The sequence below is a fragment of the Thamnophis elegans genome, chromosome Z (genome assembly GCF_009769535.1).
Source record: "Thamnophis elegans isolate rThaEle1 chromosome Z, rThaEle1.pri, whole genome shotgun sequence".
In the NCBI taxonomy this organism is placed as follows: Eukaryota; Metazoa; Chordata; class Lepidosauria; order Squamata; family Colubridae; genus Thamnophis; species Thamnophis elegans.
The window spans coordinates 127,533,252-127,793,934 of record NC_045558.1 but is presented as its reverse complement, the minus strand read 5'-3'; the positions used below and the strand labels follow the sequence as shown (position 1 = coordinate 127,793,934).

Sequence of the window (260,683 nt, the reverse complement as noted above, 5' to 3'; positions counted from 1 at the left end):
AAATATGGAAGACAGACTTCCATATAGATCATTCCTTGAAAAGTGAGAGAAATGCATATGTATTTGAATCCATTTTAAATATTTTTTTTTATAAAAATTTCCACCAAGCATAAAAGGTCCATCAACTGACATTAACTGGGAGACAAACTGTGCACCAAGTGAAAGAGCAAACAGATCCCTGACAAACTTAGCAGACAACTTTGTCTCCCAAAAAGCGACACGGCCGGTGCAGGCGTTACCAGAAGTTACTCACTTCCAGATCCACTGACCAACCGGTTCGCGCGAACCGGAGCGGACTGGTAGAAACCTACCACTGATCTTGACAGACTAGAATATTGGGCACTATCAAACAAAATGAAATTCAATGGTGAAAAAAGCAAGGTTCTACACTTAAGCAAGAAAAGTATAGTATAGGTGGTACCTGGTTCAATAATAGTAACTGTAAGTGGGATCTTGAACTCCTAGTGGACAATCTCTTTATGAACAGAACTTTTTTTATTTTTTCTTTGAAAAAAAAAACACAAATATGTCATTTGTCAATCATTAAAACATTGAAGTACAATTTTTTTTTTGTTGTGTGTACCCCTCCCTCCCTCCACCCCCCCCTCCTCCTTCCCCCCCCCCCCCGACTTCCCAGAACCCGTACCCGGTATGGATTTTTAACTAACACAGTCTAAAATCTATTGAGAAAAAAGAAATAAAGAAATTAATGACATTCTAGATTGACCTTAGCTTCTTCTTACTGAACTAACTTTTAACAGTTTAAATCATTTCTGATCTTAAGCATAGGCTAACTGGAATTTCTTAGTCCCGTATTTATTTTGTATATAGTCAATCCATTTTTTCCAGTCTCGTTTATATCTCTCATTTGAATGATCTTTGAGATATGCCGATATTTTAGCCATTTCCGCTAAGTTTGTTACTTTCAATGTCCATTCTTGGATTGTAGGCAAGTCTTCCTTCTTCCAATATTGCGCCACCAACAGTCTTGCTGCAGTTATCAGGTGCAAAGTCAAATTGGTCTCTACCACTGTAAAGTCAGTACATATACCTAGTAAAAATAACTGAGGACTAAACTTTATCCTTCTTTTAAAAACATTTTGCATGACCCACCATATTTTTATCCAAAATGCCTTAACCTTTTGGCAAGTCCACCATATATGATAATATGTAGCATCGAGAGAACCACACCTCCAACATTTAGGCTGTACATTCGGATACATAGAAGCCAACTTTTTAGGATCTAAATGCCATCTATAGAACATCTTGTAAAAATTTTCTCTCAGATTTTGAGCTTGTGTAAATTTCACATTTCTTACCCAGATTCTTTCCCATGTATCCAACATTATTGGTTCCTCAATATTTTGAGCCCATTTTATCATACAATCTTTAACTAATTCTGTTTCTGAATCCATCTGTATTAATACATTATATATCCTCTTTATATGCATTAAGCTTTGATCTCTTATTTGTTTAAACAGATTATCCTCAACTTGAATAAAACCAATTTTTTGATCTATTTTCCACCTAGCCTGTAATTGCCCATACTGGAACCATGTTTGAACTACCTTGTCCTCTTTTAATACCTCTAAAGATTTTAATTGTAATACCCCCCTTTCCGAGGTAAGAAGCTGTCTGTAAGTAATTCTGTCCTGTTTTTGTGCTGTATTCATATTTTCAATTGCGTGTCTAGGAATTGCCCACATGGGTATCTTGTCATTTAATTTATATTGGTATTTCTTCCAGACCCGCAATAAAGCATTTCTTAAAATATGACTTTTAAAGTTCTTATCCAATTTTTTGTTGAATAACAGGTAAGCATGCCAACCAAATAGCAGATCGTGTCCCTCTATGTTCAATATTCTATCATTGGTTAAGTGAATCCAATCACTAATTACAGATAATGCCACTGCATCATAATATAGTTTTAAATTAGGTAGTTTCAATCCTCCTCTCTCACGTGCATCTTGCATTATTTTCATCTTTACCCTCGGCTTCTTTCCTGCCCACACAAATTTGTTAATACCCTTCTGCCATTCTAAAAGGTTCGCATCTTTTTTTAGTATAGGTAACATTTGGAAGAGAAATAAAAATTTTGGTAAGATGTTCATTTTCACTGCCGCTATCCTACCCAGCAAAGATAGGTGCAATTTCTCCCATTTTTTCATCTCTGTCTGTATGCTATGCCAAAGTGGTTCATAATTATGCTTATATAATTTCCCATTTGAAGTTAAAATGTTAACTCCAAGATATTTGACTTTTTTAACTACCTCACATCCTAGCATCACTCCTAATTCTTCCTTTTGTTTAATATTCATATTTATAGCTAATATTTTGGTTTTTCCTAAGTTTATTTTAAAGCCCGACACTTGACCATATTGATTAATCATATTCATTAAAACCATACTGGATTCCTGCGGTTGTTCCAATATTATAACCAAATCATCTGCAAAAGCGCGGACTCTATATTCTTGCTGCCTAATCTTGATCCCTTTTAAACCATCCAAGCCCCGTATTTTATTCAACAATACTTCCAAAGTTATAATAAACAATAATGGGGACAAAGGACAGCCCTGTCTTGTACCTTTTCCAATTTGAAAAGAGTCTGTTAGACTTCCATTGACTATGATTTGTGCTGTTTGCTGTTGGTATATTGCTTTAATTGACTGTAAAAAATTATCTCCTATCTGCATTTTTTGGAGTATCATCAACAGAAATTGCCGGTTAACTCGATCAAAGGCCTTCTCAGCATCCAAAAATATAAACGCAGCAGGGATCTGGTTGTTCTTTCCCAAATATTCTAATGCATTAATAATTAATCTAACATTACTTTTCATCTGTCTCCCTTGTATAAAACCTGTTTGGTCCGTATGTATCAATTGTTGAATGACCAACATTAACCTGTTTGCTAATATTTTAGTAAAAATTTTATAATCTACATTCAGTAATGAAATAGGTCTATAATTTTTGGGTTGAGTAGTATCTTGATCTTCTTTGGGTATCAAAGATATAAATGCTGTCTTCCAAGATGGAGGGACTTTACCTTCCGTTTGAATCATATTAAATAATTCTCTAAGAGGTTCTACCATTTCTAACTGTAAGTTTTTATAGTAAACCGCTGTCAAGCCATCTGTACCTGGTGCTTTCCCTGACTTTAATTGCTTAATTACCTGCAGGATTTCCCCCGAGGTTATTGGTTGATTCAATTTTTGCCTGTGTTCTTCTCTAACTGAAGGTATTTTCTCTTTGTCTAAATATTTGTCTATGTCTAAACCATTAATTTTATCCCCTTTATACAGTTCTGTAAAAAATTCCCAGAAAGCCTTTTGAATCTCTTCCTGTTGAAACACCTCCTTCCCTCTATAAATCAGTTTAGATATATTTCGAGTTTTCCTTTTTTTCCTAATCTGATAAGCTAACCATCTGCCAGGTTTGTTTGCATTACAAAAAGTATTGTGTTTTGCATATAATAGATTAGTAGCCACCTGGTCAGAGATCAACATGTCAAATTGAGATTTTAATATGTTAATAGCTTCCTTAACCTTTGTATCGTCTGGGTTCATTGTTAACTCCAGCTCTTTTCTCTTAATTTCCTCTTCCAGTTCTGTTCGTTTTAACCCTTGCTTATTTCTATGTGTTTTATTTATATTCATCAAAACTCCTCTCATATACGCTTTGCTTGCGTCCCATACAAATTCCATAGATGTACCCTTATTCATATTCAAAACAAAATATTCAGATAATAATTTTTTACAATCATTAATATACTTTTCATATCTAAATAAGTTTTCATTCAATCTCCAAGACCTTCTTGCCTGCACTACCCTTCCCAACTCCATCCAAACTGGGTTATGGTCCGAAAGGATCCTAGCTGCAATCTTTGTTTTCTTGACCCTAGAAAGCAAATCATTAGTGGTTAGAATAAAATCAATCCTTGAGAGGGATTGATGCCTGTCCGAGAAGAAAGTGAAGTCACATTCCTCTGCATTTCTTTCTCGCCAAATATCTCTCAATTCAAAATCATCCATAATGTCAAAGAAAGATTTGGGTAACTTTGCTCGCATCTTGGTATTTAGGCGGGAAATCTTCTTATCTTTCTTAGTGTCTATCACTCCATTCCAGTCACCCAATAGTATACAGGAACTATAGTCCCATTGTACTAATTTAGCATGAAGATTTCTATAGAATCTATCTTGCTGTTGATTGGGAGCATAAATTCCCAAAAGTAATGTCTTTTTCCCTTCTAAGATTAAGTCTAAAGCAATATATCTTCCGAAGGGATCTGCTTCTATTAATTCAGCTTTCATGTCTTTTCTTAAGTATACAACTATACCATTCTTCTTTTCCATAGCAGAAGCTACAAAATGTTGACCAAGTTTTGAGTTGATCAAATATTTTTGATCAGTTGATTTGATATGAGTTTCTTGCAAACAAATTACATCGTTCTTAAACTGTTTGAGATAATGAAATATTTTCTTCCTCTTCTGTGGAGAGTTCAGTCCGTTGACATTCCATGTTAAGATCTTAGTTGTCATCTTTGGTTGGTTGAAGCATTTTTAGAGCTTCCTGCATGGCCTGTTTAACCTTAGGTCTAGCTCCTCCCATTGCTTCCAGATTTGTTGTTGTAGATCCTTGATCGATGGCCGATGATTGTTGATGCTGTTGCTTTTTAGCTTGTTTCTCCATACGTCTAGTAGTCATGCGGCTAGGTCTTGGTTCCATAGCACCTTGCACTTCTAGAGAAGAGAAATGCTCCATCTTGTCTGGTGGTTGTGTAGTTTGCTGTCTATCCTGTCCTTCTTGTGGTCTTTCTCTAGGTCCAGATGGTGCAGGGTGTCCGGCCTTCAATATATTATAATAAAAATCTCGGGCTTTCCATACAGAGTTGAGGCGGTATCTTTGCTTATCAAATGTAAATATGATGCCAAATGGTGCATCCCATCTATACTGTATCTGACGATTTCTGAGTTCTTCGACCAAAAAAGTGTAGTCCCTCCTGGCTCTTAACATTTGAGGTGGTATCTCTTTCAAAACAGCCAGGTCTTGACCGCCAATTTGAAGCTTAGTATTATAAGATGCTTGCAGTACCATATTTCTAAACTCTCTTGTAGTAAAATATATAACGATGTCTCGAGGAAGCTGCTTCTGCTTTGCCAGCCAGGAGTTAACGCGGTAAGCTTTGTCAATTCGCCAGTCTTGATTGGTCCCTGGTCTTCCCATCAGGCGGTCAAAAGCTTCCGATAGGATCTGTTTCAGGTTCTCCTGTTTCTCCTCACGCAGCCCCCTTACTCTTAATGCGAACTCCATTTGTCGGTACTGTATCATAATAATTTCTTTTTCAGCTTTTTCCACTTTTTGTTCCACCACCTCTGTTTTCAATGTCAAGTTAGCATTGGCATCATTAAGAGCCTCTAGAGTATCTTCCACTCCAGAAATATGTTCTGTTAATAAAGTTACAAGACTCAGCATGTCGTCTCTAATTTTATCAATCTTAGCATCAAATTTCTCATACAGCTCCTGTTTAAGTCCATTTATTTCACTTTTAATTTCTTCTTTCATTTCTTTCATTTCCTCTTTTCTCTCCTGCTTTACCACCTCTCTATTATCTCTAAACTTATCTTCCATTTTAATTGTCTGTGCATTGAGAGCCTCGCTTAGATTACTCAGGAAAAATTCTTTCGTTAACACATCCCCAGCAGGGGGTGTAGGAAGCGGAGGCTGCAGCTTTGTGCCAGGCACTGAGGATGTGCCCCTGGAAGTAGAGGGTGACGACTTCAAGTTAATATTTGGTTTTGAAGCCATTTCAAAATTTATCTGCCTGTAGTTAATAAAACTCTATTGCCTGAATTGGCAGCTTTAAGTAAAGAGGCTTTTATTTTGAAGTTTAAGGCTTGGCAAAACTTTCAGTGAGTAAACATTGTAACAAGACCATTCAGCAGATTCATCACCATTTAACTTCCAAATAAGCAAGGTTAATGAAGGAGTAAAATTCTTCTATTGTGAAACCAAAACAAATGATAAGCAATCTCTTTTGTTTTGAATTTTTGTGAGAGTTAGCAAAAAGTGTTCGTTATTACCAGAGAGGCCAGCCTGCTCGGCGGGCAGACAATCTCTTTAAAAAGCCAGCACACTTATTGGCTGAAATAACAGAATCAAGATCATGTGAAGTGATAATACCACTTTATAACGCCTTGGTAAGACCACACATGGAATGTTGCCTCCAGTTTTGGTCACCCATGACCTGGTTGTCTCCATAGACTTCATTTGGGGTATGAACTCCCAATATCAAAGTCTTAATACTTGTGGATTGATTTTCATCCCAACATATCTGCAATATACTTAAGGTTTAATAGAATTGATATGTTATGCATTCAATTGTCTGGGCAGCTGCATTTGGTGGCATGAGATGTCAAGCCCTTTCTGCTCTATGGTCCACATTGTGGTGCCTCTTAAGCAAGCCAGCCTTGCATTATTAAATTTGGGTTTTTATATTGGAGTTTGCCATCAATATTAGTATTTTCTCTATCTTTAAAAAAGAAAGTTGCCAATTAGGCGGTGTGTGTGTGTGTGTGTGTGTGTGTGATCTTTCTGGACTCAACAGACTGACTTCTGAACAACAGACATAAATCATGATGAAAAGGACCCAAATTCAGCTAGTGCCCAACAGCAGCTTCATCTTGTAGAAATGGTCTTGGCCACTTATAAGTAAATCACCTAGAAACGTTACAGCTATGTTTGCTATATAACAATGCATTTAAAGACTACGATACAGGTTATTCAGAATGCATCAAGGTTGGTCTTAATGGATGCTGTGTCAAACTCAAGGCTGGCCTGTGGGCTGGCCTGGAAATATAAAAGGGCGAGCCCATGTGGTCCTTGCCAGCCAAAACGGGCAGCTGGGGGGCTGCATCCATCCCTAATGGTAAGGTGACCAGACGTCCCGCTTTTGGTGGGACACCCCCGCTTTTTAATGCATTTTCCCGCGTCCCGCCTGCGTTTTTAAAAAGCACGCATTTTTTGGCGCTCGCAGCTCCCGCCCATCAGCTGCTAGCTTGCTGGGCTGGCCCATCGTTCTGTTCTCTATCCTACCTACCTACAAATTTAAGCCAGCCCAGCCTGCCGCTCACTGATTGGATTGGCCTGGACTCCAGCCAATCAGTGAGCTGGCTGGGATGGGAATTTTTCAGCACGCCACATGCTGAAAATTTTCCATCCCAACCAGCTCACTGATTGGCTGGACTCCGCTTAGCTGAGCACGCCTGCGCGAGTCTCCATTTCCTTTCGTCTTTTGGGGTTGCAGCTGCGCTTACTCACTGGTGAGTAATCTAATCTATTCTATCTAATAATCAGATAATTTTCCGCTTGCCGCGGCAGGAGGAGAGGGTGGGGGCAGCTGCAGCCGCCCGCAGAGAAGTTCCTCTCGCTTCCGGGGCTCCCGCCGCCCGGCAGAAGCCCCTGAAGCGCGTGGAAGTTCTCTGCGGGCGGCTGCCGCTGCACCCACCTCTCCTCCTGCCTCTTCGTGAATGGGATCGCTACCTCCGAGAGCGTGGGTGCAGCGGCAGCCGCCCGCAGAGAACGTCCTCTCACTTCCGGGGCTCCCGCCGCCCGGCAGAAGCCCCTGAAGCGCGGGCGACTGCCCCCTCCCTCTCCTCCTGCCGCGGAGTCTGTTCGTGCAGAGAATTTTCCGCCCGCCCCAGCTGAGTGAATGAATTAAATTTGGGATCGCCGCGGCAGGAGAGGGAGGGGGCAGCCGCCCGCAGAGAAGTTCCTCTCGCTTCCGGGGCTCCCGCCGCCCGGCAGAAGCCCCTGAACCGCGTGGAGGTTCTCTGCGGGTGGCTACCACTGCCCACCCACCCTCTCCTCCTGCCGCGGAGTCCGTTCGTGATCATGCACCTCTGCTCTGCAGCGAAAATGCCACCGCCACCCCCTCCGGCTCTTCCCACCCAGACACCTGCCGCCCAGGAGCTGCCCGAAAACCTTCCTGCCCACCACCGGCTGCACCGCAGCTGACTCGCCCTGAGTGGGCTGGAAGGCTTTCGGCATCCAAAGAAGAGGCGCGAGCGGATGGCAGTGGGGTCGCCACCCGGGAGCCGCCAGAAGCCTTTCCCCCCCTTTCCTTCCCTCGGCTGCGAAAAGGATGAGTGGGGGGCGGAGCCTCGGAGGGTCTGGACCGAGACGGGCCGCGCTGAGGTGGGGAGACGGATAAGGCAGAGCTCCAAGCGAGTCGTGAGTTTCCTTCTTTGGAAAATCTCTGAAAACAGAGTGCTAGCTGGGGGAGCTGCCGCAGCAGCAGGAGCCCTTCAAGGGCTGCGAGAGGAGGGAAAGATGCCCCGACTTGGGAGCCGTGTAGTTTGAAAGAGAAGCAGCAGCTGCGCATTTCCAAAAAGCTCTCTCGGAGCCGGCGTGTGGACTGAGGAGCGTCGGGCGCGTGTAGGATTTGCTGGAGAGGAGGACTTGGTGCTGGGTAGGCTCGGAAGGGCTGTAGAGAGCTTTGCGGGGCAGGGGGAGGGAGCGACGGGAGGATGCACCAAAGGTACCGGGGAGGGGCGGCCTTTGTGGCGTAGGTTAGCTCAGGATCGGTCCCCAGCCCCACCGCTTTTAGGGGCTGGAGGAGCAGGCAGTGATGGGGATGAAGTTGAAGAGTGCTGGCAGAGAGCCTGAGGAAGGGGTTACTTGGGGGGGGGCTTAAAAGGAGACTGCCGGGTGGGAAGAGGGCGAGCGCTTTGGAAAATCTCTGAAAATGGAGCGCTAGCTGGGGGAGCCGCTGCAGCAGCAGGAGCCCTTCAAGGGAGCCCCTGAGCTGCGAGGAGAGGGAGAGATGCCCCGACTTGGGAGCCGTGTAGTTTGAAAGAGAAGCAGCAGCTGCGCGTTTCCAAAAAGCTCTCCCGGAGCCGGCAAGGGACGTGTGCACTGAGGAGCGTCGAGTGCGTGTAGGATTTGCTGGAGAGGAGGACGTGGTGCCGGGTAGGCTTGGAAGGGCTGTAGAGAGCTTTGCGGGGCGGGGGGAGGGAGCGGCAGGGAAATACAGTCTTCGGGGTGGGGAGAAGCAGTTAGTCTCTCGATGGGTCACCCAGAAACTGGGTTTGGGGCTGTGAAGTTCCGCTGTTGGGACGCGATGCATCTGTAGCGGAGGAGCGGGATCCTGAGGGAGGCTGTTGCAGAAGGGTGAAATCTGAGATTTCTTCGCTTCTGCGGCAGGATAACGTTTGTTCTTTAGAGGAAGGGGGGGAGAGACCACTACAGTTGCATTTCTTTTCTTGCTGGGGATTTAGAAGTCTTATGTTCACTTTTATTCCCGGGAAAAAAAACAAACCCGAGCCTCCGCTGTTGTCCAACCCTCGCGTTTCCTGGCAAGAAATCCATCCCCCATTATGACGAGGTACGCCGGCTTTCAATTGGTTAAGGCATCCTCGGCATCCCCCAGGTGATCTCCGGGCCCCCGGCTTCCCCATCTCCTCTCCTATGGGGAGACATGCATCATAATGTTGTAAGCTGCCCGGAGTTACCTGTGTGTGAGGTGGGCTGCCCTATGCATTTGTGTTTGTGTGCTGGAGAGAGAGTGAAAAAGAGAGGGAGAATTATATTAATTAGAAGCGGCGGTGGCGGACGTCGGCAGCGACTGTAACGACTGCTCGGGCGAGGTGCGGAGGAAGAACGGAAGATCCCTCCTGCCCGCGACGACGGCTCCAGCCATGGATGAGCAGGCTGGCCCCAACAACAACAACGCACTGCTCTTGCCGCCACCTCCGGATGGGAAGCAACCACGCCTGTGCAGCCCCTGTGCTGCAGTGGGAAGCGAGTCTGCAAGGCGTGGTTGCTTCCCACCTGGAGGTGGCGGCAAGAGCAGCGCGTTGTTGTTGTTGTTGTTGAAGAAGACGCCGGGGCCAGCCTGCTTGTCCATGGCTGGAGCCATCATCGCGGGCGGGAGGGACCTTCCGTTCTTCCTCCGCACCTCGCTCACGCAGTCGTTACAGTCACTGCTGACGTCCGCCACCGCTGCTTCCCTCATCCATCTCGATTGCTGGAAGCAGTAACAAACGGCGCGTCTGCTCCGCTGTCAGCGCCTTGACAGCCACCTCAGCCGGCGGCTACCAGGTCTCGCTGGAGTCAATTGCAAAACCGCGTTCAACGCTTTGAGGACCTGAGGCATCTTGGGAAATGCAGTTCCCTATCGGAAAGAATGGAGTAGCTGCGAATTTGTAACAACAACAGAAGATAATAACTTGGTGCTTCGCAGGTTACGAAAATCTCAAGTTTGATTTGCACACTGTTTTTTAAAAGTTAGATAAAGAAATTATGCTGTGAAAGTGACTAGAAAGCCTCCCCTCCCCTTCCTGTGTGCGAGAAAGGGAAGGAGAGGAAGGAAGGAGGGAGGGGGGAAGGAAAAGAAGAAGGGAGGGGGGAGAAGATGGAAGGAGAAAAGATGGATGGAAGGAGAAAGAATGGGAGGAGAAGGAGGAAGATGGAAGAGAAAAAGAAGAAGGGAGGGAGAAAAGAGGGAAGGAGGTAGGAAGAAAAGGGGAAGAGAGGGAAAGAGCAGAAAGACAAAGAGGATGAAGTTGATAGGCAAGAGGAAAGAGGAAGGAAGGAAAAAAGAAAAAGGGAGGGAGAGAGGAAAGAAGAAAAGATGGAACTAGAAAGAAAAAAAGGGAGGGAGGGAGGAAAGGGGAAGACAGGGAAAGAGCAGAAAGACAGAGAAGGTGAAGGTAGATAGGCAGAAGGAAGGAAGAAGGAAGAAATAGGAAAGGAGGGAAGGAGGAAGGAACAGAAGCGAAGAGGAAGAGAGAAATGGAAAGAGCAGAAAGACAGAGAAGGTAGATAGGCAAAAGAAATGAAGCTGAAAGAATGGACGGAGGAAGGAAGAGAAAAAAGGAGGAAGGGAGTGAGTGAGGAAAGAAGAGAGGATGGAAGGAGAAAGGAAGGAAGAGAGGGAAAGAGCAGAAGACAGATAAGGTGACGGTAGATAAGCAAGAGGAATGAAGGAAGAAGTGAGGAGTCTCGAGGAGGGGGAAAACATTTAGTGACCAAAGTTACAATGGCATTGAAAAAAGTGACTGATGACCATTTTTCACACTTAGCGACCATTGCGACCATTTTTCACACTTAGCGACCATTGCAGCATCCTCATGGTCACGTGATCAAAATTTTGTTTGGCAACAGATTCGTATTTATGCTGGTTTCAGTGTCCTGGGGTGACCTTTTGACAAAAAAAATTTTTTTTAATCAAGCCCCCCCCCCCCCCCCCGGTCAAAGGCGTCCCTCTTTTCCAATCTGAAAATCTGGTCACCTTACTAATGGGAACAATTTTTCCTCCTGCAGCACTCAGCCAGGCAAAAAAGGGCTACATGGAGGCTTCACATGGCCTCTGTGTGGCCTATTTCCAGCCAGGAGAGTGCTGCAGGAGGCCATGGAGATCCAAAATGAGCTGCACAGGGGGTTTGAGGGGGGGCCTTCACATTGCCCATTTTTTGGCTGGCAGAGTGCTGCTGGAAACCAGGGAGGCTAAAAATCGGCTTTTCTGCAGGGCCTGTTGCAGGAGGCCATGGAGGTTGAAACAAGGCAGTGGGCCATCTAGGCTGAAAAGAGGGTGTGGGGGAGGGGCTGTGTGCAGGCCAGCTGCACCCGGTTTGGCCAGCAGAATATTGCAGGGGACATCCGTCCTGTCACCCCCCGCTCCTTGCTCCCCCGGCCTGCAGAGAAGAATTACAATGCTGATGCTGCCCCCAAAGAAATCCAGTTTGACACCCCTGCGGTAGAACCATGTATCCATAGCTGGCTTGTCAATTTGCATATTGATTTGTTTTTGAGAACTTGAAACAAATCATGCTGTTTACATGATTGAAAAGATTAATACTAGAGAGAGCTTTCCCCCTCCGTATCATTTAGCTGTTCAATTTTGATTCCTTTTTGTAGGGAAGGTGGGCAGTTAGAAAAGCTTCAAGATAGCAATAGCAATAGCAGTAGACTTATATACCGCTTCATAGGCCTTTCAGGCCTCTCTAAGCGGTTTACAGAGAGTCAGCATATTGCCCCCAACAATCTGGGTCCTCATTTTACCCACCTCGGAAGGATGGAAGGCTGAGTCAACCCTGAGCCAGTGAGATTTGAACCGCTGACCTGCTGATCTAGCAGTAGCCTGCAGTGCTGCATTTAACCACTGCGCCACCTTGGCCTTCATGAGATTATGAAATAGAAAAGAAACCAAAAACAAACAGGCGGATGCTTATTTTATTTGGAAGAAGTCTGAAAGAGGAAATATAAAAATGAACTACTGACTTTTGTGCAACCAATAACAATGGGATGGGATACTGGTGGCGAACCTATGACATGTGGCTTGCAGAGGCCTCTCTGCCGGCACATGAAACATCGCCCCAGCTCAGCTCCAATGGACATGCGTGCGTGCCTCCCACCAGCCAACTGATTTTCGGGTCTCTGTCATGCATGTGGGGAGATGAGTGTGGATGCATGAGGGGGGCAGGAGTCACATGTGCATGTGTGAAGGTCATGTGGGAAGGTGCGGTGTGGGCCCCACATGCCCCAGGGAGGCCTGCTAGGCCCAAAACATGGTGCAGGGAGGTTGTACACACATGTGTTTGGGGAGGCATGTTCAGGGGGAGGGTCACATGCGCATTGCATTATGGTTGTGGGTCGCACATGCTTTTGGCATGCAAGGACGAAAAGGTTAGCCATCACTGGGCTACTGTATTTGTGTCGTGATTTAGCGAAAATGTTTTTGAAACAAATTTATTGCCTGCTTAAAATGTTTAACAAACATTTTTGCTAATTTCTTTGCGGACGGCAACTCTGAGCAAGTGATGAAGTGCACCTGCTTGGAAACCAAAATTCTAAAAGGAATATAATTGCAGGTCTGACAATTTGAGTCCTACAGCAGTTTCACATCTTTTTAGGGATAATCTAACCTAAATCAGTCTCAAGATTTGGGGTGTAAACTTTGATGGGACTTTTGCTCATAAATAGACTTGTATTTAGGGGGAGCAGCATTTCTGTTTTTAACAATTCTCCAGTTTTTTTTTCTTCACACATTATTGTCAGAAGGGGGCAAAATGTTTTCGGAATGGGTTTTTGGAGTAAAATGAACCCCAAACTTTGGCTTCGTTCTAACTCTTCTGTGAATTAATATCATAAACTTATTAAATAAAATTTAAAAAAATAAGCTGTTTTTTTGTTTTAGCATTTGGGATATAACTCCCTTTTTGTCCTTTTACAAAATGTTTATGAATTTTTCATTAGTTAGTGTTCTTCGCTTGCTCTCAATTATTGCAAGCATTTTCATCCTGTGACAGTGGTGGGATTCAAATAATTTAACAACTGGTTCTCTGCCCTAATGACCAGCTGTGTAGGTGGTGGTCGGTGGTCAGGTGACTGGGTGGGTGTGGCCAACACAATGTCACTTACTCTTCCCCTTAGCTGTTACAATGTAATCAGGGTTAATCGGAGAGGCAGTTTCTGTAATCAGGGCAATAAAGATTAGGCTAGAAACAACATCAGAATGTTTCCTTCCTGCCTTCCTTACAGGATTAGCCCTGTAAAGTGGAAAAAAACCAAAAGGAGATTTCTTCCAACAACCGGTTCTCCAAACTGCTTAGAAAGTTAACAACTGGTTCTCCCAAATAGGTGAGAACAGGCTGAATCCCTCCACTGTCCTGTGACCAGGGGTGGTATTTACTTGCCTTCCCTACTGGTTCATAAATGTGAGCATGTATGCTTGTTTGGCTCATACACGCTATATCTGCGCATGCGCTTTGCCTAAAAAAAAGCAGGCCTAAATGGGATGCCATAGAGCCAGTATTCATTTCCACTACCGGTTTGGACAAAGCAGTCAGAACCGGTAGAATGCTTGTGACCCCACACTACAGAATGCTGAAGGTGATCTCTACTAAGATAGCAAAAAAAATGTTTTATCGCTGAAGACTTCCCATGACTTTGATTCAGAAATTGTTGCTTCATCTACTGCAATTATCCCTCCCTATATTATTATTATTTCAACATTAACTTTAGGTCCCGAGGGAGTAGCTGAGCTATTATTTCAAGTGGAATTATACTGTACTTCATGAAAAAGAATATTGAGGTGAACCAATTAGCTTACAAACAAATGCCGTTGTTAAAGGTGATGACATTTGCAGTATTGGTTATTGTGCTTTTACCTCAAATGATATGCAGGATTCGCCGGAGTAAATGCAGCAGCAGTGACCCTCTGCCTTTTCTTCACAAAAAATATCAGTCCGGAAACCTCATTGTTGTGAATATGCTCTCTCAGCTCTATGTCTTCCATACAATGATGGACTTCAGCATGCGTCCCTCTAAGGAGTTCTTTGAGGATACTGTGTAAGAATTTATATATGGAAGTTAATTTAAACTAGAATGTCTTTTCATACCCATATTAGCTTCAGTTCCAATGATTGGCAGCATCTTTGTTGGATAGCACTGTCTTCAATCTCCCATTCTTCCTCCTTTTCCATCATTGTCTTCTTCTTCTTGTTCTTTTTATAAGTAGCATTAATAATCTTTGATCGTTACATGATAATTAGAAGAATTAGGCTTTCCCCAAATGTTTGTTTCCATTTGTCATGCATGCTCTGATGGAGGCTCTTTATAGAAAACTTTCTGAAATCCATAATCATTATATGATGATTATATTCTGCAAAGGGGAAGAGATATTCCATTTTTTCCAAATTTTCCAACAATATTATAAAAAGAAAATGTTAGTACACAAATAAAATTTGCATTACAAAAAAAAATATATTGTACCAAATATTGTGGGAAATGGAGGAGAAAAAACTAAGCCAAGCTGTATGTTGGGAAGTCATCCCTGAGATTGAAGGAATCTCAATTTTTCAAGGAGAGTTTGATATGTTCATATACTTCTGAAGCTGGAAGGACTGACCTTCCCCACTGAGTGGAACTCCATTCTTAGTAGAAGAATGTGATGTCATGGAGTGGGTAACTTAAACGTTTTTCCTGGAAAATGGATGGGTTATGATCTAGTAGTTCTTGTTCAGGCATCCATTGGATTTTGTTTGTTGAAGGTTTGTCAACTTTTATTAACACCCTGATCTTTAAAAATTTTTGGGGGAATCTTCATTTTAAAATAATTTACACAGAGAAGAAAAAGTTTCATGTCCTCCTCTAAATTTATTATTAAACAGCCAAGTTTCCAGATAGCAAATTACTGAAAACTGAAGTATTTACCTTTTATTTTAATTGAGGATTTCTTTTTCAAATGTTGTTATGACAATTATTCACTTCACCTTGTTTCTAGCATTAAAACAATGTCTAGTTGTTACAGTATGTGACATCAGTGTTATAAAAAAATTACTTAGTAAAACCTTAAAGATTTTTTAAAATTATTAATTACACGGTTTAATGTAATTTGATTAAATTATAAGCACTCTCTGACATCACAGAAAAAGCTATACTCTTTTTTTGGACAAAGTTCTGTACTTTCCATTTCCAAGTTATGTATAGGAAATATCGGGATTAAACTATAATTTTTATCCTCAGGGCATAATAAAAGTTTGGTTTGGGGGAATGCTTATTTGAAATAATTTTTATTTGGTGTACCAATTATCTTAGACTCCCAAATTACTATCAACATTAGAATGCGTTTTGGAGGTTTTAAAGAAAATGGAGTGACTCTTCTCTTCCAGAATGCATCCGTACCCTTTCACAATAAGTGACTTCAGTTTCTGAAAGTTGAATACTAAAAGATTATTGGGATTAAAATCATTTTCATCACCCATTTGATAAATGCTATCAAAACTGCCCTTCTGAAACTGGCTATTAAAATCAAAATGATTGCAATGCTATTTTATCATGCTCACCTGTAAAGAAGTACCATGTTTTTCGGAGTATAAGATGCACTTTTCTCCCTCAAAAAAGAGGGTGAAAATCTGGGTGCATTTTATATACTGAAAACAGCATTTTTGGACTCCCGAAACCCTGCCCCCTTTGCAAAAATGGCCCTGCATAGCCTTTAACCAATTTCATTGTATTTATTTTGTACAATGACAATAAAGACTATACTATACTATAACCTTTAGGAGGCTTCCAGAGTGCTGCTGGGGGCTGGGGAGGGCAAAAATGAGTGAAAAATGTTTTTTGCTCATTTTTGCCCCCCTGCAGCCAGCAGCACTCTATAAGTCTCCTAAAGGCTATGCATGGCCTTTTTTTTTTTTTGACAAAAATGGGCTGTTTTTGGTATGCAAAAACGTTTTAAAAAAATTTGCCTCTTCAAAATCTTGGTACGTCTTATACTCCAGTGCATCTTATACTCCGAAAAATATAGTATTTGTGTGCTTTCTGTTCAATTGATTGCATGGTGACAAAGCATCAATTTCCCTTTCCAGAGTCATGACTCCAATCTATCAGCACATCTTGGCCTTAGAATTTGCCATCACAGAGATCAACAGAAATCCCCATATTTTGCCCAATCTCACCCTTGGTTTCCAGATCTATAATACCTATTTCATGCCCAGTTGGACATATCGAGCTTCTCTGGAACTTTTCTCTACCAAGGGCCAGTTCATTCCTAACTACACTTGTGATATGCAGCACAGACCAATAGCAGTCATTGGGGGACCTACCACTGAAGTTTGTCTACAAATGGCTACCATTCTGTCCATCTACAAGATGCCACAGGTATTAGCTTTGATAGAGCCCGTGCCATGTAGCTAATCATCAATGCACTATCCCTTTCTTTTTATGGGAACATTTATGGCATAAGAAGGAAGGGATTCTGCTTGAAATAGATATTATTCTTACAATTGATGACTTCTGATGACTACAAGGGAATTCTGTGGCTTACTTCTGTCCCCAGTTTTGCAGCCATCACTCTTCTGACCTTTTATATTTGAAAGACCTAAATAATCAATTGGTGTGCTATCACCTTGCCAAGGAGTAATTTTCCATTAAAACAATGTTTAAGAGAAACGTTGACTAAAACTATAGAGAATTCTCAGAAGTATTAAAATAGAAAATGTATTTTAAGGCCAATCATGATTTCTAGTTCCTCTTAATAGTACTGAAGTGGGGGAAAGGAAATGTGGGATGATTGGGGAAAACTAAGTTATAGAAAATAATGACAATAGGGGAAATTAATTAAATTTAATTTAATTAAATGAAGAAATTAAATTATTCTTATCGGAAATTTTGCATTAATAGCATCTAATGTACTATAGTAAAAATACTTCAAATGTCTGTTAAAATATAAAAGTGGAAAGCCAAGTTGTAAAAAGCTGTAGGCATTGTTTGACTAGTATAACACTCATACAATTTGTTATGCCTGTCTTTTTATGTTCATTGAGCTCTTTATTGTTTCTTACAGTATCTAAGTTTTAAATGTGTTCCCTGAACTTAGACATTTTAAGACCTTTCTTATCCTGTGGTTTTTATTTCAGATCCATCATTTTATTTCAAAGTAAGTCCATGATGGTTATTTTGATTCATACATTTAGTCTTTCTCTCTCTTTTTTTTCTTTTTCCCTCCCTCCCTCCCTCTCCCTCTCTCTGAAGACTAAATATAAAAGACTCTGTCATCATTAGCATTAGACTTAGACTTCAATAAAGCATTTGATAAAGTTGATCACATATTACTTCTTGGTAAGACAGAACAATGTGCGATACCACTACTATGAATTTGCAGTTGATTGATGAACTGTCCTCAATGGAACTACATCTACATGGAGGGAAGCACAAAGTGGGGTATCCCAAGCTTCTGTCCTGAGCTCATTGCTCTCCAACATCTTCATAAGTGATCAAGATGAAGGGTTTAAAGAGGTGAATTTTTTGTGCAACAGTGTGTCTTTGATCAAATTTGTTAATGCCACTCCCTCAGTCTTGGGAGTGATAACAATTTCCAAATGTCACATTCTGAACATATTTGTGAAGTACAGGTTCACAAGTATGAAATATGTGTTGAACTTCAATATGCTGTAGCTTAAATGGGTAAATAATATCATTCCACTCTACCTTTTAAAAAAAAAAGAAAACGAAAGACGTATCCTGTTGACTCTCTGCCTATATTTTTCTTTTTTTGTTTTTTAAGCTAGTCTATGGTTCCACCACCAAAAGTAGTACAAAAACAATGTCTACATTGCATCAACAAATGTTCCCAATTATGGACCATCAATATAAAGGAATTTTTCAGTTATTGTTATATTTCAGATGGACATGGATTGGGATCTTGTCTGTGAATAATGATAACGGGGACAAGTTTGTACAAAATGTGGTTCCCATGTTGGCCCAGAGCGGGATCTGCTCAGACTTTATTGAAACTTTCCCAATAATTGATTCAAGTAGCATTGTTGAGTTGGTGGAAATAGGACTTGAAATGTACCTGGTGGTTATGAAAAGCACAGTTAATGTAGTATTAGTTCATGGTGAAATTTATGGAATTATAGTTCTGAGACTTCTTTCCACCAATTTGAAAATTGAAGATGCACCATTATGGAGACAAGGTAAAATCTGGATTATGACAGCTGAGATGGATTTCATGTCACTTCCCTTTCTGAGGAATAGTGATTTAGTCTTCCTCCATGGTGCTCTGTCTTTTGCAATTCACTCAAAGAAGGTGTTAGGATTCCACCAATTTGTTCAGACAAGGAATCCTACCTTGGAAAAAGAGGATACTTTTATCAAGCTTTTCTGGGAAAGTGCCTTTGAATGTTCCTTCTCCATCTCTGTTATGAATGAAGATGAAAATGAGGTTCCCTGCACTGGGAAGGAGAAACTGGGAGCTCTTCCTACATCTGTGTTTGAAATGGACATGACTGGCCATAGCTATAGTATCTACAATGCCATCCATGTGGTGGCACATGCTTTCCATGACTTCCATTCATCCATGATGGAATATAGAACCAGAGGACACGATGCCAAACATGTAATTCAAAAGCTGTGGAAGGTAAATTCTTAAGCCAAGACAATTACTGGCTGCTCACCATATTTGCAACCCAGATCCAAAATATAAATTAGCAGATGATCTGACAGTCCATTCTTCCAAAGGGAATGTGTTTAAGTAATAGCAATAGCACTTAGGCTTATATACAACTTCACATTGCTTTACAGCCCTCTTTAAGCAGTTTACAGAGTCAGCTTATTGCCCCCAACAATCTGGGTCCGCATTTTACCCACCTTGGAAGGATGGAAGCAATTGTGGGTTCTGGATTCCCTTCCAACCAGTATGGTTGGAACGGCCCTGGCATCACCCACGTGGATGCACGCAGCGCACGGGCACACATGCATGGACCACACATGCATTGTACTTACCTGCGACACTTCTGCAAGCCTCCACAATACTCTAGCTGCTTGGTGGAGCATCGTGCAGGTACTGTGCATACATGGAAGTGCCAAAAGCTTAAAGTACAGGTAAGGAGTGGGGGTGGGCTGGTGGGCCCTCCAGAGCACTGTACCGGAACCGTACCCGGTGCTCTGGACAGGATCCCGTACTTGGGCGTACCGCCTGCAACCCACCACTGGATGAAAGGCTGAGTTAACTTTGAGCCTGGTGAGATTCAAACTGCCAAATTGCAGGCAGCCAGCAGGCAGCTGAAGTAGCCTGCAGTACTGCATTCTAGCCACTGTACCATAAGGCCTCTTAAGCATACACTTTGGTTAAATGTCATCTCTTTAGCTTTAGTCCAATTAATGTCTTTAAAAATTAGGACATCTAAGTATTCATTAGAACAAAGTTGTACAATTTGTTATACCTGTCTTTTTATATTGAGTGAGGTCTTTATGGTGCCTTTCTATGTGTTCCCTGACACATTTTAAGACCTTTCTTACCCTGTAGTATTTATTTCTGATGCACTTTGTTTCAAAGGGTGACTATTTTGATTTCTGTAATTCATATCTTTAGTTTCTCTCTTCTCTCCCCCCCCCAACACTTCTCTCTATCTCTGTGTAGACTAAATATAAAAAACTGGCATTATTAAACTTAGACTTTAATAAGGCATTTGATAAAGTCGAACACATCTTACTTCTTGGTAAGACAGAACAATGTGAGATACCACTACAATTTGCAGTTGATTGATGAACTGTCTTCAATGGAACTACATCTACATGGAAGGAAGGGTTCCACCACAAATCCGCAAAGCCCTTATCCACGGAGACATAAGTGCGAAGACTAATTTGTGCCGTTCTAAGCGCTAAGGAAAAACACGACCCTACCGCAATGACATAATCGCGGAGGGCAAATTCGCGCATTCCCAAGCACTCAGTACCCTAAACCTAACCCTAAACCTAACGCTAAACCTAACGCTAAACCTAAACCTAACCCTAAACCTAACCCTAAACCTAACCCTAAACCTAACCCCTAAACCTAATCCTAACCCTTACCTTAATTGAAGTCAGCTTTCTGCCGTGGCGCCGTTTTAAAGCGCCCTTCTGTTGTCGTGCGGTGGTGATGACGCACGGTGATGATTTTAGCGCTGCGATTTTATCACCGCGATTTTGACGAGTGCGGTTTTGTCGTGCCACGGGAAGGAAGCACACAGTGGGGCATCCCAAGGTTCTGTTCTGAGCCCAGTGCTCTCCGACATCTTCATAAGTGACCAAGAGGAAGGGTTTAAAGGGGTGCTCATCAAATTTTCAGATGACACTAATTTGGGTGGGAATTTAAACTCTTTGAAAGATAAACTCAAAATTCAAAATGATCTTGACAGATTTGAGCATTGGGATCAGTAAGATACAGTTCAGTGGTGAAAAAAAAAAGTCCAAATCTACAAAAATGATTTTTATTTATTTTCTGTTTTATTATTCCTGGTATTTACATCTTTTGTACTGTTTATTTTTCTATTATAATAATGGTTTCCAAGATGGACTATTTACTACTGCAGTTATTGCATTGACTACCATCCTCTCATAAACTTTGATTTTTTTTATTTTTGAAAGGTGAAATAAATACTATCATCTTGGGATTATCTTCTCTTCATTTCTATTCTATTCTATTTGCTATCATTTAGTTCTCTAGTTATCTAATTTATTTATCATCTATGTATCTGTCATGTGTCTAACTTTTTCTTGGGTTGTTTTCTACTGTAGCTCAATCAATTTATGAGAGAGGTCTCATTCAATAATAGTGCTGGACAAAAAATTTCTTTCAACCAAAATGGAGAATTGGAGACTGGATTTGATATTATGAATTGGATCACATTCCCAAATCTATCTTTTCTCAAAGTTAAGGTTGGAGGGATAGACTCCATGGATTCCCAAGAAACATTGTTCACCATTGATGAGGAAGATATTATATGGCCGAGGAGGTTTAACCAAGTGAGCCAAGTTTTGACTTATAGTGAAATATCTTTCGTCCATTCTTGGAGTTCTCTTAAATCCAAAATCTCACACAGCAATTAGATTCAAGCAACCTTTCCAAGTCTATTCACCTGGTGGTACCTTGGGTATCTTCTAAGTCTAAGATGACATGTCAATGGAGGGATGGGTATATTTTAATGTAACCTGGCATATTAGCTTAAAGAAGTATATTTTCTCATTTAGCAAGAACTACTAGACAATTTATAATGCCACTTTATAATGCCTTGGAAAGGGCCACACTTGGAATACTGCATTCAGTTTTGGTCACCACGATGTAGAAAAGATGTGGAGACTCTGGAAAGAGTGCAGAGAAGAGAAACAAAGATGATTAGGGGACTGGAGACTAAAACATATGAAGAACAGTTGCAGGAACTGAGTATGTCTAGTTTAATGAAAAGAAGGACTAGGGGAGATATGATAGCAGAGTTCCAATATCTCACGGTTTGCCACAAAGAAGAGGGAGTCTTCAAGGCACCTGGGTGTAGAACAAACTAATCAAGGAGAGAAGCAACTTAGAACTGAGAGTTAGAACTCAGTGAACAGCTTGCCTCCAGAAGTTGTGAATGCCCCAACACTGAAAGTCTTTAAGAAGATGTTGGAGAGCCATTTGTCTGAAATGGTATAAGGTTTCCTGCCTAGGCAGGGGGTTGGACTAGAAGACCTCCAAGATCCCTTCCAACTCTGCTATTATATTAATTCATACGTGACAGTAGAAAAGCCACACCAGATAATACTAAGTACTAATTTGTCAAATCGTTTTCTTCTTTCTCTCATGAAAAGGTCCAACCACAATCTCTGTGTAATAGCAAGTGCCAATCAGGTTATGCTAGAAGCAAGATAGAAGGGAAGCCATTTTGCTGCTATGATTGTCTGAAATGTCCACATGGGAAGATTTCCAACCAAGAAGGTAAGTTCTTGCTTTTGTTTCATTGCTTTTGTTTTGTTTTATATCTAAATAAAAATTCAGCTCATGTTGAATTACTATGTCTGAACTCTGTGTGCTCCGAACCCTACCATATTTTTCAGAGTATAAGATGCTTTGGAGTATAAGGCACACCTTAGTTTTTGGGGAGGAAAATAATAAGAAGAAAAATCTGCCTCTGCCTACCAGCATCCATGGTATTCAGCTGACACATGGTTAAAAAGGTCAGGCAATGAATAGGAATAGCAGCTAAATCAGCCAATTAGGGCTATTTGGACTTTGAAATTTGCTGTGTGAGCAACAAGGGGACAAGAAAGTGACTGGCTTACCTGAAAACTGAAAGTGAAACTGCTTGTGTTTTGCTTGCATTTACTGCTACCTTGGAAAACCTACTTTTGGCAATGTATTGTAAATTATTATTATTATTTTAACTCCTGCTGAACCAGTTACTGCTGCAAACTCTGATCAGCCAGGTCAGCTTCAGCCTGATTCAACACAGCTGATTGGTGAGTGGATCGGACTGCTGGAATACTCTCCAATCAGCTGTTCCAGGATGCAGGGATTGCCAGACCATTGCTGCCTCTATGCCTTGTGTTTTTGGCCTTTGGTAGGTGGAGCTACATTCGGTGTATAAGATGCAGGGAAGTGAAAAGGTGTGTCTTATACTTCGAAAAAGATATTCTTGCAGAGCAGCTAAGCAAGTGTATATAAATAAATACTTGGCTTCTCGTAATAGAGAAGAGAGAGGCAGGGTAATAGTATTCAGTATCAAACTTGTCCCCTTTCATATAGGTGGGGAGGATGATAGAGTTAAGGCCCTCTTTCTCCTAAAACTGCCATAGCAGAGGGCTTTGTTATTTGTCAATTAAGAAATTAGATTTGAACTTCTATATATGACAAATATAAGGAAGTGCACCGAGCAATGCATGAAACAAATTGCAAAGCTGTCCATCTCTGGAATCAACAGAGATTAAAATATTGTTAGCCAAACTGTATCTGAAGATCACAAATGAAGTTTGCCTGCTCACATTTAATGGCACACAAAAAGTTGACCCAGTGAGATATGCATTCAATTCATTGACTGAATTCCAATATGATGCCAAATAATGTATTTGGGGACAAAGGGTTTCCCAAATATAACAATTGGAAGTATACCAGTGTTTTTGATATTCACATGTTAAACAACAGCTCTCTTTTCTTAATGTTGTCATGTTCAGTTTTGATTCTTTCAATAAATCTGTAAGTTGCTATTTTATTTTCTAGACATGAATGAATGCTTTCAATGTCCAGAAGACCAGTATCCTAATAAGAAGCAGGATTTCTGTCTCCCGAAAGTTATAACATTTTTAAAGTATGAAGAATCTTTGGGAACTATATTGGCCAGTTCTGCTCTTTTCTTTGCTTTGGTCACAGCTGCAATCCTCTGGATTTTTATTAAGCATCAGGACACTCCCATTGTCAAAGCTAACAACCGGAATCTCACCTACACTCTCCTTGTTGGTCTTATGTTGTCTTTTCTTTGTTCTTTGTTATTCCTAGGAAGACCTGGTAAGGTGACATGTCTCCTTCGTCAAACAGCCTTTGGGATGATCTTTTCCATGGCTATTTCTTGTGTATTGGCCAAAACCATCATCGTGGTTCTGGCTTTCACGGCCACTAAGCCTGGGTCCATGATGAGCAGATGGGTTGGGAAAAGACTTGTCATTTTCATAATTTTGGGGTGTTGTTGTATTCAAGGTATTATTTCCATTACATGGGTGACAACCTCTCCTCCATTCCCAGATGCTGATATGAATTCAGTGGTAGAAGAAATCATTCTAGAGTGCAACGAAGGATCTGCCTTCATGTTCTACTGTATCTTGGGCTATATGGGTCTCCTTGCTATTATCAGCTTTACCATGGCTTTCCTAGCCAGAAATTTGCCTGATGTTTTCAATGAAGCCAAGTTTATCACCTTTAGCATGTTGGTCTTTTGTAGTGTGTGGTTATCCTTTGTTCCAACATACCTGAGCACCAAGGGGAAATATATGGTTGCTGTGGAGATCTTCTCCATTATATCTTCCAGTGTTGGGTTACTGGTTTGTATCTTTTTTCCGAAATGTTTCATCATTGTGCTGAGGCCTGCTCTAAACAACAAAAAACAGCTAAGAAGACAAAACCACAGAAAACCATAAAATGTATGGCTGTTTAATATTTCAGATATCTATGGGAAAACAGAATCATCTAATATTATGATTCACTTACACTTATCTAGACATAAGTTCATTTGCATCCTTTTTGTTTAGGTGTCAGTTTATGAATAAAATATTAGTTGTGAAAAGTTTTCCTATTCTGGTTTCTGCATTTTCCTCCCCAAATGCTGTGTCATGTTGCTAAAAATGTTTCAGGCAACACTTGATGAAATAATTGAAGTTTAACTAAATTAGATGAGAAATCTGGGCCTCATTTCAAATTAGAAGCCGAAAAGTGCTCTGGATCATCTTCAAAGCACCATATTATCAGCAGATAAACTCTTAGTGGCTTCTCAAATATCTTAGAACTGGCAATCCCAGAATGCTCTCCTGAAGCAGCAAAGATCTCCTTTTTTTTCAATAATATCCAAACAATGTATCCATATATGTTTGTTTGTGTATGTTGTGTTGTGTATACACACACACACAAACACACACACACACACATATAGTTATCTAAACCAGGAAGTGCATTTATTTTATTTATTATTTATTTTATTTATTGAATTTATAATGCCACCTATTTGCACATGGCAACTTAGAATATAAAACTTCATTTAAAACAATAAAACTAATAAAAAGAATCAAATAAATTAATAAAATAAAATCACCCCCACCCCGGCAACAATAGATGACATGAGCCATTTAATGGGCTCCATCCCACCCTGGGTTCCTCAGGCCCACTGGCAGAACCAAATTATCAGCCCCTCCAAGAAAAGAGTTAGCGTAGGGGGCATTCTAATCTCTGGGAGAATGATATTCCAGAGAGCGAGCCTCCATAGAGAAGGTCCTTCTTCTGGGTCCCACCAGGTATATCTCCACAGGAGATGGGACCAGTGGTGAAATTCAAATTTGTTTACTACTGGTTCTATGGGCATGGCTCAGAGGGCATGGCAGAGGAAGGATACTGCAAAATGTCCATTCCCACCCCACTCTGGGGCCAGCCAGAGGTGGCATTTGCCAGTTCTCCGAACTACTCAAAATTTACACTACCAGTTCTCTAGAACCTATCATAACCTGCTGGATTTCACCCCTGGATGGGACCATCAACAAATGTGAAGATTTGAAAATCTTAAAAGGTTTAAAATAAGTAAGTCAGCCACACTATAATATCAGATGTCAACTCAAAAATCTTATGTTATAAGCTGCCAGAATCATTGGATACAAGATGGGCAGGAAGGCAGGAAGCAGGAAGGAAGGTAGGACAGACGGAAGGAAGGAAGGAAGGAAGGAAGGAAGGAAGGAAAGAAGGAAAAAGAAAAAAGGAAGGAAAGAAAGAAAAAAGAAAAGAAAAAAGAAAGAAAAATAAAGAGAGGTTTACAGTCCTGCCAATTTTGTATTTATTAGTTTATTAAACATGTACAAGATAGCAGGTATAAATATAAACATGTATGTGAATGAAAGAAATGAATAGAAGCCACAGAGTTCGACTCCTAATCAGCCAAGCCAGGGTGAAAGGTATCTATTTAGAGTTACAACCCCCAGTATGCCCAAAGGAGCACTAAGGAGTCGAACTCTGTGGCTTGGTGGTTAACAGATCTGCCTAAGATGCAATAAAGCACAGGTTCGATTCCCAGTAAGGGTATGGCTAGCTGATGAGAGCTAAATAGCTTGAAATAGATCTATACTAGTCTCCCTTTATTTATTTATCAGCACAAATACAACAAAATGTAACAAAAAGGCAACAGTAAAAATATTGGGTTTCTGTCTGGATGGTCTCTTGTGACGAGCCGAAGGACAGAGAATGGAAGTAGTGATCTTCCTCCCATATTTGGGCATACCGGGGGTTATAACTCACTCACTCTCTCTCTCTCTCTCTCTCTCTCTCTCTCTCTCTCTCTCTCTCTCTCTCTCTCTATCTATCTATATCTATCTATCTAACACACACACACACACACACACACACACACACACACACACACACACACACACACACACACACACACATATATATATATATATATATATATATATATATATATATATATATATATATATATATATATATTCACAACCCCTGGTAAGCCCCAATTATGTGAGGAAGCTAGCTGCTTCCATCATCTGTCAATCGGCTCATCACAAGAGTCCATCATGGCAGAAACCTAATATTTTTACTGTTGCCTTTGTTATATTTGTGTTTTTTTTATTTGTCCTGATAAATAAATAAAGGGAGACTAGTATAGATCTATTTCAAGCTATTTAGCTCTCATCAGCTAGCCATACCCTTACTGGGATTCAAACCTGTGCTCTATTGCATCTTAGGCGAACGTCTTAGCCATTAAGCCACAGGTCTCCTCCTTATCAGCTGAAGCCAGGGAAGAAAGTATATATATACTTTCTTATATATACTTATATATATATAGTGTCACAACCCCTGGTAAGCCCCAATTATGTGAGGAAGCTAGCTGCTTCCATCATCTGTCAATTGGCTCGTCACAAGAGTCCATCATGACAGAAACCTAATATTTTTACTGTTGCCTTTGTTATATTTGTGCTTTTTTATTTGTGCTGATAAATAAATAAAGGGAGACTAGTATAGATCTATTTCAAGCTATTTAGCTCTCATCAGCTAGCCATACCCTTACTGGGATTCAAACCTGTGCTGTATTGCATCTTAGGCAAATGTCTTAGCCATTAAGCCACAGGTCTCCTCCTTATCAGCTGAAGCCAGGGAAGAAGGTATATATATATAGTGTCACAACCCCTGGTATGCCCCAATTATGGGAGGAAGCTAACTGCTTCCATCATCTGTCAATCGGCTCGTCACAAGAGTCCATCACGACAGAAACCCAATATTTTTACTGCTGCCTTTGTTACATTTGTTGTACTTGTGCTGATGTTGTACTTGTCCTTTATTTATTTATCAGCACAAGTACAACATATATATATATATATATATATATATATATATATATATATATATATATATATATATATATATATATATATATATATATATATATATATATATATATATATATATATGTAACAAAAAGGCAACAGTAAAAAAATATTGGGTTTCTGTCTGGATGGTCTCTTGTGACGAGCCTAATTTTACCAGGACTATCTGAGTGTTGTTTATGTGTGTAAAAATAAGCAAAATGGTGTGTTTGGGGGGGGGGCTCACTATTTGGAACTCTGCCTGTTTTGTAGCGTGGCAAACATGGGCCAAACCTGGAGACTGGGGAAGGCTTGGACAAGGGCCCTGTATTAGAGGCATAGGGGGTCAAGGCCATCTGGTAGTTATTTGCTGCCTCTAGAATCTGACATCAGTGAGACAGAAGAACAGCGGGAGCCTGTTCCCAGTGAGCATATGTCAGAGCTGTCAGAAGGTGAAAACAATTAAGAAAACAGGATTGACTCAGGAGTAAGGCTTGGAGATGATTGGCACCTCCCATAAGACATAAAAGAGGAGCGAACGGGACATGAGCTTTTACAGAAAGCAATTAGTTCATCTGGTCAGGTCAACCTTTAAAAGTGATGTTTGACTCTGATCTAAGTTTGGACTTGTTCTGTATTTGGCAATTAAGTCTCTGGCAACATTCCTGTGGAGATAAGGTGAATGTTTATCAACATTCTCCTGAAAGATTGTGGCAACTTGAGCAGACATCTGTCAGAATCTTCACAGACTGTTTGTAAAGCATTGCAGACCTTTGAATGACTAACCCTACCTACTTAGTCTTTCTTTTCTTTATAGCTTGGATATGGTTCTTCTCCTGTGATTAATGACACATCCCAGCAAGCCTTCTTCCAATGGATGTTCCCTAATATTAATCAACAGTATGCAGGAATGATCCAGCTGCTTTTGCTTTTCACGTGGATTTGGATTGGTGTCATTTTTATACATGATGATAATGGCCTCAGGTTTGTGCAAAACTTCCCAAATTTTCCCAGCGTGGCATCTGTTTTGATTTTATTGAACCATTGCCAACCTTATATTTTAAAACTGGCATCCATGAAATCATAGAATCCTGGGTCAAAATATACAAATTTATAATTAATAGCCCAGCCATAGTTGTGTTCTTACATGGTGAAATTCACACCATGATCTTTCTGAGGATGTTTCCCAGAATTTCAGAAATCGAAGACATACCAATGAAGAGAAGCAAAATCTGGATGATGATTGCACAGGTGGAGTTCACTTCCGTTCCCTTTCAACGATCTTGGCATCTAGATATCGTTCATGGTACCCTAGCCTTTGCAATTTACTCCCAGGAGCTGGTGGATTTCCAAAATTTTCTTCAGATGAGAAACCCTAATGTGGAAACCAGAGATGGTTTTATTTTTTTTAAAGTAATGTTTATTAGTTATACAATTTTTTTAAAGAGTAAAACATACAAATACAAATACAATTTTAAACATAACCCCCCCCCCTCCCCGCCCTGCGGTGACAGTCATTCACAGCCCAACTTTTTTTCCTTCCTCATTGTTTAGTCTCTAAGCCGCATCTTCTCATTACAAAATTCAGGGATCTATTACAATACCCATGTTCACTTTTAGTTCCCATTGTTAACAACTGCTATTTGACTTTCCCTGTTTTAAGTTCCTGCTGTTCTCCTTGTCGCCCACATATACCATAGGTTCCAGCTAAGATAATGTTCCGTTTCTCCTTTGTCCCTCAGCCAACCCGTCATTCTGTCCATTTCTGCACATTCATAGATCTTTTTATTTATGGCATCTTCCAACGGTATGGTAGTAGATTTCCAAAATTGTGCATAAGTTATTCTTGTGGCCACAATTATATGTAGGCTCAAACACCATATTGATTTACTCATGTTTTTTGGTTTTATGCTTAATAAAAAATTCTCAGGTTTCCATTCCGTGCTTGCCCCAGTAATCTCTTTAAGCCATTTTTGAATCCTTCTCCAGTATTTCGTGGCCTCAGTACAAGACCACCAAATATGATAGAATGTGCCATCCCTTCTTCCACATTTCCAACACAGTGGAGATAACCCAGGAAACATTTTGGCTAACCTCATTGGGGGGAAGTGCCATCTATAAACCATCTTGTATATGTTTTCTTTAAATGCTGTAGATATTGTAAATTTAATAGTCTTACTCCATAGATCCCACCATTTGCCCATTTCAATCTCATAACCAAAGTTTCTCTCCCATGCTATTAGAAGGCTTTTATCCATCTCTTCTTTAACATCTTGACAGGTCAAAAATTGATAAATCTTCGATAACATTTTCTTATCTCCGCCAAACAAAATCTTATCTAGCCCCTGAGGGTTTGGGTAGATCCCAAACCGTACCCTATCGCTTTTAAACCTGTTTCTAACTTGTAAATATTCCCACCATTCCAGATTCCTGCCCTGCTGCTCTAATTCCATCTTAGTTTTCATGTTGCCATCTTCTGTCATAATGTCTTTATATGTTATGTTTCTTGTCCAATTAAATACACTGGGATGCGTTAAGGCCTCTAACGGTGTCAACCAGTACGGAACCCTAAGATAGTATTTTTTCCTCATCTTTTCCCAGACCCCCATCAAAATCTTTTGAATATAATGTCCCATGAAGTACCTATGGGGAGTATCTCTTTCTTGCCAGAGGGAGGCATGCCATCCCTGGGGGAGGTCATGTCCCTCTATAGCCAATAGGCGCCTTCTACTCAATGTCATCCAATCCTTCACCCATGTCATAATTGCTACATTATAATATGCTTCCCAGTTGGGTACTCCAAAGCCTCCCAGTTCTTTACATTTTTGCAACATTTGGGCTTTAATTCGTGCTTTCTTGCCTTGCCATATGAATCAAGCCACTATTGTCACCAAAGATTTAAATAAATTTTTGTCCAATTTAGTTGGTGCTGTTTGAAACAGTAACAAAAATTTCGGTAATACATGTGTCTTAACTGTCGCAATCCTGCCCATCGAAGACAGTTGTTTACCACTCCAATTAGTCATATCCTTAGATACCTGTTGTAGCAATTTCATGTAGTTATCTACCTTGATAGAGGAACATCTCTCCATGAGCCAAATTCCCAAGTATTGTATTTTATGGGCCATGTTAATCCCTAACTGGCTTTCTACTTCCCTTTTCTGATTCAAAGTCATATGCTTAATTAATAGTTTTGTCTTCTCTTTATTTATACATAGCCCCGCTATCCTACCATACTCCTTTATTTTATGTAAAAGTTGTATCCCAGAAGCCATAGAATCCTCCAGAATAAAAACAAGGTCGTCGGCAAAAGCCTGGACCTTAAATTCCTGAGCTTTAGCTCGTAACCCTTTGATTTGTGTTTCACTCCTCACTATTCTAACAAGGGGTTCTAATGTGAGGATAAACAGTAGGGGGGATAACGGACATCCTTGTCTTGTGCCTTTACCAATCTCAATATCACCCGCCTCTTCTCCATTTACCAATAATGTCGCAGTTTGTTGTACATAAATTGCCCGAACTGCATTTAAGAAGTTTTCTCCAAACTTCATATTTTCTAATTGTGACAGATGGTTTTATTAAGGACTTTTGGAAACAGGCATTTGATTGTTCCTTCCTAACTTCCTCGAAAGAGGGCAATGCTTGGAATCGCTGCAGTTTGGAGGAGAAACTAGAGGCTTCTCCTAGGTCTGTCTTTGACATGAGCATAACTCCCCATAGCTATAGTGTCTACAATGCAGTTTATGCTATAGCCCATGCATTGCAGTGCATGACTTTGTTAAAGTTCAGACACAGAATTATGTCAGAGGAAGGACAAAATAAGCTTTTGAATCAACAGCTGTGGCAGATAATGTTCTGATTTCACAAACAAAAGGGAGGATTTCATATTTACATAAGCCAATTCTCTATTGATGTTGACATTTATATGTTTTAGAACTGGCATTGCCATTTTCTTCCATCATTTCACAGTTGTTATTGCTTATAGTACATTACCATGGTGAGTTTAGGACAGGGAAGGGATGAAATCCAGGTTCTGACAGGTTCTGGAGAAGCGGTAGTGGAAATTTTAAGTACTGTGGAGAACCGGCAAATGCCACCTCTGGCCAGCTCCAGAGTGGGGTGGGAATAGAGGTTTTGCAGTATCCTTCCCCTGCCACACCCACCAAGCCATGCCCACAGAACTGGTATTTAAAAAATTGAATTTCACCACTGGGACAGGGATGTCAAACTCAATTTCATTGAGGGCCGCATCAGGGTTGTGGTTGACATTGGGGGGAGGGAGTCAGGTGGGCATGGCCATGGTGGACATAGATAGCTCAACATCACTCATGGGGGGGACACCTGTGGTCACCTGTGCTTTGTTTCCTCTTGCAGAGGGTTGCAGGAGGCTGTCACAGCCAAAAACAGAGCTTGAGTGGGCGGCGCATGATCCTGAACCCTGTTTTCGCTGATAGAGGCACTGTGGGCCAGTACTTTTCTGTTTCCAGGGTGGCCCCACAGGCCAGATCTAAGCTCTCCATTGGCCAGATGTACCCACGGGCGTTGAGTTTGACACTCTTGGTTTAGCATATCTGCATTTGTTGGAAATCTAAATTCATGATCTATTCAATACAAGGGAAGCACAGGGGTCAAGAGGAGAGTTAAAGATTGGTTTTGTTGGTTCTTTAACTATTGGACTTCCTGGTAATTCCTTCGTTTTGTTCTTCTTAGGCATACTTAGGAAAGGGAGCACGTGCTGTTTGTTCCCGGTAGAAAGTGGTTAACTAGGGGTTCAAGTTTGATTTGAATTATTTGTCTATAGCTTTATTGCTTTTCTTATCTCTACACCCAATATAGCTCCACCACTATCTACGAAAAGTCTAATTTAACAACAATATTGAGGAAATAATTTCATTCGATCAAACTGGAAACCTGGAAGCAGGATTTGATATTATCAACTGGATTGCATCCCCCAATCTAAGTCTACATCGAGTCAAAGTGGGAAAATTTGATCCCAGAAGTTCTGAAGAAAAAGCATTCAGGGTTTATGTTGATGCCATTACGTGGCCACAGAGATTTAGCCAGGTATATTCCATATAGAGTTGGGATATATCTCATTAGTTCAGGATGCAGTTAATGAAAACTAATATAATAACGCTAATGATTTAAAAGAAAGTACTAGTAAAAGGGTGGTTCAGTGGCTAAGACCCTGAGCTTTTTGATCAGAAAGGTTGGCCGTCTGGTGGTTCAAATCCCTAGCGCTGCGTAATGGAGTGAACTCCCATTACTTGTCCCAGTTTCTGCCAACCTAGCAATTTTAAAGCACTTAAAAACTGCAAGTAGAAAAATAGGAACCATCTTTGTGCGAGGGGAACTTTTACCTTAACTTTAGTTAGTAATGGTTTTATTTTGCTTAAGTTAAATATAACCAGATTATGATGGGCACCATCACAGTACTATACTATCACAATTGTCTAAATTAGAACCAATGGTATGTGGCTATCCCAGAATCAAGCCAACATTTCAGGATTATGCCGTGTAAGCTTTTCTTTGTGCCCAGGCACAGCCTCGTTCTTTGTGCAATGAACCTGCCATAAAGGTTACAGCAAGACCAAGAAGGAAGGGAAGCCATTTTGCTGTTACAATTGCCTTCCCTGCCCAAGAGGAAAAGTTTCAAATCAAATGGGTAAGGATCTCATGGGATTTGAATTTGGAACCAGGTGGGCGTGTCCAGACATTATCATATAGAAATCAGGTTGAAATTGGTCTTTTTCTTTGTGTGGGTGCCAGGATCCAGTGTGAGTGTTTTTCCCACAGTTTCTGAAGAAATGTAAACTGACTGTAAACTGACTGAGTGAACAACAAGCAAATGTATGTTAGGTCCTGCATAGTACTTTATAAAGACACAATTGTTTGAGAATCATGCAATTTTCTGTGGAGTTCAGATTATGCATTGAAGTGTTCTTTCTCTCTTGATTAAGAAAGTCTAAATAAAGAGATTTGACTTTACCTTTTCAGACTCAGAATCTTGTTACCAGTGTCCAGAGGATCACTATCCCAGCAAAGCCCACGATCAGTGCATCCCAAGAGATATCAGCTTCCTATCTTTCCATGAGCCTTTGGGGATCACTTTGACTATTTTTGCCCTTTTATTTTCCTCTATCACAGCCCTGATCCTCGCAGTTTTCATTCAGCACAAAGACACTCCCATAGTGAAAGCCAACAACCGAGGTCTCAGCTACACCCTCCTGGTTTCCCTTCTGCTTTCCTTTCTCTGCCCTTTGCTTTTCATTGGTTGGCTTCAGAGGGCAACCTGTCTCCTTCGCCAAACTGCTTTTGGGATCATCTTCTCTGTGGCGGTTTCTTGTGTGGTGGCCAAAACCCTCACTGTGGTCCGAGTTTTCATGGCCACCAGGCCGGGTTCTCAGATGAGGTCATGGGTGGGGAAAAGGCTGGCACTTTTTATAGTGCTTTCCTGTTCTTTCATTCAAACTACTCTTTGCACTGTGTGGTTGGCAAGCTCTGCTCCTTTCCCAGATCTTGACATGGACTCTCTGCCTACAGAAATAGTCCTGGAGTGCAATGAAGGCTCCACTGCCATGTTCTACGGTGTCCTGGGCTTCATTGGCCTCTTAGCCATGATCAGCTTTACAGTGGCTTTCCTTGGCAGGAATCTTCCAGACAGTTTCAATGAAGCCAAATTTATCACTCTCAGCATGCTTCTCTTTTGCAGTGTCTGGATCTCTTTTGTCCCAGCCTACCAGAGCACCAAAGGGAAATACACGGTGGCTGTGGAGATCTTCTCCATCTTAGCCTCAAGTGCTGGATTATTGGTTCTCGTTTTCTCCCCCAAACCTTACATCATCTTGATAAGACCTGAGCTGAATAACAGGCAGCAACTCCTGCAAAAAAAAACCCATCATAAACTGAGGAATCAGTCTTACTGTACACAATGGGATTTAGATCAGTGACTGTGGTCAGCAAAAACATGTGCCTTAAGTGCTTTTGAAAATTAAACGTTGTGTATTAGTCTAATAATAAAAAGTGCAATTTCCCATGTCTTTCCATTCTACCATGCCTATAGTCTAATAATTAAATCAGTATAGCTATAAAGTCTATCACAACATATGGGCAAACTTCCTGATTTTGATAGCTTTAAACATTGAACCACCCTGCTCAATGTATAAGATTCACCTCCCACCCCCACGCACCCCGTTTTGGCCCTGGAAAACCATCTGCACCAACCTGGAAGCAAAAAATGGGCATGGCAGAAAGTGTGCATGTGTGGGGGGAGTGGGAGTGCAGGGAGGTCACATGTGCAGGAGTTGCATGCAGATGAATGGGGGTGGGGCACATGCATTGGATTATAGGTGTGGGCACATAATGACAAAAAGGTTAGCCATCACTGGGTTAGCCCTTTCCTCGGTCCACTCTTCCTGGTTTGTTTGAAATCTTCAATTTCCTCTAAAACAATGGAAAGTAGCAAAGACCAAAGGGAACTCAGTTGAAGGCCTATGTATTTTTAGGTCCATCATGTAGTCAGCAAAAAATTTAAAATGGTTGGGTAGTCTATTGCATAGGTATAAGTTCTCAATTTTTTCAATCCTGCCCCACATTGAATTATATTTTCTCAAAAATTTAAAGGCCTGAAGGCCAACTCTTAGGGATGTATATGGGAGATTTTGATCCCATGCTGCCTTATTGGTATTCTGACCGAATCCAATCCACTGATATCTGTGGGTCTCTCTGTGTGCATGCATGTGCATGTATGTGTAATTTAATTTATATGCTGCATGCTTCAAGTGGCCCTAGGTAGCTTATAAGCAAGAAGAAAAACACACAGAGAACAAAAATGGCACATATTTAAAAAAAACCTAGTGGAAATAAATGATGATCCCAAAATCTCATTCTTTTATTGAAGGAACTGGCTAGACAAATGCTACGGGAAACAAGCAATCCCTGTTTCTCAGGTCCCATACCATGTACATCTCTATATGTAGAAATCAGGACCTTTAATCACATCATGAAGAAAACTGATAATTAGTGCAACTCATGAAGCAGATGTCTCATGGGAACATATGGGGAGGGCATGTTCATCATTGCTTATACCACTGCATTTGGAGACGTTAAGGAGAGCATCTTCAAGAGCCGCTCCGTATAGAGTGCATAGCAGTAGTCAAATCTTGAAACATCAAGGGCATGAGTGACTGCATGAAGGATCTTCAATCTTTCAAAAATTTCCAGGAAGGAGCATAACTGGTACATTATGAAGTAGATATCCTCAAAAGAATTCCCGTGTTTTTCGGAGCATAAGATGCACCTTTTTACCTCAAAAAAGAGGCTGAAAATCCAGGTGCATCTTATACACTGAATACAGCATTTTTTGCCTCCCAAAACCCTGCCCCCTACACCAAAACAGCCCTGCATAGCCTTTAGGAGGCTTTCAGAGTGCTCATGGGGGCTGGGGAGGGCAGAAATGATTGGAAAATGGGCCGTTTTTAGCTCAATTCTGCCCCCCTCAGGCCCCAGGAGCACTGTATAAGCCTCCTAAAGGTTATGCATGCCTCTTTTTTTTTTTTGACAAAAACAGGCCTGTTTTTGCAAACAATGGGCAGATTTTTGTTTGTTTGGGGGGGCAGCCCTCAGGAGCATTCTACAGCCTACTAAAGGCTATTCATGCCCTTTTGGGGGGGGGAAATGGGCCAATTTTGGTGAAAAATGGGCCGTTTTTGAGAGGTCTGCAAAGTGCAAAAACATTTTTTAAAAATATGCCTCTTCAAAATCTTGGTGCGTCTTATATTCTGGTGCTTCTTATACTCCAAAAAATACGGTACCCTAAAATACCCTTAGGTATGTTAAATGAAAAAGGAAAAAAAAACTATTGAAATATGCAGTCAAGATGTTTCCTTCTACAGTATTGCAAATAATTCATAATTACACAAAGGTGATTATCAAATAGAAGTAGAAACTTCTACTTCCCCTCTCAAAGAACAGCTAAACTCCATAGCCGAAGAAAGGCAAAATCCAAGCACACTACTAAAAGATGTTTTGCTATTCAAAAGTGAGACAATGTGATTAAAAAAATATATTAGAATGTGCAGAAATGGATGAGCTAACACTTACAATTAAGGAAAAGAAAGAAATACACACACATTTCTTCAGGTGAAGCCGGTAGGATCCTACCCTTGCACCACCCAATGTTATCTAAATGACTGTTTCCATATCCAAATGACTAAACTTTGCAACCCTCAGTTAATTGATATTCCTGGTTATAGGGTTGGGTGAATTCATGTAAAAAAATATCGATGGGTTATCATACTTCAGCAAAGATTTTAAAATATAGAAAAATTCTGAAGATTAGTGGCTCAAATCTGCATTGGAACCCCACAAACTCACCTGAAATAAATATATGAATAGCAAACATGATACCTCAAAACAAGCGCCAAAGGGTTTGAGCTTCCTTGCAACCAGGGGTGGGATACTACCGGTTTGGCCCAGTTCGGGCATACCGATGGCTCTGAAGATCTGCTGAGAGCGAACCGTTCGCGCCAACCTTCAGATGGGCCTGCCTGCCTGCCCTGGGTTATACTTTCCTTTATTTCCTTGTTTTTGAGACTGGGAAAGCAGAGTGGATTGCGGTGCCTCAGCTGCTTTACTGTCAACTGCACATGTGTGCACAGTGCGCGTTAGGTGCGCATGCTCAGCGAACTGGTTGTTAAACCAGTAGGATGCCATCCTTGCTTGCAACATTCTTTTTTTTTCATCTTGCCTGCTTTGACGGTTCCACCACAAATGCGTGAACAACAAAAGCGCGCCTGACTAAACCGCGGTGACAAAACCGCGAGTTCTAAAGCATGCCAACGAATGAGCGCTGAAGCGCGCCGTAACCCTAACCCTAACCCTAACCCTAACCCTAACCCTAACCCTAACCCTAACCCTAACCCTAACCCTAACCCTAACCCTAACCCTAACCCTAACCCTAACCCTAAACCTAACCCTAAACCTAAACCTAAACCTAAACCTAACCCTAACCCTAAACCTAACCCTAACCCTAACCCTAACCCTTACCTTAACTTAAATCACGCTTCTGTCGATGCGCTGTTGTCGGCGCGCTGTTGTCGGTGCATTGATGACATTGCGGTTTTAGCCCCGCAGTTTTGTCGGCGCGCTTTTGTCGTTTGCGCATTTGTCGGGTCACGGCTTTGACTCCACCTGGAAATACTCCTGCTAAATACTCTTAACCCTTATTTTAGAACATTGATTCTTTTGAAACTTTTTTTAAAAAACAGCAAAGTTTTGTTGAAATAATAGGTTGGCAATATCTATGGAGATTCTCAGTCATCTAGGTCATGGTTGTCCCCAAGGTGCCTTTTCAAGAGGCAGCTGAAATTTCCGGGTTTTTCTTAAGACATTTCGCTTCTCATCCAAGAAGGTTCTTCAGGTCTTGGGCTGAGCTGAAGAAGCTTCTTGGATAAGAAGGTAAACATCTTCAAAGAAAACTAGAAAGTCCAGTTGCCTCTTGAAAAGAGCAAATTTGGGATAGGTTAGAAAATGATTTTCTTCTGCTACACGAAAAAAAAACTTCAAACGATAAGCAGATATTTAAATTCTCCATAATTATCCAATTTATGCTGATTACTTGAAAAACTCCTCCAGGTGGCAAGGGATTTTCTGGTAGTGTCTAGCAAAACAAAATCAAGATTGGTGATTCTTCTTAATCGATGCTGGAACATTTGGCACAAGGATTTTAAAGCAATCGGGAGCTCTGAACCTATGAATGAAGTGGAAGACTTCCCAACACTTGAATGACTGGGGAAAAAAACACAGATGACTTAATGTTAAGAAGAAGATGTAAATTCAAGATTATGAACTTTATTCCCTGGATTTTCATACTGCTTCCTTGGACATCATGTGATACTCCAGTTGCTAAATGCATGAACAGTGACACACCGAAAATCAACCATAAATATTATCAGTCAGGAGATGTCATCATAGCTGGCATTAGTTCACAAAGCTTCATGTTTTCCAATCCTCTCAAATTTGAAAGGCATCCTTCTTCTGAAGTCCTTGATGATCTCATGTAAGCAATTGGTGCCTTAATCAAACAGTTCAGGTGATAAGTGTTTTCTTAGATCTGTATCCATGGTTTTTCGATTAAATTAAAACTGAGGGACATACTATCCTTTAAGCTTCCATGACCTATAATATTCATTCAGTGGAAGAAACTCTAGGCAAAAGTGAACACATAACTCATCACTTTACATTATGTTCCCAAGAAGGATGATAAGTTAAATTTTCTATGGTGAACATTACTGAGGCTCGTTCCACCTCCCCAATTCTTTGTGACATATTACTATTATTCTCATTATACTTCTTCTATACCTTGCAATACATTTTAAGATAATTGTTCCTTTTTATTTTCCTGAACATCTAAGTAAGATTGATACTAACTTATTTGGAATATTCTTTATTTGTATATTCTTGATTGGTCAAGTGTGATTGGACACCCAAGGAATTTGTCTCCAGCACATAAACTCTTAGTATATATACAAACAACCAAGTGGCAAATTATAAATCATGATGAAAACCATAATATATAAGATTTCCATTATAAAATCATTCCATCTTTCATTAAGAACTGTGAATTGAAAGACAACTGAAAGCTATTAAAAATATAAATCAATAAAATAATCTTGAAGAATATCAGGATGGTATTTGAATGTACGGTGTGGCAGAAGATGAATTTGCCACCAAGTGGCATTCTTGACAGATGGCTGGAATAATGGGAAAATCAACTTTCAAAATGAGGATGTCGAACTAATGGAAGTCTTATCTATAGAAGTAGGGCGTGCAGTCCATGGCTAATCCCAATTTCCTGCTAAGATAGGTGATTGGTGGAATTCTTTCCATTCATACCCAAGGTCACTTCTTATTTTCTCTCACGCATGCTCTCTTAAAAATGAAAAGTAACATTGACGTGCATTTTTGGAATCAACATCTAGACAGAGATAGTTAGATGGAGATTTAAAAGCAACTCACTGAAATGTATGCATTTTTATGCTACATTGTGAAATAGGTCTATGCTAGGTTTCGATATGGTGCTTTAGAACGTCAAAGGGACACGCTGGCTAAGTGGCTAAGACACTGAGATTGTTGATCAGAATGTCGGCAGTTCAGTGGTTTGAATCTTGAGCACCATGTAACAGAGTGAGCTCTTGTTACTTGTCCTGGCTTCTGCCAACCTAGCAGTTCGGAAGCACATAAAAAAATACGAGTAGAAAAAGAGGGACAACTTTAGTGAGATGGTAACAGTGCTCCATGTGCCTTCGGCATTTAATCATGCCAGCCACATGGCCACAGAGATGTTTTCGGACAGCACTGGCTCTTCAGCTTGGAAACGGAGATGAGTAACACCCCTAGAACTGGAAACAACAAGCATGTATGTGCAGGGAATCTTAGAAAGTCCAGGGGTGGTCTTCCAAAACAATGTGAGTTTGGGTGGATCCCATCTTTTTCAATTGAAAATAGTTGATAACCTGTGCCTGAGTTTCATCATGATGTTCCCTGGATATCTTATGATTCTGTAATATTACAAAATACAATACCTTTATATTAAGGGAATATGAATTTAGCAAGCCTTAAACTTCTTAAGTAGAGGCGTTAAATCTCATTACAGATTTTTGACTCAGACCTACCAGCACATCTTGGCTCTTGTCTTTGCGGTGAAAGAAATCAACAAAGATCCTCAGGTGTTGTACAACATCTCCCTAGGTTTCAACATTTATGATGTCTTCTTCACTGGAAGCTTAACTTACCTGGCTTCACTGGAGTTCCTCTCTACTTGGGGCAAGTTCATCCCAAACTATAAATGTGATGTCCAAAGTACTACAGTGGCTGTGATTGGAGGACCTGACTCCAAAGCATGTCTTTTCATGGCCACCACTCTGAGCATCTACAAGATACCACAGGTAAGGTAGACACCCTGAGCTTTTTTATTAATTTGGGACAAAGAAATCGGCATCATTCTAAAGGAAATGTTTATGCCATGCATTAAACATGAATCCTGACCCAGAAATTTTTAAAAGTTTGAATTAGCATTTCACAGCATCTCTCCTGGAGTTCTGAGGAAAGGGGCATAGTTAGTTCCAAACTGAATCAGTCATCAGGACCGGAGGTTTAGTCTTCTGAGCTTTCGGATTTGTGCTGTGGCCCATCCGCAGGGATGTAGATATATTCTGCCACAAAGACATTCCCTGAAGATGGCTCCAGAATGAGTCTAGAATATCAGAAGACTAAATCTCTAGTCCTGGTGATCAATCCAGATTGGATCTCGCAAAAAGGTTAGCCATCACTGCCCTATACCATTTCAGATAGGTGGTTGCCTATCTGAACAAATGACAAGACCAAACTTCCATTTACTCTTGGAAAATAGAGAAAAGTTTAGCTCCATCCTTAACAGGACTTATTTCCCATAACTTTTCATCTTCTTCCATTCTTTCCCAAAATATGAGATGGATATTCAAACTTCAGACAATAAAAGTTTGCCTACACAACCCCCACCTACTTAGTCTTTCCTTTTTTTAAAATAGCTTGGATATGGATCTTCTCCTGTGATTAATGACCCATCCCAACAAGCCTTCTTCCAATGGATGCTCCCTAACAGAATCCAACAATATACAGGGATACTTCAACTTCTTTTGCTTTTCAGATGGACCTGGATTGGTGTCATTTTTGTACAGGATGACAATGGCCTCAGGTTTATGCAGAAGGAACTTCCCAGGTTTTCTCAAAGTGGTATCTGCTTTGACTTTATAGAACCATTCCCAACTGTGTATTTCAAAACTGGCATTCATGAAATGATGGAATCATGGGTCAAACTGTATGTCTTGATAAGTGATAGCATTGCCAGTGTTGTGATTTTACATAGTGAAATTCACACTACAATCTTTCTGAGAATGTTTCCCAGAATTTTGGAAGTTGAAGACAAACAAATGAAGACGGGTAAAGTCTGGGTGATGATGGCACAGATAGAATTCACTTCTGTTCCCTTTCAACAATCTTGGGATCTAGATATCCTTCATGGTTCCTTAGCCTTTGCAATCCAGTCAGACGAGGTGGTAGGTTTCCAAAATTTTCTTCAGAGGAGAAACCCTAATGTGGAAACCAGAGATGGCTTTATTAAGGACTTTTGGAGACAGGCATTTGATTGTTCCTTCCCAACAACCTTAGAGGACAATGTTTGGACTCACTGCAGTGGGGAGGAGAAACTGGAAACTCTTCCTAGGTCTGTTTTTGACATGAGCATAACTCCCCATAGCTATAGCATCTACAATGCAGTTTATGCTGTGGCTCATGCTTTGAAATCCATGAGTTCATCAATGCTCAAGCACAGAACTATATCAGAGGAAGGACTAAAGAATGTTCTGAATTCAATGCTTTGGCAGGTAATGTTTTAAAATCACAAATACAAAGAAAATTGGCATGTTAGTTTCCCAGTCTCAGGAATGTTTGTCTACATACACTGAATTCTTCAGTTTATAAAATTAATATAATTATCTATTACATGATGATGATGATGTTATCCATTCAGTTGTGTCAAACTCTTGACAAATTCTATGGGTCAGACTTTTCAACATCTTCCAATCTTGAACTACTTTCTCAGTTTTTATATTGTCTTGTTGATGTCAGCTTTGATGGTGTCTGGCTATCATGTTCTTTGGTGGTGGGTTTCCTTTTACCTCTAACTCCCCCAAATAGAATTGCTTTCTCCAATGAATTCCCCTCACATGAGATTGCCAAAACCGCTAATATATAATGATGTCATATTGCATAGGATGCTCCTGTTTAAATAATTGCAAAAAAGATAATAGGAACAGAGATAATTTTTATGAGAATTCTAACCCTTATAGTTATAGTAGAGGGTTAGGACTACTGATATATAATATAAGAATCTTGGTTTGCCTTTTTGCTCAGTTCTTTTAATTCAAGTTAGTTATGGTGTCTTGATGCTTTATATTCTCCCCATCTCCTCCTCCTCCTCCTCCTCCTCCTCCTCCTCCTCCTCCTCCTCCTCCTCCTCCTCCTCCTCCTCCTCCTCCTCCTCCTCTTCTTCTTCTTCTTCTTCTTCTCCTCCTCCTCCTCCTCCTTCTCCTCCTCCTCATCCTCCCCCTTCTCCTTCTCCTACCCTCTTCCTCCATCTCCTCCTTCTCCTCCTCACTTGGTTTGACTTCAAGTTTAAATTATTGACATATTATTAGCAGTAATAATAAACATCTGCTTAGCTATATTTTTAATTAGGAAAATTGATAGTATGTAGACATTATAATTCAATCCTATGAAATAGTCTCACTTTCTGTTATATTGTTTGCATTATATTTGCATAGCTTTATTACTTTTTCCCCCACTTTCTTTTTAGTTCCACTCTTATCTCAGAAAAGTCTCATTTAACAATAGTGTTGGGCAGATGATTTCTTTTGATCAAAATGGGAACCTGGAAGCAGGATTTGATATTATTAATTGGATCACATTCCCAAATCTAACATTACATCGAGTCAAAGTGGGAACATTTGATCACAGAGCTCCCAAAGACCAGACTTTCAGTCTTTATCTTGATGCCATCAGATGGCCAAGGAGATTTAACCGGGTATGTTCTTTCTATAGTCTGCAGCCTATGTCATTATTTTCTCTGCTCTGTTCAGAATATAAATAGTAAAGTAACCATATTGCATTAAGTCAGTTAGTTGATGCTTATTCCAAATAACTATAGAATCAAAATTGATTTGAAAGATTCTAAATAGTTTAATGACTGAGGATCCTGAGGGTGAGATCATCTTTTCAGGGGGTGTCCATTTTTGATTATATATTTATCTCTAGTAGCCATGAAAGGGACGCTGTGGCTCAGTGGCTAAGATGCTGAGCTTGTCGATCAGAAAGGTCAGCAGTTCGGTGGTTCATATCCCTGGCACTGGGTAGTGGAGTGAGCTTCCATTACTTGTCCCAGCTTCTGAAAACATAGCAGTTTGAAAGCACATAAAAATGCAAGTAGAAAAATAGGGACCACTTTGGTGGGATGGTAACAGTGTTCCATGCGCCTTCAGCGTTAAGTCATGCCGGCCACATGACCATGGAGACATCTTCAGACAGCATTGGCTCTTCAGCTCTGAAATGGAGAGGAGCACCACCCCCTACAGTTGAGAACAACTAAAACATATGTGTGAGGGGAAACTTTACCTTTACTTAGTAGCCACTCATGCCAGATCACTAAATCTCCAGAACCATAAAGCCTATAAACTTGAAATGTGGCATGTATGTTCCTCTTGGCTTCTAGGTGCTCGCTTAGAAAGGATTGTTTGTAATGACCATCAGATCATTAGTATTTGTTATATTATTATTAACATACTCTGATGCTAAGGATTTTTACTCCCCCCTCCCCACCTGAAAATATTTATGTTCAAACTGGCGCTTGGGTGTGGCCAGCATGTGACTCATGCAGTCTGTTGGTTTAGAGTTTGGAGAGGACCTGAGGCAGAGGAGATAAGATAGGAAAGGCTTCTGTGGGGCAAGCCTGAGGGATAGAAGGGGATAGGATGGGGGGGCTTCTGTAGGGCAAGCCTGAGGGAGAGAAGGGAGAGAGGAGTGGCTGATCATAACTACTCATTAATTTTCAAGCTGTAAGTGTCAATTTATCAAGCCGGATTACATATTTTCATAGTGGAGCATGGGTATTCAGCTAGTAAAGCTATATGGCTATACCAGCTTCAGTCCAAGATTAATATATTGTACATTACCCATTTGTTCAGTAGGTTTTTCGAAGAATTAAAGCAATTGTGACTTCCCATTGCACACAGGTACAGCCTCGTTCTTTGTGCAACAAACCCTGCCGTAAAGGTCACAGCAAGACTAAAAAGGAAGGGAAGCCATTTTGTTGTTATGATTGTTTTCCATGCCCAGAAGGAAAAGTGTCAAACTGGACAGGTAAGGCACAATGCCTAGCGAATTTTAATCCATTGGTGATGGGAGTGGTATTACAATTCTTTGGATAAAAAGGAGGCTGAATAAAATAGGCCTGTGCATGTGACACAAGCTCTGACCGTTGTTTTTTTTTAATTTATGTGTTGGTGATGTCATTCCACACCTACAGTGATAGTGTTTGCACTGCATCATTCTTTTCATCATTTGCTTGTTTTGATTGATTCCTCTGGGGCCAAGTGTTAGGCTTAATTTTTTATCCAGACTAGAGATCTAAACACTGGGATTCATATTTTCCATTAATATGGGAAATAGCTGGAATCTCCCTCCTCCCCACCAGGGGATGTTATAAAATGCACAAATGGTGAAGTGCTCAAAAGGAAGACAATGCAGGGATTTTTCAAGTTACGGATCTTTGATTTTGTATTTCCATAGATTCCATAGGAACCATACACATTTGTAATGCTCTACATGTAGAGATTTCACACAACAGGGTGAGAGTTAAAGAAAAGTGCAGGGTTTGGAAGAGAACAAAACATTCCCCTTTTCATTCAAATTGGTAGAACAGTTTTTAGTCCACGTTCTTTTAAAACTGGCTTAGTCCACCTTCTTTTAAAACATCCTTAATGTGCGGAGACTCATAGTACTTGAGGAAGAGTTCTAAAAAGAATAATATGTGTTTGTTTTTGTGACTGAGCTCACATAGGTTTCTCCACAATTTATCACGAATTTACACTTTGACTTTGGTCCGGTCATTCTCTCAATTCAACGTTTCCCACCAGCTTGTTTTTGTAGAGAAAGCAAAACAACAGAGGACTAGGTGTGTTGCCTAGAACATCTTAAGGAAAAGTGGAACATAAGCCTAATGAATGAAAAGTAAATAAACAAAGAAATGGGTATTGGCCTCTGAATTATGTCTCAAGAAAGCACTTGGGAATAATGATGATGATGTTATCCATTTAGTCATGTCCACTTCCAGTGCTTCTATGGGCCAGATTTCTCCTTGTCTTCTAATCCTGGCCTACTTCTTTGTGTTGTTCTGTGCCAAAGAGACTTTACTTTTCTTTTCAGACATGGATTCCTGTTACCAGTGTCCAGAGGATCACTATCCCAGCAAATCCCAGGACCAGTGCATTCCAAAAGAGATCAGCTTCCTATCTTTCCAAGAACCTTTGGGGATCACCTTGGCCATTGTTGTGCTTTTATTTTCCTCCATCACAGCTCTGATCCTTGCAGTCTTTGTCCAACACAAGAATACACCTATCGTCAAGGCCAACAACCAGGGCCTCAGCTACACCCTTTTAGTCTCCCTTCTGCTTTCCTTTCTCTGCCCTTTGCTTTTCATTGGTCATCCTCAGAAGGTAACCTGTCTCTTTCGCCAAACTGCTTTTGGCATCATCTTCTCTGTGGCGGTTTCTTGTGTGGTGGCCAAAACCCTCATTGTGGTCCTAGCTTTCATGGCTACTAGGCCAGATTCTAAGATGAGGTCATGGGTAGGGAACAAGTTGGCCCTCTTTATGGTGCCTTCCTGCTCTATTGTTCAAACTACTCTTTGCACTGTGTGGTTGGTGAACTCCGCCCCCTTCCCAGATCTTGACATGCACTCTCTACCTACAGAAATAGTCCTGGAATGCAATGAAGGCTCCACTGCCATGTTTTATTGTGTCCTGGGCTTCATTGGCCTCTTGGCCATGATCAGCTTTACAGTGGCTTTCCTTGGCAGGAACCTCCCAGACAGTTTCAATGAAGCCAAATTTATCACCCTCAGCATGCTTCTCTTTTGCAGTGTCTGGATCTCTTTTGTTCCAGCCTACCAGAGCACCAAAGGGAAATACATGGTGGCTGTGGAGATCTTCTCTATCTTAGCCTCAAGTGCTGGATTACTGACCCTCATTTTCTTCCCCAAAGTTTACATCATCTTGATAAGACCTGAGCTGAATAACAGGCAACAACTCATGCAAAAAACTCTCATGAAATGATTTATAGAAATCAGTCTGTTATGCAATGGGATTTAGATGAGTGACAAAACCACTCTAAAGTTGCATTGATAGTTACCTTAAAAGCTTTTCAAAACATAATGGCTGGAATTAAGTGTAGTAGTAGTAGTAGTAGTAGTAGTAGTAGTAGTAGTAGTAGTAGTGATAGTAAGAACAACAACAAGAACAACAACAACAACAATCACCACCACCACCACCACCACACACACACACATACACACATGTGTGTGTGTGTGTATGTATGTATATATGTACGTATGTATGTATGTACACATGTACTGCTGTAAAATGGCTTTTTCTGTGCAGCGCAGTGGAGTTGCCATGGTAACAGCTTCACAGTACTCCACAAGGGGACTCCCTCTGGTAAGGAGGAAAATTCAATGTTAGAAATTATGTTTGGTCTGGATATTTTCACCCTATAAATAAATACCCGGGCAACGCTGGGTTATCAACTAATGCTCTATAAAACGCCAGTGTATTTTTTAAAATTGGATTCACATGTTTTCCCTTCCTTCACACATACATCAAAACAGAATGTCAATGATTGCAACAGTGTGCATGAATGGGAAAGGATCTCATACTTTACTCCTTTATCAAAGGAGACAACTCTTCCTCTTAATCTGTCTCTTTTCCTCCACATCTTCAATAGAACTGTTTCACTGCAGACATTATTTGTGGCAAGCTATTAAATGGAAATTAAATTCTCTGTGTTCAGATGGACTATAATAAATCTATTAGATCACAATTAATTATGTTGTTTAATTGTTAGTATGCTATATCCCTTATGCATTAAGTCAACAGCTATGACAATATTTGTATAAATACTATGTATAATCATTATTATAATGCTCCATTTAAGAATTTTCTGTACATCACATCTGTGAATGGAAATTCATTGCATTGCCTTGTATTCATTAAGAAGAATGATCTTGAATTCACCCTGTTTTCCTGTGAAATGTTGGGAATAACAGTGTATTTTTAAAAATACTCACAAATTCTTATAAGTTTTTATTTATTGTTCATGTCCACACCTCAATTGCATTTATTTTGACATTCCTTTATTTCTTAAAGCCCAATTGTAATGAGCTTTTTTTTTAAAGACAATTTTATATTTTCTACCCTGTTTCCCTGAAAATAAGACCTCCCCGGATAATAAGCCCAATTGGGCTTTTAAGCGTATGTGTTAAAATAATCCCTCTCCCAAAAATAAACCCTCCCCGAAAATATTGAAACACAGCAGCAGTCATGAGGTGACCATGCTCGCCGCTTCGTGCACCTTAAAAATAATAAGACCTCCTGAAAATAAGGGCAAGTGCTTATTTTGGGGGTCACAAGGAAACAGAGTATTCTGGATTATGTATATTGTTTCCTCATCCTTTTAGAGATAAAGAATGAAAATATTTTATGCTACTTTCCCTCTTATTTTACAGTGGTAGCAGTAACACAGCAGCAGCAGCAGTAGTAATAGAAAAAAGTAGTAATAGTAGTAATACATTTGGCTGGTATTCCATGAGTACATGTGAAAGTTCCTTCAATACACAAAAATAGTACAAAAACAGTTTAGGTGCCACTTTGACTTTTTCAATCACCTAGGGCCCTGGAGAGAGGGAGGGAAAGAAGGAAGGAATGAGAAAGGGAGTGGGAGCGAATAACTCTTCAAATAACTCTAGTCTCATAACAACATATTCACAAGGAAAAAGCAAAAATCTATTGAAATATGTAATTTGTCAACTTTCAAAATAGCTCTAGCTGAAGTCATAGTTTTCTTTGTCTGTCTCATAGTTTCCACGCTTGTGGAGGTGGGAAGGGGACCTGTGGAATGTAGAATGTTTTCCTTCAGACTGCCAGACATAACAATGATAAGATCCTGAGAACTAAGGGCAGCCTGACATATCCTAGCAATGGCAGGAGGGAGTGCTAAGAAGCTCATCACTTGCTTGGTTAACTAACATGACTTGTAACACAAGGGGGGTGGCCAGTATCTGCCAATTAATTATGACAAAGCATGGAAATTTCAAAACTTCAAAAATTTAGCAAGGGGTTCTCTGCCTGGTTGCTGGATGGGCATGACAACTAGGGTGTGGTCTAGTTGTCCTCCTGAACCATGGTGGGGGATGCAGAGTTTTTGCCCACCCTGGGCTCCAGAGGCTTTCTTCAAGCTCCGGGAGGGTGAAAACAGCCTTCCCAGGCTCCAGAGGCTCTCTGAAACCTGGAAATGGGCCCGAACTTCCAGTAGACCCATTTTTGCTCTCCCTAAGCCTCCGCATGTGCCTTGCACTTACCTGCATCCAAAATGGGCCACCTGGGGATTCTTTGGAGGGGAGTGGTGGGCAGGGCCAGCCAGGAGTGGGATTTGGGAGTTTTCCAAACTGCGCAGAATCTTAGTTAGAGGTTCTCTTGAATCCCTGCAAACCCCAAGCAGCCCACCTCTGGAATTATTCAGAATTGGCTTTTACATTTGACCATGCTCATATGATTCCCCAATAAACAGGATCTTTGAGAAAGCAACTGCCTCATAGTCTTGAATTACCATATTTTTCAGAGTATAAGACACACCGGACGCACCAAGATTTTGAAGAGGTAGGACTTCTGGGGGAGGGGCTTGCCACCGTCGGCAGCTTAACGAAGCTGCCCTCAGAGTTCTGGTTCGTATATCTATTTAAGATCTTAGATATCTCTTTTTTCAGGCAAGAAAAAAGTAGGGAGGGACACAGCTAGTTAGAATCCTCTTTGTAGTTCGCAGCTCTTTTTTTTTGGCTGCGAACGAAAGAGAAGGATCAACGTAAGCTGAGTCACTTACTCCGGCCAGATCTTCTCAGCTGTTTTTTTTTCAGCTCAAGGCGAGTTACACCCCCCCCCCAGGACAAGCCTTTGTAATTAACTCATTTAAGATCAATCCGAGCAGAGACCATACCCGTGAACCCTTTTTTCTCTCTATTTAAAATACCAGCTTCAATTTTATAAAAGACTCCTTTGTTTAATTTTTTTTAAAAAAATGGCGATTTTATAGCTTCCGCATTTGCTATAACGATATATCTTTAACTTCCTGGCACAGAATTAAGAAAATAACTTTTTACAAACCAATTAGCCCCGTTCCCTCGAAGATTTCTTTTTATCAATTGCCAAAAGTTTACTGAAACTACCTTATCTCAAATCAACGTGAGCAGAGACTCTGTTTGCTTTCTTTTTATAATGGCACTGAAATCAAAGCAGCCCAGATGTTCTCTTACATCTCAGGCATTTGTTACAAAGCCGCAGCTCTTACCTTCCACACCCCCTACTGGAGATTTGTTAACTAAAGAATTTCTTTTTGAGACTCTCAAAGAATTTAGAGAGGAGATGAAGCAACTTGTTACAGATTTATGTGATAAGCTTGATACCAAGATTGCTCAAACAAGGGAGGATATGACAAGAGTTATAACTGTATTGACAGATTATGTTGCTGTAATGGAAGATAAGTTGGAGCTCCTGGAGGAAGCCAACTCCAACCTGACATCTAAAATTGAAGTGCTACAACAGGAAGTTGAAAATGCAGAAAAACAACTCGTTATGACAAATTATAAAAAGATGGAGCTTGCTTTAAGAGTTAGGGGATTACGTGAAAATGAACGGGAGAACTTGAAACAGACTTTTTCAGAGGCTTTCAGTCGTTTGGTGGGAAGTCCGGGACTTAACTTTGATTGGCAGATCCAAAAAATTTATCGCCAGAATTCGTGGGCGGCAAAACAGAGACAGCTTTCGAGAGACATAATTATATATTTCGCTACAAGAGAATCCAGAAATGCGATACTACAAGAGTTTTATAATACCAGGCTGCGAATTGATGGACAGGATTTGATTGTTTTCAAGGAAATACTACCCCAAATGTTAAGAGCTAGGAGAGACTATGCTTTTCTAACTAAAGAACTCAGAAACCGTCAGATACAGTATAGATGGGATGTGCCATTTGGTATTATAGTTACATTCGATGACCAAAAATATCGTCTTAACTCTGTTTGGGAAGCCCGAGATTTTTATTATGAGACCTTAAAGGCGGGACACCTTGAATCACCTGGACTTGGAGAAAGACAAAGAGAAGGAGAAGAGAAACAACAAAATACACAATTACAAGACAGGAAGTATCACTTTCCCCTTCCGGAAAAGCAGAAGACCAGAGAACAAGGATCTAGCCGTGCTCCCAGATGAATTGAAAATAAAGTGGATCGTAGCAACATCTATGAATATCAGCCATTGATTAAGGAGATATCCATGAAACCTTTATAAACATCTTGCTATATTAAATAGCCTTAAAATGATATAACTTCTTTGCAAGGAAATTATACTAAATTAACTGATTTAAAATATTGGCTTAAGTCTCAACTTGAACAATACTCTGTGACTTTTGTTTTGCATAAAATGCTATAGTTGTATACAGATGAAGAGACATTAATGCTGAAAGAACTGATGCTGATCTCCTTGGAAAATATATTGTATGGGATTTAAAAAAAAAAAAGGATGGATAATTCTGAACTTTTATATAAATTACTAATGAATTATTTTCCAGGGTGAGGAGGGCGGAGAGCTTGGTGTTTCTGGATCGTGGTTCAGGTTGGAGGGAGTTGGGAGGTGTGGTGTAGACGGGAGGGTAGTGGAGGTTGAATTAGAGCTTATTTTGAGATAGAAAGTAAATTGATTTTTGTATAAACTGTTATTTGATTATAATGCCTGGAAGGATACACCCAGGGAGTCTGTAGGAAAGCGGAGCATATATGAGAGGAGTACGGATGAAAATAAAATATATGTATGTGTATGTATATGTGTGTGTATATACATATATATGTGTATATGTATGTATATGGACACGGATAAAGGCAGGACGAGAAGAGTTGGAAAAGGAAACCGAGAGAAGAATTTGAGATGTGTTTACAAAAGGGACAAATTAAAGGTTTGGAATCAGACAGATATTTAGATAAAGAAATAAGGCCCCTAGCTAGAGAAGAATTCTATCTGGTTAATTTATTTGGTTTCAATACAGCTTGAAATCCTGCAAGCAATTGACTAACTGAGATTAGGAATGACGTACATTGTTCAAGTCTTAACAATGATGGGAAGCTGAGCTCAACGTAAAGAGTTTATTGATTTTTCCTCTTTTTTTATTTTATTATTTCCTTCTTTTTTCCCTTTTTTTTTTCATCTTTCAATTTTCAATGTACTTGGTTTTAATATACTCTAGACTGTGTTTGATAAAAAGCTAAGCCGGGTATGGGATCTGGGAAGTCTGAAGGGGGGTAGGGAGGGGGGATCATAGGGGGGAGGGGGGGTGGAGGGAGGGGGGAAACATAGTTTCAATTTTCAAAACAACAAGAATGCACTTGTATACTGTTGCTCTTTTCCTTTCTTTTTTTTTTCTTTTTTTTTTCTTTTCTTTCAATTTTAGTATAAAGTACAAATTGAATATACTAATGAATAGCAGAAATACACTGAAGTGAGGAGTAGAGGGAAAGAAGAGGGAGGAGTAGAGAGGGAGTGAGAGGGGAATGGTAGGAGGGTGAGATGGAGGGAGGGGGAGAAAGGAACGTTAGAGGGGGAGGGGAAGTAGAGGAGGGGATTGCGGAAGGGGAGAAATGAAAGTTGGAGGGGGAGAAAGAAAGGGTGTATGGAGGGTTGAAGTGTTATGTTGGTTTTGTATTTTGGAATATAAGAAGAGTTGTGTTTATTGTTTCTTTAATTGCACAGTATATAAGTGATTGTATAAATTGAAAATGAAAATGAAATAAAACATATATTGACAAGATTTTGAAGAGGTAAATTTTAAAAGAAGTTTTTTTCACTCTGCAAACCTCCCAAACACACTCCATGCCTCGTTTTTGTTTTTGTTTTGTGAAAAACAGAACATACAGAGAATTTGAGAGGCCTGCAAAGTGCTCCTGGGGGCTGGGGAGGCAAAAACAAGCAAAAACCAGCCCATTTTTCACAAAAACAGATGGCATGCATAGACTTTAGGAAGCTTGTGGAGTGCTCCTGTGGGCTGGGGAGCCAAAACAAGCAAAACAGTGGCCTGTTTTTCACTCATTTTTGCCCTCTCCAGCCCCCAGAAGCACTTTGCAGGTCTCTCAAACCCTCTGCATGTCCATTTTTGTGAAGGGGGTGGGGTTTCAGAAGGCCAAAAATACTGTATTCAGTTTATAAGACGCACCCAGATTTTCACTCTCTTTTTTGGGGGAAAAGTGCATCTTATTCTCCAAAAAATATGGTAATTGGGAGAATTACTCAGAACCATGACACAATTGTTTTCTTCTACGATACTGCAAAGAACTAGTAATTTTGCAAGGTGATTATCTCACATGGAGTTACTGTTCTGATAATGGTATCTTCTACTTCATCTCCCAAAGGATAAGCAATACCTTGGCACAAGAGAGAAGTGCTTATCAAAATATTCTACTAAAATATGTCTTGCCATTCAAGAAAGGAATCCAACATAGATTGCTTGGTGATCTTCGCCTGAACATACCTAGTGGAAAGTGTGACAGGACACTAACTCATCCAGAAGTCCTTATAGGTTCTGATGTCCCCAAGAAGAAGTTTCTACCTAATGCCACCTTTTCTGTTTCTGATATTACTGCTACTGCCTCAGACTATGTCTAATGTCCCAGTTGCTACTTGCAATATCTATTACCCTTTGCCAATAAGTCACCGGTATTATCAGCCAGGGGACTTCAGCATTGCTGGTATTATTTCTCAAGTATATACATTTTCTGACCCTGTGACTTTCAATCAGCATCCATCTCACAACCTCCTAGATGAGATTGGGTAAGCCAAGGTTTTGATTAATTGTAGCATTTTCCATAATGGGTTTTCTTGCCACAAATTGTATTGTTATTTGAAGCAGTCAATTCCACCAAGAAAGAATAAATTGGAGGGAATCATGTACTGGCATGTGCTATTTTACACTAGCCTTAATTTAGCTGCTATTCCATGAATATGGGTGAATATTCTTGCTGTGGTGTTCAGCCTTCCAACCACTCTTTCTTTCTTTCTTTCTTTTCTTTCTCTCCCTCCTTCCTTCTTTCTCTTTCTTTCTCTTTCCTTCTTTCCTTCTTTCTTTTCCTTCTTTCCTTCCTTTCTTTTTCTTTCCATCCTTTTTCCTTCCTTTCCTTCCTTTCCTTCCTTTCCTTCCTTTCCTTCCTTTCCTTCCTTTCCTTCCTTTCCTTCCTTTCCTTCCTTTCCTTCTTTCTTTTTTCTTTCCCAAGTATGATTGGATACACAAGGAATTTGTCACTGGTGAATACGCTCTCAATCAACAAAGTAATATAATTATAAGATACCAATAGGAAAAGGTGGTAGGAAAGTTATAATATACTCCACGTAACATTTCACAAAACCAACAAGAAATGTCAGACATGAAAATATATACTCGGCAATTCCTTGCCAACTTGAGAGATTTCTTAATGGAAATCACATGATATTGTATTTATTTATTTTATTTATTAGACACATTTATATGCCGCCCAATCCCGAAGGACTCCTAATATTGATTATTTGTCCAACAAATATTAGCTGTATACATCAGATGGAAATCTACCATCAATCTTGGTTCACCTATCTTATGAAAATAGATGGTTTCTCCCCACTTAAGATGCATATGTGAATGCAAATAAATAAAAAACAATAGAAAGCTGAGCTTTGAATAGTCCAAATGGGAATGAGTCCACTCATAGCTTCCAGATAAATACCACTGTTAAAGTGATATTTTAAGGCATCTCTGATTGTGTAGCCTAAAGGTTTGGAAGAAAATTCAACAAGTTTCTGAAATCATTCAGCATATAAATCACACTGCAGATTTGTGACTCAGATTTACCAACATACCCTGGCCTTTGCATTTGCCATAATGGAGCTTAATGGAAATCCTCAGATATTACCCAATATCTCCCTGGGATTCCACATCTATAACAGCCATTTTGTTGCAAGTTGGACATATCTCGCCTCACTGGAGCTTCTCTCCACATGGAGCAACTTTATACCGAACTACAAGTGTGATAATAAAGATAGTATTGTTGCAGTCATTGGGGGACCTGATTCAGATGTGAGTTTCTTTATGGCAACTATTCTGAACAATTACAAGCTACCGCAGGTAAGATGTGCGCACAGCGCTTAGTGCCTGAAAAAACTAGAACTGTGTCTTTTCAGCCTTGATGTAATTTGTGTGTGTAATGTAACATGTATAAACATTACTGCAGTGGATAATGTGTAATAAAATGTATATAAACACTGGAATAGCATCTTAAAAAGTGATAGCCTATGAATCACATTAGTAGATTTCCATAACTTTGAAAGGAGAATTAAGCATGACCCAGACCTTGAAGAATAAGAAGCTGGAGTGAATGTCCACATCCTCTATTGGTAACAAAATTAAATTAATGCCAGCCCCTGCTTGCTTCCCTGTGAAGTCAGTATGTTTGTGTATGTATCATCTATCTATCTATCTATATGTGTGTATATGTAGATAGATAGATGATAGATGATAGATGATAGATGATAGATGATAGATGATAGATGATAGATGATAGATGATAGATGATAGATGATAGATGATAGATGATAGATGATAGATGATAGATGATAGATGATAGATGATAGATAGATAGATAGATAGATAGATAACAAAATTAAATTAATGCCAGCTGCTGCTTGTTTCCATGTGAAGTCAGGATGTGTGTGTGTGTGTGTGTGTGTGTGTGTGTGTGTGTGTGTGTGTAATATCTCCCTATATGTGCGTTTATGTATGTATATGTATCATCTATCATTTATTTATATGTGTTTGTATGTAGATAGATAGATAGATAGATAGATAGATAGATAGATAGATAGATAGACAGACAGACAGACAGACAGACAGACAGACAGACAGACAGACAGACAGACAGACAGAAACAGCCAGCCAGCCAGCCAGCCAGCCAGCCAACAGACAACAGACAGACAGATATAGTGGATGGATGGATGGATGGATGGATGGATGGATGGATGGATGGATGGATGGATGGAGACGGAGACGGAGACAGAGACAGAGATATTTCCTCACAATGCAGATATTTTAATATTCATTGAAATTCTCTTTTGGGTTGTGCAGTATAAATTTTGATAGCAGAAAGATACAAAATCTGCCTGCTGATAAACCTTTAAAACCTGAATGAGAATAGACAGAAATGTAGACATGGACATACAGACACGGACACACACCACATAATAAATACCTGTAGTTTTTTTTACATTGTGAATTGGGAGATTGGATGGAAGATACAATATATCACAGCAGAAGCATTTACCAGGATTGTCTGAGATATGTCTGCTTGTATGCATGTATATCAAAATAAGCAAAATGCCATGTCAATCTCCACTCTAACAGGACTTGGCCCTACCTACTTTTCTTCTTCTACCATTCTTTCCTAAAATATGAGATGGATATCCTCCAATAAAATTTTTACCCACTCTCATCCTGTCTACTTAGTCTTTCCTTTCCTTATAGCTTGGATATGGTTCTTCTCCTGTGATTAATGGCCCATCCCAACAAGCCTTCTTCCAATGGATGTTCCCTAATATTAACCAACAGTATGTTGGTATGCTCCAACTGCTTTTGCTTTTCACATGGACTTGGATTGGTGTCATTTTTATAGAGGATGACAATGGCCTCAGGTTTGTACAGAAAGAACTTCCAAAGTTTTCCCAAGAAGGTATCTGCTTTGATTTCATAGAACCATTGCCACCTCTATATTTTAAAACTGGCATTCATGAAATGGTAGAGTCATGGGTCAAACTGTACCTCTTGATACATGATAGCAAAGTCAGTGTTGTAGTCTTGCATGGGAAAATTCATACGATGATCGTTTTGAGAATGTTTCCCAGAATTCCAGAACTTGAAGACATTCCTAGGAACACAAATGGTAAACTCTGGATGATGACAGCCCAGATGGAGTTCACCTCTATTCCTTTTCAACGATTATGGGACATAGATATCCTTCATGGTTCCTTAGCCTTTGCAACTCAGTCCAAGGAGCTGGTAGGTTTCCACAGTTTCCTTTATATGAGAAACCCTTATGAGGAAATCGGAGATGGTTTTATTAAGGACTTTTGGAAACAGGTATTTGATTGTTCCTTTTCATCTTCCTTGGAAGCGGGCAATGTTTGGAATCACTGCACTGGGAAGGAGAAACTGGAAGCTCTTCCTAGGTCTATTTTTGAGATGAGCACGTCCTCCCATAGCTACAGTGTCTACAATGCAGCTTATGCTGTGGCCTATGCATTGCAATCTATGAGGTCATCAATATTGAAACACAGAATTATGTCAGAGGAAAGACATAAGGACCTTCTGAATCCATTCCTGTGGCAGGTAATGTCCTGATTACATAAACACAAGATTATGTTCTTCAGTCTCCAACACGTGGTTAGATATTAACTTTATCAGTTTACTGTCTATGTAAAAAGGTTCAAAATCTTAGCTTTTTCCCATTAAACCCCAATGATAACAATGACTATAGGAAATGAACTTACTTTAATGGGTAACCTAACTGTATGGATTATAGGTAAAGTTAAAGTTTCCCACACACATGCTCATCTCCATTTCAAAGCCGAAAAGTCACCGTTGTTCGAACACATCTCCGTGGTCATGTGGCCAGCATGATTCAATGCCGAAGGTGCATGAAACAATGTTACCTTCCCACCAAAGTGGTCCCTATTTTTCTACTTGCATTTTTTTGTATGGTTTCAAACTGCTAGGTTGGCAGAAGCTGGGACAAGTAACAGGAGCTCACTCCATTACACGATGCTAGAGATTTGAACCGCTGAACTGCTGACCTCCTGATCTACAAGCTCAGCATCTTAGCCACAGAGCCACTGCATCCCTGTATGGATTATAGCGAGTTCCAATTAAGAGATGGGAGAGTGATGGCTCTCTTATCATCTGAAAAATCCAATGCCATTATTTTGTTTTTCTCCACTTCTTTCATGTTTTTTTATTCAAGCTTGTTTCTATAATAGATGGCTATCTTGGTTACTAAGATTAGTTCATTTCTTTCGCTATTTCTTTTTTTCTGTTATGCAGCTAATTCTGTCTTCTCAAATACACTTACCTTATAAGACAGGGGTGCTTAGATTGGTCCACAGGACTGCCCTGGAAACAGCAAAGGATGGGCATGTGGTCTCTCTGGCAGTGAACGGAGCTCGGGAGGGTTGTGGGAGGCTCCTGAGCTCCATTTTCACTGGCAGAGGGTTGCAGGAAGCCGAACATGGAGCTTGGGAAGCTGTTTTTGTTGGCAGAGTACTTGGACCAACACAAACGCCCCCAACATAAGTGATGTCAAACTGCCCATACCCCCTGTCCATGCGCACCCTGGCCCCCAAAGGTCAAACACAACCCTGATGCAGCCCTCAATGAAATCAAGTTTGACACGCCTGTTAAAGATATTACAGGATGTGTATAATTTTTGTATAGCTTCATCACACATTTCCTTTTGCTCCACTGTCAATTTAGTTCCACCACTATCTACGAAAAGTCTCATTCAACAACAGTGTTGGGGAAATGATTTCCTTTGATCAGAATGGGAACCTAGAAGCAGGATTTGATGTTATCAACTGGATCACGTTCCCAAATCTAAGTCTACATCGAGTGAAAGTGGGCAAATTTGATCTCAGAGCCCCCAAAGACCAAGTGTTCAGTGTTTCTGTGGATGCCATTAGGTGGCCACAGACATTTAACCAGGTATTTTCCATATTCTCAATTAGATTTTCTCCACCTTTATTATTATAACTCAAGATGTCAAACTTGCATAATAATCCTTCTTCCATCTATTTTCCCCACTACAACACTGAGCAGTCAGCTTTCATGCCTATGGTAAGGATTAGAATTCGCATTCTCCTGATTTCTAGGCCAGCATTTTAACCAATGCACCAGTTTAACCAATGTAGCTGGGGTCCATATCATTTGTTCAGGATGCAGATCATGAAAATAGTTGTATGATCAGAAATTTATTTTCAAGCTTTTTGTAGTGATCCAGATCTTTTCTGGCTAAAATCCACAGCCAGCTCTATTTCAATAACTGCAAACATGCTAATTTTTCATATTATTACATAGGATTACTTTGCATAATGGTTTTGTCTATGTAATTCTATTACATAGAATTATTTTGCATAGTGCTTTTGTTCTTTTTTTAAAGGTTAAAATAACAAGAATTTGAGGGGGAAATGTAACTAATTTAATATTGCAGATGGCACCAATTGATGGGATGAAAACAACACACAATTCTACTGCAAAGTCATTGCCTCAAAGCGGGCAGAGGTGTCAAAGTTTGAATTAGATTATTGTGATTATGATTTAGTTACTTACAGGACTGTAATAATAGATTTTGGCTGAGACAGAAAATAAATCTATTGATTCAGAGGCACTTGTGTGCACATGCCTTTCTCAAACTAAATGTCTATGGAGATTCTTAGGCACAGTTTTCCCAACAGTGCTTTTTCAAGAGGCAACAGACTTTCCTGTTGTTCTTTGAAGATATTTTGAAAAGGGAAACATCTTGAAAGAGAAATAGGAAAGTCCAGTTTCCTCTTGAAAAAGCATCTTTGGAACTTTCTCGAACTACTGTACTATTCTGATTATCAAATTGGAACTACTGTTATGTGGCTACCTAAGTAATAACCCAACATTTAAGGATTCTGCCTTGTTGTCTTTTCTTTTTGCCTAGGCTCAGCCTCTCTCTTTGTGCAATGAACCCTGCCATAAAGGTCAGAGCAAGAGCAAGAAGGAAGGGAAGCCATTTTGTTGTTATGATTGCTTTCCATGCCCAAAAGGAAAAGTTTCAATCCAGATGGGTAAGGCTATAATGGATTGAGTTTGAATTTGGAAGCAGGTGGTGGTATTTGTAAAACATCACATAAAGATCAGGCTGAATAAAGTTGGTATTCTCCTGCTACGATGATGTAATGCTGGGAATGAGTCAGCAAGATTTTTTAGCTGATATCACTTTAAGACCCTGTAATAATAAGAGGCCCTGTTGGGGCATATCTCTCTTTCTCCATGTGTGCTTCTATGACGTAATTGCTTGTTTGAGGTCTGACTAAAATATGTGTATGTATATATTCTTTGTAGATAAAACCACTATTTAAAATACAAACAACTCTTTACTATATTTGCTCCTGGGTTGTCTTACATAATCAAACTATGCACACTCTGACAGAATGCCAGAGGCATCTTCAGGATCCAGTGCATTGCCCAGTAGGATAGTTTATAAAATAGAATTTCCATCATAAGAGTTACACTATGGCTTTCATACTTTCCTCCCTGTGGATCCCATTTGGGATAGGGACTTGATCCAATTGTTTATCCAGATCTGGAAGAGATGTCTGAAAACAGGGATCCATACTTCCAATATTATGGGAAATAGCATGATTTTTCAATTTTCTTTTTATATAATGGCTTAAAATACACCCACATATATCCACATTACAATGAATGTAAAGGAAGGATTTTGGCAGTATCAAAGTATGTATCAAATGCAGAACATACATTTCATATTTATGTTATTAAATGTAATTAAATGTAATTATGTTCTTAATTAGTTACATAACAGTAACAGTCTTACTTACCCCCCCCCCCTTTATTTTATGTAAGCCGCCCTGAGTCCCCTCAGGGAAAAGGGCGGCCTATAAGCATCAATAAATACCAAATACCAAATACTTCTATTCTCTTTAGTCTACTAATATAACTCTTTTTCCCTTTCTTCCTCTTTTAACCATTTTTTCTTGGGCTCTCAAATGTTCCACTTTTAATTCTTTTTCTTCTCCCACTTTCCCCTAACTTATTCTTTTTCTTTTTCCTGTTTTTGTGGTTATTGTATCTTTTCTTCAAAGTACTGTATTTTTGGAGTATAAGACAAAAAGGGGCTAAAAAACTGGGTGCATCTTATACACTGAATACAGCATTTTTTTTCCTCCTGAAACTCCACTCAGTTCACCAAGTTCATCATGCATAGCTTGAAGGAGGCTTTCAGAGAGCTCCTGGGGGCTGGGGAGGGCACAAATGAGTGAAAAATGGGCTGTTTTTTGCTCATTTTGCCCTACCCCCCCACCCCCAGGAACACTCTACCAGCTTCCTAAAGGCTATTCATTTTTTAAAAATAAATGGACCCATTTTTGCAAAAAATGGGCTATTTTGTGGAGGTTTGCAGAGTGCAAAAACTTTTTAAAATTTGCCTCTTCAAAACCTTTGTGTGTCTTATATTCCGGTGCATCTTATACTCCGAGAAATATGGTATTTGCTTTTATTATTCTAGTAACTTTCCTCAGGGTTTTTCCTGTTCTCCTTTTCTTTCTATTTTGTGGTTTCTTTTTTGGGGGGGAATCTCCTCCTTTATCTGCTTATTCTTAAATGAAGAGATGTTTGTTTGAGACATGTATAATACCTTGTGGAAATCTAATGACTTGAAATTGATGCAGTTTTATTTGGAGCTCATTTTATGTACTGAGCCATTCTTTGTAACTTGACTAGATATGCCAAATTCTTAATAACAAACTTTGTTTATTTTTTTTCTTTTCAGATATGGATTCTTGCTACCAATGTCCAGGAGATCACTATCCCAGCAAAGCCCAGGATCAGTGCATTCCAAAAGAGATCAGCTTCCTATCTTTCCATGAGCCTTTGGGGATCACTTTGACTATTTTTGCCCTTTTATTTTCCTCCATCACAGCCCTGATCCTCGCAGTTTTCATTCAGCACAAGGACACTCCCATAGTGAAAGCCAACAACCGAGGCCTCAGCTATACTCTCCTGGCCTCCCTTCTGCTTTCCTTTCTCTGCCCTTTGCTTTTCATTGGTCACCCTCAGAGGGCAACCTGTCTCCTCCGCCAAACTGCTTTTGGTATTATCTTCTCTGTGGCAGTTTCTTGTGTGGTGGCCAAAACCCTCACTGTGGTTTTAGCTTTCATGGCCACCAGGCCAGGCTCTCAGATGAAATCATGGGTGGGGAAAAGGCTGACCCTCTTTATGGTGCCTTCCTGCTCCCTTATTCAAGCCATTCTTTGCACTGTGTGGCTCATGAGCTCTGCTCCCTTCCCAGATCTTGACATGGGCTCTCTGCCTACAGAAATGGTCCTGGAATGCAATGAAGGGTCCACTGCCATGTTCTACGCTGTCCTGGGTTTCATTGGCCTCTTGGCCATGATCAGCTTTACAGTGGCTTTCCTTGGCAGGAACCTCCCAGACAGTTTCAATGAAGCCAAATTTATCACCCTCAGCATGCTTCTCTTTTGCAGTGTCTGGATCTCTTTTGTCCCAGCCTACCAGAGCACCAAAGGGAAATACACGGTGGCTGTGGAGATCTTCTCCATCTTAGCCTCAAGTGCTGGATTACTGACCCTCATTTTCTCCCCCAAAGTTTACATCATCTTGATAAGACCTGAGCTGAATAACAGGCAACAACTCATGCGAAAAAAACCCATGAAATGATTTATAGGAATCAGTCTCCTTGTTCACAACATAATTTAGATGAGTAACAAAACCACTCTGTGGTTGCAATGACAAGTGGCCTAAATGTTTTTAAGCAGAATATCTGAGTATAAGTGTAATAATAAAATCTGAAATGTTCTTTGTGGCTTCATTTACTCATGGCTATATGTAATCTAGAGAATCATTTACCACAAAGTATGAACAGACTTCCTGAGTGTAAAAGCTTTAAATTAGTGGACCATCCTGCCCCTTGAAGCCATTACATTCAATGAGTTCTGGAATAAGGCCAGAAGTTCTGTCTCTGTTTCTGGCACACTCTTGTCAGCCCTAGTGTCACTGGGCCTGCCACTCTTTTTGCGGCCGCCATTAAAAGAAGAGGCATGGTAGCTAGGGTTTGCGGATCAGCCTCCGTAAGGCTGTTCCACATGGATGGCAAGTGCATGTGGGGCACGTGGGGCATGCCGCCCTAGGAAATGGCGGGGACCTGTTTTGCATGCAGTTAAATATTTTCAGGGAAGGCTTATTTTAAGGGGAGCAGTTATTTTAGCACATGCGCTCAAAAGTCCAGTTGGGCTTATTATCTGGAGAGGTCTTATTTTCAGGGAAACAGGGTAGACCTCTGGATTTGTATATGTCTTTGCCTTGCATCCCTGGGGATTACAGGGAAAAGGCATATAGAAGCTCTCGGGATTGTTTAAATTGTTGAAATATGAAGGAGAGAGAGATGCAATCAATACCTCATGGAGGCAAATTGAGGAAATGAATAAGTTGGTATACATTGATGGTGAGTTACTAAGAGCAGGAAATAATTTGAATGCTAGGAACATTTCTAAGAATCATACTGTAAGAAAGAAACCAAGATGTTATAGTGCTTAAGAAGTTGGATTCGGATGAAAATGTGCACAACATAAAGGAACATTTTATCATGCTTGGTGGATGTGTAACAAAAGCTAGAAAAAATAGGTGTTCTTCTCTAAGAAGACCTTGAGGCATACTTTTTGGTCCTGAACTTAATAATAATAACAGAATAATAAAGTTTTAAGGGACCTAGGAAATCCCTTTGTCCAACCCCCCTCTTGAGCAGGAGACCTTAGACCATTTCACACAAATGAATGTCCAGTCTCTTCTTGAAAGGGTCAAGGGATGGAGCACCCACAACTTCTGAAGGCAAGCTTTTACACTGGGTGATGTTCTCACTGTTAGGAAATGTCTTCTTATGTCCAGGTTCAATCTCTCTTTAATGATCTTCTATCCATTAGTTCTTATCGTGCCCTCATGTACTTTGGATAATAAGTCAGTACTCTTTTCTCTATGACAACCTCTCAAGTATAGAAAGACAGTTATCATGTCCCTCCTAAACCATGTTCTTTGGTATTGTTTCACTTCCTAAGTCTTTACTTCTGGAGGCCATTTCGGGAGCATCTCACATCTTATAGGGATTGCCATAGCCTATTGCCGCCTCCGCATGCCCCATTTTCAGCTTATGCACATCTTGTTTTTGGCCTCTGTGTGCCCCATTTTCCACCCGTTCTGGGCAGCGGGGATCAGAATGGACAGAAAATGGGGCACACGGAGGTGGCAATAGGCAATGGAAGTCCCTACAGCGTGAAACAGATGATGGTGACCATGGAGGTTGATCCAACCAACAATCAGCTGCTTGTGCTAATCAAGCTGTGCTGAAGCTGAAACTAAAACAGGCTGTTTGCTATTTGCTGCAAAGAGGCAAATTACAGGGAGGCAGAGGCCAAAGGTGGGGGCTGGCAAGTGAATGGGACTACGTTCAGTCTATAAGATGCACCCACATTTCACCCTCTTTTAAGGGGGAAATGCATCTTATACACCCAAAAATACGGTATATATTTATTTTGGTTTATTGTATTTAAAATCATGTAGTATATGGCCACCTTTCCTGTAAGTCAGAACTCTGGCTGGTTGACAGGAATAATAAATCCAGAAACAAGGAAATCTAGAAAACCACACCCCTGACTCACAAATCCATCACACCCTATGGTTATCTGTCCCAATCTCACTCAAAATTGTTAAATGTTACAACCCTCATTTTAAACAGTATTCCTAGTGTGAATATGGATGAATTAGGTTTTTAAAAATACCCTAGTGAATTATCATATTTTAGCAGAACTTGTTCTGACCTAGGTTTCCCCAAAAAGCAGGAGGCAGAGTCCTGGTCCTGACAAAACCCCTTTTATTAAATGAATGTGAATTCCTTTCATTCACATTTAGCAAGGCCTGGCAAACAGTCTTTCAAAGGAATATTTATGACTACAGACCTTATCTATCCTGGAAAGCTGCTATGTAAATATTTTCCAAATGAGGTGCTGTGCAAGGAAAGACTGGGCAGAGAGTCTCTGAGATTCTGCTTCCTGTAAAAGTCCACTCCCCTTTTGTTCCTCTTTTATTTCCTATGCGAGGGGCCAATCACCTTCCACCTGTGACTTTACTCCCAAGTCTACCCTGATTTCTGAGTTGTTCTTTTCTTCTGGCAGCTCTGCACATGCGCACACTGGGAACAGGCTCCAGCTGTTCCTCTGCCTCACTGCTGTGTAGCTTTGTAGGCACCTCATCACTGCCAGACAACCTCGGCCCTGTCTCTGCCTCCAATGCACAGCCCTGGTCCAAGCCTTCCCTAGCCTCCCGGACTGGCCCATGCTCCTCCCCAACCTCGTCACTGTCTGACTCTGCTGCCAGCTCTGCTGGTCACTGGTGGGTCACAACAGAACTGAAGAAAAAGATATAGAAAAATTCTGAGCTGAAGCTTGCAGATTCAAATCTGGATTGTTACCTAATAAACTCTACCAAAAATAAACATGTGGGTGACAAATATGACGTTTCAAAGCAACCCCCAAAGGAGATGGGGCTTTCATCATAGCACCATTTTTGCCATCTTGCTTATCTTTCACCTCACTTGGATGTACTCTTGCACTTGTTTTAGGAAGTCACATTATTTTGAAACTTTTTAGGGAAAGAGAAATCCTTTGCTGAAATAACAGATTAGAAAATATTTTCCTACTTCTACATGGGAAAGAATTTCTAATGATGAGTAGGTCTTTGAATTCCCCATAATTATCCAACTGGTGCTAATTACCTGGACAACTCCTTGAGGGGACAAGGGATTTTCTGGTAGTGACTAGCAAAACAGAGAATCCGGATTGAAGGACCTTCTTAATCTGGACTGAAACATTTAGAGCAAGACTTTTGAAGTAATTGGGTGTCCTGGATATCCTTATTAAGTTGACATTGCTATGCAAAAACAGCAGCATTTGGATGGCTGGAAGACAACAGGTGACTTGAAGTTAAGGAGAAGATGTGCATTCATGACGATGACATTTGTTCTTTTGATACTGCTGCTACTTCCTTGGACGATGTGTGACATTTCGGTTGCTAAATGCATAATCAGTGAGCCTCGGAATATCAATCATAAGTATTATCAGTCAGGGGATGTTATAATAGCTGACATTTGTTCGCAGAGCTACGTGTTTCCCAACACTCTCTATTTTGAAAGGCATCCTTCTTCTGAAGACCTTTATGAGCTCATGTAAGCAACCGGTACCTTGTACCAAATGTTTAAGGTTCTGAGGTTCTCCTTATTTTTGAATTTTCAATCAAGTAGGATAGGAACACACTGTCCTTTTAACTTAAATGAGCCAGAATTTTCATTCAGTTAACGCAGCAATTGAGGCAATATTCCCAAGCAAGTTATCAGATAAAGATTCAGTGGGTGGAGAAACTAAGACTGATTTAAATCTTTCATTGTGCCACATTATTCTCATTCACATTATTGTCCTTCTGTAATTTACCATTCATTTTAAGAGAATTTATTTATTGATAAAAATTTGTTGGCTGCCCATCTTACCATAGGGTAACTCTGGGTACTTCACATACATAATTTTATTTGAATTTTATAATTTAACTAGCTGGATACCTGTGCTCCGCTATGAAACTATGAGATTGGGCTTGATAAATCAACACTTACAGCTTGAAAATTAATGGGGCTTACAGAGTACTCCAGGGTGGGGGAGCCAAAAACAAACAAAAATCAGCCCATTTTTTGCAAAACTGGCTCGTTTTTTTTTTTTTTTTTTTTTACAAAAAATGGTATGCATAGCCTTATGGAGTCTTATAGAGTGTTGCTGGGGGCTGGGAAGGCAAAACACAGCCTGTTTTTTGCTTATTTCTGCCCTCTCCAGCCCCCAGGAGCTCTCTAAAAGCCTCCATAAATGTATGCACAGCCATTTTAGTGAAGAGGCGGGGCTTCGGGAGGCAAAAATGCTGTATTCGATGTATAAGATGCACCCAGATTTTCAGCCTCTTTTTTGAGGAAAAAAGGTGTGTCTTACACTCCGAAAAATACCGTAGTTACAATCGGCCTCTTCTCTCTCCTTCTTTCCTTCAGACTTGCCTCACAGAAGCCTCTCCTCTCCTCTCCCCCTTATCCCCCTCAGGCTGGCCCCATTGATCCCTTCCTATCCCCTTCTTTCCCCCAGGCTTGCCCCACAGAAGCCTCTCCTATTTTATCCCCTTCTCTCCCTCAGTCTAACTCCTTAGAATCAGAGCATGTTACTAATAATTATAAGAAATACTAATGATCTGATGGTCATTTTGAAAAATCCTTTCTTAGCGAGCACCTAGAATCCAAGAGGAACATATGTGACAAATTTGAAGTTTGTAGCTTTTACAGTTCTGGTGATTTTGTGATGATGCATGAGTGGTATTTCACTTACATATGAATGAATGTAAGAATTGTCCATTTCATGTTCCTAGCACAACAAAGGAAGACTGATGATTACTTATTTTCCCTTAGAAAAACAAACTAGTTTTCAGTAAGCATTGTGAAATGAAAGATAAGTGAAAGCTATCAGGTCAGAAAAAAATCCCTAACAACATCAAGTTGGTATTTGAATATTGTGCATAAATAAATTGAACACAACTATGTAGAATTCTTGGGTATTGGCTAAAAATACAGTAAGGGGAAGCCCACCTGCCAAAGCTAAGATGCTCAAGTAATCTAAATCCTATCTCTACAGTATTAGTAGACCATGCTACTAATTACTGCACTGTAGTTCCTGCTAAGATATACAGTTGGTAGAAACCTCTATACAAAGCCAAGGTCACATCCTTTCAGAGTTATTCCTTTACTAGAAATATAATTCTTTATTGGCCAAGTGTGATTGGACACACAAGGAATATGTCCTCGGTGCATAAGCTCTCAGTGTGCATCAAAGATAAATCATGATCATAGTCATCATAAATATATTCATCATGAATCATAAGATACAATACTTAGTGATAGTCATATGATACTAAATAAGCAATCAACAAAAATAATACTAGGAAACTAAGTAAAACAATATAAATCTTAAAGATACAAGCAACAAAGTTATATCCATGTAGAAAAGAAGATAGGTAATTGGAAGGATAAGACGAATAATAGTAATGCAGTCTTAGTAAATAGTTTGACAGTGTTGTGGGAATTAGTTATTTAGCAGAGTGATGGCATATGGGGAAAAAACTGTCCTAGTTGTTCTGGTGTGCAGTGTTCCATTTTGAGGGTAGGAGTTGAAACAATTTATGTTCAGGATGCGAGGGGTCTGTAGATATTTTCACAGCCCTCTTTTTGACTCGTGCAGTATACTCGTCTTCATTGGAAGGCAGCAATTGGTAGCAATTGTTTTTTCTGCAATTCTAATTATGCGTTGAAATAAAAATTAACATGGAGATGGATTTTTTTTCCAATAAGCATGCAGACATAGAAATTTAAGTGCGCCTAATTGAAATATAAGCATTTTTCTACTGACATTTTAAAGTATTATTTGGACTTGATGGCTTGGAAAGTCCACAGATGGTCTGCCACAACAAAGTTTTGGTGGATTTTCAAATGAAAATCGTGGAGAACCTGAGTCTAGGTTTCATCACTAAGTTGCCCATATATCTTATTACCCAGCAACCTTACAAAATACAATGCCTAATTATTTCAAAATGAATAGGAATTTAGCAAGCCTTAAACCTCTTGAGTAGAGGCAATTCATTGGTGCAGGCAAATCTCTGGCTCAAAGAGCACTGGCTCTTCAGCTTGGAAACGGAGATGAGCACTGCCCCTAGAACTGGAAACGACTAGCATGCACGTGCAGGGAACCTTAGAAAATCCAGGGGTGGCCTGCCAAACCAAAGTGAGTTTTGGTGGATTCCATCTTTTTCAATTGAAAATAGTTGATAACCTGCACCTGAGTTTCATCATGATGTTGCCTGGATATCTTATGATTCTGTAATATTACAAAATACAATACCTATATATTAAGGGAATAGGAATTTAGCAAGCCTTAAACTTCTTAAGCAGAGGCGTTAAATCTCATTACAGATATTTGACTCAGACCTACCAGCATGTCCTGGCTTTTCTATTTGCTGTGAAGGAGATCAACGAAGATACTCAGATGTTGCGCAACATCTCCTTGGGTTTCAGTATTTATAATGACTACTTCAGTGGAAGCTTAACTTATCTTGCTTCTCTGGAGCTCCTCTCCACATGGGACCACTTCATTCCAAACTATAAATGTGATGCCCGAAGTACTAATGTGGCTGTGATTGGAGGACCCGACTCCGAGGCATGTCTTTTAATGGCCACCATTCTGAGCATCTATAAGATACCGCAGGTAAAGTGGACATTTGAAGAATGAAATTGTAACAAACCAGGTTGCGATGCAATGTAGTAGGCTGGATTTCCAAAAGAAGATGAGATCACTCTAGAGGAATAAGAGGATGCTCAATCCAGATATTTTATATGAGACAAAGTGGATGAAGGCAATTCTTCCCTAATCATTCTTAACAGTGGTGAAATTCATTTTTTTTTTACTACCGCTTCTGTGGGCCTGGCTTGGTGGGTGTGGCATGGCTTGATAGGCATGACAGGGGAAGGATACTGCAAAATCTCCATTCCCTCTCCACTCTGGGGCCAGCCAGAGGTGGCATTTGCCTGTTCTCTGAACTACTCAAAATTTCCACTACTGGTTGTCTAGAACCTGTCAGACTCCTGAATCAGACTGAGTATATAGTAGATGCAAATATCATAGTGCTTTGCTTTGGTGCCTTTACTTAAGCTCCATTCTAACAGGATATTCTTATAGCTTTTCATTTTCTTCCACCCAGTGTGAAAATATTGAATGAATCCCAATCCTTCAAACAATAAAAATTTACCTGCATTCATACTATACACTCAGCCTTTCTTTTCTTTATAGCTTGGATATGGTTCTTCTCCTATGATTAATGATCAATCTGAACAATTCCACATCCAATGGATGTTCCCAAATGTAAACCAGCAATATGTGGGGATTCTCCAGTTGCTCATGCTTTTTTCATGGACCTGGATTGGAGTCATTTATATACAGGATGACAGTAGCCACGGATTCATGCAGAATGAACTTCCCAAGTTATCTGCAGGAGGTATCTGCTTTGACTTTATCAAGCCATTCCCAAATGTGTACTTCAAAACGGGCATTCAGAAAATGATAGAGGCCTGGTTTAAACTATACCTCTTGATCAGTGACAGCACAGCCAGTGTTGTGTTCCTACATGGCAAATTTCACACTACAATCTTCTTGAGAATGTTTCCCAGAATTTTGGAACTTGAAAATGTACAAATGAAGAGGGCCAAAGTTTGGATGCTGACCGCACAGATGGATTTCACTTCTCTTCCCTTTCAACAATCTTGGGATATAGATATCCTTCATGGTTCCTTGGCCTTTGCAACTCAGTCAAAAGAACTGGTGGGTTTCCAACATTTTCTTCAGATGAGAAACCCCAATGTGGAGACCAGAGATGGCTTTATTAAGGATTTTTGGGCACAGGCATTTGATTGTTCCTTTCCAACTTCCTTGGAAGAGGAGAAGGCTTGGAATCATTGCACTGGGGAAGAGAAGCTAGAAGCTCTTCCTAAATCTGTTTTTGACATGAGCATAACTGCCCCTAGCTACAGTGTCTACAATGCAGTTTATGCTGTAGCCCACGCATTGCGATACATGACTTCCTTAAAGTTCAAGCACAGAACTATGTCTGGAAAAGGACAAAAGAAACTCCTGAATCAACAGCTGTGGCAGGTAATGTCCCGATTACACAAACAGAAGGGAGGCTGTCTACATATCTACTGAAATTGGTGTTTTTGTACATTTTAGAAGAGGCATAACCATTTTCTTCCATCATTTCACAGCTCTTCCTGCTTACAGATTACTTTTGATGAATGTAAGGTGTTTGATTTTCCAGGTGGAAGCTAAAATTCAACAGCACTAACTCGTCAGCAGTTCATTATCTGATGACCATAATGGGAGAGTTAGGGTCTAAAAGAGATTAAGTTTTTATTGTGTTGTGTTCTGCCCAACCCGGCCAGCAGATGGCGCTGTGTGAAGTACCTCTGATTTGCCAAGACGCACTGGCCAGTGGAAAAATGCAGACATCCCATTGGTTCCCCGTCTGACAGCTACAAGTCTAAATAGCTGTCAGACGGGGTTTGCTTGTCTTTTGCCTGTCAGTAGTTCTGTTAATAAACTGTTGCTGTTTACTGTTTCTGCCACCTCTTCAGTTATTGCTGCCTCAAGCTATAAAACTGGCAACGAGGTCTGGAGAACCGGATCCCCAACAAGTGCCTCCTATGGCTGCTGCTTCTGTTTTTTCTCCTTTTCACCCTGAGGCTGAATCATGGGACGTGTTCCTTGAACGCTTTGAATGTTTTCTCTTAGCCCATGATCTTACCAGCCTTTCTATTGACTGGAAGCACGGCATTTTCTTAAATTACTGTGGAGCGGAGATGTTCGCTACTGCTAGGGCACTGTCGTCGCTTACTCCGGTCCATGCTGTGCCGTGGGAGCTGCTCCTGACTAAACTCAAAACCCACTATGAGCCCGCTCCCTCCTGATTCGCATGGCGTCAATTCTTCTGCCATTCTGCATCCAAACTGAGCGTCAATCCATCAATCATTACGTGGCTACTCTATGGGCTGCTGCTATTAACTGTGAATTCACTGATCTCGATAAAGCACTCCTCCAACAGTTCATCTATGGCCTCAGATATCAACCTTCACCGCTGTATACTCTCACAGTCTGAACTAACCCTCAAGATAGCCGTAGATGAAGCCCACGCATCTGAGATGGCTGACCAGTCCATGCCTGACCTTCGCCATTTTCCTCCACCTACGCCTCCTGCATTTCCTGTCTCAACTCTTCACCGCCAGCAGGTATCTGACAATTTCCAGTCACAGTTGGACCTGGCCATCGACCGCTTGCAGTCCCTGTCTCACAAGGATGGTTGTCCCTGCCTGAGCTACAGAAGCCGGCATCTATGTTCTTCCTGCCGCTTCCACTCCACTGTTTGCCAAAAATGCGGCAAGAAGGGTCACTTGGCGTCTGTCTGCCGTTCGGCCATCCCCAACCCCGGCCAACCTGCCTGCTGCCATCTACTGCCCGCCTGAACCTCCTATGGCTCGCCACCAAAACTGCCTCTTTTCCCCACCCTGAACTCCCCCGGGCCTTTCTGGTGCCTCCTCAGTTATTGCTGCCTCAAGATATAAAATATTGGGTCCCTTCTTGATTATTAGTCTGCTTGCCCTTTGTTTTAGGATAACTTCAGACCTCCTTGTCTGCATTTCTGAGTGACACACTTAGGAAGCACATGATCTCTGACTCTCCTCCTCACATAATTTTACCACCGCTCTGCCGTGCACCGAAAATGTGAATGCACACATGTGCATGCCTGCTTCACTCGTGTGCACCTTCTGTGCATGTGTACAGCCTTCCACCCATGTACTTTGCATGCATGCTCTTAGAAAGCATGGCTAAATAAGATGGCATAGCATCAGGATGGGTGGGCAGGGCCTCACTACTGGTTCGCCAAATCATCTGAATACCACCACTGTCTATCATGTACAGTATATTATTAAATGCATAAGAATCTTTCCTTGGGCCACATTCCTCTTCACAAGAATTTTTTCATGGACATCCTTCAACATTTCTGTAGTGACTAATAAAAACTATATTAAAAATGTTTCTAGAATGGTTATGTAATGACATTATTTAGTCAAGTTCAAAAGTATAGCATGCTCCCATGAAAACAAAATTTCAGGAAACACCATGGGACAGAGCACATTTTCAATGGAAAGACTAACTCTATGACTATTTTTATTACATCCAAATAAGAATTACAAACAGTAAAGGATATTTCAATAATTCAAATAAGAGATCAGGATCCTGGTGTGTCTTGCTTGATTCATTTTTCCATTGAAGATATTCCTATGACAAATAAATATCCTGATGCTTGAATTTGCTTGCGTTTTTCATACTTCCTGTTTTTTTCTTTAAAGAGATAATCCACACCCTGGAAACAATGATAAACTAGTTTTCACTCTTTATATTTTGTTTACAATATTAGCCGTATTACAAGTAAACAAATATTAGGCAACAAATTACTTATATTTAATCATGATTTTTAATAATTTGAGTAGGCATTGGTATTTCTATCTTGCAAAATATTTTCACCTTTTAATTGGTATTCTTTTTGTGTTTATTAATTGTTTATTTTTCTTTCCACTTTCAATTAGTTCCACAGCTTTCTAAGAAAAGTCTCATTTAACAACACTGTTGGGGAAATTATTTCTTTTGATCAAAATGGAAATCTGGAAGCAGGATTTGATATTAACAACTGGGTCACATTCCCAAATCTAAGTCTACATCGAGTCAAAGTGGGAAAATTTGACCTCAGGACAGCCAAAGGAAAAGTTTCCACTGTTAATGTCAAAGCCATTAGTTGGCCAAGAAAGTTTAACCAGGTATTTTCCATATACATTTGGAGTGCATCTCATTCATTCAGGCTACACTTAATGAAAATAGCAGTGTGGTCATATACTATATAACTATATGGAAGTTAGTTGAACTTATTTTAAAGTAATCTAGACCTTTTCTGGCCATAGAAAGGTGATTTTCTAACAATGTTGTAATTTTTGTACAATTGGTTAGAGAAGACCTTTGCATAATTTTTTTAAAGTAAATAGAGCATGATTTTTAGGGGAAAATCAGTGGTGGTATTCAGCCAGTTCTGACCAGTTCTGGAGAATTGTTAGCAAAAATTTTGAGTAGTTCAGAGAACCGGTAAATACCACCTCTGACTGGTTCCACCCCCATTTATTCTCTGCCTCCCGAGGAAATGGGATTTTGCAGTAACCTTCCCCTAGAGTAGGGAGGGAACAGAGATTTTACAGTATCCTTCCCCTACCATGCCCACCAAACCATGCCATGCCCACCAAGCCACACCCACAGAACTCATAGTAAAATATTTTGAATCCCACCACTGGGAGAAAATGTAACTTATTTAACACTGCAAATGGTAGAAATTGATGGCATATAATACCACGCAATTTCACTGCAAGATTATTGCCCCAAATCTGGCACAAGTACAAATGTTTGATTTTTAAAAAAAACTTGTTTGCTTGTAAAATTGTAATAATGCCCTTTGATTGGGATTAAAAAATAAATAAATACTCTGTGCACATTCCATTTTCAAACTTCTGTATGGTTTCGTTGTCTAACTAGAACCAATGTTGTATGGCTATCCCAGTATCAAGTCAATATTTAAGGCATTCTGTCCTGTCTGCTTCTCTTTGTGCCTAGGCTCAGCCTCTGTCATTGTGCAATGAACCCTGCCATAAAGGTCACAGCAGGAGCAAGAAGGAAGGGAAGCCATTTTGTTGTTACGATTGCCTTCCATGCCCAAGAGGAAAAGTTTCAGATCAAATAGGTAAAGAGATCATAGACTGAGTTGGAAACAGATGGTGGTATTCATAATTGATCACATAGAGATTAGTGGTTGGATTTTAAAAAAAATGTACTACTGGTTCTATGGGCGTGGCTTGGTATGCGTGGTGTGGTTTGGTGGGCATGGCTTGGTGGGCATGGCAGGGGAAGTTTATTGCAAAATCCCCATTTCCTCCCAATCAGCTGGTACTCAGAAGGCAGAGAATAGATGGGGGTGGGGCCAGTCAGAGAAGGTATTTACTGGTTTTCCAAACTACTCAAAATTTCCACTACCAGTTCTCCAGAACTGGTCAGAACCTGCTGAATACCACCTCTGATAGAGATCAAGTTGAATAGAAAGAGTTGTTTCCCTCTGTGTAGATCCCAGTGGCTTTAGTCATCCAGGCGCCCACCATTGGCTGCGCCTCTTTGCCCCCAGCCACCCACCTCAGATGATTCATACCCAGGTTTCCTCCTCTGCTGACCCTCTCACAGACATTCTCCATAGCCAATGCCTCCCCTGATCCTCTGACACTTGCCCTTCATCCCTGATCATTCGCCCTGTCCATTTGACCTGAGACAAAGACCCCCCAGCCAATTGGGTAGCAGACAGCAGCAATAGGCAGCATATGATTGGTGATGGGTGGGGCGATTACAGGGGCTGTGAGATGGACAGGGTACGATGCTAGATTTTTTTTTAAAAAAAGTGCCGGGGCTGCTCCATACTCAAAGATTCTTTTATTACATTTTCATTTTCCTTTATACAATCACTTAAATACTGTGCAGTTAAAAAAAAAAGAAGCAATAAACAACTCATAACACTTCTATCCTACATACACCCTTCCTTCTACCCCTCCAACTTTCATTTCTCCCTTCCAACAATCCCCTCTTCTACTTCCCCTCCCCCTCAGCCATTCCTTTCTCCCCTTCCCACCATCTCACCCTCCTTACATTCCCTTCTCACTCCCTCTTAATTCCCCCCTCTTCTTTCCCTCTACACCTTGCTTCGGTGTATTTCTAGTATTCATTGGTCTATTTGTTTTGTACTAAAACAAAAGGAAAATAAAAGGAAAAGAAAGAAGAAAAGAAAAAAAAAGAAAAAAAAGCAACAGTATCCAAGTGCATTCATTGTTCTGAAAATTGAGTCTATACTTCCACCCTCCCCCCCACCCACCCCCTGAACCCCCCTCCCTGACCCCCTTCCGACTTCCCAGGTCCCATTCCCGGCATCGTTCTTTATCAAGCAAAGTCTGGAGTATATTGAAACCAAATAGATTAGAAGTTACAAAATAATAAAAAATAATAAAAAATAAAGAACAAAAAAGAAAAGAATAATAAAAGGGGGGGGAACCCCCCCCCAAGAAAGAGAAGTCAATATACTCTCTAACATTAAACTCAGCTTCTCATTATTTTTAAAATCTTAAACAATGTCTTTACCTGCTTCCGCATATAAATTCTATACCTCCCATCCTGCCTTTACCCGTGTCCGCATATATATTTTATCCTCATCCATTGCTCCTCTCATATTTACTCCACCCTTGTGTAGACTCTCCAGATAATCTTTCTTAACCTTGTATTCAAATAACAATTTATACAAAAATCAGCTTACATTCTGGATCAAGATAATCTAATTGAACTTTCACTACCCTTCCATCTACCCCACGCACCCGACTCCATTCATCCCAAACCACAATCCAAGAAAACTATGATCTCCGCTCTCCTCGCCCCAAAGAATAGATCATGCGCAGTTTAAATTAAGATTCAAACAAGTCTTATATAAATCCCATACAATATATGTCCAAATTCAGCACCGCTTCTTTCAGTCTCAATATCTCTTCATCGGTATACAGCTTTGTCATTTTATACCAGACAGGAGTCCTGAAATTTTATTCAAATTAAAAATTTAAGAAGTATTTTAAAGGCATAGCTGGATCTTTATTCTTTACTCTTCTGCCCTTCCGGAAAGGGAAAGCAACACCCTCCGCCTTGTAGCTACGTGTCCCGCTGCTTATCTTCTCCTCCTTGTCTTTCTCCATGTCCGGGTGAATCAGGAAGTCCCACCTTCAGAGTTTTGTAGTAAAAATCTCGGGCTTCGCAAACAGAATTGAGACGATATTTTTGGTTCTCAAATGTGACTGTGATACCAGATGGCACTTCCCATTTATATTGTATCTGAGAATCTCTGAGTTTTTCAGTTAAGAAAGTGTAGTCTCTCCTTGCTCTTAATATTTGAGATGGTATTTCTTTAAAAACAATCAAGTCCTGTCCATCGATTCGCAGCCTGTTATTGTAGAACTTCTGTATTATCGCATTTCTGGATTCTCTTGTGGTGAAATATATAATTATGTCCCTCGGAAGCTGTCGTTGTTTTGCTACACACGAGTTCTGGCGATAAATTTTTTGAATCTGCCAATCAAAGTTAAATCCCGGACTTCCCACCGAACGTCTGAAAGCTTCAAAAAAGGTCTGTTTCAAATTCTCCTGTTCCTTTTCACGCAATCCTCTGACTCTTATTGCAAACACAGTCTTATTGTAATTTATCATAACGAGTTGTTTTTGAGCATTTTCAACTTCCTGTTGTAACGTTTGAATTTTAGATGTCAAATTAGAATTAGTTTTTTCCAAAAGTTCCAATTTGTCCTCCATTTCAGAAACATAATCTGTCATAACAGTCATAACTCTGATCGTATCTTCCCTTGTTTGAGCAATCTTGGCGTCCAGTTTATCATATAAGTCCGATAAAAGTTGTTTAATTTCCTGTCTGAACTCTTTAAGGGTTTCAAAAAGAAATTCTTGCGTTAAGAGATCTCCAGTAGAGGGCGTGGGAGGCAAGGGCAGCGATTTTGTAACAATTTCTTGAGATGTATTATTAAGGAAACGCTTAGACTGCTTCGATTTGGGAGCCATTATAAAAAAACGCACAAACAAACAAAGTCTCTGCTCCCCTCGGTTTTAAATGGGATACTATTTATAGACTTTTAACAGTTAATAAGGAGAAGTCTTCAGGAGAATAGAACTGATTGAGTGTGTCATATATCAAACACAGAAGCTATAAAATTGCCATCTTGTAACGCAGCTGGATAAGAAAGCCTTTTACAAAATTGAAGCTGGTATTTTGAATAGTAATAAGAAAAAAATTTACAACTTCAAGTTAATATTTGGTTTTGAAGCCATTTCAAAATTTATCTGCCTGCAGTTAATAAAACTCTATTGCCTGAGTATGCAGCTTTAAGTAAAGAGGCTGGGTTCATTTTGAAGTTAAGGCTTGGCAAAACTTTCAGTGAGTAAACATTGTAACAAGACCGTTCAGCAGATTCATCACCATTTAACTTCCAGATAAGCAAAGTTAATGAAGGAGTAACATTCTTGTAGAAATAAAGCTAATTAAAAAGCTTCTGCTGGCCTATTGTGAAACCAAAACATATGATAAGCAATCTCTTTTGTTTTGAATTCTTGTGAATTCTTGTGAGGATTAACAAAAAGTGTTCATTATTACCGGAGAAACCAGCCTGCTCGGCGCCATTTTAAAAGCCTCTAAGTAAATAATTTTTCGGAGGAGAAAAAGAAAAGAAGCTAAAATGTTGATAAACAATTATTGTGCACGGAAATGGATTCAGCTCGTGATAAGATTAAATCAAACAAAACTTTGAACTGAGTGGGGGAGACCTACTTTGTCCTGCACAAGGCAGTTTGAAGTTCCCAGCACGGACAGCCATTCTGCCTTGGGCTAGCCCCCCTTTCCCTGCAAGCACAAAAGCTGCAAAAATCGAAGAGCATTTGCCAGCAAAACAGTTTCTTCTTTCCTTCTTGCCTGAAGGATAAGAAAACCTGATAAGATGTCAGATGGAAGATCCTCTAAACAGGTACGTAGCCAGGAATTCGGAGGCAGCTGATTTTTTTGCTGCCACCACCAGCAGGCTCCTCCCAGGAAGTCCGGGGCTGCTCCATACTGACTGGTGATGCAGAGAGGGACAGTGTGGAGTTATAAAGAGATGGTGCCCAGAGGGGGGCAGACAGGCAAGCATGTGTTGGGAGAGGTGAATAGGAAGGGAGGCAGGGTCACTTCTAGGGAGCTTTGCAGAGACAGCTTGGTTCGCAACTCATCCAGCTCCAATGAAATGAAAGTGGGGAGGAGGAGCAACCCCAGTGTATGCTCTGGCATTGCAGGGTGGGACATGGCAATTGAACAGCAGTGTCATGCAGAGGAAACGGCAGGAGCCTTGCAGCACCCTTGTGCCATCTCCCTTCCCCCTGCAACATCAGCAGCCTCAAACAAATTGATGCTAGACTCTCCAAAATGCTTCATGAAAACAAACATGTGAGAATCAAGCGCTTGTCTTTGGAACTCACTTTGCGTATGGAGCACCTATTTTCATTTCAATTCTATACACCAACTTCTAAATAAATATCTGTGGGGTTTTTTTTTTCTTTTTCAGATGTGGATTCTTGTTACCAGTGTCCAGAGGATCACTATGCCAGCCAAGCCCAGGATCGCTGCATTCTAAAAGAGATCAGCTTCCTATCTTTCCAAGATCCTTTGGGATTCATTTTAGCCATTGTTGCTGTTTTATTTTCCTTCATCACGGCTCTGGTTCTCACAATCTTCATTCACCACAAGGACACTCCTATAGTCAAGGCCAACAACCGAGGCCTCAGCTACACCCTCCTGATCTCCCTTCTGCTTTCCTTTCTCTGCCCTTTGCTTTTCATTGGTCGGCCTCAGAGAGCAACTTGTCTCCTTCGCCAAACTGCTTTTGGCATCATTTTCTCTGTGGCGGTTTCTTGTATGGTGGCCAAAACCCTCACTGTGGTCCTCGCTTTCATGGCCACCAGGCCAGGTTCTAAAATGAGGTCATGGGTAGGAAACAGGCTAGCCATCTTTATGGTGTTTTCCTGCTCCTCCATTCAAACCACTCTTTGTACAGTATGGTTGCTGAGCTCTGCTCCTTTTCCAGATCTTGACATGCACTCTCTGCCTACAGAAATGGTCCTGGAATGCAATGAAGGCTCCACTGCCATGTTCTACGCTGTCCTGGGTTTCGTTGGCCTCTTGGCCGTGATCAGCTTTACAGTGGCTTTCCTTGGCAGGAATCTCCCAGACAGTTTCAACAAAGCCAAATTTATCACCCTCAGCATGCTTCTCTTTTGCAGCGTCTGGATCTCATTTGTCCCAGCCTATCAAAGCACCAAAGGGAAATACACGGTGGCTGTGGAGATCTTCTCCATCTTAGCCTCAAGTGCTGGATTACTGACCCTCATTTTCTCCCCCAAAGTTTACATCATCTTGATAAGACCTGAGCTGAATAACAGGCAACAACTTATGAGAAAAACTGTCATAAAGTGAGTTATAGGAATTAGTCTTGTTGAATATGAGCTAAAAATAGCACAAGTGAATCATTTTTAGAATAGAATTCTTTATTCGTCAAGTGTGATTGGACACACAAGGAATTTGCCTTTGGTGCATATGCTCTCAGTGTATATAAGGAGAATAAAATACATTCATCAAGAATAAAAAGATGCAACACTTAGTGATAGTCAAGGTAACTAAAAAGCTATCAAATCATACTAGGAAACAAATAAAACGATATAAATTGAAAGTTGTAAGCAACATGGTTATAGTCATAAGTGGGAAGATATAGCTACTAGCAAGGAAGAGAAGCATAATAGTAATACAATCTTAGTAAATTATTTGACAGTGTTTATTAGTTGTTAAGCAGAGCGATGGCATTAGTGGGGGGAACCGTCCTTGTGTCTAGTTGTTCTTGTGTTCAATGCCCTTTAGTGTTTTTTTGAGGGCAGAGGTTGGAACAATTTATGTCGAAGATGTGAGAGGTCTGTAGAGATTTTCACAGCCCTCTTTTGACTCGTGCAATATACAGGTCCTCAACGGAAGGCAGATTGGTAGCAATTGTTTTTCTACAGTTCTAATTATCCATTAAAGTCTATTTTCCTTGTTTGCTTGCAGAGCCAAACCAGACAGATATAGAGGTGTAGATGACAGACTCAATAATTCCTCTGTAGAATTGTATTATCAGCTCTTTGGGCAGTTTGAGCTTTCTGAGTTGGTGCAAAAACAACATTCTTTGTTGTGCTTTTTTAATGAGATTAGGTGTCTGTTCTGACACACACACACACACACACACACACACACACACACACACACGCACACACACACCGGCCTGTGAATAAACCAGAACACAGGCTTGACTGTTTGCCACTATTTAATTAATGTGATAACAAATCCTTTGGCTGAGGGCCCAGGCAAGTCACCTTCAAGATAATCGCTTGGCAGCAACCCAGAAAGTTCAAATGAAGTAACTCTGATAATCCAAATGACACGGCTAGAATACAGACAGATTTCTTCAATACTAGTTCAAATGGTTGTTTCCTGCAAATGTCCCCTCCCAATGCCTCACTTATAAACCCTCTTGGGAGGGGCCCATCTACAACCACCTGTGCATAATTATCTTCTATGAGACTGCCTACAGAGTTGCTGTTGCGTTTCTCAGCCCGCCTCAATCGAGCATCAGGGACAAACTGCCTTTGATCTTCCCCACTGCTCCATGCCTCAGGAGCTTCCTGGTGGCCAACCAGCCTCTCTGGTCCCAGCTTTGAATCTGAACCCTGCACAGGATCCTCCACATCTTCCATAGCAGACTATGGTTCCTCACTATCCGAGTCCATCAGCAGCTCAACCGGATCCTGCTGGGCCACAACAGGTATCCATTTTAAGTCTTGAGATATGATAGAACCTAGAAACTTAAAGGTCTCTGCTGTTGATCCTGTGTAGTCTAGTATTGAAAGAGGTGGTACTATAAGAAGTTTTCTTCTAAAATCCACCACTATTTCTGTGGGTTTGAGTATATTTTAGTTCAAGAAGGTTCTGGTTGCATTACAAGGATAGTTGTTCAACCTCCTACCTGTATGCTAGTTGTTCCCATCTCATTCATCATTGTCTTGAATGAGACCAGTCACTGTTATATCATGTTGTATCATGTATTTCTCTATGGGCTTTGTTTCTTCTTCCATTTTTGTGAGAAAGCGAAAACAAATTCTGGAAACCAGCAAAAGCATTACAAATCATGATTATATGACCAAGTGTCCATAAAGGTGAGCTGGTTGGCAATCATCCAGAATGCTATTGTATGTCATTGCAACTTCAAAAACATTTGTCTGTGTTATAGATCAGCTGTAGTGATTAGCCCACTGTGGGGTGTCAATGCTAAAGTCATTTTGGAGCATCTTTAGGGCTGCCATAGCAAGGCTGGTTGGAGCTGTGGAAATGGGAGGGGGGAGTGGAGATAGCTGGGTACTTGTAACCAAAATATCATTCTTTCTCCTGGGAACCAAGGATGTTCTCACCAGATGCTGGGAAGGCATGGACTGGAATCCAACTGGAGTTGGGTCTGTGACCTGGTTGGACAATGTGATGGACATGTGGACTGGGCGAAAGAACTTTTTTAATTTGGCTGGGGAAAACCTTAGTACGTTCGGAGTCAGGTTTTCACCAGATGTGCCAATATGACATGCCTAATAAATTTGGACTTTGGGAAACACTTTGGCCTTGGAGGTTTGATTGCATTGGGCCTGCTACAGGGAACCCTGACATGGGGTTACATGCAATGTTCAGGAACTTAAAAAACTTATTAAAGCAGAATGAGTTGTATAATTGAAATTATAATAATAAAATGAAATAAGAATTAATGTTGTTCCACCCTTCCTATCAAAATTTTTCTCCTATCCAGAACATTTTATTTTGCCCTCGGTCATGAATTGCATTGGCCCACCTAACTATGGTATGGAGGAGAAGGTGAGTCACTCTATCATAGTTTTCTACTAGCCAAAAGCAGAGTTGTTAAGAGATAATATATATGTATCCCTAAAACATATTCATTGAAATGACAACAGCTAGTTCTCAACTTACAACCAAGCATTTGGTGACCATTTTAATTTACAATGGCAATGAAGAAAGTGATTTACGACCATTTTTCACACTGAGCTTCTTGATCAGAAAGGTCGGCAGTTTAGCAGTTTGAATCCCTAGCACTGCATAACGGAGTGAGCTCCCATTACTTGTCCCAGTTTCTGCCAACCTAGCAGTTCAAAAGCATGTAAAAATACAAGTAGAAAAATAGGGACCACCTTTAGTGGGAAGGTAACAGTGCTCTGTGCACCCTTGGTGTTGAGTCATGCCGGCCACATGACCATAGAGATGTCTTCGGACAGCAGCTTTGAAACAGAGATGAGCACCGCCCCTTAGAGTCAGGAACGACTAGTATATACGTAGTATATATAGGGGAACCTTTACCTTAACTATTGCAGCATCCATCTGGTCATGTGATGAAAATCCAAACACCTGGCAACTGGCTCATATTTATGCACTGTCCCAGAGTCGTGTGACCCACTTTTGTGATCAGCAAAGTCTATGGGGCAGCCAGATTCACTTAATAACCATATTATTTACTTAACTGCAGTGATTCACTTAACAACTGCAGCAACAAAGATCATAAAATGGGATAGACTTGCTTAAGAACTGTCTAGCTTAGTTAGCAATGAAAATTTTGAGCTCAATTGTGGTCATAAGTCAAGAACTACATGTATATTTTATTACATCCAACAAATTTTAACTCTATAAAAAGTTTGAAGTTGTTCTCAAAGAAGGTTTTCAGAAGTTTGATTAATTCCCATGATTGCTTTGTTATATCTCCAATCAGTGAATATTTCTCAATGGATAGTTGAGTACTAAAACATTTCACATTTTAGATTTCTTCCTTCCATGAATGATGCTCTTATACTGTAGATCTTCCAAGCAAATTATTCTCATCAGATCAATTCTTAATAGATTTTTTTCCTGTATTTATTCTAAGTGATACAGGTAGGGTAAACCTTACCCATATTATACATCATAAGGATTAAGAGGAATGGAATGGAATGGAATGGAATGGAATGGAAGGGAAGAGAGAAGAGAAGAGAAGAGAAGAGAAGAGAAGAGAAGAGAAGAGAAGAGAAGAGAAGAGAAGAGAAGAGAAGAGAAGAGAAGTATAACAACAGAATAACAGAATTAGAGAGTGGGAAGGGACCTTAGACTCACAATGTTCCCTCTAATTTTTTTTCAGCAGAAAAGTCTAGTGTTTCAGTGGCATATTTTCATGCCTGAGCACCTGAATTTTTTTCACAGATGTCACCTAAGACAACAACAAAATCAGTATTATTTGAAACTCAAAGTTATGTTTATTCAAGGTACCTGCTTAATTACAAGTGTTATATAATATCAGTATCACTTAACAACGCTCCTGCTTAGCAACCAAAATGTTGGCTCAGAAAGTCTGGCATTTGAAGCACACAAGTCTTAAAGCTGTTGTTACAAGATCCTTGCACCCCTAATCCTTTAGGGAAAAAAATCCCAGGGGTCTTCAAACCTGACAGCTTTAAGACTTGTGGACTTCAACTCCCAGAATTCTTCCTCCACTCATGTTGCGGTGACGTCATCTGCAGATGGCGTCTGCTCCATCTTTGGTTTTTTTCACAGGGGGCAGGGCTGTGCTGCCGCTGAAGATGCCAATGAGCCCCCGCCAACCAATAACTGCTGCCGCCTCCTCCTCCTCCTCCAACAGCCCCACCACATTTGCTGCCCAGCGCTGCAGCTGAGGTGAAGCCACCAAAGCTCCCACTGGTGCCCCTGCCCATGGCAGCGGTCGCAGTATCTCCCCTCCACTCGGAGCACCTCAGCTGGGCTCCATGTTACCCCTGCCGCTGCCTCCACCTCCACCATGCTTTTGAGAAGCCATGAGGCCTTTTTTTCCTGCTCTTGCCCCCTCCGCCGCCTTCCTACTAGCTCCCACAACCTCATGGCTCCTCAAAAGCACGACAGAGAAGGAAGGGGGAGGGATAACGCGGGGGCCAGCTCAGGTGCTCCACGTGGAGGGAGAGGCACCACTGCCACGGGCGGGGGTGCTGGTGGGAGCTTTGGCGGCTTCACCTCAGCTGCAGCGTTGGGCGGCAAATCCGGAAGTGATGTTGGAGGAGGAGGAGGAGGCGGCAGCAGATATTCTGTGGTGGCCGGGGCTTTTCACTTCAGCCACAAGCAGCTAGGATTGGCCACCCACAAAGGCTTGCTTTGCTGAACATGGGGCAACTGATGCTAGTTTGAGTGGCCGCAACTGGCGCAAACTACCGTCAGTCACTCCCTGCTCATCAAAACAAGTCTGGGGAGGTCCTTTGCGAGTGGCCAGTTCTAGCCACCTGCAAAGGACTTGCCAGCGTTTGGTTTGCTGAACACGAGGTGACTGATGGTAATGAGCAGCGCAGCCGGCACCTAGGAGGTCCTCAGAAACTGGCTATGCCGTGTAAGCTCCTGTTGCCATCCCCACGCCCGTGCTAACCCTAGATTTTCTGAGGCCCTTCAGCTTCCAGAGCCTGTGACAGAAATCACTGCGTGTCCGTTAGAAACAGCTGTGTGGTGTTTTCTTGCCACGTGCATGGCTGCACAGCCGCTCAGTTTAGAGGGAACAGTGCCTTGGAGGTGTTCTAGTCCAACCCCCTGCTCAGGCTTGAAATCCTGTACCATTGTAGACAAATGGTTGTCCAATCTCTTCTTAAAAACTTCCAGTTTTGGATCATTCACAACCTCCAGAGACAAGTTGTTCCACTGATTAATTATTCTGTCAAGAAATTTCTCCTTAGTCCTAAATTGCTTCTTCCCTTGATTAGTTTCCACCCATTGCTTCTTGTCCTACCCTCAGGTACTATGTAGAATAGCTTGACTCCCTCTTCTTTGGGACACCCCTGAGATATTGGAACTTTTATCATCTCACCCCTAAGATGCAGGTCTGCCATTTAGCAGCTCCAATTATTTGAAATTCAATGTAAAAAACCAAGGAAGAGCTGAAGATTTAACACATTCAATATATATCCGGTGTTTTCTATTTCATTTTAAGCTTTTATATGTTAATAAACATAACATACAGTAAAGTCTGCTTTGAGCTGAAGTGTCTTGAGAATAAATGAGATAGACATTGAATTATACTTGGTATCGCCCTGAGGCACGTAGGAAGGAGGGTGGGAGGAATGTTACAGATGTACCAATCTAAAAGAGAGGAGGAAAGTCAATAGGCAATTTCCATCTCTCTTGGTGACCTGAGCAACTTTGGTTTTGATTCCATAGATAAATTTTAATGTATTACAACCAGTGGTGGGATTCAGAAATTTTTAATACTGGTTCTGCGGGCACGGTTTGGTCGGCATGGCATGGTTTGGTGGGTATGGCAGGGGAAGGATACTGCAAAATCCCCATTTTCTCCAAATCAGCTGGAACTTGGGAGAATAGAGAGAATAGATGGGTGAGTGGCCAGAGGTGGTATTTACCAGTTCTCTGAACTACTCAAAATTTCCGCTACAGTTTTCCAGAATTGGTCAGAACCTGCTGAATACCACCTCTGATTACAACCCTCAGATACTTTGATAGTATTTCCTGTGTCTCGTATATTTATTCCAGTGTGTGTGTGTGCATGTATGGAGGAATTCATCTAAATAAAATAAGTTAAATATTATATTTTAGCAGGGTTTCTAAAAATGGCAAAATCCCACATTAAAGCACAATAACCCAAATTTGGATACGAATCCAATAATGTGTAGAAAAATTAAAATTCATGCATATTATAAGTATATACTAGAATATGTTCATACATTTTGATCTATCTCCCAGCCTCCCCTGGGGAAGTCAAATGGGCAAGATGCCAAATATGGCATTTCAGAAGCAACTCTCACCCAGTATACAAAAAGAAATGGGCTTCCAATGCAACACTTTTGCCATCTTGCCAATTTTGGACATGACACCCTTCTGGTCTCTTCCTTATAGGAAGTTGCATTGTTTTGAAACTTTAAAAGAGAAAACTATAGAGGGAAAATGTTCTCTTCTGCTACATGAACATCAGATGATGAACAAGAGTTTAAATTCCCTATAATTATCCAATTGATGCTGATTACTTGGAACACTCCTCCAGATGACAAGAGATTTTTCTGGCAGAGGCCAACAAAAATAGGGAATCAAGACTGAAGAGTCTTTATAATTAGTGCTGGATGAATTGGTGCAAGAACCTTAATGTAATTGGGAGCACTGGATTTCCTTCCTTAATGAAGCTGGGATTCCTGGCCCTGGAAGTATAGCACAGCTTAACACCAACACTGGAATGATTGGAAATGAATGGTTGACTTTGGTGATAAGGAGAGGGTGTGAATGCAAGATGATGAATTCTATTATCTTGATTTTCATATTGTCTCCTTGGGCAGTGTCTGATGTCCCAGTTCCTAAATGCGTAATCGGTGTTCCTCCCAAAATCAACCATAAGTATTATCAGTCAGGGGATGTTATCATAGCTGGCATTACTTCGCAGAGCTACATGTTTTCCAACCCTCTCAATTTTGAAAGCCATCCTTCTTCTGAACTCCTTGATGACCTCATGTAAGCAACTAGTACCTTAAACCAAATGTTTCAGGGTGTGGGTCAGCCCCACTGGTGGGCTGCTGCCGCTTCAGACTGGTTCTGGTGAACTGGTAGTTGCAACCTACAAATGGGGGTGGCATAACTGTCCTATTTAGTCTTGTTTTTGATGCCGCACATGTGTGCAAGGTCCATGGATGAGCAAATGCCAATCCACATGGCAATCCACATGAGTGGAATGCCAAGCACATGTGTAGATGGTGCATACTCTCATATTTTCAGTGATGGGCAAATCAGTTGTTAATTCATGTACTGCCCACCTCTGATCAGCCCCTAGACTCAGGCTTTACTTTCCAATCAACATAAGCATTAAGGCATATAGCATGATTTAAGATTTAATGGGTGGGAACTCTGATCCAATGTTAAGGACTCCGGGCAAATATGAAGCACATTAACATTACTTTAGACAATATTGTTGTGCAAAGTGCTCAATAGATAGAGATAAATAGGATGCATTCCACCACCTCCCGACACACAACTCATGACATATTATGATTCTCATTATCATTTTTCTATCATTCTGTCATCAAAGAGAATTGTTTGTTTCACTTTCCTGGTATAGCAAAGGAAGATGGATGAAGCTTTAGTTATCTTAGAGAAATATCCCATTACTAATTATGAACTGTTAAAAGAAAGACAAATGAAAGCTGTCAAAAAATGTGAGTAAAACAATCCTTAACAGTACCAGGATGGGATCTGGATATTTGGCATGGAAAATGAACTTGCAATTAAGAAGCAAGTTTGGATGGCTAGGAAAAGCTCAGTGCCAAAACTACAATGTTCACATAATCTACCGGTAAATTTCCGTCTCTGCAATTAGGGCATGGAGTTCATGATAACACCATATTTTATTGTCAAATCCTGTTTTTAACTTTAGAATGCAAATGAGAGCAACAAAGATGATTAGGGGACTGGAGGCTAAAACATATGAAGAACGGTTGCAGGAATGAGATATGTCTAGTCTAATGAAAAGAAGAATTAAGGGGGGACTTGAGAGCAGTGTTCCAATATCTAAGGGGCTGCCTCAAATAAGAGAAAGTCAAACTATTCTCCAAAGCACATCAAAGCTGGACAAGAAACAATGGATGGTAACTGATCAAGCAGAAGAACCAACCTAGAAATAAGGAGAAATTTCCTGATAGTTAGAACAATTAATCAGCGGAACAACTTGCTTCCAGAAGTTGTAGATGCTCCATTACTGGAGGTTTTTAAGAAGAGATTAGCCAACCATTTGTCTGAAATAGTAATGGTTTTCCTGCTTGAGCAAGGGATTGGACTAGAAGACCTCCAAGGTACCTTCCAACTCTGTCATTTTGTTATTCTATTTCTCTCACTGAATTTGTTACACACGTTAACACTGAGATGGTTTAGATTCTTTTTTTTAATCAGCACCTTGACAGATAGTCTAGAATCTATATCTATCAGTTGTCAGATTAGTACATTGTTCTATGGCAAGCTAATCAAGGTTTTGCATTCATAGTTTGCTGAGCAAATTATAAATATCTTGTAACCCAGAACAGTTGCACACTAATTCTTGGTTAACTACTTTTTACTGAACTAGTTAGATTTATACAATGTTCATATAATGGGCTTATAATGGAACTATGTCCCAAAGGTGCTTTTTAAAAAAGCATCTGGATTTTCTTTGTTTTTTCTTTTTCACTTCTCATTCAAGAAGGTTGTGTAGAACTGATTTACAGGATTCTCTCAGCATCCTTTAAATAATGTTTTAAATATATCTCACTGAATTGCATGCATTTTAAATCAATTTTTTTTGGGGGGGAATTGGCATGGTGCTTTGAAGAATTATGAGCCACAACAAAGCCATTTTTGAAGGATCCCACTTTTTCATTTGAAAATGTTTGCAAATGTAAACTTGGGCTTCATTGTAGTTGCCCAGGTATCTTGTGATTCAGTAACATTACAAAATATAGTACCTATATATAAGGGAATGGGAATTTAACAAGTAAGCAGAGATAATACAATGGTGCAATTAAATCTCATTGCAGATTTCTAACTCAGACCTACCAGCACATCTTGGCTTTTGTCTTTGCTGTGAAAAAAATCAACGAAGATCCTCAGATGTTGAACAACATCTCCCTAGGTTTCAATATTTACAATGCATACTTCACTGGAAGTTTGACTTACCTGGCTTCGCTGGAGCTTCTGTCTACCTGGGGCAAGTTCATTCCAAACTATAAATGTGATTCCCAAAGTACTAATATGGCCACGATTGGAGGACCTGACTCCCAGGCATGCGTGTTCATGGCCACCATCCTCAGCATCTACAAAATACCACAGGTAAGATAGATGTTGGAGCATCAACTTGTTATCAAGCCTACTTGGTGTCTCTCTTGTTTTGTTCAGTAAAGGTTCCCTTCACACACATGTGCTAGTTGTTCCTGACTCTAGGGGGTCCATTTCAAAGCTGTCTCCATTTCAAAGCCAAAGAGCCAGCGCTGTCCGAAGACATCTCCATGGTCATATGGCCGGCATGACTCAATGCTGAAGATGCACGGAATGCTGTTATCATCCCACCAAATGTAGTCCCAATTTTTCTATTTGCATTTTTATATGCTTTTAAACTGCTAGGTTGGTAGAAACTAGGACAAGTAACAGGAGCTCACTCTGTCATGCAGTGCTAGGGATTCGACCTGCCAAATTGCCGACCTTTCTGATCAACAAGCTTAGCGTCTTAGCCACTGAGCCACGACATCTCATTTGTTCAGTAAGAATATTAATTACTTTGGGACAAAGAATGTAACACCATCGTAGAAGTTATGTTTTTTTTCTGTTCCTTAAATTTCTGTCATGACTCGGAAGGGGAATCTTTTAAAAGTCATTGTTGTTAGTTGCGAAGTCATGTCCAACCCATCACGACCCCATGGACAACGTTCCTCCTTCCTGTCATCTACCATCCTCTGGAGTCCATTTAAGCTCATGCTGACTGCTTCAGTGACTCCATCTAGCCACCTCATTCCCTGCTATCCCTTTCTTCTTTTGCCCTCAATCTTTCCCAGCATTAGGCTCTTCTCCAGTGAGTCCTTCCTTCTCATTAAATGGCCAAAGTTACACAATATTGCCAAAAGTATTCACTCACCTGCCTTTAGTCGCATATGAACTTATATTGACTCCCAATAGATGTTCAGGTGCAATTCAAGTTTCCTGGTTATTGCTTTTAAAGCTTTAGATACCATAGAACCAAGCAACTTGCAGGACTACCTGCTCCCCTCAACCTCTGCCTGCCCCATGCAGTCCCATATGGACATGCCGCATGTTCCAGATCTCTTCTGACTGATGTCTAATGGATGTTGTTGCAAATTCTCTACCCAATCTTCATATTAATACAGAACAGATAAATGAAAATCAGTCTGATAAAATCCAGACTAACTATAATTAGCACAAAGAATAAAGAAAAAAGTCATTAATTTGGAGAAGTCACATTATAACTGATATGCACCTGTAGAATAATAAAAATGAATGAAGCATGGAGTAGACTAAGGAAATATCTAGCCACATTATGGGCACTAATGCAGTGTCAATGACTCAACAATGAATCCAAAGGTGGAAAAATTCTAACAGCAATTCAGTCAAGAAGACATCATCACAGGTTAAATACTGTAAGTTCATATGCAAGTAAAGGCAGGTGAGCCCAATACTTGTGGTAATATAGTGTATTTGAGTGTCATCTTCAGGATCTGGCCTTCTAAAGAGCAGTCAGGGTTGATCTCCTCCAGAACTGAACAGTTTGATCATCTTGCAATCCTAGGACTCATCATGAAGTCAAGTCATATCAAGTCATTATGAATCAGCAGTTCAACACATCCATCCTGGAGTCCTGAAGAAGGGGTTATAGGGTGGAGCAGGAAGAATTTCCAAGGCTTCCACTTGTCAACAGAAGAAAAGGCTCTGGGAGTTTGCTGGAAACACATTTTAAAAGCAGCATTCACCAGAGGGAGCCAAAATCTGCACAATGACTGGCACGACTTTGCCTTCAAATTCCTGTATGCTTTGTGCCTATCCAAATGTCACTATTAAACTTTGGGTGATTTATAATGACATATTGTGTTAATTCTTAGACTGCTTTCTTCTCTTTTTCTTTCTTTCTTTCTTTGTTTGTTTCTTTTTCGGATATTAGATTGAACCTATCAATAGTCTATCCTCATTCTGTCAAGTCATATTACTAAAATAAACATAGGACCTCTAAATTAGAAAAGAAAATGTGCTAGTAATGATCGTTTTACCAGAATTTAACTCCAAAAGAAACATATCCCAATTCTTAAAGAACTTGGAAACAACTTTGTGATTTCTGGCAACACTATTTTCAAAATTGTGTTAATTGTCTTGACTGATATAGTCTATATATTTACAAAGTACTGATTGAACTTAACAGTTTAGTACTTTTGCCCATTACTTGCATAAAATATTGTTAAGATTCAGAGAATTGCTATCTGTAGTTATATTCAGTAAAATCCCTCTTTTCCCATTCTTTGGCAATTATTTTGGTGGAAATGTATCTCCATACAGAGATAAATAAATGAAGATAATTGGATTAAGATAATTGGAATATTGCATTGGCATTGACATTGAGTTTTTATTTATTAATCCTTGGGCCATATCAAAGTACAAAGTTCCAGAAACAAATTATTAGTAAAATTTGATAAAAACAATTTAAAATGAAATTTGATAAAAAACAATTTAAAATGGAATTGGAAATACAGTCAAAAATGAAATTTGAATAGAATACAATGATTTAAGATATAGATAAAATATGATAAAATTATATTTTGGTGTCACCCCTGCAATCTACCCCAATCAGTCCCACATATGCAGATCTCAACCGAACCATTTGGTTAAATACTCTGCTGGAATAAGTTTATTGGTTTGTTATTAAGCATTTAATTGTATCCAACTCTTGGTGACTTTATAGGCAAGTGCTCTTCATGCTGCCCTGTCAAGTGCAGTTTCTTTCAAATTGTTGTATGTTCAACTTTGCATCAGATTCAATGCTATCAAGCCAATATGGTCCCTTCTTCATTAGAACATGCAGAAGGAAACCAATGAAAAGATAAAACTTCCATAAAATCTTAGAAACTATAGAAAAGTAAAGTTCCACCCTAATAAATCTTCTCCCCACTTTTCATCTTCTTCCATCCTTTCCCAAAATATAAGATGGCTCTCCACCCTTCAGACCAGTGGTGAAATCTTAAAAAATTTCCTACCAGTTCTGGGAGTGTGGATTGGTGTGGTTATGTGACTGGGTGGGCATGGCTATGTAGTCATGTGACTGGGGTGGGTGGGTAAAAAGACAGAAGCTCACTTTAACAATGTCCTGCTGGAGCAGAGGGTTGGACTAGATGACCTTCAGGTCCATTCCAGCCCTGGATTGCTGTGGTATCAATTGCTCAAGGTATCCTCTGAAGTTGAGTCTAGTGCCAGGTTTGTGGTCCTTCCTCCCTTTCCTTTTTCCCTCCCTCCCTCCCTCCCTCTTCTTTCTTAGCATCATTGTTGACTTCTGATGACTACCTAGACAAGACCTTCTCTTTCTTTCTTTCTTTCTTTCTTTCTTTCTTTCTTTCTTTCTTTCTTTCTTTCTTTCTTTCTTTCTTTCTTTCTTTCTTTCTTGACTAAATGACTAAAAAAATGACTAAATTTTTGACCTAGTATGCATAAGGGGAGCCTCCTGGGAGCAAAAACAGACCTATCCCACACTCCCCCACCCCGTTTTTGGTCTAGCAGGACTCAGGAAAGCCTCCTGGGAGTAAAAACGGACCCCAAACGTTAAAAAAAAGTTTTAAAAAAGTTCCTACCATCAGCTGATGTCAGAACTTTTTTTTTTTTGCTTTGTTAAGCTTTTTTTTTTTTAACTACTGGCTCGGGTGAACCAGCCCAACCTGTAGCATTTCACCCTTGCTTCAGACTATAAAATTGTACATAAGGTCATTTAGTTAGTCTTTTTTTTCCCCCTTCACAGCTTGGATATGGTTCTTCTCCTGTGATTAGTGACCCATCCCAACAAGCCTTCTTCCAATGGATGTTCCCTAATATTAACCAACAGTACGCAGGGATGATCCAGCTGCTTTTGCTTTTCACGTGGACCTGGATTGGTGTCATTTTCATACAGGATCACAATGGCCTCCGGTTTGTACAGAAGGAACTTCCCAAGTTTTCCCAAAGCGGCATCTGCTTCGAATTTATAGAACCATTGCCAACCCTATATTTTAAAACGGGCATTGATGAAATGGTGGAATCATGGGTCAAAATGTACCAAAAGATCATTGGCAGCAGAGCCAGTGTTGTGCTTTTACATGGTGAAATTCACACTACGGTCTTTCTGAGGGCATTTCCCAGAATTGCAGAACTTGAAAACATACCAATGAAGACAAGTAAAGTCTGGGTGATGACAGCAGAGATGGAGTTCACTTCCGTTCCTTTTCAGCGATCTTGGGATCTAGATATCCTCCATGGTGCCCTAGCCTTTGCAACTCACTCCCAGGAGCTGGTGGGTTTCCAAAATTTTCTTCAGAGAAGAAACCCTAACATGGAGACCAGAGACGGTTTTATTAAGGACTTTTGGAAACAGGCATTTGATTGCTCCTTCCCAACTTCCTCGGAAGAGGGCAATGCTTGGAATCGCTGCACTGGGGAGGAGAAGCCAGAGGATCTTCCTAGATCTGTCTTTGACATGAACATAACTCCCCACAGCTACGCTGTCTATAATGCAGTCTATTCTGTGGCCCATGCATTGCAGCGCATGACTTCAGTAAAGTTGAAACACAGAATTATCTCCAGGAAAGAACAAAAGAAACTCCTGAATCAACATCTGTGGCAGGTAATGTCCTGCATACACAAACACAAAACATGTTGCTATATATGAATGACATGCTAATACATTGTAATCATGTATTACGTATACAACTACGTATGATTCCAACTGTTAGGAAATAGCAATAGCACATACCACTTCACATTGCTTTTACAGCCCTCTCTAAGTGGTTTACAAAGTCAGCCTATTTCCCTGCAACAATATGGGTCCTCATTTTACCCACCTCAGAAAGATGGAAAGCTGAATCAACCTTGATCCTAGTGAGACTTGATTTGCCAAACAGCCGGCGGTCAGCAGAAGTAGCCTGCATTCTAACCACTGGGCCACCATGGCTCATCTTACATATAGAAGCCGAACAGTTCAGCATCCCAATTTGTGGGTGAGCGCCAAAAGATTTTTATTAATTAATTGTCAATGGATCTAAATACAAAGGGGTGTGATGCAATTACAGGAAGGACCAGAGGAAGAAAACTTCTTTCTGTAATAGACATCCTAGAGAGGAACAGCAATATTCCAGGATCTTGATTTTTTTAATCTCTTGTCTGTCTTCTTCATCATCCCCTTTTTCTTCCCTTTGATATCATAGGTCAATGATGGCGAACCTTTTTCTTGTGGCATGCCACAATTGTGCATGTGTGTGTGTGTGCTATTGAATGCACAAGCATGCCCACACCAATTCAATCCTCCCCGCCCATGTACACATGCATGTGCAACACCCCCCTGCATGCATTCATGACCACTCCCCAGGCTCCGGAAGCTTTCCTGAAGCCTGGGAAGGCCAAAACAGCTTCCCCAATCCCCCCGGAAGCCAGAAATTGATAATTTCTAAACTTCCGGTTGGCTCATTGGGGTCGTTTTTCACCCTCCCCAGCCTCTGGAGGCTTTCCTGAAGCCTGGGGAGGGTGACAATGACCTCCCCCAGCCCTCTGGAAGGCCAAAAACCAGCTGGCTGGCACGCGCATACATGCTGGAGCTGATGACTGGTGTGCCAGCAAATATGGCTCTGTGTGCCACCTGGAGCATGCATACCATAGGTTTGCCATCATGGTCATAGGTTATATACCTACCAGCAGTGGTAAACTTGTTTTGACTCTCTATAGCTTTATATATTTAGCCGTATAATAAGTAAATCAATAATGAGCATCTAATTAACTATAGTGTTGGATTATGATTGTTGATATTTCTATTGTGAAAAATTTTCACCTTATATTATTTCAAATTCAAATTTAATGAATTTATATGCCGCCCAATCCCGAAGGACTCCGGGCGGCTTACAGGGATATAATTCTAAAAAGGATAAAAGTTAAAAATAGAGAAGAAAAGCAGATTAAAAGAAAAAACACATCATGCACTCAATCTAGGCAGGGCTGGACCTCATTCATGAGGTCACCAGCCCCAGGTCTGCCAGAATAGTCAGGTTTTAGTAGCCTTTCGGAAGGCCGAGAGAGTGGGAAGGGTCCGGATCTCCGGGGGTAGATCATTCCATAGAGTCGGAGCAGCTACAGAGAAGGCCCTCCCCCGAGGAGTCACCAGCTGACATTGACTGGTCGACGGCACCCAGAGAAGGGCCATCCTGTGACATCTCATCGGCCGTTGGGAGATATGTGGCAGAAGATGGTCTCACAGATATCTGGGTCCAAGGCCATGTAGGGTTTTAAAGGTGATGACCAGCACCTTGAAGCACATTCAGAGACCGATAGGGAGCCAGTGCAGCTCACGGAGGATAGGTGTAACATGTGTGTATCTCGGTACACCCAATATCACTCGCACAGCTGCATTCTGGACCAATGGTAATCTCCTAACACTTTTCAGGGGCAGCCCCATGTAATATTTGTTTTTCCCCCCCAATAACATTGTTTTTTGTTGCAAATTTTAAATTCTTTATACAGAGTGTTGTCCGGGTTACCCCCTGCCCTTTTACATTCTCTCATACATAATTTGTTTTGCATCACATTACCATTCCAATTTCAGCCCCATTATTTTCTTCCCATATTTTCATCTTAATTTAATTTTTTCTTAACACATAGACAATATCATTTTTCGCTCTTTCAGAAAAATATACCAAATTTATTGTTTCATTTTCTGTTTGTTATTCTAATTTCTATAGATAGCATATATCATCAAATTCAATTTTAATATAACAAACATTTTACTTACTTGCTTATCCACATTTATTTGTATTATTTTTCTATTGGTGGGAAACATGCAAAAGAGTTGTTCATTCTGCAGTGGATAAACAATAGTTAAAATGATGGATAATTATTATTTTTGCAATAGTTTATTGGTTATATTTTTTTATCTTTTGAATTTAGTTTCACTACCATCTACAAAAAGTGGCATTTAACAATAGCGTTGGGGAATTGATTTCCTTTGATCAAAATGGGAGACTGGAAACAGTATTTGATATTATCAACTGGATTGCATCCCCAAATCTAAGTCTATATCGAGTCAAAGTGGGAAAATTTGATCACAGAGCCCCCAAAGACCAAATGTTCAGTCTTTATGTTGATGCCATTAAATGGCCAGAGAGATTTAACCAGGTATTTTTCCATTTACATTTTAGAGATCATCTCATTATTTCTCCCTTTTCCAAGTTCAATCACTGGACAATGAAATAACTGTAAGAGTATGTTTGAAGTTTATTTCAAGAATTTTTAGTGACTCAAATCTTACCTGTCCAAAATCTACAATAGGGTGACTGAAGGACCTACCAAATTGTAATTCTTGGTACAAGTACTATAAATAATTACCATTGTATAATGATTTGGTTTGGTTTTAAATGTAAATATAGCAAGATTTTGAGGAAACATGTAACTACCATAGTATAACTCCAAAGTATAAGATGCACCTAGCTTTTGGGGAGGAAAACAAGAAAAAAAATCTACCTCTGCTTCTCTCTCTCTCTCTCTCTCTCTCTCTCCCTCCCTCCCTCCCACCCTCTCTCTCTCCCAGCAATTTGCCTCCTTGCACCAAACAGCAAACAGCCTGTTTCAGTTTAGCCTGATTAGCACAAGAAAAAAAAATCTACCTCTGCCTCCCAGCAATTTGCCTCCTTGCAGCAACAGCATGTTTCAGTTTCAATTTCAGTACAGCCTGATTAGTACAAGCAGCTGATTGTCAGTTGGATCAGCCTCCTGGCGATCAACTGTTTCAGGCTGCAGGGATTGCCATAGCCTATTGCCGTCTCTGTGTATAAGACACGCCCAAATTTTCATCCTCTTTAATGGGGGGACGGATGACCTGTGTCTTATACTCTGAAAAATATAGTAATTTGCAAGTGGTAATAATGGATGAGAAATAATGCCAAAATATTCCATTACATAGTACCTTATCTGGAAGGGGCAAATATGTTGATATTATATCTCTTTTTAATGTCCTTAAAGTTTCCAGTAATGGTTGATTGCGATTGAAAGAACAGAAAGAACAGAAAGAATTAATTTGACATATCAACATTAGAAGCAATTTTATCTGATTATACGAGCACAAAGTCAGTTGGATGACCCTGGGCCAGTTACATTCTCTCAGCTCTAGGTAAAGCTAAAGAACTCCCCTGTCCAGTCATGTCCAACACTATGGGGCAGTGCTCATCTCTGTTTCATAACCGAGAAAGCCAGCATTGTCTGAATAACAATAGTATGTAGACTTATATACCACTTTACAGTGCTTTACAGCCATCTCTAAGCAGTTTACAGACTCAACATATTGTCCCCAACAATCTGGGTCCTCATTTTACCAACCTTGAGCCAATAATCATCAAACTGCTGGCAATCAGCAGAATTAGCTTCCAATACTGCATTCTAACCAATGTGCCTCTTATGGTTTGAAATTTCCATGCTCATGTGGCCAGCATGACTATACACTGAGGCACATGGAACCCTGCTAACTTCCCACCGAAGATGCTCGGGTCTTGAACCCAGGCTGACAAGCTCAGTGTTTTTTAACCACTGAGCCATTGTACCTCTCATTCAGCAGAAAAGCAGAAAATGATAAGCTATGTTAGAAAGAAAGAAAGAAAGAAAGAAAGAAAGAAAGAAAGAAAGAAAGAAAGAAAGAAAGAAAGAAAGAAAGAAAGAAAGAAAGAAAGAAAGAGAAGGTCTTGTCTAGGTAGTCATCAGAAGTCAACAATGATGCTAAGGCAGATGCATACAAGCCAGTGACGTGCAGTCAGGTGAGGCATAGCCTCAACGCTCTCATCATGAAAACAAAAAAACGTAAAAGGAAAAAGGCAAGTGCTGAGGTGTTGCCTCACCGTGAATTACTGCCTAACTGTTTAAAAAAGCTTCTAAAAAGCGCCCTCTACTATGAGGCAGGAGAACTGCATGCCTCATCTAGTCTGACTTTTTAGGCATTTTATGATCGCTCAAGCAGAGTTAAGCGAGGCTTAAAAGCCTAAAATGTCCCGAGGTAGGTGAGGCACGCGGTCCTCCTGCCCCATAGTAGAGGGCGCTTGTTCTTCCTGTGACTCAACGGCACCACCGCTACCCTTCTTCCCTTTTTCTTCCCTTCTCACTTGCGATACAGTGACAATAAAGGAGGAGCGCAGAGATGTACCTTCATTGATTTCCCTTTTTACAGGATGAGTCAGCTTTCTGCTTCTTTTACTTTTTGGAGGTCTCACTTCTTTCTCCATTTCTGCCATTTATTTATTTATTTATTTATTTATTTTGTTTGGTGTGTGTGTGTGTGTGTGTGTGTATGTCATGCACACATGTGTGTATGTATCTACTTTGGTGGAGATGAAATGGCTGCTGGTATTATTTGGGAAAAAGTTTTCAGGAGAAGGTTGTGGAGAGGAAGGGAAGGAGGACGGGGGTGGCTTTTAGCGCTGATTTGTTTCCCTCTCTTTTCTCTCTCTCTCTCTCTCTCTCTCTCTCTCTCTCTCTCTCTCTCTCTCTCATTCTCTCCCTTCGGTTCTCTTTCATTTCTCTCTCCCTCTCCCGCTTTTCTCTCTAATTTGTTTTCCTCTCTTTTTTCTCTCTCCCATTCTCTCCTTACAGGTCTCTTTCATTGCTCTCTCTCTCTCTCTCTCTCCCTCTCTCTCTCTCTCTCTTGCTCTCTCTCTTTCTCCCCTTTTCTCTTTCACCTCTTTCTTGCCCGTGCAAGCACAATACCCCAGGATCATGGTGGCGGGGACAGCGACTCCTTCCGCTGCCGCCACTGAGAAGTGAATACCTGGCTGTGCTGCAGAGAAGAGCCACACTGTGCACGAGACTCGTTAGCGCTAGACTCAGGTCAGCATGAGCCGTGGTCCCCTTCATGTTGGCTCAGGAAGGAGGGCAATGGGACCGTGGCTCCCACTGACCTGAGTCTAGCACTAAGGAGTCTCCAAGGGGTCTAGCACTAAGGGGTCAAAGTTGGAGCAATAGATCCTACAGTGCCTCCAGATAAGTTCTTCAACATCTCTGTGGATTTTATCACATGGCCAGTAAGCTTTAATCAGGTTAGATATATGAATCTAGATTTGTCTGCCTACATCTACAGTATGTAGATAAAATATTATCTTTATTGAAGGAAGTCCCATAATATTGTTCCTGTGCTGGTGTGTGTGTGTCTCTCTCTCTCTGTGTGTGTGTGTGTGTGTGTGTGTGTGAGAGAGAGAGAGATCAAAATACTGCACCCTTTGCTTTGTCTCACTGTATAATCAAAAGCAGTAATGGACAATAGGAACCATAGTTTTGATGTTAAAGCTCCAGTCTTATCCATAGCACTAAGAACTAGTGAAGCTAAAGTGTTTTGAGTGCCCAGCTTCTTCTCTCATGATTGGAGTGCATAGGTGAGGGATACAGGGGTTTGTCACACTCTCAGAGTGTGCAAGACTGGTGTTTTTTTTTACCAGTTTTGCATTCTTTGTCTCAGCTTCTGTACCCAGTCAGCAGACCTTAAGTAGTCCTGGCTTTCAGGTTGGTCTGTAAACTAAAGTCCTTAAGTATTTATTTTATTTTATTTTATTTTATTTTATTTTGTTTTGTTTTGTTTTGTTTTGTTTTATTATTTTATTTTATTTTATTTTATTTTATTTATTTTATTTTATTTTATTTTATTATTATTTTATTTTATTTTATTTTATTTTATTTTATTATTTTATTTATTTATTTATTTTGTCACTCATGTACAAAATAACAGAAATAAGAGTAAACATGAATAAGAACAAAGGAAATGGGTAAAAATAAATCAGGATACTAGGACAGGGATGTTACCCACGCTGGTGCATTTATGCATGCTCATACTGACCTCTTAGGAATGGGGTAAGGTCCACAGCAGACAGTGTAAGGTTAAAGTTTTGGGGGGTTTAGGTTGTAACAACAGAGTCAGGTAGTGCATTCCAGGCACTGATCACTCTATTGCTAAAGTCGTATTTTCTGCAATCGAGTTTGGAGCAGTTTAGCTTGAGTTTGTATCTATTGCATGCTCGTGTATTATTGTCATTGAAGCTGAAGTAGTCATTGACCAGTAGGACATTGTACCGGATAATTTTGTGTACTATGCTCAAGTCCAACCATAGGTGGCATAGTTGTAGGTTGTCCAAGCCCAAAATTTCAAGCCTGGTGATGTAGGGTATTCTGCTGCAAGAGTGTAGTACTCTTCTCTTGAAATATCTCTGGACTCGCTCAATTGTACTAATGTCCAATAAAGAGTGTGGATTCCAGATAGATGGAGGGTGGTAGCCTTTCAGCTCCAGTGGTCCTTGGAGGAAACCAATTATCTAGATCCCTTCCAGTCAGGTTTCAGGCCTGGCTACAGCATGGAAACCGCTTTGGTCGCATTGATCAATGATCTCTGGAGAGCCAGGGATGGAGGTCATGCCTCCATCCTAGTGCTCCTTGACCTCTCTGCGGCTTTCGACACCATCGACCATGGTATCCTTCTGCGACGACTGCGGGAGGTGGGGGTGGGAGGCACTGTCTTACAGTGGTTCTCCTCTTACCTCTCGGACAGGTCGCAGTCGGTGTTGGTTGGAGGGCAGAGATTGACCCCTAGGCCCCTAACGTACGGGGTGCCGCAGGGTTCGGTCCTGTCCCCCCTCCCCTTTAATATCTACATGAAACCGCTGGGTGAGATCATTCGACGGCACGGGATAAAATACCACCAGTATGCGGACGATACACAGCTGTATGTGTCCGCCGCGTGCCAACTCAATGAAGCGATTGACGTGATGTGCCAGGGCCTCGAGGCTGTTAGGGACTGGATGGGGGTTAAGAAGCTTGTACTCAATCCAGATAAGACTGAGTGGCTGCTGTGCTTCCCTCGTACTAATTGGCCAAGTGTTCCGCCTCTCAGACTGGGGGGTCAAACAGTATGCCCCTCAGACAGGGTCCGCAACTTGGGAGTCCTCCTGGACCCACAGCTGACTTTTGAACATCATTTGTCAGCTGTGACCAGGGGGGCATTTGCCCAGGTTTGCCTGGTGCACCAGTTGCGTCCCTACCTGAACCGGGAGGCTCTCACAACAGTCACTCGTGCCCTTGTGACCTCCAGACTGGATTACTGCAATGTGCTCTACATGGGGTAGCCCTTGAAGAGTATTTGGCAACTTCAGCTTGTCCAGAATCAGCCACGCGAGCGATCGTGGGTGCGCCTCGGTTCACCCATGTAACACCTATCCTCCGCGAGCTGCACTGGCTGCCTGTTGATCTCCGGGTACGCTTCAAGGTGCTAGTCGTCACCTACAAAGCCCTTCATGGTATTGGACCTGGGTACTTGAGAGACCACCTACTGCCAATTACCTCCACTAGACCAATTAGATCCCACAGACTAGGCCTCCTCCGAATTCCATCAGCTGGCCAGTGTCGACTGGCAACTACCCGGAGGAGAGCCTTCTCTGTGGCTGTTCCGACCCTCTGGAACAAACTCCCCGTGGAGATTCATACCCACATCACCCTCCAGGCCTTCCGCATAGCCCTTAAAACCTGGCTGTTCCAACAGGCCTGGGGCTAAAGACTCGCTGCCCCACTTCGAATGGTATGATTGTTGTGCTTTTAACTATGTATGGTTTTTATGTTTTTTATGTTTTTGTTACTCTGTTTGTATTTCCCCTCCCTTTTTGAGTTGTGAGCCGCCCTGAGTCCCCTCAGGGAAAAGGGTGGCATACAAATAAATTAAACCTAACCTAACCTAAACCTAGATAAGCTGTATTCAAGAATTGGTCTAGCAAAGGTAGAGTACCTAGCTTCTTATCCCAGGGATGATTGGAGGAGACAGTAAGAGGTTTCCATTCTTGGGGGAGGGAGAGACAGGATTAGGGGATGGTGCTATATTGGGAGTGGGGGTGGGCAAGCCAAAGTATAATGGTGGTGACAAACATGGAAAAACATGCTGGGAGACATAGAATGGGTAGTTCTGGCAAAACATGGGATTGATGTCTTACATCAATTTCATGCTCTAGCTCCTTGGTCTCAGCCCCTTTACTAAGCTAGCAGACTTCAAGTGCTCCTGCATTTCAGCTGTTGGTTCTAAATATGGTTAGTAAGTAATAAACGCTCTTTTATTTTCATTTTAAATATATATCTTTATTGAATTTTTAAATAAAGAGATAAAAATAGCAACCATTAATTGAGATAGAAAGCGGGGAAATGTAAAAATAAATAAAGCCTCCCTCATTTGCAATGTAATCATGGATGAGAGGGCCAACCAGGTATGCATTACTGAGATTTGGCTGAGTCCAGAAAGGGTGGATGGATGGGCCTTTCAGAGATATGTCCACCTTGGTTTCATCACTGAGACTCCGGAGGAAGGATGATTGTCAATTGGCCTTGACAATCTTATGATACAATGGCTCAGTGGCTAAGATGCTAAGCTTTTCAATCAGAAAGGTTGGCAGTTTGGCGGTTCGAATCCCTAGCACTGCCTAATGGAGTGAGCTCCCATTAGAGTGATGGGTTCCAGATCCAATTCCAACCGGTACAGTTGGAACGGGCCCATAGGCATCACGTGCAACACATGCATGCAGCACAGACATGTGTCTTAGTGCCACTGTGAGCCCCTGTGATGCTCCAGCTGCTCAGTGGAGCATCACGCAGGCGCTGTATGCACCATACACTGAAGCGCAGAAGACTTAAAAGACTGGTAAGGAGCTCAAGAGGGCAGGTGGGCTCTCTGGAGCACAGTGCCGGAATGGTATTCGGTGCTCCGGGCTTGCTCCAGTATGCCCGTACCGGGGAGTACCGCCTGCAACCCACCACTGTCCCATTACTTGTCCCAGATTCTGCCAATCTAGCAGTTCAAAAGCATGCAAAAAATGCAAGTAGAAAAACAGGGACCACTATGGTGGGAAGGTAACAGCGTTTCATGCACCTTCAGCATTTAGTCATGCAGTTTCCCAGACTTATGATTCTAGGTTCTTCAATCTGTTTTCCCAGGCTCTGTGGTAATTTGGGAGGTCATGGCCATCATGATATTTCAGATCATGATATTTGTCACATACCAGTTCTGATGTTACTTTCAGAGCAGTGACTATATGATCTGAAATTGAGGGAACTTTTAGTTCCCTTGTGATGGTCAGATCATGTCCTGGTTTCCATGTGATTCTCTAATATCACTATTTACTGTGGGGATGCTGGGTCCATTAGATTGTTCCATTCTCATTGACTGATGGACCTGGATGGATTTCAGAAAGAATTGGGGATTGTTCCTATTGGTCTTCTACCCAGTCCATCCAAAGCTTTGCTTCCCACTTGGAATAAGGGGGGTTAATGAGGCATTAGAACGGATAGTACACATCAAACCCCTCCTTTCTTGGGGATGCTGTTGCTCCACATGGTTCACATATGAGTTCAGAGAGAAGAAATAAGAAAAGAGAGCTCTAGAGTGTCACTGGCACTCAGCAAATGTTAAACTCAAACAAATATGGGTCAGAACTGCTATTAAGGACTATCTTGTACTAATGAGGTTAGCATAGCATTGTACTTTTCTGCTCTTTATTGCATTTACAGAGAGCTACCTCACAGCACTGTTTCGGGTAAGCTCTTTTGGGCAAAGAGGGCTCAGGGAACCTCATGCATGTGGAGGAATTTGCCCAGCATCTGTTGGACAAAGTCATTCTCAGTGGGATGCCATTCTTGTAGGTCTAGAGGAGATGCTTGTTCTCCAATTATCAGGGAACAATTTGAACTGATGGACCTGAGTAAATTAACAGGGTCTTCAGTACTCTGAAAGGGGACACGGTGGCTCAGTGGCTAAGAGCTTGTCAATCAGAAGGTTGGCAGTTCAAATCCCTAGTGTCGTATAACGAAGTGAGCTCCTATTACCTCTTACCTATTACAGCTCTGCCAACCTAGCAGTTCGAAAGCACATAAAAATGCAAGTAGAAAAATAGGGACCACCTTGGTGGGAAGGTAACAGCATTCTCTGTGCCTTCAGCATTTAGTTATGCCGGCAACATAACCATAGAGATGTCTTCAGATAGCATTGGTTCTTTGACTTAGAAACAGAGATGAGCACTGCCCGCTAGATCCGGAGACCACTAGCACGCATGCGGGGGAATGCACATGCAGATCAACAAGCTCAGCATCTTAGCCACTGAGCCACCATGTCCCCATTCTGTTAATAGCCTTACAGTAAAGTAAAATTAGCTCATTTCCTGTCTGGTATATCTGGGAAGATTGATAGTTTATTACTTCCTCTTTAATTTGTTGATTACCCAGTAATAACAACTCTTCAAGCAGTTCCTTTCCCTTCTGTTTCTTAAAATATTCTTCTTCATTCATGGATAGGGATCACCTTTTTCTAGGTGCAATGATCCTTGTGAGGCAGGATACAGCAAGGCCAAGAGAGAAGGGGAATCATTTTGCTGCTATAATTGCCTTCCATGTCCAGAGGGGGAAATATCAAAGGAGAAAGGTAGGAAATTTCCAAAATAATGGGACTAAGACATGAGAGTGCAGTATGGTCTATAATCCACTATATCCAACTATTATGCTCTTTTTCAGACATGGATGACTGCTTTCGGTGTCCAGAAGACCATTATCCAAACCTTGACAAAAATATCTGTATTCCAAAGCAGATCACATTTTTATCCTATGAAGAAGCCTTGGGGACCAGTCTGACTATTCTTTCTCTTTGCTTTTTTTTAATTGCATCTTTGGTAATCACAATCTTCATGACACATAATGACACTCCCATCGTCAAAGCCAACAACCGAAATCTCACCTATATACTCCTGGTTTCCCTCCTCCTCTCTTTCCTTTGTGTCTTTCTATTTATTGGAAGACCCAATAAGGCTATGTGTCTCCTTCGACAACCGGCTTTTGGCCTCATCTTTTCTGTGGCAGTTTCTTGCGTATTGGCCAAAACGTTTGTAGTGGTTCTAGCATTCATGGCCACCAAACCTGGTTCCAGATTGAGGAAATGGGTGGGTGGTAGAATGGTTAGTTTCATTCTTCTATCTTGTTCGCTTGTTCAAATAGGTTTTTGTGCTGTGTGGCTGATAACATCCCCACCATACCCAGATTTTGATATGAAGTCATTGTCTGAAGAAGTGATCATAGAATGCAGTGAAGGATCGGTCACCATGTTCTGCTGTGTTTTGGACTTTATGGGTTTTCTTGCTCTCCTTAGCTTTTCTGCTGCTTTTCTAGCCAGGAATTTACCTGACAGCTTCAATGAAGCCAAATTCATCACCTTCAGCATGTTGGTCTTCTGCAGTGTTTGGCTGTGCTTTATCCCAACCTATCTAAGCACAAGGGGAAAATATACATTGGCTGTGGAGATCTTCTCCATGATCTCCTCCAGTGCTGGATTATTAGTGTGCATCTTTTTCCCCAAGTGTTTTATAATTGTGATGAGACCTGAACTTAACAATAAACATCAGCTCATGAAAAGAAAGTTTTAACAAATATTTTTGTTTGCTTGATATTTTTTATAGTTACATACCAAAAAACATTTTCCCCAAAGAGCAATGTGCAGTTAGATTGGTATTCCATATTGCTTGCCCTGAGATTTGGATCAGAACAAATTGTACAAATAAACCCACAATAGCACAAATGTATTTATTGACATATATCATACACACTTCCTTTTGTAAGTGTCCTACTAGGGAAGACTGTGATGAGTCTTCTCTAGTGGCACTCAGGAATTGTATGTCTAGATTAATGAAGGGCTAGGAGAGATATGATACCGGTGTTTTCAATATTTGAGGGGCTTCTACAATGATGAGGGGGTCAACCTCCAAAGCACCAAAAGGCAAGATAAGAAACAATGGATGGAAACTAACTAAGGAGAGAAGCAACCTAGAACTATGGAGAAATTTCCTAATGTAGAGAGCAATCAACCAATGGAATAGATTGCCTTTAGAAGGTATGGCTCCTCAATGACTAGAGGCTTTCAAAAATAAACTGGACAATCATTTACGTGAAATAGTATAGGGTCTTCTGCTCAATCAGGAGATTGGACTAGATTCCAAGGTCCCTTCCAATTCTATTATTCTACGTTCTTTGACTTCAGCATTGCAAGACTATCTGATTTGTTTTCTTATTCACTAATATTCAAAGCTCACTACAAATCCCTCAAAATGACAAATATTATTATAATGCCAAAGAAGACAACAAGATGAACTCAGATACAATGGTTCTAGCAGCCAACTATGCATAGTTATCAAACAGAGCAATCCTGGTTAAAGCCAGGTTTTTCTATTGTGGCTCAGTGCATTGCTCTGCAGCACTCCTGGAGGTGAAAGGTGGCTGTTCACATGGATGCTGTGACTGAGCACTTCTTTTTTCAGTGCATAGTGTGGATTGGATTCCCCCTGTCCTTGATTGTACCCTGTGAGGCAAGAGGCATCTATAGTCGACAAGCCTTGATTGTACCCTGTGAGGCAAGAGGCATCTATAGTCGACAGCTTTTAGCCTTTGGAAAAGCTGTCCACAACATCATCCTTCAACATCTCTAGAAGGAGAACATACAGAAGAACTTAATGAAATTACCGTATTTTTCAGAGCATAAGATGCACCAGAGTATAAGATGCACCAAGGTCTTGAAGAGGAAAAAAATAAAAAATATGAGTTTTTGCACTCTACAAAACTCCCCAAAATGGCCATTTTCCATGAAAACAGGGCCATTTCCCCCCCAAAAAAGGCATGAATACCCTTAAGGGAGCTTGCAGAGTGCTCAGGGGAGGGGGAAATGAGCAAAAAACGGCCCATTTTATATGAAAACAGGTCCATTTTTTTTCATTAAAAAAAAGGGCATGGATAAGGGCATGGGTATTAGAAAGTTTATAGAGTGCTCCTGGGCGCTGGGAGGGCAAAATTGAGCAAATAATGGGCTGTGTTTTGCTCATTTCCTCCCTCCCCAGCCCCAAAGAGCTCTCTAAAAACTTCCTAGAGGCTATGCACAGCCATTTTGGTGAAGGGGGCTGGGTTTCGTGAGGGGAAAAAAATGCTGTAAAAGTATATAAGATGCATCCAGATTTTCATCCTGTTTTTCTGAGGGAAAAAAGTGCGTCTTATACTCCAAAAAATACAGTAGGTTAATTCCAACTGCCATTCAAGATGGCTGCACACATGAATGACCCCCGCAGGACAAGGGGCGTCTATAGTCAGCAAGCCTTGTTACAAATTGGATTGAAACGTGAAAAGACTATTACAGACAATTTTATACATTCTCATAAAATACCGGAGGATATAGCTAGGCCCCTGGGAGAGCCATCCCTGCAGGAAGAAGGAGGAGGCGGAGAAAATGGTGGGACAGGAAGAGAAAGAGAGGATGCTCAGGCAGGTGATTTTTTTAAACTGAGGGGAATTGAAGATATATGTGCAACATCATCCTTGCAGAAATAATAAGGTCCCCACCACCACTAACATTGTTTCAAAAAGCATGAAGACATGGATTTGCCAGCAGGCCAGGGACCCCAGGGCACTATGGAGCCCACCAAGTGGTTGGTCCGATTGCTTCCACATGGGTAAAATTATGCTTTGTCAACCATGAAAGACAAGGAAGGGCTTTTGACTATACAGGTAATCCTCACTTAGTGACTTCTTGTTCAGCAACCATTCAAAGTTACAACAGTGCTCAACAAGAAGACTTACGGCTGGTCCTTGAAGTTGTGGCTGTCGCAGTGTCCCCATAGTCACAGGATCATGATTGGGGCACTTGGCAACTGGCACAGCTTCCCACAGTCACATCACCACCAACTGTGACCTTTACTGCCAGTGTCCAATAAGACAAGTCAATGAGGAAACCAACCACCACCTGATGTTGTGCTTAATGACTACATGTGATTCCTTAACAACCACAACCTGTACTGTCATTGTACACTGAAGATCACATTTGATTTCTTTGTACAAGGTGAAATGACAATAAAGTAAACTAAAATGAAACTCTCTGCAACCCTCCTGAAGGTGCTCTGAGTGCTGTTTTCGGAGATCTGAAAGTGGCATTTGATCAAAAGATTGTGGCAAAACCCTTTTTCTTTATTACCACTGGCTCCTACAACTATAGGACCTTCTTGAGTTACAATCAGTTGCTAAATTACAGATGAAAGTTAACAGCGATATCGCCATAGCCCTAATCTGGATTCAAATAGCCAAATATAGCATTTTGATCCACACTTGTGGCTTTTTACAGCATCCTGCAGTCACGTGACCTTATTTTACTTTGTAATTTTATTTTATTATTTTATTTCATTATTATAATATTATTTTATTTATTTTATTTTATTTTATTATTATTATTTCATTTTTTATTTTATTATTTTAGTCTGGTGTAGACTAGTTTAGTCTAGTCTATTTTAGTCTATTTTGCTGGAAATTTCCAGTAAACAATGGATTTGCTTAATAACCCAGACTTTCACTAAATGTCTACTGTAAAAAAGGTCATAAATGGTCGCTTAATAATTGACATGACTTATAACTTATCAATAGCAGTCATACTGCATGTTAAGCACTTTCTTTACTGAGAATGTTATATGAAGACACTACAACAATGGTCAAATGGTTGATTGGTGGAGAACTGATTCACTATATTCCAGCTTCTAAGAGAGTTAAACAAACTATATTCCGATTGCTATATCATTCAATTTTTAAATTAAAAATATGGTTTGAGTCTGTATAAAAGCTGAGTATTTCCTCTGTTCTTTGGTTAGTAAAACAATTGCCACTCAGCTCTATCCTTATCACGCTGCTATCTGTTTCCCAATACAGTTTTCATAAATTACCATCATATAACATTCTATGCCAATCTGAAACAATGTGAATTCAACCACATGAGAACCAAGAAGTGCAATAAATATAATCATTTCCAAAGAATTCATGAATCTAATTGGAATAGAATGGAGTAGAGAGTGGAGTGGAGTGGAGTGGAATGGAGTGGAGTGGAGTGGAGTAAAGCAGAGCAGAGCAGAGCAGAGCAGAGCAGAGCAGAACAGAACAGAACAGAACAGAATAAATCTACAGTAGCTATAATCAATACTTATACATATGCCCAAAATAATCTCTATTTTGGTTCGTAGATCATTCTTTCTTGCCTCAGGAGGCCCTCAGATGTTTTGAAGATGTTTACATAGGTGACAGTGTCTCTATCATAACTGAATTAGCTTGTTTGTCTCTTCAAAATCCTATGGGTTTCCATGAAAATGGAGGAACTGACCCAGAAGGATGTTATTTATTGTTCTCATGCTATTCCATCCCATGGATGGAAGTCCCCAAGCTTTGTGAGTTGATTTGATAGTATGCTATACTCTCTATTTCTCTTTGAGAAACATCTCAAGAAGACAGGTCAATTTGATCTACTTCAAAGATCTTGTTGCAGACAGAGACATTTTGACAGAAAAAGAAAACACTCATGGAATATGTTAGTATTCATGGAGTTACTATTAATTGTAATGCCTCGAGTGCTGTGCAAGGATCCTAGCCTTCAGTGTGATTTTCACGAACCTCTTCCTATTCATCACACGCACCATCAGCTTGGAGAGATTAACATTGCTGGCATTATTTCTGTATTCTTTACATTTTCTAAACCCATTGATTTCAGTCAAAATCCTTCTCAGGGATTTCATGATGGACTTATATAAGTACAACATCATTTCATTGTCACTTTCTGCATATTGCTGTTAAACCATATAATGCTTAAAGTGCTTCAGTGACAAAAGCTTCAGAAAAAGCATCTTAAACAAAATACTAGATTTTTTTATGTGAAGATATATTTTACTTCAATTTCCATGTAAGTTTTTTTTAAAAAGGTCCAAATCTCTCTTTATATAAAACCCCCACATCTAAATATATATAAATATAGAGGGATATGTGACTTAATTTAGGAAGACAGTAATAACAATAGAACTTAGACTTATATACTGCTCCACTGTGCTTTACATCACTCTCAGAGCAGCATCAGCATATTTCCCAAATCAATTTAGGTCCTAATTTTACTTACCTTAGAAGGACGAGTCAACCTTGAGCTGGCCAGAATCAAATTCCTGGCAGTGGGCAGATTTAGCCTGCAAAATTGCATTCCAATCAAATGCCACCAGAATTCAGATTTAACTATCCCAAGATTTATTTCAGGGGGAGCACATATTTCCCATAATAACTTTTCTGATTTGATATTTCTGGTACATCAATTTAGCCATTTCATCGATATTTAAAAACTGAGGTTGAATATTAGGCCTTTCTCCTGGATTAAGAAATGCACATTCCACACATTGTGTTCTATTGAAAGATTGCGAGTACCATAAGAAGCAAACAACTCTTAATGCATTTTTAATGTTGATTTTCTTGGTTTTACAGAATATTTTTTCAGAATTACCAGCATATCCTGGCCTTAGTTTTTACTGTAAAAGAGATCAATGAAAACCCCCAGATTCTACCCAATGTCACACTGGGCTTCCACATTTTTAACAGCCATTTTAGTCCAGGCTGGACTTACTTTGCCTCAATGTTGTTGCCTTTCACTCAGGGAAAATTCATCCCTAACTATAAGTGTGGGGTCCCAAAAAATTTGGCTGCAGTCATTGCAGGACCTGACATCGCTCTTCACATGGCAACTGTATTGTGCATCTACAAAGTTCCTCAGGTAAGATATACTGAAGATATACATTACCATTGTCCTGTACCCCCAGAAATCTGTATGCTTTTTTCCGTAAAAAAAAGAGAGAATGTTGAATTTTCTAGTTATTATTTTTTGCTTGTTAGGATCACCATAGCAGCATGAATAATTGTAACTCTGAATATACAGTGGGGATACTTGGTTTAGCAAGTTGTTCCCCAATTCTAAAGCTCAAATCTGAAATATTCACAATGAGACTATTTCCAGGAAAAGTGATAACTTAAGAGTGACACCTTGGTTGATATTTCAAAAAAATAGCAACTAGTATTTCATTACATAAACTCAAGGGCAGTCAAAGACTGAAATGAATATCTACATTTTAAGAGGCTCACACAGACTTTGGAATTGCATATATTTATTTTTCTGTAGTTGACCTATGGCTCTGCTCCAGTCATGGATCAAAAGACTCAATCAATTTTCTTCCAACAAATGTTTCCAGCTGAATCGTACCAATGTAAGGGCCTTTTGCTACTGCTGTATTTTAGATGGATCTGGATTGGAATTATTGTAGTAAAGGATGAGAAAGGAGAAAAATTTCTCTGGGAGATGCTCCCCACATTTTCCGAGCATGGCATCTGCACTGAATTCATAGCAGAGTTAACAAATGTAGCTTTTTACAGTGATTTTACTGATACTATAGATGAAGGATTACATATATACCATGTTATCATGAACAGCACAGCTAATGTGATAATCGTATATGGTGAAATTCAGGCCATATCAGTTGTGAGAACTTTCCTCCAGTTTTCAGAAGTGGAGGATATACCAAGGAAGAAAAAGATTTGGCTTATAACAGCTCAGACAGATTACACTTCAATTTCCTTTCATAAATCTTGGGATATCCATTTCCTACATGGTGTTTTATCCTTTGCAGTTCACACAAAGGAGGTCCAAGATTTCCAAGAATTTATTCAAAATTTGAATCCAAACAACAACCAGCATGATTATTTTTGAAAAGAATTTTGGGAACAGGCATTTGATTGCTCCTTTTCAAACACAAAAATGGAGAAATTTGAGAAGAAATGTACTGGACAGGAGAGGATTGAGACCCTTCCCACATCTGTGTTTGAGACACGCATGAGTGGACAGAGTTACAATATTTACAATGCAGTCCATGTTGTGGCCCATGCTTTGCAATCTCTGTATTCATCCAAATCCAGGGAAAAATTAATAGTGAAAGAAGGAAGAAAACAGTTTCACAATCAAGTATGGTGGGAGGTAAGTTTGTAGAGTAGAGCAGAAACTACAATTTTTATTCATTTATTCATTTATTCATTTTAGTTTGTCACTCATGTACAAGATAATAAGAATAAGAATAAACATGAATAAGAACAGAGGAAATGGGTACAAATAATGGGGACAGTAGGACGGGGATGTTAGTCATGCTGGTGCACTTATGATGCCTCTACCATATCAGTACTTACTATATGTGTCTGTAAACTCTAGCAAACAATATTCACTAGGGATATTGACATTAAGTCTGAAAGCTGGAGAATTCAATTTAAAAAATAATTGAAGTCTTATGGGGGAAAATAACAATAAACATATACAATAAATTGATTGCAGAGGTAGGTTCCTACCAGTTCGGACCGGTTCGGCTGAGTAGGTAGTAACTCGGCCTGCCACACCCCCAAAATGGTTCTCTCAGAGGCACCATAGATGCCACAATCTTCTTTTTTGCTTCTGTGCATGCATGTGTAGTGCGCATCAAGATCACATCAACTGCACATGCACACAAAGCGCATTTCTGAACAAATTGGCAGTAACAGCAGCCAGAACTCATCCCTGATTGGTTGGATATGTGTGTGCATCTTCCTGTATGTGGGGATATGGCTGATTTCATAATTAATCACATTTAATTTTATGGAAACTAGTAGTCAGTACACACCTTCATCAATTCAAATATCTTTAATCTAGCTTATATAAAGTACAGATGTTGTAGTGGGATTTTTTGACACTTACACAGTTGCCTCTTACAGGAAAAGCTATGATCTGCAAAGAGCATAAAAACATCAAAGAGATCTCATAGTAGAAAGGTATCAGTCAGAAGAAAGGTACAAAATAATTTCTGATGTATTGGATATATCATAGAACACAGTGAAGGCAGTCATCAGCAAGTGGAGAAAATATGGCACAGCAGTTGCATTGCCAAGAGTTAGATATCCGTCCAAAATTAATTGAAGGAACAGAAGAAAACCAGCCCAAGAGGCTGTCAAGAGGCCTACAACAGCATAAATAGGAGCTGCAGGAATTTCTGGCAAGTCCTGATTGTGTTCTATTATCTCCTATATTCTTCATATATCTGAGCTGTGGGTTAGGGTCAGGGGTGAAATTCAATTTTGTTTACTACTGGTTCTGTGGCCATGGCTTGGTGGGTGTGGCAGGGGAAGAATACTGCAAAATCTCCATTCCCTCCTTACTCCTGGGAACGTCAAGAGGTGGTATTTCCCAGTTCTCCAAACTACTCCAAATTTCCGCTACTGATTCTCCAGAACATGTCAGAATCTGCTGAATTTCACCCCATGATAGAAGGTTTTTCTTACAAAGAAAAACATTCAAGCCTGGCTACCCTTACCAAAAAGACTTGCATTAGGTCCAGTGGTGGGATTCAGCCGGTTCGCACATATTTGGGAGAACCGGTTGTTAACTTTCTAAGCAGTTTGGAGAATTAGTTTTTGCAAGAAATCTCCTTTTGTTTTTTTTCCCACTTTACAGAGCTAATCCTGTAAGGAAGGCAGGAAGGAGACATTCTAGCCTAATATTTATTGCCCTGCTTACAGAAACTGCCACTCCAGTTAACCCTTATTACATTGTAACAGCTAAGACGAAGCGCCCATCACTATGAGTGATGTTGAGTTGGTCATGCCTACCCAGTCAATACTCATTTGTAGTTAACCGCACTTCTTTTTTACATATTCTACTGCATATGAATTAAGATGACCAGTAAAGACAAATTTACAATTCACATTTAATCAATACATTTAGTAAGAGTTCACCCTTATATACTAAAAAATGTCAATAAATCAATAATGACAATAAATATGTTAATACATAAATTTGTGTTGCAATTTATGTTTTTTTAGACTCCAGTTATAATTGCCTTCCAGGAAAAGAAAACCCTCCTAAACTATCCAAATCTCAGGGGACAGGGCAACATAGAACATAACTGACTCGGTGCATTTTTCTCTGACTTAAATGTAGAAGTGTGGAAGTTTTCCAACATTTGCATGTAAAATATATCAGGCAAAAATAAAAATTTGTTAAAACTTTCTCTTCATGAGCTGGTGTTTATCATTCAGTTTAGGTCTCATCATGATAATAAAACACTTGGGAAGAAAGATGCAAACCAATAAGCCAGCACTGGAGGAGATCATGGAGAAGATCTCCACAGCCAATGTATATTTTCCCCTTGTGCTTAGATAGGTTGGGATAAAACACAACCAAACACTGCAGAAGACCAACATGCTGAAGGTGATGAATTTGGCTTCATTGAAACTGTCAGGTAAATTCCTAGCTAGAAAAGCAGCAGAGAAGCTAAGGAGAGCAAGAAAACCCATGAAGCCAAAAACACAGTAGAACATGACAGATTCTACATTGCACTCCAGGATGACTTCTTCAGACATTGTCTCTGCATCAAAATCTGGATATGGTGGGGATATTATCAGCCACACAGCACAAATACATATTTGAATGAGCAGGATAGTAGAATGAAACTTACCACTCTTCCCCCCACCCATTTCCTCAATCTGGAACCAGGTTTGGTAGCCATGAATGCTAGAACCACAACGAAGGTTTTGGCCAATATACATGAAACCGCCACAGAAAAGATGAGGCCAAAAGCTGGTTGTCGAAAGAGACATACAATCGTATTGGGTTTCCAAACAAATAGAAAGACACAAAGGAAAGCAAGGAGAAGAGAAACTAGGAGTATATAAGTGAGATTCCGGTTGTTGGCTTTGACAATGGGAGTGTCTTTGTGTTTCATAAAGATTGTTATTACCAAAATTGTCATTAAAACAAAACAAAGAGAAAGAACAGTCAGACTGATCCCCAAAGGTTCTTCATAGGACAAAAAGATGATCCGCTTTGGAATGCACATATTCTTCTTGGGATTTGGATATTGATCTTCTGGACATGGAGAGCAGTCATCTATGTCTGAAAAAGAATGCAGGTGAATTAATAGGAATTATAGTGTTGTGCCATTGTGGCTTACTCTCATTATATTTTGAAATTTCCTACCCTTTTCCTTTGATATTTCCCCCTTTGGACATGGAAGGCAATCATAACAACAAAACAACTTCCCTTCTTTCTTGGCCTTGCTGTAACCTGTCTCACAAGGATCGTTGCACAAAGATAGAGGTAATGCCTATCAATGAAGGAAGAAGAATATTTTAAGATACAGAGAGGAAAGGAAGTGCTTGGAGAGTTAATGTGAAATCAACAGATTCATCACTATTCATTATAGACAATTTCTGTGCTAATTACTTATAGTTGGTTTTCTCAACTTCTTAATTTTGATGTCAGCAAACTGATGAGATGGAGTGTGCTGACTTGCTGCTTTTACTTCAAAACCATGTAACCTTTGTCCATAATTTAAAGGAAGCCAGGAAAGGATGTAATATTCAATAGCAATTGCTAGAAAAATAAATAAAATGTACTGATATTTCTCCTTCCCCATGACATTTTTACCTTGGTTAGTCAGAGATTATGTTCATCAATAAACATATTTAAATGAAGGCAGACAAATCTAAATTTAAATAGCTAACCTGATTAAAGCCTGCCGGCCATGTGATGGAATCTACAGAAATATTGAAGAATTTGTCTGCTGGAGCTGTGGGATCTACCACTCCAACTTTGACCCTAAGAAAGGATTGGTTTGGGAATGTGATCCAGTTGATGATATCATATCCACCAACGAATTCTCAATTTTTATCAAAGGAAATCTTTTCACCAACACTGTTGTTAAATCTAACACTTCTCAGAAAAGAATGAAGCTGAAACACAAAGGCAATCAGAAGGATAAACCGAGGGAGGGAGAAATAATTCAAAACATAGATATGAATGTTTCTTTAGACAAAGATGCTATAAACACTGTTTTATTTTAGTTTTAGGCCATGAAGCAAATAAATAACAATCATTCTAAACAGAGGTAGAGGTAATTTATCAGATTACTGAAATAAAATTAACATAGAATTGCAATATAAAAAGGCAAAAAAATTGTAATTTGCTACTTAAATTAGGTGACATGATAAATATATAAAAATACAAGGATGTATAAGGCTACAAAACTTTAATACTATTTTTACTTCTAAAGAGCCTTATACATGCTCTAGCCATGCTAATTGGATTAAAAATTTTGCAGTCCATCCAACAGACTTGAAACAAGATAAATAATAAGATAAAAGTCCATGTAATTGAAAAGATATATGTGTATGTATGTATACACACCACATATACACACAGTAAGACCTACTTTTTAGGTGCTATTTTTTATCTTGTTTGGTTTTACATTTTTAAATATACAATCTTATATTGAAAACAGAGAAGAAATTGATCATAAGACATATCGATTTATGCTAAACTAGATGGGTTCAGGATCATTTCACTTAAAGGAGTCATATGCATTCAATCATGGCTCCCATAAGAAACACCACTACAATGTCTGATATTTCAATTCCTGGCAGCTAAGCAAGATACTAAGGAAATCAACCTCCTTCCATCGCTACAGGAATGGTCTTGAAGGAGAGGATGGAAAAACACTATCAAGGCAACAGTCAAATACGATCTGGAGCCTGGACCAACAGATAAAACTAGAGAAAACATTTCAGCCACACCACATCAAACAGAATATGAGGGAGGGCTAAGCATACTCAGACTTGTTGGATTCTGTTATTATTGTTTACAAAATTAGTCCTAACCTAAATGGTATTGGTTTTCTGACTCAGTCTTCCACCCTTCTCAGGTCAGTAAAAAGAGGACTCGGATTGTTGGGGGCAAAACACTCTGTAAACTGCTTAGAGAAGGCTATAAAACACTGTGAAATAATATTTAAGTCTAAGTGCTATTGTTATTTCAGCATGCTGAATCTTGTTTGAGTAAGAATGTAACAATATATCAGTTCTTTCTCTTCCACGCATGGATTGTATAGGAAGATCCTCATCAGGAAATGCCAAAAAATATGGACATGATTGCACTTTCAACAACTGATTAATTGTGTCTGATACAATGCAAATGTTCCAAATAAAGCATGTATAACATCATCATCAACAACAAAAATACAGCTTCAGCAAATGATGTGGGGGGAGTAAATCACCACCTTTCATTTATTTATAGACTGAATTTATGGAAAAGGGGTGGAATGTAGTAAGGATGTGGAGTCCGAAAATGGAGGGGATGCATTTCAAAGATATAAAAGGCAATTCACACAGTTTGTTGCAGATACAGATAATAGAGTGCTCAGAGTGGCAGGAGTTTATCTATAGAGCCGAGGTGGCGCAGTGGTTAGAGTGCAGCACTGCCGGCTACTTCAGCTGACTGCAGTTCTGCAGTTCGGCTGTTCAAATCTCACCGGCTCAAGGTTGACTCAGCCTTCCATCCTTCCGAGGTGGATGAAATGAGGAGCCGGATTGTTGTTGGGGGCAATATGCTGACTCTGTAAACCGCTTAGAGAGGGCTGGAAGCCCTATGAAGCGGTATATAAGTCTAACTGCTATTGCTATTGCTATAGGTGTAAAACAAGAAGAAATCAGCTTCGAAGAATCACCATCTTTCATTTTTGTGTTTAGCCTTGACAGGAAGTTAATTTCATTGAGAGAAGCATATTCTAATATTTTTGTAGAATGCTATTTACAATTTTAACATCAGCATATGAATGTTTCAATTCCTTAATCCATTATTACATCTCACTTTTGGATTTTCAGACATCAATATCCCTGGAGTATAATCTTCATTAGAATTTATGGACACCTGTTGAAACTACTGATATGGTGGTTTCTGCACTACTCTGTAACAGGCTTACCTGCCACCACATTTGATTGTGAAAATGTTTCCTTCTTTCCTTCATCATTGTTGATTCTTTAGATTTGAATATATAGAGAGATTGCACAGCATGTGCCACAGCATAGACTGCATTGTAAATACTGTAACTTTGGCCACTCATGCGTGTTTCAAACACAGATGTGGGGAGGGTCTCAAGCCTCTCCTGTCCAGTACACTTTTTCTCAGAATCCTCCATTTTTGAGTTTGAGAAGAAACAACTGAATACCTGTTCCCAGAAATCTTTCCGAAAGTGATTGTTTTGATTGTTTTTTGGATTTAGATTTTGAAGAAATTCTTGGAAGTTGTGGATCTCCTTTGCATGAACTGCAAAGGATAAAGCACCATGTAGGAAATGGATATCCCAAGATTTATGAAAGGAAATTGAAGTATAATCTGTCTGAGCTGTTATAAACCAGATCTTATTCGTCTTTGGCACATCCTCCACCTCTGAAAACTGGAGGAAAGTTCTCAGAGCTGATAAGGACTGAGTTTCACCATATAAGACTATCACATTGGCTGTGCTGTTCATGAGAACATGGTATATATGTAATCCTTCATCTATGGTATCAGTAAAATCACTGTAAAAAGCTACGTTTGGTAACTCTGCTATGAATTCAATACAGATGCCATGCTCCGAAAATGTGGGAAGCATCTCCTGAAGGAATTTTTCTCCTTTCTCATCTTTTACTATAAGAATTCCAATCCAGATCCATCTAAAATATAGCAATAACTGCAGGAGGCCCTTGCGTTGGTGGGATTCATTCGGAAACATTTGTTGGAAGAAAACTGCTTGAGTCTCTTTATCCATGACAGAAGCAGAGCCATAGGTCAACTACAGAAAGGTAAACATATGCAATTGCAAAGGTCTATGTGAGCCTCTGAAAATGTATACATTTGATTTGAGTATTTTGCTATTTTTATATACTGGAACATTATATAACTCTTTGTGTTGATTAGGAAATATCAACCACGATGTCACTCTTGAAGTATTAGTAAATACATTTTTGTACACTATATTGTGAATATTTCAGTACCTGGAATTTGCTATGTCAAATAGCTTCACCATCTATTTAGATTTAGATTACTCAGGCTATTATGCCAACTTTTCAAGCAAAACTAATATCTACTTATCCGAAAGGTCTCTTCTTTTTACAGAGAGAATCACATAGACGTTTAGTGAGTTATGATAGAATGATAGTGTATAGCTACATCAAATCTTACCTGAGGAACCTTATAGGTACAAAGCACACTTGCCATGTGAAGAGAAATGTCAGATGCCCCAATGACTGCAGCCAAAGCATTTGTGATCCCACACTTGTAGTTAGGGATGAATTTGCCCTGAGTGAAAGGCAGCAACATTGAGGCAAAATAAGTCCAGCTTGGACTAAAATTGCTGTTGAAAATGTGGAAGCCCAGCGTGATATTGGTTAGGATCTGGGGATTTTCATTAATCTGTTTTATAGTAAATGTTAAAGCCGGGATATGCTGGAAATTCTGAAAAACTATTCTGTAAAAGAGAATTTTAAAAATGCATTAAGGTCTGTGTCACATTATAGTATGTGTGAAATAATTCTTGTTTCTATGTGTGAGACTCGTTCATTATCAAACTGAAGTTTTAAGAATGGCTTATATGGGAGCTTGGGACCCAAAGGGACCTTGGAGGTTTTCTAATCCAACTCTTCCTCAAGCATGATATACACTAATCTATTATGGGCATGTTCCTTCTTAAAAACCTCCAGGGATGGTATACCCACAAAGCTCGCGTGAAGCAATCTCAGGCAGCAACCCACCCCTGCTTTATGTCTATAAAGAAAGATTGATCACATCTACGAAGTGACCTGCTTAATGATTGTCATGACATATGACTTTAATTCTGATCAAAATTATTGTTACAAGTTAAGGACTTCCTGGGGAAAATATATGCTGGCTGTGGATCTTGGTGTGCATCTTTCTTCCCAAGTGTTTTATCATTGTGATGAAACCTGAACTGAACAATAAATATCAGCTCATGAAAAGGAACTTTTGACAACTTTTTCAATTATACATACATACATACATACATACATACATACATACATACATATGCATGCACGCATGCACACATACAGACACACACAAAATTATTGATATATTTCAGTATGTGATTGTAATCTCTGACTAAATATATAGGTTAAATGTGAATTATAAATGTGTCTATATCTTAATTCATATGCTCACTAGAATGTGTAAAAAATTAAATACAATTAATTTGGTTACACATACTGTGTAAAGGTGACTACTAAATGCTTTTGGGTTTCCTTCCTCATAGGTAGAAAACCTTGAAGCCCCCCCCCCCCAATCCTCTTTTGTTAAGCATGAGTAAATTTAAAGTTTTTTCAGCTGGCAATGTGTTTTCTTCTTAGTATCAAAGACCAATGAGATCTCTATTTATTCAAATAAATTCCATCAGACATCCAAATGCACCAACTCTCTGCAAAGTACATTAAACATCCTGAAGATGCTCTCAGTGCCATTTTCATAAATCTGAAAGGGTTACTGGATTAAAAGATTGTGGCAAAGACTTTTCAGACCTAGGCTTCTCCAAAAAACACAAAGCAGAGTCCTGGTCCCGACAAAACACATTTTATTAAACTAATGTGTTTGTTTGTTTGTTTGTTTAATTAATTAGCTTGTATGCTGCCCACTCTGAAAGAGACTCAGGGTGGCTTACAGGTAAAAAAAGGAAGGGGGGACATACAAAAAAAATGTAAAAACAACATTAAAAATTCCACAACATTCATAACTCAGGATGGGGCTGGATAAATCAACAGCCCCAGGCCTGCCAGAACAGCCAAGTCTTGGTCGCTTTGCAGAAGGCCGGAAGGGTAGTAAGGGTCCGGATCTCAACGGGGAGATCGTTCCATAGGGCCACAGCAGCTACAGAGAAGGCCCTCCCCCGGGGAGTCACCAGCCGACATTGACTGGCAGATGGAATCCGGAGGAGGCCTATTCTGTGCGATCTTATCGGTCTCTGGGAGGTAACTGGCAGGAGGCGGTCTCTCAGGTAGCCAGGTCCGATACCATGTAGGGCTTTAAAAGTAATGACTAGCACCTTGAACCGTGTCCGGAGACAAATAGGAAGTCAGTGCAGCTCACGGAGGATATGGGTAACATGGGTGTACCTAGGTACACTCACTATTGCTCACGCAGCTGCGTTCTGGACTAACTGAAATAAATTTAAAGTTTTTTCAGCTGGCAATGTGTTTTCTTCTTAGTATCAAAGACCAATGAAATCTCTGGTACAAAAATAATTCTAGTAAATTCAAATAAATTCCATCAGACATCCAAATCCACCAAATCTCTGCAAAGTACATTAAGCATTCTGAAGATGCTCTCAGTGCCGTTTTCATAAATCTGAAAGGGTTACTGGATTAAAAAATTGTGGCAAAGACTTTTCAGACCTAGGCTTCTCCAAAAAGCACGAAGCAGAGTCCTGGTCCTGACAAAACACATTTTATTAAACTAATTTGAATTTGTCTCACTCACATTCAGCAAAAGCCTGGTAAACAGTCTTTCAAAGGTAATTTTTTGACCACAAACTTTATCTAGCTTGGAAAGCTACCATGTAAATATTTTCCAAAAGCAATACTGTGCAAGGAATGACTTGGCAAAAAGTCTCATTGATTCATGGAGAGATCCTCACACACCTGAAATGAATGAACAAAAGAAAGAATTGTTTCCTGCAAAAGCCCACTCCCCTTTCACTCCTCTTTTATTTCCTATGGGAGGGGCCATTCACCATCCACTTGTGGATTTACTCTCAGGTTGACCCTGATTTCTTGACTACTTTTTTCTTCTGGCAGCTCTGCGCATGCACACACTGGGAACAGGCTCCCACTCTTCTTGTGCCTCACTGTTGTCTAGCTCCGAAGGCAGCTGAGAAAAGATGGCCTTGGCCCCATCTCTGCCTCTAATGCACAGCCCTCATCCAAGCCTTCCCCAGCCTCCAGGACTGGCCTATGTTCCTCCCCAACCTCCTCTTTGTTCAACTCTGCTGCCAGCTCTTCTGGCCACTGGCAGACCACAACAAAAACTTCCTACTTCCTTCATTGAGTACTGGCCCCTGCAACTACTTCTCAAGTTACAGTTTCTTAGTGTCAGTTCAAAGTTATAATCTCCAGGGCTACTTAACTCCTGATGTCAAACTCACCCCTCCCATGGTTACATGATCATAATTTAGATGCTCAGCAATAGTCATACATTTATGGCTGCTTGCAGCACCTCACACTTATGCAAGCATTATTTATGGCTTTTTTTGCTGGAAACTTCCAGTTATCTGTGAAATGACCATCATGACTTACGACCATGAGTCTGAACTCAATTGCAGTCATTAATAGAGGACTTCCTGTATTTCGAATGTTATTCAAAGAGAGCAATGGTTTGAGCCCTCATGAAAACTGATTTTTCTCTTATTTGTGACTTTTAAACCAATTTTCACTCTGCTTTATGCATAGCACACTGCCATGTGACTGTTTCCCAATGCAGTCTTCATAAATAAGTATTCTACTGGATTCTGTGCCAATATAAAACAGTAGAATTCAACTACATGACAATCAAGTATTGCAATAAACATCCCAATTTCTGAGGAATACATAAAAATAATTGCAAAGGAATGGAATGGAGAGTAGAGAATGGAGAGTAGTTTGGTTTTGTGTTGTTGAAGAATGGAGTAGAGTCGAAAAATGTTTTTTTATCATGGCAACCTGATCAACCCAATAAATATAAATTTAACAAAAAAAAGTGGAGTCGAGAGAAATGGATCTGAACAGTACCAAACAGAACAGCATAGATCCATAATAGCTACAATCAGTCCCTATACATATGTCCATAACTATATCTCTATTTTGGTTTATAGATCTCAAGATATTATTTTTCTCTTGTGACTGAATCATTTTTGCTTCAAGAGGCCACCAAAAGTTTTGAAGATAGCTGTCACTGTCACATAAGTCACTATCATTATGAAATTAGCCTGTTTGTCTCTTCCAAATCCTATGGATCTCCATGGAAAAGTAGAGTAGAGCAGAGCAGAGCAGAGTTGAATAGAATGGAATAATAAATCTACAGTAGCTATAATCAATACCTAAACATATGCCCATAATTATCTCTATTTTGGTTTAAAGATCTTAAGATATTATTTTCGTCTTTGTAGTTCCTTCTTTCTTGCCGCAGGAAGCCCTCAGATGTTTTGAAGATGTTTACGTGGGTGACAGTGTCTCTATCATAATAGGATTAGCTTGTTTGTCTCTTCCAAATCCTATTGGTCTCCATGGAAAAAGGAATTGCTGTCCCTGAAAGATGTTATTTATTGCCCCCATGATATTCCATCCCATGGATGGAAGCCCCAAAGCTTTGTGAGTTGATTTGATAGTATGTTATATTCTCTATTTCTCTTTGAAAAATGTCTCAAGAAGACAGTGGAGTCTGATCTTCTTCAAAGATCTTTTTGCAGACATAGACATTTGTACACAAAAACAAGACACTCATGGAAGATGTTAGCATTCATGCAGTTACTGTTAATAGTAATGTCTCAAGTGGTGTGCAAGGATCCTAGTCTTCAGTGTGGTTTTGATGAGCTTTCTCCTATTCATCACACACATCATCAGCTTGGAGAGATTAACATCGCTGGCATTATTTCTGTAGTGTTTACATTTTCTAATCCCATTGATTTCAGTCAACATCCTTCTCATGGATTTCATGATGGACTTGTGTACGTACATCATCATTTCATTATCAGGTTCTGGACATTGCTGTTAAATCATATGAAGCTTGAAGTGTTTTCAGGGGACATATTTCCCGTGATAATTTTCTCACTTAATATTTCTGGTACATGAATTTAGAAATTTCATCCATATTTAAAAATGGAGTTTGGATACTAGACTTTTTTCATATATTAAGAAATAATGCTTACAATTTCGATCCAAGGTTTGTTTTCTATTAAAAATAACTCCAGTTCTTGGGAGGATATATATATATATATATATATATATATATATATATATATATATATATATATATATATATATATATATATATATATATATATATATATATATATATACATACACTTAAAGTCACAACCCCTGGTATGCCCAAGTATGGGAGGAAGGTCACACTTCCACTCTCTGTCATTAGGCTCGTCACAAGAGTCCATCCAGACAGAAACCCAATATTTTTTACTGTTGCCTTTTTTGTTACATTTGTTATATTTATGCTGATAAATAAATAAAGGGAGACTAGTATAGATCTATTTCAAGCTATTTAGCTCTCATCAGCTAGCCATACCCAAGTTTTTGGGAATCGAACCTGTGCTCTATTGCCTCCCAAACCTGTGACCTTAATCCCATACTTGGGCATACCAGGGGTTGTGACTTTAAGTATATACCTCCCACCCTGGCTGGCTGATAAAGGAGTCGTTCTCTGTAGCTCAAATGGTTACCTCCCTGCCTGGGAGGCAATAGAGCACAGGTTCGATTCCCAAAAACTTGGGTATGGCTAGCTGATGAGAGCTAAATAGCTTGAAATAGATCTATACTAGTCTCCCTTTATTTATTTATCAGCATAAATATAACATACATACATACATACATAAGTACGTACATACATACATACATACATACATACATACATACATACATATATATATATATATATATATATATATATATATATATATATATATATATACACACTTAAAGTCACAACCCCTGGTATGCCCAAGTATGGGAGGAAGGTCACACTTCCACTCTCTGTCATTAGGCTCGTCACAAGAGACCATCCAGACAGAAACCCAATATTTTTTTACTGTTGCCTTTTTGTTACATTTGTTATATTTATGCTGATAAATAAATAAAGGGAGACTAGTATAGATCTATTTCAAGCTATTTAGCTCTCATCAGCTAGCCATACCCAAGTTTGGGAATCAAATATATATGTGATAGTTTTTTGTTTTGCATTTCCCAGGATCTTAGATGAATACTGTACTGAAACACATTTCAAAAAAGGTGTTTTGCTGAAAGATTGTGTCAAAATAAAAATAATAATAATTCTTAATGCATTTTTAATGCTGATGTTTTGCTTTTACAGAATATTTTTTCAGAATTACCAGCATATTATGGCCTTAGTTTTTACTATAAAACAGATCAATGAAAACCCTCAGATTCTACCCAATGTCACGTTGGGCTTCCACATTTTTAACAGCCATTTTAGTCCAGGCTGGACTTACTTTGCCTCAATGTTGCTCCCTGTCACTCAGGGAAAATTCATCCCTAACTATAAGTGTGGGGTCCCAAAAACTTTGGCTGCAGTCATTGGGGGACCTGACATCGCTCTTCACATGGCAACTATATTGTGCATCTACAAAGTTCCTCAGGTAAGATATACTGAAGATATACATTAGCATTCCCCAGACATCTGTATGCATTTGTTTGCAAAAAGGATAGAACTTTCAGATTCCTAGTTATTATTTTTTTGCTTGGTAGGATTTCCACAACTACATGAATAATAGTAACTCTGAACAGACAGTGGATATCTTTGGCATAGCAAATCATTCCCCAATTCCAAACTTTGAACAAAGGTTCAAGTCTGAAATATTCACAATGAGACTAGTTCCAGGAAAAGGTATTTAGTGATACCTTAGAAGGGACATTTTGGTTGATATTTCACAGTAAATATAACTAGGATTTCATTACATAAACTCAAGGGCAGTCAAATGAATATGCACATTTTCAGAGCCTCATGTCGACCTTTCGAATTGCATATGTTTATCTTCCTGTAGTTGACCTATGGCTCTGCTCCAGTCATGGATAAAAGGACTCAATCTATTTTCATCCAACAAATGTTTCCAGCTGAATCATACCAACGTAAGGGCCTCTTGCAGCTACTGCTGTATTTTAGATGGATCTGGATTGGAATTCTTGTAGTAAAGGATGAGAAAGGAGAAAAATTTCTCCAGGAGATGATCCCCACATTTTCTGAGTATGGAATCTGCACTGAATTCATAGCAGAATTACCAAATGTAGCCTTTTATGGTGATTTTATTGATACTATGGAGGAAGGATTATACATATACCATGTTCTCATGAACAGCACAGCTAATGTGATAATCTTATATGGTGATATTCAGTCTATATCAGTTGTGAGAAATTTCCTCCAGTTTTCAGAAGTGGAGGATATACCAAGGAAGAAAAAGATCTGGCTTATAACTGCTCAGACAGATTACACTTCAACATCTGTTCATAAATCTTGTGATATCCATTTCTTACACGGTGCTTTATCCTTTGCAGTTCATACAAAGACAGTCCCATATTTCCAGGAATTTCTTCAGAACTTAAGTCCTAATAACAACCAACATGATCATTTTCGGAAAGATTTTTGGGAACAGGCATTTGATTGTTTCTTTGCAAACTCAAAAATGGAGAGGTCTGAGAAGAAATGTACTGGACAGGAGAGGATAGAGACCCTTCCCACATCTGTGTTTGAGACACACATGAGTGGACAGAGTTACAATATTTACAATGCAGTCCATGTTGTGGCACAAGCTTTGCAATCTCTGTATTTATCCAAATCCAGGGAAAAAACAGTCATGAAAAAAGGAAGAAAACAGTTTCACAACCAAGTGTGGTGGCAGGTAAGTCTGTAATTAAAGTAGTGAAGAACCTGCCATATCAGTAGTTGAAGCAGCTGTTGGTAAACTCTAGCAAACAATGTTCACTAGCAATATTGACATTAAGTCTGAAAGCTGTACAACTCAATTGAAAAAAAAACTGAAATCTTTTATGGGGGAAAATAACAATAAACATATGGAGCGTTTTAATAAGTGTCCCTACCTTACTATAAGTAGGGATGGTCTATGCTCAGAATTAACCAATCATATTATACTGATGAAAACTAGTAATAGGTATATATCTGCATCCATTCAAATGTCTCTAATTTATCTGGTATAAAGTTACACTGTTCTAGAAGGATTTTTCTGACATTTACTCAGTTGCCTCTTAAAGGAAAAGCTATGATCTGCAAAGAGCATAAAAACATGAAAGATATTTCATAGTAGGAAAGCTTCAGTCAGAAGGGTACAAAATAATTTCTAACATAGTGGATATATCATACAACACAGTGAAGGTAGTCATCGACAAATGGAGAAAATATGCCGGAACAGTTACATTACCAAGACTTAGATGCCTCTCCAAAATTAATTGAAAAAACAGAAGAAAACTGGTCTAAGAGGCTGCTAAGAGGCTTAAGGCAACATTATAGGAGCTGCAGGGATTTCTGGCAAGTATTGTGTTCTATATGTGACAATAATCTCCTATATTCTTCATATGTCTGAGTTAAGTCAAGGTGGAGATCATTATGAACAGTTCGAAATACCAGTCAATTTTGGCACAAAGACTTCAGACTTCTGCTAAAAGACTGAAGATGTAGAGGACTGTTTTCCTTGCAATATGACTACGACCAAAGGTATACCCCCAAATCAGCAAAAGAATGGATTTATCAGAAGAAGAACAAATGTTTGAAATGGCCCAGACAGATTCCATATTGGAATCTAATAAAAAATGTGTGGCTTGAAGAGGGCAATACATGGAAAATGCCCTTGCAATAGCAACAATAGCAATAGCAGTTAGACTTATATACCACTTCATAGGGTTTTCAGCCCTCTCTAAGCGGTTTTACAGAGTAAGCATATTGCCTCCAACAACAATCCGGGTCCTCATTTTACCCACCTTGGAAGGATGGAAGGCTGAGTCAATCCTGAGCCGGTGAGATTTGAACAGCCAAACTGCAGAACTGCAGTCAGCTGAAGTAGCCTGCAGTGCTGCATTTAACCACTGCCCCACCTCAGCAATATGACAGAGTTGGACTGCTTTGGCAAGGAAGATGGACATACATTGCCAAGATAAGATGTGTCATGATGATACATTCTGAATGCAAAGACTGATTGCGGCCATAAATTCAAACGGTGCTCCAACAAAATATTACTTTAACAGTGTGCACATTTATACGTAAAGGGTAAAGGTTACCTTCACACATATGTGCTAGTCGTTCCCAATTGTAGGACGCAGTGCTCATCCCTGTTTCAAAGCTGAAGAGCCAGCTCTCTCTCAAAACATATCTGTAGTCATGTGGTCAGCATGACTAAATGCTGAAGGTGCATGGAACACTTTTTCCCCACCAAAGGTGGTTCCAATTTTTCTACTTGCATTTTTTACGTGGTTTCAAACTGCTAGGTTGGAAGAAGCTGGGAAAAGTCACGGGAGCTCACTCAGTTACATGGCAATAGGGATTCGAAATGTTGAATTACCAACCTTTCTGATCGACACATTTATACAACATTATACATATTATACATGCACATTTATACAACCACATTATTATACATGTTTATTTTTGTCCCCCCAAAAAAGGTATCAGTTTCAGTTCAAATGGAAAACAATAAACTAAATTGTACAGTTTATATATTATATTAGGGGTGGGGGAATGGAAGTGGTATGTCTTGGTCTGATATTTTTATATCTTTAGAACCTGACATTTTAATAAGGGTGTAAAGCAACATTGTGGCTCATGAGTACTCCTGCATGATAGGCTGAGCTTCCATTGATTGCTCCAGCTCCTGCTGACCAAGCAGTTTGAACACATGGAATTACAAGTAGATAGATAGGTACCACTTTGGTGGAGATGTTAATAGGATCGTGTAAGAAGCCTTCATCCAGGCATCACTTGGGCAACAGTGATGTCACTGGATAAATCTTTCAGCTAGGAAGCTCCTTGGTGCTTCCAATACAAAAATGAATGCTAATTGGTGTGTAGATTCTTATATCCATCATAAGTAGAATTTTGTTTTCTAAAATTAATTCAGATTGATTTTACTTTCTAAAAGTTCATCTGTCTTCCATTATACTGTACACTTTATAGGTAGTTTATAGGTAGTCCTTACTTAACAATGTTAATTGAGGTCTGAATTTCCATTGTCAAGTGATGCAGTTATAAGTGTAATATTTCTTGACTATGTGTCTTAACAACAGCAGTTGGTGAAGACTCCAGTTACCATTGTTAAGTGAAGACTGCAAAGATTTTTGGGCAAGGACCTAATGTGATCACAATTTCCAACTACTTTCTAGCTTTCCCATTGACTTTGCTTATGGAAAGCCAGCAAGGAAGGTTGCAAATCACAACCATGTAAATCTAGGAGGACACAATAGTCACAAATCCAGACCAATTGCCAAGATCCAGGATTGTGATCATATGATCACAAGGGTGCTATGACAGTCAATATTTCAAGGAAGTCATACGTGCCACTCATCCTGCACCATTTCAATTTCAAATCCTTGTTGAACAACAAGCAGTCATTACACAAAAGTCCCTTGCATTTATGTGTTGCTCTGCTGCTTCATTTACAGTAGTGGTGGGATTCAAATAATTTACCAACTGGTTCTCTGCCCTAATGACCAGCTGGGTAGGTGGGGCTCAGTGATCATGCGATCATGTGGGGGTGGCCAAGTCAATGTCACTCAAGTCGATGGGCACTTCGCCTTAGTTGTTACAGTGGTAATAAGGGTTAACTGGAGAGGGCAATAAAGATTAGGCTAGAAAAAATACCAGAATGTTTCCTTCCTGACTTCCTTACAGGATTAGCCCTGTAAAGTGGGGGGGGGGGATTTCTTACAACAACCGTTCTCTGAATTGCTTAGAAAGTTAACAACCGGTTCTCCCGAATAGGTGTGAACTTGCTGAATCCCACCACTGATTTACAGAGACCTCAAAATGTTGACTGAGAAACTAATACCATTTAGGTCAGGACTAATTTAATGAATCCTACAAGTTTGAGTGTGCTTAACCCTCCCTCATAGTCTTTGTTTGAACTGGGTGTGACATAAATGTTTTCTCAAGTTATATTTCTTGGTCCAGGCTCAAGTTCTTATTTGACTGTTGCCTTGATAGTGGCTCTTCATCATGTCCTTCAAGACCATTCCTATTAGCTCTAGAGAAGGAGGGAGGTTGATTTCCTTAGTCTCTAATTAGCTGGCCAGGAATTGGATTATCAAACATTGTAGCTGGGTTTCTTATGGAAGCCATGATTGAATGCATATGACTCCTTTAAGTGAAATGATCCTGATCCCATCTAGCTTAACATAAATCGATATGCCTTATGATCATTTTCCTCTCTCTTTTCAATATAAGATTACATATTTAAAAATGTAAGACAAGAATAATATAAAAATAATACTGAAAAAAATTGTCTTACTGTATGTTTGTGTGGTGTGTATACATACATACACACATATCTTTTCAATTACATATTCTTTTATCTTATTATTTATCTTTTTTCTGGTCTGTTGGATTGACTGCAATAATCCTGATCCAATCTTAGAAACCTAGAGCATGAATAAGGCTCTTTAGAAGTAAAAATAGTATTAAAGTTTTGTAGCCTTATACATCCTTGTATTTCTTATATATTTATCAGAAGTCATCTAGTTTAAGTAGTTTTCAAAATTAAATTACAAAGGGTTTTTTTTTTTTTTTTGCTTTTTATATTGCAATTCTATGTTCATTTTATTTCAGTAATCTGATATTTTACCTCTATCCCTATTTTGGAATGACTATTGTTTGTATTGGCCTACAACTAAAAAAAAGTTTTTATACTTTCTTTAATGAGGCATTGACATAAGTGTTTTGAACATATGCATTTCCCCCACTCCCTTTATCCTGTTCTCTCTTTGCCCCATTTTCTGTGTTGTTGTATTTTAGGTTCATTCTTTTATGAGAAGTGTCAGATTCAACAACAGTGTTGGTGAAAAGATCTCCTTTGATAAAAATGGACAATTCATTGGCAGATATGATATTATCAACTGGATCACATTCCCAAACCAATCCTTTCTTAGGGTCAAAGTTGGAGTGGTAGATCCCACAGGTCCAGCAGACAAGTTCTTCAATATTTCTGTAGATTCCATCACATGGCCAGTAGGCTTTAATCAGGTTAGCTGTTAGAATCTAGACTGGTTTGTCTCAATTTATATGCTATAAAATATAATTATTAATGAAAGTTTCAGAACATCATTTCTGAATAAAGTTTGCTCTAAGGAGAAGTGTCCTGAAGAAGGAAAACATTATCTCTAAGAATGTTTACTTTTCTAATAATTGGTATTATTTTAGCTCTTTTAATTACAGACAATGTTTTATGGTTTAGAAGCAAAATCTGAAATCTTACTGTTGACTTCAAATTCAGAAGCTGAGAAAAATATCTGTAACTAACCAGTACAGAAATTGTCTTTGGAGAGTGTGGATGATAGTTTTGAAAAGTCATAGGCGCCAATAAAGATAGATATTTAATGAATTATTATTTCAGACCAATTCCATCTCAAAATGATGAAAGCCTCAGAGCATCGTCTCTGAATAAGCTAAGTACAAATGTCCTCAGGAAGAAGAAGAAAAAACTGCAGTTGGTATAGAATATTTACGTTGGCCTTCTGTTAATTATGGACAATGTTTTTCATGGTTTTTGAAGTAAAAGCTGCAAGCCAGTATACTAGATTTAATAAGTCTGGAGATTTCAAAATTCAGAGGCTGAGAAAAACATTTTCAACTAACAAGCACAGAAACTGTCTTTGGAGAATAGAGCATATAGTTATGAAAGATCATAGATGCCAATAAAGATAGATATTTAATGAATTATCTGTTAACTTGCAAAGCCAATTCAAGCCAATATCATTTCAAAAAGATGCCAATGTACTACTGTTATTAATCCCTTTTTGTTCTGTTAATTCCATGAAGACACTACTTCTCCATGCATTTCCTTTCCTCTCTGTATCTTAAAATATTCTTCTTCATTTGTTGATAGGCACTACCTCTCTCATTGTGTAATGATCCTTGTGAGACAGGATACAGCAAGGCCAAGAAAGAAGGGGAGTTGTTTTGCTGCTATGATTGCCATCTGTGTCCAGAGGGGAAAATTTCAAAGGAAAAGGGTAGGAACTTTCTGAATATAATGGACCTAAGCCCCATTATACCTTATGTTACAACACTGCCTGTAATCAACTGTATCAATTCCACTGTGTTCTTTTTCAGACAAGGATGACTGTTCTCCATGTCCTGAAGATCAATATCCAAATCCTGACAAAAATATGTGCATTCCAAAACAGATTACTTTTTTGTCATATGAAGAACCTTTGGGGATCAGTCTGACTGTTCTTTCCCTTTGCTTTTCTTTAATGACAATTTTGGTAATAATAATCTTCATGAAACATAAAGACACCCCCATCGTCAAAGCTAACAACCGGAATCTCACCTACATTCTCTTAGTTTCCCTCCTCCTCTCTTTCCTTTGTGTGTTTCTATTTGTTGGGAGACCTGATAAGATTTTTTGTCTCCTTCGTCAACCAGCTTTTGGGATCATCTTCTCTGTGGCAGTTTCTTGTTTATTGGCCAAAACCTTTGTTGTGGTTCTAGCATTCATGGCCACCAAACCTGGTTCCAAACTGAGGAAATGGGTGGGTGGAAGAATGGTCAGCTACATTATTCTTTCCTGCTCCTTTCTTCAAATATGTTTTTGTGCTGCATGGCTGATAACGTCCCCACCATACCCAGATTTTGATATGAAGTCATTGTCTGAAGAAGTCATCTTGGAGTGCAATGAAGACTCTGTCATGTTCTACTGTGTTTTGGGCTTTATGGGTTTTCTTGCTCTGCTTAGCTTCTCTGCTGCTTTTCTAGCTAGGAATTTACCTGACAGCTTCAATGAAGCCAAATTCATCACCTTCAGCATGTTGGTCTTCTGCAGTGTTTGGCTGTGCTTTATTCCAACCTATCTAAGCACTAGGGGAAAATATACATTAGCTGTGGAGATCTTCTCCATGATTTCTTCCAGTGCTGGATTATTGTTGTGCATTTTTCTTCCCAAGTGTTTTATCATTGTGATGAGACCTGAACTGAACAATAAACATCAGCTCATGAAAAGAGAGTTTTAAGAATGATATTCTTTATTTCTCCAAGTTGCAGATCTTCCCCACTTGCATATCTAAACTGGAAACAGTCTGCGTTTAGAATGGCCTTTTATATTGCAATTCCTATCCTTCCATGGAGCTATTGGTAGCTCATAACATTTTTCCTTCTGAAAGGCAATTCAAAATGTGGACCATAACACAAATAAATAATAGTACAAATACATTTATTGAATTTTTTTTGTTATGTGGTATACATCTCTGACTAAAAATATAGATTAAATGTGAATTTTAAAGCTGCTTTTACTGGTCATCTTAATTCCTATGCTTGTTGTGTTCAAATGAAGGCATCTATGTTTCTTGGCTGAGGGAGCCAGCACTTTCCAAAGATATTTTCTGTGATCATTTGACAAGCATGACTATATGCCAAAGGTGCACAGAATACTATAACCTTTTCATCTGATAAACCCGGTGTCTTTAACTGCTGAGCCATCGTGTCCCCTCAATATATGCACACTAGCATATGTATACATAAAAAGTGAGGATTAAATACAAATGAGATTTTCATTTCAACAGGAAAGGCCTCCGAGCTGGACAGTGGGGATTCTCTGGTGCACATCATGTGTTGTGATCACCTACGAAATATGGTGTAAAATAAAAATATCTTTTATCGGGACATTGTCTTCTCCTCAGTAGCAAAGACAAATGTTGAAACTCCTTTGGTTTTAAATGCTACTTTTAAGCCTTCAAAGAATTGTATTTGATGACTATAATCTCTGTGATGTTTTGGTTAAAAGAAAATAGAGAACAAGGTTTCAAAGGGTACTGCTATTTCAAACCAAGTTGGAGAAAATAAAATAGAGCAGAGAGAAAGGAGAAGAGAGAAAGAAGAGAGATGAAAAAGAAAGAAAAAGAAAGAGGATAGTGTGCTGGGGTGATCCTTCAGAGCTGATCTGCTCACAAATGCTGATAGAAATCTCTGATTGGTTGGCTACAGATTTGTCCTCTTATTCACTAATATTAAAATCACCCCCAAGGAACAGATAAATAAAGCCAATCCAGGCAATTATTGTCACAGTAGCTGTCTATGCATAATTATCAACGGGAGCAACCTGGGTTAAAAGCCAGGTTTCTTTTTTTATTGTGGATCAGTGAATCACTTTTTGCCAACTCTCTGCAAAGTATATTAATCCTCCTGGGGTGCTCTTTGTAATGTTTTCATAAATCTACAAGTGGCATTTGATTGAAAGATTGTGGCAGAAACTGGTTCATTCATTGACTACTGGTTTCTGCAACTATATCTAGTTCTTGAGCTACAATCAGCTTTTTAGGTAATGTTCAAAGTTACAATGGACACCTATAGGGCTACCTATGACCCCGATTTAAAGCCCTGACATCTCCCTATGATCATATGAATACATTTTGTGTTGAGTATTAAGATGTTGATTGATTGTCATTTTAGTGGGAGGAATGCTTGTTGTTGATTGGACAGTTGCAGTTGACAGCGGAGTGTCAGGCCTGCAGTTATATTCCTTGGATTTTTGGCCTGCCACAGTCTCTATTATTTTCCTATGCTATTTCATTAGTGTAGTAATTGGGAGGGGGAATAGTAAGGAGGAGAATTGTAGAATGTGTTGTTGTCATTCCTTTCTAGAAATCAAGGTCATCTTTTGCCTCTGCACTTCTGCATCTGACCGGAACTAGATGGGTGGAAATGCCAGCATGGCCAAAGAAGATTGGACCATGTGATGGGTTTATGGGTGTGGGGATAAGATCATGAACTTTCAACTGGGAGGAATCCCAGGAAGCTTTTAGATTTGGGATTCCACAATTTGTGCCAACATGTCTGTCTTATTAAATTGGAACTTTAAGGATAACTCTGCCTTGGACTCTGATTTAATTCTGCATGATATTTGGAACGCTAACATTATCCCAAATCTCCCTTCAAAATAAATCACCAGCAAAACCCCACATGGGGGCTGGCGAGGGGTGCTGATTTCCCAACACTGACTGACCCGGTCAACAAAAAATATCAGCAAAGAAAATGAGCTGGACAAGACACTTCTCTGCAAAACTTCAGAGTGCAAAGGAATCTCTGTTTGAAGCTTATTTGCAAAGCCTCAGAGTGCGAAGGAGTTTCTGTTTGAAGATTTATAGCTTCTGGAGGAATGCAGTGGGAGAAACATTCTACACATGGCTGGAAGCGACAAGATATTTGGAATCCCAGACCTATCCCAGAATGGCCTGGAGAACTGGAGTGGAGATAATTACTCATTCCAAACAGCGATAAATGAGATGACCCATTACCCTACAACTGAGTTGAAGATAGATTTCCTATCAAAATGGGAAATTCAACCCAGCCAGCAAGAAGGGATTTGCCCAGCATCTTTCACTAGACAGCCACTGTAAATTGGGCTGCAGCTTATGAATCAAGCACTACTAAATTGGGCTTTCTTCCCAGGTCATGGGTGGCAGAGATGCCACTGGGCACCTGCTTGGCCATCATGGGAAAATCCTCCAAGCCAGCAGAGGGGGTCTTGGCACATAACCCCCCCCCCCAGCCAGCCATCATTGGTTGAATTACAACCTGTGAATCAGGCAACCCCGGGATCGGTCTTAACCCCAGGTCATGGATGGAAGGGATGCCAGTGGGCACCTGCCCTCCCTCAGCAGATGGTACCATGGCAGATAACTGGGCAGTGGCCAACCCAGGGATTGCCCCCCCCCCAAGAGTACAATGTCACCTGCAATGCCCCAACAGGTTCTTACCCCACCTTCCTACAGAGAAGAGTTCTTTTTTTTATTTTATTTTTTATTACACAGACAACAATGGGAGAGGGAGAAGATGGGAAAAAAGGGGGGGAGGGGAAACCCATCTTCACATACAATATGTCGTTTAATCACAGGTGCATCCCTACTAAGTTTATACATCCCGTATCTCTCTGTTGTATATTTAATAAGCACCACAATAAGCTAGGGTTTAAAAAACAAAAAACAACAAAATAAAACAAGAGGGAAAAAAAGGGTGGGGGGAGGGGGGGAGGCCAAAAAGGACAAAAAAAAGTCCAAAAAGGAAAGGGGAAAAAAACAACCATCATCACATGCAGCATGTCGTTTGGTTACGGTTGTTTTAACATCTACATCTTCAGATAATATTTACCATCTCAGATATTTCCTCTAATGTAACTAAAGGTCTCATTTTCCTTCTACAATGTATATTCAGTTAACATTAGCATTGTTTTCCCCCAGAGAATATACTTCTATTCATTGTTAACCTTGCATTTCATACCTTCAAACAGAGATCTTATTCCTTCATTGTTCAACAAGGCATCGCTGCCTATATATACCAGTTTTCATTTGTTCCCCTATTAGAATTGCCTTATCAGCAGCGAAATATCATTATAGTAAGTTCTTAACCTTATACATTATATCACCAGACCTTATATTAGTACTTCCTTATATCATTGTTGAATTATTTCACAGCATAATTATATCATCATTTACTTTTTCCAATTAAGGCATAAGTGTATCATTTTTCATTTCCAAAATGTTGTGTTTTTTCCCTTAGCCATTGATAAAACAAGTCCCATATCTTATAAAATTGTTCATCCTCTTGCTCTCTAATTTCAAATGTCAATTTACTCATTTCGGCACAGTCCATTATTTTTCAAATAATTTCTTCCTCTTTTGGTATTGTTTCATTTTTCAAGTTTTTTGCAAATACAATTCTGGCTGCTGTTAACACATTTACAATCAAATATTTTAAGTCTTTGTTGTAGGTTTCTGGTATGATTCCCAATAAAAAGACCTCTGGTTTAAAGTCTATTTGTTTGTGTATCATTTTCTCCAGCCACATGTGGATTTTAGTCCAGTATCTTTTGGCTTCAGTGCAAGTCCACCACATGTGGTAGTATGAGCCAGGTATCTGGTGACATTTCCAACACTTTTCTGATTTATTCTTGAACATTCTTGCGATTCTGGTCGGGGGTAGATGCCACCTGTAAAACATCTTACAGCAGATGGTACCATGGCAGATAACTGGGCAGTGGCCAACCCAGGAATTGCCCCCCCCCCCCAAGAGTACAATGTCACCTGCAATGCCCCAACAGATTCTTACCCCACCTTCCTACAGAGAAGAGTTCTTGACAATGGAAGAAAGGATGAATAAGGGAAAAGCTGCAGGATGGATAGCGGAACAATGTGATGAGGTGGTTCCTAAGTTTAAAAATGTAACTAGGTTCCTTCCCCCGTGGGGCCAATAAAATGCCACCATTGCTGTTAACTTGGCCACAGAGCATCAGAGTGCTTGGCTCCATCCCCAAAGCCACAAACATGCACACCAACCACCACGGTGGTAAAGAGAAGGCCCCAGATGCCACCAGAAAAGAGTAATCTGGGCCAACAACCTCACACAGAGTATTTAAAGGAACTGTTGACTGCAAATTGCGCTTCACATTTCTCTGGGGTTTAGAATTGGAGTTCTCAGTTGTTAAATAAAGAAGGTTACTTAACTGAGCTATTGCCTGATTATTGCATCCCGAACCTTTTGTTATACACAACAAAGTGGTGCCGAAGGTGGGATAGCAATAATTGGCTGCTTAAGCTGGAATTAGGGAAGCGGACCATTTAGGAGTAATTACTGCCTGAAGGAACGACATTACTTCAGATGCTGGTGGTGGTGATATAGGAGATGGCTTCACAAATGGTTTTCGCACCTTTTGACCCAATTGCAGAGAAATGGGAGTCATACACAACAAGATTTGAGTGTTTCTTACAAGCACATGAACTTTCAGAGATTTCGGATGAGAGGAAATGTGTTTACTTTTTAACTGTGTGTGGTGCTGAAACATTTGACACCGCCAGAACTTTAATGGCACCCATCCCTATTCACGAGGCATCTTGTGAAATTCTGAAGTCAAAATTAAACAACCACTATGCCCCCACACCCTCTAAGATAGCTCGTAGGCATGAGTTCCATAAGAGAAACCAGGCTGAAGGGGAAACAATTAATAATTATGTGACTGTGTTGCGATCATCTGCCATAAATTGCGAATTTAAACATATTGGACTGCCTAGTCTGTGGGGTCCGACAGTTGCTAGCAAAACCTGATTTAACATTCCAGACATCTCTGGATGAGGCTAGTGCAGCAGAGATGGCACAGAAATCAGTAGCTGCTATTCAAAATAGTCAGAGCCAGACAAACAACAGGAATTTAGTTTCCGTGCCCAGTGCTGAGGCTGATCAAAGGGTTTGTGAGGCAGATGAAGAGGAATTAGATGAAGTGAACTGAATAAGAGAAAACAGAAAGAGGAATTGGAAGCCTGGGAGAATTTCACATTCTGAACAATGTTAGGGCTGTGGGGAAAATCATTCCCAAAGTAATTTCAATTTTAAATTGATAGTCTGTCAGAGATGCAATAGGAAAGGGCACCTCACCTGATATGCAAGGCATCGCAGCCCGCAAATTTTCAATTGAGCCTGTGACCCCCAGCCAAGAAGCCTCATTTAGGAGATGATTGCCTCACTGTCCAGACTGGGTCAGAGGATGTAATCAGTCAAACTAGTAATGGACTAAAAAAGAAAATTCAATTAACAGTAACTATTGGAGGAAGGGATTGTGTAATGGAAGTGGATACAGGTTCTGCCATCTCCATCGTATCATGGAGTAATAAAAAGGCTTGTGCCTTTGATATCCAAATGTAAATTAAAAGCAGGAGATTTGACCCTCAAAGACTATCAAGAAAATTCTATTCCTATAATAGGCAGTGGATATTTCAGGGTAGAATATAATAAATTATGGGGACGCCTTCCTTTAGTGGTGGTTGAAGGAGCGTTGCCTAGTCTTTTGGGACTAGAATGGTTTGAAGCATTGGGGTTCAGGGTTAGTGGCATTCATCAAGTATAGACCTCTGATTTGGACATATTAGAGAGGGCGTTTCCTGAGGTTTTTGGTGAGAAGTTAGGCACTTATACAGGCAAACCAGTGTCATTTAATTTAGACCCCAGTGTGGCGCCAGTGCGAATGAAACCACGTCAAGTACCATTTGCACTCAAAGCTGGGATCGATGCAGAATTGGATAAACTGATTGAGCAAGGGATATTAGAACCTGTAGAGTATTCAAAATGGGAAAGCCCTATTGTGACCCTAATTACATCAGACGGGTCCATTCGCTTGACTGCTGACTACTGTTGTACTTTGAACTGTGCCCTAGCTGCTCATGTGTACACTGTGCCAGTGGTCCAGCACCTTCTCCATTTGCTAGGGAGAGGAAAAATATTCGCTAAGCTGGACCTGGCACAGGGGTACCAGCAATTGCTGGTAGATGAAGAAACAGAGGAGGCTCAGACTATAATAACGCACAGAGGAGCTTTTAAATGTAAGAGGCTTCAGTTCGGAGTTAGTGTGGTGCCAGGGCTCTTCCACAGTTTAATGGAGCGGATATTACAGTGAGTCCCTTGTGTCGTACCCTATTTTGAACATGTCTTAATATCTGCTACTAGCAATGCAGAATTGTTCACCAGATTAAGGGAGGTGCTGAAACATTTTTTTAAAAAAAAATGGGGCTTAAAGTGAAACAAGTGGCAGTGCCACAAGTAGAATTTTTATGGTTTTCAGTGGATAAGAATGGAATTCACCCCACACCTTCCAAGACTCAAGCTGTGAGAGATGCCGCTGCACTGACTTGCAAGGCAGAATTGCAAGCATTTTTAGGACTTTTTAACTTTTATGCCATTTTTCTACCTCATAAAGCTTCAGTGGCAGAACCATTACATTGGTTACTGGATAAAGTTGCCACGTGGAAATGGGGATTGACAGAAGAGATTGTTTTTAAGACTGTTACTATCAAACTGAGTCTTTGCGCAATATAGTAAATTACTTCCACTCAGGTTATCCTGCGATGCTTCTCCATATGGGGTGGGGGCTGTGTTAAACCATATTTTGTCAAATGGAAGAGAAGCCCCCATTGCATTTTATTCGAGAACTCTGGCGTCAGCCGAACGTAACTATAGCCATTTGGACAAAGCTATAGTTGCAGTTGTGAAGAAGTTCCATGACTATGTTTATGGCTGTCAATTCCAGATTGTAACAGACCATGAGCCTCTTTTGGGATTGTTAGCAGGGGACAAATGAATTCCCCAGATTTTATCTCCTAGGCTAACCAGGTGGACGGTATTCCTAGCGGCATACCATTATGAACTCATTCATCAGCCTGGAAAACACCTGGCCCATGCAGATGCCCTGAGTTGATGTCCATTGCCAGTTACCCTTGAAGACCCTGCACCAGCATTGCAAGTGCTCTTAATAGATAATTGTATCCTGCCAGTGACTGCTGCTGACATTGCCAGGTTGTCAGCTAGGGACAAAATATTATCCCAAGTGTTAGATTGGGTCAAGAGGGGTTGGCCACGAGACGTATCTAGCCTCTAAATCCAACCTTACATGAATGGCAGATTGGAATTGTCAGAGATAAAGGCTTATTTATTATGGGGGCAGTGGGTGATTGTCCCTCCCCCTCTAAGAAACACCGTATTGGCTATGTTGCATAGCGCACATCCTGGAATAGTAAGGATGAAGGCATTAGCTAGAAGATATCTATAGTGGCCAAAAATTGACAAAGCTATTGTGGAGTGGGTAGCTGCCTGCAAACAGTGTCAGATGGTGCAAGCGGCTTCACTGAAGACTCCTCCCCGAATATGGGAGATGCCCACATCCCCTTGAGCACGAATCCACATAGATCTTGCAGGCCTGTTCTATGGGAAGACATTTTTAGTAGTGGTTGCCGCTTTTAATAGAGTATTGGGGAAATTATTCACCACCCATGGGTTGCCAGAACTTTTGGTCTCAGATAATAGACCACAGTTTACCTCTGTAGAATTTGAGGACTTCTTGGCAACCCTGGGCAAACACCATGCACTAATTTCTCCATTCCATCCATCCAGCAATGGTCTGTCGGAATGCATGGTATGGACAGCAAAGAATGTTACAACTAAATTGGCCCCAGGGGATTGGCAGGATAGGATAGATCAATTTTTGCTCATCCAGCATTCCACCCCTTGTCCTTCTTCTAATAAATTTCCTGCGGAATTACTTATGGGGCACAGGTTAAGGACGGTACTAGATAGGCTATACCATAATTTCTCCCCAGTGAAACCCCTTGATGCTACAGGAGGACAATGGGTGTTTGCTTTAGGGAACCTGGTTTATGCAAAAAAAATTGGGGGGGGGCAGCCATTATGGCCACCTGGCAAGATTGTGTGAATAACTGGACCTTGTTCATATAGGGTGGACTTGTCGGATGGATGGACATGGAAGTGCCACATTGATCATTTGAGGAGCCGGACAACACCAGCAAACATGGCAGGGAATGAGGAGAGTGGCGTAGAGAGACAGAACTCCAGTGTGAATCTGGAGGACGATTGGCAGCCTACCCAAGCTATGGGAAGGGATGAAGCGCGCATGACTGATGACCAAGAAGAGGAGGTGAATGGAGACTTACTGTTTGGTGCAGGTCTAGGTCCAGAGGAGGCAAGGATGCAGGTTGGAGTTGTGTGCCAGCAGGAAGTCGAACATTGGCAGATTCTGGAAGCAGGTCAAAGACTGGAGGAGTTGGAAGTGCGGCCTATGACACCTAACTGGAACATCAAACCATACCAACCCTCCCCAGGCCCAGGTGGGCCAGTGGTGAAGATAGACTGCAGAGGTCAGGCCAAATCAGGTGCCGGGCAGCATATCTTCAGGAGTACGCTTGCACGAATTTACCGGAAAGGAGTGTTGAGTATTAAGATGTTGATTGGTTGTCATTTTAGTGGTAGGAATGTTTGTTGTTGATTGGACAGTCGCAATTGACAGTGGGGTATTTAAAGGAGCTATCGACCACGAATTGTGCTTCACATTTCTTTGGGGTTTAGAGTTGGAGTTCTCTGTTGTTAAATAAAGAAGTTTACTTAAACGAGCTATTGCCTGATTACTGCATCCTGAACCTTTCATTTACACAACATTTTAAATTCTCAGTAATCTGCCCACGTTAAAGGATATTTTCAGCATCCAACAGTCATTTATGGTGGGTTTTTCTGGAAACTTCTAATTTCTAACAAAAACTTATTCATGGCAAATGATGGATTTGCTTAATGATCACCACTTTCACTTTTCATCTATAAAGAAAAAATGTAAAATTGAACCCAGTCATGAAGTGACCTGCTTAATGACTGTCATGAGAGATCACCATAATTATGAGCTCAGTTATGTTCACAGAATAAGGACTTCCTGTAGTTAAAATGTTATATAAAAGGAGTACAACATAGGTTAAATGGTAGAGATTAGTAGAGAAGTGACTCACACTAACTCTAAGAGAGTTAAACCAAACTCTATTTCGACTCAATTTCTATAGAGATTTACAATCATCCAGGTCAAGGTTGTCTCAAAGGTACTTTTTCAAAAAGCGACTGAACTTTCTTGTTTTTTAAAAAATGTTTTGTTTCTTATCTAATTCTTCAGTTCCATATTCTGACTCCTACATTCTTTAGTTTTCAAATTAACACTATGCTTTGAGCCCTTACCAAAGCTAACATTTTACTATGTTCTGTGGTTGGTAAACCAATCCTCACTCTGCTATGGGCTTACCCACACTGTCCTTTGTGTGTTTCACAATGCAGTCTTCACAAGTTAGCATCAGACTCTATCATATGCCAAACTTACATGGTAACCAACTATTGCAAAAAAAAAAACCCAAATCCATCCTTATTTCTGGGGGAACTCATGAAAATACAGGTAATCTTTGAGGTTAAACAAGCCATTTAATGCCTCACACTTTCAGAAGCTCTCTGTGTTACATACTAGCATAGTTACTGGCAAGCTAAGAAGATCCCTATTGGCTGATGCGCATCTGCCAGCTGGCGGGAAAATAACAAGCGCCTAATTGGCTGCCTGTCTGACAGCTAACAATATAAATAGCTGTCAGACAAGGAGTGTTTGTTCTTGTTGTGTGGTTAACTAGTTCTGTTAACAAAGTCTTGATTGTTACAGAAGCCTGCTCTCGTTCCTCAATAGCTTCGAATAAAGCACTGGCAACGAGGATGCGATCAGGTTTCTAAAACACCCACCCACAGAGAGCTTAGATATACTGAGGAGATTAACAAGGAAAAGGAAAAGAAATTAAAAGAAAAGAAAATTTCCTCACAATGCCGTCATGTCAGCGATTCCCCCTTTTGCCGCTTTTGCTGGACAAGGAATCTTGGGAAGCATTTCTTGAGACATATGAATGCTTTCTCAAAGCAGTTTTACTGACATTTCCTCAGACAGGAAACAAGTATTTTTTAAGTTCGTGTGGCCCGGAGATGTTCTCCACGGCTAGGGCTCTTGCAGTGCCTGTTCCCGTGCACTCGCTACCATGGGAAGTCTTAATTAACAAGTTAAGAGCCCATTACGCTCCAGCCCCGTCCCGCATAGCTAAGAGGCATTCTTTCCGAAAGAGTTTTCAGAGTGAAGGCCAGACTGTGAGTCAGTTTTAGATATTTAGATATTTTAGATATTTTATTAATATTTATAGGCCGCCCTTTTCCCCAAGGGGACTCAGGGCGGCTTACATAAAATAGGGAGGGGGGGTATAAACAATAAACATAAAACAATACATAAGAGTAAAATAGTACACAACATTCATTCTTCATTCGGGTGGGGACAGATTGTGATCTTATCCCCAGGCCTGACGGGATAGCCAGGTCTTGAGGGCTGTGCGGAAGGTCTGGACGGTGGGGAGGGTACGAATCTCCACGGGGAGATCGTTCCAAAGGGTCGGAGCCGCTACTGAAAAGGCCCTCCTCCGTGTAGTTGCCAGTCGGCACTGACTGGCGGATGGTATTCGGAGGAGGCCCAGTCTATGTGATCTTATAGGTCGCAGGGAGGTAATTGGCAGGAGGCGGTCTCTCAAGTACGCAGATCCACTACCATGGAGGGCTTTATGGGTGGTAAGTAGCACCTTGAAGCGCACCCGGAGATCAACAGGTAGCCAGCGCAGCTCACGGAGGATAGGTGTTATGTGGGCGAACCGAGGTGCACCCAAAATCACTCGCGCGGCTGCATTCTGGACGAGCTGAAGTCGCCGGATGCTCTTCAAGGGCAGCCCCATGTAGAGCACATTGCAGTATTCCAGCCTAGAGGTCACAAGGGCCCGAGTGACTGTTGTGAGAGCCTCCCGGTTCAGGTAGGGTCGCAACTGGCGTACCAGGCGATTTCTTATCTGTTCTTTTCTTCTGGCAGGTCTGAGAACTTCCAGATGGCCTTGGCCCCATCTCTGCCTCTGATGCACAGCCCTCATCCAAGCCTTCCTCAGCCTCCAGGACTGGCCCATGTCCCTCCCCAAACTCCTCTCTGTCCAGCTCTGCTGGCCACAAGCAGACAACAAAAAGTACCTACTTCCTTCATTGACCACTGGCACCTGTAATTACTTCTCTAGTTACAGTTCCTTAGTGTCAGTTCAAAGTTATAATCTCCAGGGCTACTTAACTCCTGATGGCCAACTCACCCCTCCTCTGGTTACATGATCACATGTTGAATACTCAGCAATCGTCCCGCATTTATGGGTGCTTGCAGCATCCCACAGTCATACAAGAATTATTTATGATTTTTTTTTGCTGGAAACTTCCAGTGACCTGTGAAATGACCATCATGACTTATGACCATGAGTCTGCACTCAATTGCAGTCATTAATAGAGGACTTCCTGTACTTCAAATGCCACTTAATGAGAGTAATTTTTGAACCTTTATGAAAACTGATTTTTCCTCTCTTTTCTGTGTCTAGTAAACCAATATTTACTCTGCTGTATGCTTAGAACACTGTCATATGACTGTTTCCCAATGCAGTCTTCATAAATTACTATCTGACTGGATAATATGCCAAAATGAAATAGTAGAATTCAACTACATGACAGACAAGTATTGCAATAAACATCCCAATTTTTGGAGGAATGCATAAAAATATTTGCAGTGGAATGGAGAATAGAGAATGGAGAGTAGTGTGGTTTAGTGTAGTGAAAGAATGGAGTGGAGTTGAGAACTGTTTATTATCAGGGAACCTGGTCTACCGAATAAATATATTTTTTTTAAAAAAAAATTGAGAGTGAAGTGGAGTAGAGTGGAGTGGAGTGTAATGGAATAGGACAGAACAGAACAGATCTATAGTAGCTACTATCAGTGCCTGTACATATTCCCGTACCTATATATCTATTTTGGTTTATAGATCTCAATATTTTTTTCTTGTGGCTCGTTCCCTTTTGACTCAAAAGGTCACCAAATGTTTTGAAGATAGCTATCACTGTCACATAAATAATTATCATCATGGAATTAGTCTGCTTGTTTTTCCAAATCCTATGGATCTCAGTGAGTAGAATAGAGTAGAGTAGAGTAGAGTAGAGTAGAGTAGAGTAGAGTAGAGTAGAGTAGAGTAGAGTAATGGAATAGAATAGAAAGGATAGGATAGGATAGGATAGGATAAGATAGGATAGGATAGGATAGGATAGAAGAATAAAATAGATTTACAGTAGCTATAATCGATACCTATACATATGCCCATAATTATCTCTATTTTGCTTTATAGATCTTAAGATATTATTTTTGTCTTGTATTTCATTCGTTCTTGCCTCCGGAGACCCTCAGATGTTTTGAAGATGTTTACATGGGTGATAGTGTAATAAGTAATAAGTATAATCTTTATTGTCATTGTACTTAAATACAACAAAATTGGTTGTCTCTATCATAGTGGAATTAGCTTGTTTGTCTCTTCCAAATCCTATGGGTCTCCATGGAAAAAGGAATAAATATCCCTGAAAGATATTATTTATTGTCCCCATGATATTCCATCTCATGCATAGAAGTCCCAAGCTTTGTGAGTTGATATGATAGTATGTTATACTCTGTCTCAAGAAGATAGATGAGTCTGATCTTCTTCAAATATCAGAGACATTTGTACACAAAAAGAAGACACTCATGGAAGATGTTAGCATTCATACAGTTACTGTTAATAATAATACTTCAAGTTGTGTGCAAGAATCCTAGTCTTCAATGTGGTTTTGATGAGCTTTCTCCTATTCATCACACACATCATCAGCTTGGAGAGATTAACATTGCTGGCATTATTTCTGTATTCTTTACATTTTCTAAACCCATTGATTTCAGTCAACATCCTTCTCAGGGATTTCATGATGGACTTATGTATGTACAAAATCACTTGATTATCAAGTTCTGGACATTGCTGTTAAATCATATGAAGCTTGAACTGTTTTCAGGGGATATATTTCCCATGATAATTTTCTCATTTAATATTTCTGGTATATGAATTTAACAATTTCATCCATATTTAAAAATGGAGGTTGGATATGGACGTTTTTCATATTTAAGAAATAATGCTTACAATTTCGATCCAGGGTTTGTTTTCTATTAAAAATAACCGCAGTTCCTGGAATACTATATGTGATAGCATTTTGCTTTGTGTTTTTCAGGACTTTGTATGAATAATAAAAGTAGTGTACTGAAACTCATTCTACATGTTTTTTCTATTGAAAAATTGTAAGTGCCATAATAAGAAGTAAACAACTCTTAATGCATTTTTAATTTTGATTTTACAGAATATTTTTTCAAAATTACCAGCATATCCTGGCCTTAGTTTTTACTGTAAAACAGATCAATGAAAACCCCCAGATTCTACCCAATGTCACGTTGGGCTTCCACATTTTTAATAGCCATTTTAGTCCAGGTTGGACTTACTTTGCCTCAATGTTGCTCCCTGTCACTCAGGGAAAATTCATCCCTAACTATAAGTGTGGGGTCCCAAAAACTTTGGCTGCAGTCATTGGGGGACCTGACATTGCTCTTCACATGGCAACTATATTGTGCACCTACAAAGTTCCTCAGGTAAGATATACTGAAGATATACACTACCATTCCCCAGACATCTGTATGCTTTTGTTTGCAAAAAGGATAGAACTTTCAGATTCCTAGTTATTATTTTTTAGCTTGGTAGGATCACCATAACAACATGAATAATTGTAATTCTGAACAGATAGTGGATATGTTTGGCATAGCAAATCATTCCCCAATTCCAAACTTTGAACAAAGGTTCAAAGTCTGAAATATTCACAATGAGACTAGGTATTTAGTGATTCCTTAGGAGGAAAAGCTATTTAGTGATACCTTAGGAGTGACATCTTGGTTGATATTTCAGAATAAAAAAACCCTAGTATTTAATTACATAAACTCAAAGGCAGTCAAAGACTGAAATGAATATTCATGTTTTCAGAGGCTCACATAGACCTTTGGAGTTGCATATCTTTATCTTTTTGTAGTTGACCTACGGCTCTGCTCCAATCATGGATAAAAAGACTCAATCAATTTTCTTCCAACAAATGTTTCCAGCTGAATCCCACCAACATAAGGGCCTCTTGCAGCTACTACTGTATTTTAGATGGATCTGGATTGGAATTCTTGTTGTAAAGGATGAGAAAGGAGAAAAATTTGTCCAGGAGGTGATCCCCACATTTTCTGAGCATGGCATCTGCACTGAATTCATAGCTGAGTTACCAAATGTAACTTTTTACAGTGATTTTATTGATACCATAGATGAAGGACTACATCTATTCCATGTTCTCATGAACAGCACAGCTATTGTGATCATCTTATATGGTGAAATTCAGTCCTTAGCAGGTCTGAGAACATTCCTCCAGTTTTCAGAAGTGGAGGATATACCAAGGAAGAAAAAGATCTGGCTTATAACTGCTCAGACAGATTACACTTCAATGTCTGTTCATAAATCTTGGGATATCCATTTCCTACACGGTGCTTTATCCTTTGCAGTTCACACAAAGGAGGTCCCAGAATTCCAGGAATTTCTTCAGAACTTAAGTCCAAACAAAAACAAACATGATCATTTTCGGAAAGATTTTTGGGAACAGGCATTTGATTGTTTCTTTGCAAACTCAAAAATAGAGAAGTCTGAGAAGAAATGTACTGGACAGGAGAGGATAGAGACTCTTCCCACATCTGTGTTTGAGACACGCATGAGTGGACAGAGTTACAATATTTACAATGCAGTCCATGTTGTGGCACAAGCTTTGCAATCTCTGTATTTATCCAAATCCAGGGAAAAAACAGTCATGAAAAAAGGAAGAAAACAGTTTCATAATCAAGTATGGTGGCAGGTAAGTCTGTAATTAAAGTAGTGAAGAACCTGCCATATCAGTAGTTGCAGCAGCTGTTGGCAAACTCTAGCAAACAATGTTCACTAGCAATATTGACATTAAGTCTGAAAGCTGTACAACTCAATTGAAAAAAATAACTGAAATCTTTTATGGGGGGAAATAACAATAAACATATGGAGTGTTTTCATAAGTGTCCCTACCTTACTATAAGTTTATCATATTCAAACTGATGAAAACTGGTAGTCAGTATACATCTGCATCCATTCAAATGTCTCTAATCTATCTGGTATAAAGTTACACTGTTCTAGTGGGATTTTTCTGACATTTACTCAGTTGTCTCTTACAAGAAAAGCTATGATCTGCAAAGAGCATAAAAACATCAAAGATATTTAATAGTAGGAAAGCTTCAGTCAGAAGAAGGGTACAAAATAATTTATAACGTACTGGATATATCATAGAACACTGTGAAGGCAGTCATCAACAAGTGGAGAAAATATGGCACAAACATTACCAATAGTTAGATATCCCTCCAAAATTAATGAAAAACACAGAAGAAAACTAATCCAAGAGGCTGCCAAAAGGCTTACATCCACATTATAGGAGCTGCAGGGATTTCTGGAAAGTATTGATTGTGTCCTACATATATGACAACAATCTTTTATATTCTTCATATGTCTGGGTTAAATAAAAGTGGAGAGAATTATGAACAGTTCCACATATCAGTCAATTTTGGCACAGACTTCAGGCTTCTGCTACAATGCAGAAAATCAAGAGGATTTTCCTCTTTCAATATGACTATGACCAAAGGCATCCTCCAAATCAACAAAAGAATGGATTTATCAAAAGAACAAATGTTTGAAATGGCCCAGACAGATTCCATATTGGAATCTAATAAAAATCTGTGGCTTGAAGAGGGCAATACATGGAAGATGCCCTTGCAGTATGACAGAGTTGGACTTCTTTGGCAAGGAAGAGTGGGCATAGATTGTCAAGATCAGATGTGCCATGCTGGTACATTCTTACAGCAAAAGGCTGGATGCGGCCCTAAAGTCAAAAGGTGCTTCAACAAAATATTAGTCTAACAGTGTGCACATTTATACAACCATGTTATAATACATCAGGGGCAGTCAACCCTTTTATCCCTACCGCCCACTTTTGTATCTCTGTTAGTAGTAAAATTTTCTAACCTTCCACTGGTTTCACAGTAATGGTGATTTATAAAGTAGGGAAGTAACTTTACTTTATAAAATTTATAAAGCAGAGTTATAGCAAACCCCTACCGCCCACCATGAAAGCTGGAATGCCCACTATATGGCATACTAGGCACAGGTTCAAATCCCTTTATTTATTTATCAGCACAAATAAAAAAAAACACAAATATAACAAAGGCAACAGTAAAAATATTGGGTTTCTGTCGTGATGGACTCTTGTGACGAGCCGAAGGACAGATGATGGAAGCAGTTAGCTTCCTCCCATAATTGGGGCTTACCAGGGGTTGTAAAAATCTAATAGATACCTTTCACCCTGGCTTCGCTGATAAACGGATAAGAGCCTGTGGCCTAATGGCTAAGATCTCTGCCTAGTGTGCCCAGTATGCCATATAGCCCAGGTTCAAATCCCAGTAAGGGTATGGCTAGCTGATGAGAGCTAAATAGCTTGAAATAGATCTATACTAGTCTCCCTTTATTTATTTATCAGCACAAATAAAAAAAACCACAAATATATATATATATATATATATATATATATATATATATATATATATATATATATATATATATATATGTGGTGTGTGTGTATGTATGTATGTATGTATGTATGTATGTATGTATATATAAATGGGGATTGTATAATTGTCTTTGGCATTCATATTAGTACAAAACTTTTCCTCTTAATCCTAAACATCAACTTCTAAATAGACTTTTTCCTTTTCAGATATGGATTCTTGTTACCAGTGTCCAGAGGATCACTATGCCAGCAAAACCCAGGATCAGTGCATTCCAAAAGAGATCAGCTTCCTATTTTTCCATGGGCCTTTGGGGATCACCTTGGCCATTGTTGCTCTTTTATTTTCCTTCATCATAGCTCTGATCCTCGCAGTCTTCATTCAGCACAAGGATACTGCCATTGTCAAGGCCAATAACCAGGGCCTCAGCTATGCCCTCCTGGCCTCCCTTCTGCTTTCCTTTCTCTGCCCTTTGCTTTTCATTGGTCGGCCTCAGAGAGCAACTTGTCTCCTCCGCCAAACTGCTTTTGGCATCATCTTCTCTGTGGCGGTTTCTTGTGTGGTGGCCAAAACCTTCACTGTAGTCCTAGCTAGTCCTAGGCCAGGCTCTCAGATGAGGTCATGGGTGGGGAAAAGGCTGGCACTTTTTATAGTGCTTTCCTGCTCTTTCATTCAAACTACTCTTTGCACAGTGTGGTTGGTGAACTCCGCTCCCTTCCCAGATCTTGACATGGACTCTCTGCCTACAGAAATAGTCCTGGAATGCAATGAAGGCTCCACTGCCATGTTCTACGTTGTCCTGGGCCATGATCAGCTTTACAGTGGCTTTCCTTGGTAGGAACCTCCCAGACAGTTTCAACGAAGGCAAGTTTATCACCCTCAGCATGCTTCTCTTTTGCAGTGTCTGGATCTCTTTAGTCCCAGCCTACCAGAGCACCAAAGGAAAATACACAGTGGCTGTGGAGATCTTCTCCATTTTAGCCTCAAGTGCTGGATTATTGGTTCTCATTTTCTCCCCCAAACTTTACATCATCTTGATAAGACCTGAGCTGAATAACAGGCAACAACTCATGAGAAAACCCCCCATGAAGTGAGTTATAGGAATCAGACACATTGCAGCATAAACAACAAAATTTAGATTAGTGAAAAACCACATTACTGTGGTTTCAAGGAATGATAACTGTCTTGAGCTTTTAGTAAAACAGAGCAATTGATTATAAATGTAACAACAAAATTAAAATGAAAATGGGTGTTCCTTCTTATTCAATGTGTCCTTAAATAATATCAATTCTATGGATTCCTAGGCAGCCCTTCATAGTGCCATTTGTTTCAACTTTATAAATTATTATTTTGAAGTTTGATTAAAGTTTACTAAGGGAAAAATAGAATAAAAATTAAAATTAAACCAAGAAAAGAGGGGACAGGATGTATGATGGAAAAAGAAAAAAAAGGAGAAAAAAGTGTTTATTTCCAACTCTTCCCTACACAATAAAATATCCATGCATTTGTGATCTCATGGTTTTACACTACCTATAATTATTACAAACCAATTCTATAACTACACAATTATTAAACCTTCAAACTAAATTCCAAACTTCATTTTTGAAGCCTAAAAACCAGAAGCAATATCCCAACCAAAACAAGACCGCATAAAATCTTTGTTTAAAACAGATTACCTTGCCATCTTAAAAAAATGTCCCATTTTTTTCTTCTCCCTCTGTTGTAATAAGTGAAATATTTTTTCTATTTACACTAATTAATCTTTGCAAAGTATCATGATTTATTTTAATAAAAATTACCTATATTGTTTCAAATTCCTTAACTCTAAAGGGAAAATTCTTTTATATGGCTTTTAAGTCTGTAAACACTTCATTAAAATTTCATATTTATAATTAAAATCAATTAATTCTAATGCATCTTTTTAATTTTAATTAAATATTTAATATATATTTTTTAGATTTAATTTAATTATTCTTTCAATAGACATACATTTAAATTTGCTTCCAATGATATTTTGTAAACTTGAGGAATTACTAAAAAGAAAGAAAGAGCCTAATCTATTTTCATACCCACTTTGTACTCAAACAAAATGCATTAGCACTTTCTTTTAATTGCATATGTCTCCTTTAAGACAATTGCTCTATAGAGGATGTCATGGGGTGATTCTGGAACGCTCCAGTAACCCAGGAGAATTATATAAACTTAAGGAACTCAGTTCCCTTGTTTATATGATAATACACTTTCAACGAACCTCTATGACTGTGATGGCGAACCTACAACACACATTCCAGAATTGGCATGCAGAGCACTTTCTGTGGGCATGGGGCACCATCCCCAGCTGCTTTTCTGGGTCCTGTCACACACACATATGCCAGCCAGCTGGTCTTCATGTGAACCAGCTGAATCGCACCCCTAGAAATCACCCAGAAGAAGGAACACATTTAAGAGGTTGGGAAAGTATTAAAAATCTGGCATTGTGAACTATAGGGAACAAATTTAGAGGAAAGAAGTTGATCTAGATTGATGCATTGAAAAGACAACATATTAAACTTTCCTGGGTATTTTTTCTAAGTGACAAAATGTAATTTGTTAGGAAACAGCTGGAGAAGACCAAGAAATCAGATATTCAAAGAGAGGCTGAAGTTTTGGGGAGGAAAGTGGAGAAAAAAGAAGAAACTTCAAAAGACTAAAGAGAATTGGGAAGATTTTCCTCTCTATTCTGCTATATGTTCTGCTGGCTGGTTTACTCTTTAATTTTGATTCAAGGGAGGTAGATTTTTACAAATTTAAATCACATCTGCCTGTTACATTAAAAAAAAATACCCCAGCAGCACCTAAAGAGCTATACTCATATTTGGGTGAAGTCTGAAGTCATTGCACGGATTACAGCTTTAAAAGGGGGAAACATTAGTAACATTTGAGGCTGAAGATGAAAGATTTGGACTGATTTTCACATCAGTACAGATTCAGTCCTTAGCTGAGACCATTTTTTTCTGTTCCCTAAATTCAAACTCCTCTGGAAGAATATAAAGAATTTCAAAAAAGGAAATACAGTGGTGAGGAGCAGGGATGGACTTCAACCACCTCAGCCCTGCTCAGGAGAAGTGGTAGGGACAATTTGAATTGGTTTGCAGAGCTGGAAAAAATAGCTCCTGGCTGGCCCCACCTACACCCTCTCCCATGCTGGCTGGGGAATACTGGGAGTTGAAGTCCAAGTCTTAAGTTGCCAGGTTTGGAGGCCACTGACTTTAAAGGAAAGACCCAAAATATTGGTGGCAACCGAGCTGACTCAGTTATAGTCTTCCCTTGGAGACACAATTCCCTAATTTCCCTAGGTATATAATATATATGTGTGTATATATACATATACATATTAATCACAGATAAGAGTCTTATCAAACAGGAAAACAATACCCCTCTATCAGTTCTTGTCTACTTTATTAAGTACACAGAAACTCCTGTTAAGCCCGAGGTTACGAGGATGCTGGAACATGTAGTTTAATAAAAAGGGGAAAGCACCAGATTGGGGAAATAAGTAGATAGATCGGGGTGAAAATCAAAGAGAAGATATATCAATTATACACAAAACAATAAAAGAGTTACACAAATACTTACATAAGAGCAATAAGAGTCTTATTACTCTTATGTAAGCATTTGTGTACCTCTTTTATTTTTTGTGTGTATAATAATTAGTATATCTTCATTAAGGACAAAGAAGTGACATCAACTTGGTCATGCCCACCCACCCAGTCACATGATCACCAAGCCACACCCACAGAGCCGGTATGGAAATTTTTTGAATTTCATCCCTGGTGAGGGGGAACAAAAAATAGTTGAGATCGTGTTCAATTGAAGGCCTATGCCTTCTTTTATGTGTTTGTGTAGACAGCAAGCACAAAAATGCTTGAGGTGCCACCTTGACTTTTTGGGTCCCCATGGACCTTGGAGACGGAGGGAGGGAAAACGAAAGGGATGGCAAGAGAGAATTCCTCTCAACTTATTCATGAGAAAGAGGAATAGCTTGCTGAAATATGCAATTAAGTTGTTTTCTCCCACAATATCACAAGAACTTGCAATATTGCAAAGGGAATAATCTTTCCTGAATCAACAGGACAAGAGTAACTCCTATTTCGCTTCCCAAAGGACAACTAATACACCTTGGCAGAAAAGAACCAAGATCAAAGTATGCTACAAAATGATGTTTTGCAATTCAAGAAAAATGCCCAATGCAGATTGGTTGGGGACTTTCCTCTGATCATTCCCAGTACACAAAAAAAAAGTGTTAGAAGGTACTAAAGTCAGCCAGAACTCCTCCAGGACACTTTAGACCAGATCTGATGTCCAGAAGAAGTTGTTTCTACCTGATGCCATTCTACCTGATATTTCTGCTACTACCTGAGACAGTGTCCAATGTCCCAGTTGGTACATGTAAGATCTGTTACCCTTTGCCAATACGCCACCAGTATTATCAGCCAGGGGACCACATTATTGCTGGCATTATCTCACAAGCCTACATATTTTCTGACCCCGTGACTTTCAATCAACATCCATCTCACAATCTCCTGGATGAGATTGGGTAAGCCAAGGTTCTTGTTAATTGTACATTTTCCATAAGGTGTTTTCTTACAATAAAGTGGATTTTTTATTTTAAGCAGGCAATTCCACCAAGAGAGGAAGATTGGGAACATGACCTAACATAAGTGCTAGGACTATTCATATTTTTCATACTAGTAGTCTGAAAATTCCTGTTGCAGTAGTCAGCTCGTATCCACTCCACATAACATTTGTGCCAGATATCTATTTATTTATTTATTTATTTATTTATTTATTTATTTGGTTTGTCAAACATGTACAAGATAACGGGTATAAGTATAAATATGGATATGAACAAAGGAAGTAAGTGCAAATAAATGGGGACAGTAGGACAGGGACGATAGGCATGCTGGTGCGCTTATGCACGTCCCCTTTACAGACCTCTTAGGAATGGGGTGAGGCCCAAGGTAGTCAATTTGAGTTTGAAGCTATGGGGGTTTGAGGATGTAACAATGGAGTCAGATAGAGCATTCCAGGCATTGACCGCTCTGTTGCTGAAATCGTATTGAGTTTGGAGTGGTTTACCTTGAGTTTGTATCTATGGTTTGCCCATGTATTATTGAAGTTGAAGCTGGAGTAGTCATTGACAGGTAGGACGTTGTAGCAGACAATTTTGTGTACTATGGTTAGGTCACACCATAGCAGGCTCACATCAAAATGTTCTGTTTCCTGGATTCAACATGTTGGCTATTTAAGAGTTTTCTTGAAAGAAATACATAAGATAGCACTGATTATTTGCCCACCAAATACCAGCTGCCTATATCATGTGGAAGTCTACCATCAATTTTAGTAATCCTTCCTATGAATATGAGCTAGTTTCATATTAGGATATCTCTGATTGCGCACCAGAGCCGAGGTGGCACAGTGGTTAAATGCAGCACTGCAGGCTACTTTAGCTGACTGCAGTTCTGCAGTTCAGCTGTTCTAATCTCACCGGCTCAGGGTTGACTCAGCCTTCCATTCTTCCGAGGTGGGTGAAATGAAGACCCAGACTGTGGGGGCAATATGCTGACTCTGTAAACCGCTTAGAGAGGGCTGAAAGCCCTATGAAGCGGTATATAAGTCTAACTGCTATTATTATTGCTATTGCTATTGCTATTGTATGACCTTGGATATTTGCCCTGGATGACTCCTATTGACTTCTATAAACAACTGCACTCATTCATCTTGTAAATCCCACGGCAGGTTTGTGACTCAGATTTATCAGCATATCTTGGCCTTTGTATTTGCCATAATGGAGATCAATGCAAATCCTCAGATATTACCCAATATCTCCCTCGGCTTCCACATCTATAACAGCCAATTTGGTGCCAGTTGGACTTACCTCGCCACACTGGAGCTTCTCTCCACATGGAGCAACTTCTTCCCTAACTACAAGTGTGACAGTAAAGATGACACTATTGCAGTCATTGGAGGACCTAACTCTGATGTGAACTTCTTTATGGCAACCCTTCTGAGCTTCTACAAGGTACCACAGGTAAGATGTTTGCATAGTGCTTAGTGCCTGAAAAAAATAAAAGTGTGTCCCTTCATCCTTGATGAAGTTTGTTTGCTTGTTTTTAATTTTTCTATTGTCTGCATTTATTAGTACTTAATAAACATCATGTTATCTGGATATTTAATTAGCTTAACATGCCAGGGAGGGAAGACAATTTTTATCTAGGCTTTCTCCTTCAGGACACTAACCCAGTTACCACGTATGCAGAGGCAAAGTTCTGTGCTGCTGCAATGTCCACAAGAAAAAAATTGGTTACAGAAGTATATTTGTCATCTGGTACCAATTATTTAGACATATCTCTAACAATCTTTGGACCATTGCATTTACTCCTATACTTAACAGCGTTGCACCCAGGTAAACCAGGGAATGACCCGAACAATTTGAGAACATGTATGTTCTTTTCCACTTTTAACATCAATACTTTTTAATTATATCTTAATGTCAGTACTTTTTAATGTATTGTAAAAACTGATGTGTATTGCTGGCCTTTGACCGAAATAAAGATTTACTTACTTACTAATTAGCTAAACAATATAGATTACATTCTTAACCTCCATCCCTTTTTTCCAACCAAATAAATTCCGTGTTTGATAACATTCTGTGGTTTCTTTCTGTTTAATTTCCAATGCAAGTCTACCCATTTCTTCACAATGTAGCATCTTCCTAATTATTTCTTCATCTCACAGTGTTTCTTCTTTTTTCCAATATTGCGCGAATATAATCCTTGCTACTGTTAAGACATGCAATATTTGTGTGTGTGTGTGTGTGTGTGTGTGTGTGTGTGTCTTGCTTATCAGGTTTTTCTGGTATTATACCTAATAAAAACAGTTCAGGTTTAAAATCTATATGTTTCCCTATCATCTTTTCTATCCACCTATGTATTCTCCTCACCTTTTTTTTGCTTTTACACAAGTCCACCACATATGCTAATTTTGTTTGTCAAACATATCCAAGATAACAAGTGTAGGTGTGAACATAAATATGAATGGAAGGAAAGGAAGTAAATACAGATAAATGGAGGCAGCAATAGCAATAGCAGTTAGACTTATATACCACTTCACAGGGCTTTCAGCCCTCTCTAAGCGGTTTACAGAGTCCGCATATCGCCCCCACAGTCTGGGTCTTCATTTCACCCACCTCGGAAGATGGAAGGCTGAGTCAACCTTGAGCCACTGAGATTTGAACCGCTGAACTGCAGATAACAGTCAGCTGAAGTGGCCGGCAGTACTGCACCCTAACCACTGCGCCACCTCAGCTCTTACAGGGAGGGCAGTCCCGCTGATGTGGTTATGCAAGCCCCCTTTATAGGCTTCTTAAGAATGGGTTCAGGTCCACGGTAGACAGTTTGTGGTTGAAGCTGTGAGGGTTTGAGGCTGTAACAATGGAGTCAAGTAGAGCTTTTCAGACATTGACCGCTTTGTTGCTGAAGTTGCATTTTCCGCAATCGAGTCTGAAGCAGTTTATCTTGAATTTGTATTGAATGTTTGCTAATCATCGGAGCTACTGGTTTGCCTGAACCGGTCAAAACTGGCTGAATTCCACCTCTGAGTGGTATATAAATTCATTAAATAAATAACTTCAAAAGTTAAGCATGAGACAGAGCTTTAAAACCTAGAAGCTAGAATTAACCTCTAGACCTTCCTTTGGCAACAAAATGAAACTAATGTCAACCACTGCCTGCGGCCTTATGAAGCTAGGATGGCATTTTTAAATGCTTCTACACAAGGAAGACTATCTTCAGATCAGTGGTGGGTTATGACCGGTATGCCCCACTACGGATGTACTGGTACCTCCTGGGAGCACTGGGTACCATTCTGGTATGGTGCTCCAGAGGGCCCACCCACCCACACTACTTACTGGCATTTGAGTTTTTGGGGGATTCCGCGCACACGCACAGAGCGTACAGCACCTGCGCGACACTCTGCTGAGCAGCTGGAGTATCGCAGGTGGTATGTGTGCATGTGCGCGCTGCGTGCATTCATGTGGTGGATGCCTGGCCCCATTGCACTGTACCAGTTGCAATGGCATCCGGAATCCACCACTGCTTCGGATGCATTGGGATAGGCTTCGGATGCATTGGGATTTGCCGTCGCTCGGTGAACACTCTGATGGGGCGCAGGAGTTCATGGCTTCCATGACGGCCATGGGCTTGACCCAGGTAATCCGGGGCCCAACCCACTCAGCAGGTCACATGCTCGACCTCGTATTCCTCTCGGAGCAGTGGATTTGTGATCTTGGTCTGAGGGGTAACGAGATCATACCCCTGTCGTGGTCAGACCACTGCCTACTGAGGCTCAACTTCCGGAGACCAAACCCCCACTGTAGGGAGGAGGAACCGACCAGGTGGTTCCGCCCCAGGTAACTTATGGAGCCGCTAAGGTTCCAGACGGAGCTTGGGGTCATTCCTGATACTTTCACTCACAGTCCGGTAGAGACTCTGGCTGCTGCCTGGCACTCGGCAGCATCGGAGACCATTGACCGGATTGCGCCACTACGGCCCCTCCGAGGCGGCGGATCCCGGAGACCCCCTTGGTTCACCGAGGAGCTCCAGGAGATGAAGCGCCGGAGGAGACGCCTAGAGCACCTATAGAGGTCTGACAAGTCCGAATCGAACTGAGCAATGTTAACAATCAGCACCAAGGAATACATCAGGGCACTTAGGGCAGCGAAAAGATCCCACATTGCCACCTTGGTTGCGTCCGCTGAGTCCCGCCCAGCCGCCCTGTTTAGGATAACCCATTCCCTCCTTAATAGGAGGGATACGGGGGAACCCTTGCAGGGTAGAGCTGAGGATTATGCCCAATTGTTAGCGGACAAAATTGCTCGGTTTCGGTCGGATTTGGACTCCATCCCCGCAGTTCCAGCCGAGGCACAAGAGGATGAGGTATACCACCTCTGGGTTGAGTTTCAGGATGTTGCCCCTGGGGATGTGGACAAGGCCATGAGGGCTGTAAGTGCCTCCACCTGTGTACTGGACCCGTGTCCCTCATGGCTGGTTTTCAACAGCAGTGAGGTGACACGAGGCTGGATCCAGGCGGTTGTTACCGCCTCTCTTCAGGAGGGGCACTTCCCCGCCACGCTAAAAGCGGCGGTGGTGAGACCCTTCCTGAAGAAGCCATCGTTGGATCCAGCTGTCCTTAACAACTACCGTCAAGTCTCCAACCTCCCTTTTGTTGGGAAGGTTGTTGAGAAGGTGGTGGCCTTCCAGCTTCAGCAGTCCTTGGAGGAAGCAAGTTATCTCGACCCCTTCCAGTCAGGCTTCAGACCCGGTTACAGCACAGAAACCGCTTTGACCGATTGACCGATGATCTTTGGAGAGCCAGAGATGGAGGCCATCCCTCCATCCTAGTTCTCCTCGACCTCTCGGCGGCTTTCGATACCATCGACCATGGTATCCTTCTGCGACGACTGCGGGAGGTGGGAGTGGGAGGCACTGTTAGCAATAGCAATAGCAGTAGACTTATATACCGCTTCATAGGGCTTTCAGCCCTCTCTAAGCGGTGTTACGGTGGTTCTCCTCCTACCTCTCGGACAGGTCGCAGTCGGTGTTAGTGGGGGGGCAGAGATCGACCCCTAGGCCCCTAACATATGGGGTGCCGCAGGGTTCGGTCTTATCCCCCCTACTATTCAACATCTACATGAAACCGCTGGGTGAGATCATTCGAAGGCACGGGATAAGATACCATCAATATGCGGACGATACCCAGTTGTATCTGTCCGCCCCATGCCAACTCAATGAAGCAGTGGACGTGATGAACCGGGGTCTTGAGGCCATTATGGACTGGATGAGGGCTAACAAGCTTGTACTCAACCCGGAGAAGACCGAGTGGCTGTTGTGCTTTCCTCCCAACAATTCGACCAGTGCTCCATCGCTCAGGCTGGGGGGTCAAATTTTACACCCCTCAGAGAGGGTTGGCAACTTGGGAGTCCTCCTGGACCCACAGCTGACTTTCGACCATCATTTGACGGCTGTGACCAGGGGGGCATTTGCCCAGGTTCGCCTGGTGCGCCAGTTGCGACCCTACCTGAATCGGGAGGCTCTCACAACAGTCACTCGGGCCCTTGTGACCTCTAGGCTGGAATACTGCAATGTGCTCTACATGGGGCTGCCCTTGAAGAGCATCTGGCGACTTCAGCTAGTCCAGAATGCAGCCGCGCGAGTGATTGTGGGTGCACCTCGGTTCACCCACATAACACCTATCCTCCGTGAGCTGCGCTGGCTACCTGTTGATCTCTGGGTGCGCTTCAAGGTGCTACTTGTCACCCATAAAGCCCTTCATGGTAGTGGGTCTGCGTACTTGAGAGACCGCCTTCTGCCAATTACCTCCCTGCGACCAATTAGATCTCATAGATTGGGCCTCCTCCGAGTTCCATCTGCCAGTCAGCGCCGACTGGCAACTACAAGGAGGAGAGCCTTCTCAGTAGTAGCTCCAACCCTTTGGAACGATCTCCCCGTGGAGATTCGTACCCTCACCACCGTCCAGGCCTTCCGCACAGCCCTTAGGACCTGGCTAGCCCGTCAGGCCTGGGGACAAAGATAATTGCCCCCACCCGAATGATGAATGAATGTTGCTCATTATTTTATTTTATGTTTTGTATGTGTTATTGTTTGTATATCCCTTCCCTTTATTTTATGTAAGCCGCCCTGAGTCCCCTCAGGGAAAAGGGCGGCCTATAAGTGTTAATAAAACCCTAAACCCTAATAGGCATTGGGCAGATACATTGTCTATTCATTGGACTCTGCAAGGCAAATTTTTGAAAAGATACAGATCTTCTCTGCTGATCAACCTACAAAACCTGGCCAAGAATAGGAGCCATGCAGACATGGGCACACAAATACAGAGCCATAACCCATCCATACAGATAGTCCTTGACTTACAACAGTTCATTCAGTGTCCTCTTTGAAGTTACAACATCACTGGGGAAAAGTGACTTATGACCGTTTTTCATCCTTGCAACCAAATATAGCATCCCATGGTTATGGGATCAAAATTCAGATATTTGGCAACTGACTCACATTTGTGATGGTTGCAGGGTCCTGAGGTCATGTGATCCCCTTTGGCAACCTTCTGACAAGCAAAGTCAACAAGGAATCCAGATTCGTTTAACAACCGGGTTGCTAATTTAACAAGTGCAGTGATTCACTTAACAACTGTGGCAAGAAAGGCTGTAAAATGGGACAAACTCATTTAACAAATGTCTCATTTAGCAACATAAATGTAGAGGCAAATTGTGGTTGTAATTATTAGCATTATGAATTTTTCCTTTAGCCATTTGGAATGATATTTAAAAAAAACACAAAGACATAGAAACATAATTGGCAGAGTGGATGGAAGCTGTTTCAAAACATCAGTCCTACCAGGAGTATCTCTGTGTTTTTTCTCTATGTCTGTCTGTCTGTCAGTCAGTCTGTGTCTCTCTGTTTCTCTGTCTCTGTCTCTGTCTCTGTCTCTGTCTCTGTCTGTCTCTCTGTCTCTGTCTGTCTCTCTGTCTCTCTGTCTCTCTCTGTCTCTGTCTGTCTCTCTGTCTCTCTGTCTCTCTCTCTCTCTGTCTCTGTCTCTCTCTCTCTCTCTCTGAACAATAGATAGAAGAATTCTAAAGGAATTTATAAACATGGCTTCCAGACAACATTCTCCAAACCTTATTAGTAATCTTCATTCATGAGGTCTATATATTTTAAAAAATAATAATTAAGCATCACTCGTTTGAATACAGGAATGTACTTGTGTTTGTTTGTTTGTTTGTTTGTTTCAAAGAATATATTTAGAATTCGCAAGATTGCCACCTGCAATTACATTCTTTCTTCAGTGAAATCATGTCTCTTCTCATTCGTTGGGGAATTGTTTTGAAAAACATTAAACTTCATGATCAAATATGAATGGTTACTCTAGACTGGGTGGAACAAGGATGAAAAGTGATTAAGACCAAGTCCCATGAGGGTGGTATTTGACTTTACTTTCCAAAGTTTTTTGGGGGGAATCAGGGAGTTAATATTTGATTTAGTTTTAAATTTTGTAAGAAATTATGTTTTTCATATGTTTCCCAATTCATCCCACCCAATGGTAATTTTTTTTAAAAAAAAATTGCTACTAGTTCTGTGAGCATGGCTTGGTGGGTGTGGCAGGGGAAGGATACTGTAAAATCTCCATTCCCACCCCACTCTGGGGCCCGCCAGAGATGGTATTTCCCAGTTCTCTAAACCACTCAAAATTTCCACTACCAATTCTTGAGAACCCGTCAGAACCTGTTGCATTTCACTACCTACTTAGTGTTTCCCCCCCCTTTTCTTTATAGCTTGGATATGGTTCTTCACCTTTGATTAATGACCCATCCCAACAAGCCTTGTTGCAATGGATGTTCCCTAGTAGGAACCAACAGTATGTTGGGATACTTCAGCTGCTTTTGCTTTTCAAGTGGACCTGGATTGGTATCATTTTTATGGAAGATGACAATAGCCTCTGGTTTGTACAGAATGAACTTCCCAAATTTTCCAAGGGCAGCATCTGCTTTGATTTCATAGAACAATTTCCACCATTATATCTGAAAACTGGCATCCATGAAATGGTAGAATCCTGGGTGCTTGTATACCGACTGGCAATTAATAGCGTGGCCAGTGTTGTGTTCATACATGGTGAATTTCACATTGTAATCTTTATGAGGATGTTTCCCAGAATTTCAGAAATTGAAGACATACCAATGGAGAGAGGGAAAGTCTGGATGATGACTGCACAGATGGAGTTTGCTTCAGTTTCCTTTCAGCGCTTTTGGGATCTGGATATCCTTCACGGTTCCTTAGCCTTTGCAACGCAATCAAAGGAGCTGGTGGGTTTCCAAAATTTTCTTCGGATGAGAAACCCTAACATGGAGACTGGAGATGGTTTTATTAAAGACTTTTGGAAACAGGCTTTTGATTGCTCCTTCCCCACTTCTTCAGAAGAGGAGAACGCGTGGAATCACTGCAGTGGGGAGGAGAAACTAGAGGCTCTTCCTAGATCTGTCTTTGACATGAGCATAACTCCCCATAGCTACAGTGTCTACAATGCAGTTTATGCTGTGGCCCATGCATTGCAGTCCATGACTTCATTAAAGTTCAGACACAGAACTATGTCAGAGGAAGGACGAAAGAATCCAGTGCTGTGGCAGGTAATGTCATGAATACATGAACACAAGAAAGGTTGTCCTATCTTCCTCCTCTATCAAAGCTGATGTTGTGGTCCGCCAGTAACCAGTGGAGCTGGTGGCAGACTCAGACAGTGAGGAGGTTGGGGAGGAACATGGGCCAGTCCTGGAGTCTCGAGAAGGCTCTGATGAGGGCTCTCCATCAGAAGCAGAGATGGAGCTAGTGCCATCTGACAGCTATCAGCTGCCTCTTGGGAGTCAGAAGAACAGCTAAAGTCAGTTCTTGATGTGTGCATGTGCAGAGCTACCAGGAGAAGGGAACAGTTAAGGAACAAGGGTTGACTCGGGAGTAAAGGAACAGGTGGACAGTGAATGGCCCCTCCCATAGGGAATAAAGAGCAGCAAAAAGGGAGGGGTGTTTGCAGGAGACAATCAGTTCATTTAATTAGTGCCAAGTATTTTCTTGTACAGTGTTGTGATTGGAAGATATGAGTCTGGCAGCTCTCCAAGCCTGATAAGCTCTGTGGTTGCAAATTCACCCTTGAAAGACTGTTTGCTGGGACTTTGCTAGATGTGAATGAGAGGAATTCACATTAGCTTAATAAAAAGAGGTTTTGTCGGGACAAGGAGTCTGCTTCGTGATTTTGTGAAGACTAGGTCAGAACAGCATTCCCAATTAAGTTTAGGGTTTTCTAGATTTCAAAACTGGCATAGACCATTTCCTGCATTGTTAATTTGCTCTTCCTATTTTTTGTTTTTAAAAAACTTTGGTTGATTTAAGGAGTTTGACTTTGTTGTGAACAATTGAAATCCATGGCAGTCTTCAGCATTTATATGACCTACTCACCACAAAGAGACATTTGGAGGAAATAAAGATTTAAAGTTTGATAGTAGATCATGGTAATGGATGTGCTTTTATATTTTTGCTCTACTTACTCTCCAGTTTATGTTAATCTCAGATTATTTCCTTTTACCTTTGTAGGTATATAGAGAAGCAGATAACCTGAAGATTCTCAACCTCTTAAGATCCAGTTAACCCCTATAACATATTTCCATTAATAAATGTCCTTTCTGTTGTGTAGAGATACTCTTTGACTCTATTCTGGCAGGATATAGCTGGTTAAAGGACCTAGGTTTTTCTCATCATGTATTTAATTATACTGTATTCATCATTGATCAGGTCAGATTCTATCTTTCAGAAATGTTTTTCAGCTTCCAATCTTGGCTATGTATTATTAGTTAACTGTCTACATAACTAGGTTCAGAACCATAGCTTAGAGCCATGATGGCGAACCTATGGCACGTGTGTCACAGGTGGCACATGGAGCCACATCTGCTGGCATGCAAGATGTCAGCTCCAGCATGTGTGTGGGTGCTGGTCAGCTATTTTCAGCCTTCTGGAGGGCCAGGGGAGGCTGTTTTCAGGAACGCCTCCAGAGCCTGGAGAGGGCCAAATAGGGGACCAATGCATAAACTGGAAGTTCAGAAAGATTTACATTGTGGGTGTGGGGCACATGCGCTATTGCGTGCATGCATACAATTTTGACACACATTTACAAAAAGGTTTGCCATCACTGGCTTAGAGGAAAGATCATAGGAAATGAATTTCATTTTATGGGAAGAATAACTGAGTTATAAGGACTCCTAACTAAGGGAAAAGAAAGAGGGGGGTCCTCCTATCATCTGGAAACTCCAAAAGCAGAACGTTGCATTTCTTCTTTACTCATTTATTGCCACTCAAGCTGGTCATTATGATAGGTAATTCTCTTGGTGGCTGAGATTGCTTGATTTATTTACTATTCCTCCCTTTTATTTTTGTCTTTGGTGGTGTAAACTGCATAGTTACAGCTGAGGGTGTTCGTGGTTTATGTCAGGGTAATGGTGATTTAAAGCTGAACAGCTAATGTAAAGCTGTTGCAACTGTAAAGCTGATGAAATGTAAGGCTGGGCCAATGAGGATGAATCCACATTAGCATAGCCAGTATAAGAACATGAATGGGTTCACATAAGTCTTTACCACCTTAAGAGGTGCCTATTTAAGGGAGGCCATGAGAAGGTGTATCTATCTCTTTGTGTATCTCTCCTTGTGTCCGATATCCATTGCTGAGTTCTCCCTATAGAGTTAAGAAGAAGATTGACTGCTTGTCAACAGAGGTGTTGCACGCATGCACGAGTGTGTACGGGAGCACGCCCAAACCAGTAGTAAAAAAAATTAGCAACCCACCTCTGATATGTTATATAAACCACTGTTAAATGTATAAGTCTCTGTGTGCTGTGTTTTACTCCTAGGTTTTCTCCTAATAATAGTCACTATATTGCAAACGCTCTGACAGTTTGACTCTATTCTGCTTATATTTTTCATCATATTATAAGTACGCTAATATTGCCAGACCAGGTTAATTGTGGTTTTGAATTGTGAATAGTTTGAATATACATTTCTAATTTTGGCTTCTCAAATATTCGTACCTTGTAACACATGACAGTAGTTGAATAGTTTTGGTCTAACTATGTCGCTTATATATATTTTTTGTTCCGCTATGAAATTAGTTCCACCACTATCTACAAAAAGTCTCATTTAACAACAGTGTTGGAAAAATGATTTCCTTTGATCAGAATGGGAACTTGGAAGCAGGATTTGATATTATCAACTGGGTCACATTCCCAAATCTAAGCCTACATCGAGTCAAAGTGGGAAAATTTGATTCCAGAGCCCCCAAGGAAGAAGCATTCAGGGTTTATGTCAATGCCATTAAGTGGCCAAGGAAATTTAACCAGGTATTTTCTATATAAAGTTGGGGTCCATCCCTTTGGTCCAGGATGCAGGTCATATTAAGGCAATTAGTTGAATTCCCTTCCAGGTTTTCATATGTCTTAGATCCAGAGGTGGGCATCACATACTGTAACAACCGGTTCGCCCAGCACCAGAAATGTAAATGCACACTCACGAGCACACGCATGCAGCATCCAAACACACGGCATTTTGCTTGCATGTGCCTTCCGTGCATATATGCAGTGTCAAAAAAAAACCACAGCAATTTGCTCATGCATACCTTCTGCACATGCGTGGAGTGTCAAAAACACAGTGATATAGAATGGGATTCTACATGGGCAGGGGTGGCCACGTGGGCCTACCTGTAGGTCACAACTACCGGTTCACCCGAACCAGTCCGAACCAGCAGCAGCCCATCACTGCTTAGATCGTATCCACGCATACAATCTAAGTCATATCCAGGGTGATTTGAATACATTTTTTTTTCCATTTAGTTATCTGCAAGATTGCAGTAATGGCTTTTAGGTGAGGTGGAAAGAATAAATGTATTGACCTGGAGACACTTACTCTGCGTACATGACTTTGTCAAACTACTGTATGATTCCAGTCGTCTAATAGGAACCAATACTATGTGGCTATCCCAATGCAGCATTTAAGTCGTTCTGCATTGTCTGCTTCTCTTTGTGCCTAGGCTCAGCCTCTGTCATTGTGTAATGAACCCTGCCATAAAGGTCAGAGCAAGAGCAAGAAGGAAGGGAAGCCATTTTGTTGTTACGATTGCCTTCCATGCCCAAGAGGAAAAGTTTCAAACCAGATTGGTAAGGATATCATGGACAGAGTTTGAGTTTGGAAATAGGTGGAGGCATTTATAAATCTCTCTATATAAAAATGTATGTGTGCATGTATGCATGCCAGGGGTGGGTTCTGGCTGGCGTTACTGCCAGTTAACTTGCGTGTATGCGGCATGTGAATTCTGGATGCAAACTGCGCACGCATGTGCAATTCAATGGAAATTGTTCTGCTCATGCGCAGAACTCAAATAAAAGATGGTGGTGCTGACGGTGGCTACTGGGGAACTGGTTCAGAGGTGTGTCCAGCCTGGGGCACTGCCGGTTCTGTGACCCAGGCCAGCATACCACTACTGGTTCGGCCGAACCAGCCTGAATGGGTAACAACCCACCTCTGGTGTTTGTCCGTGTGTGCTCCAGCATAACTCTGGAATGCCTCAAGCAATTTCAACCAAACTTGGTGCACAGATGACTTTCTCTCTGGAGTCAAATACTGTGGGGAAAAGACACTCCTAACATCCTTTTGGGTGTGTATTCTGTTAAGATACAGCCTGTTGTGCCCTAAAATGGCTTCGACTGTACAGCATTGTGGAGTTGTCATGGTAATGGCTTCACAGTACTCCAAAAGTGGGCTCCCTCTGGTAAGGGGGAAAATCCAACATTAGAAATTTCATTTGGTCTGGACATTTTCCCCCTATAAATAAATACTCGGGCAACACTGGGTTATTGGGTAGTCTTCACATTAAAAAATCAGGTTGAATAGAAATTGGTCCTTTCCTTTGTATAGATGCCAGAGACATCTTTACCATCCATCTTTACCAGCCAATCAGATAGTTAGAGAAGTAGAGTTTCTATTGCAAAAGTACACTGTGGCTTTCATATATTACTTCATCCTTTTAGGCTCCTTTTTGATCAGGGCTCTTTGTGTTGGGATTGAAGAGTTAATTGAGGCTCCTTGCAGGGAACTCAGAGACTGCTATGGCTTGTGAATCACCTACGGATGTGTGACTTTGAGCTTTGTCAGTGAATGCCATGTATTCCTGCTTTTCTAAAGAAAAGGGGGTTTCTCCTCATGAGTAAGCTGTTGAATGGGGATCGTGAAGTCTGGGTCAGAACACTCCCCCATTCATCTCAATGGGTTCTTGTTCTAGTGAAAGCAGGACAATAGAGGGCTAGATGTGTTTCCTAAAGCTTCTGAAGAGTGCGTATAAACTGAATGCATGAACAGCAATCAAATGAATGTTAAGCCCTGCAATACAGCTAATGAAAACACAGTTGCTTCAGAATCAGGCACATGTTTTTAGAACTCACATTATGGATGGCGGACTTATCTTTATCTTAATTCTGTACTTCTGGATAAGGAAAGTTGTATTCTTTTCTTTTCAGACATAGATTCTTGTTACCAGTGTCCAGAAGATCATTACCCCACCAGAGCCCAGGATCAGTGCATTCCAAAAGAGATCAGCTTCCTATCTTTCCATGAGCCTTTGGGGATCACTTTGACTATTTTTGCTCTTTTATTCTCCTCCATCACAGCTCTGATCTTCGTGGTCTTTGTTCAGCACAAGGACACTCCCATCGTCAAGGCCAACAACCGAGACCTTAGCTACACCCTCCTGGCCTCCCTTCTGCTTTCCTTTCTCTGCCCTTTGCTTTTCGTTGGTCGGCCTCAGAGAGCAACCTGTCTCCTTCGCCAAACTGCTTTTGGTATCATCTTCTCTGTGGCGGTTTCTTGTGTGGTGGCCAAAACCCTCACTGTGGTCCTTGCTTTCATGGCCACCAGGCCGAGTTCTCAGATGAGGTCATGGGTGGGGAAAAGGCTGGCACTTTTTATAGTGCTTTCCTGTTCTTTCATTCAAACTACTCTTTGCACTGTGTGGTTGGTGAACTCCACTCCCTTCCCAGATCTTGACATGCACTCTCTGCCTACAGAAATAGTCCTGGAGTGCAATGAAGGCTCCACTGCCATGTTCTACGGTGTCCTGGGCTTCATTGGCCTCTTGGCCATGATCAGCTTTACAGTGGCTTTCCTTGGCAGGAACCTCCCAGACAGTTTCAACGAAGCCAAATTTATCACCCTCAGCATGCTTCTCTTTTGCAGTGTCTGGATCTCTTTTGTCCCAGCCTACCAGAGCACCAAAGGGAAATACATGGTGGCTGTGGAGATCTTCTCCATCTTAGCCTCAAGTGCTGGATTACTGACCCTCATTTTCTCCCCCAAAGTTTACATCATCCTGATAAGACCTGAGCTGAATAACAGGCAGCAACTCATGCAAAAAATCCTCATAAAATGAGTTATAGCAATCAGTTTTCTATACAGAATAGGATTTAGGTTTGTGACCAAACTCTGCAGTTACAACCAATGACAAGTGACTTAAGTGCTCATTAAAACAAAAGTCTGGGCATCTGTGTATTCATAAAATATGTAATGTTGTCTGTTCTCCCCATTCCATCATGCCTCTGCTGTAGTACTTATGAATAATTGTAAGATATGAACCACCTTGTTCCCTGAAGCTGTAATATTTCATGAGTCATAATATGTAAACATTGCAGTTCCTGAACAAAACAACTTCCAAATAACATTTTGAGGATTGTAAACAGGAAACATTATTAAACTATATACCATATTTTTCGGGGTATAAGACGCAGCAAGGTTTTGAAGAGGAAATTCTTTTTTAAAAAACATGTTTGCACTCTGCAAACCTCCTCAAAACACTGTTTTTCATGAAAATGAGCCTGTTTTTTTAAAAAGGGCATGAATAGCCCTTAGGAGGCTTGGAGAGTGCTCCTGAGGGTGGTGATGGGGCAAAAAGTAGCAAAAAATGGGCCCTTTTTTGCAGAAATGGGCCAATATATGTCAAAAAAAGAGAGCATGCATAGCCTTTAGGAAGCTTATAGAGTGCTGCTGGGGGGCAAAAAACACAATTTTTCATTCATTTCTGCCCTCCCCATCCTCCAAGAGCTCTCTGAAAGCCTTCTTAAAGCTATGTACGGCCATTTTGGTGAAGTGGGGGTTTCGGGTGGCAAAAAAATGCTGTATTAAGGGTATAAGACACAGCCAGATTTTCAACCTCTTTTTTGAGGGAAAAGGATGCGTCTTATACTCTGAAAAATACGGTTTGCTAGTGGTCAGCCAAGGGTAACAGCTCCATTTGAGAGAATTAGCCTCTTCAGTGATGGGTGCAGAAGTCCAAGACAGTCAAAGTACAAAAGAAACTCAGGCCTGCTCAAACTGTAAAGTTGTCTAGCAACTGATAGTTGAGAAAACTCTCTTCTGGCTGCAGAAATCTAGACTTTCATGACTGAGGCCTTCTAATTGCCTTTCCCTGCAGACCTGGGGGCTTTTTAAATTAGGATATGAAGGAGAGAGAGATTGCAACCAAACCTGCATGGAGGAAAATTGAGGAACTGAATAAGTTGGTGTGTGTGTGTGTGTGTATGCACGCGTGTGCGTGCGTGTGCACGTGTATGTATGTATGTATGTATGTATGTATGTATGTGACACAGTGGCTCAGTGGCTAGGATGCTGTAAGAGCCAAGGTGGCGCGGTGGTTAAATGCAGCACTGCAGGCTACTTCAGCTGACTGCTAGATCAGCAGTTCAGCGGTTCAAATCTCACCGGCTCAGGGTTGACTCAGCCTTCCATCCTTCCGAGGTGGGTAAAATGAGGACCAGATTGTTGTTGGGGGCAATATGCTGACTCTCTGTAAACCGCTTAGAGAGGGCTTAAAGCCCTATGAAGCGGTATATAAGTCTACTGCTATTGCTATTGCTATTGCTATGCTGAGCTTGTCAATCAGAAAGGTTGGCAGTTTGGTGGTTCGAATCTCTGGTGCCGCATAACCAAGTGAGCTCCCATTACTTGTCCCAGCTTCTGCCAACCTAGCAGTTTGAAAACATGTAAAAAATGCAAGTAGGAAAATAGGGACCACCTTTGGTGGGAAGGTAACAGTGTTCTGTGCACCTTCGGCATTTAGTCATACCAGCCATTTAGTCATACCAGCCGCATGAACACAAAGACGTCTTTCGATAATGATGGCTCTTCAGCTTTGAAATGGAGATGAGCACTGTCCTTAGAGATGGGAATGACTAGCACATATGTGCGAGGCAGAGGTCGGTTCCTACCAGTTTGCACCTATTGGGTAGAACCGATTTGTCAAATCTACCGAACTGGTTAGAAGAGGTTTCACCAGTGGACCCAGAAAGCAGGCCACACCTACAGAAGAGGTTCCGAAAAATTCCCCTCGCACCAGTGGTGCGAGGGGAACCTTTACTTTTTGTATATTGGTGAGGTATTACTCAAGGAAATAAATGATTTAGGTGCTAGGAAACTGAATTTCTAGCAACTCCAGGAAACAATGGGGGATGGGGGATCTGTTGTGCTGTGGTCCATGGCACCGGCCATGACTTAGCAACTAAACAACAAAGTTCTAAATAGGTTCTCAGCCATCCCTGTGTGATTCCTAGCTATCTTGTACCAGGTGAAATAAACCACCCAATCTGGGCCATCAATCTGCAAATCACCAGCTGCAGTCTGCTATCTGCAGATAAGGGTAGGTTCTTAGCTGAGTCCACTTTTTCTGGTTCCTATCTTCAATCTCCTTGGGAAGAAAATGGAGATAATTATTGATATATCATTTCTTCAAGTTGATTTTTGAACTTGGATCGGGGAAACTACAGAAAGTTTATTCTTTCCTGAAAAGCAATAACAGCAATCTATTAGGTGGGTGACTATGTAGAAATCTCCCCTTCCCCTTTACAGCATTATATATATACAAATACACACACAAATACACACACACACACACACACACACACACACAGATATATATATGTGGCTGCTCAAATATATATCACTAGTGTGGCTGCAAAATTGATATTCCAACTCAGCTCCAGTCCTATGGGTGCATTGGTGTGTGTGTGTGTGTCTGTGTGTGTGTGTCTGTGTGTGTGTAGATATATATATATAGATAACAGAGAGAGAGAGAGGGAGGCAGGCAGGCAGGCAGACAGACAGACAGACAGACAGACAGACAGATAGATGAAAGGGAGACAGAGAAACAAATAGGTGAGAGATAGATTAAAAATTTGATAGACATAGAGATAGACAAAGATAGATAGATGAGAGAGAGAGAGAGAAATGATAGATAGATAGATGATAGATGGATAGATAGATAGATAGATAGATAGATAGATAGATAGATAGATAGATGAGAGAGAGAGAGAGAAATGATAGATAGATAGATAGATAGATAGATAGATAGATAGATAGATAGATAGATAGATAGATGATTGATAGATAGATAGATAGATAGATAGATAGATGAGAGAGAGAGAGAGAAATGATAGATAGATAGATAGATAGATAGATAGATAGATAGATGATAGATAGATAGATAGATAGATAGATAGATAGATAGATAGATAGATAGATAGATGAGAGAGAGAGAGAGAGAGAGAGAGAGAGAGAGAGAGAGATACCTAGAGAGAGATACCTAGAGAGGGGGAGCAGGGAGGGAGGGAGATATATATGCTTTGTAACGCGCAGTGATTCTGAATGCTCTACAAGCAAGAAAAAAACACAAAACAAAACAAAAGTAGCAAAAGATGGGAGAGATAACAAACCCAGATGGGAACAAATCATGATCCCAATAGATGGCATTGTTTGATTGAAAGAACTCTAACTGGCTGTACAATTACTATGGGTAATTCCTCAACTAATCAGGGCCTATGCCATTTCTATAGGTAGAAACCAGAACTTGTCCTGAACCTGAATCATGTAAATCATACCCTGAATTACACTTACAACTACTGCATGAGGCATTTTGAGGGATGCTCATTCCTGTCTACATTGCTGCATTCTGGACCAGCTAAAGCTTCCTGATGATCTTCAAGGACAATCCCAAGTACAGCACATGGCAGTATTCAAGCAGTAAGATGTCCAGGGCAAAAGTGTCTGAAGGGCCCCCAATTTAGGAAAGGGTGCTACTTTATTTGTGCTAAATAAAGTGATCCTAAAATAACCCTGGCCTCTTGATAGTCTAATAAAGTGAAAAGAAAAGAAACATCTTGTTGAAGTATGCAATTAAGTTGTTTTCTTCTACGATATTACCAAGAACCCATAATTTTGTAAAGGCAATCATCTCCCCTGTAGTTAACCACCTGACACAGGTGACTTCTATTTCATTTCCCAAAGGATAACAAATACATCTAGGCAAAAAAGAACCAAGATCAAAGAATGTTACTAAACAATATTTTGCAATTCAAGAAAGGGACCCAACACCAATTGTGTGGTGACTTCCCCTGAAGATCCTTAGTGCCACGAGGGCACTAAATTCATTCTCAACTTCTTAAGCACACTTGAGACAGGAACTGATGTGCAGAAGATGTTTCTACTTATGGCCACCCTTTGTGTTCCTGATATTACTTCTACTGCCTCGAACTGTGTCCAATGTCCCGAGTCCTATGTGCCATATCCTTTACCCTCTGCCAATAAGTCATCAGTATTATCAGCCAGGGGACCTGAGCATTTCTGGCATAATTTCTCAAGTCTTCACATTTTCCAACCCTGTGACCTACAACCAGCATCCATCTCACAACCTCCTGGGTGAGATTGGGTAAGTTAACAGTTTAGTTAATACTAGCATTTTCCATAAGGAACTTTCTCGTTTCAAATTGCATTATCTCAAATAAGTGGTGCTTGGAATATAATTGCATTGTGAAAGCATGAATGAGAAAAATTCTCACGCTTTCTTTGCAATAGGAGTCAACTCCAAGCTTCTACTATCCCTCCCTCCCTCTGTCTCTTCAATAAGAATGCCCCAATTTTGCTATAGAAGTTATTTCTCGCAATCTACCAAATACACATTGAGTTTTCCCTGACCTGATAGATTATCATCAATTCCATTAGTTCACAATCAATCTGCTTGTTATATTCATTGTTTGTATATTAAGTCCTTCATTCATTCAGTCTATAAGCATGACAATATTTTTATAACCGTTATGCGTAACTGCTACTCTCGTTGGAAAAGACCCTGGTGTTGGGAAAGATTGAAGGCCAAAGGAGAAGGAGATAGCAGAGCATGAGATGGTTAGGTAGTGTCACTGATCCAGTGGGCATGAGTTTGGGAAAAGGGAGATAGTGGAGGATGGAGTAACTGGCATGCTATGATCCATGGGTTGCAAAGAGTCAGACAGACTCTAGAAAGAGTGCAGAGCAATGAAGATGATTAAGGGACTGGAGGCTAAAACTTTAAAAAAAATGATTGCTGGAATTGGGTATGTCTAGTTTAATGAAAGTACTAGGGGCAGTGGTGGGATTCAGCCAGTTTGCACCACTTCGGGAGAACCAGTTGTTAATTTTCTGAGCAGTTTGGTGAACTGGTTGTTGGGAGAAATCATTAGAGCAGAGAACCAGTTGTTAAATTATTTGAATCCCACCACTGACTAGGGGAGACATGATAGCAGTGTTCCAATATCTCAGGGAATGCCACAAAGAAGAGGGAGTCAAGATGTTCTCCAAAGCACCTGAGGGTAGGACAAGAAGCAACAGGTGGAAACTAATCAAGGAGAGAAGCCACTTAGAACTAAGGATAAATTTCCTGACAGTTAAAACAATTAATCAGTGGAACAGCTTTCCTCCAGAAGCTGTGAATGCCCCAACACTCCAACACCAACACTGGAAGTTTTAAAGGACAACCATCTGCCTGAATTGGTATAGGGTTTCCTGCCTGAACAGGGGGTTGAACTAGATGACATCCAAGTTCCCTTCTAACTCTGTTATTTTATTCTATTCCACTTACCAACTGAAGGAGCCGAGGTGACGCAGTGGTTAAATGCAGCACTACAGGCTACTTCAGCTGACTGCAGTTCTGCAGTTCGGCTGTTCAAATCTCACCGGCTCAGGGTTGACTCAGCCTTCCATCCTACCGAGGTGGGTAAAATGAGGACCCGGATTGTTGTTGGGGGCAATATGCTGACTCTGTAAACCACTTAGAGAGGACTGAAAGCCCTATGAAGCGGTATATAAGTCTAACTGCTATTGCTATTGAACAAAATAACGAATAACTGCTACTATAAAAACCACTTGTGAAATAAAAATTTCCTGTATATCAAATTAGTGAAAGAACATTCACTACAGAGAATTTGCCTTGACCTATTATTTATTGAGACTATATTCAATTTTAATGTATTTGGAAAGTTTTGATATTTCCTATTCTGGATTATGTGTTTCATTTCCTTCCTCTTTCACATATGCTAATGGGATTTATTAGGTGGACATAATATTTTATGGTGCACTCTTTGCCAGCATGTACTAGTAAAGCATAAGTACTAGGAATGATTTTGCAGTGGTGGTGCTGGTAGCTATCTTTGCCTAGTTTTCTATGAGTATTGAATATTCCTATTGGAGTATTTATCCTCCTGCTCACTCCACATAATATTTCACACTAGGAAGTCCAAAAGTGTCCCACATCAAAACCTTCTGTCTACTACATTCAAGATGTTGTCTAGTTGAGAATCTTCTTAAAATACATCAGATGTTACTGATTATTTGTCCACCAAGTAACAGTTGCACATATCATGTTGAAGTGTCTATATATCTTCAAAGATCTTTGAAGACATATAGATACATGAGAAGCCTTCCTTCTAAGGTGCAGAGGTGAATGGAAATAAAGTAAAACAATAGAAAGTTGTTCTTTCAACACTCCAGATAAGAATATGAGTCCAGTTCTAACTTCTAATTCCATATAACTTCACTGTTAAAGTGTGTTTTAATTGTTAAAGACATCTGTGATTGTTAAGTATTTACTGTGGGTGAAAAATTAGCAAATCTCTGCGCTCATTCAGCTTGTAAATTACACTGCAGATTTGTGACTCAGATCTATCAACATACCCTGGCCTTCGTATTTGCTGTGATGGAGATCAATGAAAATCCTCATATATTACCCAATACTTCCCTGGGCTTCCACATCTATAATAGCCATTTTCTTCCAAGTGGTACTTTACTTGCTTCCCTGGAGCTTCTCTCCACGTGGAACAACTTTATCCCAAACTACAAGTGTGATACTAAAGATAATGCTATGGCAGTCATTGGAGGACCCGATTCAGATGTGGGGTTTTCTTTGGCAACCATTCTGAGCATCTACAAAGTACCTCAGGTAAGCTGAAAAGACAGAACCTGGCTGTTGAATAAACCCACAATATGTCCCTTAGGTTTTGAATATAATTTTGTGTGGGTATCACAATACTGTGAAACATTAAGCATCACTAGATAGTGTGGGATAGAATGTATAAAAATAGTTGAATATTGAATGTAAAAGTGATACAATCTATGAATTATATCAGTAGAACTTCATAATTTTGAGCAATGGGTTAAGTATAAGGATAGCTTGAAGAATCAAAAGCTTGATTAATGAATCTGATCTTCACTTGGTAGTCATATCACAGTGAGGTCAGATAGCAATAGCACAGACATATATTGCTTCACATTGCTTTACAGTCTTCCCTAAGCAGTTTATAGAGTCAGCATATTGCCCCCAACAATCTGGGTCCTCATTTTAGTCACCTCGGAAGGCTGGAAGGCTGACTCAACCTTAACCAATGAGATTTGAAATGCTGAACTAGCTGCTGGCAGCTGGCAGAAGTAGCTTGCAGTACTGCATTCTAACCACCGTGTCACTACAGTTCTATTATTTCTTTGCGAGATGCAACATACACACTTGAAAATCTTGATTTTCATTCTGGTCTGCAGATACACTCCTTGAAATATCAATGTCCGAATTGTACTGGACAAACTTTAATAGAGAAAAAAATGTTGCTTAAAGTATTTAAAATCCTAACCAGGGATGTAAATAAATGCGGTTAGTCCTCAACTTGCAACCACAATTGAGCCCCCCAAAAAAATTTCTTGCAATTTTTTTTATTTTTCCATTTTCACAACATATAATCACATGTATACTATTACATAGCCAACATCATTTTGTATTATTAAGTGTTTACAACAATTCATCTTACCACCAACTCCCAAAACACAGTTATTTAGCTCTTCTGCTCTCCATACACCATATTTATCCTTATCCATCACTTTCTTCCCCCTCTCCGTCTCTCTCCTCCCCCTCCCTACCTCCTTTCTTCTCTTTGTCATCCTTTCATTTTATTTTCATATTTAAGAATAAAACCCTTATCTTACTTTATATTTTCCCATATCTAGATATCTGTTTTTCCCCCCTAGTAAGAGCCAAGGTGGCGCAGTGGTTAAATGCAGCACTGCAGGCTACTGCTAGATCAGCAGTTCAGCGGTTCAAATCTCACCGGCTCAGGGTTGACTCAGCCTTCCATCCTTCCGAGGTGGGTAAAATGAGGACCCAGATTGTTGGGGGCAATATGCTGACTCTCTGTAAACCGCTTAGAGAGGCCTGAAAGGCCTATGAAGCAGTATATAAGTCTACTGCTATTGCTATTGCTAAGTCTTTTGTCCCATTACTCTGTTCCTGTCTTCCCCCTTTTTTTTGTTTTAACACTCACAACAGTTTCCCCCAAATTACCCTCACTCAAATATTTTATATTTCTCTTTGTTGGGGCATAGTGTCCTACTTCAATTTTCTTTATACTATTAACAATCTTCAAGACCACTTTTATCTGCATTTCCCCCCCTTTTGTTGGGACATCTCCTTTTTTTACCATTTTCCCTATTCCAATGCCAAAACTAATGGGTTTTTTTTGTCTGCTTTTTATTTCCCTCCATTTCTTCCCCTTCATCGTCTTGCCCCCTTCTTCTTCTTTTAATTCTTCTTTAGATCTCTGCTCCCCTGGGTTCAGAATTCTATTTAAGCTTAATTTTATTGATTTATGCATATTTTTATAATTTCACATAGTTCTTCTAATTCCCAGTTTTCCATGATTTTCAGTTTCAAAGTTATAGTTAGTTATACAATCCTTGCTTCAGAGTTGTAGTCCACCTTAGATTTATCTACTTCAATTGCTGTGGAAAAAAGCAATGGGGGCCATCTTAGTCTTTTGTTCTTCCTTGATATCCAGTTTCAAGATTTCAGTTAGTTATACAAATCTTATTTCAAAATTCTGGTCCACCTTAAGTTTAATTAATCCATCTACTTTGCTTTAATCACTGCTCAAAATAAATCACTTATAATTGGCTTGTAATCAGCTGAAAGTTTTTCTTTGCCTCTGCTTTTCCAAATTCTGATTTATAGCAGTTGGTTAATTAAAACTTCCTACTCCATCAAGGTTAAGTTGTTTGATATCAGTAAGAGGAAGTACTCTTTTTTTGTTATATTAGCTGGAAGGAGTTCAAACAAAATAAATGTATTGGCTTTGAGATCCAAAGCCAAATTTAGTGTTTATAATTGAGTGGATTTGTCACTTCTCTGCTTTCTATTCTTCTATTCAAAAGCATTTTAAACAAAGAACTTCTGGGAGGGCTGGTGTTACAACCCTCCACCTTCCTTTCTTCCTTTCTTTAGGAAAAAAAAGTCCTGATCTGATGATCAGTATTATTTATGTTCTCAAGATTTCTTTGCCTTTTTCAGATTTAATTTATAGTTGTGGGTTAGTTAAATTCTCTTACCAGGCCTTTCATCTCTTCCGGTGTCCCCCTGCTCAATTAGCTTGACAAAAAGTCAGCATCTTGTCAGCCATGTTACTGACTGCTACCCTGACTCCAATTCATAGGCAACTCTCTAACCCACAAGGGATCAGTTGCTTCCCCCAGGATCTGATGAGACGCTGCCCTTCTTCACCCACACCTCCAGTGCGGGTTCAGATTCAAAAGAATCTCAGAATTGGATTGTCAGACAGGGTTCATGTGAGACTCTTAAGAACCCACACACCCCACGTTCGTCCAGCTGGAGAACTTCCTGTTGACTCCTCCCAAATTTTTATTGTTAAGTGAGAAATTTGTTAAGTGAGTTTGCTCCATTTTACCTTTCTCACCATATTTGTTAAGTGAATCACTGCAGTTCTTAATTTAGTAACACAGTTGTGAAGTGGATCTGGTTTCCCCATTGATCTTGCTTGTCAGAAGGTCACAAAAGGGAATCATATCAGAGGTTGTATTCAACCAGTTCGTACCAGTTCGCCAAACCAGTAGCGGAAATTGTGGGTGGTGGTGTTACAGTAGCTAGGAGACCACAATGTTTTTTCTGTAGTTTGGGTTGCCAAGCTATCAGTCCCGTTATAGGAAATGTTTGTATGATGTCCAAGGTGAGCCACATTAGGGTGAGCTGGCTGTACACCGGAGAGATGTCTCTTCCTACAGCATCATTCAAGATCCCCTCCCTTCTCAGAGCTGCCTCATAGGCAGATGTTGCAACTGGGAAAATTCAGAACCATCAGGAATTTGACTGCCTACACAGAGCATAGCTCGTCTTCCCCACCAAAGTGCTACTTATTTATCTACTCGCATACAACACTTTCGAACTGAAAGGTGGGCAGAAGCTGAGGCAAGTGATGGGAGCTCATCCCATCATGTAGAGCTAGGACTCAAACCACTGGAGATAAGATCATCTCCAGCGTCATTAAGCCACTGAATGAGACTCTTGTACCTGGATTCCATAAATAAAACCATTTATTTCCTGCAATTTGGGGTATTATATTTTTTTCTGATTGGATAGAGATTGGGAATTAAGTCTTCCCTTGTTTATTTCCTTTCATTTCAGTTCACTTATGGTTCTGCTCCAGTAATAAATGACCCATCCCAAAGTGTGTTTTCTTTACGGATGTTCCCTAGTAGGGAGCATCAATATTTGGGAATCCAACAACTGCTGCTTCTTTTCAGGTGGATCTGGGTTGGAGTTATTTTTATAGATGATGAGAATGGATTGAGATTTGTACACACGATACTGCCCAAGTTTTCCAAGAATGGCATCTGCTTTGATTTTATAGAAACTTTGCCTACCTTATATTTTGCCTCTGGTGTTGATGAAATGGTGAATAAATGGATCAGAATATACAAGATAATTAGTGATAGCACAGCCAACGTAGTGCTCATACATGGAGAAATTCACACTATGATCTTTTTGAGGATGTTCCCCCGCGTTTCAGAATTTGAAAACCTACCCATCAAAACCAAGAGCAAAGTGTGGATTATGACAGCCCAGATGGAATTCACATCAGTTCCCTTTCTCAAAGACTTTGAGGTTGATATTATCCATGGTGCTCTCTTGGTCACCCTTCATTCAACGGATGTGGTGGGATTTCAAACATTCCTTAAAAGAAGAAACCCAAATGAGGAAAATGGAGATGGGTTCATCAAGGACTTCTGGCAACAGGTCTTCAACTGTCACTTCTCTTCTCCAAGAGAGGACAAGATGGAGGAAAATGTCTGCACTGGGGAAGAGAAGGTGGAGACACTGCCTGGTTCTGTTTTCGAAACCACGATGACTAGTCATAGCTACAGCCTCTACACTGCAGTTTACACTATGGCTCATGCTTTGCAATCCATGGATTCATCCCAGTTCGATTCCAGAATGACAGCAGAAATAAAAAGAAGGAATTCCATCACTAAAGAGCCATGGCAGGTAATGTCCCAAATGAAGAAGTTCAGAGGAACTGATCAGAACCTCCAAATCATTTCAAATGTTTCTCTTTTAGCACAGAAAGTTTTCTCTGTGATAATTTCGGGGCAGTGTCCTTTCATTCTGAGGGGGTAATTAATTCCAAAAAAAAGAGTGATATGAACTCTTAAAAATTTATTTTCTTATAAAGGTAAGAGAGGCAAACAATTGTTTTTACAGCTTTCTCCCCATAGAGAATGATGCAAAAGGACCAGAAAGCAGGAAGTTCACATTATCAGTTGAGGCACATGGCATCATCAAAAATGAAGGAAATTTCTTCCCGAAGTGAGAAAGAGGCAAAGCGGTTTACTAGATGAACAAGTGGCTTCCTTTTCCATCCACCTTAATTCGTACCCTCATGAATGTATTGTTGATAGAATTTTATCAGTTGTAAACCTAATGTTAAACATGAGATATAACCTGACTGAAATATTCAACAAGCTTCATAAAACTGACACAGTAAAGAGAAGGACAGCAAAAGGCGGATCTCATTATTAGCCCTAAAATAGACCACTGCATATTTGGTTTCTTGTCCCGTGGCTGTCTTTTATGAATAATCCATTCGAGTGAGACTCAGAAGGACCAAGAGGCTTATCCCTCTTCCTTAGGTCATCTGATTGATCATCAGTTGGATGAGTTAATGCAGAGTTCCCCAACTTTCTGGCTATGCGGACTGATGTGGGAGGAGAGATGGTTCCGCGTGAGTGGTGGGGCCATTTTTTGCTCATTTCTGCCCTAACCAATTTCGTTGTATTTAAGTACAATGACAATAAAGATTATACTTATACTCTCCAGCCCCCAGGAGCACTCTGAAAGCTTCCTAAAGGCTATGTAAGCCCCTTTTTTTAATAACAAATGGGCTTGTTTTTGCAAAAAAATGGGCTGTTTCTTGCTCATTTTTACCCCCCCCCCATCCCCCAGGAGCACTCTATAAGCCTCCTAAAGGCTATGCATGGCCATTGTTGTGAAGGGGGCGGGGTTTCAGGAGGCAAAAAATGCTGTATTCAGTGTATAATACACACCCAGATTTTCACCCTCTTTTTTGAGGGAAAAAGGTGTATCTTATACTCCAAAAAATACGGTATATGCACTTTTGTTGGCAGAATGATATTTCTGCTTTTTAGTATGCAGTCTAGATTTTCCATAGCTTTCTTACCCAGGAGAAGGGTCTTTTAATTTCTTGGCTGCAGTTCCCAACTGCGGTGAACTTGGAGCCCAGGAAAATAAAATCTATCACTACCTCCACTTCTTCCCCATCTATTTGCCAGGAATTGAGAGGGTCAAATGCCATGATCTTAGTTTTCTTAATGTTGAGTTTCAAGCCAATCTTTGCACTCTCCTTCACCCGCATCTATACTAAAGGAACTAAAGAGCCATAAAGAAGCTCTTTGGTTCCCCCTCACTTTCTGCCATTAGAGTGGCATCATCTGCATATCTGAAGTTGTTGATATTTCTCCCAGCAATCTTAATTCCAACTTTTGATTCATCTAGCCCCGCCTTTCTCATGATGTGCTCTGCATATAAGTTAAAAGGCAGGGTGACAGTATACAGCCTTGCTGGACCCCTTTCCCAATTTTGAACCAATCAGTGGTTCTAGGTCCAATTCTCACTGTTGCTTCTTGACCCACATATAGGTTTCTCAAGAGACAAATAAAATGATCTGGTACTCCCATCTTTTTAAGAACTTGCCACAATTTGTTGTGATACACAATTAAAGGCTTTAGCATAGTCAACGAAGCAAAATAGATTTTTTTTCTGGAACTCCCTAGCTTTCTCCATGATCCCGCATACATTGGCAATTTGGTCTCTATTTCCTCAGCCTCTTCAAAATCCTGCCTGTACTTCTGGTAATTCTTGATATATATATTCCTGATAAAGGTGGGGATCTTGTGGCTTAGTGGCTAATATAACTGCCTAATATGTAATACAGCTCAGGTTCGATTCCCAGTAAGAGTATGGCTAGCTGATGAGAGCTAAATAACTTGAAATAGATCTACACTAGTCTCCTTTTATTTATTTATCAGCACAATTGCAACACACACACACACACACACACACACACACACACACACACACACACACATATATATATATATATATATATATATATATATATATATCAGTGGTGGGTTTCAAAAAAATTTAGAACCTTGTTTGTAGGTGTGGCCTGTTTTGTGGGAGTGGCTGGCAAGCCACTACCACACGGTCACATGGCTGGGCAATGTGATCGAGCGGGAGTGGATTGACAGTCATGTGACTGGGTGGGCATGGCCAATTTGTAAAATGTGGTGAAACTCACTTAACAACGCTCTTGCTTAGCAACCAAAATATTGACTCAGAAACATTTGAAGCACGCAAGTCTTAAAGCTGTCAAGTTACAAGACCCTTGCACCCCTAACCCTTTAGATATATACATACATATATACATATACCTATACCTATACCTATACCTATACCTATACCTATACCTATACCTATACCTATACCTATACCTATACATATACATATACATATACATATACATATACATATACATATACATATACATATACATATACATATACATATACATATACATTCTATCATTTTTCTTAGTGTTCTTCCCTCATCTTTTTGGGCGGAGGGGCGGAAGTGGCCAGATTTAGAAAAAAACATGTGCACTATAGATGAATTATATCAGCTATAAGCAAATCCATACGCATGAAATTAAGACGCTTTAATATTACAAAACAATCTGAATATTAGAAATACGTCATTTATACCCCTTAATTTTCTTGTGTGTTTTTTCCTTCCCCCTTTCTTCTTCCATTTAGCTGCACCATTATTTAAGGAGACTCTCATTTAACAATAGCCTTGAGGAAACCATTTCTTTTGATGAAAACAGAGAACTGAAAGCTGGGTTTGATATTATCAATTGGGTGACGTTCCCAAATCAGACCTTTCTTCGGGTCAAGGTGGGAAAAATTGATCCCCTTGCTCCAAAGGACCATGTCTTCTCCATTTCTCAGGATTCCATTGTGTGGCCCAGGCCATATCCTAAGGTGCAATGGATATAGTGAATGAGGACCATCTGATTTTAAACATTTTTCTAATTTCTAATTTACTGATTCAGGGCCAGTGGTGGGATTCAAAAATTTTGCTACCATTTCTGTGGGTGTGGCTTTGTGGGCATGGCTTTGTGGGCATGACAGGGGAAAGAAACTGCAAAATCCCCATTCTCTCCCCACCCCAGTAACCTGCTTTCTAGCTCTGTTCTTCTGATCAGGGCAACAAAAGAAGATCAGCTGGGAGGCTGGGAGGCAGCGAGGACCAGGGGCAACCTATTTGCTGGTTTTGTGAACTACTCAAAATTTCTGCTATCAGTTCTCTTCATCCACTGGCTGAATCCCACCTCTGTTCAGGGCAGTTTACAAAACTGACCCTGGGCAGATCTTCAGGTCAATATTTGCTCATGAAAATAACTCTGGTTGTTTTGAAGGCCATTGTTTAATTTCTTCTCTTCCTATAGTGATTATTTCTGATAGTTCTATGGGGGAAATGAGTTCAGAAAGCCTGACCCTCTAAAACACGGGTGTCAAACTCACAGTGTCATGTTGCCGTCATGTGACATTTTTCCCATTCGCGGAGCTGGGGTGGCCGTGGCCTGCCTGTGATGTATCTGGATTGTAGGCTGTCAGTTTGACACCCCTTCTCTAAAAGATGCCCACATCTTTATTTTATTCATTTTATTTAGTTTAGTTTGTCGAACATGTACTAGATAACAGGTATAACTATAACCATGGACATGAACACAGAAAATGGGTACAAATAAATGGGGACAATAGGAGAGGGACAATAGGCCCGCTGGGGCATTTATGCACGCCCCCTACAGACCTCTTAGGAAAGGGAAGAGGTTCACACTAGACAGTTTAAGGTTAAAGGTTTGAGGATGTAACAACAGAATCAGGTAGTGCATTCCAAGCATTGACCACTCTGTTGCTGAAGTCATATTTTCTTCAATTGAGTTTGGAGCAGTTTACCTTTAGTTTGTATCTATTGTTGTTGTGCTTAATGCTGAAGTAGTAATTGACAGGTAGGACATTGTAGCGGACAATTTTGTGTACTACGCTTAGCTCAGACCATAGTCAGCATAGTTCTAGCTTGTCCAAGCCCAAAATTTCAAGCTTGGTGGCATAAGGTATTCTATTGTGAGCAAGGGAGTGTAGTATTCCTCTTGTGAAATACCTCTGGAGTCGCTCAGTTGTACTAATGTTCTATATACAATGTGAATTCCAGGCAGGTGAGCTATATTCGAGAATTGGTCTGGCAAAGGTTTTGTATGCCCTAGTTTGCAGTACAATGTTGCTGGAGAAGAAGCTTCACAAAATTAGGTTAAGAACTCTTAATGTTGTTGTTGTTTTTTTTGCAATGCTGTTACAATGAGTTCTGGGGCTAAGATCATTTGAGATGAGTACTCCTAAGCCTTATTATTTCCTTCCCTTTCCCTTCTCTTTATTAAATCAACAAAGAAGTTTTTGTCAGTATCAAAACGTCTACTTTCATTTGCCTACAGGAATCACCCTCTTCCTTGTGCAATGACCTTTGCCATTTGGGTCACCGGCGGATGAAAAAGGAAGGCAATCCGTTCTGTTGTTATGATTGCCTTCCCTGTCCAGCTGGGGAGATCTCAAGCCAGATGGGTAAGAGATAATATTGTTGAGTTTCATTGCATTACATTGCATTTGGTTTATAATTCATTGCATGGGGCAATCTGACTCTAACATCTGTACCATTAATTGCTTGACTCACTGATAACATGAGTGTCACCTTCCTACTCTACTGGTCCAAGCTGTTACTACTAAACTTGGTGGAAAAAGGAATAACTCATTGGATGTACATTTTCCTTATATTTCAAAAACAATGCCCATGTGAATAGTAGTTTCCGAGACTAGGTTATTTGTATGGAGCTAGTTTAGCTTTATTTTGTTGTAGGAAGTCTTACAGATAAATGTATTTAGCATTCAAACTTACTGCAGTCTTTGTTATCATCCAGAAGAATAAAAAAACACATGGTTGTTAGGAGCATAAGAATATCAGGAGGCAAGATAAGCAGTATATAAAACATGTGGAAGAAAAAACAAACAAGGGAAATTTCCCTTTTATACTTACAACAACTAATCATAGCATAGATTGCATCATGTATCGGTACTCTCTAATTAATGAGTCATACACCTCTAGATTGTTCTCACCTATTAGACTGTTTTCATTGATGAATATTTTTCCTTCTGAATCATTGCAAATTGGTTTGGAGGTACTGGTGTGAGATACGGTATTTCCCCAAAAATATGACCTACCCCCAAAGTAAGTCCTAACCTTGATTTTTATATGTGTATCCAATATAAGCCCCAAAATAAGCCCTAGTTAAGACCCCACCAACTCTGGGATGCACAGGGTGGGGCAAGGCGCACGGGTAAAAGTTAAGCAAAAGTGGGGATCGGGGTGGTGGAGTTGCCCTACTTACCAGGCTACGCACACCCTGACACCTGCCTTACCTTGCAGGCCCACTTCTTCTGCCACTGGTTGCTGCCACGTGCACACGTTCTCCCCTTCACTCCTGACTTTCATTTCACCATCAGAGGCCTTTCTGAAAGGCCTCTGCAGCCAAGAAATGAGGTTCAGAGTGATGCATGGGCACCCCCTGGCTTCTGTTTTGCTGTCAGAGATCCTTCTGGAAAAGTCTCTGCAGCCTTTACAGCTCTACAGCTGTTATCGGCTGCAGAGGCCTTTCCAGGAGGCCTCTGATGGCAAAACAGAAGGTAGGGGGTGTTGCATGCATCAATCTGGAGCCCATTTCCCAGCTGCAGAGATCTTTCCTGAAGGCCTCTGACAGTGAAATGGAGGCTGGCGGCGATGCACGCAAATGGCAGCAAGCAGCCGCAGGAGAAGTGGGCTGGCAGTGGGCTCCTGCTGGGTGCAAGGTGAATCGGTAATTAGACATCCCCTAAAAAGGGGATAAGACCTGGTGCCTTTTTTGGTGACAAAAAAAAATAAGACCTGGTTTTATTTTCAGGGAAACGTGGGTAAAGTATCCTTGGAATACAGGATGAAATACATGAAAATCTTTTTTATAGAGAAATTTTCCTCTTTTTTCCAGACATGGATTCCTGCACTCCATGTCCAGAAGATCATTATCCAAACAATTACCAGGATCGCTGCATCCCCAAAGATGTCAGTTTTCTGAGCTACGGAGAACCTTTGGGGATCAGCCTGACAACTCTTGCTGCCTTCTTTTCTTGCACAACGGCTCTAGTGCTTTGGATGTTCCTTAAGTACAAGGAAACCCCCATCGTCAAAGCCAACAATAGGAATCTCACCTATGCCCTGATCATTTCCCTCCTGCTCTCTTTTTTTTGCCCTTTGCTTTTTATTGGTCAGCCAGAGCAGGTGAAGTGCCTGCTTCGCCAAATAACTTTTGGCATTATCTTTTCAGTGGCGGTTTCTTGCATTTTGGCCAAAACACTAATTGTAGTTCTGGCCTTTATGGCCACTAGACCAGGCTCTAGGATCAGGAAGTGGGTGGGGAAACCACTGGCCCAGTCTGTTGTCTTCTCCTGTTCCCTTACTCAAGTCACCATTTGTGCGGTTTGGCTGGCAACCTTTCCTCCATTCCCTGATGTTGACATGCACTCTCTGGCTGAAGAAATTGTCCTTGAATGCAATGAGGGTTCAGCTACCATGTTCTACTGTGTCCTGGGTTTTATGGGCTTCCTGGCCATGATCAGCTTCACTATGGCTTTCCTAGGAAGAAAGTTACCAGACAATTTCAATGAAGCCAAGTTCATCACCTTCAGCATGATGGTCTTCTGCAGTGTGTGGCTCTCTTTCATTCCAACTTATCTCAGCACCAAAGGGAAATATGTGGTAGCTGTGGAGGTCTTCTCCATTTTGGCTTCTAGTGCTGGTTTACTAGGCTGCATTTTCCCTCCCAAATGCTACATCATTCTGTTCAGGCCTGAGCTGAATGACAGGCAGTACCTGATGAGAAAGAAATAATAGACTGAAACCTGTATAATCTCAGATCAGTTAAATTAAACTTTAGATGTTAATCCCATTGTATGGTTTTGAATGGTCACAAAAACATTGTCATTTTGAGATTCAGTGCAAGCCTACATTTTTTTACTTACCATACTTTTCAGAATATAAGACACAATCCCCCCGCCCAAAAAAAAGAGGGTGGAAATGTTGGTGCATCATATACCCTGTATATGGCCAGTTTTGGCCTCCCAAAACCCTGCCCTGCATGTCCTATTTTTGTGAAAAATTGGCCTGTTTCTGCAAAAAAAACTAGGCATGCAGAGGGTTGAGAGGCCTGCAGAGTGCTCCTGGGGCTAGGGAGAGCAAAAACCAGATGCTCAGAGACCAAAACCTCTTTTTTTCTTGTTTTCCTCTTCAAAATCTTGAAGCTTTAAGCCTTCTTAAAGCTATGTACGGCCATTTTGGTGAAGTGGGGGTTTCGGGTGGCAAAAAAATGCTGTATTAAGGGTATAAGACACAGCCAGATTTTCAACCTCTTTTTTGAGGGAAAAGGATGCGTCTTATACTCTGAAAAATACGGTTTGCTAGTGGTCAGCCAAGGGTAACAGCTCCATTTGAGAGAATTAGCCTCTTCAGTGATGGGTGCAGAAGTCCAAGACAGCCAAAGTACAAAAGAAACTCAGGCCTGCTCAAACTGTAAAGTTGTCTAGCAACTGATAGTTGAGAAAACTCTCTTCTGGCTGCAGAAATCTAGACTTTCATGACTGAGGCCTTTTTTTTTTCTTGTTTTCCTCTTCAAAATCTTGGTGTGTCTTATACTCCAATACATCTTATAGCCTGAAAAATACGGTAATTAATTTACATAGCTGTTTTTAATAGATTGATTTCTAAGGATTTCCTAAATGCTGGTAGTGGCTTCTGGATTTACACTGAGAAGCTGTGGCAGTATTGCTGAGAAACTATAAATTCTTCTTCTCCTTCACATCTCACATGTGGAGAAAACATCTGGGATACACAAACTGGTAATAACCACCCTTGGCTCAAAAACACACGTAGAAGAGCATGTTTAATACTTAAATGAGAGGCCATCACAAAATAATCTGTGTTGTAGTGTAGTTTAGGAAGTAAAATTGGAAAAATGAACTGATCTCATTGTAAGCTGTAAAGAAGAAGTTGGTCACTTCCTCTTTACAGCTTACAACAAGATCAATTCATTTTGCCAATTTTTCTCAATTGGTAGAAATCTAGTCTACCATAATTTTGCTACTCTTCTGATATTTCTGAACCTCAAATATGCCCACACTTTCACAGACACACTTATATACTGTTAAAGTAGTATCCTTTTTTTCCCCTTCAAGGTGGATCTTTGCCTTTCAGGCATTTAAGACAATTTTTTCCAGGGACCATGTCTATTCAAACCCACAAGACCATTTATGACTGTGATGGCGAACCTGTGGCAGGTGTGCCACAGGTGGCACATAGAGCCATATATTCTGGCATGTGAGCCACCAGCTCCAGTGCACATGTGAGTGCCAATCAGCTGATTTTTGACCTTCCAGAGGGCTGGGGGAGGCCATTTTCACCCTCCCCAAGCTTCAGGAAAGCCTCCAGAGCCTGGGAAGGGCAAAAAACTTTCTGAACTTCAGATAGGCCCGTTGTGCCATTTTTCATTGTTATGTGGTGCTAGAGATTCAAACCACGAAACTGCTGACCTTTCTGATTGGCAAGTTTAGCGTCTCAGCCACTGAGCCACTGTGTCCCTTACAGAGACTCTGTCTTAATTGGTTCTGCATGAATATGGCTGAGAAATTCCAGTATTCTGTATTTACCTAGGCTAGAGTTTAAAACACCTTGTAGTTTTCCCTGATATCTTACCTAACTGAGGGGGCTCAACAATCAATGACTATTAATAAATAAATAAAAATTGCGGGGTTTTGTACACACAAACTTTTAAATGGCGGAACTCCGCAATGAGAAAAATGAGAAGTATACTAGGGGAAACTATTCTGTTGATACACCAGAAAAAAATAATCCTACCATACAGAAAAGGGATATCAGAAAAGACAGTCAGAATTCTTCAACCTCTAGGAATAGAAATAGCCCACAAACTGACAGCCACACTCCACCAGGAATTATCCAGAACCAAAGACAAGATACAGAAGGATGGAAGAAACAATGTAATTTAAAAAATCAACTTGGAACAACCAACTCTACATGGGACAAACATCAGGTCAATTGAAAGCCAGAATCCAGGAACACCAGCTGGCCATCAAATGTCATGATCCCAAATCCCTAATCACTACCCATGCTGAGATCAAATGCACCACTTGGAGCAATCAAAGAATCAATGGCCATGCTACCACCCACTATGCTCACACGTTTATCAAAACCTGACTCTCAGCAAGCAATTCCATCTACAGACACATTGATCTACAACCAACCTATGAACACCTCAGAATTCAAATCAACCACACAGCCAAACTGAGACAGCACCAGCCCTCAATCAGCCCATGCAACATCCCCCCCCCGCAGCCAGCACTTCACCTCCCAATGAGCTTCACCTGATGTAACCTACCCATCACAAATCCCACCACAAGACCCTCACTTGACATATCCCACACCTGACCCTTCACAAGAGTTGTCACAAGACCCTTGCCTGATGTGACCCACACCTGACCCATCACAAGACCCATAGCCTCACTCTGTCAAGGACCTAGAAGTACTCATCTCAAATGAGTTGTTAACCTAATTTTGTGAAGCTTCTTCTCGGGAAACACTGTACTACTAACTAGGGCATATAAAACCTTTGACAGACTAATTCTCAAATACAGCTCGTCTGCCTGGAATCCACACTGTATATCAGAAATTAATACAATTGAGTGGGCCCAGAAGTATTTCATGAGAAGAGTCCTCCGCTCCTCTGTTCACAATAGAATTCCTTATGCCACCAGGCTTGGAATTTGGGACTTGGACAACCTGAAATTACATTGCCTACAGTCTGACCTAAGCGTAGTACACAAAATTGTCTGCTACAACATCCTGCCTGTCAACAACTACTTCAGCTTCAATCTTAATAATACTCATGCAAACAAAAGATACAAACTCAAGGCTCCAAACTCAATTGCAGAAAATACGATTTCAGCAACAGAGTGGTCAGCACCTGGAATGCTCTACCTGACTCCATTGTTGCATCCCCCAACCCTCATAGCTTCAACTTTAAACTGTCTACCATGGACCTCACCCCATTCCTAAGCTGTCCATAAAGAGAGTGTGCATGAGTGCATCAGCCTGTTCTACTGTCCCTATATATTTATACTCATTTCCCTTGTTCATGTCCATGTTTATACTTATACCTGTTATCTTGTACATGTTTGACAAACTAAATAAAATTTAAAAAAATAAGACTCTCCCCTAACTTGAGCCTCCCATCACAAGCCCTAATGACCATACGGAGCCCTTGTAAGCAGAACACCACCGATACTGACATTCCCTAAACTCCGCTGAAGATGTTACCTAGTCTGGTAACAAAACATTCAGAAACCAACCCACAAGCTCAGAGAACGAACCTCCACACATCAATATCAGCTTTCCAATCTCCAAATGATTGTTATGATTAAAATAGGAAGAAAATAGTTCATACAGCAAAGAGCAGAGTCAGCGGAAGAAAAAGGTAGGTAATTGGATTTGGACTAAATGTAAAGCACGCTGAACACAGTAGCCCTGAAGTACTAGGCTCTTCTTTGTGGTATGTAGTGAAACACAAACTGGATAGGCATTGCATAGTCTCAGTGTTAATATATTCAGGATTGTACTCACTACATTAGCAGTGATTAACTCTTCCGAAATCTGAAGAAACCACCATTTCACAGTATCATAATTCCCTATAAGAGGAATCAGGGTAAAATATTCTGTGGAATGTTAGGTTCTATAATACATGTAGTCCTTCAATTACGTCCACAATTGAGTCCACCATTTCTGTTGTTAAGTGAGTTTTACGACCTTTCTTGCCACAGTTGTTAAGTGGATCCTTGCAGTTGATAAGTTAGTAACCCGGTTGTTAAATGAATACGACTTCCCCATTGGCTTTGCTTGTCAGAAGGTCGCAAAAAGGGATCACGAGATCTTAGGACCAGAGGTGGTATTCCAGAAGCTTTGACAGGTTCCGGAGAATCATTAGCAGAAATTTTGAGTAGTTCGGAGAACCGGTAAATAGGCTGGCCCCGCCCCTACTGCCTCAAAGCCTCCCAGCTGATCTTTTGTTGCGCTGAACAGGAAAACAGAGCTGGAAAGCAGATTAGTGGGATTGGGAGGGAATGGGGATTTTACAATATCCTTCCCTGAGAGAAAAATATATTGGATATATTTTCTATATACTATAAAAAACAATAAGGAGATTATATACAACAAAAAGCATTTATTAATTAATAAGAAGACTTACTGATAACTCTCACGCGCATGAAAGGATTCTTGGAAAGAAGAATAGTTAACAGGGCAAGAGGCGAAACTTAAATACACAAATTGTAGTCTCATGGGTATCATCAAGATGTTTCATAATATAATTACATAATTGTACTTGACTTCCATTTATTACAATAGTTGGCAATAATGATAATAGTTGGCAATAATTAAGCTAAAGTAGAAACTCAGATCTTCTGGGTATACTTTCCGTTCACATGTGTGTCAGGAGTGGGGAAGGGATGAGGATCTTGCAGTATCCTTCCCCTGCCACACCCACCAAGTCACACCACACCCACCAAGCCATGCCCACAGAACTGGTAGTAAAAAATATTTGAATCCCACCACTGCTTAGGACACAGCAATGGTCATAAATGTGAGTCAGTTGCCACACATCTGAATTTTGATCACATGATCATGGGTTGTAACTGTGAAAAATGGAATGACAAAGGAGGGATTCAACCTATAAATAAAGAGAACTTTCTGACAGTGAGAACAATCAACCAATGGAACAGCTTGTCTTCGGAAGTTGTGGTTAGCTTCATCACTGGAGGCTTTCAAGAAGAGATTGGACTACCACTTGTCAGAAATAATATATGGTCTACTGCTTGAGCAGGGAGGGGAGGTGGCCTTGATGACTTATGAGGCAGAGGTGGGTTGCTGCCAGTTTTACTACCGGTTTGCAACCTGTACACAACACATTGGATGTTCAAATTTTAGTATATAAGTTTGTAGATTTAGATAAATATCACCCCACCCAATATATTGTTATCATCATCAATCTCAGTCCCATTGGAATATAAATAGAACAGAACAGAACAAAACAGAGTAGAATAGAATAGAATAGAATAGAATAGAATAGAATAGAATAGAATAGAATAGAATAGAATAGAATAGAATAGAATAGAATAGAATAGAATAGAATAGAATAGAATAGAATAGAATAGAATAGTTGGAAGGAACCTTGGAGGTCTTCTAGTCCAACCCCCTATGCAGGAAACCCTACATCACTTCAGATAAATGGTTATCCAATCTCTTCTTAAAAACTCCCAGTATTGGAGCATTCATAACTTCTGGAGGCAAGTTGTTCCACTGGTTAATTGTTCTAACTGTCAGGAAACTTCTCTTTATTTCTAGATTACTTCTCTCCCCAATTAGTTTCCATTCATTGCTTCTTGTCCTACCCTCAGGTGCCTTGGAAAATAGCTTGACTCCCTCTTCTTTGTGGCATCTCCTGAGATATTGGAACACTGCTATCATATCTCCCCTAGCCCTTCTTTTCATTAAACTAGACATACCCAATTCCTATAACCGTTCTTCATATATTTTAGCCTCCAATCCCCTAATCATCCTTGTTGCTCTTCTCTGCACTCTTTCTAGAGTCTCTACATCTTTTTTACATTGTGGCAAACAAAACTGGATGCAGTATTCCAAGTGTGGCCTTTCCGAGGCATTATAAAGTGGTATTAACACTTCCTCATGCTCTTGATTCTATCCCTCTGATTATGTAACCCAGCCTATGGGAAACCATAGCCGGTCACAAGCCCGGATAAATGGGGAGTGTTGGTTCCCGTGGCGACGGAACCGTGAAACAAGCTGAGAATCCAATGGCAGGACAACACACGGATAAACAACTCTGTAATCCGTGACGTTCTGCCTTTGGCCTTCACAATGCAATGGTCACTGCCTTGAGGACGTTGACATTTACGAAGATTAAGTCCAAGTAAGTCCTCTGATTATGTAGCCTATAACTGTGTTGGCTTTTTTGACAGCTGTTGCACACTGCTGGCTTCTATTTAAATGGTTGTCCGCTAGGATTCCAAGATCCCTCTCACAGTTACTACTATTGAGGAAGACACCACATATACTGTACCTGTGCAATATTGTGTACACAATATGAATACTGAGAGATTTCTTTTGATCTCTAATAGAATTTGAAGGCAGTGATTCAAGGATATAGGTGTTTAATCAGAAGGTTTATACAAGAACTAAGGAAGAAATTAAAGGAAAGAGAAGAGGGCAACTAGCAGCAAATTTGATAATTAGTTACAGTGACAATGGAATTGCTGTTAGAAGAACCAGGACCGGTTAGGAACAAATCATCATGAAGACGATCCATCTATGTGGTCATACACATGGGAAAAAAGTTTATTCGATTATCCATTAATCTCCCTGGTCTACCCAACTTTGTCCATTGATTTTCCTGGCTAAGAAATAATAAATGGTCTTCTTCTATCCATGAGGGAATAAAAACATGGAAATTATTTCAATTTGTTATTGTTAATTGTGAAGTCATGTCTGACCCATTGTGACTCCATGGACAATGTTCCTCCAGGCCTTCCTGGCCTCTACCATCCTCTGGAGTTCATTTAAGCTCAAGTGACTCCATCCAGTCACCTCATTCTCTGTCGTCACATTTTTCTTTTGCCCTCAATATTTCCCAGTATTAGACTCTTCTCCAGTGATTCCTTTCTTCTCATTAGGTGGCCAAAGTATTTGAGTTTCATCTTCAGAATCTGGCCTTCTAAAGAGCAGTCAGAGTTTATCTCCTCTAGGACTGACCGGTTTGATCGCCTTGCAATCCAAGGGACTCGCAGGAGTCTTCTCCAGCACCAGAGTTAAAAGGCCTCAGTTCTTTGGTGCTCAGCCTTTCTTATGGTCCAACTTTCACAGTCATACATTGCAACTGGGAAAACCATAGCTTTGACTATACACACTTTTGTTGGCAGGGTGATGTCTCTGTGTTTTAGGATGCAGTCTAGATTTGCCATAGCTTTCCTCCCCAGGAGAAGTATTTTTTAATTTCTTGGCTGCAGTTCCCATCTGCAGTGATTTTGGAGCCCAGGAAAATAAAATCTGTTACTGCCTCCATTTCTTCCCCATCTATTTGCCAGGAATTGAGAGGGCTGGATGCCATGATCTTAGTTTTCTTAATGTTGAGTTTCAAGCCAACTTTTGCACTCTCCTTTTTCACCCACATCAAGAGGCTCTTTAGTTCCTCTTCACTTTTTTCCATTAGAGTGGTATCATTCTTTCAATATTTCTATCAATTCTAATGTGACTATTTTTAATGTCATCTTAATGTCATCTATTTGTCATCTTCATCTATGGTTTAAAGTTGACACAACCCTAATAATCCTGCAACAACAACAAAATAAAGCTAGTTGGCTTTCTACATTTCAAGTCTCCTACTTAAAAGTCATCTACTTTTGTCTTCTTAGTTAAAGAAAATCCCAATGGGTTGAGTTAATATTCTGAAGAATTGAAAAAGAAAATTAAAGCAGTCCCTGTTGATTAGATTCAGAGTCTTTGTTATAATTGCAGCTTCACCCAGTTAATGACTTAAAGAAAGAAGAAAAGATAGCACATTTTGCACCTTCAAGCATTGACTGAGAATGAACAAGCAGTTAAATGATGCAGGTTTGATGACCTATCTCCCATATAATGTAATTTTTGAACACTCTGGAAGAAATTATAATCAAGTAATTTAGCAAAATAAATGTATTAATATTGCACATCTTTTGGATGGTTAAGATTGGTAGGGACTCCAGTTCAGGAATGGGATACAAGGAAGATTTTCTGGAGAGCTATTATTGACATAAGGAAATATTTGCCTATCCTAGGCTATAAAGACAGCACTAAATGAAAGTTTGTTTTATTCTTCTAACTGCCAAGCTGACAGTAAAAGGAAGGGTCACCATTTATTTGCAGGTACTTATTTTGGCTGGAAATATTACAGTAGATTTGCCCTGCTCTTCATTAAGATCAAAATTGTTACTATATCAAAGGTATTCAAATTTCAATTAAGGTCACATTTGGCAAGAGATTTCCTTTCTTCTTCTTCTTCTTCTTCTTCTTCTTCTTCTTCTTCTTCTTCTTCTTCTTCTTCTTCTTCTTCTTCTTCTTCTTCTTCTTCCCTCTTTCAAAGCGTTCTAATTTACATACTCTACCTTGAGATAAACCTAAATTTAAATACCTTTTGACTTTCTCTGTTCTCAATTACAAGCAAAACACCAGTTTTCTGCAAGTTACATTCACCAAATGTGTGGAGTTCTACTTCTATGTTGCTTCTATGTTGCTCCTTCTCTGGAGATTGTAAAAGTTATAATAGAATACATCTGCATTTAATCTAACCAATTTCTTTCTATAAGCCAGCAGTGTGCAGCAGCTGCCAAAAAAGCCAAGACATTTCTAGGCTGCATAAACAGAGGGAATCAAAATCACGTGAAGTGTTAATACCACTTTATAATGCCTTGGTAAGGCCACACTTGGAATACTGCATTCAATTTTGGTTGCCATGGTGTAAAAAAGATGTGGAGACTCTAGAAAGAGTAGAGAGAAGTGCAACAAAGATGATTAGGAGATGGGAGGCTAAAACATATGAAGAACGGTTATAGGAATTGGGTATGTCTAGTTTAATTAAAAGAAGGACTAAGGGAGACATGACAGCAGTGTTCTGATATCTCAGGAGCTGCCACAAAGAAGAGGGAGTCAAACTATTCTCCAAAGCATCTTGTCCTACCTGGATAGGACAAGAATTGGTGGAAAATAATCAAGGAGAGAGGTAACTTAGGAGAAGTTTCCTGATAGTTAGAACAATTAAACAATTAAACTTGCCTCCAGAGGTTGTGAATGCTCCAACACTGAAAGTTTTTAAGAAGATGCTGGATAACTATTTATCTGAACTGGTGTAGGGTTTCCTGCCTAAACAGAGGATTGGACTAGAAGACCTCCAAAGTCCCTTCCAACTCTGTTATGCTATTCTATTCTATTCAAATAGTCTTGTGGGATGTGAGAGCTGTCATCCAAGAAATATCAAGAGTACTGAGAAGGGAAGATGAAGAGTGATATAATATGAGAAAATCTCACTAACTAATGGATTTTTTTTTGTCCAGGCAAAAGCTGATAATGGAGGCTGAAAACGTCACAGTGGTCTCAAAATTTGTCTTAGTAGGACTCACTAATGACCGTAAGACCCAGATTTGGCTTTTTGTGGTCATCCTCACTTTCTATCTATTTACGCTTGCGGGAAACTTTGTGATCATCATACTGGTGCAAGCTGATTCCAGGCTTCACACACCAATGTATTTCTTCTTGACTCACTTCTCAGGCCTGGAGATCTGTTATGTCTCCAGCACTGTGCCCCAGATGTTGGCTCACCTCTTCTCTGGAAATGGAACCATTTCCTTCATGCGTTGCACAACTCAGATGTACATTGCTTTATCCTTAGGTAGCACGGAAGGACTTCTCCTGGGGGTCATGGCCTACGATCGCTATTTGGCCATCTGTCATCCTTTCATTTATATGGTTGCCATGGACAAGTGGCATCAATTGCAACTCACCATAGCTTCGTGGGTTGGGGGCTTCCTCCTCTCTGTGATGAATGTGGGCTGTACACTACGCCTCCCCTTCTGTGGCCCCAACCAAATCAACCATTTCTTCTGCGAGCTGCCAGTGGTGTTAAAACTTGCCTGTGCTGACACCTATGCTACTGAGAACATAATTTTTGGGGCAGCGGTTCTGATCCTGTTGGTTCCTCTTTCGGTTATCCTGACTTCCTATGGGCTCATTCTATCCACTGTATTACAGATGCAGTCAGCAGCTGGACGAAGCAAAGCCTTTTCCACTTGTGCTTCCCATTTGGCAGTGGTCACCCTATTCTATGGCACTGTCATATCTATGTATATGAGACCTCGGTCGAGCACAACTCCAGACAGCGACAAGAAAATTGCTGTCTTCTACATTGTAGTCACACCTCTGCTCAACCCTGTTATCTATACACTGAGAAACAAGGATGTTCATGGGGCACTGGCCAAGATGCTAAATACAAAACACTAAAAATACAAGCACTAGTATCTTCTTAGACTCTCCTTGGTTTAGAGATTACCTCGTTACATACTGAATTGACGATCATGTTTTGGGGGAGACAAGAGAGAATAAAGGTTTGCACAATATTGACATCCCTTCAGAAAATCTGGAGGTCATGCGCCATTTCTTAGCTTTATGTTCATTATGTAGAAACCATCTGACAGATCCAACTTCATCGGGTTTTTTTGAAAAAATGAACAAAGAGGTTGCTATATTTCCCAAAAAATAAGCCCTCCCCCTGAAAATAAGCCCTCTCCTAAAATATTTAAATGTGTGTGCAGCCCCACCATTTGCTGGAGATGGGAGAACATGCCCCACATGCCCTTGACATCCACGCAGAACAGCCTTGGGGAAGTCACTCCCGCAAACCGTAGTTATCGGGCTCCTTCTCTTAGTGGCAGCTGCAAAAAAGAGCAGCAATGCTAGGGCTGGCAAGAGTATACCGGAAACAGAGTCAGAACTTCAGAATTCAGCTGACCCATGGGCCGAGGTTAAGGCACACCTCCTGCACCTCAAAAATAATAAGACCTTCACGAAAATAAGGCCAAGTGCTTATTTCGGGGGGGTCAAAAGAAGATAAGGCCATGTCTTATTTTTGGGGGAACACAGTATGTATTAGAGTTGGTAAAGTGATACTGTTCCATTCCTCCTCACAGTTCTTTTTTTGAAAAGTTTTTTTATTGTTTTAATTGAACAAAAACACAAAAAAAGAATCATCCTTCATTACATCTTGTAGAAAGTGTGTCGATTGGTTACAAATACATTTCGTGCGTTTCTTCCACAATCATTACTTATACTTCATTCATATTGAATTTCACATTTTAAATCAAAAATCTTTATGTATTTTACTATCAATGTACCACAATTCTCATTTAATTACAATTATTTAAATGTGCTTTTGTCTGAAATCATTTGTATTTAAAGACACAATCACCTACTGGCATTCATTCAATAAACCTCCAATAACATTACACCTTTATAACATATTCTGAAAAAAAAATCAATTAATAAGATATCTAAGCATCCCCCCCCCTTTCCCCCAAACTCACTATTTAAAGCTTGTATCCAATTTTCTTTTACCGATACAACACATGTATATATCATTAAACATTATCCATTAACATTTCCTTGTTATTGTTGTAGTTAGCTAAAAATTATTTACTATTTCTATCACATCTCCTCACAGTTCTTATTCACTGTGATAAGAGAACACTTGTTTCAAAATTGTTTTAAATGAGTCAAACATTATAGAAAAATTTTGTCATTAGAATACAGCATCCTTGCTTGTATTTACTTTTAAGGTGGCTAAGAAGTCTGTATGAATGTCCTCCAAATTAAAATCTGAAATGGAAACCATGAGGGAACTACTCAAGATTTGTGTAAGTTAAAAGCCTGTAGATATTCTCAGTCATCCAGGTTAAGGTTGTCCCACAGGTGCTTTTTCAAGAGGCACCTGGACTTTCTGTTTTTTTTTCTTTTGAAGACATTTTGCTTTCCTTCCAAGAAGCTTCCTCAGCTCTTCCATTCCCCACTATCCTGTCTTAGCTGAAGAAGCTTCTTGGATGAGAAGCATGAGAAGCAAAACATCTTCAAAGAAAAAATCAAGAATGTCCAGTTCCTCCTGAAAAAGCAGGACATTTGAGATATTTGTGTAAGTTATTTATAAGGGGAAATGTCTTCTGACCTAGGCTTCCCCCAAAAACATGAAGCAGATTCCTGGTCCCAACAAAAACCCCTTTATTAAACTAATGTGAATTCCTCTCATTCACATTCAGTAACGGCCTGGTAAACAGTCTTTCAAAGGTGAATTTATGACCACAGACCTTATCTATTTTGGAAAGCTGCCATATATGTAAATATTTCCCAAATGCAGTGCTGTGCAAGGAAAGACTTGGCACAGAGTCTCTGAGATTCATGGACAGATCTTCATACTCCTGAAATAAACAAACTAATGAACTAACGAATGAATTGTTTTCTGCAAAAGCCCACTCTTCTTTCGCTCCTCTTTTATTTCCTATGGGAGGAACCATTCACAGTCCACCTGTGGCTTTACTCCCAAGTCGATCCTTGTTCCTTAGCTGTTCCCTTCATCTGGCAACTCTGTGCACACTGCAGACAGGCTCCAGCTGTTCCTCTGCCTCACTGGCTATCTATGTCTGAAGGCAGATGAGAACTGCCAGATGGCCTTGGCCCAGTGGTGAAATTCATTTTTTTACTACCAGTTCTGTGAGCGTGGCTTGGTAGACATGATGTGGCTTGGTGGGCGTGGCAGGGGAAGGATACTGCAAAGTCTCCATTCCCACCCCACTCTGGGATCAGCCAGAGGTAGCATTTGCCAGTTCTTCGAACTACCCAAAATTTCCACCACCGGTTCTCAAGAACCTGCTGGATTTCACAGCTGCCTTGGTCCTATCTCTGCCTCCAACACAGAGCCCTCTTCAGGCCTTCCCCAGACTCCAGGACAGGTCCATGTTCCTCCCCGAATCTGCTGCCAGCTCCTCTGGCCTCTGGCAGGCCACAACAAAGAGCTCTCCTTGAGAAAATATTGGATGAACCATTGTTCTCCTTAATTTTGACTTGTTATTTCAATTATTTTTTCTTATTTCCTGTTGATGTTCAGTCAACATTTGAATCAGGTTCTCTCTTCACCTTCAGTTGAAACCAATTGTAATTCTCCTTTCAGAATATGTCATTCAGTAATATAGGGGATATTTTTATTTAAATCAATGACATGTCTACAGTAATAGAAAACCACTCCACTTCCCATTCATGTCAGAAGCAACATTTAAGAAACTCACTGAACCAATGTTCAAAATTGTTCTTCGGAGGACTTGACTTCCAAGCAAATTCTCTCCAACCTGGTTAGATGCCTCATATTTTTTCTTAAAATGTGGTATACAAAATTTGACACTTATTCTTGGTTTTTTTTTAATGTTTTATTTGTTTTATTTATACTACTTTCCATTTCAATCAAATAGTGTGCGATTTGGATACAGTTATTTGAACAGTCATAATCCACATATTAGTTATTATATTCATCACAATAATGTTAATAATATAACTATTTGTTCTGACTCTCCCCTCCCCCGGCCTGTGAATAAACCAGAACACCGGCTTGGCTGTTCAATTACTGAGATAGTGAATCCTTTGGCTGAGGGTCCAGGCAACTCACATTCAATAGAGTAGCTCTGCAGCAACCCAGATAGTTCAAACGCAGCAATGCAGATAGTCCAAACGAACAGACACAGTTGTTTCCTGCAAATGTTCCCTCCCAACGCCTCACCTATAATCTCTCTTGAGAGGGGCCAATCAACAACCACCTATGCTTAATCATCTTCTGTGAATATGCCTAGGGAGTTGCTGCTTCCATTTCTCAGTCCTTCTCAATCTAGCAGTAGGGACAAACTGCCTTTGATCCTCCCCACTGCTCCATACCTCAGGCACCTCCTGGTGGCCAACCAGCCTCTCTGGTCCCTGCTCTGAGTCTGAACCCTGTCCAGGGTCCTCCACATCATCCAGAGCAGACTCATATGGTTCCTCGCTATCCGAGTCCATCAGTAGCTCAACCTGATCCTGCTGGTCCACAACAACTATCTATTAATATAATTATAATAATACATAACATCTTCATCATCAAATTCTCTCCACATGAACATTTTCTCTTTTTATATCACCCCCTTTGATAAAATACATCCCATGTTAAAAAAATATTCATTTTCTTCTTTATCCTTAATCCTTAATAATAAGCATTAGTCTGTCTATTTCTGTGCATTCTATTTCTGTGCATTTTCTTAATTACATTGCCATCTGATGGGATCTCATCATTTTTCCATTGTTGTGCAAATACAATTCTGGCTGTGATTAGTATATGTAAAACCAGATACCATATTTTTCGGAGTATAAGATGCACTGGAGTGTAAGATGCAGCAAGGTTTTGAAGAGGCAAATTTTTAAAAAAAGTTTTTGCATTCTGCAAACCTCCCCAAAACAGGCCCATTTTTTTCAAAAAAAGGGGGCATGAATAGCCCTTAGGAGGCTTGTAAAATGCTACTGAGGGGTTGGGGGGCCAAAAATGAGCAAAAAAATGGTGTATTTTTTTTCAAAAACAGACCCATTTTTTGCCCCCCAAAAAGGGTATGGATAGCCTTTAGGAAGCTTTTAGAGTGCTTCTTGAGGACTGGGGGGGGGGATTGAGCCCTCATTTCTGCTCTCCCCAGCCCCCAGAAGCTTTCTGAAAGCCTTCTAAAAGCTATGCACAGCCATTTTGGTGAAGGGGGCGGGGTTTGGGGAGGCAAAAAATGCTGTATTCAGTGTATAAGACACACCCAGATTTTCAGCCTCTTTTTGAGGGAAAGACATGTGTCTTATACTCCGAAAAATATGGTAAATAGTGTTTTTGTCATATTTTTCCAGTAGAATGTCCAACAAAAATTTGATTCTTATTCTTATCCTATAAACCAGTGGTTTTCAATCTTCCCAATGCTGCGACCCTTTAATACAGTTCCTCATGTTGTGGTGACCTCCAGCCATAAAATAATTTTTGTTGCTACTTCATAACTGTAATTTTGCTACTGTTATGAATCGTAATGTAAATATCTGATATGCAGAATGTATTTTCATTACTACAAATTGAACATAATTAAAGCATAGTGATTAATCACAAAAACAATATATAATTATATATTGTGAAATATTTATTTCTAATTACAAATAAATTAAATTTTGTCTTGAAGCATGATATAGCATGGGTAACAGTCTTAATATAACAACAGTAAACTACATTGCTACATTTTGGGACAGTATGCACAATGTGAAATAGCAGAGCATTGTTCGCCACATCCAACTCGTTGCACAGTTGCACAAAATGTGGTGAAACTCACTTAACGACACTCTTGCTTAGCCACCAACATTTTGGGCTCAATTGTGGTCATAGGTACTCTTTCTTTTTCTTTCTTTCTTTCTTTTTTTCTTTCATCTCTCTCTCCCACTTTCTTTTTCTTTTTTTCTTTTTTCTTTCTTCCTTTCTTTCTCTTTCTCTCTCTCTTTCTGTCTCTCTCTCTCTCTGTGTCTCTTTGTCTCTCTCTCTCTCTCCCTCCCCCCCTCTCTCTGTCTCTATCTGTCATTCTCTCTCTCTGTCTGTCTGTCTGTCTCTGTCTCTCTCCCTCTCTTCCTCTCTCTCTGTGTGTGTCTCTCTCTGTCACTCTGTGTGTGTATGTCTGTCTCTCACTCACTCACTTAATCATTCATTCCATGTGTGTGTCTCTGTGTGTGTGTATCTCTCTGTCTATCTCTCCCTCCCTCCCCCTCTCTGTCTGTGTGTGTGTGTGTGTGTGTGTGTCCATCTCTCTCTGATTCCCTCCTTCTCTCTCTCTCTCTCTCTCACACACTCTCTCACTCACACACACCCACACACATACTATGGTCACCTTGTTGAGTGTTCCAATCACATTTGAAACACTCAACAACTGGCCTGCATTTATGATTTTTTGCAGCATTCTGAAGTCATAGGACCAAAATATATGGTTAAAAGTACCCGGCAGCAGCATTTTTCCCTGGGGGGCTCCACAGAACATCCCAAGACAGATGCTATCACATCTCCCCTCTTCGGTGACAGTCCTCTTCCGAAGGATGAGGGCTGGTCACCCTTGCATTCTTCATCTTCTGGCCATGGCCCCATACCATAGAAAACATAGGTGCATGCACGCCCTGCACAATTACAGCCTGGAGCAGGGCCAAAGCCCCTCTCCCAACTGGCCCGCTCATATCCTCTTTATATTCCAAGCTTAAAAGAAACAAGGCTCTTAAATGGAACAAAAGAAAAAGAAAAAATCCCATTCAAGCCAGTATTGTGAAAAAAAAAGATTTAATCCATAGGTTAAAAAAAAAGATAGAAGAAGAAAAGCCAATACTTTCACTTTAAAAAGTAGGAAGTGTTGCAAAACTCCCATCCATAGAAGACAATTAAAAAAAAGATAACACACTGTCCAAAATAGCTTAAATCCACTGCTTATTTTCTTTTCTTTACTAGTTTAATTTGGTTTTAATCTTTTTTGGCAGTCTCTTTTGTAAAAATAAAATTTCCTCACCAGATGGACACACTTTCTCTTTCTGCTTTCCTCCGGTTGCGGAGCTGTCCCGACTTCAGCAGCTTGGGATGCGCTTCTATCGCCGGCTAGAAGAGATTCTCTTGTATCAATCAGGGACTTTGCGATGTCCCTGAGATCAGCAAGACGTACTCTTCCCTGTCACCATCTCTTCGGGATGGTTTAGGTCCAGATGGACCACCCAGTGGTAAAAGTATCAGCTGCGATCTCGAAGCTCCATTCCCAAAGCTCCCAGATCGCACATCTATTTCGTCGCGACATCAGCTCCTTCTCGACAAAACTGTCCTTGAAGTTTTCTGGGTTCCAACATGTTAAGGTATTGAGATTTAAGAGCTGACCAGCTGTAAAGCTGATGCAAGTGTAAAGCTGATGAAATGTAAAGCTGATGCAATGAAGGTGAATCAGCATTGGTATAATAAGTTGAAGATCACTTTACTACTTTAGGAGGTGTTTATATAAGGCAGCTAGGACAAAAGGGCATATTTCTCTCTTCTTGTGTCCGGTATCCATTGTTAAGTTCTCCATGTGAATTCAGAAGAAGATTGATTACTTGTCAGATATTTACTACCACATATATTTCTGTATATGTTGTATATAAACCACTGTTAAATGGTAGTGACGCTGCAAACACTCTGACACAACATTGTTGTGGGACTGTAGGACTGTAGAATGTAGGATTTTGAAGACCCCCCCCCCCCAAATCCATATGACAAAGTGATGAAGGCACAATTTCCCCATCAGCATCAACATTGTTGAAGAAGGAGATGGGCTAATGTCCCCAAGAAACAATCTTGGAGCTCCATTATTGGAGATTTAGCTAATTGCAGGGAAATGGGGGAGGCTGAAGTTCCTTTAGCAACTCTAGATTTAGGCCTAAATCTGGAGTTGCTACAGGAAGCAGACTCATTAAGTTTACATCATTTATTTTAAATTAGTCTCCCATGTCCCCACTAGGTTTAAAGAAGGAGCAAATACTTATAATGATCTAGAGAAGATACTCAAGGGAGTTAAGCAATTCGACATCATCAAATCAACCAACAAAGAATTTTATAAATCTTATTATAACAAAGAAGAGAGCCAGTGTGCTGCTCCTTTCCCCTTACGCACTGAATCAAGATAAAGAGTCTTTTAAGTTTAATTTAGTTCCTGAGGACTTTATGAAACTATCTAAGCAGCTATCTCAGAAATAATATAGAAACTGTGGTCTGGGTCTTCTGCCCCAGTCCACATTCAGCTGAAACCTAGTTCCAGCAATATTTTGGAAGGCAAAAGATGATGTTTGTGATGAGTCATGCCCAAATACTTCATTAAAACTCAGGATCATTAAGTGGGAATTAAACTCCCATCAACCAAATTTTGGCACAACTCTTCAGCAGCTGACAAATTCCTGGGGGAAGCACAGAGGTAAAATTTATTTTGGTCTTTTTATCAGTTTATGGATGAAGGACCAGATAAATGGCAAATAACCTTACCTGGTCTCCAAAAATGAAAAAAAGGTCAGATCAGATAGAAATCAAATGGAAAACCAGTAGGCAATCCTACAGTTATAGACTGGACTGGGGAGTTGATGAAACATCTTTTCTCTCCCTCTTCTTCTATTGTTTCTGTTTTTTTCTTATTTTATTTCAGCACATATCGACATCTCCTCTCTCCTTAGGATGCCAAAATGAGATCAGATAACTTCACCTTGGAAAGAGGGTTTATCCTTTGGAACTTACCCGTCAGCAAAATGAACAGATTTTGCTCTTTGTGATTTTCCTCGTAATCTACTTGCTTACAGTATTGGGTAACCTACTGAACATCATACTGGTACGTTTTAATGCTCAACTACACATGCCCATGTACTACTTCCTCAGCCAAAAGGAGATTGTGGAGACTTTGTATTATAGTGGATTGGGCATACAGATTTCTCTTCCTCTTCCCTATCCGTGTTTTGCAAATTAACTCAGTGTCCATCAATATCTCTGCCCTGTAGGCAAGATGCCAAGATGGACGCTGAGAACTTCACTTCAGAAGCAGAGTTCATTCTCTTGGGACTCACCTCTCATCGAACAGAACAAATTCTGGTCTTTGCGGTCTTCCTAACAATCTACTTGCTCACAGTTTTGGGTAACCTGCTGATCATCCTGTTGGTACACACTGATGCTCAACTGCACACACCTATGTACTACTTCCTCAGCCATCTTGCAGGAACAGATATTGTGTATGTCACTACCACTTTGCCTCAGACGCTAGCTCACCTCCTCGCTGGAAATGGAGTGCTCTCCTCAATACGTTGTATGCTACAGGGAGGCAGTGCACTGAGCATGGGCAGTACAGAATGCTTGCTCTTGGGAGTCATGGCTTACGATCGCTACTTGGCCATCTGCAACCCTTTGAAATATGCTTCCGCCATGGACAAGAAGCTCCAACACCTGCTTGCCAGTTCCTGCTGGATCATAGGGTGCCTCTTCTCGATGGTGAATGCTGTTTGCATCTTTCATCATTCTTTCTGTGGTCGTAATTCCATTAACCACTTCACATGTGAGTTGCAATTTGTCCTGAAGCTGGCATGTGGCGATGTCAAACACACCAAAGCCATTCTCAATGGTTTGTCAGCATTTATTGTTCTGGTTCCCTTTTCTATTATTTTGTGTTCCTACAGTTGCATCCTGTATTCCATTTGTCAAATGCGGTCGGCTGCGGGTTGGCAGAAAGCTCTCTCCACCTGTGGCTCCCACCTTGCTGTGGTCACCTTGTTCTATGGTACCATTATCTCTATATACATAATCCCTCAATCAAGCTCATATCCTGACCGGGAGAAAAAAATTGCAGTCTTGTACATTGTGGTGACTCCACTGCTTAACGCTATCATCTATACCCTGCGGAACAAGGACATCCATCAGGCTATGAGTAGGGTGTGGAAAAGGGGCTGCTTTGAGAAAAAGCCATGAATATACTTTTTTTACTCAATGTGTTTGTTTTAACAAAAGTCTACTTACTTTTACTCTTAATATGTTAAAATATTCACATGAGAGACTGGGAGAGACAGTCAACCAATGAATAGGCATAGCAACTAAGTCAGCCAATGGGAGCTTAAACATATCTGACTCTGTGCAGAGAATTGAAACAGAAACTTAAGCAGTCTGCTGCTCTGAGAGGTAAACTAGCAGTCTGTTTGGGCATGTCTGCTGATATGAAACTAACTGCTTGTGTTTGCCTGTAACTCTCCTGACTTGCGTGTCAGGCCTCCAGCAGTTCCTTTAAGAATCTTTGGCCTGCCACACACTCTCTTCTAGTTTAGTAGGCCTTTAGTATGCCTTTTCATTAAGGGGGGGGGAAATATCAAGGTGTGGAATGTGTTGTTTTCAAAACAAAAAATTCCTTTTTAGAAGCTCCAGGTTATTCTTTGTCTCTGCACCTCAACACCTGACCGGAACCAGCCGGGTGGAGATGCCAGCGTGGAAGAAGAAAATTGGACCATGTGATAGATTTGTGGGTGTGGGGACAAGATCATGAACTTTCAACTGGGTGGGAATCCTAGGTTCCAGAATTGGAATTCCACAGATGTGCTAAGATGTCTGACTTATTAAATTGGAACTTTAAGAATCGTTTGGACTCTGATTTAATTCTGCATGATACTTGCAACACTGAGATTGTGTTTACTTGGAAGAACCACCTGTTGGTATTGTACATTTATTCATCTATTCTTATGTATATAACAAATTTAATGAATCCAGCTGAATCAGTTATCTCTGTGTGTGCTTTCTGGATTTGATTTTTCTGCAACAAACTCTGACATAATATTGCACCAAAATATTTCTGACTGATGACCTTTGGGGAAGTTCTTGATTGTCTGGAATGATATTTAAATCTGGATCTTCAAATGTTGCTGACATGAACATAACTCAAGAAAGTCTAAATGTAGTTGAACTACAGGTAGTCCTCAACTTACAACCATTTGTAATAGTTGTCATGAGCCATGGGGACACAGTGGTTAGATTGCAGTACTGAAAAATACTTCTGTTGACTGCCAGCTGCCTGCAGTTTGATTCTCACCGGCTCAAGGCTGACTCAGTCTTCCATCCTTCTGAGGTCAGTAAAATGAGGACCCAGATTGTTGGAGCCAATATAATGACTCTATAAACTGCTTAGAAAGGGCTGTGAAGCAGTGTGAAATGGTGTATAAATCTAAGTCCTATTGCTATTTATGTCATGAGCATTCAAAGTTACAAGCGCACTGAAAAAAGGCAACTTATGACCATTTTCCACACATGACTATTGCAGCATCCTTGTGTTGGGCGTTTGGTGGTATTTATGGTGGTTGCAGTGTTCTGGGATCATGTGATGACCTTTTGTGACCTGAGAAGCAAAGTCAATGGGGAAGTCGTATTCAGTTAACAACTGTGTTAATAGCTTAATAGCAGTGATACACTTCACAAATGTGGGAAGAATAACCCTAAAAAGGGGCAAATCTCACTTAACAATTGCCTTGTTCAACAATAGAAATTTGGAACTCAATTATGGTCACAGGTTGAGGACTATCTGTGGCCTATTCATTATGGAAAAAGTGTTGGCATTTTTTTTTACTATGCATAGTTGTGGTAATGGATATCGGAAGAAGTAAGAGAGGTAGGACTATATTAAGAAAGCCATTAAAACAGACAGATTCTTAGTTGGTCAATGTCTAGAATAAAATGGCAAAGCTATAGAGGTAGAAGGATTGCATCAATTTCAGCATGAATTGTAATGTAGGTAATTATGTATATATTAATATTTATTTCTAACTATGAAACAACCCTGGGTGGTTTGTATGAAAAACATTAAAATCATCAACAATAAATCAGAATAGAACTGGAAGGAACCTTGGAGGTCTTCCTAATACAATGCCATGCTCAATAAGGAGATCCTATACCATTTTGGATGAGTGGCTGTCCAGTCTCTTCTTAAAAAACCCCAGTGATGAAGCATCCACAACATCTGTAGGCCAGCTGTTCCACTGGTTAATTGTCCTCACTGTTATGAAGTTTCTCCTTAATTTCAGATTGCTTCTCCCCTCGATTTGTTTCCATCCATTGTTTCTTGTCATGCCTGCTAGTGAAAATAAATTGAAAAATAAATTTGACCCCCTCTTCTTTGTGGCAGCCTCTCATTCTTTCAATTAAATATTGAAAACCTCAAATATTCCTAATTCCATAAAGTGACAATTCAATCAAAATCAAACTTCAAGCAAAATAACATCATTGTCACAAAATGGAGAAGGAGGGAGCTAGATTAGATCCTAGTTAATTGACCACCTTCAGTGTGAAGCTTCCCTTTTGGGGTCCTAAGTCATCTGGCAGAATGAGATCTTAAGGCTCCTGCAAAAGTTCAGAAGACAATCTCACTTTAGGGGATAAGATGTTGCAGAGGGCAGTAGCCATGGCAGGGAAGGTCCTTCTTTTGGACATTGCCAGCTGAAATTTCTTGACTGACGGGATCTGCACTATTCCACCATTGCTGCCGCAGGTTGGCCAGGCCAAACTCATTAGGCTGAGACAGTTACTCAAGCTACCTGAACCCCATGCTTGAAAGGTGGTAACCATCACTTTGGATTTCACCCAGAAGCAAATTGGCAACCAATGCAGCTTGTAGGGCAGTGGTGTAAGATGGGCCACTCTAGAAGTGCCCACAATACTCCACTCTACACCAGCAATAGTTACCTCTTCAAAGATACCCCTGATGTAGAGCACATTGGAGTAGACCAAACATGAGATGATCAGTGCACAGGGACTCCTGATCCAGAAAAGGCAGCAGTTGGCATACGAGATGAAGTTGTACAAAAGCTCTCCTAGCGGTGACTGTCACTTGCTCTTCGAACAAAAGCTGCGAGTCCAGGAGCCAGGACAGGGTCTGTTTGGGATAGTGCCACCCCATCCAGAAGTAAGAGTACTAAAGTCCTAGATCTTAAAGCTGCATGTATCCAAAGCCACTCGGTCTTGGATTCAGATGAAATCTGTTGTCTCCCATCAAGGCCCACGCAAGTCTCCAGGCGCCACAAAAGGCATCCCTTGAATCTCCAAGGGTGGAAGTATAAAATTGAGTATCACCCCTATGCTAACCCATGGTGAGATATTACTAGCATAATGATCTGAAATACAATAGCGCTGTGATAGCGAACCTACGGCATGAGTGCCACAGGTGGCACATGGAGCCCTCTCTGCGGGCACATGAGCCGTCACCCCAGCTCAGCTCCCCTGTGCATGCACACATGCCTCCCACCAGCTGACTTTTTTTGTCTCTGCCACACATGTGTGAGAGGCGGGGCACATGTGGGAGGTGCCTGTGCATGTGTGGGGTGTGTGGGAGTGTGCGGGGTGCATGCAGCACCCGGCTTTTGGTCCCAGGAGGCTTCAAGGAGACCTGCTAGGCCCAAAGGGGGCCATGGGAAGGATACAGCATTCCTCTCCCCCATGGTCCGTTTTTGGTCCCAGGAGGCTTCAAGGTGGCCTGCTAGGCCCAAAAGGAGCCATGGGGCAGGTCACATGCACATTCATAGGGGGGGGAGTGCAGGGGAGTGCGGGGGGTTGCGCATGCATGCACAGGGGGTCGGAGCATGTGAGGGGGTATCTCACGCACATTGCATTATGGGTGTGGATACACACACGTGCTGTTGCACACAGACATGCTTTTGGCAAGCAACAACAAAACATCACCGCTATAGCTGTACTTCTGTTCAATTATTTTTATTATTTGCATAGTCAATTCCCTATTTAGGCTGGATTTTGCATTTTTAATTCACCTATTAAGTCTTCTTCACCAAAGACCTTTATACTGTATCTACATATCCTAGGTCCTTGGGAAAAAGAAGTCTCATAGGTGGACAAAATGCCAAATCGGGCCCAAACATCTGGCTGACTGGGCAACCAACTATAGAACACTTCTACAATTGTTCTAAGCAATAAAATTCCATCTGTAAATATTTGATCAAAATTGTCAATAAAAATATATTGTCTATAAATGTAACATTGCAAAACCCCTTATGTGAATTACGACAAAAGCTCTTGAAGCTTTTATATTTCTTCACAAATTACCATCAATTTTATTCTGGAAAAGAAAAAAGGGGACAAAGAAGAATTCAAGATTTTCAACGTGTGTGTGTGTGTGTGTGTGTGTGTGTGTGTGTGTGCGCGCGCGCGCGCATGTATGTGAGGATCGCATGACCCTGAGACACTGCATCTGAATTTTGATCATTTGACAATGGGGATTCTGAAATGGTCGTAAGTGTGAAAAATATCCATAACTCTCTAAATTGGATCTTTCCAAACTTAAGAAACATATATTTTTTCCTGAACATCACTGTGGCAAACCACTACAAGTCAATATAGTTTGGAGTAGGAAGAATAAGGCAACAGCATATGATACTGGAGCATGTACTGTAGTTCTTTTGAAAAATGTTCTACGTTCCATTGGAATGTAACATGGAAGCTAAGTTTTGTTAAAACTGTGCATGCACAATCACCAAACCGATTGTTGAACCAGCAGGATCCCACCACTTTACACTCGTTACCAAATGAATTTCTTCAACAACAGGATTATCTTAAAAACTGATTTAGTTCATTGGCCCAATTAATTATCCAGTACTGCTTTCTTCAACTTCCCTTTTAGGTTTCAGGTACTTATTCAAAACTCTTATCAAAATGGAAATTATTCAAAACCCATAAGAATATTAGGTGGGACTGGGAATGAGTGTCACACTGCAGAAAGAACACACATGGAAAAGGTGATCATTGTGAGTCGTCCATTAAATTTCCTTAGAGCTAATCTTTGGAAAGTTGTCAAATTCTGAGGTAAATCAGCCCAAATCTAGAGTAGAGCAAATTTCATCAAATTTCAAATTTCTAGGTAGTGACTCACACACTTATGAGGTTTGAGGAAGGAGGGAAAAAAAACATTTATAATGACCTACTGAAGAGGACCAAGGGGAGCGGAGCAATTTCCGTTTAGTGGGTCTCTATCTGACACAATTTTCATTTTATAATAGAGAAGGGAGCTAACATGCTTCCCAATTCTCTTCAGGCCCTGAATAGCTGCTTCATAAAACTGAAGTATATTTCAAGTTGAATTCATCTCCAGTGGATTTAATTGATACTGTTTCTCAGCAATAGGATAGAAAAGTATTTTTTTTTTCTGTTTCTTTTCCCAAGCCATTTCTTTGACTTTCCAATTAGCTACAGGTCCAATTCTTTTAGGGTGTCAGAAAGATTTTTGGCTATGAACATGAGAGTTTCTGATGACCGTGCCGAAGGTTTTCTCTATATTTCACCATCAGTTCCTGGGAATTATACCAGCAGTTGCCACAGCTCTTATCCCTCTGTCTAAAATTGATCAAAAGAAGCAGATCTCCCCGATAGCTGATGAAGTTCTGGGAGAAACACAGAGGTAGGTTTGTATTGTATTATTTTGATCAGCTTAAGTCAGAAAAGTAAAACAAAAGTCAACAAAAAACAAGGGGAGGGAGGAATAAAAAGAAAAAAAGCAATAAAGAAGTAACTTCCAATTTTCTTAACTCTGTTATAAATACTTTTTATTTTACCTTCACCAAAATTACATCATAATTTCCTTCTTTCCACAAACTACCCTTTCTAATCATTAAATCCACATGTCACTGTTTTTCCAGCAAAAAGTTCATCAAGGGTTTCCGTGTTTCAATGGACTTATGTAGGAGAACAAGGGGCAATCTAATAAAGAGATACAAATAACAATCTTAATTAATAACATCAAGCAATTATTCAATAGATTTTAAGAATTGTGAAATGATTTGTATGGGATTCATAAGCATATACGTTATTGGTAACTTTGAATAAATTGGATCCTGGTTGTATTCTTTCCCAAAGGAGAAAAGACTTCTTACAAAGATATTTAATGAGATATATTTCTTCTGTGAGGGCTCTACATAATGGAAATAAGTGTGTCATATCACTCTTTACTGTCTTTTCCTCTGATCTTTGTCATTCTTGCTGAAAAGGGTCTATAGCCCTGCTACATATACTAGGCAGAAATTCCTGATTCTGTGGGATCCTTGGTATGGAGATTGCTGGTTTTCTTCCAGGCATTTCAATACCAAACTAGGTAGCATCATCAGTTCTAGCCTAGTCTGCAAGAAAACCACCAAGCACAAAGAGCACCAAAACCCCACAGTTCAACCCTGAGCTACAAATATAATCTTCTAATGCAGTGGTTCTCAACCTGTGGGTCGGGACCGCTTTGGGGGTTGAACGACGGTCGCCTAAGACACATATTTTTGATGGTCTTAGGAAACGAGACACCAATTTCATGGTTGGGGGTCACCACAACATGTTGAACTGTATTAAAGGGTCATGGCATTGAGAAGGTTGGGAACCATTGTTCTAATGATTTCTGATTCCATTAATGCATTGTATTCAGTTTTCTGTTTGGGGATAAATCAAGTATAAATCATTCCAACATTTAGACTTTGTTATGGCAATCATAAGATAGGAGTTGATTTATTATCTGATAAATAGAATAGAATAGAATAGAATAGAATAGAATAGAATAGAATTCTTTATTGGCCAAGTGTAATTGGACACATAAGGAATTTGTTTTTGGTGCATCTGCTCTCAGTGTACATAAAGAAAAATAAAATAGAATACATAAGATAAAACAGAGTGACAGTCACAGGTTGCTAATAAGCAATCAAATACTTGGAAACAAATAAAACAATATAAATTTTAAAGATACAAGTAACATGGTTATAGTCATAAGTGGAAAGAGATAGGAAGGAAGAGAAGAAGAATAGTAATGCAGTTTTAGTAGATAATTTGACAGAGTTGTGGGGATTAGTTGTCTAGCAGAGTGATGGCATTCGGGGGGGGAACTATCCTTATGCCTAGTTGTTCTGGTGTGCATTGCCCTATACCGTCATTTTGGGGGTAGAAGTTGAAACAATGTATGTATTTATTTATTTATTATGTATTTATCTAGGTAGAAGTTGAAAGAACTTATGAAATGCAGTGTATTCTCATAATCTGTTGAAAATATCTTTGGTACTGTTCTATGTTAATGAAAAGATGCCGTAGTGTTGCTGAAGAATCAGACAGATGCATTGGAAACCAAAGACATATGAGCTGACTTTGTATTATAGTGGATTGGGCATACAGATTTCTCTTCCTCTTTCCTATCTGTGCTTTGCAATTTAACTCAGTGTCCATCAATATATCTGCCCTGTAGGCAAGATGCCAAGATGGACACTGAGAACTTCACTTCAGAAGCAGGGTTCATTCTCTTGGGACTCACCTCTCATCGAACAGAACAAATTCTGGTCTTTGCGGTCTTCCTAACAATCTACTTGCTCACAGTTTTGGGTAACCTGCTGATCATCCTGTTGGTACACACTGATGCTCAACTGCACACACCTATGTACTACTTCCTCAGCCATCTTGCAGGGTTGGATATTGTCTATGTCACTACCACGATGCCTCAGACTTTAGCCCATCTCCTGTTTGGAAAAGGAGCACTTTCCTTGACCTGTTGCATTTTACAGGGAGCCAGTGCTCTGAGCTTAGGTAGTACTGAATGTTTGCTGTTGGGTGTCATGGCTTATGATCGCTACTTGGCCATCTGCAACCCTTTGAGATACGCCTCTGCCATGGACATGAAGCATTGCCATTTGCTTGCCACCTCCTGCTGGATCATAGGTGGTCTTTTCTCCATGGTCAATGTCTTTTTCATCCTTCAACATTCCTTCTGTGGTCCCAACCACATCAACCACTTCTTCTGTAAGCTGCATTTTTTGCTAGATCTCGCCTGTAATGATATTAAAGTCACCAAAGCCATTTTCAATAGTCTTTCAGCAATTATTGTCATGGTTCCCTTTTGGTTTATCTTGTGTTCCTACGGTTGCATCCTGTATTCCATTTGTCAAATGCGGTCAGCTGCAAGGTGGCATAAAGCTTTCTCCACCTGTGGCTCCCACCTTGTTGTGGTCACCTTGTTCTATGGTACCATCATGTCTATATATATAATCCCCCAATCAAGCTCATCTCCTGATAGGAACAAGAATGTTGCGGTTATGTACCTTGTGGTCACTCCTCTGCTTAACCCCATCATTTATACTTTGCGGAATAAGGATGTCCACAGGGCTGTGGTCAAGGTGTTGAGAAGAATGAACTTTGAAGAAAAACCATGAAGCTTCTTATCCTGCTGAATTCATCTCCTTTGGCTCTAAGCCTATTCCTTAAAGTTGTTATCAATATTTCACTAAAATGATCCAGCGGTTTATTTCTGAAAGATTTTCTGAAATGTCAGACATGATTGACTGGACTTCAATTTAACCCTGATTTCTCTAACTTTGTTCAAAGAAAGTCTTGGAACAAAAAAGCTACGAAAGCTCAATTTCTCTTAATTATTGAAAACCCGTTGCAGAAAAAGTACCACAGAAGCCGGCATACTGGCTGTTTTCTGAAGGGGCCAAAAAAAAAGGGGACATTATTAGCAAAAAAAATTCAAGCAAATTTTCTTAATTTGGTTTGATACTCAAAATAAAAAGAACATAGTGGTGCAAGGAATGTAGCTTTCTTAGCAGCCAGTGCAACTTAACACAAATAATATGGTGTAAAACATTATAACGCAATGTGGTATAACATTGCAATAGTAATAACATAAAGGTAAAGGTTCCCCTTGCACATCTGTGCTAGTAATCCCTGACTCTGGTTATTCTGTTCAATTGTATAAAAAAAAGTAATAACATACTGTCATACCCCCATTGGAGTATGAATCCAAGGGGAAAGATGAACAACCGACAGAGAGCAGGAGAATGTCTCCTTTGGCTGTGGAAGAAACTGGGGAAGGATAAAGTCAGGCTGGGCAGAGCAGGGGAGAGGGGGTTCAGATAAATACCAAAGGCCCACCCACTCCTCATCCTAGGGCATGCAGGAAAGAACGGAGAAGAGAGCAACATGGGTTGTGTGGCTTGCAAGGGAGGAAAGGGTCCCGATTCCCTTCAAAAGACACACCTGGGGATGGAGCTTAAAGGAGAGGCAAATGGGAGGGGTAGTTGTCCAGAACAAACACTGAGTTTAACTGCTTATCTGAATTCCTAGCATCCTCCCAACAGGTTTGATTTACTGCTGTTCTACTTCACTTCTGGAACGCCTTATCTTGCTTTCCCTGCCAGATTAATTACCTTATCTTGTCTTGTTGGATTTAGACCATGTGATGGACACGTGGGTGCTGGGCAGGGGCTTGGACTTTCATTTGAGTGGGGAAAACCTGGAAGCTTTCAGATTCAGGTTTTCCCAGATGTGCCAATATGACATCTCTAATAAAATGGAACTTTGAGGAAAATCAAGCCTTGGAGTCTTCTTTCGTTGGGGGTGTTACTTGGAACCCTGACATCTATAATAAAATCCAGTCTGTCAATTATACATGGTCTAAGTATACTAAAATTACAATCCATAAACTGTGTAGCCCATTGTAGGTTCAAGGCTAAAAAGGAAAGGAATAAGTAGTGCAAAGGTTTTGCCACATCTGTTTGTTTATTTGTTTATTTGTCAACAAGTACAAGGAAACAAGTATGAAAACACATAAAAATGGCACAAATAAATGGATATAAATGAGCAAAAGATAGCCATAAACAGAAAAAGAGTACATATAAATGGGACAGTGGGACAGGGATGGAAGCAGTGGTGGGATTCAGCCAGTTTGCACCTATTCGGGAGAACCGGTTGGTAACTTTCTAAGTAGTTCAGAGAACCAATTGTTGGAAGAAATTTCCTTTTGTTTTTGTTTTTTCCACTTTACAGGGCTAATTCTGTAAGGAAGGCAGGAAGGAAACATTCTAGTGTTGTTTCTAGCCTAATCTTTATTGCCCTGCTTACAGAAACTGCCTCTCCAGTTAACCTTTGTAACATTGTAACAGCTAAGGCAAAGCGCCCATCGACCTGAGTGACCTTGAGTTGGCCATGCCCACCCAGTCACATAACCACCGAGCCCCACCTACCCAGATGGTCATTAGGGCAGAGAACTGGTTATTAAATTATTTGAATCCCACCACTGGACGGAAGGCACACTGGTGTGCTTATACACATCCCCTTTGGGACTTCTCAAGAAATGTGTAACGGGAGACAGCTTAAGGTCAGCTTAAGGTCAAAGGTATGGGGAGTTAGTGGAACTAACAACAGGATCAGGTAAGCTGTTCCACATATTTACTACTCTATTGCTGAAACTGTTTTTCCTCTAATCAAGATTAGAACTTAGTGATGTAACACAACTATGATGGAGAAGACACGGGTCTGCAATGAATCCCCAGTGCTACTGCACAGAATATGTACACTTTGTTCAAAGAAAGGCTTGGAACAATAAGCTAAAAAACATCAATCTCTTTTAATTATTGAAAAGCTGCTCCAGCAAAGATATTGTCAGCCTCTGCTTTGCTACTTGCTTTCAGCTGCCATTGAAACGGTATAACCTTTCATACTCTGAAAGGGTAAGAAAAGTAGGATGAGATTAAGAGAAATCTTCAGGCACATGTTCTTAATTTGGTTGAAACTCATAATAAAATGACTTCACAATAGAAGCTTTTGAAACCTATGGACAAAATTTGCCAGATAGCCCATATTAGTTTAAATCTGGAAATGAAAGAAAAAGGTGACAAAGAAGGTGAGGAAGATTTATAACCAAATTCTTCCCCGCTCTCCAAATTTTATTAAATTATAGAATAAAACATAAAAGCAAATAGAACATTGTATGACAGGGAAGGAGGAACAAAATTGAAGAGGGGACGAGGAAAAGAAAAAAAAGCATGGACATCTGACTCTCTCTGTTGCAGTTTGAATAAAGCATTATCATCGAAGCTCGACTTTTTACTTTTTCATAATTATGTAAACTAGCCTTTTCTATAACAATGAATCAAATCAATAAAACCCAAAATCAAAGTTTCATTTTTTTCCACCTCAAGCAGAAAGTCCATAAGTGGTCTCCAGGTACCATGTTTTCCCGAAAATAATATAGAATCTTATTTTCTTTTGACCCCCAAAATAAGCACTTGGCGTTATTTTTGGGGAGGTCTTATTATTTTTGAGGTGCAGAAGGCAGCGAGCGTGGTCACCTCATGGCTATTGCTGTGTTGCAATATTTTCGGGGGCGGGCTTATTTTAGCGCATGGATTCAAAATCCCAATTGGGCTTATTATCTGGGGAGGTCTTATTTTCAGAGAAAGAGGGTATTTATATTCTTTTCTTTGATCAAAATGTACAAAAGTGTACAAAATGTCATTTCTGACAACTCCATCAGCTTCTGTAGCATTCGTCCATTTGATGTTGTTAGTGTTCAACACATCACAGCCCCATGGACAACGTTCCTCCAGGCCTTCCTTCCTCTACCATTCTCTGGAGTCTATTTAAGCTCATTTAAGTCACTGAAGCCTACTGCTTCAGTGACTTCATCCAGCCACCACATTTTCTGTCGTCCCCTTCTTCTTTTGGCCTGAACCTTTCCCAGCATTGGGCTTTTCTTCAGTGAGTCCTTCCTTCTCATTAGGTGGCCAAAGTTCGCCCATAGAAGAAATCAAAATGTCCTTCCATTTTTGTGCATACAGTAGTGTTGCTGCCATCAGTATCTATAAGATCAAAAGTACCATTTTTTCCTGTTTTTTTCATTAAATTCACCTTTTTCTTCAATTTAAGAATATTCTGTACTAAATATGAATCCTACTCCAATATTTAACCACATAAAAAATTAACAATACTGTCCTGAACTATAATATAAAAGGCACACTCACACAATTTTGCTGTGTATGCTCATAGACATATACCTCTGCAGTTAAAACCATTGTCAAAATGTAAGATTTAAATTGGGACCATTGAAAACTCAAGCAGTTAGTTCATAAAGGCCCAGGTGTTAGCTTGATCCACCTTCTTTCACTGAAGGTTATTTTAGAATTCATCTTCTAAATCATCTGGTTACTGATATCCCTAATCAGGGATCTTCGCAAATTTATGGAAAGTTTTTGCTGTCCAGTATCAGATGCAGAATAATTGCAAGACAATATGGCTAGAGCAGGCAGGCTGGTATGTTATGGGAAAAGGATGTGAAATTGGAGGACTACCTTCTTCTATTAGCATCTGGGTACTTCATCGAGTCTGCTCTAATCAGAACATTGAGATGGAAGGAGACTTTGAAATTATCTTGTCCTTGTTAATAGTAAGGAATCCAAAATATATTTCACAGTGGCAATCCAGTTTGTGTTAATCAATCTATAACCGTGATGGCGAACCTATGGCACACAGAGCCATTTTTGCCACATGGCAGCCCTCAGCTCTGGCATGCATGCATGTGCCAGCCAGCAGATTTTCAGCCTTCGGGAGGGCCAGGGGAGGCCGTCTTCACCCTCCCCAGGCTTCACGAAAGCTTTCAGAGCCTGGGGAGGGTGAAAAACGGGCCAACCGGAAGTTCATTCCCAAACTTCCAGTTAGGGAGTTGGCCATTTCTTGCCCTCCCCAGGCTTCAGGAAAACAGGGTCACTAGGTCAACCGGAAGTTCTGTTGGGCCTGTTTTTTGCCTCCCCAGGCTCTGGAGGGTTTCCTGAAGCCTGGGGAGGGTGAAAACTCCCCTCACACACACACGCAAGGGCGCGTACATGCATACACGGGGTTTTGTGTGGGCATGCATAGGGGTGATCATGCATGCATGCGCAGGTGGGTGGGCATGCATAAGTGCACAATAGCACACACACAATTTTGGCACACTTTTAGAAAAAGGTTAGCCATTACTGATCTGTAACAAAGGAAAGTCCATCACCTTCTGGAGCAGAAATTGATTGTTTTCCAATTCAAACAGGGAGGAGTAGTCTTTGGAGGTTGGAAAGATGCTGCTGTGTTTCCACAGCTTATTTTATTCTATTCATAATTTCCAGAGAGCTTAACCTTTGTGCCTTTTAACACATAGCCTGTAGAAATCTATATTTAGGCAGCATTTTTTTAATATGCATTATGAAGACTTCCTTCATCTGAACTTGATCAGTACTTGGGAAGGAGTACTTTGACTGACATAATGTGTACGCAAGAAAACAAAATAATGTTGTTGTATATTGTAAATATTTGTATTGTAAGCTGCCCAGAATTACTTTATGCTAAGATAGGTGGTCAAGAAGTTTAATAAAATAAATAAATAAAATAAACATTTTTCTTTATGATTGTGTTTTTATAGTTAAAAATAAAATCATTTAATTTTTTATCTTTCTTTTTTTTTAAAAAAACATGATTTTGACTAAATACTGGACAAAGACCATGATATTTTAAAATGATATTTATTTTATATAAAAGCAAACTTACTAAGAGAATCTAACAAGTTAGACACCAGCAACATTTCCACATCCTGTGGCAAACATAAAAATATTGGCCTATTATATTTTTGCAAAAAGATTCATTTATTCCCAAATTGAATCAAAGGTAACTTTTCTATTACATCCCATAAAATCATTTATCTTTCTTTTTTTTCAGATTACAAGAATTTTGGCTAAGGAGTAACTCTTGTATATAAGTCTTTGGAAATTTTGTGTGCATACTTAGACAAGAGATCAGAATGTTATTGGCGTCTGCCAAGTTAATAATTTAATTGACAATATTAGTATCTGTGAAGTTTGATGTTTTTTTCAGCTTCAAAATCTACAATTAAAAGATCTCAAATAATATTGAGGAAATATTGTCTGGCTAAAATTTTCTGCCCAGTATATTAAATAAAACTGGAATTCCATGATCCTTTGTAGTGCCAATTGAAAAGCAACAACTCCTCTCACAGTTCAGGTTACAGGGAGTAATTAAAAATCACCATGTAGAATATTCCTCTTCTAATCAACCCACTGAAGAGTAGAATGTGTGAGAATAAGGAATAGTAGAACTCATATGCATGAACTTTCTATTTCGTAAGGATATCTGTTTCTCCATGGCTTACTATTTATTCTGGAACATCTAATAATTATTCATCAAAGGTCTTGCCTTCTATAAGTGACTTTATCAAGCTCTAATCATTGTGGTGGAATCTCAAGCTAGACAGGAGGGGAAGGTCAAGAGTGGCCCAAGTTTAGAATTGTTGCACTGCAATGAGGAGCACAAGCCTGTTCCCTCCCAGAATCCTTGAATCTTTAGTGTGTCATTCTCAAGGGAAAGCAGCCATTGTGGTGAGAGTCTTGTAACATGATTGCATAGCAATAAAATTTATTTTTGAGACTTCTTAACAAGTAGTTCTGGTTGCTTTCACCTGACCATCATGGAGAATTTTCTCCTGAAGGACTCTTCATGCAAATTGAAAAATTGTCTTAGTGTGACTGAACATTTAGTAACAAAAATATATTTTCCCTCCTATTTAGTCCACATTAGCAGGAAAATCATCCTAAATTGTCACATCTGATATAGGTAGATGTAGTATCAGAAGTCCAACATCTGTCCATATCTTTATTCCACTCTTAATTAATGTTATTCATTTTGAATTTCAAAAAACTTTTCATGATTGATATTTACTTGAAAACCAGCTCATAGCAATCCTAAAGATTTAACACAAATTGATTATGTGAAATTTTATTTTCTTTAAACCCCACAACATTAATTAAGTGGTTTAAAGAGGGAGCAAAACATTGATAATGATTTACAGTATAGGATCAACGGGAATTGAGTAATTTCCATTAAGTGGGCCTCTAGTTGATAAAAACTCCCCTTATATTAAAGAAGGGAGGTAACATGTTCCCATTTCTCTTCAGGTCCTGACTAATTGCTTCGTTAAGGTAAAGTATGTTCAAGTTGACTTCAGCTTCTGTGATTTTCACTTACACTGTTTTGTTGCCAATCAAAGACGATCTCTGTCTGTCTGAATATAAATTGCTTCTCTAAACCAATGATGCAGACCTTTTGAATAATTATGTACAGCATGTACAGCAGCAAAAAGGTTCCAAAAAGCAAGACCTATGGTAGCTGCACAATTCCCAGTGAATTTTGCCTAAACATAGGAATCTTTTATCATTTCAGAACTCCCTGAGATATTGTCATCATAATTCATGCATAACAGTAGGGTCAATAGAATAGATCTTAGAGTCTATGATCCCTGTAAGGTCATAGGACAATCTGAGAAATGCATAAATAACAATCTACTTAGATAATAATGTAAAGGAACTGTTGAAAATATTTTGAGAACTTTGAAATGATTGCTAATACTATTGATGCATTAATTTCTCCCTGGAGGATAAATTGTATGTGAATCATTCCAACATTCAGATTTCATAAGGGCAGTCCTGAGTTGATTCATTTTCTGGGAAATCCAGCACACTGTGATATTCTGTTGACAATGTCTTTGGTACTGTTCTGTACTAATCAAAAGGTAGAATCCAAACAGATGCATTATAAATCAGGGTTTCTCAGCTGACATTGTATTATAGTGGATGTACAGATTTCTTTTCCTCTTCCTTATCCGTGGTTTCCAATTAAAGTCATTGTCCATTATTATCTGTAGGCAGATTACCAAGATGGGTGCTGAGAACTTCACTTCAGAAACAGGATTCATCCTCTTGGGACTCACCTCTCATCAAAGTCAACGCATTGTGCTATTTGTGGTCTTCCTAACAATGTATTTGCTCACAGTCTTGGGTAACCTGCTGATCATCATACTGGTACACATGGATGCTCAACTGCACACACCTATGTACTTCTTTCTCAGCCATCTGGCAAGCCTGGACATAGTGTATGTCACTTGCTCTTTGCCTCAGACTTTAGTGCACCTCTTGGCTGGAAAAGGAGTGGTTTCTTCCATAGGTTGCATCTTACAGGGTGGAACTGCCCTGAGCTTGGCCTGCACTGAATGTTTGTTACTAGGTGTCATGGCTTATGATCGCTACTTGGCCATCTGCAACCCCTTGAGATACGCCTCTGCCATGGACAGGAAGCACCAGCATCTGCTTGCCATGTCCTGCTGGATCATAGGCTGCGTCCTCTCAACAGTCACTATTGTTTGCGTCTTTCGTCATTCCTTCTGCGGTTCCAATCACATTAACCACTTTTTCTGCGAGCTGCGTTTTTTGCTAGATCTTGCATGTGATGATGTAAGCCGCACCAAAGACATACTTAATGGTCTATCCGTATTCGCCGTTCTGATTCCCTTTTCAATTATCTTGTGTTCCTATTGTTGTATCGTACATTCAATTTTTCAGATGCAGTCAGTTGCGGGGCGTTATAAGGTTTTCTCCACCTGTGGCTCCCACCTTGCTGTGGTTAGCTTGTTCTATGGTACCATCATGTCTATATACATAATCCCCCAATCAAATGCATCACCTGATAGGAACAAAAAGGTTGCGGTTATGTATCTTGCAGTCACTCCCCTGCTCAACCCCATCATTTACACTTTGCGGAATAAGGATATCCACAGGGCTGTGATCAAGGTGTTGAGAGGAAGGAACTTTGAAGAAAAAACATGAAGATTATTCTCAAATTCATCTCTTTTGACTCCCAGCCTCTTCCTTAAAGTCACTGTCAACATGAGACTAAATAAGTCAGCTGTTTATTTCTGAGCAGTTTATGAAAGATCAGACATAATTATCAATTTAACTCTGATTCCTCTAACTTGGTTAGAGTCTTGGAACAAAAAGCTACAAAAGCTCAATCTTTTTTTAATTACTGAAAAGCTACTGCAGAATGCTTCATACATTGAAAGGGAAGAAAAGTGAGACTATATTAAGAGAATTTTTTAAGCAAATGCTCTTAATTTGGTTGAAACTCACAGTAAAATGATACAGCACTGCAAAGATTGTACCTTTTTCATCACTCAGTGCAATCTAAAACTAATATAATGGTTTTAAAATTGTAGCTCTACACTGTATCAACTATAGTAATGTTGTACTGCTAATTTATCCTACCTAACATACAATGAAAATATTGTTTTTGAAAGATAACCCTGGGAAATGCTGAATAGGAATTACAGTAGAAGCTGTTGAAGCCTGTGTCTAAAATTTGCCAGAGAGCCATTGAAATGGGTACGAATAACCAGGGACAGTAGGACAGGGATGATAAACACAATGGTGCACTTATGTACTCCCCTTACAGATGTCTTAGGGATTGGGTGAAGTCAATAGTAGACAGTTTAGGGTTAAAGTTATGGGGATTTGAAGATGTAACAACAGAGTCAGTGCATTCCAAGCATTGACCACTCTGTTGCTGAAGTCATATTTTCTGCAATCAAGTTTGGCGTGAATAACATTGCATTTGTATCTGTTGTGTGCACTTGTATTATTGATATTGAAGCTGAAGTAGTCTTTGACTGGTAAGGACATTGTAGCAGATAATTTTGTGTACTATGCTTAAGTCTGACCACAGACGGCTTAGTTTTAGGTTATCCAAGCCCAAAATTTCACACCTGGTGGTTCGGATATTCTGTTGCGATCAGAAGAGCAGAGGACTTTTCTCATGAAATACCTCTGGACTCACTCAATTATATTAATGTCCGATAAACAGTGCGGATTCCAGACAGATGAGTTGTATTCAAGAATTGGTCTAGCAAAGGTTTTATAGGCCCTGATTAACAATACAATGTTACCAGAAGAGAAACTTCATAAGATTAGGTTAACAACTTATAATGCCTTTTTGGCGATGCTGTTACAATGAGCTCTAAAGCTTAAAATGTTTGATAGGAGTACTCTAATGTCCTTGACAGAGTGAGGTTTGTCTACCAGGTCGTATCTGCCTAGTTTGTATTTGGTGTTCTGGGTGTTTTTTTTTACCAATGTGTAGGACAGAGCATTTGTTGGTTGAGATTTGGAGCTGCCACTTTTTTGACCATTCAGACACAAAGTCTAGGTAGCGTTGAAGGGCAGTAGTTAAAACCATTGTATGCTCAAAATGTAAAATTTAAATTGGGGCTATCTAAAACTCAAGCAATTCATTTGTAAAGGCCTGGGTGTTATGTCATCTCATCTTCTTCACTGAAAGATATTTTAGAATTCATCTTCTAAATCTTCTGCTTACTGACGTTCTTAATCGGGGATCTTCCCAAATTTATGGAAAGTTTTTGATAACCAGTATCGGAAGGAGAACATTGCAAGGCAATATGGCTGGAGCAGGCTGGCAGGCATGTTAAGGGAAAGGGGTGTGAAAGTGGAGGGCTAACTCCTTCTATCAGCATCTTTGTACTTCACCGAGTCTGCTCTAATCAGAACATTGAGGTGGAAGGAGACTTTGAACTTCTCTTGTCCTTGTTAATAGCAAGGAATCCAAAATATATTTCACAGTAGCAATAAAGTTTTTGTTAATCATAATTTCCAGAGAGCCTAACCTTTTAATACATAGCCTGTAGAAGTATATATTTAGGTGGCATTTTTATATGCATTATGTAGACTTCCTTCATCCTAACTTTATCAGTAGATGGGAAGGAGTCCTTTGACTGACATAATGTGTATGCAAGAAATCAAAATAATGTTATGTTGTATATTGTAAATATTTGTATTGTAAGCTGCCTTATGCTTAGATGAGTGGTCCAGAATTTTAATAAAATCTATCTACATATATATAAATGTGTGTGTGTGTGTGTCTGTGTGTGTTCGTGTGTGTGTGTGTGTGTGTGTTGCATCATAACTCTTGAATGCCTCAAGCAATTTCAACCAAACTTGGTACATAGATGACTTACCCTTAACACCCCTCAGGTTGTGTGTTCTGTTAAGATATGGTCTGTTGTATCTTAAAATGGCTTCTATTGCAGTGGAGTTGCCAAGGTAATGGCTTCACAGCACTCCACAAGGGGGCTCCCTCTGGTAAGGGGGAAAATCCAACATTATCCAACATCCAATCCAGAGGTGGGTTCCTACCAGTTCGCACCTATTCGGTAGAACCGGTTCGTCAAATCTACTGAACTGGTTAGAAGAGGTTCTACCAGTGGACCTGGAAAGCAGGCCACACCTATAGAAGAGGTTCCAAAAAATTTTGAAACCCACCACTGGTCCTTGGATATAATTATTCTACACTAACATATTCATATTTATAAAACTCAGTGCCTCTGTGAAAGGTAAGGATGACTACTGCTTTTGTGGTGCAATCAGAACATTGTGTGTGATAAAGTTGTTTTAATGCAAACCAAAGACGCCTGGCTACCTGCCTGGAACTCAGCAGCGACGGAGTCTCTTGACCGGATTGCGCCACTACGGCCGCTCCGAGGCAGTGGATTCCGGAGGCCTCCTTGGTTTACCGAGGAGCTCCGGGAGAGGAAGCGCCGGAAGAGACGCCTAGAGCACGCATGGAGGTCCAATAAGTCCGAATCGAACCGAGCACTTTTAACATCTTGCATCAAGGAGTACATCAGGGCAATTAGGACGGCGAAAAGATCTTATATTGCCACCTTGATTGCGTCCGCTGAGTTGCGCCCATCCGCCCTGTTCAGGATAACCCGCTCCCTCCTAAATAGGAGGGATACGGGGGACCCCCTGCAGGGTAGGACTGAGGATTACGTCCAGTTCTTGGCAGACAAAGTTGCTCGGTTTCGGTCGGACTTGGACTCCGATTCTGCAGATCCAGCCGAGGCACAGGGGAATAATCTGATAGACCATCGCTGGGTTGAGTTTCAGGATGTTGCCCCGGGGGATGTGGACAAGGCCATGAGAGCTGTGAGTGCCTCCACCTGTGTACTGGACCCGTGTCCCTCCTGGCTGGTTGCTAACAGCAGGGAGGTGACACGGGGCTGGATCCAGGCGGTTGTTGCCGCCTCCCTTCAGGAGGGGGTCTTTCCCTCCGCACTTAAAGCGGCGGTGGTGAGACCCCTCCTGAAGAAACCATCCTTGGATCCAGCCGTTCTTAACAATTATTGTCCAGTCTCCAACCTCCCCTTTGTGGGGAAGGTTGTTGAGAAGGTGGTGGCCTTCCAGCTCCAGCAGTCCTTGGAGGAAGCTAGTTATCTCGACCCATTCCAGTCCGGGCTTCAGGCCTGGTTACAGCACAGAAACCGCTTTGGTCGCATTGACCAATGACCTCTGGAGAGCCAGGGATGGAGGCCATGCCTCCATCCTGGTTCTCCTTGACCTCTCAGCGGCTTTCGATACCATCGACCATGGTATCCTTCTGCGACGACTGCGGGAGGTGGGGGTGGGAGGCACTGTTTTGCAGTGGTTCTCCTCTTACCTCTCGGACAGGTCGCAGTTGGTGTTAGTCGGGGGGCAGAGATCGACCCCTAGGCCCCTAACATATGGGGTGCCGCAGGGTTCAGTCTTATCCCCCCTACTATTCAACATCTACATGAAACCGCTGGGCGAGATCATTCGGCGGCACGGGATAAGATACCATCAATATGCGGACGATACCCAGTTGTATCTGTCTGCCCCGTGCCAACTCAATGAAGCGGTGGACGTGATGAACCAGGGCCTTGAAGCTGTTAGGGACTGGATGAGGGCTAACAAGCTTGTGCTCAACCCGGATAAGACCGAGTGGCTGTTGTGTTTACCTCCCACTAATTTGGCAAGTGTTCCATCTCTCAGGCTGGGGGTCAAACATTACACCCCTCAGACAGGGTTCACAACTTGGGAGTCCTCCTGGACCCACAGCTGACCTTTGACCACCATTTGTCGGCTGTGACCAGGGGGGCATTTGCCCAGGTTCGCCTGGTGCACCAGTTGCGACCCTACCTGAACCGGGAGGCCCTCACAACAGTCACTCGTGCCCTTGTGACCTCTAGGCTGGAGTACTGCAACGTGCTCTACATGGGGCTGCCCTTGAAGAGCATCCGGCGACTTCAGCTAGTCCAGAATGCGGCCGCGCGAGCGATTGTGGGTGCACCTCGGTTCACCCACATAATACCTATCTTCCGCAAGCTGCGCTGGCTACCTGTCGATCTCCGGGTGCGCTTCAAGGTGCTACTTGCCACCCATAAAGCCCTTCATGGTAGTGGATCTGGATACTTGAGAGACCGCCTCCTGCCAATTACCTCCTCGCGACCAATTAGATCACATAGATTAGGCCTCCTCCAGATTCCATCTGCCAGTCAGTGTCGACTGGCAACCACGCGGAGGAGAGCCTTCTCGGTAGTAGCTCCGACCCTTTGGAACGATCTCCCCGTGGAGATTCGTACCCTCACCACCCTCCAGACCTTCCGGACAGCCCTTAAAATCTGGCTATCCCGTCAGGCCTGGGGCTAAAGATTGTAATCTACCCCCACCCGAATGGTATGAATGTTGTGTTCTTTTTAATTATGTACTGTGCTTATGTGTCATTGTTTGTATTCCCTTCCCTATGAGTTGTAAGCCGCCCTGAGTCCCCCCAGGGAAAAGGGCGGCCTATAAATAAACTTTCCAATTTCCAATTTAAAAAACAAGTTTACATCATATTCTTATGCATGCCAGTGCTGTGTGTGAGGTAATTTAAGGTGGTTCTGACAAGTGTCGTCGGCATCTTGGTCGGTCGTCGGTCACATGGGCAGCAAGCCACTCCCATCCAGTCACATGGGTGGCAAGCCACTCCCACAAAGGAGGCCACACCCACATAGTAGGTTCGAACAAGTTTTGAAACCCACTACTGATCCAATCCAATGTTTGGTATGGACATTTTCAACAAGACTTTGATTATTCTAAATGCCGGTAAACAAAATTACTTTGATTTGACACTATGCATATAATTCATTCCTTTTCCTGTCTAATACAGGATTGGGAGAAATCAATACCTGGGAAATGCCAGGTTATCAGCTAGTAAATAAATAAAATAAACATGTTTTTCTTTATGAGTGTGTTTTTGTACTTAAAAATAAAATTATTTTTTAATTTTTTTAAAAAAATACATGATTTTGTCTAAATGCTGGACAAATACCACAATATATTAAAATGATATTTATTTTATATGTGCAAACTTATTAAAAGGATGTAACAACTCCAGCTACATTTGTACATCCTATTCTTTAGGGATATCTCTTTCTCTCCATGGCTTATTATTTGTTCTGAAACATATAGCAATTATTCATCAAAGGTACTCTAGATGTTTTGCCTTCAATAAGTGTGACTTCATGAAGTTCTAATCCTTGTGGAATTTCTAGGTAGGCAGGAGGGAGAGATCAAGAGCAGCCCAACTTTAGAGTTGTTGCACTGTAGTGAGTAGCACAAGCCAGTCCTCCCCCAGAATCCTTAAAGCCTTAGTTTAGAATAGAATGAATGAGATGAAAGAGACCTTGGAGGTCTTCTAATCCAAGTCAGTGGTGGAGGGCACATGATTTCTGAAGGCAAGCTGTTCCACTGGTTAATTGCCCTCACTGTTAGGAAGCTCCTCCTTAATTCCAGATTGCTTCTCTCTTTGATTAGTTTCCAACCATTATTCCTTCTCCTGCTCTCCAGTGCTTTGGAGAATATTTTGAACCCCTATTCTTTGTGGCAGCCACTCAAGTACTGGAATACTGCTATCACGTCACCCCTAATTCTTTTTTTTTAATTAGACTACCAAACTCATACCCAATGTAAGGTGTGTCTCTGTTCAAAACCCAATAAAGAAAAATCCCCGACACAGTGTGAAATTCAAAAATTTTTTACTACCGGTTCTGTGGGTGTAGCTTGGTGGGTATGGCTTGGGAAGAATACTGCAAAACCTCCATTCCTTCCCCACTCCAAGGGAAGGATATTGCAGAGTCGCCATTCCCACCCGACTCCAGGGGAAGAATACTGCAGAATCTCCATTCCCACCCCACTCCAGAGGGAGGATATTGCAGAATTGCCATTCCCACCCCACTCCAGGGGAGGAATACTGCAGAATCTCCATTCCTACCCCATTTCAGGGGAAGGATACTGCAAAACCTCCATTCCTTCCCCACTCCAAGGGAAGGATATTGCAGAGTCGCCATTCCCACCCGACTCCAGGGGAAGAATACTGCAGAATCACCATTCCCACCCCACTCCAGAGGGAGGATATTGCAGAATTGCCATTCCCACCCCACTCCAGGGGAGGAATACTGCAGAATCGCCATTCCTACCCCATTTCAGGGGAAGGATACTGCAAAATCTCCATTCCCATCCCACTTTGGGGCCAGCCAGAGGTGGCATTTGCCAGTTCTTTGAATGACTCAAAATTTCCTCTACCAGTTCTCCAGAACCTGTCAGAACCTGCTGATTTTCACCCCTGCCCTGACTCCATGTTTCTAGCCGAGAGGTATTTTTACTGAGTTTGAAATGATAGCAATGAAAGAAAAGCAAGATCTGTTCCAAAAGGCATGAAAGTTACATATTGAAAGTTTTCCAAAATCCCTCTCCCCCCCAGGGACCTAGGCTGAATGTCCAATCCATATTCCATATGGTGTTGTGTAGGGCACAACTTCAGGCGTTTTCATCCATCTGCTATGCCGAGATGGTTAACTTTGACTGGGTATAAAAAGTTCATTCAGGTACGCTGTGGATCATGAGAACATCCCTCCCTTTTGGTTCGCACAAAGACCATCTTCCTCTAGCTCACTTCCCAACCCAAATGCCGATCTTCCCCCACTCTCCACATTACTATGGCAGCCAATAGCAAGCAAGCATCAAAGAGGCTGACACCTGCGCCGTTCTTCATATGTTTTAGTCTCCAGGCCTTTGATCATCTTTGTTGCCCTTCCCTGAACATTTTCCAAAGTCTCAAAATCTTTCTTTGCAGAATGATGAATAAAATTGGTTGCAGTTTTCCATGTGTAGTCTTACTAGGGTTTTATAAAGCAGTAATAATACTTCACATGATCTTGATTCTATGCCTCTGTTTATACAGCCCAGAATTTTATTAGCTTTTATTTTTTTGGTTGCTGCTGCACACTGCTGCCCCATATTCAAGTGATAATCCACTGAGACTCCAAGGTCCCACTCAAAGTTACTATTTTTGAGCCAGGTCTCACCAGGTCTCACCTAATCTGTACTTATATCTTTGATTTTTTCCTGCCTAAATGTAAACCTTTGTTTTTATTCACATTGAAATTCATATTGTTGGATAGGGCCCATTGTTCAAGTTTGTCAAGATCTTTTGGGATCTTGAGCTTGTCTTCGGGGTGTTGGCTATTCCTGCCAGTTTAGTGTCATCTGCAAATTTGATTAGTTCCCCTTCTATTCCCTTATCTAAGGCATTTAGATTTAGTTTGTCGTTCCCAATGGAATGCAGTCATTGTAGTGAGATTCTTCTTTCATGATTGTAGCAATAAAAAAATTGCTGTGTGAGACACTTAACAAGTAATTCTGGTTGCTTTCCTCTGACCATCATGGAGAATTTTCTCTTGAAGGATCTCTCATGAAAATTGAAAAATCATCTTAGCGTGACTGAACATCAGTGACGTGCAGTCAGCTTTAAGTCTGGTGAGGCACTTTTTAGACTTGTGGACTTCAACTCCCAGAATTCCACAGCCAGGCATGCTCAGTTCCGATTTAAAGTGACAGCATTTTTCCCCCTTGCAAAATAAGTTTTCCCATTCTTTTTCTTCTCCCTCCCCCTCCTTCCTCCTTCTCTTCCTCCCTCCCCCCTCTCTCAAACAGACACACGCACACAGAGAACTTGGATCCCTCTCTCACTCACTCACTCTCAAACAAACACAAACACAGAAGTTGGATTGGATATATTTTCCAAAAGCTTGAAAGGAGCTCCTCTGCTATACCCCCTGCTGCCTTCCAATCGGAGCCTTTGATTGCAGGTGAATCACGTTGCCTTTTCAAACTTGTAATCAGTGAAGCTGGGCTTATATATTTTTATCCAGGTGTCTGTGTGTGTGTGTGTGTTTGAAAAGGCAACGTGGTTTTGTATGCAATCAAACTTTTTGAATTCCTCCCCCTTCCCCACACACGAACCTTTTCCAGCTGTTTCAGAGAGGATTTCAACTTGCTTTTGCCTGCCCTCAGGCAAGAAAAGAAAAGAAAAAAAGCCTCTAAAAATGCCCTCTACAGGAGGCAAGAGAACATGTGCCTCCTTTGCATAAGAAATTTTTCGTCTTTTAACCCTTGCTTAAGTCTGCTCAAGTGATCATAAAGCTAGAGTAAAGGAGGTCCGTAGTTATCTCACCTCCCACTGCAGTTAAGCACTAAGCAGAGTCATCTACTGTGACTCTGGCAGCAACTACCTCAGCCTTTTTCCTTTTAATTATTCTTTTCTTTTCCTCATGACGCTGGTGAGGCCACGCCTCCCCTGACTGCATGTCCCTGTGATGATGATGTTGGGTAATGAAATGTCTGCAAACTCAGAGAGCACCAAGGACTTTACATTTCCACCCTGAGCTACAAAGATTCTCTTCCATTAGATCTCATCTTGCAAATTTAAACATGGGGGAAAATGTATTTTCTACAGTGTTTCCTATGTGGCAAGTTGGTGATGTTCTTTCATTTTTTTTCAACAACTGGGATGATAAAATATTGAATTAAATTGAATTCTTCGGCTAAAGGGGATACCACAGTGGATACAATTTTCCCAGGAAAACCTTCATGTAGGATTTTTTTCTTGTTTCTGCTGTTTCAAGTTTATAAAAATGCAAAAAAAGCAGATGAGATATATATGAGGAACCATGGGGATTTTAGAGTAAAGGTTTGCCATTTGCCTTTGGTATTAGAACAATGATATCCTTATTTTGGTGGCATGAAGGGACCCTTTGTCCCCCTTCATATTCAAAGGTGCCCATTTCTTGTGAGCCATATAAGGCTCACCTCTAGCACCTATCCACAGCTAGATAAAATATTAAGGCCGTGTCATGAAACACTGATTGTGATGACTTTGACTGCTACACATATATATATATCCAGGATCCCAATCCTTGTGCTGAGGCGTTGAGGAGTTGAGGTACTGAGTAGCGGAGGAGCTGAGGTGCTGAATTGCGGAAGTGTTGAGAAGCTAAGGTGCTGAAGTGCAGAGGTTCTGAAGTGTGGAGGTTCTGAGGTGCTGAAGTGCTGAAGTGCTGAAGTGCTGAGGTTCTGAGGTGCTGAAGTGCTCAGGCGCTGAAGTGCTGAGGAGCTGAGGTGCGGAGGTACTGAAGTGCTGAGGTGCTGAAGTGCGGAGGTGCTGAAGTGCGGAAGTGTTGAGGAGTTAAGGTGCTGAAGTGCGGAGGTTCTGAAGTGTGGAGGTTCTGAAGTGTGGAGGTTCTGAGGTGCTGAAGTGCTGAGGTGCTGAGGTGCTGAAGTGCTCAGGCACTGAAGTGCTGAGGAACTGAGGTGCGGAGGTACTGAAGTGCTGAGATGCTGAAGTGCCGAGGAGCTGACGTGCGGAGGTGCTGAAGTGCTGAAGTGCGGAGGTGTTGAGGAATTAAGGTGCTGAAGTGTGGAGGTTCTGAAGTGCGGAGGTTCTGAGGTGCTGAAGTGCTGAAGTGCTGAGGTTCTGAGGTGCTGAAGTGCTCACGCACTGAAGTGCTGAGGAGCTGAGGTGCGGAGGTTCGGAAGTGCTGAGGTGCTGAAGTGCTACAGATCTGAAGTGCTGAGGTGCTGAAGTGCAGAGGTGCTGAAGTGCTGACTTCTGAGGTGCTGACGTTCTGAAGTGCAGAAGTGCTGAAGTGCTGAGGTTCTGAGGTACGGAGGTGCTGAGGAGCTGAGGTGCGGAGGTGCTGAAGTGCTGAGGAGCTGAAGTGCGCAGGTGCAGAAGTGCTAAGGTGCTTAGGTGCTAACGTGTGGAGGACCAGTGGATCCTGGTAAGGACACACTTCTGGAATTATGGTACAGTGGGTCACAGGTCACACTTCTAGAGCTGAGATGCCATTGCCCACATTGCACCAAGCCTTGATGACATGTTTGCTTTCAGTATTTAGTGAAATGGGGGGGGGGGGCAGACACCTTGGTGGATGTCTGTAAAATCCTGTTGCCAATCCACATTTTAAAGGCAGATAAATCATAGAATCAATATAGAGTATCAAGAAGACTTCTGCTATTTGTCAACCTCCGTTCTGATCAAACTTTGAAGAAAAAAGCTGCAAACCTCAATAGTTGAGCTTGTTTTGCATATGAAGCTCTCATCACTATTGCAAATTTTGTTGATGCAATTGTGATGTCATGCGACCTCACAAATAAGGTACTGTGGGGAAGTAACTTGTTGGGATAACTTTGCAGATTGGCATTTGGGAACAAAGTGAGAACTTTTTCCACACACTAAATCAAAACATTTACCTCTAGAAATTGTTTTGAATTGTTTGTGTCATTTGTGGCATGAAAGAGAAAAACGTTCTTTGAATTGAAAGGCTCTTTATGGGGAATATTGATGGCCAGTTATATAGATCATTTGAGATAGTTCACAGATCCATGGCTGCATCCCAGTGGTGGGATTCAGCCAGTTCACACCTATCCAGGAGAACCGGTTGTTAACTTTATGAGCAGTTCGGAGAACCGGTTGTTGGAAGAAATCTCCTTTTGTTTTTTTCTACTTTACAGGGCTAATCCTGTAAGGAAGGCAGGAAGGAAACATTCTGGTGCTGTTTTTAGCCTAATCTTTATTGACCTCCTTACAGAAACTGCTTCTCTGGTTAACCTTAATTACATTGTAACAGCTAAGGTGCCCATCGACCTGAGTGATATTGAGTTGGCCACACCCAAAGAGTCACATGACCAACAAGCCCCGCCTACCCAGCTGGTCATTAGGGCAGAGAACCAGTTGTTAAATTATTTGAATCCCATCACTGCTGCATCCCCTACATTGTAGGATTTACATTTTTAAAGCAATGCTAGTTTTGATCTTACCTGTAATAATCTGTTAATGTTTTATTTCATTTAGCTGCCTAGTGTTGCCTTTAGGTCATATGGGCCATATATAAATAGGAAAATTGAATTCTGTGGGGTTTAGATAGGTAGGTTGTAGCTTCTAGGAACAATTGAAGGGGTGGAAATCGCATGGGGAACAGGAATGTCTCTTACATGTTGAATTGTCTATCCATCTGCTTTCATGAAAAAGGTCATAAACTTCCCCTTTAAGTCATAGGAGATTGAAAAGTAGCTTAAGGTTATGGGAACTTATCAATTGGAATAGAAAAGCTCAATATTTAGTTGAAAGAAAAAAAGGAAAGGGGAAACTGCTGGGGAGGGAAGGGCAATGCTTGTCCTAAAGGATCAGAGTAGAGGAATTGGAGGGCAAATGTAATTAACCAATCATGTCCTATTCTAGACATTGTCTCTCAAGTTTACATTCCAATTTTTGAAATAAAAATGTCAAAGCTATTCTGCATTGTCTCCTATTTCTTTATCTTCTAGTTTCCATTACTGATTTTACGATGGAAAAAGATCTGTTGAGAAAATTAAGAGAAAACATGAAGTGTCTCCAAAAAGAGGTAAGAGAAAATATTTGTTCATAGACTGTCACAATAAACATGTGATGGAATCAGTGGTGGGATTCAGCCTGTCCGCATCTATTCGGGAGAACCGGTTTTTAACTTTCTAAGCAGTTCAGAGAACTGGTTGTTCGAAGAAATCTTATTTTGGTTTTTTCTGCTTTATAGGACTAATCCTGTAAGGAAGGCAGGAAGGAAATATTCTGGTGTTGTTTCTAGCCTAATCTTTATTGCCCTGCTTACAGAAACTGACTCTCCAGTTAACCCTTATTACATTGTAACAGCTAAGGTGAAGCCCCCAGCGACGTGAGTGACATTGAGTTGGCCTCACTCATCTAGACACATGACCCCTAAGCCCTGCCTACTCAGCTAGTCATTAGGACAGAGAACCGGTTGTTCAATTGTTTGAATCCCACCACTGGATGGAATGTATAAAAATTTAAGAAAGACAGACAGGCAGATTAGGTAGTTAGAGACAGACAGAAAGAATATTAATTGTGGTTTCTGTTACACTGCGGTTAAGGCATCAACCTGCAAACTCAGAGACTGACATTTCTTGCCCCACTTTAGAAGCAAAGCCAAGTGGGTCACCCTGAGCCAGTCAGCTTCTCTTAGCCCTAGGAAGAAAGCAACACCGAATCACTTCTGAAAAACCTTGCTAAGAAAACCGCAGGGACTCATCCAGCCATTCCCTCAGAATCATTAAAAACTTTGGGTCTTTGGTCATTGCAGGAGGAACGATCGAGACTTCCTCTTCTGTCATCTACCACTGAAGAACGGAGACGTGCTGAGGTATATAATGTATACTTGTAGCTCACCTTAGAATATATTTATGAGAAAAATAAAAACAAATGATTTCTTCACAATTGGTAATTGTGAATAATGCATGTGCAGCATATTTTATAGAGTATATATGTTCGCTTTATATTTCTACTACATGGATGAAATCCATACACACACAGATCTATTCAATACAAACTAGTTTATTTGAAACTTCTATTCAAGAATGGCAATTGTCAGAGTTCATGCTCATTCTTGGTTGGCTCCTTCTTTGCCACATTAGCTAGTTTCTTTGGCCACATACAACACCAATGGCAGTGAAATAAAATGTAGATGATTCAGATTTTGTTTGAACCACCGTGTTTTGTGTTTCCTAAAGAAATGAACTAACACTAAATCGTTCTTTTTCTATCCCGGTGTGAATAACCTTTATTGCCTGTATTGAACATCTACAGCAATAAATCGGGAGTTGCACATTTGTGCTCATCTTGACATGCATGATTTTAATATGCACAAATATGCTTGTCTACACCCCAGACTTTTTTTCCTAAAGAGGATGTTTCAACGAATATCTTCTTTACACTGACATGAGAGAATTTATGGAAAACAAATTCATGTAATTCTTCTCATGACCATGAAATGAAGGAAATTATCAAGCAAGCATTTAAAATTCATTTTGTTTTTCATTCTTCACGGAACTGCCAGGTTTCCCGGAGTCCAGAAAAGCACATGGACCAGAACATCAGTTTAAAGATGCGTTCCCATCAGGTAAGCAACCTAGCATGTGAGGAATCTGTTGAGAGTCCAGTACCGAGAGACAATTCATGTCATAAGAAGAGGTGAAGAAGCCCAGTGGGGGTGATGGGGTGGGGGTAGGGGGTAGTGATGGGCTGATATGGAAATATATTCCTGACTTGTGATGTATTTTGGCTTCTCTAGATTGTTCAGACAAAAACAATAGCAATAGCAATAGCAGTAGACTTATATACCGCTTCATAGGCCTTTCAGGCCTCTCTAAGCGGTTTACAGAGAGTCAGCATATTGCCCCCAACAATCTGGGTCCTCATTTTACCCACCTCGGAAGGATGGAAGGCTGAGTCAACCCTGAGCCGGTGAGATTTGAACCGCTGACCTGCTGATCTAGCAGTAGCCTGCAGTGCTGCATTTAACCACTGCGCCACCTTGGCTCTTCTCTAAAAACAGAAAAACTGAAAGGAGATCTGAAGAGAACAAGGGACCAGAGTTATATGTAAGTCTTTGCATAGTTCATCACATCTTTTTATAACCCTATTCAGTTCACACTTTCAATACAACATTCATCATTTGTCCATTGGCAATGGGACTGGCCATTTTATGAAACAAGTGATGGAAAATTATATTCTAGTAAAAGAAGCTTGGGAAAAAAGGGTGGAATGTGTTGTAATTGTATCAAAAGGTTTATAATTCAAGTACAAAAAAAAACAACCCAAGGGCCTAATTTCTCTCTGGTCTTCATAATTTGCAGAAAGACAATGGAAATCTCAAAACTTCTGGCAGAAAAAGAGGAGCTCAAAGTCCAAATTCAGGAGCTTATAAAGGAAAACCACCAACTGGCCAAAGAAAAAGAGGAGCTCTGCGAAGAGTATAAAGAGTATAAAGAAAAGATGAGCAGGTTAAAAAATTTAGATAGCCACCCTGACTTTCTCTTCCTTTCTCAGCTATTTCAATTAGTTTTAATTTTAAACAAGTTTTATAATTCAAATAAAAAAACCTAAGGGAGCTAATTACACTTTGCTCTTGATATTTTACAGAAAAATTAGTTCAGAGGAACTTGGGCAGCTGGAGAAACTGAGGCAAGAGAACGAGAGACTCCGCTGCAAGGCTCAGAAAGAAGCTGCGGAGAAAGCAGAGCTCCTACATGAGAATAATGATCTCAAGGAAGAACTTTATAGGTGAGAAATATTTAGATAGCGATTTGACTTTTTCTTTCAAATTCAGATTTATTTATTAGATCCCTTAGGCCAGATATACTGGATAAAAGAAATATTCCATTCATGTATGTATGTATATATGCATGTATGCATGTATAACTGAGTAAGAGAAGAGCAATAGTTATAATGGAATGCAATAATAATTAGTAATTCAAGTAACAAATTAAGAGGGCTAATATCTATCTGGTCCTCATAATTTACAGAAAGATAGCAGTGATGTCAAAACTGACAGTAGAAAGTGAAGAGCTCCGAAACAAAACTGAGATTCTGATGTTCAAAAATATTGAACTTACCGATGAGAAAGAGGAGATCTTCAGAGCGTACGAAGAAATACTGTGCAGGTGAGAAACTTTTAGATAGCCACCACAAAATACTTCTTCCAGAATTTCATATTAGGGTCTCCTTATCTTAGAAAGCTTGGAAAAACCTGACATTCTCCTTACTTTAGAAAGAAATTAACAAACTATGTCTCGTATTCTTTTACATATACAAATCTAGGAGTTAGTGTCATGGAATGGGAAGATACGTATAGAAGAGACTTTTCAATCTCCATCCCCCAGTGCCCAACAATATTTATATACTTTCAGAGTGAGAGTTTCCTGACATCAAAGCAGTTCCCGTTATTTTAACTAAGAATACTTTGTTGTTGACCCAGATTCACAGCTAACATTCTGATTTTTTTTCAGAAAGGAACTACTGAGGATAGGCCGCTGCACCTTATTGACAGACAGAGACCAGATGGAAGACAAGACAGAAGCTCAGGAGAAAATGAAGCCTCAGATGGCAGAATATCAATTGAACTCCAAATGGCTTAAAGCTTTGGTGGACAAAATTAAAAAATCTAAGGAACCTGGGTCAAATATTCTGAGGTGGCTGCAGAAATCTCTCAAACTCCTAAAAGAGGATTCCTCTGAACGGTCAAAACACACCCTGCCAGAATGGCTTAAAGCATCTGCCACCAACCTCCCAGAGGAATGTGCTAAAGCAGCCAGGGAGGATGTGAATGATTGGCTAGAAGCATCAATAAATCATCTCCAGGAAAAAGGGCCAGAAACGTGTGAGTTAGATGTGGAGGGATGGCTAAAAGCATCTATTATAGGCATTCAACATCTACAAAAGTTCAAGTCAGAGTCTCGTGGAAGCCAGAAAAAAAGGGATGGCTTGCTGAATCAATAGAAAACCTGAAGGAGGGGACTTCCTGTGGTGACATCACCGTGCTTAGAGTGGAGGGAAGGAAGCTCTCCTAACTTCTAACTCTAACTCCTTTGTTTGGGCTCTTTTTTGAGTGCTGTTGATCCTGAAGGGGTCAACAGATTAAAGGGGATACTCTGTAGATGCTGGGATGATAAGGCAAATCCCCCCACGGATAGGAGAAAGCCCCTAAACGGACAAGGAGATATCCTACAAAAGTTCAAGTCAGAGTCTCGTGGAAGCCAGAAAAAAAAGGGATGGCTTGAAGAATCAAGAGAAAACCTGAAGAAGTAATGTCCTGAAGGATCTGAAGAATATGTTAAAATGACTTCGAGGATCCTTAGAAAGCCTGTCCCTTTCTAGAGAACCTAGACCAGTTCCTGAAAAATGTCTTCCACAATCCTTGAAAAACCTGGAAGAGGAAGGTCCTGAAGTATCTAAACAAGATGCCAACAAATGGCTTGAAATAGCTATAAAGAATCTTGAGGAAGAAGGAACTAAAATGCCACTCCTAGATACTCAGGAATGCCTTGAAGCCTCTATTAAAAGCATTCGGGATCTACAGTCCAGATGAGAAGGTTTGAAAAATCAATAGAGAACCTCAAGAAGCAATGTTCTGAAGGAACCATGGAAAATATATTTCAATGGCTTCAAGGATCCTTAGAAAGCTTTGCATTTTCTGAAGAACCTATACCACTTCTTGAAAAATGGCTTCAGCAATCCCTGAAAAACTTGGAAAAGGTCCCGCAACATACAAACAAGATGCCAAAAATAGCTTGAAGTATCTGTAAACAGCTTCAAAGAGGAAGGACCGTGAAGCATCCCATGTGGTCCTCAGGAATGGCTTAAAGCATCTATTAAGGACATCCAGGATCTCAAATAATCTAAGGAATCAAAAACAAGCAGGGGAAAGACGAAGGAGAGAGTGATTTGGGTAGAACTTGTTTGGTCTGAAAGAAACTGAAGGATGGATGGATGGCTTCAAACATATTTAGCAAGTTCCAGGCAGCCTGGTTCTACTGCATCCAAAACAGATATGCAAGTATAGCTACAAACATCTCTGCAAAAACTCAGTCACGAATCCTCAGAAGAAGCCAAAAAACAATGTGGAGGAATGGCTCTAGGAATCCAGAGAAAATGTCCTGAAGAATCCAAGCAATAGATGAATGAGTAGCTTGAGATACCCTTAAATGACTTCCATGAGGGAGGGCCTGAAACTCCCCATCCATTCCATCTTGGTATATACTTGTCTCTCATTTCTGCTGCTACTAGTGTTATTGTGATCAAGATGACTAAATGAACAAACTGGAAATGTATCAGCAAGTATTTATTCTTTTGGGTTTTTTTTAAATGGACTTATTTGATTTTGATTTTGATTTTATTTTGATTTTATTGACATTTGTAGGCCGCCCTTTTCCCTGAGGGGACTCAGGGCGGCTCACATAAAATCAGGGAGGGGGAAATGCAAACAGTAACATAGACACATATAATAAAAACAATAAGCAACATACATTCATCATTCAGGAGGGGCAACTATCTTTGTCCCCAGGCCTGACGGGCTAGCCAGTTCTTCAAGGCTGTGCGGAAGGCCTGGACGGTGGTGAGGGTACGAATCTCCACGGGGAGTTCGTTCCAAAGGGTCGGGGCTACTACTGAGAAGGCCCTCCTCCTTGTAGGAAGGAAAGGAAATGGAACGAGAAAAAGGGTGTGTGAGATAGCAATAGCAATAACAGTAGACTTATATAACGCTTCATAGGCCTTTCAGCCCTCTCTAAGCGGTTTACAGAGTCAGCATATTGCCCCCAACAACAATCCGCGTCCTGATTTTATCCACCTCAGAAGGATGGAAGGCTGAGTCAACCCTGAGCCGGTGAGATTTGAACAGCCGAACTGCAGAACTGCAGTCAGCTGAAGTAGCCTGCAGTGCTGCATTTAACCACTGGGCCACCTCGGCTCATAACCAATGAACCCTTGTCATCAAGAATTTTATCTAGATGCTGCCTTAAGTTGGGTGGGAGGATAAAAGAAAGAGAGTGGAGGGAGAAAGGGAAAGGAAATATGGAGAGATTGATATGGAGCCGAGGTGGCACAGTGGTTAGAGTGCAGTACTTCAAGCCACTTCAGCTGACTGTTATCTGCAGTTCAGTGGTTCTAATCTCACCGGCTCAAGGTTGACTCAGCCTTCCATCCTTCCGAGGTGAGTAAAATGAGGACCCAGACTGTGGGGGCAATATGCTGACTCTGTAAACCGCTTAGAGAGGGCTGAAAGCCTTATGAAGCGGTATATAAGTCTTACTGCTATTGCTATTGCTATAGGAAGGAAAGGAAATAAGGGCCAAAGAACAAGCACAATTTATGCCAAAATGCCAAGAATGGATAGACAATGGTAGAGCACAGAGAAACAAAGCTTTGGAAGTGAAAAGGAATCAACCAAAATCAGGAGGGCTCCCTTGACTGTAGCATTACTGGCATAACAATTCATCTTATGGGGGCTTCGGGGGGGTGGAGCCTGCCGCCGTCGGGAGCTCAACGAAGCTCCTGCCAGGACTCTGGTTCGTATATCTTATAAGATCTATAGATATCTCCCCTTTCTGGCAGAAAGGGGCAGGGAGAAGGTCAGTCGTTAGGATCTCTTTGTAATTCATAGCTTTTTTTTTTTGCTGTGAATGGAGAAGAGGTTCAACATTAGCTGAGCCTTTACTCCGGCCAGTTTTCCGCGCTGCCTTTTTTGCAGCCTAGGCAGATTGCCCCCCCCCCCCAGGACAAAGCTAAGCTATTTAAAAGTCAATCCGGGCGGGGACCATTCCTGAGGAATTTCTTTTATTACTATCTAAAATACCGGCTTCAATTTCGCAAAAGGCTCCCTTCCTTTTTTAGCTGCGTCACAAGATGGCGATCTCGTAGTTTTTGTGTTTGATGTGACGTACTTAGCCAGCCCTACCCTCCTGAAGGCTTCTCTGTACTAATTGCTAAAAGATTAACTGAGGGGAGCAGAGACTTTGATTTTTGGCTCGCTTGATTGCTTGTCTTTTATTTCTACTTTGGAATGGCTCCCAAATCTAAACAGAAGCGCTTCCTTAATAACATATCTCTAAAAACTGCTATGAAGCCGCTACCCTTGCCTCCCACACCCTCCACGGGAGATTTGTTAACACAAGAATTTCTTCTCAAAACGCTTAATGACTTCAGACAGGAAATTAATCAACTGATATCGGATTTATATGATCAATTTGATGCTAAAATTGCTCAGGCAAAGAAGGATATGATCGGAGTAATGACAGTCATGACAGATTATATTGCTGAAGCGGAGGACAAATTGGAACTTTTGGAAGAAACTAACCTTAATTTGATATCCAAAATTCAAACGTTACAACAGGAAATGGAAAATGCTCAAAAACAACTTGTCATGATAAATTATAATAAGACTGCCTTTGCAATAAGGGTTAGAGGACTGCGTGAAAACCAACAGGAGAATTTGAAACAGATCTTCTTTGAGGCTTTCAGCCGCTTGGTGGGAAGTCCGGGATTTAACTTTGATTGGCAGATTCAAAGAATTTACCGCCAGAATTCCTGGGTAGCAAAACAGCGACAGCTTCCGAGGGACATAATAATATACTTTACCACAAGGGAATCCAGAAATGAGATAATACAGAGGCTTTACAGCAAGAGGTTGAGAATTGACGGACAGGACTTGATTGTTTTTAAAGAGATACCATTTCAATTATTAAGAACAAGGAAAGAGTACGCTTTCTTAACCGAAGAACTCAGAAATTCTCAGATTCCATACAAATGGGAAGTCCCAGCTGGTATTACAGTTACATTTGGCAACCAAAAACACCGCATTAACTCTGTCTGTGAAGCCCGAGAATTTTACTACGAGACCCTGAAGGCGGGACTTCCTGATTCATCCGGACCTGGAGAGAGACAAGGAGAAGGAGAAGACAAACAGCGAGACACGTGGCTACAAGGCGGAGGGTGTTGCTTTCTTCTTCCGGAAGGGCAGAAGACTAAAGAATAAAGACTAAGCGATGTTCTTAAAGCTTTATGATTTCCGTCTGGGATAAAATGGAAAAGTGGTATATTGATGATGAGACATGGAGACTGAAAGAAGCGTTGCTGATTGTGGACACATATTGTATATAAGATTTGTCTGAATTCTAACTCAAATTGCGCATGAATTATTTTCTTAGGCGAGGAGAGCGGAGATTGCGATCTTTTTGAGTTGTGGTCTGGGACGAACGGAGTTGGGAGGCGCGTGGGAGAGGGAAGGGTAGCGAAAGCTTAATTAGACTACTTGGGGCTAGAATGCAAGCTGATATTTGTTTGAGTTGCTATTTCAATATAAGGTCAAGAAAGATTGGTCGGAGAGTCTTCAGGAAAGTGGAGTAAATATGGGAGGAGCAATGGACGCGGATAAAATATATATATGGACATGGATAAAGGCAGGGTGGAAGGTAAAAAATTTACATGTGGAGGTGGGTAAGGATAGAAAGGGAGGTGTTGGAAATGAAAAATGAAAGAAGTACTTGAGTTTAATGGTTTTATAGAAAGGTTTGGATATTCGGATAAAAAAGAGAGAAATTAAAGGTTTGAATAGATAGACAAAGCAATGAGACTTTTAGTTGGGGAATCCTAATTGATCAACTTACCTGGCTCTAATATAGTTTGAAACCTTGCAAGTAGTAAAATAATCGAAATTTGGAATGAGCTACATTGTTTAAGATTTACAGATAATGGGAAGCTGTGTTAACGTAGTGGGTTTATTGACCCTTCTCTGTTTCCCCTTTCTTTTTAGGTGTGTGTGTATTTTTTATTATTCTCTTTTTTTTTTTTTGGCTTTTCTTTTCTTTTCTTTTTTTTAATTTTAAAGTTAGCTGGCCTTATTATACTCAAATGCTTGTTAAAGAATTATGCCGGGTATGGGACCTGCGAAGCCGTAAGGGGGTTAGGGAGGGGGGATTATAGGGGGGAGGGGGGAGGGTGGAATTACAGTTTCAATTCTTAGAACAATAAGAATTCACTTGTATACTGCGGCTCGTTTTCCTTTTTTTTTTTTTATTCTTTTTAAAAAAAAAAAAACTGATGGATACACCAAAGCGAGGAGAAGAGGGAAAGAGGAGGGAGAAGTAAAGAGGGAGTGAGAGGGAATGTAAGGAGGGTGAGATGGAGGGAGGGGGAGATGTCTGAGGGGGAAGGGAAGTAGAAGAGGGGAATGCTGGAGGGCTGAAATGAAAGTTGGAGGGGGAGAAGAGAGGGTGTATGGGGGATTGAAGTGTTATGTTGGGGGTTTTTTTTTTTGTTTGTTTGTTTTTTTTCTCTTTGTTTTTTTGTTACGCACAGTATATAAGTGATTGTATAAAATGAAAATGAAAATGAAATAAATAAAATGTATTTGAAAAAAACAATTCATCTTATGGGGAAGGGAAGAGGTGCATTATCAGGAAACCTCTCGAGATTTCCATGCGCGTCAGACAGTTACAGACCATGGTCTGGTCCACAGTCTGGGCTATACACTCAGGGCCTTTGAGTATCATCATTACTACAGGGGGGTTATGGGGTTCCCAGAAGCTGGACGGAGATCCTTGGACCTGAAAGTGTGGCAGCATGAACGGATTTCCAGAAAAATTGCAGAAGTACAGGAATCCTTTCAGCAGTTCCCAAAAGGCTGCACAGCTGTTTGCACTACTCAGGTGATCCTGAGGATCAGGCAAACATCCAAGTGGTCTCAACAACTCCCTAAAAGAATGCAAATGACCAGCTGTCTGCAAGGAATATCAATCCTCTCCTTCCCACCATCCAATCAGAGCTGAAGAAGCTTCTTGGATGAGAAAGGAAACATCTTCTAAGACTTGATTGGTTCTTCTATTTAATTTGCCTTCTGCAGGTACTTAATAAAGCCTGAAATCTCCTTATTAACTGGTGTGTTCATTGTGTTTGGATATCTTATCTCATTTATCCGGCTCCTGAGCCGTTGCCTGATACTTGGTGAAAAATACACACAGACAGACACATAAACATATCTGATTTATCATATCAAATGTATTTTCTTTCAATAACAAAGTACATTTACAATCAAACAAAGGAGACCTGACAAACTTTCAGAAGCAATTGTGGCAAGAGACCAGGATCTCTGGTAAAACAGTCTCTCACCAAAAATCAACTGTATCCATAAGGTATCTGGGGCTATCCACTAGAATGGGTCTAGCCTTGCGTGGGCATCCCAAAGCAGCACCCCCAAACCATCAAGTCACAATATGGCATATGACAATGATAGGAAGCGTTGCTTGCTTTTCTGCCCAGTGACCTCCCTGTCTGAGGAAAGTTGCTGGAGATGCTGCCCCTTGGTCTGTGAGGGAGGAACCCAGGCTCTGCTCTCTCCACGGAGTACATCGTCTCCATGCCTGGAGCAGCCTTCCTCCCAAGACGTTTTTCTAGAGACCAGAGTTCTGGGCTGGCTTGCTGATTCCACAGCAAAGAAAGCTAGTATTTGGGCCCCAGGAAAGAAAAGCCTTCCGTTCCTTTCATTCTAGGTTAAGCTGAAAGAAAAGAGCTGACAAAGGGCCACATAATACTGTACTGCACCCTCTCCTGCCGAATGACCTCACCTAATGGTTTCATCTACTGTTGGGATAAAAAGGGAGCAGCAACAAACTCTGGACACTCAGACCATGCTATTCATATGCTTGCGCAGTGCTTGGAGGCTTTGAATTTCACCATATGGAGGAACGGGGTCCACCCACCTCAACCCTGGCTCTCAGTGGGGTACGCGCTCCCCAAGAGACAGCCGCTAGGCATTTTGGGTTTTCTCTGGACTCACAACTACATGTCCTCATGAAAGAGTTCAAAGCCCTACCCACAGAGAAGATAGGAAGACAGAACAACCCTCCCTCAGCCTCCTTGCTCATAGCTGAACTGTTCCAATAATTGAGAGAGTCACATAGGTCTGTTCCACCCTTGACATGGGTCAGTTGCCACTTGAGAACATTAACCAGTGTTATGTTCCTGGCACAGATGTGTCCAAAGGATTTCCCCACAGGCAAAATAGGATGGTAAAGTTAGATGATAATTCACCAGAGGGATGAAACAAAGCAGACACATGGTAGACATTGAGAAATCCTCAATAGTTTTTGAAATCATTTCTTGAAATGGTGTGACTTCAAGATAGCCATTGTTGCAGAAAGAACTCCACCCACTGAGATGCTCTCATGACCTGCAATGGTTCTACTCCATCACACTCTAGAGTCAAAGAACTTTTGATATAATGGACATAGTAGAAGCATTCCTAAAGTCCAACTTGATAAACAACCAAGAGGTTTTCAGGTGTTCTAGTTGTTCTGAAATTAGTAAAAAAGGAAATAATGTTTCAATGGTGTTCTAGCCCAAGCTCCAGTATCACATCATAGTGGACAGCCATTGGTTGATTTGTGCACTAGACGGGATTGGAGGGTGTGTATGGTACAGAAGAACCTCTGGTCCTGACCATAATTCGTTCCATAATTTTGGTTGTAACCTAATTAGGTCATGACCCAAAGCTAACCAAAATTAAAGCAAAATTAATGCAACGGCCACATGAGGATCTTGTTGCTCAGTGCTTACAAAAAATGGCCTGGAAGGGGGAATTGGTAGTGGGCATGGTTGATCACCACCCAAGTATGTGTTCGTGACCAGATTCAAAACTTTTGTGAATTTCTTGGTCAGAACCCGATTTGGTCATGATCAGAAGTGTTCATGACCAGAGTTTCTACTGTATCTGCCATGACATTGAAACCTCTAGGTGTTTTGAAAAAGGAGGACATGATGTTTTGGCTTGGTTTGCCAGAACGTATCTTCATGACGACAGGTTTGTGACTTCAGACTGACATTTTGCTGTTATAAGTACCCGCAAGCACAGCTGAATTGTTGAATTGGGCCTGGATACTCGGTTTCTGCTACTCTTTCAGAATTTCTGCCAGTCCTTCCTGAAACTGGATGTTCGGGGTGAATTTCATTCTACAAAGCGTGTTTTCTAAAGACGAGCATGCAACAGTCAGTCCAAAGCTTAAGAGCAGAGTCAGGGTTGTCAGCCAGTCCAAGGATCGAAGGTTCAAATGTGAAATTAATACACAGGGATCACATTTGAGCTAACCCTCCTTTCCTGCTAAGAGGAGAGAGGGAGCCAAGTCTGTTCTGTAGGCCGTCACTCCTCAGAATGTTGTTGCAGAAAACTGCCACTGTCTGATTCTTTACTCTGTTGTTAGGCAACTAACCGAATGGAACTTTCCATATGTTCTCCTCCCTCCTTTCATGGACCATGACTGGTCAATGCTTCAGGAGCCAAAATAAAACAGCCAAAGGGACAAAGCACAACCTAATCTTGCCCCCTTCTGGATATAACATGGTTTAGTTAGATCACCATTGATCATAATTTGAACCTTCTGAGATGTACATATTGACTTAATTCCTTGAATAAAATTGTTGTCAAAGTGCATAATTTCCAGAACTTTAAACAAAAAAGACCAATTCCATTCAAAAGCTTTCTCTGCAAAACATGCCTTGTTTTTTATGTTGTAAATATCCTAAGGCATCCAATAAAGTTTTATTTGATTAACAGAACAATAGAGCTGGAAGAGACATTGGATGACTTCTACTCCCACCCACCCTGCTCAAGAAGAAGACCCGACACCATAACTGGCTGTCCAATCTCTTCTTAAAAACCACCAGTGATGGTGCAGCCACGACTTCTGGAGACATGGCGTTCCATTGATTAATTGATTTTGAATTTCTGAAATAGGCTGAATTCAGATCCCCCATCAAATTCAAAACCACTAAAACCATTTCTGGGGTAGGACTCTCAGCCAAGAAGCAGATGAAACCACCACGTATATGAGGAACCATTGGGAATTTAGGGCAAAGGTTTGCCATTCACCTTTGCTATTAGAACTATGATATTCTTATATTGATGGCATGAGGGCACCCCTTGTCCCCCTTCATATTCAAAGATGCCCAGTTCTTGTGAGCCATGTGAGGTTCACCCCTAGCACCTATCCACAGCTAGACATTAAGTCTGTGTCATGAAACACTGATTGTGATGACTTTGACTGCTAAAAGAGACAATAAAATAGGCTAAGAAGGAAACAAAAAGACTAGAATGAATCCTCTCCAGTAGTCTACACCCTTATAAGCAAGGATTAATACCAAACAACCAAACAGAAGAGAATATCCTAAGCAAGGAGAGAATTATACCCTGACATGGCAAATTACAAGTAGCCCTCAATTTATTACCATAACTCAGACTAGAATTTCTACTGTTAAGAAAGGCAGTTGTTAGGTGATTCAAACCCAATTTTATGACTTTTTTTGCCATGGTTCGTAATTGATAACAATGTTGTTAACAAGTGAATACTGCTTCCCCCATTGACTTTGCTTGTTAGAAGCTGGAAGAATAAGTTGCAAATGGAGATCATATGACCTGGGGAACTCCAACCACTAAAAATACATGCCTATTGCCAAGCACCCAAATTTTGATCACACGACCATGGGAATCATGCAATGGTTGTCAGTGTATTGATTATAAATCACTTTTCCCTGTGCTGTTGTAACTTTGAATGGTCATTAAACAAATGGTTATAAGTCAAGAACTAGCTGTACTGTATATGAATAGAGATCAAACCCTCATACTGATGGTGATGATGCAGTGACGTGCAGTGAGCTTTATGGCTGGTGAGGCAGCAATTGTTTTAGACTTGTGGACTTCAATTCCCAGAATTCCACAGCCAGGCATGCTCAGTTCCGATTTAAAGCGACAGCATTTTTCCTCCTTGCAAAATAAGTTTTCCCATTCTTTTTCTTCTCCCTCTCCCTCCTTCCTCCCTCTCTCCCTCCCTCCCCCCTCTCTCAAACAGACACACGCACACAGAGAACTTGGATCCCTCTCTCACTCACTCACTCTCAAAGAAACACAAACACAGAAGTTGGATTGGATATATTTTCCAAAGGCTTGAAAGCAGTTCCTCTGCCATATGCCGCCCCCCCCCCCCCCTTCCCCTGCTGCCTTCCAATCAGAGCCTTTGATTGCAGGTGAATCACGTTGCCTTTTCAAACTTGTAATCAGTGAAGCTGGGCTTATATACTTTTATCCAGCTGTGTGTGTGTGTGTGTGTGTGTGTGTGTGTGTGTGTGTGTGTGTTTGAAAAGGCAACGTGGTTTTGTATGCAATCCTCCCCACACATGCACCTTTTCCAGCTGTTTCAGAGATTATTTCAATTCTGCTTCTCCCTGCCCTCCCCTCCCCTCCCCTCATGAAAGGCCAGAGATCTGTCAGACTGAGCTAGTTGCTCCCAGAGAACTCTAAAAAGCCTCTAAAAATGCCCTTTACAGGAGGCGAGAGAATACATGCCTCATTTGCATAAGGAATTTTTTGCTTGTTAACCCTTGGTTATCTCTTAAAAGGCAAAAAATTCCTTATGCACAGGAGGCCCCTAGTTCTCTGGCCTCCTCCTATGATTAACACAAAGCACTGTTCCAAGTCACTGTGAATCTGGCAGCAACTACCTTGGCTTTAATTATTTAAAAAAAATTCTTTTTCTTTTCCCCATGACTGGTGAGGCAACGCCTTCCTTGCCTCTAGTGACTGCACGTCCCTGCTGAACATTAGTCCACATTACCAGAACACTCATTCTAAATTGTCATATTTGATTTAGGAAAATATAGTATTAAAAGCCCAACATCTCTCCATATTTATATTCTCCTCTTAATTAATGTTTTTCATTTTGAATTTCAGAAACTTTTCATCATCCATATTCATTGAATTCCCAAACTCTTCATTATCCATGCTTACTTTGAAACCAGCTCATAGCAACCTAAACATTTAACACAAATTAATTCTGTGAAGATTATTTTTCTTTAAACCCCATAACATTAATTAAGTGGTTTAAAGAAGGAGCAAAACATTTATAATGATTTGCTGAAGAGGCCCAAGGGGAGTGGAGTAATTTCTATTAAGTGGGCCTCTATTTTATAACAACTCCTCTTATATTAAAGAAAGAAGATAACATGTTCCCACTTCTTTTCAGATCCAGAATAATTGCTTCATTAAGATAAAGTATGTTTCAAGTTGACTTCAGTTCCTCTGGATTTCACTGACACCGTTTTGTTGGCAAAGATGATCTCTGTCTCTGTCTCTGTCTCTTTCTCTTTTCCCGTGATGTTTCTTTACCTTCCAAGTCCAGCTATCTCCCCATTTCTATTAGGTTACCAGGAATCTACATCTCATGTACAGCAGCTGAATAGTTTCTATTCTGTACTAATCAAAAGGTAGAATCCAGATAGATGCATTGTAAATTGAGATTTCTCACCTGACATTGTGTTAGAGTGGATATACAGATTGTCAGTGTTCCAAATATCATGCAGAATTAAATCAGAGCTCAAGGCATAACTTTCATCAAAGTTCCAATTTAATAAGTTCATGATCTTGTCCCCACACCCACAAATCCATCACATGGTCCAATCTTCCTCTGTCATGCTGGCATTTCATCCCATCTGGTTCCAGTCAGGTGCAGAGACAAAGAATGACCTTGATTTCTAGGAAGGTATTTTTTTTATTTTGAAAACAAACATATTCTACTCCTTTCTATTCCCCCTCCCAATTACTACACTAATGAAACAGCATAGTACAATAATAGAGAATGTGGCAGGCCAAAGATCTGAAAAGGAATATGACTGCAGGCCTGACACAGATTTCTCTTACTCTTACCCTTTTTTCTTTTCTTTTTCCAGGATGTTTCTTCAACTTCCCAGACCAGCTATGGCACCATTTCTATTAGGTTACCAGGAATCTACATCTCATGTATAGCAGCCAAAAAGCTTCCAAAAAACAAGATGTGTGGTTGCTGTACAATTCCTAGTGAATTATGCCTAAACAAAGGTATCTCTTAAAACCCCTGAGATATTGTCACCATAATTCATGTATATTCAGCGTCGATAGAATAGATCTTAGAGTCCATGATCCCTATAAGGTCATAAGACAATCTGAAAAATGCATAAATAATAATTTAGTTAGTTTATAATGTAAAGGAACTGTTCAAAAGATATTGAGAACTTTAAAATGATTGCTATGGGTTAGAGGTTTATAAGTTTCTATGTTATTGGTAACTTTGAATGAAGAGGATCCTGACTGCTTTCTTTCCCAATGGACAAAGGACTTTTTACAAAGCTATTTAATGACATGCAGTATATTCATTCTGTGGAGGTTATGAACAAAGGAAGCCAGTGTGTTGTATCACTTCTTACTGTCCTTCCATCTGATACTTGTCACACTCTTGCTAAAAATGGTCTGTAGCCCTCCTACAAGTATTACCCAGAAATTCCAGGTTCTATCAATGAATTGGTTCTCTTTAGAGGATAAATTGTGTATGAATCATTCCAATATCTAAGTTTAGTAACAGCAATCCAAGACAGGAGTTGATTCATTATCTGGGAAATACAACACATTGTGTTATTCTGATGACAATGTCTTTGGTACTGTTCTGTACTAATGAAAAAGTAGAATCCAGATAGATGCATTGGAAATCAGGTTTTCTCAGCTGACATTGTGTTATAGAGGATGTACAGATTTCTCTTTCTCTTCCCTATCTGTGTTTTGCAATTAAAGTCATTGTCCATCATTATCTGTAGGCAGACTACCAAGATGGATGCTGACAATTTCACTTCAGAAACAGGATTCATCCTCTTGGGACTCGCCTCTCATCGATATCAATGCATTGTGCTATTTGTGGTCTTCCTAACAATGTACTTGCTCACAGTTTTGGGTAACCTGCTGATCATCATACTGGTACACATGGATGCTCAACTGCACACACCTATGTACTTCTTTCTCAGCCATCTGGCAAGCCTGGACATTCTGTATGTCACTTGCTCTTTGCCTCAGACTTTACTCCACCTCTTGTCTGGAAAAGGTGTGGTTTCTTCCATAGGTTGCATCTTACAAGGAGGAAGTGCCCTGAGCTTGGGCTGTACTGAATGTTTGCTATTGGGTGTCATGGCTTATGATCGTTACTTGGCCATCTGCAACCCCTTGAGATACACCTCGGCCATGGACAGGAAGCACCAACATCTGCTTGCCATCTCCTGCTGGATCATAGGCTGCATCCTCTCGACAGTCACTATTGTTTGCGTCTTTCGTCATTCCTTCTGCGGTTCCAATCACATTAACCACTTTTTCTGCGAGCTGCGTTTTTTGCTAGCTCTTGCATGTGATGATGTAAAGCGTACTACAGACATACTTAATGCTCTATCCGTATTCACCATTCTGATTCCCTTTTCAGTTATCTTGTGTTCCTATTGTTGCATTGTACATTCAATTTTTCAAATGCAGTCAATTGCGGGGCGTTATAAGGTTTTCTCCACCTGTGGCTCCCACCTTATTGTGGTCACCTTGTTCTATGGAACCATAATCTCTATATACATAACCCCCCATTCAAGTTCATCTGATAAGAACAAAAAGGTTGCAGTTATGTATCTTGCAGTCACTCCCCTGCTCAACCCCATCATTTACACTTTGCGGAATAAAGACATCCACAGGGCTGTGATCAAGGTGTTGAGAGGAAGGAACTTTGAAGAAAAAACATGAAGATTATTCTCAAATTCATCTCTTTTGACTCTCAGTCTCTTCCTTAAAGTCACTGTCAATATGAGACTTAATAAATCAGCTGTTTATTTCTGAGAAGTTTCTGAAAGATCAGACATGATTATCAGTTTAACTCTGATTCCTCTAACTTGGTTAGAGGCTCGGAACCACAAGCTACAAAAGTTCGATCTTTTTTCATTACTGAAAAGCTACTGCAGAATGCTTCATACATTGAAAGGGAAGAAAAGTGAGACTACATTAAGAGAATTTTTTAAGCAAATGCTCTTAATTTGGTTGAAACTCACAGTAAAATGATACAGCACTGCAAAAATTGTACCTTTTTCATCATTCAATGCAATCTAATACTAATATAACGGTTTAAAAATTGTAGATCTACATTCTAGCATCTAAAGTAATGTGTTACTGCCAATTAATGCTATCTAACATACAATGAAAATGTTGTTTCTGAAAGATAACCCTGGGAAATGCTGAATAGGAATTACAATAGCAGCTGTTGAAGCCTGTGTCTTAAATTTGTCAAATAGCCAATATCAGTTTAATTCTAGAAATGAAAAAATGATAAAGACAAAGAAAGTGAGGAAGAGGTATAACCAAATCCAACCACACAAAAAATTAACAATACTGTCCTTAATTATAATATAAATGCCAGACTCAAACAATTTTGCTGTGTATGCTCATAGACATATACCTCTGCAGTTTTTATTTATATTTTATATTATTTGTCAATCATTTAGAAAATAATTGGTGTAAGAATAAATATGACTATGAATGAAATGGGTATGAATAACTAGGGACAGTAGGACAGGGACTGCAGACCCGATGATGCACTTATGTACACCCCTTCCAGACTTTTAGGAATGGGGTGAGGTCAATAGTAGACAGTTTAAGGTTGAACTTATGGGGATTTGAAGATGTAACAACAGAGTCAGGTAGCACATTACAGTCATTGACTACTCTGTTGCTGAAGTCGGATTTTCTGCCATCAAGTTTGGAGCGATTTACATTGAATTTGTATCTATTGTGTGCTCCTGTATTATTGCAGTTGAAGCTGAAGTAGTCAATGATTGGTAGAACATTGTAGCAGATAATTTTGTGTACTATACTTAAGTCCGACCATAAATGTCGTAGTTCTAGGTCAATGGTTCCCAAACTTGGCAACTTTAAGACTTGTGGACTTCAACTCCCAGAATTCTCCAGCTAGCTCTTCTGGCTGGAGAACTCTGGGAGTTGAAGTCCACAAGTCTTAAAGTTGCCAAGTTTGGGAAACACTGTTCTAGGTTATCCAAGCCCAAAATTTCAAGCCTTGTGGTTTGGGTATTCTGTTGCGATCAGAGGAGCAGAGGACTTTTCTCATGAAATACCTCTGGACTCACTCAATTATATTAATGTCCGATAAACAGTGCGGATTCCAGACAGATGAGTTGTATTCAAGAATTGGTCTAGCAAAGGTTTTGTAGGCCCTAGTTAGCAATACAATGTTACCAGAGGAGAAGCTATTAGGTTAACAACTTATAATGCCTTTTTGGCAATGCTGTTACAGTGAACTCTAGTGCTTAAAACATTTGATAGGAGTACTCCAATGTCCTTGACAGAGTGAGGTTTGCCTACCAGGTCGTATCTGCCTAGTTTGTATTGGCGTTCTGTTTTTTTTTTACCAATGTGTAGGACAGAGCATTTGTTGGTTGAGATTTGGAGTTGCCACTTTTTTGATCATTCAGACACAAAGTCAAGGTTACACTGAAGGGCAGTAGTTAAAACCATTGTATGCTCAAAATATAAAATTTGAATTGGGACCATCTAAAACTCAAGCAGTTAGTTCGTAAAGGCCCGGGGGTTATCTCGTCTCATCTTCTTCACTGAAGGATATTTTACAATTCATCTTCTAAGGGAAAGGGGTGTGAAAGTGGAGGACTAACTCCTTCTGTGTTTCTTTGAGTCTGGTCTAATCAGAATATTGTGATGGAAGGAGGCTTTGAATTTCTGTTGTCCTTGTTAATAGCAAGGAATCCAAAATATATTTCACAGTGGCAATCCAGTTTGTTTTAATCAATCTATAACAAAGGAGAGTCCATCACCTTCTGGAGCCGAAATTGATTTTCCTCCAATTGTAATAGGAAGGAGAAGTCTTTGGAGTTTGGAAAGATGCTGCTGTGTTTCCATGACTTTTTCTATTCTATTCGTAATTTCCAAAAGCCTGACCTCTGGTGATGTCCCTTTTCTCAATCCATAGTCTTTAAAAGTCTACATTAAGATGATTTTTTAAAAATATGCATTATGCAGTCTACCTTCATCCTAACTTGGTCAGTAGCTGGGAAGGAGTCCTTTGACTGACATAATGTGTACACAAGAAAATAATAACAATGTTATGTTGGATATTGTAAATATATGTATTGTAAACTGCCTGTTATTTTATGCTAAGATGGGATATTTTATGCTAATAAATAAATAAACAAACAAACAAACAAACAATGTTTCTTCATCATTACATTTTGATAACGCAACATCACAATATTTATTTTTATTTTAATCATTTTATTTAAAAATACATGATTTTGACTAAATGCTTATGAAATACCACTCTATTTTTAATTATATTTATTTCATATTGAAGAGAATCCTAGGAGAATGAAATATTTTACGAAATATTTCAAAGGCAGAATATTATATTTCCCTGGATGAGAAAAGGTGAAATATGCTGTTGAAAAGCAGCCTCCACCTTTGTTAATAGCCTCAGAAAGACTGAGCCATCTTATCCATAAGACAAAAGGCCTTCAGCTCCAGGGTGATAGGATTAGCCCTCACTCAAAATCCAAACTAGGTCAAAGCGATTAAGCCATAATAGGAATTGCCCAACACCCTTTCAGAATATAAGCCTCTACATTACATCATCACCCAGCAAGATTAAACCAAGCGTTGGACACAGACAGTCTACAAGTTACCTGGATCCCCGCATAGCCCTCTGGGAGTCTGACAACCAATAAGATACATTTCTTGCACAGGAACAGGAAGCTCTAGGGCAAGGCCCAAGACATTCAGTCAGTCAGTCAGTCAGTCAGTCAGTCAGTCAGTCAGTCAGTCTCTCTCTCTCCCTCTCTCTCTCTCTCTCTCTCTCTCTCTCTCTGTTTGTGTGTGTGTGTGTGTGTGTGTGTGTGTGTATATATAATTGCTTCAAATATTTTATAATCGGAGTTTAGTAATGAAATTAGCCTGTAATTTCTTGTAGGTTGGTTTCTTCTTTTGGTATTAATGATATTATTGTTTCTGTCCATGATTCAGGTATCTTGGCTTTTCCTAAAACTTCGTTAAACATTTCCACTCCTAGCTCTTCCAATATTATTTTATTATATTTGTATAACTCCACCGGTATTCCATCTGGTCCTGGGGTTTTATTATTTTTCTGTTTTTTCAGGACTAATTCCACTTCAGCTAATGTTATTGGTCTGTTTATCGCCTCCCTTTGTTCTTTTGAAATTGGTGTTATCTTTTCTGTGTTTAAATAATGTTTTATTTTGATTTCCTCCATGCTATCTTGTGCATATAGTTTTGCAAAGTATTTATGAATAATACGCTTCTTTTCTTCCACTTTGTATTGAATTCTTCCCTCATCATCTTTTAATTGATATATCATCCTTTTTTTTTCTTTCATTCTTCAATCTGTTTGCCAGCCATCATCCAGGTTTGTTGGCTTCTTCAAAGTAATTTTGTCTGGCCACTTTAATTTTCTGTGCTAATTCGTTTTGAGTTATTAAGTTGATCTTATGTTTTATCATCTCTCTTTTTTCTTTTTTAGTTTTATTCTTTGGGTCTTTCCGTAGTTCATCCTCGGCTTCCATAAGTTCTTTTTGCATACATTCTTGTTGCTCTTTTTGTTTTCTAGTTTTCCTCACCATGTAGGCAATTGTAAGGCCTCTTGAGTATACTTTCATAATGTCCCAGAGATTTTGAATTGAGGTGTCTTCTTTTTTCTTTATTCTAAAAAATAGTTTTAATTCTTTCTCCAGCATTTGAGCGTATTCTATTTCATTTACAATATTTGAATTCATCATCCATCTTTTTCTTCTTCTCTGTCCTTTCCATCTTAATTTTATTGGATTATGATCTGCCCATTTATTTGCTTCTATTTCAATTTCATCTAATTGATTACATAGACCAGATGAAATCCAAGCCATGTCAATTCTTGATAGGGACTGATGGGGGTTCGAATAAAAGGTATATTGCTTTCTTGTTTTGTGCCTTTCTCTCCAAATATCATGTAATTTATATTCCATTGCCATCTCAAAAAAGGATTTGGGCAATGTATTTTTATTTGTTTTATTTTTCTTTTTGCTTTCATAGTCCATTTTTTATTCACTATTGCATTATAATCCCCAATTAAGCAAATATTTTCATATTCTAATTTCCTATAGAATTCCTCTTGTTTCTGATTTGGTGCATATATGACTATTAATAATATCAGTTTTTCTGTTGTCTCTAATTCAATCATTAGCATCCTGCCTTCTTCATCAGAATAAACTTCTTTGGAGTTTATTTTTTCCTTTATATAGGTTGCTATCCCTCTTTTTTTAATCTGCCAGTGCTGTATATAATTTCCCTAATTTTTTGTTTTCCAGTAAGTTCCTATGTTCCCTTTTAATATGCACTACCTGTATACAGGTTATAGCTACCTTCAGTTTCTTAAGTTTATTAAACATCTGTGCTCTTTTTTTTTTTTTTTTTTTTTTTTTTGGTGCGTTCAGTCCATTCAAGCTTATTGAAATAATTATTTCCTAGTCGATCTTTAGATGGGGTGTTTTTTGTTCCTTCTGGTTTGTATCTGACTTTTCCTTCTCGCGCCTTCCTTTTCTGCTCTCATTATTTCTTGCCTCTGTTCTTCTTTCCTGTTTCTTTCCTTGTCTTCTGATGTTTCTTCCTCTTACTTCTACTTTCTAGGTCCTCTTTACTTCCTTGTTCTTCTTCCCCTGTGCAGTATTTTTCATAGAATTCCTGCGCTTCTTCTATATTCTCTATCTTATATCTTTTTCCTTGCCAAGATGCCAGTACCCCTTCTGGTACCAACCATCTGTACATTATTCTGTTTTCATTTAACTGATTTGTTAAAAATTGGTATTGTCTATGTTGTTCACGAATTCTCCGTGGAATCTGTTTAAGTGTGATCAACTCTTTTCCTTGGAATGTAATCGTTCCCTTCTCTAGTTTTTTTGTACACTTCTTCTCTAGTTGTTTTTTTGGCAAATCTTACATGAACTTCTCTCAGGAGCCTATGTCTTCTGGCATAATTAGTATGCACACGGTAAGCTTCATCGATGTCCCTCTCAACTCTTGTTCTTTTCTCTGTAGAATTTCGGTGAAGATTTCGGTCATTTTTCCTTTCAGGTCTTCCTCCTTCTCTTCCGGTATGTTTTGGAGTCTTAGATAGAATGCAGCTCTTTCATGTTCAAGTCTGATTATTGATAACTCTAATTCTTTATTAACTTGTCTATATTCCAGTTTCATTTTTTCCATCTTCTGATCTGTTTGTTCTATTTTTCTTTCGATGTTCTGGATTTTCTGTTCGTTGATTGCTAAGGCATTCTGTATCCTTTCAATTTTGTCATCCATGTTTTTGATATTTCCTTTCAATTCTCCCATTTCATTTTTCATTTCTTCATGATTCCTCCATCATGATTTGTAGCCGTCACTTCTTGGCTTTTCATCAATGTCTCTTGTATCATCTGGAGCATCAATTGCATACTCTGCATTGTTGATGCTGGTCCCATTGTTCCTGCCATCATTCCGCCTTTCTCCAGTCCCAATGCACTCTCAATTGATCTTTGATTCAAGGAGGGGGGAGTTGCCGAAATCATATTAGGTGTAGTTTTTTCACTAACTTTACTGAAGTTTCCATCCTTGCCCATCCACTGGTGGATGGGAAGCCTGATGTGTTGTGGTCCATGAGTTTCAAAACATCAGATATGGCTTCATGACTGAGTTACAAAAATGTAATATGAATCACAATCTGATTACACTATCAACTGAAAAACATTTAATTTTGGCCCTTGACATTTAAAATATCCATACATTGCTATAAGAAATGGAACATACCATTTGTTTGGATTGGGTTTACTTGGGTTTTTTTTTCCAAAATATATCACTATGTCAAGTAAAATGCCTAAATATTTAGGTTCAATTTTAATAATTATAACTCAATGGCAAAAACTTAGGTTAAGTTAATAGAATAGAATAGAATAGAATAGAATAGAATAGAATAGAATAGAATAGAATAGAATAGAATAGAATATCAGAGTGGGAAGGGATCTTGGAGGTCTTCTAGTCCAACCCCCCACTTAGGGAGGAAACCCTATACCACTTCAGACAAATGGTCATCCAACATCTTCTTAAAAACATCCAGTGTTGGAGCATTCACAACTTCTGGAGGCAAGCTGTTCCACTGATTAATTGTTCTAATTGTCAGGAAATTTCTCCTCAGTTCTAAGTTGTTTTTTCCTTGATTAGTTTCCACCCATTGCTTCTTGTTCTGCCCTCAGGTGCCTTGGAAAATAGTTTGACTCCTTCTTTGTGGCAGCCCTTGAGATATCAGAAGACTGACATCAGGTCTCCCCTAGTCCTTCACTAAACTAGACATACCCAGTCTAGGTTAAGATTAATGCATTGTGTGTTTCAGGTTTCTTTTTGTAGTTTAGAAGCACTTGTAATTCTGGGATTCTTAAGAGAGAGAGCCCTTCAAGTGAAATCAATTGTTCAATTTTATAAGGATTTTTTTTTAAAAAAAAGGATTAAAGTTAACTTCAGTTCTGTATCTAATTATGGAACAAAGAATTAGGCTACCCAATTTTGGGAAATCAGGTTTAAGAAATCTTCCAACTCTTCCTAGCACAGTACAAGATAAACACACCCCAACCTCAACTTTCTGCTTTTCCACATTAACATTAACTTTTCCACATTAACATAACTAGCACTTTCTGTAACACCAAATCTTTCTAATCAACAAAGCCAAGATCAACGTTTCATTTTTTTTCATAAGCATAAATTACAGAAGTGACAGCCAAATAAGAACATATTTTCCTCTTTAAATAATCAGTTTAACCATTCCTGCTTTATCTTCCTTGCTATGGAAATAATATGTATTTCAATTTGCACCTAACAATTTTTGTGAGCTGTCACCATTTTTATTTACAAAATTAATTGTATACTTTCAAATTCTTTGGCTTTACTGCCCTCTTCTCTTCCTCCTTGTATCTCCTTAGAGCCTAAGGTGGCGCAGTGGTTAAATGCAGCACTGCAGGCTGACTGCTAGATCAGCAGTTCAGCGGTTCAAATCTCACCGGCTCAGGGTTGACTCAGCCTTCCATCCTTCCGAGGTGGGTAAAATGAGGACCCGGATTGTTGTTGGGGGCAATATGCTGACTCTGTAAACCGCTTAGAGAGGCCTGAAAGGCCTATGAAGCGGTATATAAGTCTACTGTTATTGCTATTGCTATCTCACACACCCTTTTTCTCGTTCCATTTCCTTCTCTTAATTTCTTTTCTTCTTTGTATTTTATACAATAAAAATAAAAATGATAACGTTCAAAAAAAGAAATCTAAAATATATTTGATATTACTTGAGAAGGAAATTAATTTGAGGAAGGGGATAAAGGTAAAGATTTCCCTCGCGTATATGTGCTAGTCATTCCCGACTCTAGGGGGCGGTGCTCATCTCTGTTTCAAAGCCAAAGAGCCAGTGCTGTCCAAAGACATCTCTGTGGTCATGTGGCTGGCATGACTAAACGCTGAAGGCACACGGAACCCTGTTACCTTCCCACCAAAGGTGGTTCCTATTTTTTCTATTTGCATTTTTATGTGCTTTCGAACTGCTAGGTTGACAGAAGCTGGGACAAGTAACAGGACCTCACTCTGTTATACAACGCTGGGGATTCGAACTGCCAACCTTTCCGATTGACAAGCTCAGCGTCTTAGACAATGAGCCACTGCATCCTGGGGAAGGGGATATTTTATGTCTATTGGACCTTTTAAAGGATGTTTTAAGAAGTTTGAATAACAGATATTTGTGGGTGGGTTGGTGTACATTATATGGAAGTTGTTATTTCCTTGACTCATAGGATATACGTAGCTATGTCCAGCCATGGCTTCATTTCAGTTTTAAATCATAGCATAAGTTAATACAATGTTGGAAAAAATTATAATACTCAAAGATTTAAATGTGATTTTTAAAGTATATTCCTAAAGTAAAGAATTTTGTCATTTTCTGGAGAATTTTGGCTGTACCAAATCTCGGTTTCATCACAGGGGCTAATCTTATGTTAATGATAATAAAATTATATTAATAAAATAAAATGCAGGATATGGGCCTCTTATGTATTGTTTATAATACTTAATGCTGTAAAGAGGTGGCAATATGTTTCCATATGACCTAGTTTAAATAATAATCTGAGGGACTGAAATAATTCTAATTAATATTACATGGATAACTTATTAGTCTTTTCTCTATTTTATTTAACAAGTTTTTTTATTATGGTTGTTTATTTAACCACCAATAATGTATGTCAATTATTTTCTCACTTTGTGACAGCGAAAAAAAATTAAATACAGAAGGAAAAAATGACTTTCTGCTCAGTCTTTCTTTGGTCAGCATATAAGAAATGTTGTCTTTGGAAGATTTAATATCTATACGTTGCTGTCACATATGTTTTCCATATTTTTCCAGTCAAAGAATGTCCAACATTTGTGAGATTTTTTTTCGGAAGGAAAGAACCTTTTAACTTTTATGATTCATTGTTCAAAAGAGAAAGCCTTTGTTTTTTTTTCATTTTGCCACCTTTAACTACTTCAGACTCCCAGGAGGTTTAATTATGGAGCAACAGAACTGTAATGATCTTTGGGAATTCTATAAATGAATAGCTTTGGGAATTCTATAAATGAATAGCTATTAGTTTATGAAATCCACAAATTTATTCCAAGTACTCAAATAAGGAGGGCAATGTTACGTAACATGTCTATCCTACCAGACACTACATAATTTTGCTGGCAATTTCATTAAGTGGGTGAAAACATCTCAGTGGATAAAAGCTGCCACCAAAGTCACTGAGGATCTAAAACTTAAAAGTGATGCAAAGTTCTTGTGTAATTATCATTTGCAGTATCCCCAGGGGAGGGGGGGGATCATAGCAATAGCACCTAGACTTATATACCGCTTCATAGTGCTTTACAGCCCTCTCTAAGCAATTTTACAGAGTCAGCCTATTGCCCCCAACAATCTGGGTCCTCATTTTACCCACCTTGGAAGGATGGAAGGCTGAG

General features: G+C 40.3%; 14 protein-coding genes across 14 annotated transcripts; all 14 read left to right on the top strand.

Annotated features, from left to right (window-relative positions):
• Positions 1-18,124: 18,124 nt before the first annotated feature.
• Positions 18,125-24,423, top strand: LOC116521728 (vomeronasal type-2 receptor 26-like). The gene is made up of 4 exons (XM_032236390.1): positions 18,125-18,919; positions 21,058-21,285; positions 22,108-22,234; positions 23,513-24,423. Exons 1-4 carry the CDS (start codon positions 18,125-18,127, stop codon positions 24,421-24,423), a joined length of 2,061 nt encoding a protein of 686 aa, XP_032092281.1.
• Positions 24,424-32,870: 8,447 nt separating this feature from the next.
• Positions 32,871-34,310, top strand: LOC116521727 (vomeronasal type-2 receptor 26-like). The gene is made up of 2 exons (XM_032236388.1): positions 32,871-32,877; positions 33,358-34,310. The coding sequence occupies exons 1-2, from the start codon at positions 32,871-32,873 to the stop codon at positions 34,308-34,310; spliced, it is 960 nt and encodes a 319-aa protein (XP_032092279.1).
• Positions 34,311-38,273: 3,963 nt separating this feature from the next.
• Positions 38,274-46,286, top strand: LOC116521726 (vomeronasal type-2 receptor 26-like). Its single transcript, XM_032236387.1, has 6 exons — positions 38,274-38,422; positions 40,133-40,307; positions 40,929-41,783; positions 42,755-42,982; positions 44,187-44,313; positions 45,379-46,286. Exons 1-6 carry the CDS (start codon positions 38,274-38,276, stop codon positions 46,284-46,286), a joined length of 2,442 nt encoding a protein of 813 aa, XP_032092278.1.
• A 6,589-nt stretch (positions 46,287-52,875) lies between these two features.
• On the top strand, positions 52,876-61,776 carry LOC116521725 (vomeronasal type-2 receptor 26-like). The gene is made up of 6 exons (XM_032236386.1): positions 52,876-53,093; positions 54,237-54,414; positions 55,807-56,667; positions 57,808-58,035; positions 59,018-59,144; positions 60,869-61,776. The coding sequence occupies exons 1-6, from the start codon at positions 52,876-52,878 to the stop codon at positions 61,774-61,776; spliced, it is 2,520 nt and encodes an 839-aa protein (XP_032092277.1).
• A 3,380-nt stretch (positions 61,777-65,156) lies between these two features.
• LOC116521724 (vomeronasal type-2 receptor 26-like) lies at positions 65,157-78,903 on the top strand. Its single transcript, XM_032236384.1, has 5 exons — positions 65,157-65,329; positions 68,150-68,441; positions 69,024-69,881; positions 73,437-73,563; positions 77,996-78,903. Exons 1-5 carry the CDS (start codon positions 65,157-65,159, stop codon positions 78,901-78,903), a joined length of 2,358 nt encoding a protein of 785 aa, XP_032092275.1.
• A 5,898-nt stretch (positions 78,904-84,801) lies between these two features.
• LOC116521723 (vomeronasal type-2 receptor 26-like) lies at positions 84,802-110,872 on the top strand. Its single transcript, XM_032236383.1, has 9 exons — positions 84,802-84,814; positions 85,848-86,019; positions 88,182-88,359; positions 92,033-92,890; positions 95,197-95,424; positions 103,594-103,720; positions 103,810-104,704; positions 109,600-109,885; positions 110,288-110,872. Exons 1-9 carry the CDS (start codon positions 84,802-84,804, stop codon positions 110,870-110,872), a joined length of 3,342 nt encoding a protein of 1,113 aa, XP_032092274.1.
• An 11,645-nt stretch (positions 110,873-122,517) lies between these two features.
• Positions 122,518-131,952, top strand: LOC116521722 (vomeronasal type-2 receptor 26-like). Its single transcript, XM_032236382.1, has 6 exons — positions 122,518-122,702; positions 124,079-124,364; positions 124,770-125,621; positions 129,737-129,964; positions 130,827-130,953; positions 131,054-131,952. Exons 1-6 carry the CDS (start codon positions 122,518-122,520, stop codon positions 131,950-131,952), a joined length of 2,577 nt encoding a protein of 858 aa, XP_032092273.1.
• Positions 131,953-153,202: 21,250 nt separating this feature from the next.
• On the top strand, positions 153,203-167,900 carry LOC116521720 (vomeronasal type-2 receptor 26-like). Its single transcript, XM_032236381.1, has 6 exons — positions 153,203-153,414; positions 154,731-154,908; positions 161,224-162,072; positions 164,596-164,823; positions 165,510-165,636; positions 166,993-167,900. Exons 1-6 carry the CDS (start codon positions 153,203-153,205, stop codon positions 167,898-167,900), a joined length of 2,502 nt encoding a protein of 833 aa, XP_032092272.1.
• A 4,171-nt stretch (positions 167,901-172,071) lies between these two features.
• Positions 172,072-186,209, top strand: LOC116521719 (extracellular calcium-sensing receptor-like). Its single transcript, XM_032236380.1, has 5 exons — positions 172,072-172,223; positions 174,473-174,764; positions 178,281-179,141; positions 183,730-183,856; positions 185,311-186,209. The coding sequence occupies exons 1-5, from the start codon at positions 172,072-172,074 to the stop codon at positions 186,207-186,209; spliced, it is 2,331 nt and encodes a 776-aa protein (XP_032092271.1).
• Positions 186,210-195,554: 9,345 nt separating this feature from the next.
• On the top strand, positions 195,555-196,484 carry LOC116522450 (olfactory receptor 2D3-like). Its single transcript, XM_032237362.1, has one exon. The coding sequence runs from the start codon at positions 195,555-195,557 to the stop codon at positions 196,482-196,484; it is 930 nt and encodes a 309-aa protein (XP_032093253.1).
• Positions 196,485-204,606: 8,122 nt separating this feature from the next.
• On the top strand, positions 204,607-205,551 carry LOC116521718 (olfactory receptor 1D2-like). The gene has a single exon (XM_032236379.1). The coding sequence runs from the start codon at positions 204,607-204,609 to the stop codon at positions 205,549-205,551; it is 945 nt and encodes a 314-aa protein (XP_032092270.1).
• A 7,289-nt stretch (positions 205,552-212,840) lies between these two features.
• LOC116521717 (olfactory receptor 2D2-like) lies at positions 212,841-213,785 on the top strand. Its single transcript, XM_032236378.1, has one exon. It carries the CDS (start codon positions 212,841-212,843, stop codon positions 213,783-213,785), a length of 945 nt encoding a protein of 314 aa, XP_032092269.1.
• A 7,323-nt stretch (positions 213,786-221,108) lies between these two features.
• LOC116521716 (olfactory receptor 1D2-like) lies at positions 221,109-222,053 on the top strand. The gene has a single exon (XM_032236377.1). It carries the CDS (start codon positions 221,109-221,111, stop codon positions 222,051-222,053), a length of 945 nt encoding a protein of 314 aa, XP_032092268.1.
• Positions 222,054-236,112: 14,059 nt separating this feature from the next.
• LOC116521715 (olfactory receptor 1D2-like) lies at positions 236,113-251,368 on the top strand. The gene is made up of 6 exons (XM_032236376.1): positions 236,113-236,252; positions 236,392-236,532; positions 236,775-236,912; positions 237,258-237,570; positions 249,517-249,620; positions 250,414-251,368. Exons 1-6 carry the CDS (start codon positions 236,113-236,115, stop codon positions 251,366-251,368), a joined length of 1,791 nt encoding a protein of 596 aa, XP_032092267.1.
• Positions 251,369-260,683: the final 9,315 nt, after the last annotated feature.

Bases quoted from the DNA above. Each gene is read 5' to 3' on its own strand.
- LOC116521718 (XM_032236379.1), top strand. From the start codon at position 204,607: ATGGACGCTGAGAACTTCACTTCAGAAGCAGAGTTCATTCTCTTGGGA.
- LOC116521725 (XM_032236386.1), top strand. From the start codon at position 52,876: ATGCCACCTTTTCTGTTTCTGATATTACTGCTACTGCCTCAGACTATG. The intron at 54,415-55,806 runs GTAAGATGTGCG...CTTTCCTTATAG, and splicing joins ACAATTACAAGCTACCGCAG to CTTGGATATGGTTCTTCTCC. The intron at 56,668-57,807 runs GTAATGTCCTGA...CTGTCAATTTAG, and splicing joins TGAATCCATTCCTGTGGCAG to TTCCACCACTATCTACGAAA.
- LOC116521719 (XM_032236380.1), top strand. From the start codon at position 172,072: ATGTGCCATATCCTTTACCCTCTGCCAATAAGTCATCAGTATTATCAG. The intron at 174,765-178,280 runs GTAAGCTGAAAA...CTTTCATTTCAG, and splicing joins GCATCTACAAAGTACCTCAG to TTCACTTATGGTTCTGCTCC. The intron at 179,142-183,729 runs GTAATGTCCCAA...ATTTGCCTACAG, and splicing joins TCACTAAAGAGCCATGGCAG to GAATCACCCTCTTCCTTGTG.
- LOC116521720 (XM_032236381.1), top strand. From the start codon at position 153,203: ATGCCATTCTACCTGATATTTCTGCTACTACCTGAGACAGTGTCCAAT. The intron at 162,073-164,595 runs GTAATGTCATGA...CTATGAAATTAG, and splicing joins AGAATCCAGTGCTGTGGCAG to TTCCACCACTATCTACAAAA. The intron at 165,637-166,992 runs GTAAGGATATCA...TTTTCTTTTCAG, and splicing joins AAAAGTTTCAAACCAGATTG to ACATAGATTCTTGTTACCAG.
- LOC116521715 (XM_032236376.1), top strand. From the start codon at position 236,113: ATGGAAATCTCAAAACTTCTGGCAGAAAAAGAGGAGCTCAAAGTCCAA. The intron at 236,253-236,391 runs GTTAAAAAATTT...GATATTTTACAG, and splicing joins TATAAAGAAAAGATGAGCAG to AAAAATTAGTTCAGAGGAAC. The intron at 236,913-237,257 runs GTGAGAAACTTT...ATTTTTTTTCAG, and splicing joins TACGAAGAAATACTGTGCAG to AAAGGAACTACTGAGGATAG.
- LOC116521723 (XM_032236383.1), top strand. The intron at 86,020-88,181 runs GTAAGCAACTAG...TATTTACAATGC, and splicing joins GAACTCCTTGATGACCTCAT to ATACTTCACTGGAAGTTTGA. The intron at 103,721-103,809 runs GTAGGAAATTTC...GCTCTTTTTCAG, and splicing joins GGAAATATCAAAGGAGAAAG to ACATGGATGACTGCTTTCGG.
- LOC116521726 (XM_032236387.1), top strand. From the start codon at position 38,274: ATGAACAGTGACACACCGAAAATCAACCATAAATATTATCAGTCAGGA. The intron at 38,423-40,132 runs AGCAATTGGTGC...TTATGATGTCTT, and splicing joins GTCCTTGATGATCTCATGTA to CTTCACTGGAAGCTTAACTT. The intron at 44,314-45,378 runs GTAAGGCACAAT...TTTTCTTTTCAG, and splicing joins AAAAGTGTCAAACTGGACAG to ACATGGATTCCTGTTACCAG.
- LOC116521724 (XM_032236384.1), top strand. From the start codon at position 65,157: ATGTGTGACATTTCGGTTGCTAAATGCATAATCAGTGAGCCTCGGAAT. The intron at 65,330-68,149 runs GTAAGCAACCGG...ATCTCATTACAG, and splicing joins GAAGACCTTTATGAGCTCAT to ATATTTGACTCAGACCTACC. The intron at 69,882-73,436 runs GTAATGTCCCGA...CTTTGTGCCTAG, and splicing joins TGAATCAACAGCTGTGGCAG to GCTCAGCCTCTGTCATTGTG.
- LOC116521728 (XM_032236390.1), top strand. From the start codon at position 18,125: ATGTTCCCAATTATGGACCATCAATATAAAGGAATTTTTCAGTTATTG. The intron at 18,920-21,057 runs GTAAATTCTTAA...TTTCTACTGTAG, and splicing joins TAATTCAAAAGCTGTGGAAG to CTCAATCAATTTATGAGAGA. The intron at 21,286-22,107 runs GTGAGCCAAGTT...TCTCATGAAAAG, and splicing joins GGCCGAGGAGGTTTAACCAA to GTCCAACCACAATCTCTGTG.
- LOC116522450 (XM_032237362.1), top strand. From the start codon at position 195,555: ATGGAGGCTGAAAACGTCACAGTGGTCTCAAAATTTGTCTTAGTAGGA.
- LOC116521722 (XM_032236382.1), top strand. From the start codon at position 122,518: ATGTCTCAAGTGGTGTGCAAGGATCCTAGTCTTCAGTGTGGTTTTGAT. The intron at 122,703-124,078 runs GTACGTACATCA...TTGCTTTTACAG, and splicing joins GGATTTCATGATGGACTTGT to AATATTTTTTCAGAATTACC. The intron at 124,365-124,769 runs GTAAGATATACT...ATCTTCCTGTAG, and splicing joins GCATCTACAAAGTTCCTCAG to TTGACCTATGGCTCTGCTCC.
- LOC116521717 (XM_032236378.1), top strand. From the start codon at position 212,841: ATGGACACTGAGAACTTCACTTCAGAAGCAGGGTTCATTCTCTTGGGA.
- LOC116521716 (XM_032236377.1), top strand. From the start codon at position 221,109: ATGGGTGCTGAGAACTTCACTTCAGAAACAGGATTCATCCTCTTGGGA.